The sequence below is a fragment of the Homo sapiens genome, chromosome 5, assembly GCF_000001405.40.
Source record: "Homo sapiens chromosome 5, GRCh38.p14 Primary Assembly".
Taxonomy (NCBI): Eukaryota; Metazoa; Chordata; class Mammalia; order Primates; family Hominidae; genus Homo; species Homo sapiens.
In genome coordinates this window covers 176,231,474-176,514,228 of record NC_000005.10, presented here as the reverse complement: position 1 = coordinate 176,514,228, position 282,755 = coordinate 176,231,474, and the positions used below count along the sequence as shown (strand labels likewise).

Below are 282,755 nucleotides of genomic sequence, written 5' to 3'. Positions count from 1 at the left end.
AGTTTACTTGAGGAATTGTGGCAGTCAGTACTGGCTCATGAGGGAGACGGGAAGGAAGGCAAGGAGTTTCTAGTCGGAAGAACTGAGGCAACTGCAGAGGGACAGAATGGCTGTGCGGACGGAGCAGGGACAGTGGGGGCTGGAGAGAGAAAGAAAGGCTGTGTTCGGAGGGATTGGTGCTGAGGTCTCGAGGGCGAAGCAGTTCCAAGTGAGGCATGGCCCCGCTGGGAGAGGGCTGCGAGGAAAGCAAGCTAACACTGACTAAGCAGCCCAGTGCCCGATGCCAGGCACTCCAGTCATCAGCTCACTTAAACAGCATCCCAACTTTACAAGGATGTGCTACTGTAATATTTATGGGTGAGCAAACAGGTTCCGAGGTCAACAAATATCATTGTCAGCAAGCAGCGGAACAATTTCAAATCTAGATTTGACTCTGAAGTCTGCACCACACTTTAACACAACTTAAATCAGAAACAGTAGAGCCGGAATTTCAGGGAATCCATGTATGCAGATGTGGGAGTCATCTAGGTTGCCAGTGGAGGTAAAAATACCTGTTGTTTTGAGTAAGACTTTCAATAAACATAAAAATAAAAAAGGAAAAAAAATCAGTTGCCAACTTCTAGAGAATGGCTAGTAGCAAGCAGAACAGGACAAAGTAGTCCAAGCAGATGGCATGCTCTTCAGCACCGTCCTTCAAGACCACGCACCAAAGTGGCAGAAAAGAAATACAGATCCTGGCCGGGCATGGTGGCTCACGCCTGTAATCCCAGCACTTTGGGAGGCCGAGGCGGGTGGATCACGAGGTCAAGAGATTGAGACCATCCTGGCCAACATGATGAAACCCCATCTCTGCTAAAAATACAAAAATTAGCTGAGCGTGGTGGTACGCGCCTGTAGTCCCAGCTACTCGGGAGGCTGAGGCAGGAGAATCGCTTGAACCCGGGAGGCGGAGCTTGCAGTGAGGCGAGATCATGCCACTGCCCTCAGGCCTGGGCGACAAAGTGAGACTCCATCTCAAAAAAAAAAAGGAAAGAAATACAGATCCTGCCTCCTGGTGTCAAGATTCATGGGAAAATGAGTGGCCTTTGCTTAAGGGTTTTTTGAAATGGCATCTTCAAGGGAAAACCAGGTTTTAGTTAAAGGGGAAGAAACCTGGGAGTTTTGGGGCATCATTCTGTTAGTGAAGACAGACAGGCAGGGGAGGGCAGAAGGAAGACTGGGAGGGGCTCAGCAGTGCAGTGGCCGAGCTCACAGGCATGAGGGACCCTGGGGGCCCGAGGCTCCCTCAGGATAAAAGTGCACATGGAGCTCTGCCTGCCACGCCAGAGAGACGTGTGAAGAAAAAAATGCCAGGCACTCAGTCACGTCTAGGGTAAATCTTCAGTAGTAAGCTACAACTGTTTTGTAAGCAGCAACAGGAGGTATTCCAAACACCTACTACGTGCCAGGCGTTCTGCAACAGCAATTCATTTCAACTTCACAGCAATGCCACAATCAACCCTATTTTACAGATGAGATGTAGGTCTAGGGAGTTGAAGCCAGTCACTTGGCCACAGTCATGGCCAGAGCCAGGATTTAAACCCAAATGTTGGCCGGGCGCGGTGGCTCACACCTGTAATCCCAGCATTTTGGGAGGCCGAGGCAGGCAGATCACTTGAGGTCAGAGGTTCGAAACCAGCTTAGCCAACATGGTGAAACTCCATCTCTACTAAAAATACAAAAATTGGCTGGGCATGGTGGTACATGCCTGTAATCCCAGCTACTTGGGAGGATAAGGCAGGAGAATTGCTTGAACCCGGGAGGTGAAGGTTGCAGTAAGCCGAGATCGCACCACTGCACTCCAGCCTGGGCAGCAGAGCAAAGACTCCATCTCAAAAAAAAAAAAAAAAAAAAAAAAAAAAAAAAAAAAAAGTGTAATCTGGCCTTGGAGTTTTGAGTCCTCTGATTCTGTTCATTGATAGCAAAACTTTGTGGGTTTTTTTTGAGATAGAGTTTCACTCTTGTTGCTCAGGCTGGAGTGCAATGGCGCAATCTTGGCTCACTGCAACCTCTGCCTCCTGGGTTCAAGCGATTCTCCTGCCTCAGCCTCCCAAGTAGCTAGGATTACAGGCATGCACCACCATGCCTGGCTAAAACTTTTATACTCAAGTTTCTTTTCTTTTTTTGAGACAGAGTCTCACTCTGTCGCCCAGGCTGGAGTGCAGTGCGAGATCTCAGCTCACTGCAACCTCCGTCTCCTGGGTTCAAGCAATTGCCTCCTGAGTAGCTGGGACTACAGGCATGTGCCACCATGCCCGGGTAATTTTTTTATTTTTTAGTAGAGACGGGGTTTCACCATGTTGGCTAGGCTGGTCTCTAACTCCTGACCTCAGGTGATCTGCCCACCTCAGCCTCCCAAAGTGCTAGGATTACAGGCATTAACCACCATGCCCAGCTTATATTTAAGTTTCAAAATCAATTGTGAAATGTTTTTAGTGGCTTCTCAGCTTAAACTCTTGCACACTTTATTAAACTGAGCAATAGAGTTCTAGTTTACACTTAATGCACATTAAAAAAATCAGGGCCCCAAATCTTTGGCTAGTAACACGGGGACAACTCTGAAGGTACCAAGAATCTGTACCCACAAAACTGAGTATCTGCACAGGACAAAGGCAGAAAACTGAGGCTTATATTTCCTCTCAGAAATGAAAACATGAGGCCGGGTGCGGTGGCTCATGCCTGTAATCCCAGCACTTTGGGAGGCTGAGGCGGGCGGATCACGAGGTCAGCCTGGCCAACATGGTGAAACCCCATCTCTACTAAAAATACCAAAATTAGCTAGGCATGGTAGAATCGCTTGAAACTGGGAGGCAGAGGTTGCAGTGAGCTGAGACCACACCACTGCACTCCAGCCTGGGCAACAGAGCAAGACTGTATCAAAAAAAAAAAAAAAAAGGCTGGGCACTGTGGCTTACACCTGTAATCCCAGCACGTTGGGAGGCCGAGGCAGGAGGATCACGAGGTCAGGAGATCGAGACCATCCTGGCTAACACGGTGAAACCCCGTCTCTACTAAAAATACAAAAAATTAGCTGGGCGTGGTGGTGGGCGCCTGTAGTCCCAGCTACTCGGGAGGCTGACGCAGGAGAATGGCCTGAACCTGGGAGGCGGAGCTTGCAGTGAGCAGAGATCACACCACTGCACTCCAGTCTGGGCAACAGAGTGCGACTCTATCTCAAAAAAATTAAAATAAAATAAAAATTAAAATAAAAACATGAGGCCGGACGTGGTGGCTCACACCTGTAATCCCAGCACTTTGGGAGGCCGAGGCAGGCGGATCACGAGGTCAGGAGATCAAGACCATCCTGGCTAACACGGTGAAACCGCGCCTCTACCAAAAATACAAAAAATTAGCCGGGCGCGGTGGCGGTCGCCTGTGGTCCCAGCTATTCAGGAGGCTGAGGCAGGAGAATGGCGTGAACCTGGGAGGCAGAGCTTGCAGTGAGCTGAGATCCCGCCACTGCACTCCAGCCTGGGGCGACAGAGGGAGACTCTGTCTCAAAAAAATAAATAAAAATAAATTTAAAAAAAGAATAAAAACATGAGCAAAAATACCTAGGAGAATGCCAACCATCCAGAATCTGTAAATCAGAAGAGGCTTTTTCTAGACACTCCTTTGCAAGGACACAAGTTGGTTCCAACAAAAGTGACAAATTCCTTAAGAAAATGTTATTCCAAGAAAATATTCTTACAAAATACACTCCCATAGAAGGGGAACAAACACTTAATGACATCTACATATCAGGAGCCTCATATACATTTACTTGATTGAATCTATAAACCTATCCTGAGGTGGACGGCATTATCTTCATTTATAGCTGGGGAAATTCAAGTTCAGGGAAGCTAGAGAATTTGCCCGAGGTTGCAAACCTGACAAACTAGAGAGCCCAAATTTGAACCCAGGCCTGTCTGCTCTCTCTCTCCATCATACTAAGTTGCTATTTTTCCACAGGGATACAACAGAGAAGACCTAACTCCATCCTTCTCTTTGACTCTCCCTTCCTTCTTGGCAATGCCATGCCATGCTGTTCCCTCCCGGTGTTTTTCAACCTCTCCTTCACACATAGAAAATTATCTACCACATCGGTCCCACACAGAAAGATCCACAGCCTGTTATGAAGTTTTTGCTATAAAACATTTAATGTTAACCTACAATACAATGTAAACTTTTATGAAAAAAATTTAAAGTACACTAGATTTCTTCAGTAAATTATCACATGACTATTCAGGCGCAGTACAAGTTGGGGCACTGCATCCTTTGTGGATGGATTTCCGTTGCTGTGTTCCTCACAAGTCCTAAAAAAACCAGTTGTAGAGCGGAGCTCCTTGTTCAAGCACCGGATAATGATGCCCCTGATTTTGCATTCTGGGGGTTATCGCTCCTTCTCAGTCATTTTCTGAAACTCTTTGCTTGGCCTTGGCACCATTAGCAATTTTCACAACTGCTCAATTGAAGGTTCTAGGTTCTTTTTAGCTTAGTTTTTAAGAGACAAGTGTTATCCTCTGGCCATCTCTTATTCAAATATCATGGTGGAGGCAAGCAAGGAGAAAGAAGTATTTGCTAGAGGAAATTCTGCAGAAGTGGAAGAAAAGACCAGAAGGGCTCCACTGAGGGTACAAATATTCAACTGACTCCAATCGAGTGTCTTTGCTTGGTCACTTCCCATGGTTATTCAGCTCAATCTACAACTTCAGTCGTGGGAGTGCAGAACAAAACTTGAAACAAGTGCTTTTAGTTGATGATTTGCCATTTGGAAACAACAGCTGAAATATCCCAGAGGTGATGTGGAAACAAGAGCAAATGCTTGCAGATCACTGGCTTCTCAGTGTCTTCTCCCTCGCAGGTCTCATCAAAATCCCAAAAGTCCTTAGGAGTAACACAGATTGTACTGGCATTAAGTGACAAAATGTGCAGCCTGTATTTGACTGAGGAGGAAAGGAAATGGCACCTAGGCAGCAGCGCTAGGGTCAGCAAGGAGACCGGCCTAGGGTCTCAGTAAAGCAGAACTGTTTCAAATGGGACTAGACCGGGGCATGTGCTTCCGGTGAATCCTCTTGAAACCTAAAGTAAATGGGAAGGCCGCCCTAACAGTTGTACTGACATAAAGGGAGACCCTTCTTAATATTCTGGCAGCTGACTTCCTTCACTGAACAACTATTATCAAAAGGCGAGAGGCATAAAGTGCACACTGTAGAATAAGAAGAGACTGAATTATGATGGAAAAAAAAAATCGTAACTTCCCCAAAGAGGTGTGGACAGTGTACCTAGCCTCACAAAGGTCCTTAATACCCTCCTGTGTGCTGCCAGGGAACAGCTGTGAATTCCAGATGGGGAGGAAGGCTCTGACTTAAGTGGAAAAATTCCTCTGCATGGTTGTCAGCAGGAAGGTTTCACGTAAGGTTATCCTTATGTGGAGAACATGGGTTATCCTGCTGTTCACGCCAGATACATTTTATTGACAGCAGTCAGATGGTGATTCCACTCATCTGGCCTTGGGACAGCAGAAAACGAAGTGGAAGAACAATAGCTGGCCAGGGACAGAATTAAATTTTCCTAGAGATGGTGTTCTAGACAGCTATGCCAAGGCCACTGGGAATTTCTCAGGCTCTCCAAGTTAATTTCTGTGGGGTGCCTTACTCTGCCATGTGGGATTTACCCCAACAACTGAGGACTGCAGTGGATAGTAACCATATAATTGCTACCAAAAACAGTGGTCCTTAGGTTTTAGTTAAGCAAGAGAGAAAGCCTTGAGACTACAACTCCAGCAAGTTAGGCTTTATGTTGATCTGAACCCCCCGCCCTCACAGCATTCTAGGAACTACAGTAACGTCAGTCGGTTGCAGTGGTACAACGAGCCTGCACCAGTCTAGCTACAGAACACTTTGGAATACTTGTCAGAGCGCACTGGCATCTGTTAATACATGGCCTGACCCATGTACCCATTACCATAAACTCAACCACAGACGAGACATCCAGAGGTTAAAAAAAACCCTATTACTTCAACATAGCAATAGAGAGAAAGGATAAAAGCTGCCTCCAGAAGGTGGCTGCATCAGAAATGAAAATGTGCCTTCCAATAGATTACACAGGCTGGGAGTTCTGTCTTGGCTCCCTTCAAGGCCTCTGGTTCTATCCTTAAAACAATAATACACTTCCACTGAGACAGGCAGGGCACTCTCCTGTGGTTCTGCTGGCTCCACCACAGGCCCTGCTAGTCCTTTGGAAAGGCACCAGGCTTGGCAATTCAGGAAAGCCCAGGGCTGGGGGGAGCAGCATGCACATGTCAGAAGAGGAATGAAGAGCTGCTATCCTTTGGTTCAGACCCCATAACCACCACCTGGTACAGACTCCAAGGAAAAGCTGCAGTTGTGTGTAAAGGTGAGTTCCACCACATACATAGGTGTATCTTTACATATACAGCCTTTGTGGGGCCACAAACCCAGATTTCCTCCCACTGCTCCAAGTGGGGTGCACAGGTGGTAAGAAAGGACAGCAAGAGTTGGACCAAAAAGAATGACCTCTCTGGGAACGTGAGAGGGACAATGGCAGAAATAAGCACAAACCAGCCCGGGGCACTTTTATTACACTATTGTGGGCTAAGGAGCCCAGGGCATAAACTCATGGGTTTAAAGAATTGGCTCTTTATCAAATAAAGGAAAAAAATATATATATATACCTATGTCAGCCTCATTCCTTTGGTCATTACAAAACAGAAATAAAAGTTATTGAAAACTTGTGGGCAGTTCAAGGAACATCTCTGCTTCTCTGCTCTGTGCTTTCTCTTCCCTCTCTTCCCCAGAGGCAGGAGAAGCAAGTCCTCAGGAGATGCTGCAAGTAGCTGGTTGATGGAGGTTTTTCACTTTTATTTTTCATAAAAGCAAGAATGAATGAGAACTAGTGGGAATGTCCCCTTCCCAGCTGGGACAATGGATGGGTCGAAGGTGAAGAGTCTCTGTTCACTGGAAGGTGCGTGCACAGAGGCCACAGGAAGGGTGGGCTTGCCAAGCGGGTACGTTTGTTGCTAACCTTGCGCGCACACACAGGTTGTGACTCTTACGGGCAGCATGGTTTCTGATCCTTCCTAAGGATGCAGCAGTCTTTTAAAAAAAATATTGTATTATAATAATAATAATAATATGAATTTCTCTCTCTTGTTTTTTTTTTCTGACTTGCTGTTGTTTTCTTTTTTCCCCATTTCTTTTAGGGACTGGGGTAGGAGGGGACAGGAAGAAAAAAATGTCATTCGTCAGTTAGGTCCTGAACAAAAAGAACTTCTGTGTGGCTGAGTCCGGCCTCCTGTAGCGTAGGGGGATTGGGCCACTCCTCTGAAGGGATGCAGGGCAGCACTCGCCTGGGAAAATTGGCTTCAATCTGAAACTTTTCTGGGCTTTCCTTCAAGGAGAATAAGAAGTCGTGGATTACCTGCAGAGGTCATATAGAAAAAGAAGGGTGGTGAGAAAAACAGAAATACACACACACACACGCACACACGCACACACAACTCTGAAGTCAAATATACCCCAACTCTCCCCAGGATGACTCTATAGGAAAGAATCACATTACACTGGAATTCTAATCTTTTCATTTCCCATGGCATATACATGGGGCAGCCCTTTTAAAAGAAATTACACAAGCCCAACACTAGTCCTACTCTGAATTAATCTGTCTCTTCTTTGAGGTGTCTGATAAAATGCTAACTTAGAAATAATCACAAAGTTACAGAAAAGTTGGAAGTATAGGACACTTAATTTTTTTCTTTAACTCAGTTGAGAGTGAAGTGCTAACTGTAAGACACATGGCCTCAAGTATTCTGAGGTGATCACGGACTAATAGGACAATCTTCTATATAACCACAACTTGGCTCTCAAAATCAGGAAATGTAACTGACACATTATTTCTATAACATATTATTATTCAGGCCCTATTCAAGTTTTGCCAATTATCTTTTATATAATAGCAAAGGGATCCAGTTTTTTTTTTTTGTTTTTTTTTTTTTTGAGAGAGTCTCGCTCTGTTGCCCAGGCTGAATGGAGTGCAATGGCGCCATCTCAGCTCACCACAAGCTCCGCCTCCCAGGTTCACGCTATTCTCCTGCCTCAGCCTCCTGAGTAGCTGGGAGTGCAAGCGCCCGCCACCACGCCTGGCTAATTTTTTCGTATTTTTAGCAGAGATGGGGTTTCACCGTGTTAGCCAGGATGGTCTCGATCTTCTGACCTTGTGATCCTCCCGTCTCGGCCTCCCAAAGTGCTGGGATTACAGGCGTAAAGTGCTGAGATTACAGGCGTGAGCCACCGTGCCCAGCCAAGGATCCAGTTTTAAGCCCATCAATCAACGTGTGGATAAAGAAACTGTGATATATATATATGATGGAATACTTCTCAGCCATAAAAAGGAATGAATTAATGGCATTCACAGCGACCTTGATGAGAGTGGAGACTATTATTCTAAGCGAAGTAAGTAGAAATGGAAAATCAAACATTATATGTCCTCACTGATATGTGGGAGCTAAGCTATGAGGACGCAAAGGCAAAAGAATGATACAATGGACTTTGGGGACTTGTGTGGAAGAGTGGGAAGGGGTGAGGGATAAAAGACTACAAATAGGGTATAGTGTATACTGCTCGGGTGATGGGTGCACCAAAATCTCACAAATCACCACTAAAGAACTGACTCATGTAACCAAACACCACCTGTTCCCCAATAACCTATGGACAAAAAAATACAATACAATAAATGTGTTGCACCTCATATGAATCTCCTGTCTGTGGGAATGCCCTCCTTACCCTGCTCTGGCTCTGACAAGGCACAGTTAAAATCCTTAGTGAGAAGGGAGGCAGTATTAGGAGAGTCCAGGATGCTAAAACTTAAACTGTGTGTGAGATGCCTGTGGAACAGGCCACTGTCATCTCTCCCTGTCCCTGCTCTGTGGCCTCTCCATCTAGCATTCTACTTCTAACAACAATTCTGCCAACCTCATTCAGATCAACCCCAAAGATGACGAACATACCATTCAAGTTATTTTTCCTTTTTGGGAGGAATCTATTCCATTTTCTTTTTGATACATCTCTCAAAATGATGAATTCTCTGGGTTTTATACCCCTCTGTGTAAAGCAGTCCTTCATTTCTTAAACTTACTGCTCTAGGGAACTTTTTTTTTTTTTTTTTTCCCAGACAGGTCTTGCTCTGTCGCCCAGGCTGGAGTGCAGTGGTGCAAACACGACTCACTGCAGCCTCGACCTCCCAGGTTCAAGCAATCCTCCTGCCTCAGCCTCCCAAGTAAGTGGGATAACACATGTCCAACACCATGCCTGGTTAACTTTTAAAATTTTTTGTAGAGACAGAGCCTTGCCATGTTGCCCTCTTCAGGGATTTTTAAAGGGCTATAATCCAGAATTTAAATAGTAAATCCATGTTCCTCTTGTCTAATCCATTCATGATTTTATAAACTTCTCATATTTTAGTCTATCAACCTAACTCGTTTTCAGTTTCCTTCTCTCTTTGCAATTCCCATTAATGTTCACTCTTTCTTAACATGCATCAATTAGACTTACACCAAGTATTCTTGGTATGAAACCAATATGAGTGAAAAAAATACCTTTTTTTTTTGAGATGGAGTCTTGCTCTGTTGCCCAGGTTGGAGTGCAGTGGCAGGATCTCGGCTCACTGCAACTTCTGCCTCCTGGGCTCAAGCGATTTTCCTGCCTCAGCCTCCCAAGCAGCAGTGACTACAGGCGCGCACCACCATGCCCAGCTAATTTTTGTGTTTTTTGTAGAGATGGGGTTTCACCATGTTGGCCAGGCTGGTCTCGAACTCCTGACTTCGTGATCTACCCACCTTGGCCTCCCAAAGTAGGCTGGGACTATGGGCGTGAGCCACCAAGCCCGGCCAGAGACAGGGTTTCATTAGGCTGGTCTCGAACTCCTGACCTCAGGTGACCCACCCGTCTCGGCCTCCCAAAGTCCTGGGATTAGAGGCGTGAACCACCATGCCTGGCCAAAAAAATACTTTCTGATTTCTTTTTAATCTCTGCTTGAGAATACCTAACACTTGTACAAACTTGGCTTTTGTTTTTCTTTTTTTTTGAGATGGAGTCTCACTCTGTCGCCCAGGCTGGAGTACAGTGGCACGATCTCGGCTTACTGTAACCTCCGCCTCCCAGGTTCAAGCCATTCTGTATTTTTGTATTTTCAGTAGAGACTGGATTTCACCATGTTGGCCAGGCTGGTCTCGAACTCCTGGCCTTAAGTGATCCGCCTGCCTTGGCATCCCAAAGTGCTGGTATTACAGGCATGAGCCACCGCACTCGGCCGGCATTTTTTATTACTAATGGCAAAGGGTTGATAACCATCAGGAAACAGATTACATTACTACTAGAGGTCCCTTTTGGTTTGCAATGGACAGAAAAATTAGTTCTGGGCTTTATCTCTTATACATTTGTTTAAAACAAAGTCAGCTGCCTCTTTTATGACCACTCATGGGACCTGGAGATTTTTCTGCAGCGTACCCCTTTTATCTTAGCATTGCACCACTTTCCAGAGCTGAGCATTACCTACAAATCTGTCACTCCTGGAGATTATTTACAAAGGACCAAGTTCACAGGAAGGTGATACAAGGTCTTTTTTTTTTTTTTTTTGAGACAGAATTTTGCTTTTTTCACTCAGGCTGGAGTGCAATAGCACGATCTCCATTCACTGCAACCTCCGCCTCCCAGGTTCAAGCGATTCTGCAGCCTCAGCCTCCTGAGTAGCTGGGATTACAGGCCCACGCCATCATGCCTGGCTAATTTTTGTATTTTTAGTAGAGATGGGGTTTCACCATGTTGGCCAGGCTGCTCTCAAACTCCTGACCCCTGGTGATCCGCCCACCTCAGCCTCCCAAAGTGCTGGGATTACAGGCATGAGCCACTGCACCCGGCCGACACAAGGTCTTTAAGGGTACTAAAAAACACTACAGCATTATTTGGTTTTATGTAATTATCTCTGTGAATGTTAAATTCCAGGCCAGCACCACCAGGGCACTGCTACATTACACACTTCTTTCCATCTCTAAGACCCATTTATGACCAAGCATTTCTCTTAGACTAATCTCATGTGGCCATGATACTCTTTTTTATTTTTATTTATTTTATTCATTTTTTTTTTGAGACACAGCCTCGCTCTGTCGCCCAGGCTGGAGTGCAATGGCGCAGTCTCGGTCCACTGCAACCACTGCCTCCCGGGTTCAAGCAATTCTCCTGCCTCAGCCTCCCGAGTAGCTGGGACTACTGGCACTCGCCACCACACCCAGCTAATTTTTGTACTTTTAGTAAAGACGGCGTTTCACCATATTGGCCAGGCTGGTTTGGAACTCCTGACCTTGTGATCCGCCTGCCTCGGCCCCCCAAAGTGCTGGGATTACAGGCATGAGCCACCACGCCCAGCCGATACTCTTTTTTAAAAAACAGCTTTTAGTGAGGAACCCATTTAAAAGTCTTCAAGGATCAAATAGTTAATGAATGGTTGGTTCCCTTTTGGCCACAAGCCTATTCTGTTCCACAGTTCTAACAGATTTTTCCTCCAAAACTCTCAGGAGAGTAAATTTTTGTTAGGTTTTTCATTCTTTTTTTTTTGAGCCAGAGTTTCACACTTGTTGCCCAGGCTGGAGTGCAATGGCATGATCTCGGCTCACCGCAACCTCTGCCTCCTGGGCTCAAGCGTTTCTCCTGCCTCAGCCTCCCAAGTCGCTGAGATTACAGGCACATGCCACCACACCCAGCTAATTTTGTATTTTTAGTAGAGACAGGGTTTCTCCATTTTGGTCAGGCTGGTCTTGAACTCCCGACCTCAGGTGATCCGCCTGCCTCGGCCTCCCAAAGTGCTGGGATTATAGGCGTGAGCCACAACGCCTGGCCTAGGTTTTTCATATATAGTTTTATCTATCAGAATTTTTAGGGTAGAAATTCCATGTAATTCGTGTGTACAATAGCAAAATTGCTAGTGAACATGAAAGCTAAAATACATACACAAACCCATAGTTAAGAAATGGGACACCAGGGGAAGGAAATTAACGCTAATAACCACCTACTACATGGTGGATACTGTGTGAGGCGCATCCACATTATCTCAATTTAAAAATCCAAAGTTAGAGACATGGGGCCAGGTGCAGTGGCTCACGCCTATAATCCCAACACTTTGGGAGGCCGAGGTGGGTGGATCACTTGAGGTTAGGAGTTCGAGACCGGCCTGACCAACATGGTGAAACCCCATCTCTACTAAAAAAAATACAAAAATTAGCCAGGCATGGTGGCGGCTTCCTGTAATCTCAGCTACTCGGGAGGCTGAGGCAGGAGAATTGCTTGAACCCAGGAGGCAGAGGTTGCAGCGAGCTGCGACAGTGCCACTGCAATCCAGCTAGGGTGACAAGGCGAAACTCTGTCTCAAAACAAACAAAGTTAGAGACATAAGCACTTCCCCCAATATAAATAAATGCATAAATGAGAGAGAAATAAAACAAGGAAGCTATTTGCTTCTCTCTTAACAAAATGTTTCATAACTTTAATTCTGTATTAGTTCTCTGAGTCTTACATTCTGTACTGGCCAATAAGCTCCATGAATTCCAAAACCATGTCTCACTCATCTAAATGATCCCTAGAGTATCTGGCTCACTGCATGACATACCTATGTTCAGTTTAAACTTATCAGAGGGCAGATTACAGTTCTAGTTCACTAATGGGAAATCTGAGGCCCTGTAGAATTTTGCAACTTGCCCAATGTTGTCCAGTTAAACAGGCAGAAGCAATGAATGTACTAACCAGCCTCACCTGACTACAGTGCATCCTCTTTTAATTATGAGGTTTACCCTTGATTATTCTGAGCGATCAGGGAAACTGCAGAATCCACTATAGCTATAAATTTGCAAAGGCAACATACTGACTCTCAGTTTAAATAAATTTTCTTTTGGTTACAAATACCAAAAATAGTAGTTAGTATTTAAGCACTTACTAGGAGCCAGGCACAATGTTAAGAATTTAATTCTAACAACAATCCTACTAGGGAGTGCCTATTATTATTATTATTTATTTTTTTTTTTTACAGGGTCTCTGTTGCCCGGGCTGGAGTGCAGTGCTGCAATCTTGGCTCACTGCTACCTCCGTCTCCCGGGTTCAAGTGATTCTCCTGCCTCAGCCTCCCGAGTAGCTGGGATTACAGGCACGTGCCACCACGCCCAGCTAATTTTTGTATTTTTAGTAGAGACGAGGTTTCACCATGTTGGCCAGGCTGGTCTCAAACTCCTGACCTCAAATGATCCACCTACCTCGGCCTCTCAAAGTGCTGGGATTACAGGCATGAGCACGGGGCCCAGCCGTGCTTATTATTAAACCCATTTTACAGATGAAGAAATTGAGGCTTAGAAATTAAATAAACTGACTAAGGAAACACATCTAGTAACCCTGGAAGAATGAAAATTTGATCCTCATGCTGTGAGGCTCTTGAGTTTCTGCTTTTAATGACTTCCATGTGGAAATGACAAACACTATCACATGGCTATCATATACATAAAGTAGCCTCAGAAAATGGGGCTTCCTTTGGGCTGAGTAGAAAGAGAGAGACAACTGCATCCAAACTGCAAGTGCACTTATATTCAGATATGTCACTTCAGTGCTTTTAGGTCACTGGAGACAGAGCTTTTCCTACAGAGCAGGGGTTCTGGTGGGATTCTGAAGCCAATGCAGGAAGACAGCATGGAAGAGCCTCCCATCTTCAAACACACAAGTCTTTTGAGGGACTTATGTAAGGTACCTTTTTTTCTTAGCAGAGCCGAAACATAATTAAACAAAAACTTAAAAATTGCTTTGAGTTGGAAACTAGAACTGAAGGAGCCTACAGCAGTCCTCGGTACTCTTCCTGGTGTCCACGGATGGCATACCCATCTCTCTCTCTCTCTCTCTGTTCCCTGTTCATCAGAGCAGCAGATACACCAACACCACTCTCAAGAGTCAGTAAAAGCTCCAAATCTATAGCCCAGATGCTACATACACTTCACAGAACTTAGGTGGTCCTTACTGTTAGAGACTGTGAAAAGTGGAATCGTCTCTCTACTCGAGAATCATTAGGTAATTTGAAGATGATCTTGACACTTTCAGGGTCATCAGGGGAAGGTTCAGGGGGCAGGCATTCCAACTTCCTTTCCTTTTCCTCCTGTAAATTCTGCAGAGACACAAAGCAAAGGTGAGGCTACAGCTCAAGAAATAAATACAATGACCATGTAGCTTTATTACGCAGTCGTCAGAAGAAAAATTAATGACTAAGTATTCTAAGAAAAACCTCTCAGGAATAGTCAAAAACAACCTAAATTTAAAGTACAATTGCATCTCATGTATTCTTTATTATGTCTAGGTATTTATTTGAGAAAAAGGAGAAAGGGAGCAGGGTGCCATGGTATGTGCCTGTAGTTCCAGCTACTTCAGAGGCCACAGCAGGACTTCTTAAGCCCAAGAGTTTCAGGGTGTAGTGCTCCATGATTGCACTGGTGAATAGCCACTGCACGCCAGCCTGGGCAACACAGTGAGACCCTGTCTCTTAAAAAAAAAAAAGAAATAAAAGGAAATGACTAAAAGACACTGGTTATAGGTAAGCGGTAATACATAATCAAATAAGATAATGTATATCTCAGTCTGATTGCTAGGGAACAAAAACAACAACAAAACAAAACAAAACAAAAACAAAAAGATAATGAGTAAAATGCCAAATCAGCTAATACTGGTATTAAGAATGAATATTTAGGGCCAGGCATGGTGGCTCACGCCTGTAATCCCAACACTTTGGAAGGCCAAGACAGGCAGATCATGTGAGGTCAGGAGTTCGAGAGCAGCCTGGCCAATATGGCAAAGCCCGTCTCTTTTTTTAAATTTTTATTTAAAAAAGAATGAATATTTAAATGGTATGAAAAATTTAAATCACCCCTAATTCCAACATGTTGTAATTTTTTCTTTCCTTTTTCCTTTTTTTTTTTCCCTCTTAGTCTGTTTAAGGTGGCTATCATTTTTTCCTTTCACACTTAAGACCAAGATGGCAAAGTCTCGGCAGTTTGGGAACCACAGGGAGTAAAGCCACACGTCCATTACCTGCCGCCGTCTCTCCTCTGCCAACTTTTGCTGTTGCACCTCCTCCTCCTTCCGCCGCTTACGCTCCCGCTCCTCCCGTTTCTTTCTTTCTTTCTCCTGGTCAGCTCTGAGAGAGGCCAGGTAGGCCTCATCCTGCTGTTGTCTCAGCACTTGGGTCTGGTTTCTTTCTTCCCTGTGAATAGATCAAAAGCAAGAGAAGAAAAACAGCACTCTCACAAAGTTCTGTGTTTTCTTATATTGAAATCTTCTGTGTGTGTGTGTGTGTAAAAATGTTGATATTCTTAGCAGATGACGATTTCACACTGCCATAAGGGATTCCAAAAGCAGAGCGTGGCAGAATCTGAATAAGCCACCTTTTTTCTCAGTTTAATTTGGCAGAAAAGGAAACAGCAAGCTTTCCTCTCCTCTTTTAAAATAAAACTTTTCCCCTAATTCTAACAAATGTGACACAGTACTGTTATTATGAAGGGATCATCAATATCATATTTTACAAGTAAATACCATTTTGGGTGACTGCATTTTTGTACTGATCTCATAAAACCAAAACACACACATATATATCCATACACACATTGTAGCAGATCTGAAAATGTAGAGTTTTCAGAGTCATTCAGAGAATCACTAATCAAAGATAAAACATTATAACATTTGGCATATCTCCTATTTTCTCTCCAACAAATTTCTGTTTTCTCTTAGCCAAAATATTTAGCCAATCAAAATAGTTGAACAGATTTTATCTTTAAAAATTAAGATAAAATTTACATGCAGTGAAATGCACAGATCTTAAATGTACAATTCAATGAATTTTGATAAATGTAACCATGTAATCACCACTCCAATCAAGACAGAACATTTCAGTTACCTCGGAAAGTTTCCTGTTCTATACATTTTTTTACACAGTTAAAATAACGCTATTATTTACAGGATTTTGATCTTGCATTTTTCTTTTTTTTTGGAGACAGGGCTAGCCTGTCACCCAGGCTAGAGTGCAGTGGTGCGATCATGACTCACTGCAGCCTCAACCTCCTAGGCTAAAGCAATCCTGCCACCTCAGCTTACAGGCGTGTGCCACCACGCCTAGCTAATTTTTGTATTTTTTGTAGAGATGGGGTTTCACCATGTTGCCCGGGCTGACCTCAAACTCCTGAGTTCAAGCAATCTTCTTACCTCAGCCTCCCGAAATGCTCGGATTACAGGTATGAGCCAACATGCTCGGCCTGATTCTGCATTTTTCTAATATGTAACAAGCATGTCCCCATGTTATTAAAAACTTTCCATAAAATTTAAGTTTGTTTAACTTTCTTGAGGGCAAGTTGGCATTACAAATCAAGAGCCTTAAAATATACTTATATTGATTGTCTCACCCAGAAACTGCACTTCCAGGAATTTAAATTTTAATCTAAGGAAACCATCACAAATTGCAAAAAATTATCTCCCTATATGCTAATTATAATAGTAACAAACCGAAAATAATCTAAAAATCCAACGAGAGTGGCCTGGTTAAATTATGATGTATTTAGATAATGGAATGTTATGCAGTAATTTTTAAAATGTGGCAGAATATTTAATGATGAGGGAAAAGGCCGTGATATATTCTTACATAAAGAAGGGTTGTAAAAAAGTATTATCCCAATTTTACAAATAAATGTGTACGTATATAGGGGTGTGTGTTGTGTATAAAATTAAAAAAATTTATAACAATGTTCAAGTGGTGGTAGGTTTATCAGTGATCTTAAATTTCTTCCTTGTGCTTTTTTGTGGTTTTAGGATTTCCTATAATTAATGTACATAACTTATGTAATGGAGAGGAATTATAACCATTCCACTTTTTTTTTTACATCGAAGTTCTTTATATTATATTCAGCTATTCTAAATGCCACAATATACATTCTTGAGCACAGAGGCCTGTCTTTGTTTATTCATTCATTTATTATTTTTTAAAGACAGAGTCCTGCTCTGTCATCCAGGCTGGAGTGCAGAGGCACAATCAGAGCTCACTGCTGCCTCGAACTCCTGGCCTCAAGCAATCCTCCTGCCTCGGGCTCCCAAGGACCTGGGACTACAGGCATGTACCACCATGCCTAGCTAATTTTTTCTTATTTTTTGTAGAGATGGGGTCTCGCTTTGCTGCCCAGTCTGGATTCAAGTAATCCTCCTGCCTCAGCCTCCTAACGTGCTAGGATTTCAGGTGTTAGCCACTGCACCCAGCCCTTGTCTTTATTTTGAACATCTCTAAGAACAGATTACCTGATATAGAGTAATTTAGGTCAAAGTATGTAAATATTTTGACAATAAATGGGCAAAGCTAAAAGCTAATAGCGGCCTGATGCACAGAAGAAGTCAGGATTGGTAGAGCCCCAGAGGTCAGCCCTCCAAATTTACAACTGGTCTCTCTCTGTTCCAGAAGGGAACTCCCTTGTACCTTTCTAGGCGTTCTGACACCAGGTAAGTCTGGTTAGCATCCATGATAAATGTCAGTTGGTTAATGAGGTCATCAGGTTGAATGAGGCCTTCTAGCCGTCCCACCACAGTCATCCTTCGATCCTTCAGCATAATCATGGCCAGGAATGGATAGGTGTTCTCTCGTAAAGCCTGTGAGACTGATAAAAAGACCCAACAGATCAAGGGCAGGACTTGACGGTGAAAAAGATCAACCCTTAGACTTTCCACAATGAGTGAGAGAGAACTGTTTTAATCCTGGTTGGGGAAGACGAGAGGTATCATTTAGTCTCCGCTTTTTCCCCGCCTCCTAGTTTCTTTCTTTTCTTTTTTTGAGCCAGGGTCTCACTATGTTGCTCAGGCTGGTCTCCAGCTCCTGGGCTCAAGTGACCCTCCCACCTCAGCCTCCTGAGAAGCAGGGATTACAGGAGTGTGCCACCATGCCCAGTTCCTCCCAGTTTTGTAATCTTTTGTTTTTGTTATCAATTTGCATGCCTATCCCTAGGTGCTTGACTAGAATAGGACAGGCTTTCCTGGTGGCGGTGTGGTTGTTGTGATGATGCCAGGGAAGGCTGCAGAGTTTAAGGATAATGTCTACTTGATGGTACAAAAAGGATCTATAAAGAATCTGGCACAGTTTTTCCCTGTACAAGGGCTCAAACCTAAAAGGGCACAAGGCTGCAAGTCTCAGCCTGATGATACTGATAATAATCTCCATCATCATTTTTTTTTCTCTTGCCTAATCCTTTCCTTATCCTTTCTCCCCACGTAACTTTTCTCCACCCTTAAAAAGGTTAGTTTTTCTGTTCCAAAGAAGCTTATTAATAGAAAGTTGAGGCTGGGCTGGTAGCTCCACCTTTAATCCTAGCACTTTTGGGAGGCGGAGGTGGTTGGATCACTTGAGGTCAGGGGTTTGAGACCAGCCTGGCCAACATAATGAAACCCCATCTCTACAAAAAATACAAAAATTAGCAGGGTGTGGTGGTACGCGCCTGTAATTCCAGATAGGCGAGAGGCTGAGGCAGGAGAATCGCTTGAACCCGGGAGGTGGAGGCTGCAGTGAACTGAGATCGCACCACTGCACTCCAACCTGGGTGACAGAGTAAAACTTGGTCTCAAAAAAAAAAAAAAAAAAATTGGTGTCCAAATGACCAAGATTTTTACCATAACAGAGTTTTACCTATGTTTTCCTTATGGTGTGAAATAAGAGATTTTATAAACTTCTATTAAAAAAAAATCCTTACCTTCCTTCTATTCACAACCTCCCTTCTGCCCCCTGCAAAGCCATATTAGAATGGCAAAACGCATGCAGGAATTTGGATGTTTAAAAACAATTAGGCTTAAGATTCAGACTCTGGGATGCAGGGACAACATCTGCCACATCTTTGGTTCTCAAGACATGGCACAGTATGTGGCATGCTAATATAAACTCAAAAGTTGCTGGATAGAAGTAGCCACAAAAATGACTACATTTTTCCTCACTGGATGCCTTCGTATCTTTTACTAACCGTCTAAAAATACTTATCTCCAAAGAAGAGTTATTGTCAGCAAAGATCTGAACTTTCCAAATCCATATCAGCACTCAAGGTACTCAAACAACTGACTCACTATGCAAGGGCTCTGTTAAAATCGTTGATGAAAAGAATAAACTCTTCAGTAAAAAGCCCATTAAGATTAAAAGCAAGCTGCTAGCCAAGACTGGGTATTTCTATGAATGTGGCAGGCTTTGGCAATGCTGAATGTGAAGAACGGGCTTTAGAATCTGGCAGACCCGACTGTACGCTACAACTTGCTAATTATGGCGGGGCACAGTGGCTCACACCTGTAATCCCAGCACTTTGGGAGGCTGAGGTGGGCTGCTCACTTGAGTCCAGGAGTTTGAGGCTACATGGTGAAACCCCATCTCTACTAAAAATACAAAAAAATTAGCTGGGCGTGGTGGTGCATGCCTGTAGTTCCAGCTACTCAGGAGGCTGAGGCAGGACAATCGCTTGAACCCAGGAGGTGGAGGTTGCAGTGAGCCAAGATCGCACCACTGCACTCCAGCCTGGGCGACAGAGCAAGACTCCATCTCAAAAAAATTTTTTTAATTAATTAAATAAAAACAAAAAAAATAAAACTTGCTAATTGTGTGATCTTCAGCCAGTGGCTTGAACTCTCTGAGCCTATTTCCTAAACCATAAAGCAAAGGTAATATGACCCCCCATCTCTCAGGACTGCTGAGAGGATTAAATGAGACAATATAAAATAGCAACTAGCGTCGTATCTACCACAGAACAAACACACTTGTAATAAATGGCATGGCATGTCTTTCCAGACTATTCCAAAGATACTCCAACAATCTCAATGAGGCAGAAGAAACATAACTTACCCCTGTATCCCTCAGGTTTGTTTGTAGAGCATGCCCAGAAGAGCATCCTAGTGTTTATTAGTGAAATAACTTCAGGTGCACAGAGTGTGTTGCTGTGGAAAGGTATGAAAAGGATATGAGAACAACTTGCTGACTATAAACTGTCACCAGAAAGAGTCAGAAAAGAGAAGGAAAATAATCAATCCACTTACCGACAAAACTCATCAGAGTCCTGGTGATCATCTCCATGAAGATAAACCAAAAGAAAGCGAAGCTCCCTTTTGGCATCGTTAAGTGCCTGTGAGAAAGAGAAGGTCACTCACTATTAAGAAGACTGTGCCTTGAGCTTATATTTAAGCTAAGGGTCCTAATGGATACAGTTATGTATTTAGGAACAAAAGGAAAAATAAGGAAAAAAGGTGAGCAAGAAATCAGAAAATTCCTGAGCTCCTACCTTCACACCCCTGGCATTGTTCTCCCTATAGAAACTCCACGCTAACAAGCTTTAATGAAAAGGTTTTAGTGTTGTTAGGATTCAAACTTAACAGACACATGAGAGTAGACAGGCTTACAAACACAGGTTCCCAACAAACCACAGAAAAGTCAGCTGCACCCACAGTCTAAGGAAGATAAAAACAGGAGAATCTGACCATATGAAAGGGAGGTGAGAATTTTTCTACTTCACAGCTACAACATCCTTGTAAGTAAAAAATAACTGCGAAGACAACCCTGATCCCAGGCCACATATCGAGTAGGAATGATGGACTGTACGATCCAAAGGCATTCTAAAGAGCATAGGGTGTAAAAGACTTTCAAAGACAAGGCTAGCGCCGAAGACTCCTGTGCGTGCTCCTGCATGTGCGTGCTCCTGAGCACATTACACTGTACGACTGCTGACATGGTCAAGGGTGGTCTACCCTCAGGATCATAGCAGAGAGGGTACACAGGAGGTGCTCATCTCACTCATCTCTGTATCTCTAGCACTGAGGACATTGCCTGGCATACAGTAGGTGCTCAGTTTTTGTTGAGTGTGGTGGGAACAGCCAGCGAGGAGACTGACTATGATAAAAAGCAGATGTGGGAAAATGAAAGCAGGAAGCAAGGGTGAGCATTTTTCTTTCTCCAGATAGATTCAGGAATTCTGGAGGCTGCATAATAGAACCCCCTTTTGCCTATTGCCACAGCATTCCCATAGTTTTCCCTATTCCTGTAGTGTTAATTCTATGTATTTCTCTGGCAAACTAGAGATATACCAAACACCCACAGAACTCTAATTTTTCCTCCCCTGAATGGTGAGGTCTTGAGTCAAAGGTCTACATGGCTGAGGTTGAATGAGATGTGCTACCCTGAGTCTATGGTCTATGTCCTTATTCAATTCTGTGAGAGATCAAAGAAGATGTAGGCTTTGCCTTCAAGGGGCTTTCAGTCTGGTAGCAGAGATTAGACACGAACACAAATGATATAGGAAAGAATATAAAATTGCTATCAATTTTTAAAAGCTATGGAAGAACAAAGGGAAAGATTAGTATTCTAGATGATGAGATAGGGCAGGACAGGGCACAACAATCAGGGATAGCTGTAAGTGGGGCGTGACATAATCTAGTTGAAGGACTGGCAAGATTCCAATTAGCAAAAATGTGAGGAAGGCATTCCACGTGGATGGACCGGCAAAAGCAAAGGCACAGAGGTAGGCAAGTACAGACTATGTTCAGGGAATGAGTCAGCTGGAACTGAGGGTATGGTAAAATAAGTTATGCAGAAAAGACCTCAAAAGAAGGGCAGCATTAGATCAAAGAGGGGCCAGCTAAAAGGTTTGGTCTTTTTTATTACCCACCCCTATAAGCAGTGAAGAGCTAATTAAGGTTTTTGAGTACAAGAAGGACATGATCAGTGCTGGGCTGTGCTCTCCTTTGAGGATAGAATCATTTCGGTAAGTTGGCATCTATATGGTTTATGGCACTGACCTGGCTGTACGTTCCCTGGTAGAAGACAGGGTGTGCCCTCCCATATTTCTCTTCAAAAGAGTGCATAAATGAAACAATGTCCCCAACGGGGTCAGTGACCCGGCTGCGAGGGTCAGGCCGTATAAAACGAAGAGCAAACCTGGGGAGGAAGGAATAAATATCACATGAATCCAGCTTACTACAGTGCATATCGAGTGGGCCAATTTGTACAGATTCCTGTAACAGAGCCAGAGGCACGGCAACAAAGGGAGGTGAACAGTCTGTGAGTGGACCATCAAATCCGAGAGTAGAGTCTGGTTCAAAAGCCATAAAGCAGCAAGTGTTATTCTATTGCCTGTTCAGGAAGAATGCAAACTACTGGGATTATAAATTCCAACACTGGCCTACATAAATCCTGAGTATTTTTTGTAGAACAATTTAGGGCTAGAAGGGTTTGGAAGGGAAGACACAGTATCCAAAAAGATCATGTGTCAGGCTATGCACCCAGACTCTCTAGAATGGCACCGTCTAAGTACTGTAGCCACTAGTCAAATGTGGCTATTCTGAATTTAAATCTATTACATACAATTAAAATTCAGTTCCTTAGTAATGCTAGCCACATTTCAAGTGCTCAACAGCCACGTGTTTAATGGCTTTCATACTGAACAGCGGAGATACAGAACGTTTCTATCATCACAGAGAGTTCTACTGGACAGTGCTCTAGAACAGAGGTCATTTTCTGGTTGTCCTACTTGCCCCTCCTTCTCCTTTCTGTTTTCCTGGGATTTTAAATATTGAGTTCACAACCCCAAACTATTCAACTTACGGATAGGAACTTCAAATCTGAAGTTGCGGTTATGACTTACTTGCTCTTCAAAGGGGCAAGTACCTTTTGCTTGATGATTTATGGTTGATGGCAACCATGGAGGAAGTTATAAAACTGCTCCACAGTACCCTGGCAGATGTGGAGTACTGGCAGCTCTTGTAAAGTGAAGAATACATACCTAATGGTACCACACATCTGTTTCTAAAGGGCCTACCCTATTTGTATAGTACCATTTATTTATCCTTTGGGTTTCCAGAGAAGGCAACAGGACAGAGGATAATGTGTTACCTAACATTAAACAAGCTGGTTGGATGATACAGCTGCATTAAAATTAGTAATACATGCCGTGCATATTTTCCCTAGAAAAGCAAACAATATTCATTTACTTAAAACGTTTTCAGCACAGACAAGGTGATTAAACTGTGATACTTTTCCTTAACAAAAAGTGAGTCAATTCATTATCCCAACAAATTCCCCCTGTGTATACAATTCTACTTGGAATTTCTCCCGAGTAATCAAACCAAATTCATTGACAACAACGTTCCAGAGCGAATTAAAAGCACAAAATGTAGTAAGTTGTATACGTGGGGGAATGGTTAGAAATTCATCAGAAGACTGATGTTTTAACTACTTTCTTTGAAATTAAGCATTTTAGAATTCTCTCTTAAAGCCTTTATTTTTTTTTCCTCATTACACAATATTCCCACGATCTACACAATTTAGGACAATCAGCTTTTTTGATTTTTTAGAAAAAAACAGAGATGTCAACTTAGTTTTCATTATGATTTTAAAGATTTTTACATGTTCATTCTTAAATAAAATGGGGATGGAAAGAGTACTAAGCAATTAGTGATCATGAAGAATGTTGCTAAACCAAGAAAGCCATTAAGTAGACAGCCTCATAAAACACCAAGGGTCCAATATAAAAGGTACTATCTGACCCTTGTACTTATGCAGCTGCTGGACCCACAACTTCAGCCTCTGCTCCCTAGAGGCAGGGTAAAGGCTGTCCCATATTTGAAGGGAAGTACAGGGAACCTGTACTTCCAGGGAAGGCCCAGACTACATATCCCAGCTCCATCTGCTGGCCTGGATGCCCTTGAACATTTAAGTTCCCCATAAAGCCTAGACATGGCTCTGGACCAGATAACCCAAGCCTGACATGCTAAGAAGTTGTGCCCCACTCATTTTCTTTTCTTTTTCTTTTTTTTTTTTTTGAGACGGAGTCCCACTCTCTCACCCAGGCTGGAGTGCAGTGGTGCGATCTAGGCTCACTGCAAGCTCCGCCTCCCGGGTTCACGCCATTCTCCTGCCTCAGCCTCCTGAGTAGTTGGGACTACAGGCACCAGCCACCGCGCCCGGCTAATTTTTTGTATTTTTAGTAGAGACAGGGTTTCACCGTATTAGCCAGGATGGTCTTGATCTCCTGACGTTGTGATCCGCCCACCTCAGCCTCCCAAAGTGCTGGGATTACAGGCGTGAGCCACAGAGCCCGGCCAGTTGAGCCCCACTCATTTTCTGGCCTTGGACCCTCTGTAGCTTCCAATGATGAGCTCTTTTAATGGTACATGAAGGAAGCTAGAAGAAAGGTGAAGGTATGAAGCAAGTGGGTATATACATAAAAGGGTTCCAGTGTTTGCAACCTAGGGGCTGCCAGAGCAAAGTGAAAAGGTACCGAAGCTGCCAGGCATGGTGGCTCATGCCAGCAATCCCAGCACTTCGGGAGGCCAAGGCAGGTGGATCACTTGAGGCCGGGAGCTCAAGATCAGCCTGGCCAACAAAATGAGACTCCATCTCTACTGTCTCTACTAAAAATACAAAAATTAGCCAGGCGTGGTGGCGCATGCTTGTAATCCCAGCTATCTGGGAGGCTGAGGTATGAGAATCGCTTGAACCCAGGAGGTGAAGGTTGCAGTGAGTCGAGATGGTGGCACTGCACTCTAGCCTGGGTGACAGCGACAGAGCAAGACTCTGTTTCAAAAAAAGAAAGAAAAAGAAAGAAAAGGTGTAACAGGAGTGTCTAGGGAGGTCCAACTATTGTGGGAGGAATCAAGGGCAAACTGGGTAATCTCAGAGCAAGAGAATTTGTTGGGATTGTGAGTAGTCAGGTGGAGGAGAAGTAGTTGAGGAAGAAAGTTCTAAGGAGTGTGAAGCTAGGAGATGATAGTGGTTAGAAAGGAAAGGGTGTGGACATCAACTAGGAAGTGTAGAGGTGACAAATATGGTGGGGGGGGGAGGGGGAGACAAATAAATATAGTCAGACTGGTTTTTGCAAACAAAAGGTAAGACTAATTTAAAAACAATTCCATTTCACAATGCCTGCCAATGCTTCAACAATTTAAAATACTTGTATGTTGTATTAAAAGACAGTTCGGGAAGTGTATTCCATCTCATGACAAATTGGTAAGTCAACATTGATAGAGCATAAAGCTTATTTTGGCCTAAATTTCAGCTCCAAAGTCTTACTATTCTACTAATACATAAATCCAAAGGTACATACCTAAATATATCAAGTATCGTGTAATAGGTAAACCGGAATGGAAGCATTATCAAGTAATAACCCCATCCAAGCAGCCCCTGAAAGTCCAAAAACAAAGTTAGAGACAATTCTCTCAATCCCTAATATTTTATCAAATGGCTAGGTCAGATTTTCTCACTCTTTTTGGTCCTTCCATGTGATTTGTTCCTCTAAAGTACAGTTCCTTCTTCCTGGCCACCTCATCCTTCTAAGTGCCACCATCTTTGGTCTTATTTCATCTTACTATCATTTTTTTTTGCAGAATTTTTGTATTAAATCTGCTTTAAGGTCCAGAGCTGTATCTCCTGCCTGTAATCCCAGCACTTTGGGAGGCTGAGTGGGGCAGATCACCTGAGGTCAGGAGTTTGAGACCAGCCTGGCCAACACGGTGAAATCCCATCTCTACTAAAAATACAAAAATTAGCCAGGCATGGTGGCATGCACCTGTAGTCCCAGCTACTCAGGGAGGCTGAGGCAGGAAAATTGCTTAAACCCAGGAGGCGGAGGTTGCAGTGAGCTGAGATCGCGCCACTGAACTCCAGCCTGGGGGCAGAGCAAGATTCTGTCTCAAAAAAACAAACAAACAAATAAAAACCAAAACTGCCTTAATACTTATTTTTGGCAGCTACTTATAGACTTGTCAAATTCAATTGCAAATTAATGTTCCCCAAATGATACACACTCATTCTTTCCTTTTTAGATTTACACATCAAAATATGGTATACAGAAATAAGCCAGGCTTGGTGGCTCACGCCTGTAATCCCAACACTTTGGGAGGCTGAGGCGGATGGATCACCTGGGGTCAGGAGTTCGAGACCAGCCTGGTCAACATGGTAAAACCCTGTCTCTACTAAAAATACAAAAATTAGCTGGGTGTGGTGGCTCACACTTGTACTCCCAGCAATTTGGGAAGCCAAGGCAGGCAGATCACTTGAGGTCAGGAGTTTGAGACCAGCCTGGCCAACATGGTGAAACCCTGTCTCTACTAAAAATACAAAAATTAGCCAGACGCGGTGGTGGGCGCCTGTAATCCCAGCTACTCAGGAGGCTGAGGCAGGAGAATCGCTTGAACCTGGGAAGCTGAGGTTGCAGTGAGCTGAGATCACACCACTGCACTCCAGCCTGGGCAACAGAGGGAGATTCTGTCCCAAAACAAAACAAACAAACATAAAAACCTAAAATAATGTATATAGAAATAGCAAGAAAGATAATCACTATTACTAACCTTGGACATTGGTATATAAACATTAAATAATTATATTAACCACAATGACAAATCCCCATATAGCTGCTTATCTTAGTAATAATGCTAATTATTATTGCTGTTATTAATTATTAAAACTAGCATACATCCAGGGCTCTATAGTTTATAAAGCATTTCATAGTTGTCACATTGTGTTAACCTGAGACACTTTCTGTGTCTGTGGCCAGGAAGCTCTGGAGCCCCATGGCTGACATGGGAATCTGCTACTGTACTTCAGAAAACCACAGAGCACTACTTAGAAACATGTTTTAAAACATCAAGTAGGCCAGGCACAGTGCCTCAAGCCTGTAATTCCAGCACTTTGGGAGGCTGAGGTGGGCAGATAACTTGAGCTCAGGAGTTCAAGACCAGCCTGGGCAACATAGCAAGACCCCATCTCTACAAAAAATACAAAAATTAACCAGGATGGTGGCGCACACCTGTAGTCCCAGCTACTTAGGAGGCTGAGGTGGAGGACTGCTTGAGCCCGGGAGGTCTAGGCTGCAGCGAGCCAAGATCATGCCACTGCACTCCAGGCTGGGCGACAGAGTGAGACCCTGTCTCAAACAGAACAAAACACAACAAAAATCAAGTACTCCACAAAAAGGCTTGATGATGGAGTAAATTCTAACTGCTGCAATGTTAAAGGGAGTGTTTTCTTAGGATTCTAAATGCAAGTATAAAAGTATAAGAGGTGAGTATAACCCCAGGGGTAAGAAAAAGAAAGTCCAAGCAGTTCTTTAGAATTCATTATCAGTGTACACATCTGACTTCCTTCAATAGACTGTGAGAAATTGAATTTGAAATGGGAAGACTGGCTCTTTATTCATGTCTGGATCCCTAGTAGCAAGATACCAGGTTATTGGAGTACTCTTAAATGTCTGTCAAATTTAAGTGAACCACCTCCTTGCTACTAGCCCTTCAAGGCTAATTTCAAAGACGTGGCCAAAGCTCCTACAAAGATTCCATATACTTCCTCAAAACTGGTTTAAGATTAAGTAAACTGAAGCAACAAAGAACTTGAGTAAACAAATTGTAACTTAAGAGGCAGAAAACACTCTCCAAATAACTGGCAAAGAAAAGAAAAAAAAAATGAGTAGTTTCTGTAACAATTCCTTGAGGAATCAAGGCAAAATAATACACCCAACGGGCCAAGTCTAACTAACAGGTTTACATTCTAAATATTTGTTTTGCTCCTGTCACAGGGAGATCAATATAACCAAGTGGATATACTTATAAATAAAAAAGGGGGAAATCCCAGCTATGAAATAACTTGCCCTTGGTTGAGGTCTTGAGACAACATAGCTGTAGATCCTGTGGTCAGCTGTATTAACCTGCAGGGGTCGTGATGGAGGTGGGTTGAAAACACTAGGTACGCCCTCTTGCTCATTCAATCTGTCCTGTACAGCAGCCTGAGAAGGAAAACGGAGTGGCAAGAGTTTCAGCGATGCTCAAATCAACCAACAACAAGAGGTGAGGCAACTATTGCGTGGTATTCCAAAACAGGATGGTCATGAATACACCAAAAGGTCACTGAGGAGTGCACCTTCATGGGCCTGTTAACCGGCTGTACTTGGAGGCAACTGGAGTTGTCACTCCAGAATGCATCCATGGTAGAGGAGACGAGGAAACTTGTCTGGAAGCTACATTTATGCAGCAAGCGTACTGCCTGGATTCAGATGGCATGTATTATTTAGGGTGGCTGGGATATAAAGTGCTTCACTGTACAATCCCAAGAAAAGCCATCCTCAGAGAATACAATGTAGGCAGTACCCCTGGAGTTATGCAGTGAAGCAGTCCTGATGAGTGGCATCTGATGAAGGGGCTTGCAGCAGAGAAACTTCGGTCTGATCCAAGCTCCATCTCTCTGAAAAGTTGCTCAATGTATGAGCCTCAGGTCAGGCGCGGTGGCTCAAACCTGTAATCCTAACACTTTGGGAGGCTGAGGTGAGAGGATTGCTTGAGCCCAGAGACCAGAAATTCGAGACCAGCCAGGGCAATGAAACGAGACCCTGTCTCTAAAAATAAAAAATAAAGAAGAAAAAAACATATGAGCCTCAGTTTCCTCATGTGCAAAATAAAGGAACAATATTTCTGAGTTAATCTGAAAATTTAATGAGTTGGCCACACATAAAGATCCTAATACAACTCCTGTCAGACTACTGATATTCAGTTTAAAAAATTCATTCCCTCCTTAACTCTGTCCTTGAAATAGATATTTGTCTCAATGTAGTAAAAAAAAGTTGACCTTACCCAAAGAGATGTCTGATCTTTCCCTTTTGGGAGGTAATCTATGTCAGACCTGATAAGCATGTCTTTGTTACTAGATTTTAGGTTGCAGCTGCAACACCCAGTAGTCTTAGGGTGAAAGCCGGCCATGCCAGAAAGACCAACCATGTGGTTTAGGGTGGGGAACTTTGGACAACTTGGTATCAGTTGACTTGAAGACTGAGTTCAACCATGTGGGCAGCCAAACAAATCAATCGTGCCTATGTAATGATGCCCTAATAAATTCTCTGGAAGCACTGAAGCTTCCCTGGTTGGCAATACAGTAGTCCCTTCTTATCCACAGGGATATGTTCCAAGACCTCTAGTAGATTCCTGAAACCATGTATAGTACCGAACTTGAATGCTGTCATTGGAAGCTATTTCTCTTCATGTCTTCCACTCAAAAAATGCCTTTTCCATCTTAACTATGCACTTATCATGCACTGTGGCTGCAATTTTTGCAGAAGTGTGACCATAAAACTACTATGAATTTCTTTTTCTTTCTTCACAATTTCACAAACACAAGCTAGATCTTAGCAACTTCAGCATATAATTTTTTTATTTCCTCATTAAGTCAGGAACTTTAACCTTTTTTTTTTTTTTTCTTGAGATGGAGTCTTATTCTGTTGCCCAGGCTGGAGTGCAGTGGCATGATCTCAGCTCACTGCAACCTCCGCGCCCCCAGGTTCAAGCGATTCTCCTGCCTCAGCCTCCCGAGTAGCTGGGATTACAGGCTCCTGCCACTGTGCCCAGCTAATTTTTGTATTTTTAGTAGAGACGGGGTTTCACCATCTTGGCCAGGCTGGTCTTGAACTCCTCACCTCATGATCTACCTGCCTCGGCCTCCCAAAGTGCTGGGATTACAGGCATGAGCCACTGCTGGCCAGGAACTTTAACCTTTTCACTTAAAGGACACATTTCCTGGCTTCTCTCTAGCATAGCTGAGTTGCCAGCATCACTACTCCTGTGCTTTGGGGCCAATATTAAGTAAAATAGGGGAACCTGAACAAAAGTACTGTAATGGCACAACAGTTGATCTGATAACGGCTACTAACTGACTAACAGGTGGGTCTTGTATACAGTATGGAGACGCTGGACAAATGGATAATTCACGTTCCGGGTAAGGTAGAATGGGACAGAGTGAGATTTCATCATGTTTCTCAGAACAGCATGCATTTTAAAACTTATGAATTGTTTATTTCTGGAATCTTCCACTTAATATTTTCAAACCACAGTTGCCTACTAGTAACTGAAACCACAGAATGTGAAACTGTGGGTGGAGGGGGCTACTATACTTCATGCATATTGTTATACATCTATGCCAAGAAGGTAATGTGTCCCGACTCTGCAGGAGCGTAGTATGCAAGCTTCATGTCCAAAATCCTTTTAGACTCTGCCCCCTTTTTTTCTTTTTTTTTCTTTTTTTGAGACGGAGTCTAGCTCTGTCACCAGGCTGGAGTGCAGTGGTACAATCTCGGCTCACTGCAACTTCCCCCTCCCAGGTTCAAGCAATTCTCCCACCTCATCCTCCAAGTAACTGGGATTACAGGCACGCACCGCCACACACAGCTAATTTTTGTATTTTTAGTAGCGATGGGGTTTCACGATGTTGGCCAGAATGGTCTTAAATTCCCGACCTCGTGATCCACCCACCTTGGCCTCCGAAAGGGCTGGGATTACAGGCGTGAGCCACCACACCCGGCCAACTCTGCCCTATTTGTCTCTTCCTTTAGCTGCTTTTAATCTATATGTTCCCTATAATAAACTATAACCATGACTATAACAACTTTCAGTGAGTTCTAGTGAATTAGCAAATCTGAAGACGGTTTTGCGACACTCTGAAACTGCAGGTGGTTTCAGAAGTGAAGGTGGTCTTTAGGAGGGCAGTGTGCCCTCTGAACTCAATTACTAGCTTCAAACTTTGAAATTTGGCTAATATCAGGTAGTCCCCTAGTTTTACAATTCAACGAGGAAAGAATAATCTTTCAACAAATGATGCTGGGATAATTGGATATCCACATGCAAAAGAAAGTGGATTAACCCCTAGATCACACTATACATAAAAATTAACTACAAATACATCAAATACATCAAAAACCTAAATGTAAAAGCTGAAATTATAAAACTCTTAAAACAAGGGTATAAATCTTCCCAACCTCAGATTAAGCAAAAGTATCTTAGATACGACAACAAAAGCACACGCGACAAAAGAAAAAAGTAGATAAATTGGACTTCATCAAAACGAAAAACTTTTCTGCATCAAATTACACTATCATGAATGCGGCAAGATAGCATGTACCTGTAGTCTGAGGTGTCAGGGAGGCTGAGGCAGGAAGGCTTCTTGAGCCCAGGACTTCAAGGTTACAGTGAGCTATGATCAGGCCACTGCACTCCAGCCTGGGCAACAAACCAAGACTCCATCTCTCAAAAAAAATAAAATAAATAAAAATAAATAAAAAAAAGAAAACAGGCCGGGCACAGTGGCTCACACCTGTAATCCCAGCACTTTGGGAGGCCGAGGCGGGCGGATCACAAGGTCAAGAGACCAAGACCATCCTGGCCAACACTACTAAAAATACAAACAACAACAACAACAACAACAAAACCACAAACCACTATCAAGAGAGTAAAAAGATAACTCGCAGAAAGGGAGAAAACATTTGCAAATTAAATATCAGATAAGCACCAGGCATGGTGGCTCACGTCTGGAATCCCAACACTTTGGGAAGACAAGCTGGGAGAATCACTGGAGCCCAGGAGTTTAAGACCAGCCTGGTCAATACAGCGAGACCCCATCTGTACAAAAAATAAAAAAATAAAATATTAGCTGGATGTGGTGGTGTGTGCTTGTAGTCCTAGCTACTCAGGAGGCTGAAGTGAAAGGATCACTTGAGTCTGGGAGGTCAAGGCTGCAGTTAGCCATAATAGTACCACTGTACTCCAGCCTGGGCAACAGAGAGAAATCCTGTCTCAAAAAAACATAAACTGGCCAGACGCAGTGCTTACGCCTGTAATTCCAGGAATTTGGGAGGCCAAGGCGGGTGGATCACTTGAGGCCAGGAGTTCAACACCAGCCTGGCCAACATGGAGAAACCTCGCCTCTACTAAAAATACAAAAATTAGCCGGGCATGGGACACCTGTAGTCCCAGCTACTCAGGAGGCTGAGGCAGGAAAATTATTTGAACCTGGGACGTGGAGGTTGCAGTGAGCCGTGATCACGCCTCTGCACTCTAGCCTGTGCCACAGAGTGAAACTTCATCTCAAAAAAAAAAAAAAACTTTCACAGCTCAACATGAAAAAGATAACCAAATTTAAGAACTGGCAAAGGACTTGAATAGACATTTTTGCAAAGAAGATATGCAAATGTTCAATAAGAATATGAAAAAATATTCAACATCATTTTAGCCACTAGGGAAATGCAAATCAAAACCACCCTAGATCACTAGGGTGAGTATGATCTAGAAGACAAATATTAACAAGTGTTGGTGAGGGTGTGGAGAAATTCAGACCTTCCTACAACGCTGTTGGGAATTTAAAATGGTATAACCACTTTGAAAACAGTCTGGGAGCTCTTCAAAAGGTTAAACATAGTGTCACCATATGACTCAGCAAAGTCCATTCCTAGGTATAGACCCAAAGGAAATGAAAACACATATTCACACAAGAGCTTGAACGCTAGGGCCCGGTGTGGTAGCGTGGGCCTGTAGTCCCATCTACTTGAAGCTGAGGTCAGAGGAATGCTTGAGCCCAGGAGTTCAACTGCAGTGAGCTATGATCAAACCTGCACTCCAGCTTGGGTGACACAGTAAGACCCTGTCTCTCTCTCTCCCTTTTTTTTTTTGAGACAGAGTCTCACTCTGTCCCCCAGGCTGGAGTGCAGTGGCATGTTCTCAGCTCACTGCAAGCTCTGCCTCCCGAGTTCACGTCATTCTCCTGCCTCAGCCTCCCGAGTAGCTGGGACTACAGGCGCCCACCACCACACCTGGCTAATTTTTTATATTTTTAGTAGAGACAGGGTTTCATTGTGTTAGCCAGGATGATCTCGTTCTCCTGACCTCGTGATCTGCCTGCCTTGGCCTCCCAAAGTGCTGGGATTACAGGCGTGAGCCACCGCGCCCGGCCCAACCCTGTCTCTTAGAAAGAAAAAAACAAGGCCAGGTGTGGTGGCTCATGCCTGTAATCCTAGCACCTTGGGAGGCGGAGGTGGGTGGATCACAAGGTCAGGAGATCAAGACCAGCCTGGCCAATATGGTGAAACCTCGTCTCTACTAAAAATACAAAAAATTAGCCGGGCGTGGTGGTGCACACCTATAATCCCAGCTACTCAGGAGACTGAGGCAGGAGAATTGCTTGAACCCGGGAGGCGGAGGTTGCAGTGAGCCAAGATCACACCACTGCACTCCAGCCTGGGCAACAAGAGCAAAACTCCATCTCAAAAAAATAAAAATAAATAAAGATAAAAAAACAAAAAGCAAAACTCTCCAGATCCTCTGTTCCATTTCCTATGCTCATCTCATTTGTCATTTATTTATTTTTTTAAATTATACTTTAAGTTCTGGGATACATGTACGGAATGTGCAGGTTTGTTACATAGGTATACACATGCCATGGTGGTTTGCTGCACCCATCAACCCGTCATCTACATTAGGTATTTCTCCTAATGCTATCCCTCCCCTAGCCCCCCAGCCCCCCACCCCCCGAGAGGCCCCGTGTGTGATGTTCCCCTCCGGTCATTTATTACAAACTGAAATTCTCTAGAATTAAGTTCCATAAGAGTAGGGACTTGGCTGGATGTGGTGGCTCACACATGTAATCCCAGTACTTTGGGAAGCTGAGGCAGGAGGATTGCTTGAGCCCAGGAATTCAAGACCAGCTTGGGCAACACAGCAAGACCTCGTCTCCACAAAAAAATTAAAAATCAGCTGGGCATGGTGTTACATGTTTGTAGTCCCAGCTATTTGGGAGGCTAGGGCAGGAAAATTGCTTGAGCCCAGAAGTCAAAGGCTGTAGTGAGGTATGCTTGTGCCAATGCATTCCAGCCCAGGTGACAGAGCAAGACCCCGTCTTAAAAAAATTAAAAAAGAGTAAGGACTTACTTTTGTTCACTAATATAATGCCAGAGCCTAGAGTTTAATTGCTCAAAAATGTGTTGAATAACGAAATCATATTAGGAATACATTTTATTAAAAAAAAAAACTGGAAAAAAAAAGGGAACACGTTTTTAGGAATCCAGCACCCTTTTAAAATAGCATATAATAATTAAAACAGTAATTTGGGATCAAGAGGGTGTTTTGACAAAATTCAACATCCACTCAGTATAAACTATTAATATACTAAGAATGGAAGGGAAAAACCAACAGATATTTATTTCCATGTTATATGCTGGGAATACAGCAGTTAAAACAAAACAAAAAAATCTCTGCTCTTAGGGAGCTTACATCCTTGGAGATCTATCTCAAAGTAACAACTAACATCACACTTGCTAATAAAAAATCAGAGGCATGGCCGGGCGCGGTGGCTCACGCCTGTAATCCCAGCACTTTGGAAGGCTGAGCGGGGCGGATCATCTGAGGTCAGGAGTTCAAGACCAGCCTAGGCAACATGGTGAAACCCCGTCTCTACTAAAAATACAAATTAGCCGGGTGCAGTGGTGTCTGCCTGTAATCCCAGCTACTCAGGGGGCTGAGGTAGGAGAATCGCTTGAACTTGGGAGGCAGAGGTTGCAGTGAGCTGAGAGCACGCCACTGCACTCTAGCCTGGGAGACGGAGCGAGACTTTGTCTCAAAAAAAAAAAATCAGAGGCATTATAGTGAGGACAAAATGCTATTACCATTATCAACTGACAGTGTTTTAAAGTTCTTGCTAATTCAATGGTCAAGGAGAAGAGTTGCAGAGAACATGACTACCTAGACAACCCCAAAGAATAAACTATAAAATATGTAAGAAGAAGGTTCACATCAAGACATCTGGTTAAAAACTAAATATACAAAAACCAATTGTTTTCCCAACAAGATACTAACAAACAGTAGGGGGTGGGGCACTATATTGAGGGATTTAGTCACAAATTTTTCTATGATTTTATAAACTTTCTCACATTCTTTACCTTCCTGCACTTTTATTTTTAGAGTCATAATTCTGAAAAAAATCTACTGAAAAGATTCCTGCTATGGAAAAACATACGGTTTTGACTCTTAATCAGACCAGAGAAAAAGAAATAAGCTCAGAACACATCCTATTATACCTCTATGTTCCAGTTATGCTGTTCCAAGGTATGGCGACACTGATCCATAGATTCGATGCCAGTGAGATCCTGAAAAGAAGGATGAAAACAAGTTACTTAGAGAAAAACCAACAGTATACGTGTGAGTATTTTTACGCCATATACTGCTAGGAAAATACACTAAAAAATGTTAAAAGTGAGTGTTAAAGTATGGTAAAACTTCACCGATTCAGAATTTATACAGTCAGCTGACTGTTCTAGATGCGTAAAGAACTAAAAAAATGATAATTCCTTTTAAAACTTCAAGGCTTTCAATTAAGAGGAGTACTGACTAAGATCAATATTCTCCTCTCAAATTCAAGTTTAAAAAATTAAAGATTTTTCAACCTGTGGGCTAAGCAAAATATTATTTAATGCTAAACAGCTATTCTGTTGATAGTACAGGTTGAGCATCCCAAATCTGAAACCTAAAATGCTCCAACATTTTTTGAAACATTTTGAGTGCTGACATGTCTCAAAGGAAATGCATAGTGGAACATTTCAGATTTGAGATGCTCATTCAGTAAAACGTAAATATTCCAAATTCTCAAAACAATCCAAATCTGAAACACTTGTGGTTCCAAGCATTTTAGATAAGGAATACTCAACCTCTACATAATGATGTAATGCACCTTTCCTGTAAAACGTCATGCCTTTCATTAACTTATTTCATTTTATATACTGGTATTAACCTAGTTTATAATATGAACTGTGTAAAACCTAACATACCGACCCCCCTACCCCCCGCCACTTTTTTTTCGAGACAGGGTCTTGCTCTGTCATCCAGTTTGGAGTGCAATAGCGCAATGACTGCTCACTGCAGTCTCAACTTCCCAGACTGAAGCGATCCTCCCGCCTCAGCCTCCTGAGTAGCTGGCACTGCAGGTGTGCACCACCACACCCAGCTAAATTTTGGATGTTTTTTGTAAAGACGGGATCTCTCTATATTCCCCAGGCTGGTCTCCAACTCCTGGGCTCAAGCAATCCTCTTGCCTTGGCCTCCCAAAGTGCTGGGATTATAGGTGTGAGCCACTGCAGTTACAGTATTTTCTCACTATTTCCGTTCAGATGTCCAATATTCAGCAAATCTAACAGTTCATGTATACATCTCATGCCCAGAATTTCCACAGAGCTAAACTCTAGCATTCCTTCAAAGTCTAATATAAAAGCCAAAACCATCCATCTAATCCATCCATCCTTTCATTTGACAAATGTGTGCTACATGCCTATTCTGTACAGCACTAACTTACTATGTTGGAGGGACAGAAAATGAATAAGATGTAGTCTCTATCCTCAAGAAACTCCTCTAAACAACCAGTAAGCTTCAGGGCAAAGAGACTGATCTCAACCTGACAAGAATGTAGTAGTATGGACTGATGAGTCTGAAAACTGAAGTTCTTGCCTAATTCTGCACCCCATGGCCACGGACAGGCACATTTTAACTCTGAATTTAGTTTCCTTTATGTGCAATGTGAAGGGTTTAATGTGGAATGCATTTCTTTTCCAGAGCTTAAAAAAATGAAACAAAATTCAAAAACTGAAATTCGGATTTTTAGGTATACAAGTTTTCATTTTTTATAATTACACATGTAGTACAAAAACTTGCAATAAAAAATGTTAATGTTTAAAATGCTGAAATAGAAAAGTTCCTTTAAGAACCACTGGCTTTGACAGTTCTGAGTCTGGATTTTAGGTCCTGACCATTACAGGACTCTTCACATTTGCCTATTCCCTTCTGGCTTCTAATAGGACCCCCTTAACTTTCAGTGTCCTACATTACAACCCACTAAAGGACTGGGATGTCCAGGGTTCCTCCTTCTCGCTGTGGATTCTCTTTAAGAATTGGACTCTAGGCCAGGCATGGTGGCTCACGCCTGTAATCCCAGCACTTTGGGAGGCTGAGGTGGGCGGATCACATGAGGTCAGGAGTTAGAGACCAGCCTGGCCAACATGGTTAAAACCCCACCTCTACTTAAAAAAAAAAAAAAAAAAAAGGCCGGGCACGGTGGCTCATGCCTGTAATCTCAGCACTTTGGGAGGCCGAGGCGGTCAGATCATGAGGTCAGGAGATCCAGACCATCCTGGCTAACACAGTGAAACCCCGCCTCAACTTAAAAAAAAAAAAAAAAAAGGCCGGGCACGGTGGCTCACGCCTGTAATCTCAGCACTTTGGGAGGCCGAGGCGGGCGGATCACGAAGTCAGGAGATCGAGACCATCCTGGCTAACATGGTGAAACCCCGTCTCACTAAAAATACAAAAAATTAGCCGGGCATGGTGGTGGGCGCCTGTAGTCCCAGCTACTCAGGAGGCTGAGGCAGGAGAATGGCGTGAACAAGGGAGGTGGAGCTTGCAGTGAGCTGAGATAGCGCCACTGCACTCCAGCCTGGGTGACAGAGGAAGACTCCATCTCAAAAAAAAAAAAAAAAAAAAAAATTAGTTCAGCATGGTGGTGCTGCGTGCCTGTAGTCCCAGATACTCTCGGGAGGCTGTGGTGGGGGAATCGCTTGAACCCAGGAGGCAGAGGTTGTGGTGAGCCGAGATCATGCCAATGCCCTCCAGCCTAGGTGACAGAGCGAGACTCCATCTCAAAAAAAAAAAAAAAAAAAAAAAGGGACTCTAATCTTACCATCTTCCCCAGTGTGCAAATGACTGCTCCCTCCTCTAAATACCAAAATTGTTTTCTACGTCTCTTATGTGCCTATTGTTTCCTATCTTATGATTATTTACATTCATTCTATTGCCTTCTCAGAGGGTGTAATGTAAGTTCTCTGAGAGCAGGGAACAATTCACTGTAATATTCACTAGTACCAGGCACACACTATGGGCTTAAATCGTAGAAGAATCAGTCCAAGTTAAAAGGACCTTTTTGTATAAGCTTCAGTCATCATAGCTATAAGCTGAAATCCTCTAGATATTATCACAAAATCTCACTTTACATTAATACACTGTTTTTTTTGTTTTGCTTTGTTTTTTTAAGACAGGTTCTGTCTGGCTCTGTTGTCCAGGCTGGAGTGCAGTGGAACGATCTTGGCTCACTTGCAACCTCTGTCTCCCGCTCTCAAATGATCCTCCCATCTCAGCCTCCGAGCAGCTGGAACCACAGGTGTGCGCCACCACACTTGGCTAATTTTTCTATTTTTCTTGGGTAGAGACAGGATTTCACCATGTTGCCCAGGCTGGCCTTGAACTCCTGGGCTCAAGCGATCCTCCCGCCTTGGCCTCCCAATGTGTTGGGATTATACACGTGAGCCACCATACCTGGTTACTGGGGTTTTTTAACTTCAAATGTTCTGACTAGATGCCAAGCTGGTTGTTAAAACATTACAAATTTGTAGAATTTTCCTGAAAATCAGTAAGTCAGGAAAGAGCTCAGGAAGCAGTGTTTGTTCTTAAAGCTCCTCAGCTGATTCTAATGTACAGCCGAGCTGGGAAATCCGTGGTATTGATAGTAATTCTTTTTTTTTTTTTTTAGACGAAGTCTCGCTCTTGTCCCCCAGGCTGGCGTGCAATGGCACGGTCTCGGCTCACTGCAACCTGCGCCTCCTGGGTTCAAGTGATTCTCCTGCCTTGGCTCCCCAAGTAGCTGGGATTACAGGTGGCTGCCACCACGCCTGGCTAGTTTTTGTATTTTTAGTAGGGACGAGGTTTCACCAGGCTGGTCTCGAACTCCTCACCTCAGGTGATCCACCCGCCTCGGCCTCCCAAAGTGTTGGGATTACAGGCGTGAGCCACCGTGCCCGGCTGGTATTGATATGTAATTCTAAGTAGGAATAGAGATTATAAATCCCTCACTAAAGTAACTTTTAGGCTACGCACAGTGGCTCACACCTGCAATCCTAGCACTGTGGGAAGCCAAGGTGGGTGGATCACTTCAGCCCAGGAGTTAAGACCAGCCTGGCCAATATAGAGAAACTCCATCTCTATAAAAAATACAAAAAAAATTAGCCGGGTGTGGTGGTGCGCCTGTAGTCCCAGCTACTCAAGAAGGATCATCTATTCAGGATCACCTGAGCCTGAGGAGGTCAAGACTGCAGTAAACTGCGCCACTGCACTCCAACTTGGGCAACAGAGAGACCTCATCTCAATAATAATAATAATAACCTTAAATAAATGGTTATAAACATTGCAGGAGAGAACAGAGTGACTGCCATCTTTAATATACTGAAACACTTAACCTAATTTATAACCAAAACACTTTTTAAGTAGTGAAGCAGGGTGAGCTGGAAACCCAACTGAACAAGCCTGCTTTCAATTACTACTGATCAGTACTAAAACTATGCCCTAGAAATAAGTGATGCTGGACACACCTGGGACAGGATTATTCATTCATATATCAACATACATTCACTATATATCCAGGATACAGATACAGTCCCTGCCCTGTTTAAATTTTCATCCTAGTAAATGGAGACTGGTCAAAACAAACCACACATACTGAAGAAAATACACTAACAAAATTTTCATTTTGTTCTAGAAGATTCCTTTAGATTGGGTGCTCAAGGAAAGCTTCCTCAAGGAGATAATATTTGAGCAGAGATCTGAATGAAAGATAAGGGGCCAGTCATGGGGAAATATCTGGGAAGAGTATTCCAGGCAGAAGGCCAACATATGCAAAAACTGTGAGACAGATAAAAACCCACAGACCTTTACAGCAGAGTGAACCTTAATGTATGTAAATTTAAAAAATCATTTAAGAGATCAGAGGCTCTCCGGATGGAACACAGACTTTGACAAAAGAATCTAATTGTCTAGAAAATATGTGAAACAACCTCACCAAAGGGGGAAGGGGGGTGCTAAGAAACTTTGGAAATGAAGTCTATAAGACTAAAGGCAACAGGAACTACACTTAAGCACTGTTCTCTACTTGATAAGGTTTTTCTCCATGGGAATACGTATTCTGAAGCCACTATATCTGCATATGTATCCCAGATTTGAACAATTAAGTAAAAAGATGGTGAATGATGAAAGCCAGTTTTCTGTCTGTAGAAGTGAGAGGTGACAGATAACCAAAGGAAGAAGGCTAGAATGGATAGAGTGGTAATGGATAGAATTGGAAACATCAACTCATGTTTAGCTTAATATAGATACAGATGACTGCATACAGAAAAACTTAGTTTAGTATACATACATGTACATCCCTTGCTCAGTCAGCTGAAAGGTCCTACAAGCCACAACATCCCAGTAGCAAGCACACCCAATGCCTAGAACTTGGTTTCTAATACCATTCTCTAATAAAAAGAATCAGGGCTCCTTGGAGAAGTGGCTGATTCTAGGACTGGGGCCGGAAATATATAAGATGTGCCTAGAGAATCTTGTGGTCAAAAGGATAAAGGAGGCTGGGAGTGGTGGCTCATGCCTGTAATCCTAACACTTTGGGAAGCCAAGGTGGGAGGACTGCTTGAGGCCAGGAGTTCAATACTAGCCTGGGCAACACAGCAAGATCTCATCTCTACCAAGAAAAACAAAGGATAGAGGAGTCAACTGAAAAAGATCCCAGTGACTAAAGCTCGAACAATTTTAGCAATAAAATAAATACGCATGATATAAATACATGGCTGAATAAATAAACTGGGGAGAATAGAAAAATATCCTGTGCAGAAGAATTCCAAGTAACTTATATAGATATTTTACCTTTACCTTCAAGGAAGTAGAACATAACTTTTCATTCCTTCCCAGGATGGGCTAGGCATGATGACTTCCTTCCAAAGAGTACAGAACGGAAACAGGGCAGGGGGATTAACAGTGGAGAAACCTGACCAACGCTACTGCAGCTAGGTGATCAAGGCCAAAACATCGACAGTGATAAAGCATGCTGAGAGCACCTTTGATTTGATGTAGTGAAAATCGTGCTTTACCTCTGTAATCTTCCTGCCAAAAACCCATAATCCCAGCCCCAATTATGAGAGAAACATTAGGCAAATATCAATTGAGAAATATTCTACAAAATACCTGACTGGTACTCCTGAAAACTGTCAAGGTCACCAAAAACAATAAAAGCTCAAGAAACTGTCACAGCCCAGAGGAACCTAAGATGTGACTACTAAATGGCATGTAGTACCCTAAATGGGATCCTGGAACACAAAAAGAGTATCAGGTAAAAACTAAGAGAATCAGAATAAAGAAAGGACTTTTGTTAATAATAGTGTATCAATATTGGTTCATCAATTTTGACAAGTGTACCATACTAATAATGCAAGGTGTTAATAAGAAACATTCAGCATGAGATTTTTAGGAATTTTCTATATTATCTTCACAATTTCCTGTTAATCTAAATCTCTCCTAATGACAAGTTTATTTAAAAAGTAAAACAAAACTTGAAGGAGGGAGGAAACAAGAAGGGAGGAAACATTGGAGACAGAACCAGCTTGGCAAGTTGACAGATAAGGTCTGAGAAGTAGGCAGGGGAAAGATCATTCATTTCAGGCAATATTTTTCCATTTTACCTGTATAAGAACCATATGAGCCCTATTTTTCTTTCTTTCTTTTTTCTTTCTTTCTTTTCTTTTTTTTTTTTTTTTGTAGAGATGAAGATTTCACTATGTTGAACAGGCTGGTCTCAAACTCCTGGCCTCAAGCAATCCTCCCACCTCAGCCTCCCAAAGCATGAGCCACCATGGTGGGCCTGTATGAAGGAACTTTTTAAAAAATGCTACAAGCCGGGTGCAGTGGCTCATTACCTGTAATCCCAGCATTCTGGGAGGCCAAGGTAAGAGGATCACTTGGGCCCAGAAGTTCAAGACCATCCTGAACAACATAGCAAGACCCTGTTCTCTGCTTAAAAAAAACAAAAACAAGCTGGGCGTGGTGGATCACGCCTGTAATCCCAGCACTTTGGGAGGCTGAGGTGGGCAGATCATGAGGTCAGGAGTTCGAGACCAGACTGACCAACATGGTGAAACCCCATCTCTACTAAAAATACAAAAATTAGCTGGGCACGGTGGTGTGCGCCTGTGATCCCAGCTACTCAGGAGGCTGAGGCAGGAGAATCGCTTGAACCCGGGAGACGGAGGTTGCAGTGAGCTGAGAAAGCAGTGAGCTGAGATAGCACCACTGTGCTCTAGCCTGGGAGACGGAGTGAGACTCTGTTTCAAAAAAATAAAAAAAAAAACTCAAAACAAATTAAAACCCTACAGATGTCTGGACCCTCCAATCCAAACAATTTAACCAGATTCTCTGAAGGTAGTGCCTAGGAAAAGGTCATGTTTATTTCCTATAGGGAAAGGGAACTTAACACAGGTGATGAGAATGTACAGATAGGGGCTGGGCATGGTGGCTCACACCTGTAATCCCAGCACTTTGGGAGACCGAGGGGGGCGAATCACGAGGTTAGGAATTTGTGACCAGCCTGGTGAAACCCCGTCTCTACTAAAAATACAAAAAATTAGCTGGGCATAGTGGCGGGTGCCTGTAATCCCAGCTACTGGGGAAGCTGAGGCAGGAAAACTGCTTGAACCCGGGGGGCGGAGGTGGTTGCGGTGAGCCAAGATCGCACCACTGCACTCCAGCCCAGGTGACAGACAGAGTGAGACTCCATCTCAAAAAAAAAAAAAAAAGAGGCCGGGCGTGGTGGCTCATGCCTGTAATCCCAGCACTTTGGGAGGCCGAGGTGGGCAGATCACCTGAGGTCAGGAGTTCGAGACCAGCCTGGCCAACATGGTGAAACCCCGTCTCTACTAAAAATACAAAAATTAGCCAGGCATGGTGGTGGGCACCTGTAATCCCAGCTACTCAGGAGGCTGAGGCAGGAGAATCACTTGAACCCGGGAGGCAGAGTTTGCAGTGAGCTGAGATCGTACCACTGCACTCCAGCCTGGGCAACAAGAGCAAAACTCTGTCTCAAAAAAAAAAAAAAAAAAAAAAAAGAATGTACAGAGAGGGATGAGAATCACTAACCCAGACCCTTCATTCTAAATTTAGTGCCAGTGACATGTGACATGATCATATGCACATTTTAAAGTAAGTCATTCCTGTTTGCATATGAAGTAATTGTAGAAGGCATGAAAGACAGCAAGACACCAGCAAGATTATATAGATGAAGTCCAGGGAAAAGAGAATGATGGCATAGAATAGAATGACAGCAGTGAAACAGAAAATGGACATATTTGGGGTTTATTTTAGAGGTAGGGCCAAAAGGATCAGGTGATAGATTAAACATGTGGGGGTGGAAGAGAAATATTAAGGTGTACTCATAGGCTTAAGCAAATGGAATTATGGTGTTATTTACAAAGAACGAGGTAAGCTATTTGCCTTTGTGAGAAATTTTTATGTATGGTAAAGTAAATCTATCTAAAAAGAACAAGAGATATATAATCCCTCATTGCTAAATTTGAGTGGCTTTAAAAAAGTAAAAAGAATGGGAAAAAGTGGAAATAGACTGCCAGATGAAGGTAAAAACACTATTTCATCACATTAAATGCATTGTGTGAGAACTACCTGACCTCACTGCTAGTCAGCAGGATCGTTTTCCAGTGATCTCTTAAAAAAGCCAAAGTAAGCTAGTGTGCTGAACTCATTTGGCATTCACTGTCTGTAAACAGTTGCATTCATAACTCAGACAGGGTTGGTTACCTGGGTTTTCTATCAGTTTTTGTGTGTGTGTGAGTGTGTTTTTAAACCTAGTATAAGTTAGGTAAAGTTTATTTATTCATTTATATGTTTGGAGACAGAGTTTCGCTCTTTGTTGCCCAGGCTGGAGCGCGATGGCGCGATCTTGGCTCACCACAACCTCCACCTCCCGGGTTCAAGTGATTCTCCTGCCTCAGCCTCCCGCGTAGCTGGCATTACAGGCATGCGCCACCACGCCCCGCTAATTTTGCATTTTTAGTGCACACCGGGTTTCTCCATGTTGGTCAGGCTGGTCTCGAACTCCCGACCTCAGGTGATCCGCCCGCCTCGGCCTCCCAAAGTGCTGGGATTATAGGCGTGAGTCACCGCACCCGGCTGGTAAAGTTTAAATATTAGAGAAAGATTAGAAATGGGGTAGCGTGAGAGGCTACCCTGTGGTGGTTCCAACCATTAGTAATACAACTGGTTTACATTTACAAATTTCCTTCTAGTTCCCCACACTCCAAGGAAAGGTTTAGGGCTTGATTCAACCTCTTTTACAATTAAATAAAATTATTATAGGGGAAACTGTCTAATGGTCTTTTCTTCTCCATTCTAGACTGTATGCATGCTGAGGAAAATCCATTCATCTCTGCCTTTGATCTTTACAGGAATCTTCTGGTGTTTTCTCTCCTGGCTGGAAAACCAACTTTTCCACCCCACCCTCTCACATCACTACATACAAGTCAAGGTTTGAGGAGCCTTCTCTATTTTCTCTTACCTGTGTGAGACTCCTCTCTTTCAGATATTTATAATTTTGCACATTATTTTACGAAATACTCCCTTCAAACTCTTCATAAACTTAATACACTCTTCATAACCATGGTTATACAATACTCTAACTGGCTACAACAATTTACATATAGATGTTACGGCTGCTTCCAATTTTCACTATTAAAATAGCACTATGATGAACACTACTATTTATAAAGTTTGCCTCTATTTAGGATTTCTTCTGGATCTAGGTAAAACTTGGAGCCAAAGAATATACATTATTTTTAAAGTTCTTGACCCACAGTGCCAAAATGCATTTCGAAAGGACTATTCCAATTTACACTGGAAGGGCTGGATTCAACATAAGTCAAATGCTAAGTATGTCTCAAGCCAATATTCATTGCCATTTCAGTGCCAACCTAAGTTTTGCAATGCCAGCTTTGTTCAGAGAGAAAGAATATTGCAGTTTTGGCTGGAGACATTCCATTAGCTTTGCTACCAATTCTCTGCTCAGCAATAAAATAATGTTTGGCTATCAGCATTTCTGGAAGAGAGGTAAAACAGAGAAGCAGAGGAATGTTAGACTTAACATCAGTCACAGGCTTCAACTTCCTACTAATTTCTTCAGAACTCCAATTATAATTCTTTTTCTACAATTTTTTATTTTTATTTTTAGAGATGGAGTCTCGCTCTGTCGCCCAGGCTGGAGTACAATGGTGTGATCTCGGCCCACTGCAACCTCTGCCTCCTGGGTTCAAGTGATTCTCCTACCTCAGCCTCCCGAGTAGCTGGGATTACAGGCACATGCTACCACGCCCAGCTAATTTTTGTATTTTTAGTACCGACAGGGTTTCACCATGTTGGCCAGGCTGGTCTCGAACTCCTGACCTCAGGTGATGCATCCACCTTGGCATCCCAAAGTGCTGGGACTATAGGTATGAGGCACCACGCCCAGCCTAAAATTTTTTATATTTTTTACAGACAGGGTCTCTCTGTCACTCACTCTGGAGTACAGTAGCATGATCATAGCTCACTGTAACCATCTGCTCCTGGGCTCAAGTACTCCTTCTGCCTCAGCCTCCCAAGTAGCTAGGACTACAGGCACGTACCACCATACCCACCTTTTTTTTTTTTGTTTTTTTGGGGGCTAGATTGGTGGGGTCCCACTATGTTGCTCAGCCTGGTCTTGAACCTCCTTGCCTCAGGTGATCCTCCCACTTCAGCCTCCCAAAGTGGTGAGATTACAGGTGTGAACCAATGTGCCCAGCTCCATAATTCACTTTTAAAAGGAACTTTCTTTTGAGGAGGGAATCTATTTACTTCTATTTTTCTTTTTGAGACGGAGTCTTGCTCTGTCGCCCAGGTTGGGATGCAGTGGCGTGATCTCGGCTCACTGCAAGCTGCGCCTCCCGGGTTCACACCATTCTCCTGCCTCAGCCTCCCGAGCAGCTGGGACTGCAGGCGCCCACGACCACGCCCGCCTAATTTTTTGTATTTTTAGTAGAGACGGGGTTTCACCGTGTTAGCCAGGATGGTCTTGATCTCCTGGCCTAGTGATCCACCTGCCTCGGCCTCCCAAAGTGCTGGGATTATAGGCATGAGCCACTGCGCCCAGCCTCTATTTACTTCTATACTCCCAAGACCCAGTGCAATGCCTTGGCATAAAATAGGAAATGTCTGAATAAATGAATGAATCCTTCCTCAGTCTAACAATCAACTTTTGTTTATATCTCTCTAGTTTCTTTTCTTTTCTTGAGACAGATTCTCACTCTTGTCGTCCAGGCTGGAGTGTAGTGGCAAGATTTCAGCTCACCACAATCTCCGCTTCCAGGGTTCAAGTGATTCTCCTGCCTCAGCCTCTCAAGTAGCTGGGATTGTAAGTGCCCACCAACACACCCGATTAATTTTTGTATTTTTAATAGAGACAGGGTTTCACCATGTTGGCCAGGCTAGTCTTGAACTCCTGACCTCAGGTGATCTGCCACCCTCAGCCTCCCAAAGTGCTGGGATGACAGGTGTGAGCCACCACACCCAGCCTTCTAGTTTCTTAAACACTGATCTTCTCATTATTACACATTTATTCCTACTCTGTGTCAGGAACTAACATAGCTAATCTTCACATTTTCCTCAACAATCCTGTAAGACAGATATTGCTATCTTGCCCATTATCAATTGAGAATACTGAATCTTTGAAAAGAATTATGTCAAAGTATCCCATACCAATTTGGGTATACAGTAAGTGCTTAATAAAGGTCAGCTAAAACTGGCATGCTCTTTAGAACTCTGGTTTACATTAAGATCTACTGACATCTGGCTGGGCGTGGTGGCTCACGCCCATAATCCCAGAACTTTGGGAGGCCAGGAATTTGAGACCAGCCTGGCCAACATGGCAAAACCCGGTTCTGTATAAATACAAAAAAGTTAGCCAGGTGTGGTTGTGCATGCCTGTAATCTCTAGCTACTCGGGTGGCTGAGGCACAAGAATCGCTTAAACTTGGGAGATGAAGGTTGCAGTGAGCTGAGATGGCACCACTGCACTCTAGGCTGGGCAAAAAGGGCGACACTGACTCAAAAAAAAACCAAAAAAAACCAAAAAAAGTCTACTGACATCTAAGGTGGCTTGAGATAGCATTGTACAAATTAGCTGCAATGGATACAAAGGTTAACTATGGCACCCCCTTCTCTCTCTAATCTTTCAGGGCCGAGTGTCTAATGTCATCAATTGCTACCATAAATCCCCCACTGGTCTGGGACAGACAAGTGACCAAAAAAAAAAAAAAAAAAAAAAAAGGAAAAAAAAAACAGCCATTGGGCAGGCCCATCCCAGTCTGTCTTACTGAGAAAAATCCCTTGCTCCGTGATCCTTTCCCTCCTTCCTCCTCCCTTCAGAGATGACTCCCCTTCCATAAACTGACTTCCCAAGGATTTTGGAGAGCACTGCATTTAATTACAGAAGTTAAAAATGTAATTGCCTGATAGTATCAGTGGGAGAAAGGCATTATTTACTTTTGGGGCATCTTACTAGAGACTGAACCCCAATCAATCTCTAGTAAAATGCACAGGGGAGACTGGGGAAGTGTGTGAACTATTCTATACTACTTTCCTACTTCAGCTTTGGTCAAACATCTTGTAAAATGTATACGGGAGATTGCAGAAGTGTGTGAACTACTTTCCTACTGCAGCTTTGGTCAAACTTCCTCCTCTCCCAAGTCAGAAGACAAGAAGGTGTCAGTCACTTGCAGACTAGCTTTCGAAATACTGTGATCCCGATCTATCTCTTGCTAAAGCATGACTCAAAGAAGGTATCACAAACAATAATAGATGGTGTGTAGTATTTTAACCAGATGGCTCAAACAGCTATTTGGATAGGGATTGGGTAACCAGGGTGTAATCTCCTCATTTTCCTAAGTGGAGTTTATCTTTCCATATCTCATCTGTTTATACTAACAAACGCTGCACGGGGTTGGTGTGAAATCTCAGCTGAGATTTAAGTACTCTCTAAATTCCAATTGGCTTGTTGGTTTTAGCTTGCTAAGAATGCATATTTTAGGTCTTGTTTTCAGTTATTCCCAGAGAGAAACTTGGCAAAAACTAGGAATCTTTGTTCTCTCCTTCCGACCACACAGACAGCTTTGCTTTGCTTTATGTAATAGGCAGTATGCCTTCTCTGATAGTAGCAGGAGAAATGAAATCTGAAATCTGTTCAGGAAATTAAGTGATCATGGCTAGGCTCTGATCTAAAGTAATTTAAACTCTTACACACACTCAGATCTTTATTATTCACATTTAATTACTGATACTCCAAATTAAGTACCAGCAGCTCCCATTTACTAAACATCTATTACCGTGTAATAAAACAGATACTGTAAGTATTGAAACCCTTATTTTCATCACTGAGAAAGCCAAAGATTCAAAAAGTTACACGCCTTGTCTAGGAATATCTAGATAATGGTAAATGGTGGAGTGAAGACTGAAATCTAGATTAATTACTTCCAAAGTCCAGATTCTCTCTCATGCCAAAATGCCTCCCATTATTACTTGAAATCGTTTTCTTTTCTTTTTTGAGATGAAGTCTTGCTCTGTTGCCCAGGCTGGAGTGCAGTGGCACGATCTCGGTTCACTGCAATCCCTGCCTCCTGGGTTCAAGTGATTCTCCTGCCTCAGCCTCCCAGGTACCCATTACAGGCATGAGCCACTGTGCCCAGCTAAAATAGCTTTCAGTAAATCCTTAATTCAGAAAATTTCAATTTCTGGGCTGGGCATGGTGGCTCATAACTGTAACTTCAGCACTTTGGGAGGCCAAGGAGGGCAGATCACCTGAGGTCAGGAGTTTGAGACCAGCCTGGCCAACATGGTGAAACCCTGTCTCTACTAAAATACAAAAATTAGGCAGGCATGGTGGCAGGTGCCTGCAATCTCAGCTACTCAAGAGGTTGAAGCAGGAGAATTGCTTGAATCCAGGAGGTGGAGGCTGCAGTGAGCCAAGATTGTGTCATTGCACTCCAGCCTGGATGACAAGGGCCAAACTCCAACTCAAAAAAAAAAAAAAAAAAGAAAGAAAAAGAAAATTTCAGTTTCTTTATTGTATATACTAGTAGCTGAATATCAGCCCACAGACGTATATAAAACTGTTCTCCTTTAGGCACAAGATCAACAAACATGTTGATACAGTTTTTCTCTATGGACAAAGGGTTTGGGGTCAAATAAGACTAGAAAATGGTACATATCTGGCCAGGCTCTGTGGCTCACGCCTGTAATCCCAGCACTTTGGGAGGCTGAAGCGGCCAGATCACTTGAGGTCTGAAGTTCAAGACCAGCCTGGCCAACATGGTGAAACCCTGTCTCTACTAAAAATACAAAAATTAGCTGGGCGTGGTAGTGGCGCATGCCTATAATCCCAGGTATTCAGGAGGCTGAGGCAAGAGAATCACTTGAGCCTGGAAGGCGGAGGTTGCAGTGAGCTGAGATCATACCACTGCACTCTAGCCGGGGCGATACAGCGAGACTCTGTCTCAAAAAAAAAGAAAGTGCCTATCAAATACCTCTTTTCAAATACCCCTTTTAGAAATCTGCAATATAATCTTGTAAAGGCTTTGAAAGGTTCTGCTTCTAGAAAAAAAGAAAATTTAACCTCACAACTTCACATAAGGGAAGGTCTTTAAAAAAAAAAAAAACTAATATCCCTTGAAGAATTTTCACTTAGAATCAGTTTGGCAGCCTGGCAACACAGTGAGACCCATCTCTACAGAAAATAAAAACATTAGCCGGGCATGGTGGTACATGCATGTAGTCCCAGCCACTTGGGAGGCTGATGTGGGAGGGTCACTTGAGTCCGGGAGGTCGAGGCTACAGTGAGCTATGGTTGTGCCACTGTACTCCAGCCCAGGTGACAGAGCAAGACCCTGTCTCAAAAAAAAAAAAAAAAAAAAAAAGAATCAGCTTGGAAACACCAGAAATGGAACCAAATGGTCTGTGCAAATCAAGATATAACCATATCTTAATCTTAAATAATAGATTCTCAAATATTTGATAACTGATTAGACCCAAATGGCATTACACAAGTGTGGATGTTTACTGTATAAATATTCGAATATACATAAATACCACATGAATAAACATTTCCAAAAAAACCCCCCACAATATTCTTTATCCAAGCAATTAAAATAGGTGGGGGCTGGGTGTGGCAGCTCACACCTGTAATCCCAACACTTTGGGAGGCCAAGGCAGGAGGCCTTAAGGCCTTAAGGACAGCCTGGGAAACACGGTGAGACCCTGTCTCTACAAAAAAAAGAAACAAAAAAAAGAATAAGTGGAAGAAGTGGCTGAGCTTTGTTGGAAAGTTAGAGACACAAGCAATTTTAATTTGTGTAGCAGCAATAGAAAAATTTAAGGCCCGGCACAGTGGCTCACGCCTGTAATCTCAGCACTATGGGAGGCTGAGGCAGGCAGATCACTTGAGGTCAGGAGTTCGAGACCAGCCTGGCCAACATGGTGAAACCCCGTCTCTACTAAAACTACAAAAATTAGCCAGGTGTGGTGGTGAGCACCTGTAATCCTAGCTACACAGGAGGCTGAGGCAGAAGAATCACTCAAACCCGGGAGGCGGAGGTTGCAGTGAGCCAAGATCACGCCACTGCACTCCAGCCTGGGAAACACAGCAAGACTCTGTCTCAAGGAAAAAAAAAAAAAAAAAAACATGCAATAACCCTTTATTCTAATTCTACCACGCACTAGCTTCGTAACCTCAGGCATCTTTCTTAGGTTTAGCTTCCTCACTGGTAAAATGTAAATAAAAATAGTGCTTAGTTCCTTGGGTTGTGCAGATTAAAACAGGTTAGCTAATATTACTATTGAGAAACATGAGGTCTTCCAGAATCTGAGTCAGGAAAAAAAAGAAACATGAAGGACACATTAAGGAGACATTTGTAAAGCACTGTGAGATGAGTCTGAACTAGCTTAAAAGGTTCTGAAGTAATACAATTAGATTTTGGGGGAACCAAATAAATTATCTTTCATTAATTCCTTTTTTTTTTTTGAGATGGAGTCTCACTCTGTTGCCCAGGCTGGAGTGCAGTGATACCTCTTGACTCACTGCAACCTCTGCCTCCCGGGCCAAGCGATTCTCCTGTTTCACCCTCCCGATTACAGGAGTCTGCCACCATGCCTGGCTAATTTTTTTTGTATTCTTAGTAGAGACGGGGTTTTGCTATGTTGGCCAGGCAGGTCTCAAATTCCTGACCTCAGGTGATCCACCCGCCTCAGCCTCCCAAAAGTGCTGGGATTACAGGCATGAGCCACCAGGCCTGGCCCCTATTAATTCCTATTCTAGTATTGATTCTTTCACTTAACAGACTTAATTCCACTAAAACAAACACAAACAATAAGTATGTTGGCTATATTCAACCTTTCCTAAATGTGACTTTACCGCTCAGATTCAAGCAGAAACGTTGTTTCAAGAGAAATGAAGGTATTTCTGTTATCCTCTTTGTGAAAAACACTATAGCGAAGCAAACTTTATTGGTCCTCCAAAAATAATCTAATAATTTGACCTTGTCTGTTCCCTGCCCATCCCTCACCCCTTCTAGGCTGACAAATTCTGCCATTATGTTTCAAAATAGCTTGAAATCACACCCCTAGAATTTCACATGCATAAGATGTGTATATATTAGCAAAATTTAATGTCAAGTCACAAAATGTTAAAAATTTATCACTTTTCAATCTTAAAACTTGACATGAGAGGATGCTCTAGGATTTAGATTCAACTATTTATTAAACATCTATTTTATTTTATTTTTTTGAGACGGAGTCTTGCTCTGTCGTTAGGCTGGAGTGCAGTGGCGCGATCTCGGCTCACTGCAACCTCCGCCTCCCGGGTTCGAGTGATTCTCCTGCCTCAGCCTCCCAAGCAGCTGGGACTACAGACATGCGCCACCACGCCCGGCTAATTTTGGTATTTTTAGTAGAGATGGGGTTTCACCATGTTGGCCAGGATGGTCTCGATCTCTTGACCTCATGATCTGCCTGCCTTGGCCTCCCAAAGTGCTGAGATTACAGGCATGAGCCACTGTGCAGTCTATTAAATATCAATTAACCAAGCACTATAGTATGTGTTTTCTGATCCACTCTTTTTTCTTGTTTTGTTTGGAGACAGAATCTCACTCTGCCACCCAGGCTGGAGTGCAATGTTGCGATCTCGGCTCATTGCAACCTCTGTCTCTTGGGTTCAAGCAATTCTCCCGCCTCAGCCTCTCAAGTAGCTGGGACTACAGGCGCTTGCCACCACGCCTGGCTGATTTTGTATTTTTAGTAGAGATGGGGTTTCACCACATTGGCCAGGCTGGTCTCGAATTCCTGACCTCGGGTGATCCTCCCACCTCAGTCTCATAAAGTGTTGGGACTACAGGTGTGAGACACTGCACCTAGCTTTTCTGATGCTTACTTCTAACACCCCTGTAAAGTTTAAAAATATTAATCATTAAATGTAAGACCTAAAACTATAAAAATCCTACAAGAAAACCTAGTAGTATCATTCTGGACATTGGTCTTGGCAAAGAATTTATGACTAAGTCCCCAAAAACATTTGCAACAAAAACAAAAATTGGAAAGTGGGACCTAATTAAACTGAAGAGCTTCTACACAGTAAAAGAAACTATCAACAGAGTAAACAGACAAAATGGGAGAAAATCTTCGCAAACTATGAATCTGACAAAGGCCTAATATCCAGAATATATGAGAAACAATTCAACAAGCAAATAATAATAATAATAACCCCATTAAAAAAAAACTGGCAAAAGCCAGGCCGAGTGGCTCATACCAGTAACCCCATCACTAGGGGAGGCCAAGGTGGGAGGATGACTTGAAATCAGAAGTTCAAGACCAGGCTGGGCAACACAGCAAGACCCTATCTCTAAAAAAAAAAAATAAAATAAAAAAAATTAGCCCAGTGTGGTGGTGTACACCTGTAGTCCCAGCTCCTCTGGAGGCTGAAGTGGTAGGATCACTTGAGCTGGGACTCTGAGGCCACAGTGAACTATCATCACATTACTATACTTTAGCTTGAGAGATAGAGCAAGAACCTGTCTCAAAAAAAAAAAAAAAAAAAAAAAAGCTGGGCACAGTGGCTCACACCTGTAATCTCAGCACCTTGGGAGGCCGAGGTGGGTGGACTGCTTGAGGTCAGGAGTTCGAGACCAGCCTGGACAACACAGTGAAACCCTGTCTCTACTAAAAATACAAAAATTAGCTGGGCATGTTAGTATGCGCCTGTAATCCCAGCTACTCAGGAAGCTGAGGCAAGAGACATCGCTTGAACCTGGCAGGCAGAGGTTGCAGTGAGCCAAGATGGCACTACTGCACTCCAGCCTAGGCGACAGAGTAAAACATTGTCTGAAAAAAAAAAAAGAGAAGAAAAAAAGGGGAGGTGGGTGCAAAAGTACATGAACAGACACTTCTTTCTTTTTTTGAGTCAAAGGGTCTTACTCTGTCACCCAGGTTGGAGTGCAGTGGCACCATCTTGCTTGGCTCATTGCAACCTCCATCTCCCAGGTTCAAGTGATCCTCCCACCTCAGCCTCCCAAGTAGCTGGGACCACAGGCCTACACCGCCATGCCTGGTGAATCTTTTGGATTTTTGGTACAGTTGGGGTCTTGCAATGTTGCCCAGGCTGGTCTCAAACTCCTAAGCTCAAGTGATCCACTGCCTCAGCCTCCCAAAGTGCTGGGATTACAGGCGTGAGCCATCACACCCGCCTCAGACACTTCTCAAAAGACATTTACAGGGCCAGGAGGCAGAGGCTGCAGTGAGCTGAGATCATGCCACTACACTCTAGCCCAGGCAACAAAGTGAGACCCTCAGGAAAAAAAAAATACACACACACACACACACACACACACACACACACACACACGCGGCCAAAAATAGTCAACATCACTGCTCATTAGAGAAATGCAAATCAAAATCACAATGAGTTACCATTTTGTACCAGTCAGAATGGCTATTACTAAAAAGTCAAAAAATAACTAGATATTGGCAAGGCCACAGAGAAAAACGAATGCTTATATAACACTGGTGGGAATGTAAGTTAGTTTAGCCACTGTGGAAAGCAGTCTGGGGATTTCTCAAAGAACTTAAGAAAAAAACCAGAACTATCAATTGACCCAACAATCCCATTAATGGGTATACACCCAAAGGAAAATAACTCGTTCTACCAAAAAGACACACACTCATATGTTGATCACAGCATTATTCATGATAGCAAAGACATGGAATCAACCTAGATGCCCATCAACAGTGATCTGAATAAAGAAAATGTGGTACATATACACTATAGAATACCACGCACTCATAAAAAAGAACAAAATCACATCCTTTGCAGCAACATGGATGTAGCCGGAGGCCGTCATCCTAAGCAAATTAATGCAGAACCAAAAAACCAAATACCACATTCTTACTTGTAAGTAGGAGCTAAACACTGAGTACACATGGACACAAAGATGAGAACAATAGACACTGAGGACTACTAGATGGGGTAGAGTGGGAGGGGGGCAAGTGTTGAAAAATTAAACTAACTGTTGGATACTATGCTTACAATCTGGGCTATGGGATCATTCATACAACAAATCCCAGCAACAAATAATTTACTCATGTATCAAACCCACACATGTACCCCCTCATCTAAAATGAAAGTTGAAAGAAAAAACAAAACAAAACAACCACACCCACACCCACACAAATATCTATGTCATTTTGCAGATACAGAAACTGAGGCCTGGAAGGATTAAGTAACTGTCAGAGATCTCAAATTGCCAAGTTCCTAATACAGACCTCCTTCCCCTACATTGCTGCAAAGATGAGAATATGGTTAACTTTCAATGCTCAAAAAACAAACAAACAAAAAAGAAGCTGAGGCAGGCAGATCGCTTGAGCCCAGGAGTTTGAGACCAGCCTGGACAACATAATGAGACCATGTCTCTACAAAAAATAAAAATAAAAAAATTAGCTGGGTGTGGTGGCGTGGGCCTGTAGTTCGAGCTACTTGGGAGGCTGAGGTGGGAGGAGTGCCTGAGCCCAGGAGGTTGGAGCTGCAGTGAACCATGAATGAGCCACTGCACTCCAGCCTGGGCAACAGAGTGAGACCCTATCTCAAAAAGAAAAAAAAAAAAAAAAAAAAGGTTAACTGGAATTTTGGCTTTCTTCTTTCTTCTAAAAATAGGATACTTAATGCTGTTGGAATTGCTTTAACAAAGAGAAAGAGAAAAAAAAGAATCCAACAAAAAACTCTTTGGGATTGAGATTTCTGGTGAATTAGTCATTGAGCAAATATTAATTGAGCATCTATCATGCAGCAAGCACAAAGAAATCAGTTTGAACCCCCCAAAACTCTGTGGAGTTAAAAGACATGTAAATTATTTTATTATTATGACAATTACTACACACCAGTAAACAAATCCTTAAGTCCTTCAAGGAACTTATCAAGAAAGAAATCAAGGTTCTGAGCTGAAAACTAGTGGAAGGAGAAATTTCAGGACAAGGGAAGAGCAAGGGAGGCATGAGAAGGAATAACATGTTAGGGAAATTAAAAAGTATCACTGGAATAGAAATAGAAAGGGTAAAAATGTAAGGTTTGACAGTGAAGTCAGACCATGAGGTACAAAGAAAAATTTTATGCTGCTCTAATCAATACCACTCCAATTATTTTTGTTAGAAATACTGTTCTGGGCCAGGCACAGTGGCTCATGCCTGTAATCCCAGCACTTTGGAAGGCTGAGGTGGGCAGATCACGAGGTCAGGAGTTTGACACCAGCCTGGCCAACATGGTGAAACCCCATCTCTACTTAAAAAATACAAAAATTAGCTGGGTGTGGTGGCACGCGCCTGTAATCCCAGCTACTCGGGAAGCTGAGGCAGGACAATCGCTTGAACTTGGGAGGTTGCAGTGAGCCGAGATCGAGCCACCGCACTCCAGCGTGGGTGAGAGAGTGAGACTCCGTCTCAAAAAAAAAAAAAAAAAAAGGAAGAAAAAGAAAAATATTATTCTGAGGCCAGACGTGGTGGCTCATGCCTGTAATCCCAGTACTTTGTAAGGCCAAGGCAGGTGGATCACTTAAGGCCAGGAGTTCAATACCAGCCTGGCCAACATGGCGAAACCCCATCTCTACTAAAAATACAAAAATTAGCTGGGCGTGGTGGCACGTGCCTGTGGTCCCAGCTACGCAAGAAGGGGAGCTGGAAAGATGGCTTGAGTCCAGCAGGCGGAGGCTGCAGTGAGCCAAGACTGTACAATTGCACTCCAGCCTGGGCGACAGATACTCTGTCAAGGAAGAGAAGAGAAGGGAGAAGAGGAGTGAAAAGAGAAGAGAAAGAGAATAGAAATATTATTCTGGAAAAAGTAGGAAGGCTGAATTGAGAAGACTTTAAATGTGGGCTACCAGTTATACAAGTTTAGTCCAGAGGAGAAATGAAGTATAAACTGAGGCAGTGGCAATGCATATGACAAGAGGGTTAACTAAGGACTGTGACTTTTTGTGACTTTAACTCCAATAAGAATTTACAAACACACATTTAAAAATATTCCCCAGTATTTAGTATGAAAAATTGTTCTCTTTCAAATTTATTCCAGGACTGTGAGAAAGTTTTCATAATTTCCTTGGTGGAAAAGTCCAAGGCCCACACACAGGCCCCCCAAGTGTTCACGGTGATTTCTGCTATTCATCACTTCTGGCACTCTCACTAACAGTAGTATTAAACACACACACACACACACACACCCCTGAAAACAGTTCAAATCAAATAATCAGTTTTATGACTATTTCATTTTTGATACTAATTTTAAGCAAAAATACAATGTTGGAGAAACGACAACTAGAATCCTTGAATATGTGAAATAATCCTCAGATGGTCCAAAATAAAAATGACAAAATTAACGTTTATGGCCGGGCACAGTGGCTCACGCCTGTAATCACAGCACTTTGGGAGGCTGTGGCAGGTGGATCACCTGAGGTCAAGAGTTCGAGACCAGCCTGCCCAACATGGTGAAACCTTGTCTCTACTAAAAATACAAAAAAATAAGCCAGAAGTGGTGGTGGGCGCCTATAATCCCAGCAACTCTGGAAGCTGAGGCAGAAGAATCACTTGAACCTGGGAGACAAAGGTTGTAGTGAGCCAAGGTTGAGCCATTGCACTCCAGCCTGGGGACAACAGCGAAACTCCGTCTCAAAAAAACAAAACAAAAAATACTAATCTTTATCAATACCCATCTCAAAGACCTACTTCTAAAAGACTATCTGCTGTAAAGGTAATCTGTTACTCAGAGTAATCAGAATGTATACTACTTTGCAAGGTTCAGAAATATTCCTCTTAAATACTTAGAGGAGTTCATAAATATCGATGCCCAGCCCACTCTGAAAAAATAACGCATTTTGAACCAACTTGATAATAAGTGTCTGTACTTGTCAAATAAAGAAGTACCCCAAAAAAGGGAGGCCAGCAAACACTACTGAGTAAGTATGTCAAAACCTTTCCAAGATATAACTATGTTCTTGAACAGATTCAGCAACATAAAGATGTCAACTACAACCCCTGAAGTTCATTTACAAATTTCATAAAATTTCAACTTTAAAAAGTTGATTTCAAATTTCTTTTAGAGGAGCAAATAAACAGGAAAACTCTGAAAAAGAGCAACAGAGTGGAGGCAGGGGTGTTCCTCCAGATCAAAATATATCATAAGCCTCTATAATTAAGTGTTATATTGGCATATATAGGGGAAGACCAGTGGAACAGAAATTCCAGTTGAGGCTGGGTGCAGTGGCTCACACCCGTAATTCCAGCACTTTGGGAGGCCAAGGGGTGGACTGCTTGAGCTCAGGAGAGTTCCTGTTTCATTGCTGTTTTAATTTGCAATTCCTTAAGGACCTCAAATCCTTAAAGATTTGAGCATCTTTTCATATGCTTACATGCCATCTGTATATCTTTTTTGGTGAGTTGTCTGTTCTGATCTTTTCCCTACCTTTTGATTGAGTTGTTCATTTTAAGTTTTAAAAATATATTTTGGGCCGGGCACGGTGGCTCACGCCTGTAATCCCAGCACTTTGAGAGGCCGAGGTAGGCGGATCACCTCAGGTCAGGAATTCAAGACCAGCCTGGCCAGCATGGCAAAACCCCATCTCTACTAAAAATACAAAAATTAGCCGGGTGTGGTGGCACACACCTGTAATCCCAGCTACTCGGGAGGCTGAGGCAGGAGAATTGCTTGAACCCAGGAGGTGGAGGTTGCAGTGAGCTGAGATCACACCACTGCACTGCAGCCTGGGCAACAAGAGCAAAACTCTGTCTCAATCAAACAAACCCAGTCAGTCTTCATGACTACTTACCTATGCTATGCAGAGTTAAGTATAATATAATCATATCTCTATAAGACAAAGACAGAAGTTCTCTTACCCAATGAGAATGAGACCCATAACTAATCAATTAACTGAAGTCAAAGTAATAAAAATATTCATTTTAACATTTTACATGTTTTCATTTTTACATAAATGAATATTTATGTAAATATTTCATTTTAACATAAAGTACTCACATGAACATAAGTTTCTGATAAAAGCCTATCGTTTTCTTTAGGGAATGAATCCACTAGCACTCCTTGGAACTTCTTTAGTTTTTATTTTTAGTTTTTTGAGAGGGAGTCTCACTCTGTCACCCAGGCTGGAGTGCACTAGTGCGACCTTGGCTCACTGCAACCTCTGCCTCCCAGGTTCAAGCAATTCTCCTGCCTCAGCCTCCTGAGTAGCTAGGATTACAGGCACCCGCCACCAAATCTGGCTAATTTTTGTATTTTAGTAGAGATGGGGTTTCACCATGTTGGCCAGGCTGGTCTCAAACTCCTGGCCTCAGGTGATCTGCCCACCTCAGCCTCCCAAAGTGCTGGGATTACAGGCGTGCACCACTGTGCCTGGCTATTTTTTACTTTTTTTTTTGAGACAGGGTCTCACTCTGTCACCCAGGCTGGAGTGCAGTGGTGCAATCACAGCCCACTGCAGCCTTCACCTCCTAGGCTAAGGTGATGCTCCCACCTCAGTCTCCCAAGTAGCTGGGATCACAGGCCCACAGGCATGCGCCACTACGACCAGCTAATTTTTTTGTTGTAGTTTTAGTAGAGATGAGGTTTCACCATGTTGCCCAGGCTGGGATCTTTTTAGCATAACCCATACTGATTTGATTTCCTTAAGTGTAGTGCAACCTTAAACACTTGCCAAGCAGTAAGTGTACAATGTTGTATCTCAATGATTTCTCCCTAAGTCATTTACAGTTAACTTGCCCACACCTAACTAAACAACAATTTTTTTTTTTAGCAATTTCCCCAGACAGAGCCTGTTTAAAGCTTTTAATTTAGTTTTCGTATCGATGAAAACTCTTTTTGCACTGGTATTTTACAGGTTTATGTAGTGTTTAATTAAACACATGTGACAAACATAACCAGCACACACTAGTTTGGGAGCAAATATAACTGCCTCTTGTCAGGAATACAACTTGACTGGTGAGACACTTGAGTGCATTACAGAGTAGAGTTTGCAGAAATGCTTGAACATATTACAGAATAGAGTTTAGGAAAAGGAGGATATCTGCTCCAATTAATCAGTCAAGTGAAGGTTAAGGTTAAGAGAGCTTCCACATTAAGCTGTGTATGCAGAAGACAAAAATACACAAAGATAAACAACAAACCTGGAATTAGAATGGGGAAATAAAATAAGATTTGATTACTTTTTAAAATACAATTGTATGTTGCTAACTTCCAACAAGCATGTATTATTAGATTTTTTTTTTTTTTTTTTTTTTTTTTTTTTTTTTCAGACAGAATCTGGCTCTGTTGCCCAGGTTAGAGTGCAGTGGCACGATCTTGGCTCACTGGTACCTCCACCTCCTGAGTTCAAGTGATTCCCATGCCTCAGCCTCCTGAGTAGCTGGGATTACAGGCCTGTGCCACCACACTGGGCTAACTTTTTTTGTATTTTTATTTTTATTTATTTATTTTGAGACGGAGTCGCACTCTGTTGCCCAGGCTTGGAGTGCAGTGGCACGATCTCGGCTCACTGCAACCTCCGCCTCCAGAATTCAAGTGATTCTCCTGCCTTACCCTCCCGAGTAGCTGGGATTACAGGTGCATGCCACTATGTCTGGCTAATTTTTATATTTTCAGTAGATACGGGGTTTCACCATGTTTGTCAGGCTGGTCTCGAACTCCTGGCCTCAAGTGATCTGCCTGCCTCGGCCTCCCAAAGTGCTGAGATTATGGCACCCAGCCTACTAGATTTTTTAAAGTAAAAAATAAAAAGAATGTTGTGAACTAGATAATAGTATCTCCAATTTTTTTTTTTTTAGAGTCTCGCTCTTGCCCAGGCTGGAGTGCAGTGGTGCGGTCTCGGATCACTGCAACCTTCGCCTCCTGGGTTCAAGCAATTCTCCTGCCTTAGCCTTCCGAGTAGCTGGGATTATGGGCACCTGACACGACGCCCAGCTAATTTTTTTGTATTTTTAGTAGAGACGGGGTTTCACCATGTTGTCTAGGCTGGTCTTGAACTCCTGACCTCGTGATCTGCCAGCCTCGGCCTCCCAAAGTGCTTGGATTACAGGTGTGAGCCACTGCGCCCGGCCAGTATCTCCATTTTATAGAAAATGAAAGAGGTTCAAAGAAGTGAGAACCTGTTCAAGATCACAGAACTCACCATAAGCTGTTGAAAAGTTAAGTCATGTTTGCCTGGATTTTCAAAGCTCTTGTTTTCTCAACAGTGCCAAATTCTCTGGCAAAAAACCCTCAAATGGACCACTGTATGTTCTGTTTTAAATACATGAACAAAAAGCACCATGTGTTTTTTTTTCCTTTAGGTAATATAGTCAGGTGAAGCCAAAAGAAAGATTTTCAAAATGACTTATAAATTTGATTCTACAGCCCAGCGTTCAGGCTATCATTTAAAAGGATGAGGGTCATAAATTTCTTCCTCCTGTGCAAGCAGAAAAGGGATCATTTCTTCCTCTGCTGGCCTGCATAACTCCTTTAATTCCCCCTTCTCTCTGTCCATGTCATCCTTCTCCAGTTGTTCAAACAGCAACCTAGAGGCAGTAAACCAAGACACTAGGAGAGTCTGCTATATTTGGAAATTTGGGAAAATGAACGCCAATAAAAGTAACCTTCCACATACCTGCATTAGCTCTCCTTAAAACCTATGTCCTTATTCTTTCCCATCTGAAATAGCTGAAAACAATTGTCTGCAATAGTTATTCATATTCAACTGGTTCCAAAATAAACAGAAGTGGAGAACTGTAGAAAAATCCTGGAAGATATCAAATGGGCTGAGAAACATGATATGAAATAAAATGCCTTGGGGAGTTCTAACCAAATAACATCATAAAAAAATTGAAATACAGGAAACCTGAGATTTCCAAAATATTTTACTTTTACTGATTTCAATATACCAAATGAAGAAACATATTGAGAACCAACTCCTAGCAGTGTCATCCTGTTCTGTACTGACCCCTGTGGAGATTCCAAACACATACTCCATACTGCTAATGAAGCAAACCTGAAACCTAGTGTCACTCCCTAGTTGAAAAATCCTTTGATGGCTCCCCTCATCTACAGATTAAAGTTTAAACATTGTGAACAGCTTTGAAAGGCCTCCAAAATCTGGCTTTAATTTACCTTTCTAGTCTTATTGTCCACTTTCAATACTCTTCAGTTCATCACCACAGACACTTCACTTTCCCATCTCCCTACCTTGTGCAAGCTATTTCTTTAGCTTTGAATATTCTGCCCAACACATGTTGAAACTCTATTCCTCTTCCAAAGTAGCAAGGTATATTAGTAAGAACTCAGCCATCAAGTCCAGATCTAGACCCACTAGAATTCCACTACCTAGTAGCTTAATCACCTTGAGTAAATACATCAATAGATCTGCTTCATTATGCATACCACCTATGGTACTTTGTAAACTGCTGTAAGGATTAAACATAATAGTTATACATTAACACCATGCCTAAGGCATAGTAGATACTTAATAAATGTTACCTGCTGGCCAGGTCCGGTGGCTCACGCCTGTAATCCGAGCACTTTGGGAGGCCGAGGCAGGTGGATCACCTGAGGTCAGGAGTTCGAGACCAGCCTGGCCAACACGGGGAAACCTTGTCTGTACTAAAAATACAAAAATTAGCCAGGCATGGTGGCAGGCACTTGTAATCCCAGCTACTCAGGAGGCTGAGGCAAGAGAATAGCTTAAACCTGGGAGGCAGAGGCTGCAGTGAGCCGAGATCGCACCACTGCACCCCAGCCAGGGCAACAGAGCAAGCCTCCGTCTCAAAAACAAACAGACAAAAATTAGCCAGGCACTTCTAGTCCTAGCCACTTAGGAGGCTGAGGTGGGAGGATCACTTGAGCCCAGGAGTTTGAGGTTGCAATGAACTATGATCACGCCACTGCACTTCAGCCTGGGCAACAGAGATATGTTGTCTCAAAAAAAAAAAAAAAAAAAAAAAAAAAAATATATATATATATATATGTGTGTATATATATATGTGTATATATATGTGTGTATATATATATATGTATATATATATATGTGTGTATATATATATGTATATATATATACACACACACACGTATATATATGTATATATACAATATACATATATACACATATATATATATCTATATATATCGCATACCCATTATTCATGTGTGTACTTGACTTCTCCATTAAGTTACACAGAAGATGGTTGTGGATATAAATTTCTAAATCTCTACCACTTACTACTTGTGAAAGCTATTTGACCTCTCAGAACCTGTTTCTTCATTATTAAAATGAACAAGATTAACCCTTTACACTGTTATATTAAAAGGTTTAAAAGAGTTAAGGGGCCAGGTGTGGTGGCTCACATCTGTAATCTCAACACTGAGGCAACTCATCTCAACACTGTAATCTCAACCTCTGAGGCAGCAGTTTGAGAGCAGCCTGGACAACATAGCAAGACTCCCGTCTCTACTTAAAAAAAAATTTTTTTTTTGAGACAGAGTCCCGCTCTGTTGCCCAGGCTGGAGTGCAGTGGCACGATCTTGGCTCACTGCAACCTCCACCTCCCGGGTTCAAGTGAGCCTCCTGCCTCAGCCCCCCTAGTAGCTGGGATTACAGGCACATGCCACCATGCCTGGCTAATTTTTGTATTTTTAGTAGAGACGAGGTTTTGCCATGTTGGCCAGGCTGGTCTCGAACTCCTGATCTCAGGTGATCCACCTGCCTCGGCCTCCCAAAGTGCTGGGATTACAAGCATGAGCCACCACACATGGTCTAAAATATTTTTCTTAAAAAAAGAGTTAATGTACATCAACTGCTGCTTGGTATAATGCTTGGCATCTAATAAGTTTCAACAACTGTTTGTTTAATGGCAGTCTGGATAATGAATCTGATCCAGCGATTGCTTATAGAATAGAAAAATGAAAGATGCATTTCCCTCAATAAATCCAATTTCATAAGGCAATCTTAATACAGCTCGAACCTGCTACCCACCTCTCTTCTAATAAAGATCTCCACAGTTTTGGCCGGGCGCGGCGGCTCACGCCTGTAATCCCAGCCGAGGAGGGCGGATCACGAGGTCAAGAAATCGAGACCATCCTGGCCAACATCGTGAAACCCCGTCTCTACTAAAAATACAAAAAATTCGCTGGATGTGGTGGCGCGTGCCTGTAGTCCCAGCTACTCGAGAGGCTGAGGCAGGAGAATCGCTTGAAACTGGAAGGCGGAGGTTGCAGTGAGCCGAGATCGCGCCACTGCACTCCAGCCTGGGCAACAAGAGCGAAACTCCGTCTCAAAAAAAAAAAAAAGATCTCCACAGAAGATAAAATGGAGGTTCCTATGCACTTTACTTCAGAAATGCTATCATAGATTTATATTCATGCTCTTCCAGTATGAGACTAAATATACCATAATTTATAACTCACATTACTTCATTGCACTTAAACCACATGTTAGCTTACCCCTGAAGAGTTCTAAGGGGTAAAATGGTCTGCCAAAGTTAAACAACACTCTGAAATTGGTGGTCTACCTGGAAGTGTAAGCTGGTTGTCTGTTTAACTCATTCTCTAATAATAATTTGCTGGGTCATCAATTCAATTTCTCTACCAAAAATTCCAATCAAATGTCAATTACATCTATGACAGCATTTTTCCATTTATACACTTCCAACACACTGCTCAATTTAAGAGGGGAAAAAATAACCACTTCAAAATTTATTATAGTGAAGTCTATTCAAGGAAATTGCAAAAAAGTGAGAACTCGCCAAAAAAATATTTATTTTCTCAGCATTTGCATTCCACACTCAACTGTACACTGAAATATAAGTTGCACAAGACAGAAGTCAGAAGCCTGGGAAGGGTTCTGGAAGATGGACATAGCTTTAAATCTGACACCATCATTTTCTAGCTGTGTAACCTAAGCATTTTATTTCTTAGTCCTGATACCCTTCATCTGTAAATCAGGGACTAGAACAGTATGAACCTCATAGGGTTGCTGTATTAAATGAGGTTATGTATGCTAAGTGTTTACAAAGTACTTACATCTGAAATAGTAAGTGGGATTCTACCTAGCAGCGCTGCGCACTAAGGTTCTTCATATAGTTGAATAAATGAATATTTACACATTTTATATAAGGAAATAAGTGTATCAATAACTTTAGGTCTATCCTAAGTCAAATTAATAGCAGAAAATACTATTTGGGGGCATTTTGCAGTCTACAAGGCCCTTCTAACATCCATATGTCCATTTGATCTCCCGAACATCCTCAGGAGGTAGATTTTTTTTTTTTTGAGACGGAGTTTCACTCTTGTTGCCCAGGCTGGAGTGCAGTGGCACGATCTCGGCTCACTGCAACCTCCGCCTCCCGGGTTCAAGCGAGTCTCCTGCCTTAGCCTCCCGAGTAGCTGGGACCACAGGCGTGCACCACCACGCCCGGCTAATATTTGTATTTTTAGTAGAGACGGGGTTTCACCATATTGGCCAGAGTGGTCTCGAACTCCTGACCTCGTGATTCGCTGGCCTTGGCCTCCCAAAGTGCTGGGATTACAGGCGTGAGCCACCGCTCCTGGCCTGGGGGTAGACATTTTTAAGACAGTCCTTTCAGAGATAAGGAAACTGGTAACAAAGTGCCAAGGTTACCCACCCTAGTGGTATCCTCCAACCATTCTCCAGCTCAGGGGTAAGTGATCAGTGGCAAATGTTCTTAATACAACATCTTGTATTAACATAACATTTCTGCAAGTTACCACCCTCCTCAAGCATAGTTAAGCACAGGAATCCAGGAATAAGCCAAAAGTAATAAATCCCGACAGACCACTGATGACACTTATCATCTTGCATTGTTTCCTCACTTGGTGTCCTCCCACACCTCTAGGGCGGGGACCAGATCTGTGTGTAGGTGCCCCCTCCCCGACCGGAACCCCCAACACGAAACCTGGTATCCAAGAGGCCCCAGTTTGTGGGAGTGTATGTGGAAATGGCATGGGATGCTGGCAGGAGGTTTTCCTGTCAGAGACCCGAAATGACGCCAACTCCGCGGTGGGGACTAAGCTTCTCCGGCAGATATAGACTCGTTGGGCGGAGAGGGTCCGACCGATAACCGGGCTGGGAAGGATGGCTGAGGACTGACGCCGCTAAGGCAAACCAGGGAAGCTGACACGCTGAGGGCACAGAGGCACAGACGAGGCGGGTCTGCCCGCAGCGATGGCTGGAAGGCTAGGGTCCAACAGAGGCTTGGGGGCCGGGGGAATCAGGGCAGTTGGAGTCTGGGGGGGAGGGGGCCGGCCTGCTGGTCTGAGAAGGATCTGAACCCAATCTGAGGAGGGTTCTGAACTCCTCTAGGGGCCTACTCCCCATCCCACGGAGGCATCTGCTGCACCGAGTACTCGCTGCTACCTGAAACTGCAGCAGCTTCTCTGTCTGCTCCTGGGTTAGATCCCGCTCCTCAGGCGCCGCCATTTTGCCGCCGCCTCTACGCTCCTGACCCGTCCGCACCGTCACCCGCCGGAACTGACCTCAGCCACAACCACATCCGGTCTGAACGGCCGCCGGCGCGCAACTGCGTCTGCGCGCGCTGGCCCACTAACCTCCCCCCGCCCCCCGCCACCTCTGGCCGCCGCCAGAGGGCGCCACGCTCGGGCCTATCCCGAACACTTCCGGAAATTGCCGAGGGACTGTCGGTACAAGTCGCTCTTACCATTTAGGCGACGAAAGGATCTGCTAAGATTAGGCGACGAAAGGAGACCTAAGATTCCAGTGCAGTCTTGCAGAGCCGAGAGGGCCCGAATGTGCCTCGAGAAGCTCCGGAGCATCCCGAATGGCATTCGGCTGATTTCGGCTGCTCTCTAACCATTTTCCGGCAACCTCAGATACTCTTGGAGGTTTCTCGGGAGACGCAGCCGTTCCGAAATACCAGCCTTTTGGTCGCTGGCCCCTGACCTAAAGTTTCCAAAAGCTCCTGACCATCTCTCGGGAGGTTCCGAAGGGCTCTGGATACTGGCGCGGCATTTCCGACGCCGCCTTCGAAGCGGAAGCTGTGGGCAGACTTCGGCCACCGTTCCATTGCCGCTTCGGGGTCACTTGCAGGAAGATCTGGACTCGGCTCCCCGGATCCTCGACCATTCATGGCGCCCCCAGTCGTCCGCACAGCTTGCCGTCCACCGCCGTGACTGCGGCGCTGGAACCCCGGCCCGGCATCTGCTTTTCCGTGCCTGGAGCCTTGTCTCTCCGCACTAGCGCTGCACTGGCCCCTTGTCTCTGTGACAGGCGAAGAAAGATCCCTGGACCGGGATTAGGAGACGCGGGTTCTAGTTGCCACCTTGCCAACTGCTGGACATCCTTGGGCAAACCACTTGGGCTCCATTTTGCCATTTGTTGAATGAGATTCCCCAAAAGCCCCTGACGTGCTGCCGCCGCCCCTTCTCCTCGAGGCAGTCCCCTGCCCTTCCCTTCTGCTGCTTACACTACCCTATCACCACCCCTCAATCTCTATCTTCCTCTGCACGTCCCTTGCCCCTTCTAGTCCGCCACCTCTCTTTAGATTTCCCGTTTTCATTTCCACCTCTCCCGCCGAACGCCTCCTCTGCCCACCTTCCAGAGAGGCCTGGGTCTGGTACACGCTTTTCCACTGACCACCTGTGTGATTCTCAGCAAGGCTCTCGGCCGCCTGCGCCCCACCCTCGTCCCCTTGCAGGGTTGATCCGGTGAGACAGAAAAGGCTTTGAGAGCTGGTTCTGTGAAGAGTACATGAAATTTTGGCTACTTCTTTCAGGACTTATCAGGTCTTACCAGGTCTGCACAAACCACGACGTCCTGGAAAAACAGCACATGGTACGCCCTAAAACACAACCCCCAAAAAGTGCTAATTGGAAAAACAAAACAAAACAAAACAAAAACCCTGCAAATTTGGATCTGCATATGAAATCTTTCCGTTTAAAAATGGTGTCGGCCGGGCTCTGTGGCTCACGCCTGTAATCCCAGCGCTTTGGGTGGCCGAGGCGGGCGGATCACTTGAGGTCAGGAGTTCGAAACTGGCCTGGCCAACATGGCGAAACCCTGTCTCTACTAAAAATACAAAAATTAGCCAGGGTTGGTGGCGCACGCCTGTAGTCCTAGCTACTCGGGAGGCTGAGGCAGGAGAATCGCTTGAATCTGGGAGGCGGAGGTTGCAGTGAACTGAGATTGCCCCACTGTACTCCAGCCTGGGCGACGGAGTGAGACTCCGTCTCAAAAATAAATAAATAAATAAATAATATGTCAATTAAGTAAAAACCCCCGAAGGTAAAATCGGAAGCAGATAGCTGCTACTCTATAGAGAATTTATTACAGCAGCTCAAAGCTCAAAGGAAACTCAGTGTTGTTCAATCTCACCAATAACGTTGGGTTCAGATAAACTAAATGAGGGTTGGCAAAGTCAGATGTCCTCAGGAATTGTGTAATTCTCACTTAAGATATATACTTGCCAGCAGGCATGGTGGCAAATGCCTGTAGTCCCAGCTACTCGGGAGGCTGAGGTGAGAGGACCACTTGAGGCCATGAGTTCAAGGCTGTTGTATGCTGTGATCACACCACTGCATTCCAGCCTGGGTAACATATTCTTTCAACAGACCTAATTTGTAGTTATATGAAACACCATTGAATATTTCTTCACTTCCTCAAAGAAAGTTACACTTTCTTTTTCTATCTTTCTGTTTTCTTCTTTCTTTCTTTCTTTTCTTTGAGACGGAGTCTTGCTCTATCGCCCAGGCTGTAGTGCAGTGGCCTGATCTTGGCTCACTGCAAGCTCTGCCTCCTGGGTTCATGCCATTCTCCTGCCTCAGCCTCCTGAGTAGCTGAGGCTTACAGGTGCCTGCCACCATGCCCGGCTAATTTTTTTTTTGTATTTTTAGTAGAGATGGGGTATCACCGTCTTAGCCAGGATGGTCTACGATCTCCTGACCTCGGGATCCGCCCGCCTCGGCCTCCCAAAGTGCTGGGATTACAGACGTGAGCCATCGCACCTGGCCCTGTTTTCTTCTTTCAATAAAGATTAGGTTACAAGAAATAATTCATTTGTTTAAAACTCTACTTTAATGTGTCTCCGTGTGGGGACAAAATATGAAAAGCCGGAGTGTCCATTCCCTGTCCAAAGGTGGTTTTTGGCCAGACGCGGTGGTTCATGCCTGTAATCCCAGCATTCTGGGAGGCCAAGGTGGGAGGATTGTTTGAGCCTAGGAGTTGGGGACCAGCCTAGGCAATATAGTGAGACTGCCTCTACCAATTTTTTTTTTTTTTTTTAATTAGCCAAGTGTGGGCCGGGCACGGTGGCTCACACCTGTAATCCTAGCACTTTGGGAGGCTGAGGCGGGCAGATCTTGAGGTCAGGAGATCAAGACCATTCTGGCTAACACAGTGAAACCCTGTCCCTACTAAAAATAAAAAAAAATTAGCCAGGCATGGTGGCAGATGCCTGTAGTCCCAGGCCGAGGCAGGAGAATCGCTTGAACCTGGGAAGCAGAGGTTGCGGTGAGCCGAGATCGTGCCACTGCACTCCAGCCTGGGCAACAGAGCGAGACTCTGTCTCAAAAAAAAAAAAAAAGTTAGCTGAGTGTGTTAGTACGCATCTGCAGTTCTACCTAGTTAGGATGCTGAGGCAGGGATGATCACTTAAACCCGGGAGGCAGAGGTTGCAGTGAGCCATAGTCATGACTGCACTCCAGCCTGGGTAACAGAGCAAGACCCTGTCTCAAAAAAACAAACAAAAACAAAACAAAACAAAAAACAGACGGTTTCTGCCTTTTAGCTGTGGAGGATGGCTTCCATGTATTGCCGGAACTGCCCATTTTTTTTTCAGAGCACAGACATTCTCACCCCCCCAAAAAAATGTGAGGTGATGCATATGTTCATCAGCTTGATTTAGCCATTCCACAAAGTACACATATTTCAAAACATCATGTCCTACATGATACATTTTATTTGAAAAACATCACATTGTACACCTTAAAAAGTAAAATATGCTAATTTGAAAAGAAAAACTCTACACATTTGGATTTCCATGTGAAATCCCCCCATTTAAAAATGGTGTTGGCCAGGCGCGGTGGCTCATGCCTGTCATCTCAGCCCTTTGGAAGGCCGAGGTGGGTGGATCATCTGAGGTCAGGAGTTCAAGACCAGCCTGGACAACATGGTAAAACCCCGTCTCTATGAAAAATAGAAAAATTAGCCAGGGATGGTGGCCCGCACCTGTAATCCCAGCTACTTGGGAGGCTGAGGCAGGAGAATCACTTGAACCTGGGAGGCGGCGGTTGCAGTGAGTCGAGATCACGCCATTGCACTCCAGCTTGGAAGATAAGAGTGAAACTCCGTCACAAAAAGAAAAAAAGAAAAAGGTGTGAACTAATTCAATTCAAAAAAAGGTGTCAATTTCAAGAAAATTACTCTGCAAGTCAACCAGAATTGGAAGAAGCCTCATAGCCTCTGTTTGCCATGGAAGAAGCAGACCTGGGAAGAAACTCAAACTTTTTTTTGATAAGTTCAAGATGAAGAGTGTGAAAAGTGTTACCAGTTATTGGCTTGCCTTTTCTTTTTTTTATTTATATTTATATTTTATTTTATTTTATTTTATTTTTTGAGACGGAGTCTTGCTCTTGTAGCCCAGGCTGGAGTGCTGTGGTGCAATCTTGGCTCACTGCAAGCTCCGCTTCCTGGGTTCACACCATTCTCCTGCCTCAGCCTCCCAAGTAACTGGGACTACAGGCGCCCGCCACCACACCCGGCTAATTTTTTTGTATTTTTAGTAGAGACGGGGTTTCACCATATTAGCCAGGATGGTCTCCATCTCCTGACCTCGTTATCTGCCTGCCTCAGCCTCCCAAAGTGCTTGGGATTACGGGCGTGACCCACCACACCCAGCCTACTTTTTTTTTTTTTTTTTGAGACAGATTCTTGCTCTGTCACCCAGGCTGGAGTGCAGTGGCACTATCTCGGCCCACTGCAACCTCTGCCACCTAGGTTAAAGCGATTCTCCTACCTCAGCCTCCCAAGTAGCTGGGATTAAAGGCACATGCCAACAAGCCCGGCTAATTTTTGTATTTTTAAGTAGAGATGGGCTTCTCCAGGTTGGCCAGGCTGCTCTTAAACTCCTGACCTCAGGTGATCCACCCGCCTTGGCCTCCCAAAGTGCTGGTGTTATAGGCGTGAGCCACTGTGCCTGGCCTTCTTTTCTTTTTTTTTTTTTCCTCTTTTATTTTCTTTTCTCTTTTCTTTTCTTTTTTTTTTTTTGAGACAGGGCCTCCCTCTGTTGCTCAGGCCAGAGTATAGTGGCATGATCATGGCTCACCGCAGCCTCGACCTCCAGGGTGCAAGCGATCCTCTCACCTCAGCCTCCCAAGTAGCTGAGACTACAGGCACACACCACCACACCAGGCTAATTCTTTGATTTTATTATTTTATTTTATTTTACTTTATGTTCCAGGATACATGTGCAGAACGTGCAGGTTTGTTACATAGGTATATATGTGCCATGGTGGTTTGCTGCACCTATCAACCCATCCTCTAGGTTTAAGCCCCGCATGCATTAGGTATTTGTCCTAATGCTGTCCCTCCCCTTTCCCCCTACCTCCAGACAAGCCCCGTGTGTGTTTTTCCCCTCCCTGTGTTTACATGTTCTCATTGTTTAACTCCCACTTACGAGTAAGAACATGTGGTGTTTGGTTTTCTGTTCCTCTGTTAGTTTGCTGAGGATGATGGCTTCCAGCTTCATCCATGTCCCTGCAAAGGACATGATCTCATCCTTTTTTATAGCTGCATAGTATTCCATAGTGTATATGTTCCACATTTTCTTTATTCAATCATTGATGGGCATCCACGTCTTTGCTATTATAAATAGTGCTGCAATGAACATACGTGTGCATATGTCTTTATAGCAGAATGATTTATATTCCTTTGGGTATACACCCAGTAATGGGATTGCTCACAGCAGGCTAATTCTTGTACTTTTTGTAGAGATGGGGTTTCACCATGTTGCCCAGGCTGGTCTCACACTCCAGAACTCAAGCGATCTTTGTGCCTCAGCCTTTGAAGTAGCTTGGTCTAACAGGTCTGCACCACCAAACCCAGTTTATATTTTAATCCAAAGTGGATTTAAAAATTCCACCCAGGGTAAGAGGATTGCTTAAGCCCAGAAGACCAGCCTTGGCAACACAGTGAGACCTCTGTGTCTATAAAAAATAATAAGCAAAGTAAATCAGAGGCTGAGCTTGCAGTGAGCCAAGATCGCGCCACTGCACTCCAGCCTGGGCAACAGAGCGAGACTCTAAAAAAAAAAAAATCTGTTTGTAAAAAATTGCGTGATTTGTGAACTGTGAACAAGTTTAAATAACACCTGAGCTGGCAGAATGGGAAAGGGAGGAAAAGCAACAGACCTACTTACAGATGGTTTAAATAACCCATTTGCATTTAAATTGTCCCTACAATCTTAGCCTCTGCCTGGTTGGGAGGGCATGTTTCCCAGGAGACAGTGTAGTTTCCATTGAACTGCTTGCTGCGATGACCACCTGGACACTTTGGACACCTCATGCCGTAAACCTGCGAGTGGAGGAGTTGTCAGACCAGCAGGGTAATCCCCCTGTTTACAATGAGGGGCCAGGGTTGCTGTTATACACCACAGAGTCAGGAGTGTGTCTGGAGCTCAGGGGACTTACTGGGACATCTTTTGTCACTTCCACACCCAGTGATAACGGAAAACAAGCAATTGCCACAACCACAGCCTGACAAGGGAAGGTAATTAAAGGCTGAGACCCTTCCAAAATAAAAGTCTGGATTGCCCAGGCTGGAAAAGCATCAGGCCAACCAAAGTACTAGCCAAGGGTGAGGGAAATGCCGAATGAGTAATGGAGGAAGGAGATGACGATTATCACTTACAGCCTTGGGACCAGTTGCAGCTGCAGAGAGCTTAGTTTGTTTCACCAGCTAGCTCACCTTAAGTCTTTGTAGATTGTTGCTGGCTACTAAATGAAAAGGGATTTTTATGAATGTTTGGACTCCTACCGTCCCTCTTGGAAGGAATGAGGGCATTTTGTTCCTACAGTCGTGGAGAACTGTAGGACTGGATATAACGGGAGGGAGTGAGCAGTGCAAGGGAGGGACTGCATCCAACATCTCTTACATTTCACCTGAGATCTTTGCAGTCTTACCTATCTCCAAGGCCCTTGGTCACTTGTTGCACCCCCAGCCACTTCTGTGCTGATCAGTTCTACTTGGATGGATTCTGTCTGGCCACCTCCGTGGTGACCAGCTTGCACAGACCCAGTGCAACAGCATGTCACTTGCATGTGCACTACAGGCTTTGACTCCCGCCCTGGAGCTTTTCTATTGCTACTGGAGCAGGAGACACCATGGACCAGCGCAGCGCCTACCCACATGTGACCCAGAAGTGCAGGGGAAGTAATGGCCCGTGGGGCAAATTTTTGGCCATTAAGAGATGGGAGTGTGAACCCTGAAAGAGCCAGTCCTTCAAGATGGATCCTGAGTGGCTAAGTGGGCCTGAATTCAAAATACAGCCAAGCGGCCATTCACTGACTCTAGGTCACCCACGTATCCTGCATTCCCAGGAACCCACATGCTCATGTAATGTTGGGACTTTCATAGCTGTCTGTTCTTGTTCATCCTGCCAGAAATAACGACTGTTGGAAAATCCCATTTCGCCTCCTGAACTACTATTGTTTGAATATGGTTTGTTTGGCTCCGCCAAGTCTCATGTTGAAGTTTGATCCCCTATGTTGGAGGTGGGGCCATGTGGGAGGTGCTTGGGTGATAGGGGTGGATCCCTCATTAATAACTTGATGCTGTTCTTGTGGGAGGGAGGCAGGTCTCACTCTTAGCTCTCAAGATAACTGATTGTTGAAAAGAGCATGGCACCTCCTCCCCTCTCTCTTGCCTCTTCTCTCTCCATGTTATCTGCACAAGCCTGTTCCCCTTCACCTTTTGTCATAAGTGGAAACTTCCTGAGGCCCTCATCAGAGGCAGATGCTGGTGCCATGCTTCTTGTACAGCCTGCAGAACCGTGAGCCTAATAACCCTCTGTTCTTTATAAATTATGCAGTCTTGGGCATTCCTTTAGAGCAACACAAACAGACCAAGACACAGACCTAATCAGTAGACTATGACCTGTATCGACAAATCAGAATACAACAAGCATCAGTCAAAGATTGCATCCCTCGTTTGCATAAGTGGACCATAGTGAGAACATGGGCAGAGCTTTCTTTGTAAAAGACAACCCCTCTCTTTGTTCTCTCAGAAGGCACCTTTGTTTTCACTGAAGGATGCATCTCTCTGGTTTGCAAACTGTTCACTGGAATGAAGTCTCTCTTTTTTAAAAAAGACAATCCTTGGCCGGGCGTGGTGGCTCACGCCTGTAATCCCAGCACTTTGGCAGGCCGAGGCGGGCAGATCACCCGAGGTCAGGAGTTTGAGACCAGTCTGGCCAACATGATGAAACTCCATCTCTAATAAAAACACAAAAATCAGCCGGATGTGGTGGTGGGTGCCTGTAGTCCCAAATACTCGGGAGGCTGAGGCAGGAGAATCGCTTGAACGCAGGAGGTGGAGGTTGCAGTGAGCCAAGATCACGCCACTGCACTCCAGCCTGGGCAACAGAGAGAGATTCCGTTTCAAAAAAAAAAAGACAATCTTTGTCAGTGGAATTTATATATTTATTTATTTATTTTAGATAGTATCTCAGCTGGGCACAGTGGCTCATGCCTATAATCCCAACACTTTGGGAGGCTGAGGAGGGTGGATTCCTTGAGGCTGGGAGTTCAAGACCAGCCTGGGCAACATGGTGAAACCTCCTCTCTACAAAAAATACAAACATTAGCTGGGCACAGTGGCACATGCTGATAGTCCTGGGGCAGGAAAATAGGGTCTGGAGGCAGGGAACATAAGGCCGATTTACACTTCAGCTATAACAGGAAATATCCTCTCCATAGGGCATATGTTGTAAATAACTTTGTAACTTTACTTCATTCTCTCCATTTTCATAGGGTGTACCCGAAGTAACCAATGGAATCCTCTAGGGGATAGTTAAACTCCCAAAAATTCTGTAATGGGGTCCTTGAGCCTCTGTACTTGGGCCTGCTCCCACACTGTGGAGTGTACTTTCATTTTCAGTAAATCCCTTCATTCTTTCCTTGTTTCTTTGTGTATTTTGTCCAATTCTTTGTTCAAGATGCCAAAAACCTGGAACTCCTCCACCATTAACAGTCTCAGCTACTCAGGAGGCCAAGGCAGGAGGATTCGCTTGAGCCCCAGAGGTCAAGGCTGCAGTGAGCCGTGATTGCGCCACTGCACTCCAGCCTGGGTGACAGGAATAAAACTCTGTCTCACAGAAAAAAAAAAAAAAAGAGAGAGAGAGAGGGTCTCATTCTGTCTCTTAGGCTGGAGTGCATGGTGTGATCACGGCTTACTGTAGTCCTGACCTCAGGGACTCAAGCAGTCCTCCCACTTCAGCCTCCCAAATAGTTGGGACCACAGGTGTGTGCCACCATGCCCTCTTAATTTTTTTTATTTGTATTTTGTATACAGGCAGGGTCTCCCTAAGTTGCCGGTGTTGGTCTTAAACTCGTGGGCTCAAGTAATCCTCCGACCTCAGCTTCACAAGTAGCTGAGACCACAGGCAAATACCACCATGCCTGACTCATTTATTTGAGTTGATTTGTTGACAGGAGCCACCGGATAACATCTTGTCATCTCCTGCTGTGTGGTGAGCTGTCTCGTGTTGCAGTCGTTCATGTTGGCTCTCTGGGAATAGACCATGGGATTGACCAACACACTTAGCACCAAGCAGTAGGCAGCCCCTCGAATTAGCCCTCTCGTTTTCCTTGCCTCACTTTCCTGTTCCCTCAGGCCTGATTCCCTGAAATCACTCTCCCCAGTAAAGTATAAGCATGTGAGCTTTCAGTCAGGCTATATTCTCTACGATATTAAATATCAAATTAGTGACCCAACCACAGAGAAAATAAGGAATTTTTTTTTTTTGAATGGAGTCTCACTCATTCTGTCACCCAGGCTAGAGTGCAGTGGCATGATCTCAGCTCACTGAAATCTGCCTCCTGAGTTCAAGAGATTCTCCTGCCTCAGCCTCCCAAGTAGCTGGGATTACAGGTGCGCACCACCACCATGCCTGGCTAATTTTTGTATTTTTAGTAGAGACAGGATTTCACCATGTTGGCCAGGCTGGTTTCGAACTCCTGACCTCAGGTGATCCGCCTGCCTCAGCCTTTCCAAGTGCCAAAGTACTGGGATTACAAGCGTGAGCCACCGAGCCCAGCCAAAAATAACAAATTCAAGTGAACTTAAAACACAGTAATGTGGCCGGGCGCGGTGGCTCACGGCTGTAACCCCAGCACTTTGGGAGGCCAAGGCAGGCAAATCACCTGAGGTCAGGAGTTTGAGACCAGCCTGGCCAACATGGTGACACCCCGTCTCTACTAAAATGAGAAAATTAGCCAGGTGTGGTGGCACATGCCTGTAATCCCAGCTACTCGGGAGGCTGAGGCAAGAGAATTACTTGAACCCGGGAAGCGGAGGTTGCAGTGAGCCAAGATTGCGCCATTGCACTCCAGCCTGCGCAACAGAATGAGACTCCATCTCAAAAAATAAAAAACAAAAACAAAAAGCCATACGGTAATGTCTATGTATTCCTTTTTTTTTTGAGACGGAGTCTCGTGCTGTCACCCAGGCTGGAGTGCAATGGTGTGATCTTGGCTCACTGCAACCTCCGTCTCCCAGGTTCAAGCGATTCTCCCACCTCAGCCTCCCGAGTAGCTGGGATTACAGGCGCCTGTCATCATGCCCAGCTAACTTTAGTATTTTTGTAGGGACAGGGTTTCACCATGTTGGCCAGGCTGGTCTTGAACTCTTGACTTCAGGTGATCTGCCTGCCTCGGCCTCTCAAAGTGCTGGGGTTACAGGCATGAGGCACCACGTCTGACCTATATACTCCTTATAGGTTATATCCTGAGAACAAAAAGAAAAGCAAAGAAATCTGAAATGGTTTTAAATAATCCTAGTGTCAGTAATAATATTGATATTGTGATTTTATTTATTTTTGTTTTGTTTTGTTTTTTGTTTCTTTTTTGAGACAGGGTCTTGCTCTGTTGCCCAGGCTGGAGTGCAATGGTGTGATCTCAGCTTACTGCAACCTCCACCTCCCGGGTTCAAGTGATTCTCCCACCTCAGCCTCCCAGGTAGCTAGGACTACAGGCGCACGCCACCATGCCCGGCTAGTTTTTAGTAGAGACAGCGTTTCACCATGTTGGCCAGGCTGGTCTCGAACTCCTGACCTCAAGTGATCTGCCTGCCTCAGCCTCCCAGAGTGCTGGGATTTACAGGCGTGAGCCACTGCGCCCAGCCTGATATTGCTACACACACACACACACACACACACACACACACACACACACACACACACAGGCATGCACTTAAATATATACTCCCAGTGGGTCCTGAAACCACGAATAGTACCAAATCTGAATGCTGTCACTTGAAGCTTGTTTCTGTTCATCTCTCCCACCCACAAATGTAATGCCTTTTCCATCTGAACTAAGCACTTAACACATACTGCGGTGTAACTTTTGCAGTTTGGGGTGTGACAGCAAAACTGGCACAAATTTCGTTTTCCTTCTTGACAGTTTCATGGATAGATTTGTTTCTATCATAGATCTTAGCAACCTCAGCATACAATTTTTTTCTTTCCTTATTAAATCAAGAACGTTCACCTTTACACTTAAAGAAAGGAATGTATGGCTTCTCTTTGGCGTATCTGAGCTGCCAGCATCACTACTCTAAGCTTTGAGACCAATATTAAGTAAAATAAGGGGAACCTGAACAAAAGCACTGAGAACCGCAACAATTGATCTGTTAACTGCAGAGTTATCAGATCAACTGCAAAGTGACTGATGGGTGGGGAGTGTATACAGCATGGAGACGCTGGACAAAGGGGCGACTCACATCCCATACAGGATGGAACGGGAGGATGCAAGATTTCATCACGCTCCTCAATTCAAAACTTATGAATTGTTTATTTCTGGAATTTTCCATTTAATATTTTCAGACTGTGGTTGACCACAAGTAACTGTAACCATGGAAAGTGAAACCAAGAATTATAAGGGACTACTGTGTATATATGGAGACAGCAAAAAAGAGTAAATATGTTATGCATTGGAACCAAGATTTTTGGTGAAAGAAAAAATACATAGATCTAAAATCAAAGAGATTAAGTAAAAACATTATTTTAAATTTAAATTAGAAATTTCAGTAAGAGGCCAGGCGCCGTGGCTCAAGCCTGTAATCCCAGCACTCTGGGAGGCTGAGGTGGGCAAATCACGAGGTCAGGAGATGGAGACCATCCTGGCTAACACGGTGAAACCCCATCTGTACTAAAAATACAAAAAATTAGCTGGGCGAGGTGGTGGGTGCCTGTAATCCCAGCTACTCGGGAGGCTAAGGCACGAGAATGGCGTGAACCTGGGAGGCGGAGCTTGCAGTGAGCCGAGATCGCGCCACTGCACTCCAGCCTGGGCGACAGAGCAAGACTCTGTCTCAAAAAAAAAAAAAAAAAAAGAAATATCAGTAAGACAGTAAGACTACAGTGCGTTTTCTTTTTCAAACAGAAACTGTATTTCCTAGTTTTCTTGACTAAAGAGGTTTATAAGAAATAATCAGGCTAGGTGCAGTGGCTCACGCCTATAATCCCAGCACTTTGAGAGGACAAGGAGGGTGGATCACCTGAGGTCAGGAGTTCGAGACCAGTCTGGCCAACATGGTGAAACCCCGTCTCTACTCAAAAAAATGCAAAAATTAGCTGGGCATGGTGATGTGTGCCTATAATCCCAGCTACTCAGGAGGCTGAGGTGGGAAAATTACCTGAACCTGGGAGGTGGAGGTTGCAATGGGCCGACATCGCACCACTGTACTCCAGCCTGGGCTACTGAGCAAGACCCCGTCTCAAAAAAAAAAAAAAAAAAATTAATGCCTGAGGTGCCCACCTAGTGTTTTCTAAATACCATTTCCCACTCAAAGGTTACAAAACCCTTTGAAGAAATGATTAATTCCAGTCTGGGGCAGGACATGTAGAGGATGAGCCACAAACACCTTGCTGTACCAGAAAGCAATAAAGTTGTTACCTGAAACATCAAAACATCAGAATGTTAATGACATTGGAACAAGTTTGAAGAGGCTTCCACTGGCCAAAGACTGGGAAATTTAAGCATCAAAAAGTATACTGTTAGCTGGGTGTGGTGGCGTGTGCCAGTAGTCCCAGCTACTCAGGAGGCTGAGGTGAGGGAATCACTTGAGCCCAGGAGGCGGAGGCTGCAGTGAGCTAGGATCGCACCACTGCACTCCAACCTGGGCAACAGAGTGGGACCCTGTCTCTAAAATATTAATAATGATAATGATGATGACTATCCTTCTCCACTGAATTGCCTTTGTAACTTTGTTGCAGTGGTCTGTACATGTGTAAGACTTCTAGACTCTATTCTCGTTATTTATCTGTTTATCTTGATGCCAATACCATTCTGTCTTGATTACCGTAGCTATATAGAACATCTTGACGTTGGGCACAGTGGCTCATGCCTGTAATCCCAACACTTCAGGAGGCTGAGGTGGGTAGATCACGAGGTCAGGAGATCGAGACCGTCCTGGCCAAAATGGTCAAACCCCGTCTCTACTAAAAATACAAAAATTAGCTGGGTGTGGTGGTGCGTGCCTGTAGTCCCAGCTACTCGGGAGGCTGAGGCAGGAGAATGGCTTGAACCAGGGAGTTGGAGGTTGCAGTGAGGTGAGATCGCGCCACTGCACTCCAGCCTGGCGATAGAGTGAAACTCCATCTCAAAAACAAAAAACAAAACACAAAAAAACAAAATCTTGAAATCAGGTTGTTAGTTATCCAGCTTTGCTCTTTTCTAAAATTGTTTTGGCTATTTTAGGTCCTTTACATTTCTGAACAAATTTTAGAATCAGTTTGTCAATTTCTTTCTTTTCTTTTTTTTATTATTATTTTTTAATATATATTTTTTATTGATCATTCTTGGGTGTTTCTCACAGAGGGGGATTTGGCAGGGTCATAGGACAATAGTGGAGGGAAGGTCAGCAGATAAACAAGTGAACAAAGGTCTCTGGTTTTCCTAGGCAGAGGACCCTGTGGCCTTCCGCAGTGTTTGTGTCCCTGGGTCCTTGAGATTAGGGAGTGGTGATGACTCTTAACGAGCATGCTGCCTTCAAGCATCTGTTTAACAAAGCACATCTTGCACCGCCCTTAATCCATTTAACCCTGAGTGGACACAGCACATGTTTCAGAGAGCACAGGGTTGGGGGCAAGGTCACAGATCAACAGGATCCCAAGGCAGAAGAATTCTTAGTACAGAACAAAATGAAAAGTCTCCCATGTCTACTTCTTTCTACACAGACACGGCAACCATCCGATCTCCCAATCTTTTCCCCACCTTTCCCCCCTTTCTATTCCACAAAACTACCATTGTCATCATGGCCCGTTCTCAATGAGCTGCTGGGTACACCTCCCAGACGGGGTGGTGGCCGGGCAGAGGGGCTCCTCACTTCCCAGTAGGGGCGGCCGGGCAGAGGCGCCCCTCACCTCCCAGACGGGGCGGCTGGCCGGGTCGGGGGCTGACCCCCCACCTCCCTCCCGGACGGGGCGGCTGGCCGGGCAGAGGGGCTCCTCACTTCCCAGTAGGGGCGGCCGGGCAGAGGCGCCCCTCACCTCCCGGAAGGGGCGGCTGGCCTGGCGGGGGCTGACCCCCACCTCCCTCCCGGACGGGGTGGCTGCCGGGCGGAGACGCTCCTCACTTTCCAGACGGGGTGGCTGCCAGGCGGAGGGGCTCCTCACTTCTCAGATGGGGTGGCTGCCGGGCGGAGGGGCTCCTCACTTCTCAGACAGGGTGGCTGCCGGGCGGAGGGGCTCCTCACTTCTCAGACGGGGTGGTTGCCAGGTAGAGGGTCTCCTCACTTCTCAGACGGGGCGGCCGGGCAGAGACGCTCCTCACCTCCCAGACGGGGTCGCGGCCGGGCAGAGGCGCTCCTCACATCCCAGACTGGGCAGCGGGGCAGAGGCGCTCCCCACTCAGACGATGGGCAGGTCAGGCAGAGATGCTCCTCACTTCCTAGATGGGATGGCGGCCGGGAAGAGGCACTCCTCACTTCCTAGATGGGATGGCGGCCGGGCAGAGATGCTCCTCACTTTCCAGACTGGGCAGCCAGGCAGAGGGGCTCCTCACGTCCCAGACGATGGGGGGCCAGGCAGAGACGCTCCTCACTTCCCAGACGGGGTGGCGGCCGGGCAGAGGCTGCAATCTCGGCACTTTGGGAGGCCAAGGCAGGCGGCTGGGATGTGGAGGTTGTAGCGAGCCGAGATCACGCCACTGCTCTCCAGCCTGGGCACCATTGAGCACTGAGTGAACGAGACTCCGTCTGCAATCCCGGCACCTCGGGAGGCCGAGGCTGGCGGATCACTTGCGGTCAGGAGCTGGAGACCAGCCCGGCCAACACAGCGAAACCCCGTCTCCACCAAAAAAATACGAAAACCAGTCAGGCGTGGCGGTGCGCGCCTGCAATCGCAGGCACTCGGCAGGCTGAGGCAGGAGAATCAGGCAGGGAGGTTGCAGTGAGCCGAGTTGGCAGCAGTACAGTCCAGCTTCGGCTCGGCATCAGAGGGAGACCGTGGAAAGAGGGAGAGTCCAGCTTCGGCTCGGCATCAGAGGGAGACCGTGGAAAGGGGAGAGGGAGAGGGAGAAGGAGAGGGAGAGGGAGAGGGAGAGGGAGAGGGAGAGGGAGAGGAGGGAGGGGGAGGGGGAGGGGGAGGGGGAGGGGGATGGGGAGAGGGAGAGGTCTTTCTTTTATTTTTTAAAGACTGCTGGGAGTTTTATTGCATCTTTTTTTTCCCCCAGGTTCCTTCCAAGAATTTACATCTTATTATTGACTCTTCTAATCCATAAATAAGGTATATCTTTCTATTTACTTAGACCTTATTTAACTTCTCTCAACAACATTTTGTAGTTCTTTCTTTTTTTGAGACGCAGTCTCACTCTGTCGCCCAGGCTGGAGTGCACTCTTGGCTCACTGCAACCTCCACCTCCCGGGTTCAAGCGATTCTCCAGCTGCACCCCATCCAGCACCAGCTAGGACGTACCAAGGGTCCCAGGAGCCTCAGAACATCTCCATCTTCATAGACGTGTGTTTCATAGTTCAGGGGCTGCGAAAGGAAAATAAATCTTGGGGCCCCCAGATCGCTAAGCTAAAGGGAAAAGGTCAAGCTGGGAATTGCTTGGGAGAAACTTGCTTCCCATTCTATTCAGTCACCCCTCTGCTCACTGACATACACGCATATCCGATTGCCTGCTTTGAAGAGGCTACTCAGAAACTCAAAAGAATGCAACCATTTGTCTCTTATCTACCTATGACCTGGAAGCCCCCTCCCCATGGAGTTGTCCCACCTTTGCTTCAAGTTGTCCCACCTTTCTGGACTGAACCAATGTTCATATGTAAATGTGTTGATTGATGTCTCATGTCTCCCTAAAATGTATAAAACTAAACTCTGCCCTGACCACCTTGGGCGTATGTCGTCAGGACCTCCTGAGGCTGTGTCACAGGCGCGTGTCCTCAACCTTGGCAAAATAAACTTTCTATATTAACTAAGACCTGTCTCAGGTATTCAGGGTTCACGTTTTGGTAACCGTGGAAGGATTCTGAGTGGAGATGCCCCTGACCTTTGGCAAATCTCCTATCAGTGCTTGGGACCAGCATGAGCTACCTTTATGGCTCAAACCAATAGGACAGCTTGCTGAGGCCTGGATGCACCCCCTCCAGAGAATCCCTGATTTCCCAAAATTTGGTGGAGATCTAAAGTTTATTTTGCTGTGCAACTCCCTTGTTTGCAGTTTTGCTTGCTTCCAACAAGAAGGCAAGATTTCCTGCTTCCATGATGATTTAAAGGCAGGTAATTCCTTTATGGAGTTTGAGCTCGCTCCCAGCAGGGAAGATGAGTTTGAGTTTTTTCCTGCTTCTAGCATGGTAGAGAGTAGTCTTCAGCCTGAGACCCATCCCTAGGTAAGTAGCTGAATTGTGGTTTTGTCTTGGCTAAAGTTTAACAACCAGCTGATCTTAATTTCTCTTTACCATTAGCGTGCTCAGTGACCATAGTGTTGGGTTTGTTGTTATTGTTGTATGTTCTAGTCTTTCTCCCATTAGATTTGACCAACTCTATGTGACTTTGTCAAATCCAAGTGCAAATTCCAAATTATGGGTAACAAAGCCTCTTTAATTTGGCTAACATTTCTTGCAGCTGCAAAAGAGGGAAAACAAAAAAACAAAAAACCCCCAAAAATCATGTGCTTGGTTTCTGTGTTTGCTTTCTGTCTTAAAAAAAAAAAACTCTTTTTTTTTTTTTTGGCAGGGGGGACAGGGTCTCTCATTCTGTCACCCAGACTGGAGTGCAGTGGCGTGATCTGGGCTCACTGCCACCTCTGCCTCCCGGGTTCAAGCGATTCTCCTGCCTCAGCCTCCCGAGTAGCTGCGATTACAGGCGCACACCACTAAGGCCCGGCTAATTTTTGTATTTGTATTTTTATTTTTTAGATGGAGTCTCACTCTGTCACCCAGGCTGGAGTGCAGTGGTGCGATCTCGGCTCACTGCAACCTCTGCCTCCCAGATTCAAGCGATTCTTCTGCCTCAACCTCCTAAGTAGCTGGGACTACAGGCGTGTGCCACCACACCCAGTTAATTTTTGTATTTTTAGTAGAGACGGGGTTTTACCACGTTGGCCAGGATGGTCTCAAACTCCTGACCTCAAATGATCCATCTGCCTTGGCCTCCCAAAGTGCTGGGATTACAGGGATGAACCACTGCACCCAACCAAAAATAATTTTTTTATTTACTTTTCTTCCACCCTGTACCTGCTTCCCTCTTTGCCATCCGCACTACCAAAAAATCTAGAAAAGGCTTCCAATGACTTAATCCTCTTTAAATAATTCAAACAAAGGCACCACTCACCCTTTTTGAGGTGTTCTATTTTCTCTGTGGAGTTTTAAGAGTCAAGAGCAGATTTTTCTTAGGTCTAAAGCTCTGTTTTCCTGTATTGTATGCCCTGACCTCTTGGGCTTTGGGGGTACCAGAGATTACCTTATACTGTGAGAGGATTTGACCTTGGTGTGTGTAATGGCGGATGAGAGCTACAAAGTAGGGGTGGCTGAGCACAGTTTACAGGAAGTGGTCTTGGCTGTTGGTTTTTTTTTGCTCTCCTAGGAAATTGTTTAAGGATCCTAATTCTAGTTCAGAGATGCTCTCAAAATTAATCCAAACTTGGCTTCTCTGTGCATATTTGTGTGAGGAACTGAACTGTTGTTTTCATAGGTAAATGAGAGACTAAGTTTTCTCAGCACCTAAGAGAAAGGGCATTTGCTCCCCCCCGCCGAAAGGGACCCTTGGGTGACTGGGGGCCTCGTGGGAGTGTCTGGGGGGATTCAGCCCCTGTGATGTGCAGTGGCCCCACAGGGAAATCCCCAACAAAAATTAATTAAAAAAAAGGCTTGTCTAAGAAACTCATATAAGAGCTGACACTCAGCCTTCTGAGCCCTTTCAGAGGTCATAGACCTCTGGAGAGAGAAACAGAGGGTGGAAACAACTCAGTGGTGACACACTGTGGAGTCCTGCTCACAAGCAGTACGCATCCATCCACCACACAAAAACCCTATGCCACAGCGCAGCGCCTCCTTTTAAGGAAAAAAAAAAAAAGTGGGAAACAAATAATCTAAGAATGAGAAGAAAACGAGGAAAGTGACCCCCTTGAGAGCACTGCATAGGTTTTATGGCACCTCTACTTGCCAGAATTTATGTAAAATGAAAATAATATGGTCTTTATGCACAGTTACATTAAGGAAAAAGAGCCCTAAGGTCGACCTGCAAACTATAGAGTTCCAAGGTCCTCTTTTTCTCTATTTTATTTGCTGCCTGCTTTAAGTCTACTGTTATTTTTCTATTAAAATAAAAACCATTGTTTGGATCCAACAGGTTCTTTTCGCAAGCTGGTGAATTTGTATTTATCTCATGGCTAAAGTTCTGAAGTAAAAGCTGTAGGATCTTTGTGTATGTGTGTGTGTATATATTTAAAAGGCCTTTATAATGTCTATAATTTTATGTTCAATTGGCAATTAAATCTGTTTTAATTTCCCTCTAGCACACTATACTTTTTTCTCCGTACCTTATGATCTAAATTTTGCTATTTGATTTTAACCTGAGTTGTTTCCTTTAATACATAACTTTAAGGCAATTTAGCTGACAATTGCCTAGGGCAGTGAAACAGGTTATCAAGAATTTGAAGGTCTAAGATAGGAAAATAAAAAGATTTTTATGAATCTATAAGATGTACTTCTTTTTTTTGAGACAGCCTTGCTGTGTCACCCAGGCTGGAGTGCAGTGACGTGATCTTGGCTCACTGCAACCTCTGCCTCCTGGGTTCAAGCAATTCTCCTGTCTCAGCCTCCCAAGTAAATGGGATTACAGGCACCAGCCACCATGCCCAGCTAATTTTTGTATTTTTAGTAGAGACCGGGTTTCACCATGTTGCCCAGGCTGTTCTCGAACTCCTGACCTCAAGTGATCTGCCCACCTCGGCCTTTCACAGTGCTGGGATTACAGGTGTGAACCACTGCGTCTGGCCAGAAAACATTGTTTCTAAAAAAAAAAAAAAAAAAAAAAAAGATGTCTTTTTTAAAAAGGAGAACAATTTTTGTCTAATTCAAAGCTTATTTAAAGGTTATATGGCTATATATTAAAAAGGTAAAAGAAACCAGGAAATAAGAGAGATGTAAAGAAAGTTATAAAAATAAAGAGTTTTATTTTGTTTGTTTGGCTGGTTTTTTTTGGTAAGAAGGCTTAAAGATAATTTTTTTTTTTTTTTGAAATGGAGTTTTGCTCTTGTTACCCAGGCTGGAGTGCATTGGTGTGATCTCAGCTCACTGCAATGTCCACCTCCCAGGTTCAAGCGATTCTCCTGTTTCAGCCTCCCAAGTAGCTGGGATTACAGGTGCCTGCTACCACCCCTGGCTAATTTTTGTATTTTTAGTAGAGACAGGGTTTCACCATGTTGGCTAGGCTGGTCTTGAACTCCTGACCTCAGGTGATCCTCCTGCCTTGGCCTCCCAAATACAGACATAAGCCACTGTGCCCAGCCATGAGAAACAATTTTATATGAGCAAGAACCTTGTATTGTAAGTTTAGTCCTAGAATAAAATGACCTGTTGTTTAAGAAAGAGGGGGTGTTTGGCTGGGCGCAGTGGCTCACACCTGTAATCCCAGCACTTTGGGAGGCCGAGGTGGGTGGATCACCTGAGGTCAGGAGTTCAAGACCAGCCTGGCCAATATGGTGAAACTCCGTCTCTACTAAATTTATAAAAAATGAGTTGGGTGTGGTGGCATGTGCCTGAAAGTCTAGCTACTCAGGAGGCTGAGGCACGAGAATCACTTGAACCCGGGAGGTGGAGGTTGTAGTGAGCTGAGATCGTTCCACTGCACTCCAGCCTGAGTGACACAGTGAGACTCTGTCAAGAAAGAAAGAAAAAGAGAGAGAGAGAGGGGGAGGGAGGGAGGGAGGGAGGAAGGAAGGAAGGGAGGGAGGGAGGGAGGGAGGGATGTTCAGGACAAACCAGGAAGTCCAAGCATGGCATGAACAGTTTGTGTGAGTCATAAGAAGAGGATATAATTTAAAAAAATAAACTTTTATATGATCAAGTTGTCTGTTAATTAAAGGGAAATTGTAATGGTCCTTCTAGAGACTGGGATTGATGTAAATGAAAAATGTAGTAAATAATTGGTACGAGCAATGGAACTTTCTTAAGGGATTGATTTATTGTTAATAAACTGTAAGAGATTTAAATATTATAACCCAAAGTTCAACTTCTATTTAAATATTATAACCCAAAGTTCAACTTCTATTATATCTTACCATTTTTGGTTTTCTCTCCTCTTTTAAAGGGCAAGACAGTAATGCTCTCCAACTTATTTTTCAGCTCATATAAGTTTTTTTCCTTGAGTTCTATTTGTTGTGGACTGATGTTAACAATGTTTTCTTAAAGGTGTAAAGGAAATGTTTTCTTCCAACATAATATTCAGTGCAGTGCTGAAGGTCTTTTCTTTTGCCTTTTGGTAACTAGCCTAACAAATTTTATGGTTTGCAGAAACAATTCCTATGCCATTATTATGAAGTTTGAGTTTGCTTAGAAAAAAAGTGAGATTAAAAGAATCTTTTTGCTGGGTGTGGTGGTTCATGCCCGTAATCCCAGCCCTTTCAGAGGCTGAGGCGTGCGGATCACCTGAGGTCAGGAGTTTGAGACCAGCCTGATCAATATGGTACATGCACGTCTCTACTAATATTACAAAAATTAGTCGGCATGGTGACACGTGCCTGTAGTCCCAGCTACTTGAGAGGCTGAGACAGGAGAATCTCTCAAACCTGGAAAGGCGGAGGTTGCAGTGAGCTGAGATCATGCCACTACACTCCAGCCTGGGTGACAGAGCGAGACTCTGTCTAAAAAAAAAAAAAAGAATTTTTTTAACTTTAAGGTTATTACATTCACGTGTCTTTCTGTATGGGCTTTTAAAGTTCTTGTGACACTGAGTTAAAGGGCTTTGACTACTGGATCTAAGAAGGACACCAAGTCTTGCTAAATGTTGAACACTGACATCAATTAAAGCCTCATCTTCAGGCCTGATAGAAGATGCCAGTCAAAATAAACTGCATTCCTGAGACACAGGGCCAGAAATTAAAGCCATTGAACTCCTCAAGGCCCAGGGACTATCATGGAGGAGGTGGGCATGTGAGATTGTAAAGGCCAATTTTGAGAGATAAAATAAGTTCAGCTTCCCTAGAAATTAATCATTAATGTCAAATGCACACTGATGCAAGACCAGCATATGGGTCCCTGTGTCAGATTAACAATGTTTTCTTGAAGCATTAACCAACTAATTAATAAAGGTTATAAAAGGCTTATGGAAGTTATAACTTATGGTCAAGATTAAAATTTTAGAGATAGCTTATAAAATTTTGAAAAACAAATTTAATTGGCTTCATGCTGTTTTCATTAGGGCTTATTGTTTGTAAAATTAAGTCTCCTCTCTCAAAGAATGAAGGTTTTGCCTTTTTTTTTTGAAATCCTTGAGTTAGCACTTTGGTCAAAAGAATGACTTATTTTACAATGACCTGTGGTATCAAGTGTTTTCAACCTTTGATATTTGACAAACTTTCTGAAATCAAATTATAAATTATGTCTTTTTCCGACCTAATTAATGCTTTAGAATATTAGATTCCCTAAAGTCCAAAAATGACATAATTTGGCTTATTTGGTATAAAAATTATACAGAAAACATGGTCGAATATGAAATGGTGTTTGGTTTTCTTTGGGCTGTATTTGTATAAATATGTTATTGGTATGTGTTCTAAAATTATGGGAAACCCCTATAATTATTATATGACTTAGTGTACTTTATCAGTTATAATTATAATTGTTACATTAATGTGCCACAGAGGTAACAAATACCCTTGTCAATTGTGTCTTTGACTATGGCTGCCCTAAAACTTTTCGTCATCCACAGACAATTGTTGTCTTGTTTTGGTCCTCTTTAGAAGGTGGTTTTATAATCAGCTATAAAATCTAACATGTGCTCTTGAATACAAGTTTTTGATACATTTGGAGATTGTGACATCAGAATAGAATAAAACTTTCAGGACTCATGGAGAAGTGAAACGTTCATGAATATCAAGCTGAACAGGAATTAACTGCATAGAAAGAGTTAATAGAAGACTGATGTAATCTTTTTTACTTTTTGTTGAAAACATTGCTAATCCTTTGTTTTGTTTTTTCAGAGTCAAGGGAAGTTTTCTTTTGAGCTATTGACAGCTTTTAATAATTTAGTATACTCCTGTGAACAACATTTAGAACACATTTTTTTCTCTCTACCTGATTTCTCCAGAATTTGGAAACTATTTGTGACTATTCTTAACTTATGGTAATACAGTTATTTGCATCAGTACAATAAGAATCTGTTTCCAGGGGAGCGTGGTGGCTCACAACTATAATCCTAGCACTTTGGGAGGCCGAGGCGGGCAGATCACCAGAGGTTGGAAGTTTGCGACCAGCCTGACCAACATGGAGAAACCCCATCTCTACTAAAAATACAAAATTAGTTGGGCCTGGTGGTGCATACCTGTAATCCCAGCTACTCGGGAGGCTGAGGCAGGAGAATCGCTTGAACCTGGGAGGCGGAGGTTACGGTGAGCCAAGATCATGCCATTGGACTCCAGCCTGGGCCACAGGAGCGAAACTCTGTCTCAAAAAAAAAAAAAAAAGAATCTGTTTTCATTTATTGCAGGACACAATTGGAGAAACTGGTTACTGACTAGAATGGTATGCTTTCCTTCAAGGAAACAAACTTGACTTATGGAGCCAATAAAAGCACCTTGGGAAAACTGGCCTCTTACCTTGTCTACACAGTCCCTGTACAGGGTTCCTGACCTGTGGTAAGTAAGGAATGTTACTTTCTGACAGGCCCAGCAGCCACAAGTTTATCTTGGAACTTCAAGAAGAGAGGAATTCACCCAACTCATAGGTATTTGATAGTATAAATCCATGGCTGGGCTTGGTTTTAAAAAAGTCTTATCTGAGATTCCTTCTATGGAACAAAGTCCCATCACAGCCAATTTAAAAGCCTATGTAAAAAAAATTATTCTTGTTGCACTGTATACAAATAATCAGGCCAAGTATAATAAAGCAAATCAGTCCTACCATGACTTGTCTATAGTAAAAATGGGAAACCGGAGACAGAAAAATTATGTTTCACAAACTATAGTACACCTATTTTTAGATTCTAATCTTGCCTAATGTTTTTCAATTTTTATTATTTTTTACAGTTTGGACCGAATTCTAATTTTTCTTGGCTACAAGTCTTCAAAATAATGTTTTTAATTTTTTTCCTCCTTTTTTTTTGAGACAGAGTCTCACTCTGTCACCCAGACTGGAGTACGGCAGTGCGATCTCGGCTCACTGCAATCTCTGTCTCCCGGGTTCAAGCAATTGTCCTGCCTCAGCCTCCCAAGGAGCTGGGATTACAGGTTCCTGCCACCATGCTCAGCTAATATTTAGTATTTTTATTAGAGACAGGGTTTCACCACGTTGGCCAGGCTGGTCTTGAACTCCTGACCTCAGGTGATCCACCCGCCTCGGCCTCCCAAAGTGCTGGGATTACAGGTGTGAGTCACCGTGCCTGGCCCTGTTTTTAGACATTGGCAATGGGCAGCACAGGGCTGTGATCCCTGAGAGAAGAGAAACAAACAGGGTGAACCCTGTGATTTTCCAGGTGTAGGAAAACAGCCTGTTGCCTGGCAAGAGTAACACTATCTTAAAGGGAAACCACCATAATGACCCATGTTTGACTAGTGCATATACTGAGGCAGTCCTGCAGCAAAGTCAGGAAACAATGCCTGTAATGGAGATAACCCCTTGCAAAGAAACAGTGCCTGTACCAGAGACAACCTCTCATAAGGATGTTTATCTAGGCTGGCTTGCAGTGGCTTAATCCCAGCACTTTGGGAGACTGAGGTGGGAGGATCGCTTGAGCCCAGGAATTTGCGATCAGCCTGGGCAACACAGTGAGACCCTGTCTCTTAAAAAAAAAAAAAAAAAGAGCTTATTTAACTTCCCCAGTGGTCAGGAGTTTCACAAGAGGTCTGAGGCTAAAATCTTGCTATAAAAAGGATAATTTCTGGATGGCAGTTGCAGAGATCCACTGCCGTGTGGCTGTCTAAGACAAGGCTTTTGTTTGTAAGTCTCTATTAAATGTTTCTTTCTGATAAACTGGATTTGTCAACCTCTTTCTTCGGCCTCTCAGCTCCCTTGGCCTTTGGAGGTAGGTTAGCTTAGATCTGCTCACAGCAGAACACCACGCTTTCTGCCTGAAGGAATTTCTTTTTTCTTTTCTTTTTTTTTTTTTTGAGATGGAGTTTCGCTCTTGTTGCCCAGGCTGGAGTGCAATGGTGTGATCTCAGCTCACTACAACCTCTGCCTCCTGGGTTCAAGCGATTCTCCTGCCTCAGCCTCCCGACTAGCTGGGATTACAGGCATGCGCCACCACACCTGGCTAATTTTGTATTTTTAGTAGAGACGGGGTTTCTCCATGTTGGTCAGGCTGGTCTCGAACTCCCGACCTCAAGTGATCCGCCCACCTCGGCCTCCCAAAGTGCTGCGATTACAGGCGTGAGCCACTGTACCCAGCCCGCCTGAAGGAATTTCTAAGCTGCTAGGAAGGTAAGGGGAACCCAAACAGAGTCCAGCAGTCTCACAGAGGCAAGAGACAGAGATAGGAGTTTGGGGAAGTTGAAGTGGCTAGGATTTGCAGGGTAAAGTACTGAGAAGAGGGAGCTAGGCAGGGCAAGAATTCCAGAAATGTGCATAGGAATTAGCTTTAAATCATCAGCCAAATAATAATCTGTGCATCCATAGAATAAAACTCCACTAGTCTGGGCAAAAATAATTTATGAGGATAGAAAGTTGGTTCTTCATCTGGGCATGGTGGCTCACACCTGTAATCCTAGCACTTTGGGAGGCTGAGGTGGGCAGATCACTTGAGGTCAGGAGTTCAAGATTAGCTTGGCCAACATGGTGAAACTCCATCTCTATAAATAAGAATAATAATAAAAAATTAAAAAAAAGAAAGTTGGTTCTTTGAAAAGATCAACAAAATTGACAAACCTTTAGCTAGATGAACTAACTAAGAAAAAAGAAGATTCAAATCACTAAAAGTAGATACAAGAATGGGGACATTGCTACTGATTCCATCGGAATAATAAGGATTATAAAAGACTACTGTGGCCGGGCGCGGTGGCTCACGCCTATAATCCCAACACTTTAGGAGGCTGAGGCAGGAGGATCACCTGAGGTTGGGAGTGTGAGACCAGCCTGACCAACATGGAGCAACCCTGTCCCTACTAAAAATACAAAATTAGCCAGGTGTGGTGGCACACACCTGTAATCCCAGCTACTCAGAAGGCTGAGGCAGGAGGGAGAATCGCTTGAACCTGGGAGGTGGAGGTTGCGGTGAGCCGAGATCACACCATTACAATTGCTAGAAACACAAAAACCTATCAAGACTAAACCATAAAGAAATAGAAAATCTGAGTAAACCTATAACTAGTGAGATTGGATCGGTAATCAAAAATCTCCTGACAAAGAAAAGCCCAGGATCTAATGGCTTCACTGGTGAATTCCATTAAACATTTAAAGAAGAACCAACTCTTCTCAAACTTCTCACAGAAATTGAAGAGAACACTTCCTAACTCTTTCTATGATGCCAGCATTATGCTGATACCAAAGCCAGATAAAGACACTACAAGTCCCAGTAATAGCATGAAAAAAAGAAGACACTAGTAGAAAAGAAAACTATGGATCATTATCTCTTGTGAACATTGATGCAAAAATCCTCAGCAAAATACTCAGTAACCGAATTCAACAGCACAATAAAAGGATTGTGTACCTTGACCAATGGGGTTTACACCCAGAATGCAAGGGTGGTTCACCATACAAGAATCAATCAATGTAATGTACTGCATTAACTGAATTAATTTAAAAAACACGGCTGGGCACGGTGGCTCACGCCTGTAATTCCAGCACTTTTGGAGGCCGAGGTGGGCGGATCACGAGGTCAGGAGATCGAGACCATCCTGGCTAACACAGTGAAACCCCGTCTCTACTAAAAATACAAAAAAATTAGCCAGGCGTGGTGGCGGGCGCCTGTAGTCCCAGCTACTCAGGAGGCTGAGGCAGGAGAATGGCGTGAACCCAGGAGGCGGAGCTTGCAGTGAGCCGAGATCGTGCTACTGCACTCCAGCCTGGGTGACAGAGCGAGACCCCGTCTCAAAAAAAAAAAAAAAACCATGCGATCATCTCAATAGAGCAGAAAAAACATTTGGCAAAATTCAACACCCTTTCATGATAAAAACAGTCAATAAAGTAGGAACAGAAGGTAGTTATATAATGTAACAAAAGCCATATATGAAAAATCTGGCCAGGTATGGTGGCTCACACCTATAATGCCAACACTTTTTGGGAGGCAGAGGCAGGAGGATCACTTAAGCCCAGTAGTTTGAGACCAGCTTGAGCAACATAGTGAGACCCAGCTCTATAAAAAAGAAAAGAAAAGAAATCCACAGCAAACATCATACTCCATGGTGGAAGACTGAAAGCTCATCCACTAGGATCAGGAGCAAGTAGAGAGTCAACCTAAAATAACGACAGGGAGAGTGGCTCTAAGAAAAAGTGAGATTACTTGGGAATGAATGACAAATTGTATATTAGTCCATTTTCATGCTACTGACAAAGACATTCCTGAGACTGGGCAATTTACAAAAGAAAGAGGTTTAATGGACTTACAGTTCCAAGTGGCTGGGGAAGTACACAATCATAGTGGAAGGCAAGGAGGAGCAACTAATGTCTTACATGGATGGCAGCAGGCAAAATGAGAGAAAAGCTTGTGCAGGGGAACTCCTCTTTATAAAACCATCAGATCTTGTAAGACTTATTCACTGTCACAAGAACTGCACAGGAAAGACTTGCCTCCATGATTCATTTACCTCCCACCGGGTCCCTCCTACAACATATGGGAATTCAAGATAAGATTTGGGAGGGGACACAGCCAAACCATATCAGATTGTGTGAAAGGAAAATAAAATCTCAGGACCTCAAACTCACTACTCAAAAGGAAAAGTTAAGCTTGGAAACTAAGCCACACAAAAAAACTGCCTTTCCTTTTGTTCCTAAACAGATAGGTATAAGATAGAAGGCCACATGTCTCCCCAGGTGGCCTCCCTCACCCTGACAATGTAAATTAACAGCTTATCTTCACAGGTGCGGGACAAAAGGAGACTAGAAATCATCCCCCCCACGCCCCTGTCAGACAAATGCATATTTGAACTCTTCCTCTACTCTCTGTTTATCTTATGTACAGATTTACTGAGTGCAAGATGAATATGTAATTGACTATTCCTCTACCCTGTCCTTTTCACATGGAACGTATGGATTCAGTGAGCTCTAATCAAAGCCTCAAAAGAATGCAATGGCTTATCTCACTTGTCTACCTTCCTTTTTTTCCCCTTTCTTCTTTCTCCTCCTGCCCACTTTTTCCCCTTTAAATAATGAAGTCCTCAAAATCTTCTTTGGAAAAAAGTGCATGCCACAGATCATACTGTGTCTTGTGTCTCTTCTTCTTGGGTGTGCCTGCAACCTTGGCAAAATAAACCTCTAAATTGATTGAGACCTGTCTGTGATACTTTCTTGTTTACAGTTGCATCCCAGGGAATACATGTACTATGGTGAACCATGGAGGGGGGCACTCAGAGAGAAAAAGGAAGGAAAGGGGTTTTAAAGGCAAAATGAGGAAGGCTACGTAAGTTGTTTTGAAAAAATTATCCTTGGCTACAAGGATTGATAACAAGGGTAGCATTATTCCAAGATTGAACAGGCAATTGCTGGGCAGGTGTCATTGCAGAAATATTCTTCGTGCATGGGTGTGACGGCCTTTGTGCAAGATTGTGGTTTCAGACAATCCTTGTTTTTTGTTGTTGTTGTTGTTGGGTTTTTTTTTTTTTCTTGAGACGGAGTTTTGCTCTTGTTGCCCAGGCTGGAGTACAATGGGGCAATCTCGGCTCACTGCAACCTCTGCCTCCCAGGTTCAAGCAATTCTTCTGCCTTAGCCTCCTGAGTAGCTGGGATTACAGGTGTGTGCCACCACACCCAGCTAATTTTGTATTTTTAGTAGAGACGGGGTTTCATCATGTTAGGTTGGTCTTGAACTCCAGACCTCAGGTGATCCGCCCATCTCAGCATCCCAAAGTGTTGGGATTACAGGCATGAGCCACCGTGCCCAGCCTCAGACAGTCCTTGTAATATTTTCTATCATAGGCATGTGTGCATGGGAGCCCCTCATTTATGGCCTCCTGAGTCCATTTTGCTAGGGTTTGGCATAAGTGACTCCAGTTTGATTTGGACAACTTGTGCAGAAGGATGCCCACTTTTGGTATTTCTATTCAACATAGTACTGGAAGTCCTAGCCAGAGAAATTAGGCAAGAAAAAGAAATAAAAGCAACCCAGATTGGAAAGTAAGAAGTATCTCTGTTTGCAGATGCTATTTATTTATTTAGAGACAGGGTCTCACTCTCATTGCCCAGGCTGGAGCGCAGTGGTGTGATTGTTATAGGACAGGGGTCCCAATCCAGACCCCAAGAGAGGGTTCTTGGATCTCACGCAAGAAAGAATTCAGGGTGAGTCCTTGGTGCAAAGCGAAAACAAGTTTATTAAGAAAGTAAAGGAGGGGCCGGGCACGGTGGCTCACGCCTGTAATCCCAGCACTTTGGCAGGCCGAGGTGGACAGATCATGAAGTCAAGAGATCGAGACCATCCTGGCTAACAGGGTGAAACCCCGTCTCTACTAAAAATACAAAAAAAAAAAAAATTAGCTGAGCATGGTGGCAGGCTCCTGTAGTCCCAGCTACTTGGGAGGCTGAGGCAGGAGAATGGCGTGAACCCGGGAGGTGGAGCTTGCAGTGAGCCGAGATCGCACCACTGCACTCCAGCCTGGGCAACAGAGCGAGACTCCACCTCAAAAAAAGAAAAAGAAAGTAAAGGAATAGAAGAATGGCTACTCCATAGACAGAGCAGCCCCAAGGACTGCTGGTTGCATATTTTCATGGCCATTTCTTGATGAAATGCTAAACAAGGGGTGGATTATTCGTGCCTTCCCTTTTTAGACCGTATAGGGTAACTTCCTGATGTTGCCATGGCATTTGTAAACTGTCCTGGCACTGGTGGGAGTGAGGATGACCAGAGGTCACTCTTGTCACCATTTTGGTTTTGGTGGGTTTTGGCTGGCTCCTTTACTGCAACCTGGTTTTTGTTGTTGTTGTTTGTTGGTTTGTTTGTTTTTTGAGACTGAGTCTTGCACTGTCACCCAGGCTGGAGTGCAGTGGTGAGATCTCGGCTCACTGTAACCTCCGCCTCCCGGGTTCAAGCAATTCTCCTGCCTCAGCCTCCCAAGTAGCTGGGATTACAGGCACCTGCCACCATGCCCAGCTAATTTTTTGTATTTTTAGTAGAGACGGGGTTTCACTATATTGACCAGGCTGGTCGCAAACTCCTGACCTCACAATCCGCCCACCTTGGCCTCCCAAAGTGCTGGGATTACAGGCGTGGGCCACCTTGCCCAACACTGCAAACTGTGTTATCAGCAAGGTCTTTATGACTTGTATTTTGTGCTGACCTCCTATCTCATCCTGTGATTTAGAATGCCCTAACCGTCTGGGAATGCAGCCCAGTAGGTTTCAGCCTCATTTTACCCAGATCCTGTTTACGACGGACTTGCTCTGATTCACACACCTCTGACACAATCATAGCTCACTGCAACCTTGACTTCCCGGGCTCAGGTGATTCCCTCACCTCGGCCTCCTGAGTAACTGGGACTACGGGCACCATACCACCATGTCTGGCTAATTTTTTGTAGTTTTAGTAGTGATGGGGTTTTGCCACGTTGTCCAGACTGGTCTCAAACTCCTGGGCTCAATCTATCCACCCACTTCCACCTCCCAAAGTGCTGGGATTACAGGTATGAGCCATGGCACCTGGCTAATAAGCTCTTATCTGCAGAAAACCCTAAATATTCCACACACAAAAAATGTTAGAGCTAATAAATGAATTCAGCAAAGCAGCAGGATACAAAGCCAATGCACAAAAATCAGTTAAATTTCTATGCATTAACAATACGCAATCAAAAAAGAAGATAAAACTTCCACTTACAATAACATCAAAAAGGCCAGGTGTGTTGGCTCATGCCTGTAATCCCAGCTCTTTGGAAGTCTGAGGATGAGAGGATCACTTGAGCCCAGGAGTTGAAGCTGTAGTGAACTATAATCGTACCACTACACTCTAGCCTGGGCAAGAGTAAGATCCTGTCTCAAAACAAAAAACAAACAAACAACAACAACAAAACCATGCAAATGGACAGCAATAAATAAATACATTAATTTAATTAAATAAAACAATAAAAACCCCCCCAAAAACAGTAACATCAAAAGGTGCTCAAGTTGTTACCAATTAAACTGAAAGTTCCAGCTGGGCTTGGTAGCTCACACATGTAATCCCAGTGTTTTGGGAGACCAAGGCAGGAGGATCCCCTGAGGCCAGCAGTTCAAGACCAGCCCAGTTAATATAGCGAGGCCCTGTCTCTAAATAAAAAAATTAAAAAGAAAAAAAAAAAAACACCTGGAAGGTCCCTTCACCCCAACTCCACTTCCACCCCCAACTTGGCGGCACATCTTTCCTTTCGCTCTTCCAGTCCATATTTCATAGTTGCCTTTCAAGTCCCACATTAGAAATAGCAGACAGCCCAAATCCCATGGTGTTTCTTTGCATCGTCTCCCTATACCCCGTGTTTAAATGTCACAGCGCCTCACACACAGTGCTTTGACAGGCCATTTGCCATCTGTTGGTCTCACCGGATTGTAATCTCCGCATGGCCATGGCTGGATTTTATAAAACGTTGCTGTCCTGGTGCTTGGCAAAGCGCAGGCAGGGAGGAGGCATTCAGAGCCTGTTCACAGAGGGCAGCGGGCAGCGTGGAGAGTGGTAGGCTGCCTGGGTAAACCAGGTCTGCCTTTCTCAGGCTGGTTCATACCTAAAGGACATTTAAGGGGCCTAGCTGGCCATCCAAACTCTGGTCGTATGAACTGAAGCCTCCTCAAGGGAGATACACAAAAAAATACACAAAACAACACGGCCTAGTGGGAAAGGACCTGGACTTGCATGAAAAGGTGCGGGGCAGCCTTTCCCAGCCTCAATTTTCCTCTTCTTACAGAGGCGGAGGCTCATAGAATGAGGTGCATGACATCCCAACCTAGGAGAAGAAACTTCTGCAGAATGAATCAGGAGCCAGGTCTGCGCTCCCGAGGCCAGAGGTGGCCTCCTGTCGCAGCTCTGTGCACGGTACGGCCACTCTGTGCCCTGCGTTTCGCCTCCAGGCCGGGCGGGAGCAGTGCCTAGCCCAGGTGTCCTCGACGCGAGCAGCTGGGCGCCGCTGCGGAGGGAGGGAAGCGCCGCGCCGGTCCCGGGCCCAGCGCTGCGCCCAGTCCTGAGGCGCCCTCCTGCGGCCGCTGCTCGGCGACCTCCCGGCCCTGCGGCCCCGCCCCCGCGGTGACGTCACCGCATTCCGGCTCCGCTCCTCCCGCCGCGGCGCCCGCACCGCAGTGACAGCCAGCCGGGCCCGGTGGCGGAGAGGAAGTGCGGTCCGCGCCAAGCCCGTCCCCGCCGACGCCGGCTCCCCCGCGGCTCGGGTGACAGCGTCGCGGCCGCCGGACGCAGCGCGGGGCAGGCGCGGGCAGAGCCGAGCGCAGCGGAGGCTCCGGCGGAGGCGCGGGGAAAATGGCTGATGACTTTGGCTTCTTCTCGTCGTCGGAGAGCGGTGCCCCGGAGGCGGCGGAGGAGGACCCGGCGGCCGCCTTCCTGGCCCAGCAGGAGAGCGAGATTGCAGGCATAGAGAACGACGAGGGCTTCGGGGCACCTGCCGGCAGCCATGCGGCCCCCGCGCAGCCGGGCCCCACGAGTGGGGGTGAGTCAGCGCGGGGCCTGGAGAGGGGCTCAGGGCGCGCACCCGGGGGACCCCGGCCGGGGCCCAGGGGCACAGGGAAGAGAGCCTGCTCTAGGCCACCCGGGGCAGGAGCTGGGAGACGTGGGGAAGAATCTTCTTGGAGATCTCCATGTAGGACTTCCGAGCTGGGGATGAGGCCTCGCCTGGGGCTGTGGATCTGGTGACTCCCGGGACAGGAATTCGGTCATGACATTTCATCCCCAGGCCAGCTTCCCCACTGCCCGGCTCTGGAATCCAACCCCACCTCAGTTTTGAGAGTCCCTCCTGAGCCTCCTAATAGCCTGGGTGTCCCAGGCTCCCAGCTAAGTGTGCAGGTGTGGGCAGAACACAGCCCTCCTGGCCCCTCAGGCTTAGCTCTCTCCTGCAGCTGGGAAAAAAGAGGATCCTGGGTGCTCCAGGAACTCACTAACCTTCCCCGGTGACCGCCTGGCATTCGGCAGTCGCTGGGCTAAGCGCCTTGGTTACATTTAATCACTTCATACACGTGATTGAACCCATTTCAGAGATGGTAAAACTGAGGCTCAAGGGAGTATGCTATTGAAATAACTAGTAAGTGGCAGATCAAGAATTTAAACCTGTTTCTTTTTCTTTTACATATATATTTTTTCTTTTCCTTTTTTTGAGATGGGGTCTCGCTATGTTGCCCAGACTGGTCTTGAGCTCCTGGGCTCAAGCAATCCTCCCACCTCTGCCTCCTAAAGTGTTGGGATTACAGGTGTGAGTCACCACACCTGGCCGTGAATTTAAACCTGTTCCTGTCGGACTTGAAGCCCTCTCCACCTGACCACACTGCCTACCAAGTGTCTGGCTCTGAGTTAGACACCGGAGTGTGGGCCACAAAGAGGCATCAGTCAGATGCGGTAGGGCCCTTCAGGGTTTTGTAGTTGTCGACTTAATGGTTTTCCAAAGGTGGTCCGGGGCTATTATGATTTACTGTGATTGGCTTCAGACCTCAGTGTTCAGGGCCTAGTCCCTGTGAAATCATCTTTATCAATGATGTTTCTGCCCTGGTTCTGGCTAGCAAGAATGATTTTGTAAAATATTTAGTAAAAAAGTAGATATCACCTTCATGGGTACATCCAAAACAGGTTTTACTTCCTGTTGATGTCATTTTGGAAAGGTTTATGGGCCTGTTGTAGTAAGTGCTAACATATATACATATAGACATATTTTGGTTAATGATGTTTACAAGGCTCTTCACAGTCATGTTTGTATCCATTCAACGTTTACTGAGCACCTACTGTGTGTCAGGACGCTGGGGATACAGAAATGAATAAGACAGTTCCTGTGGCTGAGGAGTTTGAAGCAACTCTGTATCTCCTTGATATGAGAAATGTAACCAGGCTTTTGTAACATGCAAGAAACCGGTGGCCCAGAGAATCTGAGTATCTTGCCCAGAGTCACACAGCCAGGAATGACCAATCTAGGACTTGATCCCACGCCTCCCAACTCTGGGCTCCATGCTCTTTCAAATGCTGTGGAGCCTGGGCAACATGGTGAAACCCCATCTCTACAAAACATACAAAAATTAGCCAGGCATGGTGGCATGTAGCTGTAGTTGTAGTTCCAGCTGCTCGGGAAGGCTGAGGCAGGAGCATAGCTTGAGCCCGGGAGGTGTAGGTAGGTCGCCGTGTGCTGTGATCACGTCTCTGTACTCCAGCCTGGGCAGCAGAGTGAGACCCTGTCTCAAAAAAAAAAAAAAAAAGATTCTATAGCAGTCACCTCCCTGGCAGGAGATAGGATGTGGGGTGAGAAGCATGGGGTCTTTTGCCACCTATCTGAGACAGCAATGGAGGGCTTCTGAAGTGGAAGCTTCCAGCACCTCAATACAGAATCTGCCGTGTCCCAGGGAATTCCTAAGAAATGCCTGCCCCAGTTAATGCACCAGTATTCACTGGACCACACCTCTGTGAGACCACCCTTTTCCTCAGTCTGGCTCACTGGGGCCTGTTGGGGTCGGGGTGCAGGGAAGAGGAGGGAGGCCTTGTGGGGAGGTCCTGCTGAGGGGAGCCATTGTGAGAACCTCAGGAGAGAAAAGATGGGATTCAGGCTGAGGGCAGCCAGATGCCTGAGGGAGCTGAGCAGGTTGTGGCCTCTCCCAGGATGGTGGGGCTCCAGGGACTTACAGTCTGGATGGCAAGTTCTGTCCTTGGCAGGGGTGGGGCACAAATTGGCCTCAGACCAGAGGTGACAGGGAGAGAAACAATGACACGCTCGCTTCTTCCAGGGAGGTGCCGGGGATACAGCCTTCTGAGGGTCTCCCAGGCGCATACCTGCTGACTCTGCAAAGGCTCAGCTGCCCTCCTTAGTTGGATCGGGGAGCAGGGAGGTGTTGAGGGATGGCGGCTCAGTGGATGGCCAGATGGGCTAGAATTGATCTGACCTTCTCAGCCTATGCAGTGCTGAACAGGTAATCTTCCCCTGACCAGGGATGTGTGCCAGGAGCCTGGATGGGGCAGAGAAAAAGCGCCCTGGCCTGCTGAGAGCTGGGCAAAAGCTGGCTTAGCAGCGGCCGCCAGTCAGTACCTCTGAGGCACCTTCTCTTAGATGTTGGGGTCCTCAGATTAGCAATCTCTGTGCTGACACTGGGCTCAGTTGCCCCTGGGGAAAGAGGTATCTGGTGTAGGCCTGTGCTGGAGCCACAGGGAGCCCCTCCTCTCTGGCTGGATCTGTGGCCCTGGGTGATCTGGATGATGGACACTTTGTTTCCATTCATCAGCCTTGGGTAGGTTTCCATTTTCACACCCAGTTTTCTGAGCACCAGGCCTGGCTCTGACTTGCCTGTCAGTTCTGGGCAAGCCCATTTCCCCCGCTGGGCCTCGTAAGCTCACAGGAATGTTCTGGACCCTCTCTGCCCTTGTTCCAAAATGGGTCAGGCAGCTGAGGGAAGCAAACCCTCAGGGGTTTATCCCTGGGACGTGTCTCTGTCTCAGTCCTGTTCTGCTGGCCTGTGAGTGTGGACTCCCGGTGGTAGATGGGCAGTGGGTGGGTGGAGAGCACTGTGGGAACAGGTACTTGGAATGCTGTGTAGGTGTGTGTGGACTCTTAAGGAGGCCGAAACTGCATGTCCAGAGGAACACTCTCGAGGCTGAGGCAGAGAGACTTTCTGAAGGTCAGGGTAGACCCCAGGCAGCTGTGTGTAGATGTGGGGTCTGAGACTGGGGTTGGTCAGGGCGGAGTAGGGTGGTGCAAATTCTCGAGAAGGCCAAATGTACAGACCGGCATCACAGGGAATAGACCCTGGTAACGTGAGGCCCTGCTAGAGGAGACACCCCAGCAGAAGAAGCCCCTTTGCAGAAGATGCTGCCACTGAAATGCTATTGGTCCCACTGTGATTTAGGGGCCAGGACACCCATGCAGGAGAAGCCTTATCTGAAGGAATGGGAGTGACAGCTGACAGAGTTGGTTGGAATCAATCACTGGTTGACTCTGAAAGCAAAGTCAATTATGATTTATGTCACCCGGGGATTATTTCCATGGGATTAAGTACCCTTCCCTTGAGTCCCCAGGCCAAACACACTGTCGCTGCTCACAGCCCTGTCTGGCTGGTGAAGGGCTATTTGTCCATCTGCCTATTAACCTCATGTGGCCTCCATGGCTTTTTGCTAGGAGGCACAGCAGTTTCTGAGAGCCTTGCAGATAACAGCAGGCCTCAAAACAACAATTCAACTTCCATTTAGCCAATAGTTACTGCTCACCCATTCCGTGCTGGAGCCCTGAGGAGCTGAATAGGACACGGAGCCTGGTAAGGGGGTACACACGGACCCTGGGGGTCATGAGTAATTGCACAAGAGGGTGCAGGATACTGTATGATATCCTGGGATACCCCGGAAGTGAGACCTTCCGTAAGTGCCTAGGGAAGTAAAGGAAGCAGAGGAGGGCTTCCCAGAGGAGGTGACTTATGAGCTGGACCTTGGAGAATAAATGGAGCCAAAAAAGCATTCTTTTTTTTTTTTTTTTTTTGAGATGAGTCTCACTCTGTCGCCCAGGCTGGAGTGCAGTGGCGGGATCTCGGCTCACTGCAAGCTCCGCCTCCCGGGTTCACACCATTCTCCTGCCTCAGCCTCCCGAGTGGCTGGGACTACAGGCGCCTGCCACCACGCCTGGCTAATTTTTTGTATTTTTAGTAGAGACGGGGTTTCACCGTGTTAGCCAGGATGGTCTCGATCTCCTGACTTCGTGATCTGCCCACCTCAGCCTCCCAAAGTGCTGGGATTACAGGCATAAGCCACCACGCCCGGCCCAAAAAAGCATTCTTTAGAGAGGGAAGCAGGAAGAAAGCATGGGGATGAGGGTGGTGTGTTTGGAGAAGGAGGAAACCAGAATTTAGGGTTTGTGGGATGGGCTGGTGGGAAGTGAGTCAGGAATGGGCAGGGCCAGATTGTAGAGATCCTCATGTTCCAGGGTTAGATGTACTTATCTGGCAAATATTTATTGAGTCCTTGTTATGTTCCAGGGACTGTTGTAGGTGGGCCTCATCATGGATGAAACCAAGTCCACACCCTCATGGAGGGTCTGTTTGTTGGGGGAAGACAGATAATAAACACATACACAAATAAACACAGCAGGCTGTAGTAAGTGCGCTTAATACTGCAGGAGGAATAGGAAGGGGTGCCCAAGGGGTGGATGGGGGTGTGGTCAGGGAGGCCTTTAATTAGGCAGCATTTGAGCAGAAGCTGAAGGGAGTGAGGGAGCAGCCTTCCAGGCAGAGGGAACAGCACCTGCAAAGTCCCCAAGGCAGGAGTAGGCGCTATAGGCCACTGTGGTCCATGGGAAGTGGATTTCTTTGGAGTTTGTTTTCATGACATTTTGAGTCAGAGGAGAGGCACAGGTAAGTGCATGTTTTACAGACTGTCAGCCCTGGCAATTGGTTTGAAAGAGGGATGGGAGAGGCTGGAGTCAAGGGGGCCTGTGAATGGGCAAAAGCCATGCAGTCGTTGTCTTTCTTTCATGCATGTATTTACTTGTTTATTCAACAAATAATTATTGAGCACCTGCAAAGTCACAGGTGCATGCAAGTCTCTGGGAAAGACACAGGAGAAGAGAAAGAGACACAGTTATGTCTTCCCAGGTGTTTGCCCCTAGCGGGCAAAGCAGTTGTGCAGGTGCAAGGTGGTGAGGTCCTGGGCTGGGGCTGAGCTGCGGGAGAGAGTGGAGGGCAACTGTGAATGTCAGTGTTGTAGCAGAAGCCCCAGGAATTTGTGACTAATCAAATGTCAAGGAAAGGGACAGGGAGGAGTCACTGCTGAGGGCAAACTTAATTCCTTCTGGGAGGGGCACAAAGAGAAAAAATATGCCAGGTGCTTCTGGTGGGAACTGCAACTCCTGCTCACCCAGGAGGAGCAGTTGCTCAAGGCGCCTCAGGGACAGGCAGAGACGCGTAGGCCCCTCTCTTCCTTATCCAGTGTAGCCCCTGCCCTGAGCTTACAGCAGCTCAGCCTACTCACCAGGCACAGGCTTCACAGGTAATCTGGCCATTCCCAGCCATGGCCAGGGGTCAGTGATTTCAGGTAGGTAAGGAGCTATTACTGGCTGGGTGATTTTGAGCATGGCCTCTCTGAGCCTCAGCTTGAGTATCTGTAAAATGGGTTGACAACAATTTCATTGCAGGGCTGTGGTGAACATAAAATGTACTAATGGCTGTGAGAGGCTTTATAAACAGTCAGGGGTGGGATTGAGCCTAAGTTATATATATATCCATTATGTCTGTTTGCATGTGGGTCGATATATACATGGGTATACACAGAGTTTGGGTTGAGGGGCTAATGTAGGACCATTTCCTGCTTGCTATAAGCTAAACAGTGAGTAATGCTATCTCCTTGTTCTCTTTCCAGCTGGTTCTGAGGACATGGGGACCACAGTCAATGGAGATGTGTTTCAGGTAAGCAAGGCTCTGTCTCAGCAGTGGTAAGGACCAACAGCCCTGGTCTCAGTAACCTAAAGCCTCATTGTTGTAGGCTTACAGCTCCAGGTTCTCCTGTTCATTATGTCTGATGCATTGGGGTGGAAACATAGAGAAAGGTTTTTGGAATTTTTTTTGTCATGTAGAGGGCAGGGAAGAAGAATAAGGACCACTAGAGATCGAGATTGATGGGCAGTAGCCTCAGGTTGCCCATGGTGATGTCTGGTTTTGGGAGGGAGAGGTCAAGTGGCCCACAGCAGCATGAGATGAAGGCAGCGCAAGGCCTTCCCTCACCACTGACGGGAGGCAGAACCCAGGCCATCTCCACACACAGGGCGGGCCCTTTGATCCAGAGATTCCACTTCCAGAATTTTCCCAAAGGAAATAATTGGACAAGGCCACCCAGATTCTTTGCAGGGTTATTTATAATGGCAGACAATTTGGAGACAACCTAAGTGTCCAGCATCAGGGAACTGAATAGATAGATTAGAAAACCAGGCTGTTGTTAAAAAGGGCAATCAGGGCCGGGTGCAGTGGCTGACGCCTGTAATCCCAGCACTTTGGGAGGCTGAGGTGGGTGGATCACGTGAGGTCAGAGTTCAAGACCAGCCTGGCCAACATAGTGAAACCCCGTCTTTACTAAAAATACAGAAAATTAGCCAGTCATTGTGGCAGGTGCCTGTAATTCCAGCTACTCGGGAGGCTAAGGCAGGAGAATCACTTGAACCCAGAAGGTGGAGGTTGCAGTGAGCTGAGATTGTGCCATTGCTCTCCAGCCTGGGAGATGAGAGTGAAACTCTGTCTGAAAAAAAAAAAAAAAAAAAAAAAAGGGCAATCAGATCTTCCTGTATTGACGTGAAAAGATGTCCACAATATATTAAGTGGAAAAAGCAGCTTGCAGAATAATATACACAGTATGGTCCTTTTTTTTTTTTTTTTTTTCAATTTTAAAAATATGTTTGGGCTGGGCGTGGTGGCTCATGCCTGTAACCCTAGCACTTTGGGAGGCCAAGGCAGGTGGATCATGAGGTTGGAAGATTGAGACCATCCTGGCTAACACGGTGAAACCGCACCTCTACTAAAAATACAAAATTAGCTGGGTGTGGTGGCACAAGCCTATAATCCTAACTACTTGGGAGGCTGAGGCAGGAGAATAGCTTGAATCCGGGAGTGGGAGGTTGCGGTGAGCCGAGATCACGCCACTGCACTCCAGCCTGGGCAACAAGAGCAAAACTCTATCTCAAAAAAATAAAACTAAAGGTTTGCACTACATATCTGAAAGGATGTGTACCAGCTGTTAACAATGGTTAGCCCCAAGGGTGGGGTGGGATGGGGATAAGAAAGGGGCATTCACTTTCACTGGGTTGTTTACAAATTCTTTAAGTGTTTTTATCCTGCAAAAAACGAGGAAAACCCAGCCGGGCACGGCGGCTTACGCCTGTAATCCCAGATTTTGGGAGGCCAAAGTGAGAAGATCATGTGAATCCAGGAGTTTGAGACCAAACTGGGCAACATAGTAAGACCCCATTTCTGCAAAAAATGAAAAATTAGCTGGGGCAATAGTGTGTGCCTATAGTCCCAGCTACTCAGTAGTCTTAGGTGGGAGGATTACAGCTTGAGCTGGGGAGGTCCAGGCTGCAGTGACTATGATTACACTACTACACTTAGCCTGGGTGAGTCTTTTTTTTTTTTTTTTCCTGAGATGGAGTTTTGCTCTTATTGCCCAGGCTGGAGTGCAATGGCACGATCTCGGCTCCCTGCAGCCTCCGCCTCCTGAGTTCAAGTGATTCTCCTGCCTCAGCCTCCTGAGTAGCTGGGATTACAGGCACCCGCCACCACGCCTAGCTAATCTTTTGTATTTTTAGTAGAGATGGTGTTTCATCATGTTGGCCAGGCTGGTCTCGAACTCCTGACCTTCAAGTGATCCACCCACCTCGGCCTCCCAAAGTGCTGGGATTACAGGCACGAGCCACCGTGCCCGGCATGACAGTCTTAAAAAAAAAAAAAAGAGGAAAACCCTAGTAAGTGTATTTCTAGTTAAGACTGCTTCTGTCCGCACCCACCTAACTCTCTTCCCCTTGCATACACACAAATCCATTTTAGTACTCTGAGGGAACTCAGACCACAGAGGCATGCAATAGTCCTCACCTCGGCCCCCCAGCCAGATGCCTGGTGGGGCTAAACCTCCCCTCAGAGCCTTCATTCCCACTCAGACTGGGCCAAAGAGCCTTGATCCTGGGGTCTTTGGCTGTGGGATCTTCTGAGCCCCGCCCTGGAGGAGCTGGCTTCTTGAATCCTCTGGGGGAGTAAACAATACTTATTTTCTTATGTAAGAGGGATGGGCTGGTACCTTATGCAGGGAGACTGGCCAAGTCCTGTTTCTGGAAAATTACTCAACTATCAGCAAGCTGGAAAAGTCCATCTCTAGGACTTCAGCAGCTTCATGTCTAGTTGGGCCCGAGGGAGTCAAAGAATGAGGATTTGCTTCTGTGCAGCTTGGTAGATCATTAAGACTTAGGCTGCCCAGGCTCTCTGGCCACATTCAGAAGGACTTTGCTTGACCCCACAGTTCTGTGTCCTAAAGTGCACCTGGAGCTGGAGATATGCTTGGAACCACAGAAGTATGTAGAACATGGCCGGGCACAGTGGCTCACGCCTGTAATCCCAGCAGTGGGAGGCTGAGGTGGGTAGATCATTTGAGGTCAGGAGTTCAAGACCAGCCTGGCCAACATGGAGAAACCCTGTCTCTACTAAAAATACAAAAATTGGCTAGGCAGGGTAGTGGTTGCCTGTAATCCCAGCTACTCAGGAGGCTGAGGCAGGAGAACTGCTTGAACCCAGAGGCAGAGGTTGCAGTGAGCTGAGATCGCACACTGCACTCCAGCCTGGACGACAGAGCGAGACTTTGTCTCAAAAAAGAAAGTACCTAGAACACTCTGAGCTGGATCATTTACCTTTCCTAAAGATTAGCATCACGAAGCTCAGAGAGGTGAAGTGGTGAATGCAAAGTCACCCAGGAAATCAGCCACTTCTGGAGTGCACCCCATTTGACTTGGCCCCCCGCCTTCTCCCTCCCGACCTGTCAGCCGTGGGTGAGCTGTGGGTGAATCTGAGGAGCCCGGGGCCTCCTTTCCAATCTGAGTGAGAACTCTTATTCTCACTGTTACTAAGAATCACAGCAGGTGTGTTTATTTGTAAATCATATCACATCAGTGCCATCCGAGAATCCTTACAGGCAGGGCAGGGTCACAGATGAGCTGAATCACTCAGAAGCTTAGTGGCAAAGCCCCAGCTTGCCTACATCTCCTGGGCTCCGACCCGGTGTGCTTTGCATTACGACTCTGTTGCTGGAACTGGCTGGCCACAGCGCCTGGGTCACAGGTGGAAAGCCCCAGCTCTTTAGGATTGAGCATAGCAGGTCTGGCCTGCACCTGCAGGGGGAGGAGAAACCTTGGCCTGTGCACACCCAACACTTTCAAGGATCCCAGACAGAGCTTTTGTGCTTCCTTTCTTCCTCTTTTCTGCAGCCCGTGCACCACCAGCGGGTCCAGCTACAAACCCAGTTGCCAATACAGCCTAAGGACGAGCCTGCCCACAACTATTCCAGTTCCATTTGGCACAGCCAGGGGCAGGGACAGAAGGGCCCTGCAGGACTCCGCCTCCCCACCTCTGCACAGATCCTCTCTCCTTTCCCCTAATACTCCCATCATCCTCCTTTTAGCTTCTTAGAGGAATCAGCAGCTCAGCTTAGCTTAGATTTAGCTGATCAATCCCAAAGAAGGATGTGGCTCATCCTCTTGGCCATCCCTGGAGTCGCAGCACACGCTTGGCTGGTGTGGGTCCACAGAGGTTCTCATGGGTGGGCCCAGCAGAGGGGCCCCTCAGGAGAGGGATTCTAGGGAGCTAGACTGAGACAAGCCTGGCCCTGACTGTCGCCTCCTGCCTTCTGGTCCTGGCCATTCCTGCCCCTTTCTCTCTCCAGAGCTTGGGAGGAGTCAGAACATTGCTCTAGCCGCTGGTGATCTCTCCTGGTTGCCAACCCTCCTGGCCATGACTGATCTCCCCACTGAGATGCTCAGGTGATTAAACGAGAGCCCAGTTGTGGCCCGTGACACTGTCACTGGCAAGGGTAGGGGTGGGGACAGGGGCAGGAAAATAAGTTCTGAGCAGCCCGGAAATAATGAGTGGTGACTGCTTCTCGGGGCTTTGCCTGCCAGCAGCACCACTGTGCTCTCCTGGTCATGGTGCACGGAGGGCCAGCAGGTGTGGGGCCCTGCCACACCGGAACAGCAGGCCACAGCAGCCATGCTGTCCCTCATACGCACACGCCCTCTATGGGCTGCAGAGTGTTACCATAGCATCTCGTAAGCCTCACTTCCCACCGGTAGTAGGATATTGTCACTCATTTAACAGGTTTGAAAGCCAAGCTGCCCAGGGAAGGGACTTCTCAAAGGTCGCGAGTCCAGTGAGTGGCAGAAGGGGGATGTAAAGCCCAGCCCCTCTGATGGAGTGTCCAGCGCTCGTCCCGTGCCCTCCACGCCCCTGTGTACCCAGCTACTTGTTTATTCATTTGGTTTATACGTTTGGTCGTTCATTCATTTGGTCAGTGCACATTCTTTTATGGCCACACACCTGCTAGGGCAGTGAATAAACGGATATGGAGGCAAATCCACTGGATAGTTTGTCTCCAAAGAGCTCTCTTTTTTTTCTTTTTCTTTTTCTTTTTCTTTTTTTTTTTTTTTTTTTGAGAGACAGGGTCTTGCTCTGTAGTTGAGACTGGAGTGCAGTGGTGTGATCATGGCTCACTGCAGCCTTGAGTCTTGGGCTTAAGTGATCCTCCTGCCTCAGCCTCCTGAATAGCTGGGACTACAGGGAGGGCCACCATGCCTGGCTAATTTTTTAATTTTTTTATGGAGATGTGGTCTCGCTATATTGGCCAGGCTGGTCTCGAGCTCCTGGGCTCAAGCAGTCCTCCTGCTCAGCCTCCCAAAGTGCTGGGATTACAGGTGTGAGCCGCTGCACCTGGTCCCAAACTCGCTTCTAATAGAAGACAGGGAAAGAAGTGAAAGAAGTGAATGGGAGCCCAGGAAGGTGAGGGCTTGGCTTTGGGGAAGCATTAGGAGCTAACAGATTGAGTTCTTCTCTGTGTAGGCACCAGCCAAGGGCTTTACGTGCTTGATCTCCCTGAGTCCTCCCAACTCCCTGTGATGTTGGTTGTCATTATTCCTGTTTTATACAGGAGGTTTAACAGCTCGCTCGAGTTGTGTAGCTAGTAAGAGGTAAAACTTGAATCCAGGATCAGGCGCCAGAGCCTGCACTAAAGTTAGGGAATGCAACTGTGAGGGGACACTGGCAGGGGGTTCTGAGGCTGCCCAGGGGGATGTGGGTGGCCTTGGCCAAGGCCAAGGGAAGAGCATGTGCAAAGCCACAGAGGGTCGGTCACTCATTCCGGGGTTCACCGGAGCCCGGGACCTGCTGCACAAAGGGACGTGCCAGGAGAGGCCAAAGGTTTCGGGTGAGCCCTGCATAGCCCCCACTAGAGTGCATCAGTGGGCCTTGCAGCTGGTGGCAGGTGGCGGAGATGTGGGCCCAGTTTGGCCAGGCTTGGCACCTTGGGACTGGGGCAGGACACCGTGGGGGCTGAGTTTCCTTAAGGCTGTTCCCACACCCAGACTGCAGGCTGCAGCGGAGGTTTAGATGGAGTCAGAAGACCTGGACTTCACTTTCTGCTTTTTCCCAGCTGGCTGGCTGTGGGCTAGTCACTTAACTACTCTGAGCCTGGCTTCTCATTTGTAAAATGCGAATTAGAGGCTCCGCTCCGCTGCCCCAAAGGGCTGTGGAAAAAAGTGCTCTGCAGCCCCGGACGCTTCTCACAAACTCCTGACCCAGCCCCTAGGCGAGCTGAGGGTGGTGTGTGGGGGTGCGTCCCAGAGGAAGGCGGGCCATGAGACCTGGGGGCAACCGGAGCTGGGGACCCAGTCTCTAGTCTTGTCTTGAGAGGAAGACAAGCAGGCACACAAACTATGCGTCACAGAAGTGACTTTGGGCCCTATTAGCTACTATGTGGCGAGTCACACCCAGCAATTCAGTTTGAATCCTGGTTCTGCCACTTCCTGGCTGGGTGACCTTGGCTCTTTGGAGATAGAGTTTACCTACCTGTGAAACAAAAAGAATAAAACTTGGCTGGGTGTGGTGGCTCATGCCTGTAATCCCAGCACTTTGGGAGGCTGAGGCAGGCAGAGGAGGCCAGGAGTTTGAGACCAGCCTGGACAACATGATGAAACCCTGTCTCTACTAAAAATAAAACATTAGTCGGGTGTGGTGGTGCCCACCTGTAATCCCAGCTACCTGTGAGGCTGAGACAGGAGAATCTCTCAAACCCGGAAAGGCGGAGGTTTCAGCGAGCAGAGATCACGCCACTGTACTCCAGCCTGGACAACAGAGCGAGACTCTGTCTCAAAACAAACACACACACACAAAAACAGGCCGGGCACCGTGGCTCACGCCTGTAATCCCAGCACTTTGGGAGGCTGAGGTGGGTGGATCACAAGGTCAGGAGTTCAAGACCAGCCTGGACAAGATGGTGAAGCCCTGTCTCTACTAAAAATACAAAAATTAACCAGGCGTGGTCGTGGGCGCCTGTAATCTCAGCAACTGGGGAGGCTGAGGAGGAGAATTGCTTGAACCCGGGAGGCGGAGGTTGCAGTGGGCCGAGATCACGTCACTGCACTCCAGCCTGGGTGACAGAGCGAGACTCCATCTCAAAAAAGAAAAAAAACAAAACAAAAAAACACCAAAAAACAAAAAACCAACCATGTAGGGTTGCGAAGATTAAAGAAAGCCCTTTAAATGCAAGTTCTCTGGAGTCTTAATTTAGGGCAGGCTTGGCCAGGCGCAGTAGCTCACGCCTGTAATCCCAGCACTTTGGGAGGCCGAGGTGGGTGGATCACCTGAGATCAGGAGTTCGACACAAGTCTGGCCAACATGGCAAAACCCCGTCTCTACTAAAAATAAAAAAAGTAGCCAGGTGTGGTGGCAGATGCCTGTAATCCCACCTACTTGGGAGGCAGAGGCAGGAGAATCGCTTGAACCCAGGAGGCCAAGGTTGCAGTGAGCCGAGATCCTGACACTGCACTCCAGCCTGGGCGACAGAGCGAGACTCCGCCTCAAAAAAAAAAAAAAAAAATTAGGGCAGGCTTTATGGAGATGGCGGGCCCTGAAGGATACAGATGAAAAGAGACTCCTGTTCAGGGCCCCTCACCACTCCTCTCCTCCCACATCTGGCAGCATCTGTGTATCCATTTCCCAAAGGCTCCAGGCCCACGTGATTCTTACACGTGCTGGCTCTTGGCCTGAAATGCCCTTCCCCATCTCTCCTACTGTACTCTGTCCCCAGGCGAGAATGGTGCCCTCCCTTCCCCACTCTCTTTATCTGAACTGTGTTCCAGCAAGGTTCACGTTTCCCCAGCCATGGTTCTCATTTGTGAGGGACTCCCTGTCCCAACTTCCTGGAAGGTGTCTTGCTCGTCCCTGTCCCCAAGCCTGAACATCTATGAATTCATTCAGTATTCTTGAAAGGTTCCTGCAGCCAGGCCCTCCCGGTGCTGGGTGCTGTATGGAAACAGGCAGCCTCTGCCCTCATGGCAGGGAGGGAAGGGGGAGGACACAGAAAATAAACAGGTAAACAAGCCAAGGCCTCAATCAGGAGGCAGGGGAAGCCCTAGGAAGCTGTAGACCCTCGATTCTAGGGGAAGAATGTTCCAGACAGAGTCTCTGAGGGGATACAAGATGAGCTTGCATGAAGGCCAGTGTGGCAAGAGTGCACGAATAGAGGACAGAAATCAGAGGCCCAGGGAGAGACCAGATCACTTGAATTTTGTTCTAGCCATAATAGGGAGCCTTCAGATGTTTTATTTTATTTTTATTTATTTATTTTTTGAGACAGAGTCTCGCTCTGTTACCTAGGCTGGAGTACAGTGGCACGATCTCGGCTCACTGCAACCTCCATCTCCCGGGTTCAATTCTCCTGCCTCAGCCTCCTGAGTAGCTGGGATTACAGGCGTCCGCCACCACACCTGGCTAATTTTTGTATTTTAGTAGAGATGGGGTTTTACCACGTTGCCCAGGGTGGTCTCGAACTCCTGAGCTCAGGCAATCTGCCTGCCTCAGCCTCCCAAAGTGCTAGGATTATAGGCGCGAGCCACCGTGCCCGGCTGCCTTTGGATATTTTAAAGTGTGACATGATAAATCGGATTTAGACTCCGAATAGGTCATTCGGGCATTTTGTGGAGATGGGGCTGCAGGAAGCAGAGACCAGCAGTGGTCCAGGCCAGGGGCGGTGAGGGCAGGAGGGAGAGTTTTAGAGATTGTGATGACAGGCCCTGCTGATGACTTGCACGGGGGATGGGAAGGAAGGAGAAATCAAGGACGAACAGGAGGCTGGGGCCTCAGCACCCTCGGGAAATTGTTCAGTGTCGCTGTTTTCATTTTAACATCTGGAACAAAAATCCAAGAAAGCAAAGGAGGTTTTGTGAAAATGCTGTGCAACACAAGGCGAGCGAGTGAGTGACGATTGCAGGAGGCAGCCCCCACTGCCCTTTCTGATAGACCTAAAGGCTGAGGTCTCGATGCCATGTGGATGTCACCCTAAAGACAGTGCTCAGATATGACCCTCTCTTCCCTTCCTCCTCCCCTACAAGGGCACTGTGGTGCCTTTTTCTCAGACGGAGGGTGGGGCAAGTTTGGGGAATGAAAAGTGAAGTGACGTTCAGGATTCCTGTCAAAACACCCACATGGGCTGGCACAGAGAAAGGGCTCAGTACATGTTTGCTCAAGGAGTGGGGATTGGGTGGTGGTCAGATGGATGCCTTCATTGTATTTTTATTTTTATTTCCAACTTCTCTGACCTCTCAAGTCATTTCAGATAGAGGTAAGTGCTGGGAAGAAAATAAAATAGGGCACCTGGATAAACCCATATACACAAAGTAACAGTGCAGTTGTCTGCAGATGGAAGGCTCGGTAGGTTTGGGCAGCGGTGCTGGGAGGAGTCCCTGGTATCCTGGCCTCAGAGAAGCATTGTTCCCAGAAAGGAGCAGCAGTGAACTTGTGTTCTCCGGAGAAGGGCCCCAGAAGGGCCCACTGGGATGTTGGGAGAGAGTCTCTGAATTGCAATGCAGTGTTGTGCTGGAGAGGAGTAAGGGTGGCGCCCAGCTGCCCCGATGATCCCAGGAGCCAGGCTGCACCCCTGTCCTGGCCTGCCCTGGCCTGCCCTTCCCTCACTCCCCAGGCAGCTGGAGACTGTAGCCCTGATGTTCCATCTATGTGTTCCCTCTCCCAGAGCTCCTCCTTGAACCGGGTGCCTGCTGGCTCCAGGGGTCTTTGCTCATTCAGCCACTGCTTACTGAGCACCTGCCAGGCACTAAGGATAGGTGGGCGCCGTAGGACAGAGAGTGTGCCAGACACTCCTGTGTGGAGAAGATGTCAAACAACGCGGGCAGTCATGGAAGTTTTGATAAGTGCTTGAAGGAGGAGGGAGGGGAGACTATTGCTGGGAGGGGAGACAGAAGCGCCAGGAGACAAAGGCCGGGTAGCTGGAGTGGGATGCCTGCAGACAGGAATGCGGAGGGCGTGGGTGCCAGAGCGGGTGTGGCTGGACCTGGATTGGAAAGGCTTTGCCAGACCAGAGGGTGCCACACCCTTGTGAGCAGAGCTCACGGTGCTCAGCGCTTTGGGTCCCCAGCTCTGGCAAGGGGTGGGGAGACGTGAGCAGAGCCCCTGCCTGGGAGTCAGGGACCTGGACTCTAGTCCTGGCTCTGCCACTACGTTGTGCCATGTCTCTGGGCCTCAGTTTCCTCCCTTGTAAAATGGGAATGAATAATAATAGTAGTAATTCTAGCTACTATTCACTGAGCCATCACTCCACACCAAGCACTCTTCTAAATATCTCACAAATATTATAGTATTAAATCATAACAGCTCTTAGAGGTGTTCTTAATATTATTCCTTTTTTTCTTTCTTTCTTTCTTTCTTTTTTTTTTTGAGATAGAGTCTCACTTTTATTGCCCAGGCTGGAGTGCAATGGTGTGATCTTGGCTCACTGCAGCCTCCCCTGCCCCGCCCCGGATTCAAGTGATTCTTGTGCCTCAGCCTCCCGAGTAGGTGGGATTACAGGTGCGGGCCACCACACCCAGCTAATTTTGTGTTTTTAGTAGAGATGGGGTTTCACCATGTTGGTCAGGCTGGTCTCGAACTCCTGACCTCATGTGATGCACCCACCTTGGCCTCCCAAAGTGCTGGGATTACAGGTGTGAGTCACTGTGCCCGGTCTATTCCCATTTTTCTTTCTTTTTTTTTTTTTTGAGACCAAGTCTCACTCTGTGGCCCAGGCTGGAGTGCAGTGGCACGATCTCTGCTCACTGCAATCTTCGCCTCCCAGGCTCAAGCGATTCTCCCAAGTCCCAGACTCCTAAGCAGCCATTACACCTGGCTAATTTTTTGTATTTTTAGTAGAGACGGGGTTTCGCCATGTTGGCCAGGCTGGTCTCAAACTCCTGGCCTCAAGTGATCTGCCCGCTTCGGCCTCCCAAAGTGCTGGAATTACAGGCGTGAGCCACCGTGCCTGGCCTTTTTTTCCATAATTAAAAAAACTTTTTTGAAAATAGTGACAGACTCTTGCTGTGTTGCCCAGGCTGGTCTTAAACTCCTGGCCTCAAGTGATCCTCCTGCCTTGGCCTCCCGAAGTGCTGGGATTATAGGCATGAGCTACCATGCCCAGCCCCATTTTTCAAATGAGAAAACAAAAGTCAGGCAAGGTTAAGCAATTTCTCCCAGGCCTTACAAACATTTCATAGTATCAGAGGTGGCATCTGAACCGAGACAGCCTGGCTGCAGAGTCCAAGTTCTTTCCCATGGTGTGATCTGAGCTATGATCATGCTGCATATCTCAGGGATGCTTCTCTACTCAACAAACATCTACTGAGCATCTGCTGGGCCAGGCACTGTGCTGGGCTCTGGGGACATAGCAGTGAAAAGGACAGAGATGACATTCTGATGGCAGAGACAGACAAACACATTATAAAGTAAGGTCCTTTTGGGCTGGTCACGGTGGCTCAAGCCTGTAATCCCAGCACTTGGGGAGGCCGAGGCCGGTGGATCACCTGAGGTCGGGAGTTCGAGATCAGCCTGACCAACATGGAGAAACCCCGTCTCTACTAAAACTACAAAAAATTAGCCGGGTGTCGTGACGTGTGCCTGTAATCCCAGCTACTCAGGAGGCTGAGGTAGGAAAATCGCTTGAACCTGGGAGGCAGAGGTTGCAGTGAACCAACATTGCACCATTGCACTCCAGCCTGGGAAACAGAGGGACACTCCATCTCAAAAAAAAAGTGAGGTCTTGAGGTCTTTTTGGACTAAGTGTTAGGAGTTAATACAACCACAATAGAGAGTGATTTTAATGACGGTAACACAAGGGACTCACTGTGCCAAGCAGTATTTTTATTTTTTATTTTTATTTGTTTATTTTTTGAGACGGGGTTTTGCTCTTGTTGCCCAGGCTGGAGTGCAATGGTGTGATCTCGGCTCACTGCAACCTCTGCCTCCCGGGTTCAAGTGATTCTCCTGCCTCAGCCTCCGGAGTAGCTGGGATTACAGGCATGCACCACCACGCCTGGCTAATTTTTTGTATTTTTAGTAGAGTCGGGATTTCTCCATGTTGGTCAGGCTGGTCTTGAACTCCCAACCTCAGGTGATTTGCCGCCTCGGCCTCCCAAAGTGTTGGGATTACAGGTGTGAGCCACTGCGCCCGACATTCTTTATAATTTTTAACTCATTTCATCCTTATGTCCTCCCATCAGAGTGCATACTGTTATTTAGCCCATTTTATGACAAAGAAAGTGGCTGGCACACGCTTTCTTGAGTCTTCTGCTTTGGGGGTATCAAAACCTATAACTGGGCCAGAGGCAATGATCAGGCACAGAGAGGGTGAGTAACTTGCCCGCAGTCACACAGGTGGCGGAGTGTTGCTGGCAGAGGGAACAGCAAGTGCAAAGATAGGTGTAGTCACCAGAGACAGTGGGTATGAGGTTGTTTGAGGCTGAGTTATCCAGACATGAGTGGGTCCCCAGCAGGGGCAGCAGAGACAGCGGGGCAGGTGTGCTGGCTGGATAGACTGCTGCGTGTTTGTGTTCTAGGAGGCCAACGGTCCTGCTGATGGCTACGCAGCCATTGCCCAGGCTGACAGGCTGACCCAGGAGCCTGAGAGCATCCGCAAGTGGCGAGAGGAGCAGAGGAAACGGCTGCAAGAGCTGGGTGAGGGCGGGGCTGAGGCGGGGTTGGCTGGGTGGGCTGTGTGTGGGGTGGAGTGTGGGGAGTCCTCGGAGTGCATGGGATGCTGCATGCCTTAATGTGGGACTGGGCCGGTGCGGCCCTGTGGCTGCCTGGCAGGGGCCAGGGGAGGAGCGCGGCCGGGCCTGTGCATCCCAGCTGGAAAGCAGCCACTCATTCTCTTGTGGGGTCCTAGATGCTGCATCTAAGGTCACGGAACAGGAATGGCGGGAGAAGGCCAAGAAGGACCTGGAGGAGTGGAACCAGCGCCAGAGTGAACAAGTAGAGAAGAACAAGATCAACAACCGGTGAGAGGGCTGTAGGGACATGAGGGGGCCATGGGGACATGAGGGGGGCTGTGGGGACATGAGGGGGCCGTGGGGACATGAGGGGGCCATGGGGACATGAAGGGGTGGGGACATGAGGGAGCTGTGGGGACATGAGGGGGCCGTGGGGACATGAGACGGGCTGTGGGGACATGAGGGAGCTGTGGGGACATGAGAGGGGCTGTGGGGACATGAGAGGGAGCTGTGGGGACATGAGAGGGAGCTGTGGGGACATGAGAGGGGCTGTGGGGACATGAGAGGGGCTATGGGGACATGAGAGGGGCTGTGGGGACATGACTGAACACTGCCCAGTGCTCCCTGCCTTTGAGGCTCTGTCCTTCACGGTACAAGGTCTTCCAGGAAGGGAAAGGCCTGTTCTGGGAAGCTACCCTTCTGTCTAGGGAACTGCTGCATGCCAGGCTCTGGGGTAGGCACGGAGGAGATGGAGATAAGGAGGACCCAGCCTTATGTCCTCAAAGGGCGCAGAGGAGAAAAACACACATGTTCAACTAAGCTCAAATACAGTAGGGCCCTCTGCACGAAGGCCATGGAAGCAAGGAAACAGGTCAGGGAGAGACCTCTGTGTCTTGGGACTTGGGCTTTGGAAGATGACTAGGAGGAAAAAAGGGAAAAAAGGGCAGGAGGTAGGGGGGCATTCTAGACCTGGGTACGAAGAAAAAAATGTGATGTATTAGGCAACAGGGGGCCAGGGAGCGGTGGGAGAGAAGGCAGGAACCTGTGGACTCACACTGTAAGGGCCTTGGCTGATGAGTTGGGCAGTGACATGGGCAGTGGGGAGCCACTGAAGGTGTTTGAACAGGAGTAACATGATCAGGGATGAATTTTAGAGAAGGTGCTGGGGCCAGGGTGAAGGTCCCCATTCTCCTGTTTGGGGCTGTGGGTCGTTGCTGAGCCTTCCAGAACTATGCTTCCTAACATTTCTCCCACTGGAGGTACTAATGCTGTCTCTCTCTCTCTCTCTAACCTTCTGCCTGCCTGTCTGTCTTGCCATCTGCCTTCCCCCACCTAACCCCTTCCCTCAACCTTTCCCTCAAGGATCGCTGACAAAGCATTCTACCAGCAGCCAGATGCTGATATCATCGGCTACGTGTACGTGTCTGTTTTGCTTCTCTGTTGGGGGAGCTAGAGAGGGAATGGCCACCACAGTTTCTTGAGTTTCCTGCTTGTGGGATATAAATGAGTGTGGCTGGGCTCGGAGCAATGGTCAGAACAGGAGGCAAATGCCCTGGTGGGTGCAGGCAGCAACCACCTCCCTCCCTCCAGTGAAGTGGAGGCTGCTTGGCTAAATCAGAGCCTTGCAGGATAAAGGCAGAGAAAGGAATGTGCTTGCCACTTATTCCCATGTGGGAGGGGCAAATGGCAGAGCACCCCAACTCCCTCCCTCTGTGATGTCTCTTGGTGGGTGTGTGGGGTGAAGGGTTTTTTGTTTTTTGAGATGGAGTTTCGCTCTTGCTGCTCAGGATGGAGTGCAGTGCTGCGATCTCGGCTCACTGCGACCTCCACCTCCTGGGTTCAAGCGATTCTCCTGCCTCAGCCTCCCGAGTAGCTGAGATTATAGGCACATGCAACCGTGCCCGGCTAACTTTTGTATTTTTAGTAGAGACGGGGTTTCACCATGTCGGCCAGGCTGGTCTCGAACTCCTGACCTCAGGTGATCCACCCACCTCGGCCTCCCAAAGTGCTGGGATTACAGGCATGAGCCACCACACCCAGCTGAAGGGGTCTTTTATTCAACAAAACAGACACTGAGCATGGGATGCTGGAGGCATGTAAAGGACAAGAGCTGCTCCTTTGTGACATCCATCTCTTCCTCCTGCCCCAGTGCACTGACTTTGGCCATCAGCCCCTGCCCAGACCACCACAGGCCCCCTCACATGTTTCAGGTTTGGGGTCTACTTGGTGTGATGAGTAATCAAGACCAGGGTTGGCAAACAGGTTATATCTCGTGCCGACGTCAGTTAGTTGGTAGAGACATCCTGGAGGGTGGTGGTGGGGATTGTGGAGCTGAAGAGAAGGTACTTGCTGTTCTTCACTCTAGGTGTGCCCTGGCAGCCCGTCATGTGTCGAGGCTAAGCCTCCTCTCACAGGGCACAGAGCACACCAGAGCCTTCGTCTGCTTCCTTCCACTCTCCCTCATTTAGTACTCTTTGGCACTCGCCTTGTGCCAGATTGGTAAGACACCCACAGGCCGCCCCCCTCACCGTGCTCATGGTCTGGAGTGTGTTATGATAAGGGCCTTGTGGAAGGACACAGTGAGCTCTGGAAGCCACTCTCTGCCTGGGGAGCCTGGGCAGGCTTCAGAGATGCAAGACCTTCAGCTGACCTTAAAGTGTGAGAAGGAGTTTGCTGGATAGGGAGGGTGGGAAGAGAAGGTGGGAGGAGCAGCTGGGGCCAAGGCATCCAGAGAGAAAAGGCCCAGCTGGCTGCAGTGGCTGAAGCTCTACAGGCTGGGATGGTGGGGATGGTGGGGATGGTGGGGATGGGTGGGAGCTGAGGCTGGGAGGTGGTTGGCTTGGGGCTGGTTGCAAAGCGCCTGTTGTGCCAAGGCTGAGCTCAGACTTGATCCAGAAGGCAGTGGGGAGCCACAGGAGGCTTCCAGCAAGGGATGGGGATGTCAGATGGGCATGGGTGCTGTGGAATACCACAGGGGGCTCGATGCTTCTGTTGAGCCTGAGGAAATGGCCCAGAGAGCACCCAGGAGAGCCCTGAAGAGAGAGTATAGACCAGGGCTTCTCAAACTTTTTTTTTTTTTTAAGACGGAGTCTTGCTCTGTCACCCAGGCTGGAGTGCAGTGGCATGATCTCAGCTCACTGCAACCTCCGCCTCCTGGGCTCAAGCAATTCTTCTGCCTCGGCCTCCTGAGTAGCTGGGACTACAGGTGCCCGCCACCATGCCCGGCTAATTTTGTGTATTTTTTAGTAGAGACGGGGTTTCACCGTGTTAGCCAGGATGCTCTCCATCTGACCTCGTGATCCGCCCACCTTGGCCTCCCAAAGTGCTGGGATTACAGGCATGAGCCACCGCGCCTGGCCACACCCAGCTAATTTTTTGTATTTTTAGTAGAGATGGGGTTTCACCATGTTGGCCAGGCAGGTCTCGAACTCCTGACCTCAAGTGATCCACCCGCCTCTGCCTCCCAAAGTGCTGGGATTACAGGAGTGAGCCACTGCGCCCAGGCTCAAACTTTCACATGCCTATGAATTACCAGGGGGTCTCGTGAAAACCCTGATTCTGATTCAGCAGGACGGTGGGGAGGCCCAAGGGTCTGCATTTCTGACAGGCTCTGTCGTCATGCTGATGCCATTGGACCATGGACGCTTTGAGCTGCAAGGACAGAGGGGAGCCTCTGGACCCTGAAGGGACAGCTCCGAGGATAGCTCCCCTCATCCCCACTTGCCACCCAGCTCCACGCAGCACTTTCCTTTTTTCCAGACCTGCTTGCTACCTCATTGAATTCTCAGTCCAGTGAAATAGTTGGTAGGGCAGAGCTATGATCCTCATTTTACAGGCTAGGAAATGAGCATACAGCCAGCATCCCTAGAGAGGGGCCAGGTCACCTGATCCGGGGTCAGCTCTTCCATGGAGCGCTCCTGCCATCAGTCATGTCTGGCATCGGCAGAACTGGTCCTGCTTGAGATGGAGAGGGGGCTTCCAGGGACTTGTGAGCGACCCTCGCTGGCCAAACAGGACATAGACCCAGCTCTCCTCACCTAAGAATCCCTTATTGTCTTTCTGTTAGTGAGTCCCACGTGTAGATTTTGTCCACTAGACTGTATTTACTTGTTTCCCCACTGTCCCTTAGTCAGTGGCTTCTGTGACTGTCAACCAGAACTTCTGATGAAGGACCGCCAGTTTTCATCCTAACTTGATTCCAACCAAAAGCAGACTCCAGTGGAGCATTCATGCCCCAGGCTGTGGCTCCTCAGAGACAGTGGTGGTTCTGGGCTACAAAGGGCTCTGTGGTGAAAGACGCTTGGGATGTGGTGGATTCCATCACATACACACCTTGGAGGGTCACGACGCACACAGCACATGAAAGGCTTTGAAAGTCTTGCTGTAAAGATCCTCTTTAGCTGGGTTTTCCATAGGTATTTGACCACAGTCTTTCTGGAGAATCCTCACACAGAACATTCAGGCAATGCTGAACTAGGTGCTTCTGTTAGATGGTTAGTCAGTGTCCTACTTCTGCCAAGTTTTTGGAAATGGTGAAATAGCTAAGGTCCTGCATTAGGTCGTCCTAGGACCTCCAAGGGTCTTTAGGTGTCAGGAACCTCAGGTTGGGAACTCCCGATGGGGAAGTAATGAACAGAGGGTGCCTAGGCTGGGAAGACTTTCTGAGGAGGTGAGGCCCGCACTGAGACCTGAATGACAAGAAGCAGCAAGCCAGGAACAGGTCTGGGAGAAGCGTGTTCCAGGAAGAGGTGATAGCAAGTGCCAAGGTCCTGAGGCAGGACCAAGCTAGGCTTCCTCCTGCGCCAAGGCTGCCCTCCTCTGAAGTCAGGGGGGCACAAGGCTGGGGAGGACACAGTGCCCCAGAGTAGGCTGGGCAAAGCAGCCTTGCTCAAGGGCAAGGCTGGGGGAAAGCAGACTGCTATAAAAGCCCGTCCTATCTCCACCCGCAGGGCATCCGAGGAGGCTTTCGTGAAGGAATCCAAGGAGGAGACCCCAGGCACAGAGTGGGAGAAGGTGGCCCAGCTATGTGACTTCAACCCCAAGAGCAGCAAGCAGTGCAAAGATGTGTCCCGCCTGCGCTCGGTGCTCATGTCCCTGAAGCAGACGCCACTGTCCCGCTAGGTGCCTGCTAGGTGCATGGCCACAGAGCATGGGCTGGGCCTGGGCACAGGAGGAGCAGCTGCTTTGGTCGGGGTGGAGACTCGCAGCAGCTGCTACCCACAGCCTATTCCACTCCTCCCCATCTCCAGGCGCTGGGAGGGGGGCCCTCACCCCATCACGCCTCGCTCCCTCCTGGCCCTCTGGTCCAGCCCCTCACGCCTCCTCTCAGTCTACTCAATTGTGACTGTCCCTCCTGATGTATTTTTTTTCTTGGCTTAAAGGGTGTGTTGTTGACTCTTTTTACACTTATTTATTATCATTCTCACTTCTCTGGAAGCCACAACTGGTGTCAGGGCTCGGTTTGTGCTTAGAACTTTCCCAGCTTCATGACCTTGAGAGAAGGGAGAATGTTCCCCCATTTCCCAGCCAAGTGGGAGCCCCAAGCTCTCCATGTCTGTTGCCTCCACCTCCAGGAGGAAAGACAGCCTCTCGCAGAATGCTTTTGTAACCTCGATCCTTTAACAAGTCTGTGAGGTAAATTCTGTTATTCTCACCATATAACCAAGGACACCAAGGTTCCCAGAGGGGAAGTGGCTTGTAGTGGGAGGGAAAAGCGAGACCAGAGGTTCCTGGTGGTAGCTTCCTCCTAAGCCTGGGTAAGAGCCCTGAAGACCCATGAGACTCCCCTCCTTAGGGTTGGCTGGGACCTTCTGGATGTGGAGGGTCCACTGCCCTGTGTATTTCGCTTCCTCCTTCAACTGGGCTCATCTTGGATTTTGGATAAACAACCAGTGATCACACCTTCTTCCCCTTCAGCAGAGTTTGCAAACAGGACGTTCATGACCTGCATGATGTTTAAAAAGATTTGAGTAATTGCCAGTAAATATTAGCTTCCTAGGGCTTCTGTAAGAAGGTACATGAACTAGCTGGCTTAGAACAGAAATTTATTGTCTCATAGTTCTTGAGGCCAGAAATCTGAAATCAAGCTGTGGCAGAGCCATGCTCCCTCTGAAGGAGCTGGGGAAGGGTCTGTTCCACCTGCTTCTGGCTTCTGGTAGCCTCAGGCATCCCTTAGCTGGCAGACGCATCACCCCAATCCTGCCCCCATCAGGTGGCTGTTTGCACATTGCCTTCTAGGTATGTCTGTCTTTGTGGCCAAATCTTCGTTTTCTGTTTTTTTTCTCAAACAGGGTCTCGCTTTATCACTGAGGCTGGAGTGCAGTGGTGCAATCTCAGCTCACTGCAGCCTCAACTTCCTTGGGTCAGGCAATCCTTCCACCTCAGCCTCTCAGGTAGCTGGGACTACAGGCACGTGCCACCACATTTGGCTAATCTTTGTATTTTTAGTAGAGACGGGGCTTTGCCATGTCACCCAGGCTGGGCAAACTCCTGGGCTCAAGCAATTTATCCACTTTGGCCTCCCAAAGTGCTGGGATTACAGGGATGAACCATAGCACCCAGCCTAAGGTCAAATTCTAAGGCACTAGAAGGACTTCAACATTTTTGGAGGGGGACACCATGACACCAACACTTACAAACAGTGGTCATCACTCCATGTCCTTGTCTTGTATCTGGATGCCAAGGGTCACCACAGTGCACTGCTCTACATCTATCATCTCTGCCTCAAAGCTGAGAGAACATGGTGGAGGCAAGCAACTTAGCTGGCCCTAGTACAGCCCTCCACTGAGATCTAGACTGTTGGGGGGTTCAAGAAGGGGTGTGTCTTCACTCCCTTTTTCCTTCTGCCAGCTTGAAGCTGGTGTTGAAAACAGTACAATCACTCGGGAAGAGCGCAGGTCCTCAAATCCAACATTTGAGGAGCGCTGACCACAGACCAGGAATACTTGTTTGAAACTACATGAAGGAGGAACTAACAGGTCACCTCTCTTCTAGAGTGTGCTCAGGTCCTCAGCCTCCTCTTCCAGAACCCTCAAACACTATGTACACAAATCTCTGGAGAGCTTCGGGACTGTGTTCTTCCCACTGTACCAGACTGCTTCTCTGAGCCTGTTTCCTCTTCTATACTGTGTCAAGAACCAGATGGTCTAGGCTGGGCGTGGTGGCTCACGTCTGTAATCCCAGCACTTTGGGAGGCCGAGGTTGGGGGATTACCTGAGGTCAGGAGTTCAAGACCAGCCTGGCCAACATGGTGAAACCATGTTGTTTTAGTATTCTACTAAAAATACGAAATACAAAAATTAGCCGGGCGTGGTGGCACACACCTGTAATCCCAGCTACTCGGGAGGCTGAGGCAGGAAAATTGCTTGAGCCCGGGAGGCGGAGGTTGCAGTGAGCCGAGATTCTGCCACTGCACTCCAGCCTGGCTGACACAGTGAGACTCGTCTCAAAAAAAGAACTAGATGGTCTAGATCAGTGGAGCCCCATAGACTCTAGGGAGGTGGGAGCAGGGTGAGGAGGTTATGCGGAGTGGAGGGCAGAACCCTCTGCCTCTGACCCGACTATGGGAGGCCTCATCTGAAGGAAGGTTGTCCTACTGAAAGTCTGAAAAACTGCTGGCTAGACCAGTATTTTTCAAATGGCATTACTCTAGGCCCACTGAACTAGAATCTCAAGGAGTGACCTTGAGATTCTTTTTTTTTTTTTTTTTTTTTGAGATGGAGTTTTGCTCTTGTTGCCCAGGCTGAAGTGCAATGGCGCGATCTCAGCTCACCACAACCTCCGCCTCCCGGGTTCAAGTGATTCTCCTGCCTCAGCCTCGCGAGTAGCTGGGATTACAGGCACGCAACACCACGCCCAGCTAATTTTGTATTTTTAGTAGAGATGGGGTTTCTCCATGTTGGTCAGGCTGGTCTTGAACTCTTGACCTCAGGTGATCCGCTCGCTTCGGCCTCCCAGAGTGCTGGGATTACAGGTGTGAGCCACTGCGCCTGGCCAAATCTCTGCTTTCAAAGTGCCCTGGGTGGCTGTTACTAGGAAAGTTCGGGAATCACTAGACTACACGATTTCTAAGCACCACTCCAAAGTCCGTTTCCTCCAAAATCAAAGACCAAAAACCATGGGGATGATACTGAATTAAATACAAGTGGATTTTTAGAGTTTATTAAGCAGGGGAGTGGAGGGGAGATGTGGCACAAATAGAAGTATGTAACATTCAAACAACAGCATCTAGGATTTTTGAAAAAACTTTCGGTTACAGTTACACAAAGGGTCACTTCCTCCCCAGCGACACATGGGCCTCTCAAAGGAGAGGAGGGAGTAAGTCCCACGGTAGGGCCAGTGGTTGCTCCCTGGGTTTTGGAATCATTTCTGCGGAGCTTTCAAGGCCAGACCCTGGGCTTAGGGTCGAGACTTCATAGCAGTGACAGCCAGACCCAGCAAGATGGCTGCGACCGTGAAACCCTGGGCGGCGATCCGGGTGCGCATCATGAGCTGAGAGCGCTGGCTGTTGCCCCGGTGGAAGGAGTAGAGGCCGTAGGTGAGGGCGGCCGCCGTGGCCAGGCAACCTGAGGAGGGGACAAAGCAACTGGGAAACAGCAGGTCGGGCCCCGCAGGTCATTCCCCGCTTTGGGTCTCGCTTCCCCAAAGCCAAGATCTCTGGATCACAGCGGAGGGAGGGCGGCGAGGGTAGGTCGAGTCGAGGTCTTCCTAGTTACAGAGTCCTCCCAATCTTAGGCCCCAAATCCCGCCCCCTAAACCCGCTGCTCCCGCTCCAATCAGTTTCGCCCCTCACCGCCCCGCCCCCTCGTCTCTTCTCTAGTCCGCTCTCCTTCCGCTCCCCGCTAGCGCTCTGGTCCTTCTCTACTTCCTTCCCTCCGACATCACTGTCCTCTCCTTGTGCAGTTCCTACCGCACCCACTTACCTATGGGTACCACCGGGTTCTCGCGGGTCTTGCGAACGAACTTTTCCTTGAAACTCTCTGGATTCCTGTAAACAGTGGGGCTCAGCCCCTCAATGACTGGAGGCTTCGATGGTTCAAAGGGGACCTCCGGAATCACAGGGCCGGGAGTCGCCATGTCCGGGCCACAGCAGCAGGAGAAAATCGGGACTCCGACCTCAGCCTCCCGGTGAAGGTCATGAAAGGGGCGGGGAAACGAATAAATTGAGCCTTGTACGCAGGCGCAAATGCTCGTTGCATCCTGGGAGTCGTAGTGCTCAGCACGGTAGTGCTACAAAAGGACTACATTTCCCCAAATGCCCGCAAAGCCTTGTGCACGCCTTCCGGAAGGAGTTTGTTACACGAGGTCTGAGAGACAGAGGCAGCGTGTTTGAGCTGCTGGTGCGGTGGTCAGCGCGATGCCCAAGGCCAAGGGCAAAACCCGGAGGCAGAAGTTTGGTTACAGTGTCAACCGAAAGCGTCTGAACCGGAATGCTCGACGGAAGGCAGCGCCGCGGATCGAATGGTGAGGGGGCTGGGGTTCCGGGTGGCCGTGGGCCTCGGCCGGGACGGTCCGCGAGATGACGGATCCGCGATGTCTCTCTTTGCCGGTAGCTCCCACATCCGACATGCCTGGGACCACGCTAAATCGGTACGGCAGAACCTGGCCGAGATGGGGTTGGCTGTGGACCCCAACAGGGCGGTGCCCCTCCGTAAGAGAAAGGTACTGACATGGCAGGGTCTCGGTCCTTGTCTTCTTTACTCTTCCCCCGCCATACTGACCTAGGTGTCAGAACGTGGTACTGCCCATTCCTTCCCTCAGGCCCTTCCGAGTTTTCGACCTCCCCACAGTCAGAACGCTCAACTGACGTTGAGCAAGGGTCTCTTTACGACCTTCGTCACACTCCCTCCCCAGCACACATTCCCCATACCCCCTCTACTCAGTCTTTTTTCTCTGAAATTAACCCATTAGCATCTCAACGGTATTTTCCTTAATTTATCTTTTTCTACCCTTAACTTTCCTAATTAGTACTCCCTAAGAGTTGGAGATCTTTACTTACACCTTTTCTTTGTTATTCAATCATCCTTGGTCTGAGGCTTCCCTAGGCTTCCCTGACTGCAGTCTCCTTCCCGGGTTCAAGCTATATCCCACCTCAGCGTCCCAAATAGCTGGGATTATAAGCGTGTGCCACCATACCCGGCTGATTTTTGTGGTTTTAGTAGAGGCAGGGTTTCGCTATGTTGGCCAGGCTGGGCCTCAAGTGATCCGCCTGGCCCCCTGGAGGCTTCAACAACTATTAAAAGAATCCAGGTTCCCAAAAGAAAAGCAAGCAATTCATCTTTCTCTGCCTGCCTATCTATAAAATGGGTATAACACTCCTTGCCTTAGGGACTATCTAACTGTGTGGCTGTAGCCTCACATTTATTCAAGAAATGGTAGTGCCATTTTCCTCTGGCATGAAAGAATAAAAAGAAACTTGCCTAAGGCAATGGAACAAATTCATTCGCGAAGCCCATTCATTAGGTTAACTACTTATTGAGAACATGTCACATCCTAAGCACCCTGGGGATTTAATAGAGAACAAAACACAAAGTCCTTGTCACCAAGATTGTGTTGGGGGTAAAAGGCACAGACGGATTACTTGAGGCCAGGAGTTTGAGACCGGCCTGGCCAACATGGCAAAACCCCATCTCTACTAAAAACACAAAATTTAGCTGGGCATGGTGGCGCATGATTGTAATCCCAGCTACTTGAGAGGCTGAGGCAGGAGATCACTTGAACCCGGGGGGAGGTTGCAGTCAACCAAGATTGTGCCACTGCATTTGAACCTGGGCAACAGAATGAGACTCTGTCTCAAAAAGAAAAAGAAAAAAAAAAAGAGAGAGAGAGAGAAAAAGCCTCCAGGGCATTAGTTCTCATTGTTACCTACTTCTACCTAACCGTGGGCAGGGATTCTTATGGGTTAGTAGTTGTGTTGGGATAAGCAGGAGTCTATAACTTTCCCTCATCAAAGATCCTTCTGGTCTCAAGGGCTCTGTTCTCTGCAGGTGAAGGCCATGGAGGTGGACATAGAGGAGAGGCCTAAAGAGCTTGTACGGAAGCCCTATGTGCTGAATGGTGGGTGTGGTCCATATATTCCTTTAGGTCACTGTCCTGCACTGTGGGAAGCTGGGAAGGGCCCTAAGATGTCCTCATTTTGCAGATGGAGAAACCAAGTTTCAGAGGGGAGAAGTGAGCTGGTTCAAAGTTCACAGAGTTAGGACTGTGTCCTGGCTGGCTCATTTTTCATTGTACTGACTAAACCCTGACCTTACTGTGTGAACTAAGGTCAGAGATGTTTAGGGAGGATGTACCCAGGTGCCTGGGAGAATAGAAGAGAAACCAGTAAATCTCTGGCATGGGTATGGCTTCTCATGAATTTAAGGATGAACTGATTTTTAGGGATTCCACCATCTCAATAAATGTTCCAATGACAAAATCGATTTTATGTATATTAAGGCTATAGAGAGTGAACGCTAAAACGGAGGAGAGTAAACCCTACAGGAAAGTGGGAATACTCTAGAATTCTTCATTCATCCTTCCCCTTACCTGTCAGGGAGTTTAAGCAGCTCCCCTAAAGATAAAGGATTTGAATGGCCAGACATTTGATACAGAATTCCTTGAGTTCCTGTCTTTTATCTCAGTGGTTCTCATAAGAATTACTGCACAGGATTGTATATACCAAGCCATAGGCACTTACTGTAGTCAAAGAGGAACATTTTTAAAAATTTTAAAATGTGGTTAAAAAACACATAAAAGTTACCATCCTAACCATTTTTAAGTGCACTGTTCAGTAAAGGATATTGACTTTGTTGTGCAACAGGTCCCTAAAACCTTTTCATTTTGCAAAACTGAAACTATACCCATTAAACAACTCCCCATCTTCCTCTACCTCCAGCCCCTGGCAACCGTGTCAAAGATAATTTTGACTATATACAATATGAGGACCTAACCTCTGGATATGATTCGACTACTTCATTTCTCTGAGGTAGCTCTTTCTCTCTCTTTCTAGATGAGAAATGGAGTAGGATTTGCCTGTCTATTTTAAAAGTGAAGCCATTAGTTGGCTCCACATCCTGGCTTTTTCTCTCCCATGGAGCACTAGTAAGGTGCTGGGGCCCAGCCTCAGGCCCCAGACCCGGCAGCTCTAGATCTCATGTATTTAGACCGTCCCATTTCATGTGTTGCAATAATACATCAAGAGCTTCTCTGAGAGGCTTATAGCTGGAAGGGAGCCCTGTCCTGTGGGCAGGTATGTGCCTTCATCTCTGTCCTGAGACCTGCCACTAAGTAGAGGTTATTAGTCTGGTACCTTCCTTGTAAATCCACCTGAGGCCCGGAGAGAAGTGACTTCCCTTTCCAAAAGTTGCCATACTGGTAGATGAGTGGGTCATAGGAGACAGAGTCTGGGATCCAAGGGGCTGAAGGAGGTTCCAACAATGGATTTGGGAATGGGGAGGCAAAGACCCCCAGGTGGTTGGTGTGGTGGGTCTTGTGGCTTGGGAGTGGGTGAAGGGGTGATTGGACAGCTCAAAGAGCACAGAAAGCAAAGCCTCATTCCCTGTCTCCCCGCTTCTCTCATCACTCCAGACCTGGAGGCAGAAGCCAGCCTTCCAGAAAAGAAAGGAAATACTCTGTCTCGGGACCTCATTGACTATGTACGCTACATGGTAGAGAACCACGGGGAGGACTATAAGGTGAGCGGCTCAGGCCCCGTGGGCTGGCTGGGAAGGCGCCCTGGACCATTCGCGGCTTGATCTGCTTGCGCAGCACCTGTTTCCTGAAACCGAGTGCAAAGAAAGGGAGGCAAAAGAGACTCTAGGAAATGGATCCCATTGACAGGGATCTAACTTGAATGAATGCTTATGGCAAGGATAGACTGAGTGACCTTGGTTCCAGTCTCACTCACAGATAAATGTTTTGCTCGCATGGTGTTTTTTGGTTTGTTTTTGTTTTCAAGACAGAGTCTTGCTCAGTCACCCAGGATGGAAGTCTATTTTTGGCTTCCTTTAACAGTTGAAAGATCCGGCTACACTGGACCCCTGGGCCCAAGTAGGATTAGCTGGCTATGATGGGTCATGAGCTCCTCAGCTGGCCCCAGCTCCTCCCTGGCCCGCTGGACTCTCAGGCCTTCCTGGTCTTTTTTTTGAGACAGAATCTCGCTCTGTCACCCAGGGTGGAGTTCAGTGGTGTGATCATGGCTCACCGCAGCCTCATCCTCCCGGGCTGAAACAGTCCTCCTGCCTCGGCCTCCCAAGTAGCTGGGACCACAGGATGGTTAATTTATTGTTTTTGGAGAGACAGGGTCTCACTGGGTTGCCCAGGGTGGCCTGGAACTCCTGGGCTCAAGAGATCCTCCCACCTCGGCCTCCCAGAGTGTTGGGATTACAGGCATGAGCCACTGTGCCCGGTGCACCACAGCCTTTGAGGTCAGGATTCTGGACCTCAGGGATAGATAGCAAGTGGCTTGCCTAATTCAGGATGAGTTCAGATTTGAGCCTTTGCCTGTCTAGCCCTCCTTAAAGTAGCCCTTCTCCTCTTAGGCCATGGCCCGTGATGAGAAGAATTACTATCAAGATACCCCAAAACAGATTCGGAGTAAGATCAACGTCTATAAACGCTTTTACCCAGCAGAGTGGCAAGACTTCCTCGATTCTTTGCAGAAGAGGAAGATGGAGGTGGAGTGACTGGTTTACATCACAGCTGCCCCAGGCTGAGGCGTCCCCCGGACCAGTGAAGCTGGAGCCAGGGTGTAAGGCAAGGAGGTGCTGTGTGGCTCCAGAGGAGCTGGCCAGGTCCCATGGAATCAGAAGGTTACACACACACGTGCACACTCCCCGCTCTGGGGAAGGAACTGTTCTCAGAGGCTCCAATTTATATTCATCTGGGGGTTCACGGAAAAGCCAGAACCTGCTGTTTTCAGGGTGGGTGATGTAAATATAGTGTGTACATAATAAAGCAAATATATTTTACTTCTCTGATGATTTTGTATTTTTCTGCTCTCAGCCAAACCCTGGGGCTGCCCCGGTGAAAACCACCTCTACCGGGGCTGAGAGGCCATCCCGCCTGTCAGCAAGTGCTACGTTCACTTGCTCTTCTAGGCACGGCCTCTGGCCTCATCCCGATGGCTCTCTGCCCATTTCCCGCACAGCAGTTCCTCTCAACTCTACAGAAGCTTGCCGGCAACCCTGGGCTGTTTGGAAGGGGCCTGCCTTGCCCACGCTAGTCCCCCCACTAGGCTGGGGGCTGGTGGGGCCCTAGCCTGAGGCCAGCTGTGGCTTGACTGGCAGAGGGTAAGGAGCTCAACTCCTGGCCTGCCCTCTGAGTGACCTGCCTTCTCTGCTTTTCTTTGGATTGCTTATGTTGGCCTCGGTCTGAAGTGAATCCGAGGCCCCCAACCTGGCTTCTGGGACTGGTGGACTGCTGAATCCCACTCTGTTGTGTGCCAAGCAGTGGGCTACACATGGCATGGCCATCCTTTGGGGCCAGGCTTGCCTGATTCGGTGGCATGAGGTGATGTCCACAATGCAGCAGGATCACAAGCAGGGTATGGAGTGGGCCCTGGGCATTTCCTTATGTCCTGATACTTGATCCCCAACTATTAGTCATACAAAAACCTTATTCCCAGGGTTTCTCAGGATCGCCTATCAGCTGTCTCTTGTCGCTCGTTCTCAAAAAGGAGGGCTTGGTTTTTTCCATAGATCATTTCATGTGAAATCTTGTATGGTGCGTGGTTTTATCCTCATCTTACAGGTAGAGAAACAGGCTATAAGGTGTCAAGGTGGGGTTTGAAGTCTGTCCAACAACTAAGCCTAGGCTTTCTGCTTGCTGTCTTCCCCTTTAAGGACCCCTGAAGGCTGCCCATCAGTCCCATACCATCAAGGCAGGCTGGGAGAGTCCCAGAAGCCCCCTTACTGGAGCCAGCCGTAGACTCCAGCAATGACTGGCCCTCGGAAGCACACAGCAGTGCTTAGTCTGCAGTGGAGCTCCTGAGGGCCTATTTGGCCCCATCTTATGTCCTCCACAGGATTCCAAATTCAGGCCTTTGGCTGGGGTGGCCCCTTAGCATGTGTCTTTATGCAGGTGAGGAATGAACTTTAGGAAGCCTTCCCTACCACTAGCCCCACCCCTAGGCCATGTGTGTCTTGTAGGTTTTGTGAGACGGCCTTGCTCTTGTATCCCAGGCTGGAGTGCAGTGACATGATCATGGCCCACTGCAGAAGCAGCCTCAACCTCCCGGCCCAAGTGATCCTCCCTCCTCAGCCCATCCCAGGAAGCTATCTCTGGTGACCTCTCTTCAGAGGGATGGTAATAGGTCAGAGAATGGAAAATCAGAAGCCACTGCTTCATCTGAGTTACTTAAGAACAAAGGCCCCCAGTGCCAGGTGAGTGACCAGACACAGGTTCAACAGGTAAGTGTAGTGAAGACTTCCCTTCTATGTGAGGAGTGGACGCTCTGCATGCTCGCTGCCACCCACTCCCTCAGGTCCACAGCCTCCCCTCCAGCCATCTCTGTTGGAACATGAGAGCTGCCCAAACATTTCACTCTGTTCCCAAGCTCAGCTAGGTTGGCAGCTGTTGGGTTTAGGCAGTGGGGGGAACACAGTATCACCCAGGCTAGATCGTTCTGAGATGAGCAGCTCCAGGTAACTGGACTGGTTCCCAAGAGCAGGTGATTGTGGCTCCTGAATCACAAAGTCATATTCAGGAGCAGCTGGGTAAGGGCACCACAGAGCCAGTTAGGTGAGGTTCTTAAGGCCTGTTCACCCACTTTGCCCAGTCTACGTGTGGTAGAAACCAAAGCAGATGAGCACTGTGGCACTGTGCCTTGAGGACAGGCCAGCAGCCCTGCCAGAGGAGCACAGCTGCTGACCACCAACCCACAGGCTCTAGGACACCTACATTCTGTACCAGTATCAGAGAGCGGTGACACTCTGGATCTTCAGTGCCCTCAGTGTGCTGCTGGGACCTGAGGTTTTGAGAGTGGTCTTGATAAAAGCAGCTCAAGTAAACATAATGAAACTTTATTCTTCAAGTTCACCTCCCACAACTGGGGACTTTAAAAATTGTACAATATATTCATTAGACTCAGACAGATCTTCATTAGGTAAAAAGGGACCCCAGGGACCCCCTCAACAATTAGTGCTGGTTCCAAAGGTGACCTTTGTTAAGTTTGGCCTAAAGCTGCCTCTGTACATAGTGAATTATAACCTAACTTAATGTGTAAACACCCTGCAACCTGATGTAAGAGTCTACTCTTGTAACAAGTAGTCAGATCTCAGCCAACCATAGGCTGAAGGCTGCCAAAACATGTCCAAAGAAGGCAGACGCCAGACTGCAGCCAGTCAGGCTATCTCTGTATGCCAATTCCGTTTCTTTGCTTATAAATATAGCCTGCACACATTCTGAACCATCGCTTTTGGTCCTGAGCACTACCTGGTTCATGAACCCTTTTCTGCTCTGTTAAAGTTAACTTGTCTATAAAATTTTTCTTTTAACAAACTGGTGTCAGAAGTAGGATCCAAAGTATAACTTCAGCAACCTCCAGGAGCACTGAGTGACCATGCAAAAAAGGTATCTGCCAGGGCCCATTGTGCCCACTGACCCCTCACAGCAACTGGAGGTCATAGTGAGTTCTTCCTAGGATTCTGAGCTCCATAAATTTGTGTTTTGAGCTCTCCAAGTTTATCTGAGCAATTTTTACTGGACTGGGTCCTGGATTGGACTGCATCCCATAATAAACTGGATGGATCCAGTTAGAGGCATTGGGTAGGTTATCCTTTTGATAACGGGTTTGTTTCAATCCAAGGAGTCTGGGACTCCATCTAATTTTATATGTAAGAATTATGGGGCTGGGTGTGGTGGCTGATGCCTGTAATCCCAGCACTTTGGGAGGCTGAGGCAGGAAGATCTCTTGAGCTCACAAGTTTGAGACCAGCCTGGGCAACATGGCAAAACCCCATCTCTACAAAAAATACAGAAGTTAGTTGGGCGTGTGGTGGTGTATGCCTGTAGTCCCAGCTACTCAGGAGGCTGAGGTGGCAAAATCTCTTGTGCCCTGGAGGCAGAGGTTGCAGTAAGCCGAGATCACGCCACTGCACTCCAGCCTGGGCGACAAAACAACACTCTATCTCAAAAAACAAAACAAGTCCGGGTGTGATGGCTCACACCTGTAATCCCAACACTTTGGGAGGCCGAGGCGGGCAAATCACCTCACCTGCCTGGCCAATGTGGCGAAACCCCTCCCTACTAAAAATACAAAAATTAGCTGGGCGGTGGTGCACACCTGTGATCGATCGCAGCTACTCGGGAGGCTGAGAGGCTGAGGCAGGAGAATTGCTTGAACCTGGGAGGCGGAGGTTGCAGTGAGCTGAGATCGTGCCATTGCGCTACAGCCTGGGTGGTGACAGAGTAAGACTCTGTCTCAAAAAAAAAAAAAAAAAAAAACCAAAATTATGGACCCAGAACTTGTTTTTAGAAAAACAGGTTAACCTTACTAGGAACAACTTAGAATTAAAATGGCCACGATGAGGAAACTTTAAATAAAACTGTTTATTTATGGGACACATTAGAAAAGAAAGGATCGAAAACGCCACAAAAACAACGGGATGCATTTTAAATCGGTATGCAGAGGCATCTAAAGGATTATACAAATCTAAAATTGCCTAAAAGATTCTTTACAAAACGCAAATGAAAGGCTCATGCAGCACATGAACCTGGATTGCTCCTTCTCTGTCTCTTCTTTGCCTCGATGCTTTGAGTACAGTAACCCTTTTGCTCAGTTACCTTTTCTCCTTGAGGCTAATGAAAAAGGGGAAGTTGGACAAATGCCTTACAAAGTGAGACTCTCTAGTCAACCAGCCTGCCTGCTGTAACCACTTTTACTCCATGGTCTAAAGCTGAGCTTAGAGCCATCATAAAGACTTAACTAATCCAAGAGAAAATACTCAAAAACGTACTGGAAAATTGAGAATCCTCATAAGAGCTTATGATTCAGGACTCTCTAATCTTTACCAATTTATTCACATGATACTGGTGAAGCTTGAAAATTGACAGCAGGAGCAGAATGGCAACAGCCTGAGGATACTAAAGACCACTCCAAAACCCCAAGAGGAGGCAAAAAGGAACTGGAAGAATTGCTGAAGATCTTTTAAATTCAATCCCTAGGGCTTTTCCACAAAAAATTGATTGGTCAATCACATAATCTTGTGGGCAAAAGAAAGATGAACCGGTTTCAGATTATAGAGCTCATTTAGAAACACTACTTGTGAAACCTGCAGAGACAGAAATGGCATTAACTGCTCTATTTAAAAAGGACTTCATTCAGAACTTCGCAGTCTAATTAAGAAATATAACCAGGATGGAAAGTAACAGATATGGTTGCTCTAGGATTTCCAACTTATACTGAACCCTTCACCTTGTTTGTTCATAAACATAACAATCAGGCATCAGGAGTTCTTACTCAAGAACATAGTTGACCCAGCACTTTGGGAGGCCGAGGCGGGTGGATCACCTGAGGTCAGGAGATCGAGACCAGCCCTGACGAACACGGTGAAACCCCATCTCTACTAAATACAAAAAATAAGCTGGGCGTGGTGGCGGGCACCTGTAATCCCAGCTACTCGGGAGGCTTATGCAGGAGAATCACTTGAACCTGGGAGGCGGAGATTGCAGCGAGCTGAGATTACACCACTGCACTCCAGCTTGGGCAAGAAGAGCAAAACTCCATCTCAAAAAATAAATACATACATACATACATAAAAAAGAACATAGTTGGGAAAGCACAGGCCCATCACATATCATGGCCTGCAATTAGACCCCATAGCTAAGGCATATCCCAATTGTTTAAAGGCAGTGGCAGCAACCCCCAGATTGGTAAAGGGTTCATCTGATCTGGTTTTAGGGAGTGAACTTTTTTTTTTGCAAGTTCCACGTGCTGTGGAAAGTCTATTAAATTCCAGTCAAACCCAGCATTTTTCAGCAAGTAGACCAACATCATTTGAAATTTTTTTTTTTTTTTTTTTTGAGACAGAGTCTCGCTCTGTTGCCCAGGCTGGAGTGCAGTGGCGCGATCTCGGCTCACTGCAAGCTCTGCCTCCTGGGTTCACGCCATTCTCCTGCCTCAGCCTCCCAAGTAGCTGGGACTACAGGTGCCTGCCACCACGCCCGGCGTGAGCCACAGCGCCCGGCCCCCATTTGAAATTATTCTTTGGCAAAATATGTCATTAAAACCCAAAATGAGTTAATAAAAAGCGGACTCTTCCCAGTTTCAGTCAGCTCAAACTGCAGAACTTTTGCTCTCACTTGAGCTTATCATATAGCTAAAGGGAAATCAGAAAATGCTATATACATAGCAGACATGCTATGTATATATACATGCCTTTGCAGTCCACAATTTTGGCATGTTATGGAAACAAAGAGGGTTTCTCACTTCTAGTGGAGCCCCTATTAAAAACAGACTCAAGTGGATGAACTTGCTACTATCCTGTTGCCATCACAAATTGGTATAAGTTCCAAGCTATCTTGAGTAAAGGTGAAAAATAAATAACAAATTCTTATAAGATTGAAGCCCATACATGGAAAGCTGAACCTGAATATCAAGGGACTGCCCTGGCAGATTTTCATGCTAAATCAGATAGTGCTGAAACAGTTAGGATGTGCAAATTGAATGAATGCCACTAGATTGATGACCTTTATGATGACCCATCTAACAGTGCAATGCACCTGATGTGGAAAACCAAAATTGTTATCTGACAGACGTAAACATAATGTTAAGCGTGAACTCATGGAGAGCCTAGATGGCCCCCTGGTCCTTCCTGAGCCCTTGAAACTTCTATTGTTAAAAGCTTTGCACTTGGCCAGGCACGGTGGCTCTTCCCTATAACCCCAGCACTTTGGGAAGCTGAGCTGGACTGACAGCTTGAGCCCAGGAGTTCAAGACCAGCCTGGGCAAGAGGATAAAACCCTCTCTATAAAAATTACAAAAAATTAGCTGGGGATGGTGGCGCACACTGGTAGTCCCAGCTACTCAGGAGACTGAGGTGGGAGGACTGCTTGATCTCTGGAGGTGGAGGTTGTAGTGAGCCATGATTGCACCACTGCATTCCAGCCTGGGTGACAGAGTGAGATCCTGTCTCAAAACAAAAAAACAAAAAACAACCTCTGCACCTCACAAATGAGCAAGATGATCCAGATTATAAAAAATACTGATAGTGTGACCACTGTAAAATGCTGAAATGGGTTATAACCAATATCTGGTTTGTCAAACCCATAATCCAGGGAAGATAATAAAAACTCCAAGTGGTGTATTTCCACCAACACCTGATGGACCATTTGAACGCTTACAGATGGACTTCATTCAACTGCCACCCTCAATTAAGTATCAGTATGTTCTTGTAATAGTTGGCATGTTTTCTGGTTGGATAGAAGCTTTCCTGTGTAGGAGAGCTGATGCTATGGCAGTAGCTAAGGAGTTATAAGAACATGTGTTTCCTTTATGGGGCATCTCTGGAAAAATCTCCAGTGACAGAGGAACTCATTTTATTGGACAAACTATGAAGCAGCTAAATAAAGTGTTAGAAACACAGTGGTACTACCATTGTCCCTTTCACCCTCAGTCTTCTGGAAAGGTCAAAAGGACAAATATTTTAAAACTAAAATTGGCAAAATTAACTGAATCGATTGGATTATCTTGGCCAAAGATACCACCATTGGCTTTGAATTTCATTTTTTTCTGATCTCTGAAGAAGAAAGCCAACCATTGCCTTTGGTCAGCAGATCAGATCCATTCCTACGACAGACACAGATTGACCCCTATGAAATAGTTACTAGAAAGCCTGTGCTCCTAACAGAACTTCACGTAGTTCCTACTCTCCTAAATGCTGATGCCACTAAATACTACAAAGCTGTAATGCATTATGTCACACTGTATTTTGACAAAATAAAATAAACTTTCTGTGACCCACAGAGGACCATCAAAGCCTTCACAATCTGTAACCTGAGACTAGGTCTTCTGGAGATGGTATCAGAGAAAAAGTGCCCTTAAACCTCACAGAAAGAGACAATACCAAGTTCTTCTATTACCCACACTGTGGTAAAACTTCAGGGCTTCGAACCTTGGGTCCACATCTCACAACTCAAAAGGACCTCTCCAGACTCCTGGAACTACACACCTGTTGGAGACTTTAAGGTAAAGCTAACCAGGGAAGTTTTTCCCCAGAAGCAGATCACGTCCTAGACATGAACAGCTTTCCCTAGATGTGGATGAAGACTTCACTGCAATCGCAAAAATCTTATCTTTCTCCCTCTCTTTCCTATTTTCTGTCCGCAAATCCTTTCCCTTTCTTTATGGGAAAATCCGTGGGACCATAATCTGGGGCCGGCTTTAGCAAAGGCTAATGCTCTAGCAAGAAACTGGAGTTCCTGTTGGGTTTGTGACTTAACGCTCAAATCAGGAAACGATTCCATTAATGCCAGTATCTCTCCATTTTCCCAATAAGTCACCCTGAAACCCCAAAGGAAGAGTGGAATGCTAACCTTTTTTTTTTTTTTTTTTTGAGACGGAGTCTCGCTCTGTCTCCCAGGCTAGAGTGCAGTGACGTGATCTCAGCTCACTGCAACCTCTGCCTCCCAAGTTTAAGTGATTCTCATGCCTCAGCCTCCCTAGTAGGTGGGACTACAGGCGCATGCCGTCACACCCAGCTGATTTTTTGTATTTTATAGTAGAGACAGGGTTTCACTGTGTTAGCCAGGATTGTCTCGATCTCCTGACCTCGTGATCCGTCCACCTCAGCCTCCCAGAGTGCTGGGATTACAGGCGTGAGCCACCGCATCCAGCAGCTAACCTTGATATTCTAAACACCACTACTGCTTGCTTCCCTACACTCATTGGAAGTGGTACCCTGACCTTTTCAATTAATAAGTGCCAATATGGAAAAAAACCTGTCCAGGTAATGCCTATGCAAGGAACACTGCCTACACCTATGCTTTCAGGCACCACATATTCAGGACCTGGGAACTACCTATGTGGCTCCAAGCGATTGCTTATATAATGTCACTGGGTTAAATCCAGTAGGGTTCCTTCTCACTGGCTGTGGTTATGCACCCTTACAGCATGCTATAAAGGGACCACATAAAAATAAGTTGCCCACTGGACCTTGTTTAGGAGCTGTGCAGACTTATGGGGGAACATAAGTGACCCCTGCTCAAATGCTACCAGGTGGCCCCCACTTTCCAGCTTCAGAGGGTACATATTAGGTCTGTGGATAATTTGCTTACTCTGTCCTGACTTCAGATCTTGCTGTTTCACCTGATTCATGCTCACCTTGCAAACAGCTTTCCCTGAAAGTCCCCATAATCAGAGGTCAAAGACTAAAATGAATACCAACCTTGAAACAGATGATTAGTTAGTTTCCCCTGAGCAAATATTCCAGTGGAGTTCCTGCGGACTCACTTTTGGCGGCAGTGAGGTGCCAACTGTATGGAAATTAAAGTTAATGCTAAATTGAAAAGAATTTTGTAGCACAGAGATTCGCACAGGTAGAAGCCACAGATGGATGGATGGATGGATGGATGGGTGGATGATGGATGGATGGATGGATGGATGGATGGATGGATGGATGGATGGATGGGTGGATGGATGGATGGGTGGATGGGTGGATGGATGGAAGGATGGATGGATGGATGGATGGATGGGTGGATGGGTGGATGAGTGGATGGATGGATGGATGGGTGGATGGGTGGGTGGGTGGGTGGATGGATGGGTGGGTGGGTGGATGGGTGGACGGGTGGACGGGTGGACGGATGGAGGGATGGATGGATGGATGGATGGATGGATGGATGAGGCCACCTGTGTTCAACAAAAACACGTAATGGAACTTCATGCAGCTTTAGATTTCCTTTGCCCAGCTAGGAGCTTGTGTATGGTGCTGAACAAAACTGAACGCTGTGCTTATCTTTCCTGATTCTACTACTATGGAGAGCTTCAAAAGGCGGTGGTGGCTGCCGCTTCTGTAGATACTGCCACCAAACACATCAAGGATATTTCTCAGGGAAAAGGAACACATAATGTGTTTGCAGGAGCAGCTAGTGGTTGGTTTGCAGGCATCCTGAATGGTAGACAGCAAGCTTAGCTGTTCAAGGTTTTCTAATCTTCATGTTTCTTTTAGTGGGTATCCCAATCACCATGACTTGTGTTACCAAAAGCTAACTAAAAAATCAAACACTTTACAATTAAGGTACTTCATAGTGAACTATGTCCTTAATTGCCATTATACCCTGAACAGGCTATGAGCAGCAGAGCTTGCACGCTGTTGAACTATTTTTATCGTCTGAACTTGAGTTGTTTGATTCCAATCAGTTTGGTTTGTGGAGACTCATATTAAGGGATGCATTCCAGTTTCTTGGTATTACACTCCTGATAGCCATCCTAAGGTCCCCACTGATGTGTTGTAGTCTTAAGTACACCAATGCAGTCATCCTTTGTACCTCAAATGGTCTCATTACGGTTAGAGTAACAGAAACATGAAGACATACAGAATCCGCTAACTGATTTAACATTGTAAACTGTGAGTTCCATAATGAGGTCAAATAGTGACAGAAGGTAGTGTCAGTGCGTGGGATTTTGGTCAATCTCTCAAAATTAAGGGGCTGAGCAAAATGAGGGACACTGTGAAGCTGAATTAAGTCTGGCCTAAAGCTGCCTCTGTACACAGTGAATTGTAACTTAACGTGTAAACAACTCGTAACCTAACCTAAAAGTATGTTCTTCTAACAAGTAGCCGAATTTTAGCCAATCACAGCAGCCAAACCTTCAGTCAATCGTCGGCTGAAGGCTGCTAAAACATGTTCAGGTAAGGCAAATGCCAGACTGCAGCCAATCAGGCAACCTAAGTTATTTTCGTTTCTCTGGCTATAAATGTAGCCTACACACATTGTGGGGCTGAGCATTCTGAACTGCTTTTGGTGCTAAGTACTAACCAGTTCACGAATCTTTTTTCTGCTCAAAAACAGAACATACTTTTTAAACTTCGTTAAAGTTGTCTAAGGTTTTTTTGCCTTCAAGCCCTGAAGAACAAGGAGTTCATAGAACAAAGGAGAAAAGTCTCTTAGCCTTCCAATGACAAAATGAAAAGCTGCCAGCAAAGTTTCAAAGGCTACTCTGAAACCCAAGTCATTCTTAAAATTTTACATAAAAGCCCATAAATCACTTCTTACTGCAGAAAGTGAACCAGCACTTTCAAGAACAGTGATTCTTCAAATGGCGCCCAAGGGCACAGCAGCCACTATTCCAAAGATCACACTCGCTTCTGGACTTCAGAATTTCCCACCCTCCTTGCGGCTTGTTGAACTGTTTTTATCATAGTTCCTCTTCTTACACTGGTCACGGTGTGGAACTGAGGCATGCTGGGTAAATGTCAAATGAAATGAAGGCACACAATCTCTATTCTCAACTAGACAGCAAATTGAGGTGCACAGCTCCTCTTAAAAAAAAAATCCATTTGTGGTTGTTGATTTAGTGGTCCCTAACAGACAACAGGCTCCTCTTTGCCTGTACCGATAATAAGTGTCAGTACAGAGCCAGTCCTTCAATTGGGCTGATCGCCAAGCACTGGAGAACTATGGAATGTGCACTGATGAGAACTCCAGAAATTCAGTCCAACTTGGCTTTCACTGGGGAAAAATTGGGTCCAGAAAGGCTGAGTGATGTACCCAAGGCCATCCCGTTGGCTGGTCTGCTATTCCTGTCCTTAGGATCACATAATACAATTTTTTTCCATCTTTTTACCTAGATTCACATAAGGGAAATCCTCTCCCAGAGTCATTTCTTATCTACCCAGAAGGAATTTGCACCCTTTCAACATCCTGGGCCAAGTGGTGGCGTTTCAGTTCATGTGAATCCATGTAAAGTACTATGATATCGACGACAGCCTCAAAGCCAGGTGGGAGGAGGAACCCACAACTTTGTCTCCACTGACATCTGTATGTTATCTCATTGTCATTCATGATTCCAGCTATTTTCCTAAGTTCCAAATTTTCTATGACTGTCATCTGGGGTTTTGAAAACAGCACCTAGAAACAGAGCCTAGAACTCTGGCCTGTTCTGCTTATAAATTAATAAATAAAATGCAGTTCTGAGGTCAACACCTAGCTCCAGTTGACTGTCGTCCCAGGGACACAGGCTCCTTCCTTCCCCTGACTTCTGTAAACATGGGCACTGGCACAGTTAGTACGAGAGCAGCAGCTTGTCTCCAGATTAGAGGGGAAAAACCCAGCCTTCACTTTTTCTGTTTGGTGGGTGAATATCAGTTATTCTGTAGTCAAGAGAGGCTGGCAGGCCAGGCCTGGGCTCAGGGAAAGGCAGGGAGGTCTTCAGAAAGCTCCTTGCTAGGATGGCCAGGTTCATCCTAGCACTTCACACTCCCATGGCTGGGAAAGGCATCTCCGAATTAGGAAACCACCTCCCTTTAAAAATAATGGCCCTGGGGTCAGAGAGGCAGAGATTGCACAAGGCCACAAGTCACTTAGGTGGAGCTGGGGCTGGACAATGCAGGACAGGAACAAAGGCTTGCTGTGTCACCACTCAGAAGCTGCCCACATGAGAAGGGCATGACGTCACCAGACTGTTTCTGGACTGGGAGACCTTGAGGCTCTAGGAGTATTTCTGACACCTACACTGGTTCCTCAGGTACCGGGACCTGTAGTGGAGGATTGAGCCCACTGAGCATCTCACTGTACAGGTAAGAGAAGGGAAAGCTGGATCCACATTCCAGCCTGGAATGAGCCAGACACTATCCTCCCCACCCTCTGTCTCACCCACCTCCCTGCTTCGGCTTCACGGCCACCTCACCAGGAAGGCTTCTGCATGGTTCTTGGCCTTGCCCAGGCCCTGCTCTTGAAAGGCAAAGGAGGGGAAAAGGGAAATGCTGCCATGTGGCTCTTGCCCCAGGCCCAGTCTGGCAATGAAGCAGCAGCAGTACAACTATGGTCTTGACAGGCAGGTGGCAAGCAGGAGAGCTCCAGCCTAGGAGAGGAGCTCCAAGAGCAGTTTCCAGATGTGCACGGTGCCAGGCTCTTCAAAGGTGGGTCCTGCAGGGGCAATGCTGGCTGCCAAGAGGAAAACCTCCCGCTGGTTATCGATAGCCTGTAGACCCAGCTCCCGCTGCAGCTCCCCCATACTCATGGCCTCGCTCAGGTCCTGGGTGAGACACAGAAGTCCGAACACAGCTGGCAGCATTTCCTAACACACTGACACCCTTGTCGTTCATGAAACACACTGTTCTTAGGCTATCCCCGGGAATATCAGGAAACACACTGTTCTTAGGCTATCCCCGGGAATATCAGGAAACACACTGTTCTTAGGCTATCCCCGGGAATATCAGGAAACACACTGTTCTTAGGCTATCCCCGGGAATATCAGGCCCCAAGTTCCCAGAAGTAGCCTCTGGACCCCTTGGCCTAAACTCAATGCTCTCTCCCTCACCCTGGGCTCTCCTTTGTACCAACCTCTTTTCATTGCATCATTAGCCACTGTTTTGAGACGGAGTTTTGCTCTGTCACCCAGGCTGGAGTGCAGTGGCACGATCTTGGCTCACTGCAACCTCCACCTCCTGTGGTGGAATCCTGAAGCGATTCTCCTGCTTCAGCCTCCCTAGTAGCTGGGACTACAGGTGTGAGCCACCACGCCTGGCTAATTTTTGTATTTTTAGTAGAGACGGGGTTTCGCCGTGCTGGCCAGGCTGGTCTCGAACTCCTGACCTCAGGTGATCCACCTGCCTCAGCCTCCCAAAGTGCTGGGATTACAGGCATGAGCCACCACGCCCGGCTAGAAATAGAGCACTTCCTATGTGTCAAGCATTGTAGATAGGCCCGTATATACTTCAGCTTATTTAATGTTCACAGTCCACACTTAATTGATGAGAAAAGTAGCTCAGGGAGGTGACATCATTGAGCTAAGGTAACAGTGATAGGTGGTAGAGCCAGGTGCCAACTCAGGTTGGTTTGATAACCAAGTTTCCTAAACTCAGTCATGGAGAGATGATACAGTAGGATCACTTCCAGACAAGACCTCTAGAAACTAGCTGGAGGAAAACAAGGGACCACTACACAGCATGACTGGTGATGGTATGTTGTAATTTCAACCCTGGCCCAAGATTTAAATGATTCTTCCTGGAGCAATTCAGAGACTGCTGGGACCTTAGATGTTGTCTCCTACAGGTTCAAAACTGCTATAAATTAGTTTATAAATAGGACATGATGTGATTCCTGGTCCAAACTGGGGCAATCTGAGGCTCAGAGCGGGCACTATTAATAGTGCCAGAACAAGAGTCGTAAATGGGGACTGTCTTGGACAGAAAAGGACATACAGTCACCCTATTTATAAATAATTGTCAAATGTTTCCTAATAGGTTGGGGAATCTGAGGTCGAAGACATACAGTCTCTCTCCATGTCAAGTTGGAAACAGGTCCCACAGCTCTCAGAGGCACCTGAGTTTAGGCCACAGGAAATATGATCAGACTCTGTACTCTGGCAGTTTCACCTGATATTGAGAATGGGACCCAAGGTCTGTGATACTGAGGGTTCCTGGGCCCAAGGCGACTCTCTGGCACCCAAGAGAGGTACAGCACACTGGTTAAGAGGAGGAACTTTGAAGAATATCTGAGTTCAAGTTTGGGCTTTGCCACATGCCAGCTGCAACTCCAGGTATTTAGTGTAACAGCAGGGCCTATCACGAGGTATTTAGAGGGAAGTGAGGTCATGATTGTCAGGTGCTTACCACATGTATGGCACACCGTAAGCACACAATAAATGTTAGCTGTTATTTAACCTGTTCTACCTCTCATCAGTTACCAGCTTCAGCTCTCTGATCTAGAGCCAGAATTTGCAAGGGCATAGCAGAGTGGAAAAGGTACAGCTTTAGCATTACACGTCCCAATTCCACTATTTTTTTTTTTTTTTTTGAGATAGGGTCTCGCTGTGTCACCCAGGCTGGAGTGCAGTAGTGTGATCACAGCTCACTGCAGCCTCGACCTCCTGGGTTCAAGTGATCTTTCTGCCTCAGCCTCTAAAGTAGCTGGCACTATAGGCAGGCACCACCACACCCAGTTAATTTTTTGCATTTTTTTTGTAGAGACGGAGTTTCACCATGTTGCCCAGGCTGGTCTCGAACTCCTGGAATCAAATGATCCACCTTCCTTGGCCTCTCAAAGTGTTGGAGGTAGAGGTTTGAGCCACCACGCCTGGACCAATTCTATTACTCTCAAGATGTACAACCTTGGAAAGATTATAAGACTAGCCTGTCCCATCTATAAAATGGGAATAGCATCCCATACTTTATAGGGTCAACAGAAGCATAAGAAGAAATGTTATTCAAAACCACACCTGGGGGCCAGACACAGTGACTCATGCCTATAATTCCAGCACTTTGGGAAGCTGAGGCGGGCGGATCACTTGAGGTCAGGAGTTCAAGACCAGCCTGGCCAACATGGCAAAACTCCACCTCTACTAAAAATACAAAAATTGGCTGGGTGTGGTGGCACATACCTGTAATCCCAGCTACTCGGAAGGCTGAGGCACAAGAATTGCTTGAACCCGGGAGGTGGAGGTTGCAGTGAGCCGAGATCACACCACTGCATTCCAGCCTGGGCGACAGAACAAGACTCTGTCTCAAAAAAAAAACAAAAACAAAACACCATGCCTGGCATATAGGAGGCACTTAATAATTATTTTTCTCATCTCTCCAGAGTACGAGATGATAGGGAGGCAAAGAGGAAGGAAGACAGAGGCAGGGATCAGGACAGGGCATAGGTAGAAGAGGTGGGGGCAGCATCTCAGCCACCCTCTCCAGGCCATGGGCCCAGGCAGCGCTCCTTGCCCCTGCCCAAGCATCTCTGAGTGGATGTCACCTGGACCGAGCTGCCCTCTCACAGCCCTCACCTGCTTGTTGGCCACCACGACGACAGGCAGGTCAGGGTCCTTGTCCAGCAGCTTGTGCAGCTCCTGTCGGGCCCAGGGCAGCCGCAGTCGGTCAGCCGAGTCCACCACAAACACCAGCACATCCACCTCGCTCACAAACTCCTTCCAGTAGAAGCGCAGGTTCTGGCTGCCCCCAACTGAGGAGAGGCCAGGGGCCAGCTCAGAGCCTCCCGGGCCCCCGCTCACTGCCCACAGCCCCCACCCCACCCCGGGCCCCCGCTCACTGCCCACAGCCCCCACCCCACCCCGGGCCCCCGCTCACTGCCCACAGCCCCCACCCCACCCTGCTTCTAGCTTAGTGAGCTTCCACCAGCCGGGGGCAAGGAAAAGACCGCAGTTTCCGCAGCTACTCAGACTGGATTTAGCTCTAGCTCTGATAGGCGGGTCTCTTGGGGCAAGTCCCTAGCTTTAAGCACCAGTCTCCTCACTGAACTTTCCTAACGGGTTGTTGCAGTAAAACCCACAGGTACCACGTGCGATGTACCTTTCACGGGACTGACACACAGGTGCTCAGTAAATGGAAGTCTTCAGTTCTCTCCCCTGGGTTGTCTGGCTTTGCCTCTTGCTAATTCCTAGCTTTCTCCTACAGGTTCAAAACTGTCAGTGATGGCTGTGACAGGAGCCAGGAGTCCTATTGTCTAGAAAACTCAGGACCCCCTGCCCTGCCTATACACAGCCATTCTCCATTCAGTTTCCCCCATCCCCTTCTTTTCCCTTGGAAATGTCATATTTCATCCTATGAACACATGGTTGCCAACACAGTCCCCCAGCCTGGATCACCTTTCTTTTCCTCTCTGCTCCTCTGCACAGTCCCATTGGTCACCCCGCACCCTAGTGTTTCTGGCTATGTTTCTGACACTTGAGGATTCTAAGCTGTGAGAGTCAGAGGCACTTACCTCTGAATCCCCACAAAGCCCTCAGCACAATGCCTGGCACATAGCAGGCACTCAACAAATATTTACTGAGTGCTTGCTAGGTGCCAAGCACTGATCTGGGTGCTGCAGATACAGAGGTGAGCAAGGCAAGCAGGGGCCCTGCACCAAGGAGCTCCCTCCCTAACTGGGAAGGACATGGCAATGACATCAACACATTTCAAAAAGGAAAGAAATAAAACAGAAAAAAGGGAAAGTGGCTGAGGTGGAACAGGGGTTGGCCCTGGATTGGGTGGTCTGGGTAGGTCTCATCAAGGAAGTGGCATGTGAGCTGAGTGGGATGATGAGAAGGAGCCAGCCATGGGAAGAGGCAGAGGAAAGCATTCCAGACAGAGGGGAGAGCATGCTGGAAGTGTCTGGGAAACAGAAAGAAGGCTGGGGTGCTGAGGCACTGCAAGAAGGAGAAAGAGATGGCTGTGAGGCTGGCTGGGGCGGGCCACATGGGGCCAAAGACCACAGTGAGGGGGTGGGGAGCCCCCCAAGGGCTTTAAGCAAGAGTGACATTACCTGACATGGGTTTTCTCTAGCTGACACTAGGGACAGAAGGGGAAGCAGGAAGACCAAAGAGGAGGCTGTGGTGCTGAGAGGAAAGATGACACTAGTTTGGGCCAGACAGGCAATAGTGGAGGAGGGTGTGCCACTGCCCACTGCCATTCCAGCCTGGGCGACAGAGACCCTGTCTCCAAAAAAAAAAAACTAGAATGGTGGGGTGCGATGGCTTACGCCTGTAATCCCAGCACTTTGGGAGGTCGAAGCGGGCAGATCACTTGAGGTCAGGAGTTCAAGACTAGCCTGACCAATGTGGTGAAACCCCCGTCTCTACTAAAAATACAAAAATTAGCCGGGCGTGGTGGCGGGCGCCTGTAATCCCAGCTGCTCAGGAGGCTGAAGCTGGAGAATCGCTTGAACCCGGGAGGAGGAGGTTGCAGTGAGCCGAGACAGCGCCATTGCACTCCAGCCTGGGTGTCACAGTGAGACTCCATCTCAAAAAAAAAAAAAAAAAAAAAAAGACTAGAAAGGTGGGTGACCTTGGATTCATGATACTACTGCTGGAACTCATTTTCCTCTGGAGATAACGAGGGTAGTGACCGATTCTAGTTTTATGTAATTGTTTAGGGGAGTTTTCTTAAGCAATGCCCGTCAAGTGCTTGGCATATGAACCCTTAGCTGTTAGTATCTCTGTGTTAGGCCTATCGACTTTGGTAGGGGTGATGGGGCAGGCGGTGCAGCTGGAGAGGCCCGATCACGAAGGGCCCTAAATGTCAGAGCACAGAGCGTGGGCTGAATCCTGTGCCCCGGAGAGCGGTGGGAAGGATTCGTAGAGGGGAATGTGCTGCTTAGACATGCATTTTGGAAGCCCCCTTCCCTGCAGAGAATCCAGGACTGGTCCAGTAGAGGAGACGGGGAGATGGGGTAGGGTGTCCGCTCACTTTCTAGCAGGTCCACCTCAAAGTCCTTGGTGGGCAGACGCACGGAGTTGAAGCCCCAGGTGGGGATGTGGCCTTCCAGCGGTGGCTTCCCCGACAACACGCGCAGGAACGTGCTCTTGCCTGCGCCATCCAGCCCCAGCACCAGCACCTCGCGCTGTTCCAGCTCCTCCAGCGCCGGCTCCTCGTCCTCCTCGTCCTCGGGCTGCGGGGAAGCGGAGGTAAGGTTGCGGCTGGCGGCCTCCCGAAGGACCTTTCCCGAGGGAAGACCGAAGGCACCAGAGGGCCCAGGCCCGCCTTCCACCCGTCCTGGGACAGGCAGGCATGGTCTGGATGAGTGGGACGAACGCCGCCTTTGCAGTCCTGAATTCCAAACCCTTGGCGAATTCCTTAAACGCTCGCGCGCCCCGCTTCCTCCACCGGTCTCGGAGTCCCGACCGCAGGCGGGAGGGGATGGGGTTTCTCCCGACATCCCCACCCCCGGGCGGGGTGCACTGCGCAGGCGCCGGAGGGGCGCGAGCCGACCCGGCTGGGCCCCGGGATGCTCCCGAGCCGCGCCCTCCAAACTCCGGCCCCCGCTGGAACACCCGAGCCTCATGGCGTGGAGCGACGGCGTGGCGCCAAGGCGCCGCACGCACCCAAGCACACCCACCCGTTCCTCGGTTCCCGGGCTCTGACCGCCCACCCGCGCGGGGCCTGTGCGCTGCGGCTGCCAAGCCCTCGACCCCCCAAGCTCCCGGCACCAGCAGGGCCGTTCCGTGGTCACACCCCTTGGCCACATGCGCGGAGTCGCAGCCCAGCCTGCCCGCCCTTCCGCAGGCCTCGGCCCGGCACTCACGTCCCACTCGTCCCACTCGGGGAGGCGGGCAGCCTCCGCGCCCCACCAGGCCTCTCCCCGGTCCCAGCGCCGCTCTCGGCCGCGGCCGAAGTAGGTCTTCCAGAGGATGAAGAGCACCGAGCCCAGCACCGCCGCGGCGCCGCCCAGCGCCAGCACCAAGGGGCCCAGCGGCCGCGGCGCCATCGGGCCGGGCGAGGGACGCAGGTGCGGGTTGCACAGGCCGAGCCCACTCGCCCGCCGAAGATGGCCCCGCTGCGACTGCTGCGGCCGCGCCCACCCACCCAGACCCAGTCCCGCACTACAAGCCCCACAATGCACTGCCGCTGTCACGGCAGGCCGCCCGGGACCCGGCGGCGTGGGTGGTGGGGCGCTGGCCGGCGCGCGGGGACCTCCGGTCCCCCTGCCAGGTGCAGGGTGGAGGAAGGAGAGGCTGTGCCTGGGGAGGACGGGAGACGGCGGTGCTTGCTAGCATCCACCAGGGGTTAGCTCACGGCTTTTCTCCGTTACCCCTTACAATGATACCACGCAGAAGGGAAAACCGAGGCCCAGGAGTTAAGTAACCCGCCCAACGCCGCATCGTAGTGCTTTGGTGTAGCCTGCGTTCAAACCCAAGCGATCTGTCTCCCGGTCATCCCTCAAGACCTCGGGAGGAAATTGAAGCAAGACGCCCGATATCACACGGCAGTGGGGTGGCAGAGGCAGGAATAGAACCCAGGTCCGTGGCTCCCCGCCACCTCTAGCCTTCTTTCGCTGCCTCCCGGACCACAGGGGTTTTGCTGGGGTCCTGGTCAGGCTGAATTAAGCAGTGTCAGGACTTCAGAATGTTTAGGGCTGACTGCCTTGTCCTAGGTACCCCCAGTGACTGCCAAGGCTTCCACGTGTGTAGCACGAGGAGGAAGAACAGGAGAAACGACCTGAGTACAGCAGTCGGGTTCTTTTGGCTCTCCAGAGGGGTGACGCCATGTACGGCTGGCTGTAGGGTACATGGGTCGAGAGACCGCCTGTGGCTCTCAGGGCCCAGCAGGGCTACCTCTTCCCCTTTATATTGTCTCAACTCTTCACCTCCTTTTAGTTTGCGATTCCTCTGTACCCCTGGCTCTGGGTCCCAGCCCCTATTCCTTCTGATTTGTCCCCCTTTCCCTTTGACTACATATATATGCTCCTCTCCTCCCAGATAGTGATGTTTTAGCTACATCTTATTTCTTCCGGCATTGATTCTTTTGAAAAATTTATTTCTGGCCGGGTGTGGTGGCTCATGCCTGTAATCCCAGCACTTTGGGAGGCCGAGGCAGGCGGATCACCTGAGGTCAGGAGTTCGAGAATAGCCTGCCTAACATGGTGAAACCCCATCTCTACAAAAATTAGCCGGGCGTGGTGGCACGTGCCTGTAATCCCACCTACTCAGGAGGCTAAGGCAGGAGAATCGCTTGAACCCAGGAGGAGGAGGTTGCAGTGTGCTGAGATTGCGCCACTGCCCTCCAGCCTGGGTGACAGAGCAAGAATCCGTCTCAAAAAAAAAAAAAAAGAAAAAAAAATTAGCTCCTCCTCAAAAATACACCCACTTAGAGGGGAAAACCCACAAAATTGCTAAGATTAAAAGTTTGGCTGGTGCGGTGGCTCACGCCTGTGATCCCAGCACTTTGGGAGGCCGAGGCAGCCGGCCGGATCACGAGGTCAGGAGATCGAGACCATCCTGGCTAACACGGTGAAACCCCATCTCTACTGAAAATCCAAAAAATTAGCCGGGCGTGGAGCCGGGCGTGGTGGCAGGCGCCTGTAGTCCCAGCTACTTGGTAGACTGAGGCAGGAGAATCGCTTGAAACTGGGAGGCAGAGGTTACTGTGAGCCGAGATTGCGCCACTGCATTCCAGCCTGGGCAACAGAGCGAGACCTTGTCTCAAAAAAAAAAAAAAAAAAAATGTTTACAGTCTATTATTTGTGGAAAAGAAATAGGTGCTCTCACATAGGTGCTATGCACCAAGACCATGACAGCTTCAGACATTGGTACCACAAATATCAGGGATAAAGTTTTTTTTTTTTTTGAGATGGAGTCTCACTCTGTAGCCCAGGCTGGAGTGCAGTAGTGTGATCTCAGGCCTCCCAAAGTGCTGGGATTACAGGCATGAGCCACCACACCCAGCCAGAAATAAATTTTTCAAAAGAATCAATGCCGGAAGAAATAAGATGTAGCTAAAACATCACTATCTGGGAGGAGAGGAGCATATATATGTAGTCAAAGGGAAAGGGGGACAAATCAGAAGGAATAGGGGCTGGGACCCAGAGCCAGGGGTACAGAGGAATCGCGAACTAAAAGGAGGTGAAGAGTTGAGACAATATAAAGGGAAAGAGGTAGCCCTGCTGGGCCCTGAGAGCCACAGGCGGTCTCTCAACCCATGTACCCTACAGCCAGCCGTACATGGCGTCACCCCTCTGGAGAGCCAAAAGAACCCGACTGCTGTACTCAGGTCGTTTCTCCTGTTCTTCCTCCTCGTGCTACACACGTGGAAGCCTTGGCAGTCACTGGGGGTACCTAGGACAAGGCAGACTGCAGCCTCCGTCTCCCAGGTTCAAGAGATTCTCCTGCCTCAGTCTCCAGAATAGCTGGGATTACAGGCACCTGTCACTACGCCTGGCTGATTTTTGTATTTTAGTAGAGACGGGGTTTCGCCGTGTTGGCCAGGATGGTCTCGAACGCCTCAGCCTCTGAAAGTGTTGGGATTACAGGCCTGAACCACCGTGCCCAGCCAGAAAAAGTTGTTTTAATCAAATAGTAACTTCCAGGAAAGTCTTAAGTTTTCATGTATTTGTGGCTAAGAAATAAATGAGATGATCCCACCTTATGATCTACATAAGGGTGCAAAGTGCTATTTCTTCCTTTTCTGACTGAGAGGTGATATACATCCCTTCCTGTGGTGGATAAAGAGCAAGGTGCCAGCTTTGCTTCCACAGAGGTTAAAAAATATGGCATATTTTAAAAGCTCCAAATTAACAAAGGAACACCTTTAACACACACACGCACGCACACATATACACACAATTATACTGCAATGTAATTGTGCTGTTGATAAGCTAATTATAGAATTCATCAAAGACTTTAATTCTTAGTGCACTCAAGCACCCTGGTCTGGAAACAGCGCTTAAGTTTCAAGTCGCATGAGCAAGGCCTCTCAGTTCTGCCAGTACGGCTGGAAGCCTCAAATGCTGAAATCTAAATGTGACATTCACCCTGCACCACCAATCATAGCTCTCCTGAGATGAGTTTTGATGGCGAGCTTTGGACTGGGGTAGAAACGTGGATAGATTTTTGCAAATTCTGCTGTAACTTCGTTGCTTCGCCTTCTTTGTGAACCCTTCAGGGATAAGAGAAGTCTTCCTTCAGGATGTGACTGACACCTCAGCTGGCGCCTCTAAGCCTCACTCTCCTTTATGTAAAAGAGAAATGATATTAGGATCGCCTTCCCTAGGGGAGGCAGGTGAGGTCGGTTCCCTTTTTTGGTTCAGCTACTAGTACGAACCCTGCCTAACCCCGCTGTTTTGGGAGACAGTCCGTGCTCACTGCACCGCTTGCTAATCGAAGTGACTTCTCATCTCTCCCAGTCTCAGCTTCACCTCCGTGAAGTGGGAAAAACAGGATGACAAGTGCTCGCACTTGGCAGCCCTTTTTGAGCCTTGAGGGCTTGGGTTTGTGGGTGTCATTTTACTATGCTACCTCCGTCTTCCCTTAGCTTGTCACGGACCCAGGCACAGCACACGCGCTGAGGAAGTGGTGGTGAAGTGTGGCGTTTCCTCTCGGGGCTGGCGGATTCCACACTCGGAGCTGCGGCTCCACAACTCGCTGGGCGGCGAAGGGCATGGGGAGGGGGCGGGTCTCGCGATCGTGGACAACAACTCCCAGCATGCCCTGTGCTCCGCTGGGCCAAGTCTCGCGCGAGATCCCGCGGTCTCCGGAGGCTTTATCTGCAGTGCTGCCTGCCCGCTGGGTGGTACTGCTACCTAGTGGGTCTTGGGGACCTTCGAAATCGCCGCCGCTCTCACAATGGCTTGGGTCCAGACTGCGCCACAGCCTCTCGGGAGACGTGGGCCCTCGGAACCTTTTTAGTGCCGGACTCCGGGCCGCAGGCAGTCCCGCGGCAGCAGGATCACAGGTGAACAGATGGCGGGCCTGGGCCCTCCCTTGGGGCTGCGTTCTCTGGCGATCAGGAGGGGCGCTTCCGGCGAGGCCCGATCTCGGGGCCCCTCCAAGCCACTCCCCTCTCCCCGCACCTCTTAACCCTTCATCCCGGCTTCGAGCTCGGCTGGGTCGCCTCTTGCCTCCCTGGCTCCGCTCTCTGGGGTCTCCGTAATGGGGCTTCTCTCCGGGAATGCCCTGCAGCTCCCGTACGGGCTTCCCCTCCGCTTCGTGGGACCAGCCCAGCCCGAGCCCCCGCGGCTTGTCCTCAACCTCATCTCCCCACACCCCGCCTTCGGCTAGGGTCCTGGCCCTAATCTTAGCCTGGAGGGGTGGGTGAAGCAGCCGGCCTTTCGTATCCTGGCGGCACCGTCTTGTATATTGTGAAGGAGAGGCAGAGGGACGGTGAGCTGGGGGGTGGGGGCACAGGGAAAGGGAAAGGGGAAGGGGACGTGTCTGGGGCGGGAATGCTCCCTGGACTGGGAGGATGGCTGAATTCGGCCTTTGCGATGCTCGTTAGTGAAGAACTATCAATAACTTGTTTGCTCTGTCTGAGTCCTATCGGGATAGAGGGACGGTGTAGCAAGCTGAAAAACAAGAGTAACTTTCTCAGGCCCTCGTTTTAACTCCCCTGTAAACTGGGCATGAAACTACCTACCTTGCGCACGGACCACTTATCTGTGACCGTGGACAAATTTACTTAACTCCTCTGATTTTTAGTTTCCTTCTCTTTATTATTATTTTTAACATTTTTTTAATTTTTTTAATTTTTATTTTTGAGACCGAGTCTCACTCCGTCGCCCAGGCTGGAGTACAGTGGCTCGATCTCGGCTCACTGCAACCTCCGCCTCCCGGGTTCAAGCTATTCTCCTGCCTCAGCCTCCCGAGTAGCTGGGATTACAGGCGCCCGCCACCATGCCCGGCTAATTTTTGTATTTTTAGTAGAGATGGGGTTTCACCATGTTGGCCAGGCTAGTCTCGAACTCCTGACCTCAAGTGATCTGCCCGCCTGGGTCTCGCAAAATGCTGGGATTACAGGCGTGAGCCACCGCACCCGGCCAGTTTCCTTCTCTTTAAATTTGGGATAGCCTTTCTGTAAGAGATAGCTTAAAAAAAAAACTGGGGTCGGGCGCGGTGGCTCACGCTTGTAATCCTAGCACTTTGGGAGGCCGAGGTGGGCGGATCGCAAGGTCAGGAGATCAAGACCATCCTGGCTAGTGCGGTGAAACCCCATCTCTACTAAAAATACAAAAAATTAGCCAGGCGTGGTGGCAGACGCCTGTAGTCCCAGCTACTTGGGAGGCTAAGGCAGGAGAATGGCGTGAACCCGGGAGGTGGAGCTTGCAGTGAGCCAAGATCGCGCCACTGCACTCCAGCCTGGGCGACAGAGTGAGACTCCGTCTCAAAAAAAAAAAAAAAAAAAAATTGGGATTGGGATAAATAATATCTGCTTTGCCATCTTGCTGCAAGGATTAAAAGACAAGATAAACGCTGTAAATAGTTTATAGTGTTAGCTATAAAGAACAAATTTCCCTACTGTAGTATCTAGCCGCTTGCTGTGAGTTAAGAAAATGAAATGAGCAAGGTTGTTGTGGGGAATAAACAAGTGTTTGGCAGACTCTGACGGGCTGTTCCAATGCTGGCTGTTTGTTGTTATTAGAACCTCTGGATGGACTCTTCCTGGGAAGCTTTGCTACTTTGCAGCAGCTGGACCATGTTCCTCATTAACATCTGTCTGTCCGCTTAGTCATCACATCATTTCACTGTGGTAAGGTGACTTTTTCACCATGTATGGCATCTTAGCTCTGTCATCTCACAGGTGTTAAGATCAGCCACAGGTGTGGTGAGACGTTTGACTTTATCCTTCTTTTTTCATTGGCATGTTTGTCACCCACTGGCTCTTGCATGTGTGTTTCAACCTTGTAAACAAGCCGTTCAATTCTGTGTGCCTGCCAGAAGAACAGCATTGGTGCTGCTCACCATAAGAAAATGCCCTTTGTTATTTTATTAGGTGGCAGGGACTCAGCTCGGAATTCTGTATAGAAAAAGCACCTGGATCCCAGTCTTTCAATGGCTTCAAGACAACCAGAAGTGCCTGGTAAACTTAATTCTTTTTGGTAAAATCATGTTTTGCCCTTATTAATGTTTTAAGCTAGACAGAAACCATTTTATCGGAACTATATATTAATGGTTAATCTCTGCTACCAAGCGAGTATTTAGATTTACTAGATTGGCTTATTTTATTTTATTTTATTTTTTTGAGATGGAGTCTTGCTCTGTTGCCCAGGCTGGAGTGCAGCGGCACAATCTCGGCTCACTGCTACCTCCGCTTCCTGGGTTCAAGCCATTCTCCTGCCTCAGCCTCCCCAGTAGCTGGGATTACAGGTGCCCGCCACCACACCCAGCTAATTTTTGTATTTTTTGTAGAGACGGGGTTTCACCATATTGGCCAGGCTGGTCTGGAACTCCTGACCTTTTTTTTTTTTTTTTTTTTTGAGACAGAGTCTTGCTCTGTCGCCCAGGCTGGAGTGCAGTGGCGCGATCTCAGCTCACTGCAAGCTCCGCCTCCCGGGTTCACACCATTCTCCTGCCTCAGCCTCCCGAGTAGCTGGGACTACAGGCGCCCACCACCATGCCCAGCTAATTTTTTGTATTTTTAGTAGAGACGAGGTTTCACCGTGTTAGCCAGGATGGTCTCGATTTCTTGACCTTGTGATCCGCCCGCCTCGGCCTCCCAAGGTAATGGGATTACAGGCGTGAGCCACCGTGCCCGGCGGAACTCCTGACCTTGTGATCTGCCTGCCTCGGCCTCCCAAAGTGTTGGGATTACAGGTGTGAGCCACCACGCCCAGCCAGTTTTATTTTATTTTTGAGTCTCACTCTGCTGCCCAGGCTAGAATACAGTGGTGTGATCTCAGCTCACTGCAACCTCCGCCTCCTGGGCTCAAGTGATTCTCCTGCCTCAGCCTCGAGTAGCTGGGATTACAGCTGCCTGCCACCACGCCCGGCTAATTTTTGTATTTTTAATAGAGACAGGGTTTCTCCATGTTGGCCAGGCTGGTCTCAAACTCCTGACCTCAGGTGATCCTTCCACCTTGGCCTCCCAAAGTGCTGGGATTACAGGTGTGAGCCACCACGCCTAGCCTTAGATTGGCATCATTTAAATATTTTATTAGCCGCTCAGCCATAGTATGAAACTTTAACTTAAAGAGAATAGTCACTTCATTTAAGGGTATTATGACAAGTTTGTTACTTTCCTAGTTATCAAATAATAATTCAGAATAAGTTGTGCAGTTCTTGTAGTATGTACCAAAGTGATTAAACTCACCTTTTTGGGGGTGATGGGGAGGTGGGATGGAAGTCTTGGTAAAAAGGCACCAGCCTGCTTAAATGGCAGATTGAACTTAATCATGAAAATGCTCACAGCAACCCTTAATGAGTCAAGTTCTGGGTTATTGACACCATTGATGACTACTTGAATTGTTTTATGAGAAAGGAAAGTGATTTTTAATTACATCTGAATCGCTTAATTTCTGATTCTCGGTAAAGTATGATGATGAAGAAAGATGATGGTTCCTATCTCTCGGGGTTGTGAAGATTAAACAAAATATGTAAAAACAGGAGTTAAAAATCAGTGATAAATATGTATTTACTGCCCAGAATGCATTTGGTCTGTCTTTATATGAACATATTTTCCAGTAAATACTAGCTGACTTTATTTGTTTTAGGATGGCTGTTCAGTGGGAGTCTTTAAGATGTTTTTGAAATTGCTCCCCAAGTCTCCCGTATTCCCCAATATAGATCCATCTCTAGTCTTAACATCATCAGCTCCGTTTTAGTTTGTCTTTCATTGTTGCTGTGATTACCACAAACTCCGTGTAGCCGTCGCGAGCCATAGGATTGTGCCCATTCAGTGAATGCTTTGTAGTGTGTTGCATGCAGAGTGTGTGCACCGGCTCAGGTCTGTGTTCCAGTTCCCAGCACACTCTTTCAAGCTAGGTGATATTGGGCAAGTTGATTGTGAAAATGGAAAATTTGAAAATGGGAAGAATATCTGCTTCATGAGGATTAGATAAGATGAGGGATGTAATTGTCTAGCAAGGAGGAAGACTTAGTAATTATTATTTGCTTGTGTGTGTGTTTGAGATGTAATGCACATATCATAAAATTCACCCACTGAAAGTGAACAATGTCGTGATTTTTAGTATATTCACAGGGTTGTGCAAACAACACTACGATCAATTGCAGCACATTTTCTTTTCTTTTCTTTTTTTTTTTGAGATGGAATCTCGCTCTGTTGCCTAGGTTGGAATGCAGTGGCACGATCTTGGCTCTCTGCAACCTCCGCCTCCTGGGTTCAAGCAATTCTCCTGCCTCAGTCTCCCAAGTAGCTGGGACTACAGGCACGTACCACCACGCCTGGCTAATTTTTGTATTTTGAGTAGAGATGGGATTTCACCATGTTGGCTAGGCCGGAACGCCTGACCTCAGGTGATCCACCCACATCAGCCTCCCAAAGTGCTGGGATTACAGGTGTGAGCCACCACACCCATCCAAACTGCAGTACGTTTTCATAACCTCCAAAGGAAAACCTCGTACCATTAGCAGTCGTATCCTCACTCCCCCCACCCACTCCCTGGCAACCTCTAATCCTCTTTTTATTTCTATGGTTTTGTTAATTATTACTAATAGCAATAGTAATAATAATGATAGCTGCTTGGTCCCCTTGCCGTTTAAATGAAACCTTTTGTGGTTTTGGACTTATTGCCAGGCAGGTTGATGTCTTAGAGAGTGTTATTATATGATTTTAGCCACAGGAAAATGTTACCTTTCAGGTAGGTTCTGGACATTAGTTCTGATATGCAAGGATTAGCAAACGAAACACAATGAACTTGGCTCCCTGGTCTGGCACAGCTGAGAGTGCCCTTGAATGGGGTGGCTGCATCACAACCCGACATGCTGGGCGTCAGTTCCAGTGGACAGGAATGGCAGGATCAGCTGGTGATTTGTGAGAGTGGTTGTCAATAATTTCTGTGATGGAAAGTGACTCTACTGTTTAAATAAATCATACAGAACAGTGATGCCACAAACATTTCTGTTAGTGCTGGTGTTTTCTTTGGTGAGGAAAGGAAGGTAGAGGATTCACAGACCTTGGCTGAGCCCCAGGTAGCCATTTTCTGAATGAACTTGGGAAGGTCACTTTACCCCTAGGCCTTAGTTTCCTCATCTATGAAATGGGAATGAGAACTTCGTATCCTCGGTCATTTCATATCCTCAGTCTTGCACGAACTGAGAGCCTTAGTATTGCAGTAGGGGGTGGCTTCTGTGGGATAAAGGACACAGCTTTGAAATCAGATAGGTTTGGTTGGGATTGGATTCCAAACTGTACTTTGAAGTTGTGGTCAAGTACCTTTAAATGGAACTTCAGGTTTCCTGATCCATGAAAATTAGCTGGACATGGTGGCACATGCCTAGAATCCCAACTACTCGCTAGGCTGAGGCACTTGAGCCCAGGAGGTTGAGCCTGCAGTGAGCCGTGATCGTGCCGCTGCACTCCAGCCTGGGCAACATAGACTGTGTCTCTAAACAAATAATAAAAAAAAAGGATTAGGACGGCTGAGTGGGTTAAGTGGACCACCCAAGGTGTCAGGCATAGAGGAAGGGATTGGTACCACTGCCTTTCCTGGATGGGATTAGCTACTCCAAAACAAGCTATTTTGCTCTGTTCAAGAACAAGAGTATTTCAGAGCTTTCCTTCCTGTAGATTAATTTAAAGCTGCTAGTATGTCCAGTTGCTGAACCTGTCTTGACAGGTGTCTCTGTTCTTAGCTCTTGAGGCTAGTGCGCCTCTAGGCAAGATGTCCCTGCCCATCGGGATATACCGCCGGGCAGTCAGCTATGATGATACCCTCGAGGACCCTGCGCCCATGACTCCTCCTCCATCGGACATGGGCAGCGTCCCTTGGAAGCCAGTGATTCCAGAGCGCAAGTATCAGCACCTCGCCAAGGTATCTGACCCTGCTGGCCATTTCTGGCATACGCAACCCCTTTGTCCTTCCTCTGCTCCAGAAGCCTTCAGTGGCTCCCTGTGCCCATGGGACTGGGCAGCAACCACTCCCTGTATGTGTTTTCTGTGCCTCAGTTATAGCTGTCTTTTTTTTTTTTTTAAGATTTTATTTATTTTGTTAAAAAAAAAATCAGTAGCTTTAGGGTTACCCGAGGTGTTGTTCGCATGGATGAATTGTATAGTGGTGAAGTCTGGGCTTTTAGTGCACCCGTCACCCGAATAGTGTACAGTGTACCCAATAGATGGTTTTTTAAATCTCCCTCCTTTTTTTTTTCTTTTTAATTCAAAACTAGAATGGCCTTGTCTGCTCCTGAGACTCTTCATATTCCCCACAGAGCTAAATCCAAGCTCAGCATGATCCACAGTCCATGTGATCTAAGTCCTGCCTGCATCTCTCCAGCTCCCCTACCCAGTGCTTGAACTGTGCAAGTTACCTAAAATTCTTGCACTTAGCAGCGTATTTTCTGCCTGTCAGTTTTTGGCTCACACTGCCCTGATTGTTTAGGATGTTTGCCATCCACATCCTGTCCTCTCACCTTTTCTCCCACTCCATTTGCCTGAAAACTGGTATCCTTTAAGTCTTAGCTCAAAAGTCTCTTCTGTGACAGTTTTCCTGACATCTCCGTCCTCCTGATAAGGCCATCACCTCTCCCTCTGAGCTCCCCACGGTACCATGGTCCCCGTCGTCATCCCTGCATTGCTTTCTCGCCCTCCATTAGCTTCCTGAGGACAGGGGCCATGTCTAGGTTTGTACTCTTATCTGCAGGATCCAGCCGATGGCCTGGCATAGATTCCCAAAAACTGCTCATTTTGTGATTGGGGAAAAAAATTGGCCCTTTCTTGAACACATGCTGTACCTGTCCTCATGCTGTACCTCCAGCCTCAGCTGCCTTTGCCCATGGCCATCCTCTGTAAGAACTGCCTCCTTCCTAAGGCCCTTCCGAACATACCTCACAGTCCTTCGTGCAGTCTAGTTTCGTAGGTTCGCATTATTGGAGCCTCTGCTTCCCGACCTCAGGGACTCTCTCCCCTCTGACTCTCCAGCCACCAAGAATACAAGAAAGGCTAGACTGTTGCCTGAATAAAGTAGGCCCGCCAAGTTCACGTAAGGCTGTTTAACCTGTAGCTACAGTTTCTCTGAACTTTGAGCCACATGGTAGCTCAGGGCCTGACAGGCAGTACACAGTAAGGGTCCACTGAAATAGGCCTGGGTGTGAGTCCCAGGTGGTCTGCCCTAGCAAGACCTTGGGCACACAACTTTACCCTGAGCCCCAGTGTCTCTCTCTGAGAGTTGGGAATACCTTATGTCATAGAGGTGTTGTGGGGATTCAGTCAGGGGATGTAAAGGGTTGGCACATTGTGTATTAGCTGTGTAGCTGATATTATGACTGCAGGCTCCCTGCTTAACTTTCTCTTAGTAGAGCCATATTTGATAATTTCTAAGGAGTGTTTTTCCCCCCGCCTCCAACAGACTTTCAGGGCAGACAGCTCCTTTCTAAGAAAGTGCCCCTACAGCTCTGGGGGATATTCCCTCTATCAATTATCTACTGAAATATGACCCAGTCAGTTGTTCAGGGAGAGTATTCCATGTAACAAGTAGCAAAAGTGCAGGGAGAAAAGGCCTGCTGCAGCTTGCCTGTGATGTCAGAGCAATGGGCTTTAGGGTCCAGAGCAGGAGGTGAGCAGGGCTTCTGGTGGTGCTTGCCAGGCCACACACCCTGCTGATGGCTCCACAAGGCAAGGGATGAGCGGGCTTCCAGATTTCTTCTGGGCCTCAGCTGGAACAGCTGATGGCTTGGAACAGCTGCTCCAAAGGAGAGCTCCGCTTGACTCATTGCATGCGATCCTATTCATTTGCCCTAACTCTCCCCATGTTAGGAATCAACCGTCTTCCCAGTAAGGAAACAGGCTCAAGTTTTACTCAAGGTCACAGCTTAAAGGTATAAATTCTGTTTTGTAGTAAGGATACAACATTTTTCATTACTTTTTATCTGTCCCCCCTTTTCAACCATCTTACTTTCTTCTCAGTTCTTCCAGACAAGCACAGAATAAAGAATAAGTCTTGTTCTCTCCTCCCTGCTAGGCCTGAGCAAGGTATCAGGTGTTTCGATTGCAGAAGGTGGAGGCTGCCAGCTCTTGCAGGTTGAAAATGAGGAGCTAAGTAGATTTTTTTTGTTTGTTTCAAAAGACCATTACTTGAACCTTGGGAGCAGTGGTCCTCAAGGTGTGGTCTTGGGACCGGCAGCATCAGTAACACCTGGGAATTTATTAGAAAGAAATTCTTGAACTCCACCCCAGACTAACAGGGACCTACTGAATCAAACTCTGAGGTGGAGCCCGGCAGTCTGTTCTAATGGCTGGCACAGGGTCAGAACCACTTAGCCAGTGCTCTCATCAATTAAGATCTAGCATAGTGCCTGGGATGTGGTCAGTGCTTCGTAATAAGCATTTCTTCTGCATTCTTAGGGCATAGTACTATAGTATATCGGAAGATCATAGTCTGGGAAGGTAGTAGACGTCAGAGCTTCAAATTCTGGCTTTCCCACCTTTATAAATGTAAACTATTCACCTAATGTCTTTCTTTGTTGTCTCTATGGATAATACCTATCTAGCTGGGTGGAGATGACCAACTCCTCCCTTCAATGATTTCCTCACTTACCAGATTAATGTTATTTCAGTAACTTCCTCCCCAAAGGAGTAAGTTTAGGTGTGTGACTCCCCTGCCCTGCCTAAGTGCTTCTGTACTGTACCTCTCTTGAACAGGTGGAGGAAGGAGAGGCCAGTCTACCCTCCCCTGCCATGACCCTGTCATCAGCCATTGACAGTGTGGACAAGGTCCCAGTGGTGAAGGCTAAAGCTACCCATGTCATCATGAATTCTCTGATCACAAGTAAGCACTCTTCACCCTCAGAGTAGAGTGCCATAGGGGCAGGGAAGAGTTGAGGCTTCCTACAAGCTGATTGGAGATGATACTGCAACACGCTCGCCTTACCTTATCCTAAAAAATGTCAGTTTGGCTGCTGAATCATGTCAGTATTGAAGCTCCATTTATTAAGTGGAAGATTTGCCAAATGTTAAGCATCTTATCTGATTTAGGTGCATTCCTGCTGCTTTGTTGATATGATCTCATGTTCCCAGCTCTGTCACTGTGGCCTTGGGCAAGCTACTTAACTACAGAGACTGCCCCGCTCTAAAATGGGGAATTTCACTGGCAGGTTGAGGTGAGGATCAGAAGGCCCAGTGCTCAGTGGCGGCAGCTGCTGCTGTTACTGTTTCAAGCTCTGCTGGAGAAGGGGAAACATCCGGGCATTTCCCACTTACCCCAGTTTTTGTTTTTTTTTTTGTTTTTTTTTTTTTAAACAGCTCAAAGTTGGTCTACCAGGAAGAGGACCAGGTCCAAGTGTCTTTAGTCTTAAGAATGTATGATTGGTCATCCTAATGAAACCTGATATGAGAACTTGGATTTTTTTTTAACCTTATAACAAGCTAACTAAACTTCTTCATTCTGGAGGGCTGTACAGGTTGCTGTGGGAAGTTAACAATTAGATACATGGCTCTGTTTGTCAGCAGTTGTGCCCCTACCAGGGTAAGGTACATAGAGGTTCTCCTTGGTTGGCTCATTTTTGAAGTCAGAAGCCCTTGTTTATCTTCTCCAGGAGGGCATCAGTTTGTCCTGGGCAATTCCTAGTGAATTCACCAAGAACCAAAGGTCCAGACTCTTACTTTGGTTTCTCTTCTTTTTTTTTTTTGTTTTGAGACAGAGTCTCACTCTGTCACCCAGGCTGGAGTGCAATGCTGTGGTCTCAGCTCACCACAACCTTCGCCTCCCAGGTTCAAGCAATTCTCCCACCTCAGCCTCTGGAGTAGCTGGGACTACAGGCGCCCACCACCACGCCTGGCTAATTTCTGTATTTTTAGTAGAGATGGGGTTTCACTCTGTTGGGCAGGATGGTCTCAAACTCCTGACCTCGTGATCTGCCCGCCTAGGCCAACCAAAGTGCTGGGATTACAGGTGTGAGCCATCACGCACCACCTATACTTTGATTTTCTTATTCACATCTGTTGAATCAGCAACACTACTTTTATTTTACAAGCTTGAGAATGTGTTCTAGCAGTGTTACAAAACTTATTCATTGTTCTTTTAGCACAATGTAACTTTTTTTTTTTTTTTGAGATGGAGTCTTGCTCTGTCGCCCAGGCTGGAGTGCAGTGGCACGATCTCGACTCACTGCAAGCTCCGCCTCCCGGGTTCACGCCATTCTCCTGCCTCAGACTCCCGAGTAGCTGGGACTACAGGCGCCTGCCACCACACCCAGCTAATTTTTGTATTTTTAGTAGAGATGGGGTTTCACCTTGTTAGCCAGGATGGTCTGGATGTCCTGACCTCTTGATCCGCCCGCCTTGACCTCCCAAAGTGCTGGGATTACAGGTGTGAGCTACTGCATCCAGCCCCATGTTGCATTTCTAAATACAAAGAAAATGTCACCATGTACAACTAAGAGGAGGGTGGGAGTATTGTCCTCAAGGTTCTTCAGCTGTCCCTTTAGGAATAACCTCTTCAGCTTGGTGTGAGGGAAGGCTTCCTTCTGGCTAGAGAGCCTTTGTGTGAGGTTCAGAATTACTGCTGTGGTGCCTCTCTGGGGAAAGTCTCCTCTTCTTTGAATGGTCAGTGTGGTCTCTTGCTTCTGGGGAGAATAGTAGATATCCATGTTGTCCTCCTTATTTTGTGATGGGAGAGGGGAATGGGCATGACTGTCATCTCCTCTGTTCCCAGAACAGACCCAGGAAAGCATTCAGCATTTTGAGCGACAGGCAGGGCTGAGAGATGCTGGCTACACACCCCACAAGGGCCTCACCACCGAGGAGACCAAGTACCTTCGAGTGGCCGAAGCACTCCACGTAAGCTCTTAGGAACTTTGAAAAAACAAAACCTTCAGTGTTCATGGCTTGAAATGTGGCTGTGGTTTTGAAGTTACCAGCTCAGTTAGTTGGGGGCTGTGGAGTTAGTCTCGCTCCCGAGCTCTTAGCCTCGTAGTTTTTGCTTATCCACCTATACAGTGGGGTGTCTGTTTTGCTACTTCTGGTTAGCAGAATCAAGTGAGAGCCTCAGCTTACATATACATAGGAGTACTTTATGAATCATAAAGCAAATGTGGAGTATCTTGGGGAGAACTGGGCAGCCTCAACAGAGGTAACAGCTTAACTGGAAAGGAACAAGTTAAAATCAAATGTGGAATTGGAATGTTTTTGCTATTTCATTTCTATAAGTGAAGAATTTTGGTAAGGGTTAATTTAGTGATAGCCAAGTATTTGAATGAATAGTTTCAAATGACTTTCTTTCAGTGAAGACCGCTTCATACTGGATAGTGTTTTATGATTGTGAAGCACTTGCATTCATTTCATCCTCACAATCACCTTTTGGGACAGATGCTCTTCTCCATATTTTGTAAATGAGGAGATTGAGGTTCGAGGCCATCTATTCAGCCAGTCATAGTACCCGAACCCAAGTCTCCTGATGCCTTACTTCCTGTTGGCTTCTTCCTCCTCATTCCAAAGCAGCCTGGAAATCTGGCTCCTGAAGGGGCTCATATGGAAGTCAGGGGCAGATTGTGAAGAGACACAATTACAGTTAAGAAACTTGGGCTGTCTTCTTTAGGCAAGGGGGGGTCAGAATCCAGGCTTGTTCCAAGCTTTATTTTAAGAGTTCTGAACAGGGTATGATGAGGGCAAGGTGAGGAGAGCACACGACGCAGGAAAGAATCATGGTATACATTATACATAACGAGGAATAACCCGGATCTGGTGGCCTGTGGGTGGGGATATAAAACTGTGGATATAAAACTGTGGCCTGTTTGCAGTCACCCAGGCTGGAGTACAGTGTTGTGATCTCGGCTCACTGCAACCTCTGCCTCCCGGGTTCAAGTGATCCTCCCAACTCAGCCTCCCAAATAGCTAGGATTTACAGGCATGCGCCACCATGCCCAGCTGATTTTTAGTAGAGATGGGATTTCACCATGTTGGCCAGGCTGGTCTTGAACTCCTGACTTCATGTGATCCACCTGCCTTGGCCTCCCAAAGTGCTGGGATTACATGTATGAGCCACCGCACCCGGCCCTGTTTGCATTTTGTAATGAGCATTCCAGATGATTCTTTTGCAGGCTAGGTTTAAAAACTGCTATAGGAAATCAGGTTTGGGCTGGTGGCCAGTTTAAGCTTTCAAACAAGACAGAAGCTTCCAGAGAGGGGCACCGGCAGCCTTTGACCCTTAACTGAGAACTTTCCAGGATAGGTCAGTGAGAATTCTATTTGAGCAATTCACCTTATATAATGGTAGGATTGACTTTGGTTGACCCACTTTCTGTGTCTTGCCCATAGGAGTAGAACATGAGGATGGCTGAAATATTAGCTGTAACTTACATCTTGTAACAGATTGTCAACTTACATGAATGGATCTGTTGAGCGTTTGAGAAAATTCAAACGTGATCATTGTTTGGTGTGCAGCTTGGGTTAAGCAGTGGCGTGGCAGGCCTGGAGGGAGGAAACAGCATGGGAACCTTGCTCTAGAAGAGCTGAGATGTAGACCTGTCTCTCCCCACTAGACTGCGAGTCAGAGGAATGCTCACGGTGCTGAGGGAACCCAGAGTGGCTGACTATGGGAGAGAAGGAGGAGAGAATGGAACAGGCTCCTCAGAGGAAGCATTTAGCTGGAGAGAAGCAGCATGCCTGAGTATTGGCTTGGAGAGACTGAGGATGGGCAGGGCTTTGTACATGGTAGGAGCAGCAGCGAGACAAGAGCTTAAGCCCTGCTTAAAAGGCCAAGAAGGCTGGCAGCTAGCGTTCTGGCTCTTCCATTTTACTGTCTGGGGGAATGTGGGGAAATTACTTCACGTTTCTGAAAGTAAAAGTTGTAGTGTAAAGCTTTAAGTACAGGGATGTTCATGATATAGTGTAGAATGAACACATTTTTTAAGGAGATGGAGTTCCATCTAGTATGGCAAAAACAAAGGACTACCTGTTAGATCATCCGAAATCATTCCACCTGTAGATGTCTTCTGCCTAAAGTTAGAATGCGAACCAAATTTTTTATGCCTAGACTTATCTGTTTGGAATTTGCTTTCATTTTTAAAAAGTCTCTCTTCTTACCCATCTGAGCAGAAACTAAAGTTACAGAGTGGAGAGGTAACAAAAGAAGAGAGGCAGCCTGCATCAGCCCAGTCCACCCCAAGCACCACTCCGCACTCTTCACCTAAGCAGAGGCCCAGGTGAGCCCTTCCTGTGACCCTTCCGAGTTCCTGCGTGCTTCAGGAAAGCTAGTGTGGCAGATGAGGTTGTATTTAAGCCTGTGGTTTCAGAGGGAGAAGGGATAGTTCCCTGTTCTTTTGGTGTGAGACATTTCTAGGGGCGAAGGAAGAGGTATTTTAGGATATGTTTTGTTCTTTCTTTCCCAGGGGCTGGTTCACTTCTGGTTCTTCCACAGCCTTACCTGGCCCAAATCCTAGCACCATGGACTCTGGAAGTGGGGATAAGGACAGAAACTTGTCAGATAAGTGGAGCCTCTTTGGACCGAGATCCCTTCAGAAGTACGATTCTGGTAAGGCAGCACCTTCAAAAAAGAGAGCAGCATGGCAGACATCTTACCATATTGTATACCGGGAGCTGTTTACTGGTTTTGAAATCATTTGCACTCTGGTTCACTTTTGTAGGAAGTTTTGCCACCCAGGCCTACCGAGGAGCCCAGAAGCCCTCTCCATTGGAACTGATACGTGCCCAGGCCAACCGAATGGCTGAAGATCCAGCAGCCTTGAAGCCCCCCAAGATGGACATCCCAGTGATGGAAGGAAAGAAACAGCCACCACGGGCCCATAACCTCAAACCCCGTGACCTGAATGTGCTCACACCCACTGGCTTCTAGAGCCCTCTTTCCAGGGATTCTGGTAAAGGTGGTTTCTTGCATCCCACTCCCCTTTTACCTTGGCTTTGACATAGGAAAGGTATATTTAAAAACTTAATCAGCTGGGCGTGGTGGCTCACGCCTGTAATCCCAGCACTTTGGGAGGCCAAGGTAGGTGGATACCTGAGGTCAGGAGTTCAAGACCAGCCTGGCCAACATGGTGAAACCCCGTCTCTACTAAAAATACAAAAATTAGCTGGGCGTGGTGGTGGGCGCCTGTAGTCCCAGCTACTTGGGAGGCTGAGGCAGGAGAATCGCCTGAACCCAGGAAGCAGATGTTGTACCGAGCTGAGATCATGCCATTACACTCCAGCCTGGGCGACAGAACGAGACGCCATCAATAAATAAATAAATAAAGTAAAGTAAAAAACCTATTAAATTGAGGCTAGAGCTGGAGATGTAATTGGTTTTTGAGAAACATTAGTATAAAGCTTGCCCTTGTTGTGTGGAAGAAGCCATTTTGTACTGCTTTAAAGTTAGACTAATATTCTCAGCACGGGTGTATGGGGACCTCATTACCTATTTTTTTCATCATTTACCCTAGGTAAGAACTTTGATCACTGCTTACTAGGTAAAGAATGTTTGTACTGTTCCAAAACCCAGGCTTCTTTATTCCTTTACCACTATCCATGTGAGCATTGACAAATCATGGCTTAGAGGTGCTCACTGACTCGCTAAGACGACTTTGGCCCTGTTGATGACTGGTGCTGTGCTCCAGCCTTATCAGTTAGGGGACCCAAGGTTTGTTTGGGACCTGGGTACAGGTAAAAGCCAGACTTGGCAGGGACCCCTCTTTCTAGGCTGAACCTTGAGTCCCCCTGCTTTTTGGCAGACCTAATGGATCACTGTCTTGCAGCTAGTTCTTCATGTGGGGCCTCTTAGGCCAGTGCCGGAGGAGGCATGCTCCTCTTTCTATGCCACAGAACAAACACTACTCTAGCAGAGCCTTTCTTGCACTTTAAAGTGAGATTAATTTAGCTGTAATTTGGTTAAAAACTTCCTAAGAGAGAAAATTAAGTCTACTGATTTGGTATAGGTAAATGGACATTAAACTTTTTTAAAGTAAAGGAGATGGTAGATACCGTTAGATTATAGTCTTGAGGTTCATGTGAAGCCAGTGGTGTTAACTTACTTTGATTTCCTTGTTCAGGTCAGGGCCTGGAACGCCTGTGCGGGGAGGTCACTCAATTCAAAATTTTCTGTATGAAAGCATTTTTCACCAAAATGAGCCTCATCCCTTTATGCAACACATAACCTTACTGAGGGAGGGAAATACAGAAGCCACCTTTTTATTTCTCTTCACTGTGTACAAGTTCACTTGTTGTCTTGAACACTGTCTCAAATACCTGCTTTTTGTTTTGGATAGTACCTTGTCTGTATAAGAAGCTGGCCTTTCCATAGAGAGGCCCTGGAGTCTAAAATTATGAGAACAATTAATTTATTTGTGTCTTCTATTATGATCTCGTTTTGACAATAAAAATCCTTACTACTTTCTCAAATGTGGCTATTTTTTTGTCCTTTTAACAATAGTTATTCCACTCTACCCACCCAGAGTCACACTGAACTTGGTATTTTGAAAAACCATTGCCTTTTTATTGTCTCCTTTTAACATCAAATGTTTTATAACACACTTGATCCTTTTGTTTCTACCCCCTATTCATTACAGTCAAATTAACAGGCAATATAATAGGTCTAACAGAATGCTTGCATTTCATTAGGGAAAAATGAACGTCTCTCTCCTGAAACAGGTTGTCGGTACCTTGAATGACATAATATTGGTGTATAGACTAGGTTCAGCAGAGGGATTTTTTCCACATCTTGAATGAAAATGTTAAACATGTGATGCACAGAGTATTAACCTGTTTCAAAAAAGTATAGATAAATAATTTATTAAAAAATATATATACCTTGTATATTTAAGCCATATTTGAGAACAGGCTAGGATAGGATTATTTAAAAAAAGATATTTACTAGAGTTAGAAATTACAACCTACTGATTAAATAATGCAGGTTTGGTCCTGTAAGATTTTAACCACTTTTCATGCTTTTAGAGCTTCTGAGCAGTTGGAGAGAGAGTTCAGGAGGTATTCTTGGCATTCAGTGCTTGGCAGGCCCTCAGGAGCCGCTCCAGCCCTTTTGAAAGGGCTCTGCATCAGGGTTCAAGTCCGCAGCATAGAAGAGCAGGAGCTTCAACAAGTGCACTTTGTCTTGGAGTTGGGGGACAAGAGGCTCCCCCAGCATCTGGATCAGGCGGCTGCGGAAGGCCTCAATCTGCTTCTCTACGTCTACCACTGTGATGTCATCTCCTTGCTGGGGTTTGGGCTTAATCCTTTTGATTATTAAGTCCTTTCGGTCGATCACGGAACTCCTTAAGTGTTCTGCAAGAGGGAAAAAAGTCAGTTGGGTGCTCTGAACTGCTTTTTAATTCTTTTTAAGAAGTCTAATTTTGGTAGGTAGAGTCTTGGCAAAGACTTGCTGACTAGCTACAGGGATACAAGTCGAAGGCTGTGTGAGTGCCTGCAGTAACTCCACTTCCAAAAGGCCCTTTGTTCTCAGTTCTCTCGGGTCCTTAAGAAGTTTTACATTAAAAAAAGTGATATGGTTTGGATCTGTGTCATTTTTTATGATCACATAACATGGTCAAAAAATGAAAATACTGAGGAAACAATTAGACATATTCATCTAGTCCATGTTTTAGCCAATAGTATTTAACATGAGTATGATCATGAATAAACAACTAGACAGTCCCAAATTGTAATCCCTGATGTTGGAGGTGGGGCCTGGTGGGGGTGATTTCTCATGAATGGTTGAGCACCATCCCCTTGGTGCTGTTCTAGTGATGGTGAGTTATCATGAGGTCTGGTGGTTTAAAGTGTTTACGTAGCACCTCCTCACTCTTTATTCTGCTGTGGCCACGTAAAACGTGTCTGCTTCCCCTTGAGCCACGATTGTGTTTCCTGAGGCCTCACTGGAAGCAAAGGCCACTATGCCTCCTGTACAGCCTGTAGAACTGTGAGCCAACTAAACTTTTCTTTATAAATTACCCAGTCTCAGGTGTGTGTGTGTGTGTGTGTGTGTGTGTGTGTGTGTGTATACTCCTGACCTCAAGTGATCCGCAAGCCTCGGCCTCCCAAAGTGCTGGGATTACAGGTGTGAGCCACCGTGCCTGGCCTACTCCATGTTCTTGTCAACAGTATTTAACATGAGTGTGATCACGAGTAAGCAATTAAACATCCCAATCATAGGACATGTACAAAATAACTGGCCTGGACTCTTAAAAAATGTCTATTATGAAAGACAAGTAAAAGCTGGGAACTGTGCTGGACTAAAGGAGACCAAAGAGTATGACTGCCAAGTACAGTGCTTCATATTTGACCGTATCCTGGCTCAATCTAAAATCAACTACCTAAAAAGTATATTACTGGGACACTATTAGATAATATTCTATCAAGAACAAGTTTCATGGCAGGCTGTGGTGGCTCATGCCTGTCATACCAGTGCTTTGGGAGGCGGAGATGGGCAGATCACCTGAGGTCAGGAGTTTGAGACCAGCCTGGCCAACATGGTGAAACCCTGTCTCTACTAAAAATACAAAAAAATTAGCTGGGCATGGTGGTGCATGCCTGTAATCCCAGCTACTCGGAAGCCTGAGGGTGGGAGAATTGCTTGAACCCGGGAGGTGGAGGTTGTAGTGAGCCAAGATCACACCACTGCACTCCAGCCTGGACGACAGAGCTAGACTCCGTCTCAAAAAAAACAAAACAAAACAAAACAAAAAAACAAAAAAAGAAAAGTTTCGTGAGTGTGATAATGCACAGTGGTATGAAGTACAATATCCTTACGCTTAGGAGATACATGCTGAACATGCTGAAGTACTTAAGCAATACAATTATGATGGCGCACTTATCAACTGTTTCAGAAAAAATGGTATATACATGGATCAATAGGTAAACCAAATGTGTCAAAATCTTAGAAGCTAATGAATCAGCGTAAACGGTATATATATGGGCATTCGTTATACTATTCTTTCTACTTTTCCGTAGGTCTAAAAATGAAAATAGGAAAACAAAAAGTTATAAAGGTATCTCATCCCAAATCTACAGGCCAGCCCCAATAGATTCTAGAAGTGTGTGGAATTGAGGCAAATGAGCAGAAGGTCACATTAGGCAAATGTATTGAGAGAGTTCTGGGGACTTGAAGACTTCCAGTTGCACATAAGTACACCATCATTTCTCAGTCTCCTCATTTATCAAACGGGGATGATGGCACTTTCACTAACAGTTATTAAAAGGACTGAGCTACACTGTATCCAGATTTAGGACACAGAACAAATCATTTTAAGTGGTATATCAGGTTACATTTTAAGCGGTTTATCAGGTTACATTTTCAAGTAATACATTCAATATGTTTTTTCTCAACCTTCAGATAAAATGATGGAAAAGCAAAATCTCTCAAAACTAAAGTCTGTAATCTGTGAAGAAGTACAGTAAGTATACAACAGCATGTTCAAAAAGTCTGGAAACACAGGAAACAAAGCTGCCTTGAGATGGAAGTGCAAGGCCCTTTCAACCTTCAAACAGCACACATTTACTGAGCACCTACTGCATATCAGGAACTGGCTAGAGTCTGGGGACACAGTGGAATTTAGAGCCTTGGGCCCAGTCCTTGTGGACTGATATTCTAGTTGCAGGAAGCCTGATGATAAGTTAGTCAACAATATTGATTATAGTTTGTGGCAAATGCAATCAAATAAATAAATCAGATGCTGTGATAAACAGTAACACTGAGGGGAATAAGGGAAGCAGCCCACTCTAGCCACGGAGGGTCTGTGAGCTGAGTATTGACGGATGAGGAGGCAACCATGCAAAGGTCAAAGGGAAAAGCAGTCCATGGAGAACAGCAATAGCAAATGTCCTGAGGAAAAGCATGCTTAGAGAACAAGACAGAAAATCAGGGTAGGAAGCCTTCTGCCGTGGTAAGACGCAGCAAGAAGTCCTTCCCGGGTGCAGCCCCTCGACCTTGGACTTCCCAGCCTCTGGAACTGGGTGGAAGCACTGGGGATGCATATACCACGTTAATGGCATCCATGGAAGGCAATGAAAATTACATTTGATACTTAAAGTGTTTCAGCTAACATAAGGTAATGACTTTATAAATCGAGAAACTTAAAAAAATCAGAGTAATAAAAGGGAGACAAGTACTAGATGAGATTGGAAGGTAGGGTAGGCCACATTATAATGTGGAGTTTGGCCTTTGAGAGCAAACAGGGTATCTATAGACTTAGAGGGTTGTAAATAGGGAAATATGAGCTGTTTTATTTGAGACTAGTTAGGAATTGTCTTAGGAAGAGCCTTTTTGTAGACTTTGATTTTCTTAAGGCATGTGCCACTCTGAAAAATACAAAAATGATTTTGAAAGAAGTGGAAAAAAAGTTGACTGAATAGGGTGGGACAGGGGAAACTTAGAGGGCAAGCAAGAAGAATGTGGAGTTTATTAAATCATGCAGGAAAGTTAAAGAAGCAAATGTTAGCAGTGCCCATCTCAGCACTGTCTATGGGGGAGGAAACCCTGGCCAGTGGACTTCAGCCCTGCTGGTCTAGTCAACAAGGCCTTGGATTTTATGCTTCGGTAGGGATAAGAGTTGTTATGTCAGAGGTTGCTGATTACTGTATGAGGACATTTAGCATTGAAAAGGGTTTGAGCCATAATGCCTGGCTCAAGATATTTCAGCTGATAGTATTGTTAGTAGTTTTGGATCAATACAAGAGTTAATTATTATTTCATCATCATCATCATCATCATCATCATCACTATAGGAATCTCCTACCTAATATGTCAAACCTGAGCTCTTCATCTTCTTTGCAGATCTTTCTCCATATCAGTAATGGCAGAACCCTGGGAGTCACCCTTCAGACTCAGTCACTTAAGAGCCCTGTCAAAGTTATCTTCAAAGTGCTTCTGTCCCATCCACTGCCTTCTCCACTGTCCTTCTGTCCTTGCCACACCCTTGTCACCATTACCCCTCCCCTGGCCCCTCTGGCCCTCTGCCAAATGATTCGCTACACATCAGGTAGAGCAGCCTTTAAATTTGCAGATCTGATCATGACACTCCCTTACTTGGAACCAACCACTTTGATGGCTTCACTCTGTTATTAGAACCAGCTGAATTTCCTTAGCATGGCCAAGATGGCCCTTCACAACCTCCTCCATGGACTATTCTAGTCTCATTTAGTGTTATTCTCCCCTTACTCACTACATCCTTGCCCTGCTAGCTTGTTCTATGTTCCTTGGACTCACTAAGCATCTTTTTGCCTCAAGGCCCTTGGACATTCAGTGCCTTCTTTCTGGAAAACTCTTGTCTCCCCATTTGCCTGGCTAACACCATTACTTCATGTCTTTTATTTATTTCTTTTTGAGATGGAGTCTTGCTCTGCTGCCCAGGCTGGAGTGCAGTGGCACGATCTCAGCTCACTGCAACCTCTGCCTCCCGGGTTCAACCAATTCTCCTGCCTCAGCCTCCCAAGCAGCTGGGATTACAGGCACCCACCACCACGCCTGGCTAATTTTTGTATTTTTAGTAGAGATGGGGATCTGCCATGTTGGCCAGGCTGGTCTTGAACTCCTGACCTCAGGTGATCCATCCACCTCAGCATCCCAAAGTGTTAGGATTACAGGGGTGAGCCCTTGCGCCCCGCCTACTTAATGTCTTAGATGAGGTATCACTTCTTCAGGGAGGCCTTCCTGGATCCCTCCAAAAATAGATTTTGTGCACTTGTACTTCCTTCATAGCATTTACTCTATGTAACTATAGGTTACTTGTATCATTATTCATTTAGGATCAATCTCTCCACTAAACAGTAAGCTCTGTGAGGGCAGATGCCATGCTGGTCTTATTCATTAAGGTTTTCCCAGTGAGCACAGAGGACAGAGAGGACATTCAGTAGATATCTGTTGCCTGGATAAATATATGAATTGAACTGATCCTACCTGCTTCTGCTTTTCCCCGTCCGTGGACAGGGCTCCTTGCAGGGAGACCGTGTGTGTGACTGGCCTCAGAATGACTGTGACTGACTTCTGCAAGCTATGCTGGCCAGATAAGCAGGATTCAGGAAAAGCATGCATTTGTTCATTGAAATATTATATGTTCAAATCCCTAGAATTCATACTCATAAACTCCATGACAGGCAGCACTTTGTAATTTTGCTGAGGCTGAAACTTGAGCCACATGGCTATGCAACTGGGGTGGGGGGGATTGATTCTCTCGGCCAAAGAACAAGAACATGAGCTCAATTGACAGCCCAGAATCCGTGTCTCTGACAGACCTGTTTGAATCCTAGCTCTGCATTTGCTTTTCTCTCAGCCTTTGTTTTCCCATCTATAACAGGGGGTGATACCTTCACAAGGTTTTTGGATTATATAAACCAGTGCAGGTGAATTTACCTAATCTCTTTTCCTTTCTTCCTCCATGCTGAGAGTTCCCCTAAACAAAAGGAAAGCTTGGGCTCTCTAATCCCTTCCCTTCTTCTCCCACTCTTGCAGCTAGACAACTAGTGGAGCTAGACAACTCAGACTGATCTCAAAATGCCCTCAACAACATCCACAGACCACTCGCAGAAGGCAGAGATGAGACGAAGGGCCCTCACAGTAAGATGCTTACTGACTGACAAGGACGCTGACTATTGCTGGGTACCATTCGGCTGTGTTCTTTGCAGGACAATGTTTTCAAACTACTAGTGCTAATTTTCCTCCTTCCTAACTCTTGGACCCCAAAGAAGCTGGAACAAACATTTAAGGATAAAACAGCACTGCAACACACCCCATTTATTCTTGGTCAATATATACTGGTTTGAGGCCTTTCTCTCTCTTATCAAAACATAAAAAATATTCTGTAATAAAAGTAGATTCCGTTTCCACCTTAAGTCATTATTGCCCATGATAGGTGTATTCCCCGGGAATCAAAATAGAAAGGAACAAGAAATGTTAAAGGTGAACTTTAAAACAAGCTGTTAATATTAACCTTTCTGGTAATCTCCAAAACAATTACATAAGCCTCACTGAGGGTAAGAACACATGGAACTTGCCTTCGGGTCTTTGTTTGGAGAAGGACATGCACCTTTCTTTGAGGGTGCTACAAATGCACAAACTGCACAACCACATATCATGCATGGACTGGACAACATACTCTTTTATTTTTTTTGAGACAGAGTCTCACTCTGTCGCCAGGGCTGGAGTGTAGTGGTACGATCTTGGCTCACTGCAACCTCCACCTCCCGGGTTCAAATGATTCTCCTGCCTCAGCCTCCTGAGTAGCTGGGATTACAAGACCCCGCCACTATACCCAGCTAATTTTTTTGTATTTTTAGTAGAGACGGGGTTTCACCATGTTGGTCAGGCTGGCCTCGAACTCCTGACCTTGTGATTCGCCCGCCTCGGCCTCCCAAAGTGCTGGGATTACAGGCGTGAGCCACCATGCCTGGCCGACAATGTACTCTTTTAAGTGTGAGTTACAACAGTCTGAAACACAGAGAAGACCCTTAGCCTACCTCTGCCCAGGGACGCAGGAAGACAGATTCAATGAACATTAAACACATTACTTTTTTCACTCATTAATAATCCTTGCAAGTTACATACTATCATCCCCATTCTATAGAAGGAAGAAACCGAGGCCTAGAGACACAGTTAGCTGCCCAACACTGAGTAAATGGTGAAGTTCGGATTTAAACTCAGACTTTCTGTCTTAAATCCAGTACTTTTTTTTTTTTTTTAAAGTCTCTACAACAGCTTTCTCAATTCCTGGCCTGAGAGGGTCTGAGAGCTATCTTACTTTCCCAAGTGCCATTACTGAGTTAAAATAAACATAAATATGATCATGGGCAGGTGTATTTCACTTGTATACTTTTTTCCCTCACTATTTGGGAATAAGTTGCAGACACTATACCCCTCTACCCCTCAATACTTCAGTATGGATTTCCTAAGGCCAAGGACATTTACTATCATAATCCAGTATGATTATCAAAAATAGGGAATTTAATATGGACACAATAATGTTATCTAATCTACTAAAGTTTTACCAATTGTCCGAACAATGTACTACAGCCTTGCCCTGCTAGTTTGTTCTATGTTCCTTGGACTCACACTAAGCAACTTAGTGTGTCCTAGAGCCTCAAGGCTCTAGGACATGCTGTTCTTTCTTTCTGGAAAACTCTCGTCTCCCCATTTATGACTTCTTTTCTCCTGTTCAGGATCCAGCCTAGGGTCATGCCTTGTATGTAGTATTTATGTGCTTTAGTTTCTTTTAAATGTGGAAGAGTATCTCAGTCTGTCTTTGTTTTTAAAACACTGGCACTTTAAAAAAGTACAGGTCAGTTATTTTATAAAAGGTCACTCAATCTGGTTTTGTCTGAAGTGTCCTGGCCATTGGATCCAGGTCATGAACTTTTGGCAAGAACATTACATACATGATGATGCATCCTTCTCCGTCAATCACATCCAGGAAGAATGCCAGGTTTCTCCCCTAGCAAGTTACTATTTTTCCTCTAGTAATTAATAATTCATCAGTTCTTCAGTTTCCCCACAGGCCTCATTAATCCTTGGCTAATAAAATCATTCTCATTTGAAGCAGCTATTCCATCATTATCCTGGTCAACATTTACCTTCTGAGGGTTACCTGGTCTAACTCTCCTACATCGTCATTGGTCACTGGCTTCACCTGTGACCCAAGCAGCTCTGAAGAGCCACTTTCATAGACTTAGAGTACCTTACATCTTCTGCAAGATGTACATGTTCACCTTGCTCCTGATTTGCTCTGTACTTACATTGTATTGACGGATGTTTACAATGTTTACAATGTCCACAGTCAGTGAGCAAAGATGCTGCAGTGACAGGCCAAGGGAGGATGCCAGGGGTCTTCAGGCATTCCTGAGTCCTTCTCAGGTTCTGATGACTTCTCTTTTTTTCCGCCCCCCTTGAGACAGGGTCTCACTCTGTTGCCCAGGCTGGAATGCAGTGGCATGATCTTGGCTCACTGCAACCTCTGCCTCCTGGGTTCAAATGATTCTCCTGCTTCAACCTCCTGAGTAGCTGGGAGTACAGGCATACACCACCACGCCTGGCTAATTTTTGTATTTTTAGTAGAGACAGGGTTTCACCATGTTGGCCAGGCTGGAGGTTCTGATGACTTCTGCTTACCTACACAATCTTACAACTATGAGGACCATGTATTGTCGGCCATAACAAGAATATGTGAATTCTTTTCACAGTGGTGACTCCGGCTATGTCATTTCTTATCCCTTATAATAAGTTACATACAACCAAGGAACAATGTCAACAAATCAGAATATCCTGTGTAGTTATGACTAATACAAATGTCCATTGAGACCTTCCACTACTCCACTTGTGAACAAATGCTCCTTACCTCTTAAAACATGTTGATAACTGGACAGCAGAAACTGCAGATGCTCAACCAATTCGTCCCAAGTCTGCCACTGGCTTTTATCTGACTGCAGAGATAGTAAAATGGATTGATAATAAATGCCTTCCCCAGTTAAAATTTTTGTACAGTTTTCAATTCACCTTTACAGAATGCTCAAACAGTTGTGTTTTAAGCTAAAATCCTATGGGAAGGGTTCGGGCCTAGAGCAAAGAGAGGTGCTCTAGGCCTGAAATTGGGCAGGAAAAAATGTACCTGACACTTGAGCAGTGACGTAGAATTATTCAGAAAGTAGAGGGCCTGGGCCAGAGACAGAGGCAGGCGGGTGGGTGTCTCACAGCTGTGGAGGAATATGATTTCTAACACTTTGCAGCGCAGAAGGTGGCTTTCCATGGTAGTAAAGAACATTTCTCTGTGTGGAGAAGAGGAAGAGGGAGTTAATCATCACAACTATGCTTCAAAGAACATGAGCCACAATTCACCCTGAATGTACAACATTTGTCCTAAAAAAGACAGTTAAGAAGGAATACCATGGAAGCCCACAGAATCACAAAACCTGTGGACAGGGTAGAAATGGGTTTGTTGGATTAGCAACTGCTAGAATGAGGAAAAAGTCTTTCACATTTGACAAAGACAAGTTTAGGACACATTAAAAATAATTACTACACATTGTCACTATGAAAATTAATCATGAGAATATTTCTGAATGCCAATGATGTGCCAAATACTATTTGGCACAACAAGGAATATTAAGATAAATAAAAGGAACCACTCTCAAAAAGCTGATAGTTGAACAGGGGCAAGGGGTATGCAAAAGGAACTTTAAAAAGTGCAGGGCAAGTGTACTTGTATGCAAAGTGCTAGTGGTGCTCCAGAGATACACAGAAGAGAGCACATTTGGGGACTGGAAGTGGCCTTCCTATGGAGGCAGAAGCACTGGTGAGAGTGGTCTACGAGGGGCAAAAAAGGCTCAACGCAGGAGGTATTTCTCTCTTTCTTTCTCTTGCTTTCTAATCTCTCTCTCTCTCTCTCTCTCCCCCTCCCTGCCTCCCTCCCTCTCCCTTCATCCCTCACCCCACCCCTGCCTTTCTGACAGGTCTCACTCTGTCATCCAGGCTGGAGTGCAGTGGTGTGATCATCACACACTGCAGCTTCAATCTCTTGGGCTCAAAGTGATCCTCTGACCTCAGCCTCCCAAGTAGCTGGAACTACAGGAGTGTGCCACTGTCCCTGGCTAATTATTATTTTTTTTGTAGAGATGCGGTCTCACTATGTTGTCAGGGCTGGCCTCAAACTCCTGGGCTCAAGCAATCTTCCCACCCTGGCCTCCCAAAGTGTTGGGATTACAGGCGTGAGCCACTGTGTCTGGCCATAGTATTTTTTTATTTGAAACTATTTTCTCTTCTAATTTTTGTGCCAGGGCTTGCTTTATAATCTGCAGATGGTAAACTCAGAGATCTACAAAGGACAAGGACATAATTTCAATATATGGAACACAGTAGGAACTGTACGTAGAATTACCTAGAGCAATTCAAATTAAAAATTTAAAAACAAGGCCGGGCGTGGTGGCTCATGCCTGTAATCCTAGCACTTTGGGAGGCCGAGGCGGGTGGACTGCCTGAGCTCAGGAGTTCGAGACCAGTCTGGGCAAAAACGGTGATACCCTGTCTCTACTAAAACACAAAAAATTAGCCAGGCGTGGTGGTGTGCACCTGTAGTCCCAGCTACTTGGGAGGCTGAGGCAGGAGAATCGCTTGAACCTGGGAGGCCGAGGTTGCAGTGAGCCAAGACTGCACCACTGCAATCCAGCCTGGGCAACACAGCGAGACTCAATCTAAAAAAAAAAAAAAAAAAAAAAGATACAAAGAAAGGCCAACATCTAGATCCAGCCTCAACACAGTAACTGATGTTGGACTTTCCTTTCTGTCATAATCAATGATAAAACCAGAGGAAATATAGAAAACAACCATTTTCAGGCATTAGAGAACTTACTACAAAGGACTGTGATGATTATTATTATTATTTTTTTTTTTTTGAGACAGAGTTTCGCTCTTTTGCCCAGGCTGGAGTGAAGTGGCCTGATCTCAGCTCACTGCAACCTCCACCCCCACCCCCCGGGTTCAAGCAATTCTCCTACCTCAGCCTCCTGAGCCGCTGGGATTATAGGCACCCACCACCATGCCCAGCTAATTTTTGTATTTTTAGTAGAGACATGTTTCACCATGTTGGCCAGGCTGGTCTCGAACTCCTGACCTCAGGTGATCCACCCCAACTGCCTCCCAAAATGCTAGGATTATAGGCATGAGCCACTGTGCCCTGCAGGACTGTGATTCTTGAGAGAAGAGAAACAAAGGTGGTAAACTTCATGTACTCCAGATTTCTTGCTGGGGGCACTTTCTAATGAAGGCAGAGGAAGGTGTGGGTCTAAAATAGAAGAGAGGGGGCTTCTTGGGCAGACAAAACAGAGGCTGGAGTTTAGGACAGCTGAGGTGTCTAGAATTTGTGTCAGAGAATAGGGTGCTCAGGAAATGTGTGTAAGGGAACCTGTTGGCACATGTGTAGGGGAAGCCCCAAAAGCCTGGTGGAGAACAGCTACTGGGGGGTTGCAAGCTGGCTGGGAATTCTGGAGATCTCAGAGTGCTGAAAGATACTGGTGTTTCAAGGAGTCAGTGTGGAGAGATCTCACTGAATATCCTGGACATTCAGTTGAGACCCCAGAAAGATTAAGCCTCAAGAATGTAGCTCCTTAATAAGGGCTGCTGTGGAACCAACCTCACAAATCCTAGAAACAAGCCTCAACAGGAAAAAGCTAATCTGCCAGCAAATTAACTGCCTGCCAGAATAAAAGTCAATACTCTTTAAAGAAAGAGAGCAAAATCCAGACTCTCAACAATGTAGTGCCCACAATGTCCAGAACACAATAAAAATTACCAGACAAGTAAAAAAAGCAGGAAGATGTAATTCATAACCAGGAGCAAATGTCCATAGAAACAGACCAAGAGGTGACATACATGTTGGAATTAGTTGTGAGGGGCTTTTAGACAACTATTATAAATATGTTCAAGATTTTCAAAAGCAAGCAAGTAAATTAAGATGTACATAATGAGTGACTAGATGAAGACTTGCAGCAAAAAGAATAAAAAGGAACCAAATGTTAACTCTAGTTCCAAAAAAAAAAAACCAATAATAGACTTAACAGCAGATTGGGCACTGGGGGAATTAAAAAAATGGATTTTAAAGACTATTGAGAGAGAAAGAGAGAAAACAAAATAAATGAAACTAAACAGCAATAGAAAAAAACAGAGCCTCAGTGATCTGTGGAACAGATCTATATGTACACTTAGATTCCCAGAAGATAAGAGAGGTTGGGGCAAAAAAAAAAATATTAAAAATCTGTATTTAGGCCAGGTACAGTGGCTCACACCTGTAATCCCAGCACTCTGGGAGGCCCAGGTGGGGGAATCAACTGAGGTCAGGAGTTCAAGACCAGCCTGGCCAACACGGTGAAACCCCGTCTCTACTAAAAATACAAAAATTAGCTGGGCGTGGTGGTGCGCACCTGTCATCTCAGCTACTTGGGAGGGTGAGACAGGAGAATCACTTGAGCCTTGGGAGGCAGAGGTTGCGGTGAGCTTAGATTGCACCACTGGACTCCAGTCTGGGCGACAGAGTGAGACCCTATCTCAAACAAAACACAACAAAACACCAAAAAAACCCCACAACCTGGATGAATCACCAGGGAATTATGCTGAGTGAAAAAAAGCCAGTCCCAAAAGGTTATATACCAAATGATTCCATTTATATCATTTTCTTTTTCTTTTTATGTTTGAGATGGACTCTTGCTCTGTCGCCCAGGCTGGAGTGCAGTGGTGCAATCTTGGCTCACTGCAACCTCTGCCTCCTGTGTTCAAGTGATTCTCCTGTCTCACCCTCCCAAGTAGCTGAGATGACAGGTGCGCACCACCACGCCCAGCTAATTTTTGTATTTTTAGTAGAGACGGGGTTTCACCGTGTTGGCCAGGCTGGTCTTGAACTCCTGACATCAAGTGATCTGCCCACCTTGGCCTCCCAAAGTGCTGGGATTATAGGCGTGAGCCATTGTGCCTAGGCCATTTATATCACATTCTTGAAATGACACAAATATAAAAAATGGAAAACAGATTAATGGTTGAAAGGGGTTAAGAAAGGGGTTGGGATGGGAGGGAAGTGGGTGTGGCTATAAAAAGGCAAGAAGAGCAATCCTTGAAGTGATGGAAATGTTCTATATCTTGGCTTATGTCAATCACAATATCCTGGTTGTGATACTGTACTATAGTTTTGTAATATATTACCATTGGGGGAAATTGGAAAAAGATTATCTGGGTTGTCTCTGAACTCTTTAATAATTTTAATATTGAATAAAGTTTATATTTATTTTTATCCAATAATATGTAATATTGAATACAATATTTATCTAATACTATTTAATATTTAACATTCCTTAAAATTGCATGTGAATTTACAATTATGTCAAAATAAGATTTTAATCTAAAAATAAACTAAGGCCAGGCACGGTGGCTCATGTCTGTAATCCCAGCACTGTGGGAGGCTGAGGCGGGTGGATAACCTGAGGTCGGGAGTTCGAGACTAGCCTGACCAACACGGAGAAACCCCGTCTCTACTAAAAATGCAAAGTTAGCCGGGTCTGGTGGCGCATGCCTGTAATCCCAGCTACTTGGGAGGCTGAGGCAGGAGAATCTCTTGAACCCGGGAGGCGGAGGTTGTGGTGAGCTGAGATCGTGCCATTGCACTCCAGTCTAGGCAACAAAAGCAAAACTCTGTCTCAAAAAACAAGCAAACAAACAAAAACAAACAAAAAGATTTTAATTTAAAAAAGAGAACTAAAAGCCAACAGGAGAGATAAAATGGAATAATAGAAAATCTTCAATCAATCCAAAAGCCAGAAGAGGAAGAAAGAACAAACAGGAAACAAATAGTCAGATTACAGGTATAAAACCAATACTTATATTAAAGAGCAGGAATTTTCAGCTGGCTAAAACAACAAATGCCAACTATATACTGTTTACAATAAACATAACCTTTTTTCTTATCTTTTTGTATTGACAATTTCAGACATACTGAATTGCAAGAATAATGCAAAGTTTGTGTTTGTTTGTTTTTTTTTTTAGACAGTCTTGCTCTGTTGCCCAGGCTGGAGTGCAGTGGCACAATCTTGGCTCACTGCAGCCTCGGCCTCCTGGGTTCAAGCGATTCTCCTGCCTCAGCCTCCTGAGTAGCTGAGATTACAGGCGCCCGCCACCACACCTGGCTAATTTTTGTATTTTTAGTAGAGATGGAGTTTCACCATGCTGGCCAAGCTGGTCTTGAACTCCTGACCTCAGCTGATTCGCCCACCTTGGCCTCCCAAAGTGCTAGGATCACAGGCATGAGCCAACTGCATCTGGCCTACCACATCTTCTTTATCCATCTGTCTGTCTGTTTTTCTTTGAATTATCTGAGAGTAAGTTGCAGACATAGGGCTGGGTGCAGTGGCTCATGCCTGCAATCCCAGCACTTTGGGAGGCCAAGGTGGGTGGATCACTTGAGGACAGGAGTTCGAGACCAGCCTGGCCAACATGGTGAAACCCTTTCCCTACTAAAAATATAAAAATTAGCAGGGCATGGTGGGGGCACCTGTAATCCCAGCTACTCAGAAGGCTGAGGCAGGAGAATTGCTTTACATTGCTTTGTCTTTCATGATACTGACTTTTTTTTTTTTTTTTTAGACAGAGTCTCGCTCTGTCGCCCAGGCTGGAGTGCAGTGGCGCGATCGCGGCTCACTGCAAGCTCCGCCTCCTGGGTTCACGCCATTCTCCTGCCTCAGCCTCCCGAGTAGCTGGGACTACAGGGGCCTGCCACCATGCCTGGCTAATTTTCTGTATTTTTAGTAGAGACGGGGTTTCACTGTGTTAGCCAGGATGGTATTGATCTCCTGACCTCGTGATCCACCCGCCTTGGCCTCCCAAAGTGGATACTGACATTTTTGAAAAGCACATGCCAGTTTTTTTCAAGGAACATCTCTCATTTGACATTAGGCTGAACTTTTCCCATGAATGGATGAAGGTTATACATTTTTGGCAGTACTGAAAAAATGGTGTTTTGTTGTTCTCAATGCCTTGTATAAAAAGGCACATGACATCAATTTGTCCCATTGTTGGTGTGAACTTTGATCACTTGACTATGGTAGTGTCTCCATTGTAAAGTTGCTATTTTTCCCTTTGTAATAAATAAGTATCTTGTGGGAACATACTTAGAGACCATGCAAATATCTTGTTACTCCACAATCTTTCACCATGTTAGTATCCATTCACGTCTGAATATTATGATGGTTGCCAAACAGTATTTCTGCCTAATTCATCATTTTTTCTAACATTAGTTGGCTTTTTACTGTAAGAAAGGGGGTCCCGTCTCTTTCTTCCTATCAGCACTGGAATCACAGATTCCTATTTTATTCAACAGATAATATTATTTTACTGTCAATATTCATTTTGGAGCTCAAATTATTCCAGATTTGGTCACTGAAAGCCCCTTTAAGCTGACTCCTGTGTCTTTTGACATGTTCTGAATAGTCTTTGAATATTTCCTTACTTTGTGGCACAAGATGTTCCAGGCTCATCTTGTACTTTACCTAACACAGTTCTGGAGTTAGTCATTCCTTCAAGGAATTCTGGTTCCCTTTTTTTTTTTTTTTTGAGATGGAGACTTGCTCTGTTGCCCAGGCTGGAGTGGAGTGGTGCGATCTCAGCTCACTGCAACCTCCACCTCCTGATTTCAAGCGATTCTCCTGCCTCAGGCTTCCAAGTAGCTGAGATAACAGGCGTATGCTACCATGCCCAGCTAATTTTTTTATTTTTAGTAGAGACAGGGTTTCACCATGTTGGCCAGGCTGGTCTCGAACTCCTGACCTCAAGTGACCTGCCCACCTTGGCCTCCCAAAGTGCTGGGATTACAGGCGTGAGCCACCACACCTGGCCCTGGTTCCCTTTCATGTAAACTGGAATTTAAAAACAAAGATCTGGGTATGAGGTGTGCTCCACTGCTACTAAGATATAATTGCTTCCATGCTCTCTCAGTGGGCAGAGGTAGGAAACATATGTATGAATACACACAGACGTATGTGTATATATAATATATGTAAACAAGCCCTCACACATCTACATCTATTCCTATCTCTATATTTATTAGAAACCACAAGTTCATACTGATACCTCCAATTCCAATCCAGTACCACAGGGTTCATTCTATCCTTTCCCCTTTTCATATGTGTAAATCTTTTCTCTGACAGTGAGAAACTTGGCACTCAGTATTCACAATATATTTATTTGTTTAATCCTAGAATACACATAAAATCGTTTTTGAATTGTATATCTATATCTCTGCGAAAAAGAAACCTACTAACTAGAGTTCAGTTCATTTTGTCTTTACCATTATGACATTTAGTCCAAATATTGTGTTTTAAGTTACTTTGACACAGTCAGAGAACAGATTAGCGTTTGCCAGTAGCTGGGAGGATGGATGATTGTAGCTATAAAAGGGTAGCACAAGGAATCCTTGTGATGATGGAATAGCTATACATTTTTTTTTTTTTTTTTTTTTAAAGAGGGAGTCTCGCTCTTTCGCCCAGGCTGGACTCTTTCGCCCAGGCTGGACTGCAGTTGCACTATCTCTATCTCTGCTCACTGCAAGCTCCGCCTCCCGGGTTCACGCCATTCTCCTGCCTCAGCCTCCCGAGTAGCTGGGACTACAGGCGCCCGCCACCGCACCCGGCTAATTTTTTGTATTTTTAGAAGAGACGGGGTTTCACCGTGTTAGCCAGGATGGTCTTGATCTCCTGACCTCGTGATCCGCCAGTCTCGGCCTCCCAAAGTGCTGGGATTACAGGCGTGAGCCCCCGCGCCCGGCCAGAACAGTTATACATCTTGACTGCGGTGACGGTCATAAAAATCTACACAGGTAATAGAACTAAAAAGAGCTTCACACAAATGAGTGCATGAGAATGGGTAGAACTGAATAAAGTCTGGGATTGTACCAATGTAAATTTCCTATTTGTGATATTGTACTATAGTTATAGTTCCCCTTGTATCTAGGGGAAAACAGTGTAAAGGATATACACTACTTCTAATAGGTTTTGCAATTTCCTGTGAATCTACAATTTTTTAAAATAAAATAAAAATAAAAGGTTAAAAAAAAGTTACCTGGGCCTGTCCCTCCACCCCTTCCATTTTTATTGATTAATTACCAACAGGATTTTGCTGTGTTGCCCAGGCCAGCCTCATACGCCTGTGCTCAAGTGATCCTCCTACTGGAGCCTCCTGAGTAGTTGGAACTGTGGGTGCATGCCACCATGCTAGCTCTCCTTTATTTTATTAAAATACAGTTAGGTTAACTTGTTTCTGTTTGTATTCCATTTTTGGCACCCTGTGAACTTGATTTTTTGAGTATGTAAAACATTAAATTTATGCCCAGTGTTCCATTATTGGAACGCTAAACTTGTGAGAGTTATTTGTATCCTACTGCTCAAGGTCATTGCCCAGGTCTGATTTTTCACACAAAAAATGTTGAACCCCAGGCATAAATGGGTTAACATGACTCTAAAAAGTGTTTACAGCCACACAAAAAGGCATACTCAGGGAAGTGTTTACCACCACCACCACCACTGCCACCATTACCACCGAGCCCAGTACCTTTTCTCCTTTTTATCCCATTCCCACCCACTCTCTGTATGTAAGCAATTTTATTAGTCTGTGGCTTACCTTAACTTTGTTTCTTTTTTAAACAAATGATCAGAATCATGTATATTTTTATCATTTTTTTACAAAAAGATATGTATATTTAATATAATATTATTTTGCATTTTGCTTTTTAAACTTATTTTAGAATTCAGTTCATAAGGCTGGGCCTGGTGGCTCACACCTGTAATCCCAGCATCTTGGGAGGCTGAGGTGGGCAGATCATCTGAGGTCAGGAGTTCGAGACCAGCCTGGCCAACTTATCTTTCTTTTAAATATGCATAAGGAAACATGGAAAACATTAAACATTACAGGAAAATAAAACTACAGGTCAATATCCCTTGTAAACATTGATGCAAAAATCCTTAACAAAATATTAGCAACTTGAATCCATCAATATATAAGAAGGATAACATCACAACCAAGTAGGGTTTTTATTCCAGGAATGCAAAGTTGGTTTAACGTGAGTAAATTAATCAGTGTATTACACCACATCAACAGAATAAAGAAGAAAAACTATGATTATCTCAATAGATGGAGACAACATATTTGGCAAATTTCAATACTTATTCTTCGTAAAAATAATACACTAGAAATGGAAGGAAGCTCCCTCAAACTGACAAAGGGCACCTATGAAACATTTATAGCTAACATCACACTTAATAGTCAAAAACTGAATGTTTTCACCCTAAGATCAGGAATGGGGCAATAATGTCTACTCTCACTGCTTCTCCAACATTTTCCTGGAGATTCTAGCCTATGCAGTATGGCAAGAAAAAGCAAGCAAAAGGCATACACAGATTGGGAAGGATACAGTTAAAGTGTATTTTTAGACAACGTGATTGTGTATGTAGAGAATCCTAAGGAAAACAAACAAAAATCCTACTAGAATAAGTTAATTTATTAAGGTTGCAGGGTTTCTATACACTACTAATGAGCAATTGGAAAATGATAGGTCAAGAAGGTATATGCATTTGTCAAGACTCACTGGATGGTATGTATGCAAGCTAGTTTACATAATTTAATTGTATGTAAATTATACTTAATCTTTAGAAAATTAAAATAAATCAAGGTAAAGGCCAAGTAAAGTATCTTTTAGCATAATTTGGGTGAGTGGCCAATTTGCCCCTCTGAGAGAATTTTAAAGTAGGGCCAGGTTTTGTATAAATCATGTTTGTCTGTTTTAATTCCTAATTTTTTTTTGTTACCTATTCCTTAGCTTTCCCATTTCTTACCAGCATCTGGGCTTACATGAATGAATAGTAGAGGAGTTGGACCCAAATGAAATACTCCTGACAAAGTGTTAGAGCAAGCATGGTATTCATGTGCACTTTCTTCTGTCTGACCAGTACAACACACTGCCTCCTTTGAATATTGAATTTGGGATTAAGCAGCCCTGGGTTTAAATTTGGATTCTGAACCTGATTAGCTACATAAACTTAGGCTAGTTAACTCCACCTCTTTGAATGCTTTTCTTATTCATTAAATAGAGATAACATTGCCAGGTGTGGTGGTTTACGCCTGTAATCCCAGCACTTTGGGAGACTGCGGTGGGCAGATCACCTGAGGTCAGGAGTTTGAGACCAGCCTGGCTAACATGGTGAAACCCCATCTCTACTAAAAATACACAAATTAGCTGGGTATAGGGGCATGCACCTGTAATCCCAGCCACTCAGGAGGCTAAGGCAGGAGAATCACTTGAACCCAGGAGGCAAAGATTGCAGTGAGCTGAGATCCCACCACTGTACTCCAGCCTGGGTGACAGAGTGAGACTCTGCCTCAAAACAAATAAATAAATAAATAGGGATAACATTATAAGAAAAATAAATAAGGTTGGGTGCGGTGGCTCATGCCTGTAATCCCAGAACTTCGGGAGGCTGAGGCAGGAGGATTGCTTGAGCCCAGGAGTTCAAAACTAGCCTGGGCAACATAGCAAGACCCTGTTTCTAAATTATAAAGAAAAAGAAAAAGAAAAAAAAAACAGAAAACAAATGAGATAATTAATGTGACAATGGCTGGCACATTGTAGGGACTCAGTAAATGTCTCAATCTTACCAGAGTATTTTAATTAAGTCCTATTCCAGTACTATTTGGCATGACATTTTCTTGTAATAGAAGAAACCAAAGCTGCACAATAGTTGTCTTGGTTGTCAGCTGGGAGTTTAGGGATGGGGATGGGAAGCACGCATGGAGCTGGTGGAGATGCACTGAAGACAAACATATACCATAATTTCCCCAAGGGTCACCACTACGCAATGACTCTCTTATACTTATTTCCTGTACCAGCAATTGTTCATGAATTCATATTCATTCTAGTTTAGTTTTCTTCCTCTGGATTTTAAAATTACTGGGTCAAGGAAGGAATCATTGTTTTTAGCCAAAAACCATTTCTTTATCCCTTCCTAATGAAATACTTCACTAATTCATGTTTAGAGAAACTGAATTCCTAATTCTTACTATCTGGGGTCATTCTATAGGTCCAACTCTTTTCATTCTTGTGTCACCTCTAGTTCCTCTAATATTGGATATATCTATTTCATTCACCCACCAAGCCTTTAGTGAACACTTATGCCAGGCCTATGGATAAAGATAAGAGAAGAAGGCAGGGCTTAACAGTTAAATTTTTATTTTTATTATTTATTTAATTAATTAAGTAATTAATTTATTATTTATTTTTTGAGACGGAGTCTCGCTCTGTCACCCAGGCTAGAGTGCAGTGGCGCCATCTCAGCTCACTGCAAGCTCCGCCTCCAGGGTTCACACCATTCTCCTGCCTCAGCCTCCTGAGTAGCTGGGACTACAGGCGCCTACCACCACACCCGGCTAATTTTTTTGTATTTTTAGTAGAGACGGGGTTTCATCGCATTAGCCAGGATGGTCTCGATCTCCTGACCTCGTGATCCGCCCGCCTTGGTCTCCCAAAGTGCTGGGATTACAGGTGTGAGCCACCACAGCCGGCCTTTATTTTTATTTTTTTTGAGATGGAGTCTCACTCTGTCACCCAGGCTGGAGTGCAGTGGAGCAATCTCAGCTCACTGCAACCTCCACCTCCTGGTTCAAGCGATTTTCGTGTCTCAGCCTCCTGAGTAGCTGAGATTATAGGTGTGCACCACCACGCCCAACTAATTTTTGTATTTTTAGTAGAGACAGGGTTTCACCATGTTGGCCAAGGCTGGTCTTGAACTCCTGACCTCAGGTGATCTGCTCGCCTAGTCCTAGTCCTCCCAAAGTGCTGGGATTACAGGTACGAGTCACTGCACCCACCCTTAACAGTTAAATATTGAAAGAAGAGTAAAATTGTTAGGCAAATTGATAAGGTTAGAAAATTTAGCCTCCATTTAGGGTACTGTGCCTCTTCCCAAGAAATTATATCTCAGTTGTAAATAATAATAATTAGTTGAGAACCTCCTTTCCAAAAGTCAAAGACATAAGAATAATCCTTCTACTATTTTCTTCCTATCTTAATTAGTTTGGAATTTTCTCTTGTAAAATTCTGTTCCTGACAGGTAGCATAGATAGAAAAGTTAATTTAATAAAAATGATTTCCAAGAGTTTTTTTTGTTTTTTTTTTAAATAACTGCTCTCCCCAACAAAATCAAGACTCACCTCTGGCTCCTCTCAGGAATGTCCAGCACAAACCCAAACATCATCTCGGCAATTTTATTGGAGCTGCAGGTGGGGGTCCTGTCCACCTCTACGGCTATGGAGAGCATCCTCTGAAGCTGGCACACAATCCTGAGTCCAGAACATAGGACACAGATGAGTGTGAGGGTCTGGCAAGGAGCCACTCTCTGGCTGGGAGGAGGTCCCCACCAGTGTACATCGAGAGTAGAGACTACTAAAGGATCTTATAAAGCACACACAAGGTCAGGGAGAACTACTCAAACCATCAGCATGCTTTTATTTAGCAATTTCACCTACCTGAATCCCTTTTGCCAGAACATACTATTTGAACCTCTCAGAACCTGGGGTTGAGCTGTAAAAGCAAGCTGCTTTTAAATTCAAAAATAGAACCACACAACCTTAAGGATATAGGGAACTATAAGGATCATCTAATCTATAACTTCCCTGTTTTGCAGATGAAGAAACAGGTCCAGAGTGACTTAAAATGATTTAAATTTCTTTGATACAGGAGAAAATATGTATTTGCCATACAGTTTTCTCCTGTTACTGTTTCCTTTACAATAGCTTCTTACTAAGTTCGGTCTCAGAACCTCCCCTGGTGGAACCTGACCTTCTCTCCCATTAGATCTAACTGTGGGAGAGAGCCAGCCTGATGTGGCATTAGGAGTCGGGGCAACCTCTCAGAAAGGTGAGCCTGGCCTGACATCAGCCTTTTCTAACACGTGTTTTTTTTTTTTTTTTTTTTTTTTTTTGAGATGGAGTCTAGCTCTGTCGCCCAGGCTGGAGTGCTGTGGCGCGATCTTGGCTCACTGCCAGCTCCGCCTCCCAGGTTCACTCCATTCTCCTGCCTCAGTCTCCTGAGTAGCTGGGACTACAGGTGCCCGCCACCATGCCCGGCTATTTTTTTGTATTTTTTTAGTAGAGACGGGGTTTCACCGTGTTAGCCAGGATGGTCTCCATCTCCTGACCTCATGATCCACCCGCCTTGGCCTCCCAAAGTGCTGGGATTACAGGCGTGAGCCACCACGCCCGGCAACACATGTTATCTGTGATGGAAGAAAGGTTTTACTTTAAGAAAATCTGCAGCTAGTAACACAACAGGTGGGCCAGACCAGCAGCTCTGGCCTCAGATTCTGTCTCTACAATGATAAGCTGTTTAACCTTCGACAAGTTACTAAACTGCCCTGAGTCCAAGTGTTCTCATCTATAAAAAGGGTGAGCAATAATATCTATTTTGTAAAGTTGTGAGTGCTATATAAAATATCTCACAGGGACTCTCTAGTGATAAGTGGTAGCAACCTACTATTGTTGTTAAGATCATAACAAAATTGACTTTTAGGGGACCCTATTGTTATTTCTACTAACATGTATTTATAAACATTTATTATGATGATTGTTATATGATACTAGCTTCCATTGAAGGAACAGTGTCCACCTCCCTCTTGGGTCTGTATGTGGCCCGTGTGGGAGAATGCTACTTTAGGGCCTTCCTCAATCTGTCCAAATGCTTCATTGTTCCAAAACATTCCCCTTTAGATATAAAATTGTTTCCTAAATTAGTTATAATTATTTACAATTTAGGAAACAATTTAAACTTGTAGGTCTTCCATAAAAATCAGGTTGGTGCAACCAGATTATAACATTGTGAATTCAGACACAAATGTTACATTTGAAATGCCCAGTGTGACTGGCTTTTCACAATATGATTGACATGGAATACTGGGTTATTTGTGCAAGGGTAGCCCCAGCCCCTAATCTCCCGGCATCTCTCAAAAAACGCCAAGACCACTCTCAACTCCATAAAAGAAATGCCATGAATTTCTTTCCAGTGCAGTCTGCGGTGATGATACCTGCCCTGGTGTGTTGGAACCTGCAGGCTGAATGCTATTTTTCTCCCGGGACCTGAGGAGAGAAACCCAGGTCCTTGAGGACTCGAGGTTAACAAAACTCACACTACACACCACTCCTTCTCTATGGCAACAGATATCTGAAGTGATGAGGAGCTGTAACCCTTTACTGTCTCCTGAAATGCAGGAAGTGAAGGGCAGTGTCCTCTAGCATTTGTTTTGCATCTGCGTTGTGACTTCGTATTCACTTTGTGAAGTCCTATTCATTTTAGGGGTGAAAGCACCTGGTTTTGTTCTGCCTTTGAAATCAGAAATTTAGCCTCTAGTTAAACTAAGTCTTGAATAAGCATCAGCCTATGTTCTAAGATCTTGTTAATTTGGGGGAAGCTGCTCTTAGGGATTGGTGTTGTTCTCTCTAAAACACTAAACCCCAAGAGCCCCAGGAAAGAGAACTGCCTGCCCCTTACAGCTGATTGGTGTTCTTTGTCAGGTTGGGCTGGGAAGAAGGGTGGCTACTGCTGGCTTTCAAGATTCCTGTTCCTGAAGACGTTTGATTTCCATTTGGGGGCTGAGTCAATCCATCTTCAGTTACTGCTTTGACCAGCCACTTGATAACATCCCTGTAATGGAAAAAAGAAAGAAAAGGTTTATTCTTTCTTTTTCTGTGCAGAAAAAAAAAATAAAGAAAGAAAAGGTTTCCATGTCTGTTGTATTTATGGTGCTCAGAACTATAGCCTTAACCTGGGCCCCCAGATCCCTGGATTTCCCTACAGGCAACAAAAGGGCCCTCTGGCTATTTTCAATAATTAAACAAGTCTAATAAAAACATCACATTTAACTGCAGTAAGGCTGTAAAAGTCAACTAAAGGCCAGGTATGGTGGCTGATGCTTGTAATCCCAGCACTTTGGGAGGCTGAGGTGGGAGGATCTTTTGAGACCAGGAGTTTGAGACCAGCCTGAGCAACACAGCAAGAACCCAACTCTACAAAAAAAAAAAAAAAAAAAAAGCTAACTAAAATATCAACATTTTTCTTTGAATTGTAAGTATTCAAAGGTAACTTCAGGGTAAAATAGTACTATCTGTGCCTTCCTGACCAGGAACATTCCTAAACCAAGTGGAAAGTTAGACTGGGTGACCACAGAAGTCCTTGCCAGCTCTATATTATTGTCACCTATTAATGTTAACAACTAAGGTTTAGAGTGTGTGCAGTGGAATCACACTTTATACAGGGCTGAGGCTCTACAAGTTAATAAGGTAAAAACATACAGTCAAAACTACTTTTAATGATCACTTAGGTAACCTAGGTAAAAATAGTAGATTTAATATACACACCGAATTTTGTTTCCTCCTAAAACCCCACTAATATTATAATAAATAACTTTTGAAAAATATCCACAAGGAAGAAGAGAAGAGGAGAGAAGATGAATAGCAGTGAGTTTTTTTTTTTTTTTAGGCAGAGTCTCGCTCTGTCGCCAGGCTGGAGTGCAGTGGTGCGATCTCGGCTCACTGCAAGCTCCGCCTCCCAGGTGATAGCAGTGAAATTTTGAAAGGTGGAAGGCAAATGAAGGATATGAGTATGAATATGACTATCAATATAAATAAACTACAGTGACAGGCAACAATATGGACAAATCTTGGTACTATAAAACAGTAAGTGAAAAATAAAATTCTCAATAGATTACATATAGCATGATACCTTTTAATATAGAGCTAAAGGAACTAAAGTAAAAAAATATATTTTATAGGAATACATGTATATGCAATACAACTACATAGAAAGGAAAGAAATGAAATGATGACCATGCAGAATGATGATCACCTGGGTGCAAGGTGGGTGATGAGGGGTGTAGAGATGGGTTCTGGCTATGTTGCTCAGGCTGATGGATGAGGGGTGAGGTAATTGTCAAGGGCTTAGTCTTTGATTTGGGAGTAGGTTGAGAGATGCTGATTACAAAATTAAAAGCAACCAATTAACTGAGCAAATAAAGCCACTGTGCCATGTTTTAAGATGACGTTTAATCCAAGCCTATGAATTAGGCAAAGGAATACATTTTAATTGACTTAGTGGAATTGAGAAAGCTGAATCCTAAGCCAGCAGCAGAGAAGAGCTATCCTATTTAATCCTATTTACTTAAAAAAAAAAAACTTCAATAGCTCTGCAAGCGGTAGCACCAGGTTTCTCTGAAGTGTTGAAAGAGGGGTAAATTGAAATATGTAGGTGGCGGCCAGGCATGGTGGCTCACTTTGTAATCCCAGCACTTTGGGAAGCTGCAGTGGGCAAATGGCTTGAGTCCAAGAGTTTGAGACCAGCCTGGGCAAAATGGTGAAAACCTGTTTCTACTAAAAATACTAAAAATTAGCAGGGCGTGGTGGCACGTGCCAGTAGTCCCAGCTACCCAAGAGGCTGAGGTGGGAGGATCACCTGACCCCAGGGAGGTCAAAGCTGCAGTGAGCTGTGATCGGGTTGCTGCACTCCAGCCTTGGGCAACCAGAGTGAGACTCCGCCTCAAAATAAATAAATAAATAAATAAATAAATAAATAAATAAATAAATAAATAAAATAGGATGGCTTGAAAGCTGTTTAATAAATTTTTAGACCTCTAGAACTTCCCCAATCCTGCAGACTACAAGTTAACTTTGTGGAGAGGTAAAACAGATGGTCTCTGGACTGGGATACCAGGCACGGCTTAGAAGCAGACACTGAAGCAAATGGGGCACTAAATGAACATAGGCATGCTGAATGCAGAGACCCTTGCTATCTTCTCACACGTGTCTTCCAAAACCTTGGCATCCTGTCTTTATCCTTCATGTAAGAGGTTGGATGTCCTCTCTGTAAAACCGAACCAGCGCAAGAGGAAAGACCTTGACTCAAGAAATTTTCTTAGAAATGAGAAATCAGTTCCACCTAGAGGGAAGTGCAGAAATGACAAGTCCTCTTATTGTCTTCAGAGCTTCCATTATCTTTTGAGTCTCGCACCTTTAAATATGGATAGACTATAAACTACCAAGGTTTACCAGACATCTATGGAAAGCTTTTAACATAAAGAGATAGAGACCAAAATACCCTCTCCTTCCTCCCAAAAAAGCAACTTGGAGAAAACAGACATTATGTAGAAGAGAAACAGAGAATAAACAAAAATGAAAATTCTGATTAGCAAAATCAAAGATACGAGATGACATGGATCCAGGAAAGAAGAAAATAAGAATACAGTTTATATTATTTTCTTTTGCAGAGTCAGGGTCTTGCTATGTTGCCCAGGTTGGTCTTGAACTCCTGGCCTCAAGTCATCTTTCCACTTTGGCCCCTGAAAGTGCTAGGATTACAGGCCTGAGCCACTGTGCCCAGCCTATTATTATTATTTTTTAGAGATGAGGGCTTGCTCCGTTGTCCAGGCTGGAGTGCAGTGGTGCCATCACAGCTCACTGAACTCCTGAGCTCAAGCGATCCTCCTGCCTCAGCCTCTCCAGTAGCTGGGACTACAGGCACATGCCGCCATGCCTGGCTTATTTATTAATTTTAATAAGGAAGACACAGAGAAAAAATAAAAGGGCTCTTGGAAATTAGAAAGATAATTACAAAAGTGAAAAATCCTGTTTATTAGAAATGAAGGACATTTTTCCAGACTGAAATGGCCCACTGAATGCCCAACCCAATGGATGAATATAAACCTAGGATAAGCACATTTGGCAAAAAGAGAACTTTACAAACTTCCACAGGGAAAAACCAGGGCACATACAAAGAATCAGTAATCAAAATAGCTTATGACTTCTTTTTTTCCCCCTGAGACAGGGTCTTGCTCTGACACCCAGGCTGGAGTGCAGTGGCACGATCTCAGCTCAGTGCAACCTCTGCCACCCAGGCTCAAGTGATCCTCCTATCTCAGCCTTCCGAGTAGCTGGGACCACAGGTGTGTGCCACTAAGCCCAGCTAATTTTTTGTGGTTTTGGTAGAGATGGGGTTTTGCCATGTTGCCCAGGCTGGTCTTGAACACCTGAGCTCAAAGTGATCCACCCACCTCGGCCTCCCAAAGTGCTGGGACTACAGGCGTGAGCCACCACGCCCGACTACTTACCATTTCTTAACAGCAATTCTGGAAGCTAGAAGACAATGAAAGATTTCCTCTGATGTTCTGTAGAAAAGTTATTTCTAAGCAAATCATCTATCCTCAGTCTAATTATCAATCAATGTATGAGAAGATAAAGACATTCGCAGACAAACAAGATCTCAAAAACTTTACTTCCTATACACCTTTCTTAGAAAGCTACTAGGAATGGATTCCTTAAATGAAGGTATGAGCCATGAAAGAGAAAAGACAGGACAAACAAACAAGTCATCCAGTCTTGAAAAGCATTAAAGAGGACTCTCAAATTTATGATGAAGACTGGAAAAGAGGACGAGTGATCTAGATTGAAGGAGATCAAAACATTCTACCTCAGATTTTTGAGAAGAAACTAGTAGGACAATCCAGTGTGAATAAATATCTTGAGGGGATATTGAGACCAACTGAGGCAAGAAAATAGGGTCTGGAGGCAGGGAACCTAAGGCCAATTCATGTTGAATTCCTAGAACTAAATCAAAAGGAAAACCCCAATTTTCCATGCCCAAGTAACAAAAGGACCAGAGGCTTCTCCCTTTGCAACCTTGCCCGCCTCCCTGCTTTTTCTGCGTGGCAGATGAAAAATTGAAAGTACCTCTGACTGGTCCCCTCCCACAACCAATCAGGCTGGTCATGGGCCAAGTCTTCATTTGCATAGGAGTATAACTTTGTAACTTCACTTCAGCCTCTGATTTGTCCCCTCCCACAACTAATCGAACTGATGGTGGGCCACTACTTCATTTACATAGGTTGTACATCAAGTACAATGGGAAACCTCTAGAAGGTATTTAAACCCCAGAAAATTCTGTAACCAGGCTCTTGAGTTGCTTGCTCGGGCCTGCTCCTACCCTGTGGAGTGTGCTTTCATTTTCAACAAATCTCTGCTTTTGTTGCTTCATTTTTCCTTGCTTTGTTTGTACATTTTGTCCAGTTCTTTGTTCAAGATGCCAAGAACCTAGACACCCTCCACCGGTAACACAACTAGGAGAGAATTTGGGGTTGAATTCTGATACATACAAGGAAAGCAAGAAACTTAAAAATAGGATAATTATTAACCTTAGGGAAAACAAAAAGATATGAATGAAAGGAAAAGCAATCACGGTTTAGTACTTAGTAAAATTCTGACTAGCACACATAGTCATAGTAATAGAAACACTGAACACTGATATAAAAATTATAATATATTAATGATATAGAGGCTGGCAAATATGTGTGTGATGGGGAATGTGGGGAGGAAAAAGAGCGAACTCCTTATTTTTCATGTGAGAAGTCAACAGATAATGGCTAACAATGAAAAATCAAGAAGCAGCACTGCAAGCATGTTATTTTGCCATATGGGGGTATATTTTGCCATATGGGGGTAAATATTTAAAAAATCAATTAAAGAGAAACAGGAATGCAGGTGAGGGAACCTGGAGACAAGTATATTTCTGAAGTCTTGTAGAAACTAGTCTACTCTTTGTATGCATAGTTCAAAATGAAAGAAAGAAAAGAAAATCCCTTAAGAAGGGTTCATATGGAGAATGATCATGTCTCTCTCTTTTTAAAAATACCTCTTTGAGGTATAATTTACATACAATAAATTGTCAAAGTTTTGTTTGATGAATTTAGATAAATATATGCATACATCCTTGTAATCACCAACTCAGTCTAATATCCATTTCTTAATGAATCAAAGATAGCTCATTTTCCTGCCAACTGAAACAAATGATTTTTTTCATTGAGTAAGCACAAAACAGAGGACCTGGCCTAGATTTAGAGGTCACAAACACCCCTCAAAAATGCCTATCTTTGTTGTTGTTGTTTTTGAGATAGAGTCTTCCTCTGTTGCCCAGGCTGAATTGCAGTGGTGCAATCCTGGCTCACTGCAACCTCTGCCTCCCAGGTTCAAATGATTCTCATGCCTCAGTCTCCCAAGTAGCTGGGATTACAGAAGTGCACCACCATGCCTGGCTGTTTTTGTACTTTTAGTAGAGGTGGGGTTTTGAGGCCAGGCTGGTCTCAAACTCCTGGCCTCATGTGATCCGCCCACCTTGGCCTCCCAAAGTGCTGGGATTACAGGCCTCAGCCACCATGTGCAGCCCAAAATGCCTTTATTTATTTTTGAGACAGAGTTTCCCTCTTGTTGCCCAGGCTGGAGTGCAATGGCGCGATCTCAGCTCACTGCAACCTCTACCTCCTGGGTTCAAGCAATTCTCCTGCCTCAGCCTCTCAAGTAGCTGGGATTACAGGTGCCTGGCACTATGCCTGGCAAATTTTTTGGGTTTTTTTTTTTTTTTTTGTATTTTTTAGTAGAGATGGGGTTTCACCATGTTGGCTAGGCTCATGTCGAACTCCTGACCTCAAGTGATCTGCCCACCTTGGCCTCCCAAAGTGTTAGGATTACAGGTGTGAGCCACCACGCCCAGCCTTAAATGCCTATCTTTAAACCCAAGAGTCATACCCCGTACAGTGAGAGGCTCACACCACAGGAGGTGAAAATGAAAGCAACTGAGAGAACAGTGCCTTGGGTATCCCACTCACTCTTAATGCCTAGGCTCGCAAAGCATAATGGTAGATGGAATTGTTCTCATTATGTAAATTATTTTTCACTTTTTAAAATTTATTTTTATTTGCTTTTGAGACAGAGTCTCGCTCTGTCACCCAGGCTGAAGTGCAGTGGTGTGATCTCGGCTTACTGCAACCTCTGCCACTCAGGTTCAAGCAATTCTCCTGTCTCGGTCTCCCAAGTAGCTGGGATTACAGGCACATGCCACCATGCCTGGCTAATTTTTGTATTTTTAGTAGAGATAGGGTTTCACCGTGTTGGCCAGGCTGGTCTTGAACTCCTGGGCTCAGGTGATCTGCCCGCCTTGGCCTCCCAAAGTACTGGGATTACAGGTGTGAGCCACTGTACCCGGCCAATTTTTTGCTTTAAAATTCAACTATGCTGTCTTGTGCTCTCTGTTGATTCTCTACTTACTGATTTTGTACCCCTAAAATTATTAACATTTAATCTTTAGAAAAAATATCACATATAGGGAAATAAATATGGGCATGTAAACTAAGGGGGTGGGAAAACTGAACAATGCCCAAAACATAACGAAACGTCCTCCTTGTTATTAGAGGATTTATCGTAGTCATTGCCCCATGTTGACCTGTGTATACTACTTTCAACAAATATGTCAGAACATATGAGAGCGTAAATGTGGAAGAGTTTCAATGCTGCTCTGAACAAAGAGACGCTGGTACACCCTTCTAGTAAGAGCCATTTCCAAAAAAGCAAGGGATGTTCGGATGCTCAACCTATGATGGGGTTACATCTGGATAAACCCATCTGATACAGCTTTGATATTTGACCTCTCCAAATCTCCTGTTGGTGTGATCTCCAGTGTTGGAGATGGGCTTAGTGGAAGATGTTTGGGTCATGGAGGCAGATCCTTCATAACTGTCTTGGTGCTGTCCTCATGGTAACGAGTGAGTTCTCACTCTATTAGTTCACTCGAGAGCCGACTGTTTGACAGAGGTTGGCACCATAGCCCCGCCCCCTGTCTTCCTTCCTCCCTTGCCAGGTGATACTCCAGCTCTCCTTCACCTTCTGTCATGAGTAGAAGCTTCCTGATGCCCTCACCAGAAACAGATGCTGGAGCCACGCTTCTTGTACAACTTGTAGAATTGTAAGCCAATAAACCTCTTTTCTTTATAAATTACCCACCCTCAGGCATTCCTTTATGGCAAAACAAAGGGACTAAGACACCACTGTAAGTTGAAAATATTTTAAGTTGAAAACACATTTAATGCACCCAATCTACCGAACATTGTAGCTTAGCCTAGTCTACCTTAAATGTGCTCAGAACACTGACAGCTTACAGTTGGGCAAAATCATGCAACACAAAAGCCTATTTTATAATAAAGTGTTGAACAGTTTATCTAATTTATTGAATACTATACTGAAAATGAAAAACAGAATGTTTGTTGGGTACTTGAGGTATAGTTTCTACTGAATGGTTATCAGTTCTGTACCAATGTAAAGTCAAAAAATCCTAAGCCAAACCATCATGAGTCAGGGCCATCTGTAGTTCCAAAAGGAAAATTCAAGCCCACAATCCCCTACCCTAAAGATCATATTTTCCCCCGCTTGGTATAAGCATATAGTAGTTCCATGCTTCCAGAAACTCTGACTCTGATTCTGCAAAAAAGAACACATGCTTACTATCTAATGTACCTTACTGTCAGCTACATGACCTATTGTTATAGATATTACTTTCCAGAAACTAGTAGTGACAAATGAGATTTATATTGAGGTTCATCGGGGGATAGGAATAAATGTAGGTTAATAAAAACTGAAAAGTTTTATATAAGGCTTTCCCCTAGATTTCACAAGGTTGTTTGGACAATATTGAAATAGACCAAAGGAAGTCTGTTGGTCTTGACAGAAAACTCATTCAAGCTATGTGGTGCCTGCCACATTGTTGGTTTCTTTTATGATTATCAGGAGGGGTTTATGATTAGCTATAGTTTTATTTTTAAAAATTAATTAATTATTTTTGAGATGGAGTCTTGCTCTGTCACCCAGGCTGGAGTACAGTGGCGCAATCTCGGCTCACTGCAACCTCTGCCTCCTGGGTTCAAGTGATTCTCCCACCTCAGCCTCCCAAGTAGCTGGAATTACAGGCATACGCCACCACGCCCTGCTAATTTGTATATTTTTAGTAGAGATGTGGTTTTGCCATGTTGGCCAGGCTGGTTTCGAACTCCTGACCTCAAATGATCCGCCCACCTCGGCCTCCCAAAGTACTGGGATTACAGGTGTGAATCACTGCACCTGGTCTATCTATAGTTTTAAAAATTAGCCCTATTACACTATCTACTGACTAGAAAACCTCACCTGGCTGATATTCTGGCCTTCAGCAGCTGCCCACCTATAATCCCTTACCTCTTCTCATCCGAGGGCTCAGGTGGCTGCTTACCTGACATTGTGGGGCTGCTTGTCACAGGAAAGCACCATGTTTGCAATGGATTGCTGCAGGTGCTGCCGTTGCCTCCTCAGGGTCTGCTGAAAGTCATCTTCTAGGGTCTGAACGACATAACGCAGGAAAAGGACTCGCCCAGGCAGAGTTTGTCCCTGTGGGAAAAAGAATGAGAAGTCAGTCTTTCTTCTCAGTCTCTTGGATGACAGTCAACATTGGGCTCTCATAAATACTAAGCCCAAGAGAAGGCCATGCATCAACAAGTATGCCTGTGCTTAAAAGAGAGGCTCCTAGGAGAGGGCAGGTAGTCTGGGTCATTATGAGAGAGGACAAATAGGGTGACTGCTGAAAAAAATCATACCTTATAAGGTTTCAGAAACCATTTTTTAAGTATTATTACTTGTTCAAAGGATCTAGGCATCTGCAGATAATTATAATTTTCTAACACCTAAGCTGCAATCAGATATCTACTGGAATCTCTAGGATTGTAGATCATTTGATTTAAGAGGCAGCCATGGGAAGTCAATCTCTCCCTCTCACTGAACCTATCAACCTCAGGATATACCCAAAACTACAGATGGCAAAACAGAGAAAGAGAAACTGGTTCTTTAATGACTCCTGTGCTGCTAGATCAAACCGCCATGATGTCCACTCTACTGATGAACTTCCAGTCATGCGAGCTGATTGAGCCAAGTCTGTTGGCTTGGCTCAACTTGACTGTTGGGCCAAGCCTGAGTTGGGTATTCTGTTACAGGTGAAATGATCCTAACTGACAAACAGTTAAAGAGCATGGGCTTTGGAGGCACGCAGCATTCAGTTTTTGTTGCTGTTTGTTTTAGACCTAGCTCTGTCCTTTATTTAAGCCCTCTAGGACTTACTGTCCTTCTAGTTTACACGGGGATAATTCTAACCTTACCAAAGACAGTGTTAAGTACCTGTCACATAGTAGGCAAGCATGCACAATTTGTTGGTTTCCCTTTACTACCAGACAAGTGCTGGGAGCTTAGGCTTCAAACTTTAAAGAACCAGAAGGTACCAAACTATTTCTGGACTATGTGGAAACCTCCGAACTCCAGAGAATAGGTATATTTTCTCAGAACATAAACTAATGGACCAGGATATGATTCAGTCAGTAGGAAACTAAGTGACCATTCTGAATACATATCATTTCTTTCTTTTTTGGGAGGAGGTGACAATATCTTTGTCTTCCAAAGGTGTTTATTTTTCTCTAATCCTTGATAACTGATGCAAATGCTTTTTTAAAAAATCATGTACCTGTGCTAGATTTTTTTTTTTTTTTTTTTTTTTTGAGATGGAGTCTTTGGTCTGTCACCCAGGCTGGAATGCAGTGGCGCGATCTTGGCTCACTGTAACCTCTGCCTCCCAGGCTCAAGCAATTCTCCAGCCTCAGCCTCCCAAGTAGCTGGGATTATAGGTGCCTGCCACCAGGCCTGGCTAATTTTTGTATTTTTAGTAGAGACAGGGTTGCACCATAATGGTGAGGCTGGTCTTGAACACCTGACCTCAGGTGATCCACCTGCATCGGTCTCCCAAAGTGTTGGGATTATAGGCGTGAGCCGCTGCGCCTGGCCTTGTGCTAGATTTTTGATAAAAAGAAAGTCTTCTACTGACTCCACTCTCCACCACTACTTGTGTTCTCCAGTATCCTAGAATAATTTTTAACTCATTCTTCTAGAAGTCACCATAAACATCTCTAAAGAAATAGGCTTTTATTATGATTTCTTGATTTATCAACTGTAGACATTATCTATTGCTTTCTGCTATGCTAGATAAGAATTTACTTAGGCCAATCCCCCACCTCTTCTCTTCCTAAAAGAAGTGTATTTCCATCATCTATAGACAGTATCTCTTGACTCCCCATTTTGGAAGATAAGGATGTTACACCAGCCCTGCTATTTTCAGAGGTCCTGTCCCTTTTCATCTCCCAAACTTTATCTTCTATACTTTCCGTTTTACATCGTCAAGGCTAATAAAATTGTCTCCTATGCTTTGTATATAAATTGATTCTAAATGTTATAACTACATAGTGTTTACAGTGTCAGGATTCTGTTAAAAGTATTTACTAATACGTTTACTAACTACTTTTAGTAAATCCATATAGTATACTAAGAAAATCATTCCTTTCTTGTGAAGTTTTTTTGTTTTTCTAGAGTTTTGTTTTTTTCTCCCCTCCTTTAACTACCTGTAATTATATCTCTTTCAACTCAAGAATAGTGCTGAATCTTGAGAATACCTATTTTCCCCAAATAATTCTTTCTCTCTTTTTTTTTTTAAATAATGTGGGCTGGGCATAGTCATTCATGCCTGTGATCTCAGAACTCTGGGAGGCTGAGGTGGGAGGATCATTTGAGGCCAGGAAACAAGACCAGCCCCGGAAACATAGTGAGACCCCCATCTCTACAAAAATAAAAATAAAAAAATTATCCAGGCGTGATAGCATGTGCCTGTAGTCCTAGCTACTTAGGAGGCTGAGGCAGGAGGATCACTTGAGTTCAAGAGGTCATGGCTGCAATGAGCTATGATCATGCCACTGCACTCCAGCCTGGGTGACAGAGCAAGAGACCCTGTCTCAAAAATAAATAAATAAAACAACTTTATTAGCATACCATAAAATTCAGCCATTTTAAAAGTACAATTCAATGATTTGTAGTAAACCTACTGAGTTGTGCAAACATTACCATAATCTACTTTTTAGAACATTTCCATTACCCCACAAGATCCCTCATGGGCACTTACAGTTCCCTTTCCAATCATTAGGCCAAGGCAACCACTCATCTGCTTTCTGTCTCTCTAGATCTGCCTTTTCTAAACATTTCTTAGAAATAGAATCATATAATATGTAATGTTTTGTGTGTGGTTTCTTTCACTTAGCTTATTTTTTTTAACGTCTGCCCATATTAATGGTATGCATCAATAGCTCATTGCTTTTTTATTTTTTATTTTTATTTTTTGCTATCTAGACTACAGACTTTATTCATTATCACCAGATTTTACATGCATTCATTTGTGTGTATGTAGGTCCATACAACTTCAGCACAGGTAAAGACTCATGTGCTTAACCTCATAATCAAATGTTATAATCAACATCATAATCATCATAATCATATAGAACTGTTCCATCAGCACAAAGGAACTCCTTGCGTCATCCCTTTATAGTCATACATACCCCACACCTCCTCCAGTCCCTATCCCTGGCAACCATTAATCTGTTCTTCATTTCAATAATTTTGTCACCTCAAGAATGTTATATAAATGCAATCATACATTATGTGACCATTTGAGACTGGCTTTTTTTGTTCACCATAATACCCCTGAGGTACAACCAAGTTCTTGTAACCAACAGTTAGTTCCTTTTCATTCCAGAGCAGTATTCCAAGTTATGGATGGTTTGTTTAACCACGTACCTGTTGTAGGACATCTGGGTTGTTTCCAGTTTGGGGCTATTACAAATAAAGCTCCTATGAATATTTGGGTACAAGTACAATATAGGTTTTCATTTCTCTGGAATGAATGTCCAGGAGCACAACTGCTGGGTCTTATGTTTAACTTGATTAAAAAATTATGCTTAACTCGATAAGAAATTTATAAACTCTTTTCCAGAGGGGCTGTACCATTTTACATTCCTGTCAGCAATGTATAAAATATCCAGTTTGTATCCTCATTAGTATTTGGTATTTTTACTATTTTTTCTTTAGCCATTCAGATAAGTAAGTCATAGCCTCACTGTGGTTTCAATTTGCATTCCCTGATGACTTATGGAGTTTAACAGCTTTTCATATGCTTACTTGCCATCTATAGATCCTCTTCAGTGAACCATCTATTCACGTCTTTTGCCCATTTTCTAATTGGACTGTTTGTTTTTATTGTTGAGTTTTTGTGGCCTTTTTTTTGAGACAAGGCCTCACTCTGTTACACAGGTTGGAGTGTGGTGGTGTGATCATAGCTCACCGCAGCCTCAAACTCCTGGGCTCAAGTGATCCTCCTGCCTCCCTAGTAGCTGGGACTACTGGTGTGTGTCATGGTGCCCAGCTAATTTTTTAAAAAAATTTTTTTGTAGAGACAGAGTCTCACTATGTTGCCAGGCTGGTCTGGAACCCCTAACCTCAAGCACTCCTCCCATCTTGGCCTCCCAAAGTGGTGAGATTACAAGCATGAGCTACCATGCCTGACTTCAGTTGAGTTTTTAGCACACTTTAAATATTCCAAATTGATCAGATATATGGTTTGCAAATTCATTTCAATCTGTAGTTTATCTTTTCCTCTTCTTAAATCACAAGTTTTTAAATTTTGAAGAAGTCCAATATACCAGTTTTTATCTTTTACGGATATGCTTTTGGGGCAAAGTCCAAGAACTTGTCACCTAGCCCAAGATCCTGAAGATTTTTCTCCTGTGGCTTTTTTCAAAGTTGTATAGTTTTATGTATTGCATTTAAGTCCATTATACATTTTGAATTAAATTTTATATAAGATGTGAGGTTTAAGTAGAGGTTCTTTTTTCTCCTTGCTATGGGTGTCTAATTGCTCCAGCATAATTTGTCAGAAAGGCTATTCTTCCTCCATTGAATTGCTTTTGCACTTTTTCAAAATCAGTTGAGCATATTTATATGGGTTTATTTCTGGGTTCTCTCATCTGTTCCATTGATCTATGTGTCTGTTCCTCTGCCAATACCATCTATCTTGATTACTACAGCTTTATAGTAAGTCTTGAAGTCAGGTAATGTGAGTCCTCCAAGTTTTTCTTCTTCAAAATTGATTTAGCTTAAGTAACTTTACACTGGATATTTTCATCTTTCTCCATTTTGTCTCCTGCTTTATTCCAGAGAAGAAAGTTCTTGCATAAGCTCTTCCTTTTCTTGTTGCAATTCCTGCAAATGCTATTGGTTTTGCTCCAGTCTGTCCTCCAACCACTGTAGAAGAGGCCCGCTGACTGCTGACATCTGACTGCACAGATTCTTGGTAAACACTGAGCCATTATGGATCTTGGTTATGAGTCCAGATGTGTAAGGCTGTGGATCCTCCAATATGCATCCTGCTCCTCCTGGCACAGGATCTTGGGCAGCTCTACTGCTGATTCAAGGCACGCTTTCCCGATAGTGACATGAGGTACAATATGGATTGGGATTTCGATTCTCTCATACCTTTCCTCTTCCTTCTGGCCCTCAATGGAGATGTGCTGGCTGGAGCTCCAGAAGTCTTGTGGACCATGAAGGGACTCTGAACTCTTTTGGGCCTGTATGGATTGGAAGCAAGTGTAGAGTACCCGGCCAGCCCTTGTGTTCTTATCTTCTATGAAACAGGAAAAAATAAGTCCTACAAAGCCTTGATCCATCATCTGGTACATGGCTTGGGTGCGAACATCAACATGTGAAGGCCAAACAGTTATATGAGGATGGGAATGATACCAGCCCACAACTCTCATGGGGTGGCCTGTCAGTTCAGCCAACTTCTCTGCCTCTGTTGAAGCTGCAGACAGCTGCCCTGGTGAAATTTCTACTTGGTCCTTCCTCTTATCAGAACGTCGTTAAGATGATGACAGAACGAATGTGAACAATTCTGATGGCATCAACCTTTTCAGCAACTGTGCGCATTTCAGTTCCAGTATATGCAAATTTGGAGTCACTCCTTGTATCATTGTTCAACTCCCCTATCCACAGCCCCATCACTTCCTCCTTCTCTGTGCTCAGAGCATGGTTGAGACAAACAAGGAAAGTGTCAGACTCTAGATGAACTGCCTGCACCGCCTGCACCACCTGCACTGCCATCTTGGCCCAGCTCATTGCTTTTAATTACTAAATAGTATTTCATTTTGTTCATCCATTCACCAGCTGATGGACATTTGGGTTATTTCCACATTTTGGCTATTATGTATAACACTGCTTTGAACATTTGAATGTATGTCTTTGGCTGACAGGTTTTCATTTTTGTTGGGTCTATATCTAGAATTGGAATAGATAGGGCAAATAAATTTATGTTCAACTTTTAAAGAAACTGTCAAACCATTTTCCAGAGTGCCTGTACTATTTATATTCTCATCAGCAATTTATGAGACTTATGTTCTCCACATTCTTGGCAATGTTTATTATTGTCTGTTTTCTTTTAACAAAAGTTTAAAAATTGTGATAAAGGCCAGGCGTGGTGGCTTACAACCTGTAATCCCAGCACTTTGGGAGGCCGAGGCAGGTGGATCATGAGGTCAGGAGATCACGACCATCCTGGCTAACACAGTGAAACCCCGTCTCTACTAAAAATACAAAAAATTAGCCGGGCGTGGTGGCGGGCGCCTGTAGTCCCAGCTACTCGGGAGGCTGAGGCAGGAGCATGGTGTGAACCCAGGAGGCAGAGCTTGAAGTGAGCTGAGATCACACCACTGCACTCCAGCCTGGGCAACAGAGCAAGACTCTGTCTCAAAAAAACAATTGTTACAAAAACCACATTATCATTAAATTTACTAAAGTAAACATTTTTAAGTGTACAGTTCAGTAGTGTTAAGTATATTCACAGTCCTGTAAAAGAGCCCCAGAACTTTTAATCTTGCAAAACTGAAACTCTATATCCATTGAACAACTTCCCATTTCACACTCCCTCACTGTTTTCCATAGCAGTTGCACCACTTTACAATCCCAAGAGTGCACAAAGGTTCTAATTTCTCCAAATTCTTGCCCACACTTATTTTTTGTTTTTTTAAAAAATAGTGGCCATTCTAATTGGTATGAGGTGACATTGCATTGTGGTTTTGATTTGCATACCTCTAATAACTAGTTATATTGAGTATCTTTTCAGAAGTTTGTTGGCCATTTCCATATCATCTTTGGAGAAATGTCTATATAAGTCCTCTGCCCATTTTTAAATTGGGTTATTCATTTGTTGTTGAGTTGCTGGAGTTCTTTATTATTTTTTTTTTTTAATTTATTTTTTTATTGATAATTCTTGGGTGTTTCTCACAGAGGGGGATTTGGCAGGGTCATGGGACAACAGTGGAGGGAAGGTCAGCAGATAAACAAGTGAACAAAGGTCTCTGGTTTTCCTAGGCAGAGGACCCTGCGGCCTCCGCAGTGTTTGTGTCCCTGATTACTTGAGATTAGGGATTGGTGATGACTCTTAACGAGCATGCTGCCTTCAAGCATCTGTTTAACAAAGCACATCTTGCACCGCCCTTAATCCTTTTAACCCTGAGTGGACACAGCACATGTTTCAGAGAGCACAGGGTTGGGGGTAAGGTCACAGATCAACAGGATCCCAAGGCAGAGGAATTTTTCTTAGTGCAGAACAAAATGAAAACTCTCCCATGTCTACTTCTTTCTACACAGACACGGCAACCATCCGATTTCTCAATCTTTTCCCCACCTTTCCCGCCTTTCTATTCCACAAAGCCGCCATTGTCATCCTGGCCCGTTCTCAATGAGCTGTTGGGCACACCTCCCAGACGGGGTGGTGGTCGGGCAGAGGGGCTCCTCACTTCCCAGTAGGGGCGGCTGGGCAGAGGTGCCCCTCACCTCCCGGATGGGGCGGCTGGCCGGACGGGGGGCTGACCCCCCCACCTCCCTCCCGGACGGGGCGGCTGGCCGGGCAGAGGGGCTCCTCACTTCCCAGTAGGGGCGGCCGGGCAGAGGCGCCCCTCACCTCCCGGACGGGGCGGCTGGCCGGGCAGGGGGCTGACGCCCCCACCTCCCTCCCGGACGGGGCGGCTGGCCGGGCAGAGGGGCTCCTCACTTCCCAGTAGGGGCGGCCGGGCAGAGGCGCCCCTCACCTCCCGGACGGAGCGGCTGGCCGGGCGGGGGGGCTGACCCCCCCCAACCTCCCTCCCGGACGGGGCGGCTGGCCGGGCGGGGGGCTGACCCCCCCACCTCCCTCCCGGATGGGGCGGCTGGCCGGGCAGAGGGGCTCCTCACTTCCCAGTAGGGGCGGCCGGGCAGAAGCGCCCCTCACCTCCCGGACGGGGCGGCTGGCCGGGCAGGGGGGCTGACCCCCCCCACCTCCCTCCCGGACGGGGCGGCTGGCCGGGCGGGGGGCTGACGCCCCCACCTCCCTCCCGGACGGGGCGGCTGGCCGGGTGGGGGGCTGACCCCCTCACCTCCCTCCCGGACGGGGCGGCTGGCCGGGCGGGGGGCTGACCCCCCCACCTCCCTCCCGGACGGGGCGGCTGGCCGGGCAGAGGGGCTCCTCACTTCCCAGTAGGGGCAGCCGGGCAGAGGCGCCCCTCACCTCCCAGACGGGGGGGTTGGCCGGGCGGAGGGCTGACCCCCCCACCTCCCTCCCGGACGGGGCGGCTGGCCAGGCGGGGGGCTGACCCCCCCACCTCCCTCCCAGACGGGGTGGCTGGCCGGGCTGAGGGGCTCCTCACTTCCCAGTAGGGGCGGCCGGGCAGAGGCGCCCCTCACCTCCCAGACGGGGCGGCTGGCCGGGCGGGGGCTGACCCCCCCACCTCCCTCCCGGACGGCACGGCTGGCCAGGCGGGGGCTGACCCCCCCCCCGGATGGCACGGCTGGCCGGGCGTCGGGGCTGACCCCCCACCTCCCTCCCGGACGGGGTGGCTGGCCGGGCTGAGGGGCTCCTCACTTCCCAGTAGGGGCGGCCGGGCAGAGGCGCCCCTCACCTCCCAGACGGGGCGGCTGGCCGGGCGGGGGGCTGACCCCCCACCTCCCTCCCGGACGGCACGGCTGGCCAGGCGGGGGGCTGACCCCCCCCCCCTCCTGGATGGCACGGCTGGCCGGGCGTCGGGGCTGACCCCCCACCTCCCTCCCGGACGGGGTGGCTGCCGGGCGGAGACGCTCCTCACTTCCCAGATGGGGTGGCTGCCGGGCGGAGAGGCTCCTCACTTCTCAGACGGGGCAGCTGCCGGGCGGAGGGGCTCCTCACTTCTCAGACGGGGTGGTTGCCAGGCAGAGGGTCTCCTCACTTCTCAGACGGGGCGGCCGGGCAGAGACGCTCGTCACCTCCCAGACGGGGTCTCGGCCAGGCAGAGGCGCTCCTCACATCCCAGATGGGGCGGCGGGGCAGAGGCGCTCCCCACATCTCAGACAATGGGCAGCCGGGCAGAGACGCTCCTCACTTCCTAGATGGATGGCGGCTGGGAAGAGGCGCTCCTCACTTCCTAGATGGGATGGCGGCCGGGCGGAGACGCTCCTCACTTTCCAGACTGGGCAGCCAGGCAGAGGGGCTCCTCACATCCCAGACGATGGGCGGCCAGGCAGAGACACTCCTCACTTCCCAGACGGGGTGGCGGCCGGGCAGAGGCTGCAATCTCGGCACTTTGGGAGGCCAAGGCAGGCGGCTGGGAGGTGTAGGTTGTAGTGAGCCGAGATCACGCCACTGCACTCCAGCCTGGGCACCATTGAGCACTGAGTGAACGAGACTCCATCTGCAATCCCGGCACCTCGGGAGGCCGAGGTTGGCAGATCACTCGCGGTTAGGGGCTGGAGACCGGCCCGGCCAACACAGCGAAACCCCGTCTCCACCAAAACCAGTCAGGCGTGGTGGCGCGTGCCTGCAATCGCAGGCACTCGGCAGGCTGAGGCAGGAGAATCAGGCAGGGAGGTTGCAGTGAGCCGAGATGGCAGCAGTACAGTCCAGCTTCGGCTCCGCATGAGAGGGAGAGGGAGAGGGAGAGGGAGCTGGAGTTCTTTATATATTCTGGATATTAACCCTCATCAGATATATGATTTATAACTATTTTCTCCCATCCCATAAGCTGCCTTTTCACTCTATTTGGTATTTTCTATTTTTATTGCTCACTCTGTTGATGCACAGAAGTTCTGAAGTTTGATGCAGTATTATTTGTCTATTTTTGTTTTTGCTGCCTGTGTTTATGGTGTAATATTCAAGAAATCAATTGCCAAATCCAATGTCATGAAGCTTTGCCCCATGCTTTCTTCAATGAATTTTATAGATTTGGGTCTTATATTCAGGTCTTTAATGCATTTTAAGTTAATTTTTATATGTTCAGAGTCCAACTTCATTCTTTTGCAAGTGGATATCCACTTTTTCCTATGACATTCAGAGACTGTCTTTTCACCACTGAGTCGTCTTAGCACCCTTAATGAAGATCACTTGACCATGTACCCAAAGGTTTATTTCTGGGCTCTCTAGTCCATATGTCTATCTTCTTTCTTGTACCACACTGTTTTGAGTACTGTAGCTTTATATTTTACAGTCAAGAAGTGTGAGAACTCCAACTTTGTTCTTTTTATTTCAAGATTGCTTTGACTGGCCGGGCATGGTGGCTCACGCCTGTAATCCCAGCACTTCGGGAGGCCGAGGCGGGCGGATCATCTGAGGTCGGGAGTTCGAGACCAGCCTGATCAACATGGAGAAACCCGTCTCTATTAAAAATACAAAATTAGCCGGGCATGGTGGCGCATGCCTGTAATACCAGCTACTTGGGAAGCTGAGGCATCGCTTAAACCCAGGAGGCGGAGGTTGTAGTGAGCTGAGATTGCGCCATCACACTGTAGCCTGGGCAATAAGAGCTGAACTCTGTCTCAAAAAAAAAAAAAAAAAAATTGCTTTGGCTATTTGGTGTCCTTTGCAAGATACCAACTTTTTTTTTTTTTTTTTTTAAAGACAGAGTCTCACTCTGTCACCCACACTGGAATGCAGTGGCGTGATCTCAGCTCACTGCAACCTCTGCCTCCCGAGTTCAAGCAATTCTCTGGACTCAGCCTCCTGGGTAGCTGAGATTACAGGTGCCCACCATCATGCCCGGCTAAAGACATCAACTTCTGAAAGACTAAAAGTTGGTGTCTCTTGGGATTCAACATGAAATTTAGGATGGAATTTTCTATTTCTACAAAAAAAAAGAAATGCTGTTGGGATTTTGATGGGAATTGTGTTGAACCTGTAGATCACTTTGGGTAGTACTGACATCTTAACCATATTAAGTCTTCCACTCCATGAATATAGGAAGCCTTACCATTTATTGGTGTCTAATTTCTTTCCACAACATTTTGTAGTTTTCAGTATACAAATCTTTCACCTCCTTGGTTAGGTTTATGCCTGAGTATTTTATTCTTTTTGATGATATTGTAAATGAAATTGTGTTATTTCCTTTTCAGATTTTTCATTGTTGGTTTAACAAAAATGCAACTGAGTTTTGTGAGCTGGTTTTATATACTGCTGTTTTGCTGAATTCACTTATTATTTCATTTACTAGTTTTTTTTTTGGTGGAATTTTAGGATTTTCTACATATAAGATCATGTCACCTGTGAACAAAGATATTTTACTTCTCCCTTTCTAATTTGGATGCCCTTTATTTCTTTTTCTTGACTAACTGCTCTGTCTAGGTCTTGAGGTACTATGTTGAATAGAAGTGGCAAGAGCAGGCACATCTGATCTTAGAGGAAAATCTTTCAGTTTTTCACCATTCAGTATGATGCCAACTGTGGGCTTTTCACATATGGCCCTTATTATGTTGAGGTAGTTTTCTTTTATTTCTAGTTTGAGTGTCTTTATCAAGAAAGGGTGTTGAATTTTGTCAAATGTGTTTTCTGCATTAATTGAGGTGATTGTGTGTTTTTTCTCCTTCATTCTGTAATATGGTGTATCACATTTACTTTCATATGTTAAACCATCCAGGAATAAATCCCACATGTTCATGGTTTACAGTTGGCTCTCTGTATCTGTGGGTTCTGCATCCATGGATTCAACCAACTGAGATTTGAAAATAATTGAAAAAAAATTTACATCTACACTGAATATGTACAAATGTTTCTTCTTGTCATCATTCCTTAAACAATGCAGTATAACAACTATTTATATATAATTTACATTGTATTAGGTATCATAAGTAATCTACAGATGATTTGAAGTATATAAGAGGATGTGCATAGGTTATATGGGATTTGAACATCTGCAAATTTTGGTATCCAAGGGAGGTCCTGGAACCAGTCCCCCCATGTAGTCAACCAAGGGATGACTGCATATCCTTTTAATGTGCTGTTGAATTTTAGTTTGTTAGTATTTTGTTGAGGATTTCTTCATCAACATTTATTAGGTATATTGGTTGGCAGTTTTATTGTAGTTTTTTACTTTTCCTTTTTTTTTTTTTTTGAGACAGAGTCTCGCTCTATCGCCCAGGTTGGAGTGCAGTGGCACCATCTTGCCTCACTGCAACCCCTGCCTCCCGGGTTCAGGTGATTCTCCTGCCTCAGCCTCCTCAGTAGTTGAGATTTCAGGTGCATGCCACCATACTCGGTTAATTTTTGTTATCTTTAGCAGAGATGGGGTTTCATCATGTTGGTCATGCTGGTCTTGAACTCCTGGCCTCAAGCAATCCGCCCACCTTGGCCTCCCAAAGTGCTGGGATTGCAGGCATGAGCCACTGCACCCAGCTGCTTGTAGTTTTTTTGATCTGGCTTTGGTATCAGGGTGTATCACGCTACTAATAAAGACATACCCTAGACTGGGTAATTTATAATGGAAAGAGGTTTAGTTGCCTTACAGTTCCACATGGCTGGGGAGGCCTCACAATCATGGCAAAAGGCGAATGAGGAGCAAAGTCACATCTTACATGTCAGTAGGCAAGAGAGCTTGTGTAGGGGAACTCCCCTTTATAAAACCATCAGATCTCATGAGATTTATTCACTATTATGAGAACAGCACAGGAAAACCCGCCCCAATGATTCAATTACCTCCCACCAGGTCCCTCCCATAACACGTGGGAATTATGGGAGCTACAATTCAAGATGAGATTTGGGTGGGGACACGGCCAAACCATATCACAGGGTAATGCTGGCCTCACAGAATAAGCTGAAATAAGTTATCTCTCCGGTTTTTTGCAAAAGTCTGAGGAGGATTGGTGTTAATTTTTATTTAAATGTTTGGCCAAATTTACTAGTGAAGCCACCTTGTTCTAGGCTTTTTTGTTGAAAGGTTTTTGATTACTGATTCTATCTCCTTACTAGTTATTGTTCTGTTCAGATTTTTTATTTCTTCATGAGTCAATCTTGGTAGGTTTCTAGGAATTACTCCATTTATTCTAGGTTATCCAGTTTATTGGGGGTATAATTGTTGGTAGTATTCTCTTATAATCCTTTTTATTTCTGTGGCACTGGTTGTAATGCCCCCTCTTTCATTTCAGATTTTAGTAATTTTTAAAAATTCTATCACTGAGCTATCAATGCTGATTTTAGTAATTTGAATCTTCTCTCTTTTTTAATCTAGTTAAGAGTTTGTCAGTTTTGTTCTTTTCAAAAACCCAACTCTGTGGCTGGGTGCAGTGGCTCATGTCTGTAATCCTAGTACTCTGGGAGGCAAAGGTGGGAGAATCACTTGAGGCCAAGAGTTCAAGACCAGCCTGGGCAACTTAGCTAGATTCCCACCTCGACAAAAAATAATAAAAAATTAGCTGAGTATGGTGACGCATGCTTGTTTTCCCAGCTACTTGAGAGGCTGAGGCTGGAGGACAGCTTGAGCCCAGAAGTTCAAGGTTTCAGTAAGCGATAATTGTGCTACTGAGCTCCAGCCTGGGTGACAGAGTGAGACTCTGCCTCAAAACAAACAAATGAAATGTTTAAAAACCCCATATCTTAGTTTTGTTCATTTTTTCCCTATTCTCCATTTATCTCTGCTCTAATCTTTACTATTACCTTCCTCTGCTAACTTTGGGTTCAGTTTCTTCTTTTCCTACTTTAGATATACTCAGGTTGTTGGTTTGAGATCTTTCTTTTTCAGTGCAAGCATTTATTTACATCTGTACTTCTTAGTGCTGCTTTTGCTGCATCCATAAGTTTTCGTATGTCATATTTCCATTTTAATTTGTCCCGGAGTATTTTAAAATTTCCCATGAGATTTTTTTTCTCTGAACCATTGTTGTGTGTTGTTTAGTTGCCACATATTTGTGGGTTTTCCAGATTTCATTCTGCTATTGATTTCTAGTTTCATCCCATTGTGATTGGAAGATACTTAGTATAATATTGATGTTTTTACATTTTGTTTAAGTCTTGTTTTGTGGCCCAACATGTGGTCTATCTGGAGAAAATTCCACGTACACTTGAGAAGAATGTGTGTTCTGCTGTTGTTGGGTGGAATGTTCTGTGTATGTCTATGGTTAAGTGGCCTATAGTATTGTTCAAGTGCTCTGTTTCCTTATTGATTTTCTGTCTGGTTATTTTCTCCATTATTGAAAGTGGGGTACTGAATCTCCTACTATTATTGTGTTGTCTATTTCTTCTTTCAATTCTGTCAGTGTTTGCTTTATATATTTAGGAAGTCTGATGTTTAGTGCATATATATTTGTAATTGTTATACCTCCTTGGTGAATTGACCCTTTTATTATATAATGTCCTTCTTTGCCACTTGTAACAGTTTTTGACTTAAAGTCTTTTTGTCTTATATTAGTATAGCCACCCTTGCTCTCTTTGGATTACCAGTTGTGAGGAATATCTTTTCTCATCCTTTCACTTTCAGCAAATCTTTATTTCTTTTTTTTTTTTTTAGAGACAGGGTCTTGCTATGTCACCCAACTGGAGTGCAGTGGCACTATGATAGCCTACTGCAGCCTAGAACTCCTGGGCTCACGGGATCCTCCCACCTCAACCTCCACAGTAGCTGGGACAACAGGTGTGTGTTACTATGCCTACTAAGTAAAAAACTTTTTTAGAGACAAGAGTCTTTCTATGTTGTCTAGGCTGGTCCTGAACTCCTGACTTCAAGCAATCCTTCTACATTGGTCTCCCAAAGTGCTGGAATTACAGGCGTGAGCCATTGCACCTGGCCACAAGAGTTTGGTATTTGAAAAGATATAAAGTGGGACTCTTGTAGATGGCATATAGTTGGATCCTGGTTTTTAGTCCATTCAGCTAATCTCTGTCTTTTAATTGGGGACTTTAATCTATTTGCATTTAAAATAATTACTGACAGGGAAGAACTTACTATGGCCATATTAATTATTTCCTATACGTCTTGTAGCCTTTTCAGGCCTCCTTTCCTTTGTTACTGCCTTCCTTCATTTTTCATTGATTTTTTTTGTAGTGACATGCTTTGATTTCTTTCCCATTTCCTTTTGGTTATATTCTATAGATATCTTACTTGAAGTTACCAATGAGATCACATAACATGTCTTAAAGTTATAACAATCTAGTTTAACAACTTCAGTTGCATACAAAAACCTCTACTTCTTTACTACTCCACTGCAATTTATATTATCAATGTCTTAAAAGTTAGATCTTTATATACTGTATACCCATAACTTGTTTTGTTTTTTGAGACAGAGTCTTGCTCTGTTGCCCAAGCTGGAGTGCAGTGGCATGATTTTGGCTCACTGCAACCTCCACCTTCTGGGTTCAAGCAATTCTTGTGCCCAAGTAGCTGAGACTGCAGGCATGCACCACCACACCCAGCTAATGTTTATATTTTTAGTAGAGATGGGGTCTCACCATGTTGGCTGAGCTGGCCTCGAACTCCCGACCTCAGGTGATACTCCCATCTCAGCCTCCCACTCCAGGACAGGTGTGGTGGCTCACGCCTGTAATCCCAGCACCTTGGGAGGTCGAGGTGGGTGGCCAGGCAGCCCCCAGACAAGTCAGTACATTGCATGCATGGTCCACTCTTTTGTTTCTGGCCCAAGGGAAGAGCCAAGGTATGGGAGGTTTTTTCCTGGTTGAACCATGCTTTGCTGGGGAGGGAGAGGGACATGGGCATGCAAAATGCCACAAACTTTCCTAGCACTTTTGATAGACTATGTTCTTGGTTAGGCATTGGCCTGGGCACTGAAGCTTCTTAATTCGGCTCTAGAGTTCTCACAGTGATATTCTGGTCTGTATATGGTTGTTAATTCAGTGTCTCCATGGGGTAACAAGGGCCTGGAGCTTCCTAGTCTACCATCTTGCAGATGTCTCCCAGATTGTTCCTATTTAAAGCCCTCTGTTATTTCACTCCTATCTGGACTAACTGCTTCCTAGGTGTGCTATTCATTGTAATCTTGGGACTTCAATACTCTCCTGGATTAAATCTGATGTTGCCTGAATCCCATGCCTCCCCCCTTTTTTTGATTACTTCCTCATTCCTTTGATATACTACCTCAGGTAACCTCCTAAGAAACAGGGTATGAGGATATATTTTCAAATTCCTGCATAGCTGGAAATGTCTTAATTGTATCCTCACACTTAACTGATAGTTTGGCTAAGTACAGAATTCTAAGTAATTTGTTTTAGCCAATTGCTTTAGGTGAGCAGACAAAAAGTTGGGGATCCATTAAATTAAACTTGGGGATCCTTAAAGGTCAGAATGTGGAAGACCTTCTTCCTGTAGCACCAACTCTGCACTAGCTGTCTTTGTTTATTACAGAGAGTTCATTCAACGTTTTTTTTTTTTTTTTTTTTTTTTTGAGACAGAGTTTCGCTCTTGCTGCCCAGACTAGAGTGCAATGGCATGATCTGGGCTCACTGCAACCTCCATCTGCTGGGTTCAAGCAATTCTCCTACCTCAGCCTTCCGAGTAGCTGGGATTACAGGCATGTGCCACCACACCCAGCTAAATTTTCTATTTTTTAGTAGAGACAGGGTTTCTCCATGTTGGGCAGGCTGGTCTCAAACTCCCGACCTCAGGTGATTTGCCCGCCTTGGCCTCCCAAAGTGCTGGGATTACAGGCATGAGCCACCACGCCTGGCCTCATTCAACTTTTTTAGACAATACATTCTGTGACTTTTTGCCTGAAGGTAGGTAACCTGGCTACTGATCCTTCTGCCCTCAGCAATGAAGAGGTTGGCTGTTCCATCCACAAACTTTCAATAAATATCCAATAGCCCACATCTGACTCCTGCCCTCTATTAGATATTGTGTTTCTAAATCCAAGACCTCTCTGGTGCTCTAAAGTGAAGATTCATCCTTCCTTGGCTGTAGCCTCTTTACATATATGTGGCTTTCTCTGCCCGGCTCATCAGTCATCACTCTTACATTCTCTGTAGGTCTCCCTAATCTTCATTCAAATCTGCTATCCTTCCCCTTTTTTCATAGCCATGAATTTATAACTTTCTCTATTCATTTACTATTATTTTTAATGGGATCTCAAGGAGAGGGATAAGTAAATATACTAAATCTTGAATTGGAAGATAGCACATACCATTTCAATAGGAATTTTTTGGCAGGGGTGGGAGAATCAGGAGGGAATAATGGTGTAGACTTTATTACCAGATTTACTGTCACTTTTCTTTTTTCTTTTAAGACAGGGTCTTGCTCTGTCACCCAGGCTGGAGTACAATGTTGTGATCATGGATCACTATAGCCTTGACCTCCTAGGCTCAAGCAATCCTCCTGCCTCAGCCTTCTGTGTAGCTGGGACCACAGGCATGCATCACTATGCCTGGCTAAATATTTTATTTTTATTTTTGTAGAGACAGGGTCTCATTTTGTTGCCCAGGCTGGCCTTGAACTCCTGGGCTCAAACTGTCCTCCTGCCTCGGCCTCCCAAAATGCTGGGATTACAGGTGTGAGCCATGGCACCTGATATCACTTTTCTTTATAGTTAAAACTTCCCCTACAGAAGATATAATCTTATAATTGTTGTTACCTCTTCCTCCATGACATAGGTGAGCAGTTTCCAGTCCCACTCCACTGTCTTGGCATTGGCTGGATGTAGCCTGAAAGTCAAGTGAAATCAATTAGAATTATGGAGAATTTAGCGGAAGAAGGGATAGGATCTGAAGGTGATAGAAGGAAGAAGCCTCTTCCTATCCTCCATTATCCTCCATGCTCTTGCTCACTTTCTGGTATCATACCATGTCAATCTGAGAGTAGTGGAACTTCATTGTTTTTTGCTACCCAGTATCCAGTCCCCTTTTGGAAAGCTTTAGTACTATAATTTTGTCTTAAGAAACCAACTCTTCACTACTCTTAACCAACTAGTTTTACCTACCAGAACCCCAAAATGAAGTATGTGGCTTTTTTAGCCAATCGTGCTGTTCTACCCCTCAGTTCACGGTGATTGGCTCAAAGATATGGTCATGTCTCTCATTAGGCCAATTAAATCCTGCAAGACTCAATTTCAGAACTCTTGGGTGACTATAAAGGAAGCAGACACTCTTTCCCACTGGAAGTGTCATAAAAGCCTGAGGCTGAGAGGCTACCACATGCAGCCCCAAAACAGAACTGAGGCTGAGAGGCTACCACATGCAGCCCCAAAACAGAACTGAGGCTGAGAGGCTACCACATGCGGCCCCAAACAGAACTGAGGCTGAGAGGCTACCACATGCGGCCCCAAAACAGAACTGAGGCTGAGAGGCTACCACATGCGGCCCCAAAACAGAACTGAGGCTGAGAGGCTACCACATGCAGCCCCAAACAGAACCGAAGTAGAGCTGCAGAATGAACCCTGGTAACCATTTTTGTATACTGAATCAAGTCACATCTCACTCCTCGGTTTCTAGTAACACGAGCCATTAAATTCTCTTTTAGCAGTAGTTAAGGTCTGTTTGGACTGGGTTTCCTATCATTTGCAATTCAAATAACACTAATATGCTAAGTCACCCACTGTAACGGTTAGGTTAAAAAAGCCTGTCAAGAGAAAGCTATGCCCTGAGTCCAAGATCCCTAGAAGATTCGCCAACAGCCAGAGGTTACGGTTCATACTGTTGAATTTTCATGAGAAGCATGTAGGCCTCCTTTAGGACATCCACAGTCTCAGAGCCACTGAGCAAGATTTTCTGGATGATGTGAGCCACGATTTCTCTTGGTGGGTAATGCTGGGGTGACACAAAGTCCATCAAAAACTGCACAGTCCCCAGAGGAAAATTCTCTTCAATGGTATTTGTTACCATTCTTAGTCTTCGATGAGGGATGGGTTCTAATTTTTGACCCTTGTTCTGTAGAGATTAAAAAGAAGGAAATTAGGAGGGATTTCTTTTCTTTTTTTTTTTTTTTTTTTTTTGAGACGGAGTCTTGCTCTGTTCCCCAGGCTGGAGTGCAGTGGCGTGATCTCAGCTCACTGCAAGCTCTGCCTCCCGAGTTCATGCCATTCTCCTGCCTCAGCCTCCAGAGTAGCTGGGACTACAGGCGCCCACCACCACGCCCGGCTAATTTTCTTTTGTATTTTTAGTAAAGACAGGGTTTCACGGTGTTAGCCAGGATGGTCTCAATCTCCTGACCTCGTGATTTGCCTGTCTCAGCCTCCCAAAGTGCTGGGATTACAGGTGTGAGCCACGGCGCCGAGCCGGGATTTCTATAGTATACAAAAATAAGAGGTTCTAGAATACGTTGAAGATAGCAAAGTTTTCCAGGCATTTGAAATATTTCATGATTAAAAAAAAAAAAAGAGGACGGGTGCAGTGGCTCATGCCTGTAATCCCAGCACTTTGGGAGGCCAAGGCAGGAGAACTGCTTGAGGTCAGGAGTTCGAGAGCAGTCTGGCCAACATGGTGAAACCCCGTCTCTACTAAAAATATAAAAATTAGCCAGACGTGGTGGCACGCAACTGTAGTCCCAGCTACTTGAAGGCTGAGACATGAGAATTGCTTAAACCCGGAAGGTGGAGGCTGCAGTGAACCAAGATGGCGCCACTGCACTCCAGCCTAGGTGACAGAGCGAGACTCCAAATCAAAACAGACAAAAAAGAGCTTTATCTAAAAAACTTTTAATGACATGGGAAAAAGCTCATATAAAGTTAAAAAATCAGAATTCAAAATTGTACATATAACATGATTTCATCTATGTTAAAATATAGCATAGACAGAAAAATACAAAAGGGTCAACAGGTAGCCTAGGTTGATTTTGGGGTGAGGGTAACTAGAGACTTAGGGATAGCTGTGATACTATATCAGATACCGAAATAGATAAGAAAGAAGTTTTAAATTCATTTTGTTGTTAGGAGAAGAATTCCATTTTTTTTTTGTGCGAACAGTAAATATTAAGTTGCTTCTTCCCCCAAAAAATATGTATATAAAGACTGCGAGAGAATATGTGAAAAGTGATTTTCTATTATGTGGGTGGTAGAATTAGTGGTGATTTTTTCTCTATGTGCTCTTCTATATTTTTCAATTTTTCCATAACACACTTATTACTTTTATAATTAGAATTAAACAATTTTAAAGTTTGATATGAGGGTTTAATAACAATAAATTTGGAGCTCTTAATTTTTTTTTTTTTTTTGAGATGAAGTCTGGCTCTGTCACCCAGGCTGGAACACAGTGGCATGATCATGGCTCACTGCAACCTCTGCCTCCCAGGCTCAAGCCATCCTCCCACCTCAGCCTCCCAAGTAGCTGGGACTACAGGTGTGTGCCACCATGCCTGGCTAATTTTTTTTAGTATTTTTAGTAGAGATGGGGTTTCACCATGTTGCCCAGGCTGGTCTCGAACTTGTGAACTCAAGTGATCAAGACTGTCTTGGCTTCCCAAAGTGCTGGGATTATAGGTGTGAGCCATCATGTCTGGCCTTAAACAATTAATTTTTTTTTTTTTTGAGATGGGGTCTCGCTGTGTCGCCCACGCTGGAGCACTGTGGCGTGATCCTGGCACACTGCAAGTTCCGCCTCCCGGGTTCATGCCATTCTCCTGCCTCAGCCTCCAGAGTAGCTAGGATATAGGTGTGTGCCACCATATTCAGCTAATTTTTGAATTTTTTATAGAGGGGGTTTCACTATGTTGCCCAGGCTGGTCTCAAACTCCTGGGCTCAAGCAATCCACCGACCACGGCCTCCCAAAATGCTGGGGTTACAGGCGTGAGCCACTGCGCCCAGCACTGAACACTTAATTGATCCTCAACTAGTTCTTACAATAATCTTAGGAAATACATACTATTATTATTCCTATCTCATAAATAAAGAAACAGATTTGGAGGGTAAGCATTTGTCATACAACAAATGGCAGAAGCTGGTTTCAAACACACGTGGCGTAAACTTCAGAGCCATTCTCTCAACCCCTACTCCCCATAAACAACAAAAATAATGTGTATATGTTAAAAATCCCAATTATTAAAATATGTAAAATGCCTATGTATAAAAAGGCAACTGGGAAGGAAAGACATCAAATTATTCACAATAATAAATGCTGTCTGGGCCGGGCGCGGTGGCTCACGCCTGTAATCCCAGAACTTTGGGAGGCCGAGGTGGGCGGATCACTTGAGGTCAGGAGTTCAAGACAAGCCTGGACAACATGGTGAAACCCTGTCTCTACTAAAAGTACAAAAAGCCGGAAGTGGTAGCGGGCACCTGTAACCCAGCTACGCGGGAGGCTGTGGCAGGAGAATCGCTTGAACCTGGGAGGCGGAGGTTGCAGTGAGTGAGCTGAGATCGTACCACTGTACTCCAGCCTGGGTGACAGGGTGAGACTCTGTCCCAAAAAAAAAAGAATGAGCTAGTGGTCAGGCAGAGGCATAAAGAAGGAGAAGACCTACAACATATTAGAAGATGTAATAATTTTAAAAAAGAGAAAAAAAATCATTCTCCAAGGTCAAATCAGTGTGAATCCTTGGCTCCTGCCTACCTGGATCACTGCTTGAATGAGGAGAGCATACCTTTTGACACTGAACTGTTTCAAGCTGGTTTTCTTAATATGGGGGATGGGATGTACATAACTAAAAAACACTTCATACGGTGGAACTTAGCCAGTTATTTTCCCTAACACATCTAGTTTACTTCTCATAAATCAATGATGACCAATGGAAAGGAGCATTCCCACTCATGTCTTAATATTGAATTTCCTCCCCCAAAGTCAGCAAGTAATAATTTTGGAGGCCCATAAGTGATAGAGTATTATTATCTCTGTGATATAGAAGCTGTAATAAGGGCACCAGGAAGGGAAAAGCATAGGAGTTGAAGATAAACATTTATTTATTTTTTTGAGACAGAGTCTTGCTCTGTGGCCAAGGCTGGAGTGCAGTGGTGCAGTCTCAGCTCACTGCAACCTCCGCCTCCCAGATTCAGGTGATTCTCCTGCCTCAGCCTCCTGAGTAGCTGGGATTACAGGTGCATGCCACCACATCCAGCTAGAAGATAAGAATTTACATAAGGCCTACGATGAGCCTGACACCCTGACACTTTCACGTATGACCCTGTGAGGTATGTTATTACTTCCATTTTACAGATAGGAAAGCTAAGGCTTAAAAAGGTAAAGTGCCCTGCTGGGCGCGGTGGCTCATGCCTGTAATCCCAGCACTTTGGGAGGCTGAGGCGGGTGGATTACAAGATCAGGAGATCAAGACCATCCTGGCTAACACAATGAAACCCTGTCTCTACTAAAATACAAAAAATTAGCCGGGCGTGCCAGGCGCGGTGGCTCACGCCTGTAATCCTAGCACTTTGGGAGGCCGAGGCGGGTGGATCACGAGGTCAGGAGATCGAGGCCATTCTGGCTAACACTGTGAAACCCCGTCTCTACTAAAAATACAAAAAATCAGCTGGGCGTGGTAGCGGGCGCCTATAGTCCCAGCTACTCGGGAGGCTGAGGCAAGCGAATGACGTGAACCCGGGAGGCGGAGCTTGCAGTGAGCGGAGATCGTGCCACTGCACTCCAGCCTGGGCGACAGAGCGAGACTCCATCTCAAAAAAAAAAAAAAAAAAAAAAAATTAGCCGGGCATGGCGGCATGCGCCTGTAGTCCCAGCTGCTAGGGAGGCTGAGGTAGAAGAAACTCTTGAACCTGGGAGGCGGAGGTTGCAGTGAGCCAAGATTGTGCCACTGCACTCTAGCCTGGGAGACAGAGCAAGACTCGGTCTCAAAAAAAAAAAAAAAAAAAAAAGTAAAGTGACAGTTTTTAAGCGTGGGGCTAAAATTTGAACCCAGATCTGGGCCTCTACACTGAATGGGTCTTCACAAGTGGAGGAAAGATAAGAAATTTCATTTATGCTTGACCTGTCCTCTCACGCATGGACTCCAGTCACACTGACCTTCTCCTAGGCCTAGGGAAAGGACACCTAATCCCTGAGGGAAGATGTTAGCTCACCTCTCTTGTGTCTTTATCCGGTATTAGCGTCTGAAAGAAGAGGTGATGAACCGGAGGACGTAAGAAGTACTTCAGTCTATGCAGGCATGGTCTGTTGTACAACCCACCTTGTGGTGTTCGTGATTGTACGTGGGCAGACCCAGGTTTGGCAGGCTCTGACAGTGATATTTCTTTTCTGGCTGGGGTTTCCATGACAGAGAGCCAAGGAACTTTCTCTAAGGGAGTTTCAGACTGTGGGCTGGGAGAGCAGCTTGGAGAGGACAGAGCTGAGATATCCATAGGCATGTCACGGTTCTGTACATCATTCTGGGTAAAGTCAGGCCTGTCTCCTGGTAAGTGAGGGATGTCTCTAGGTGAGTGTGTCACGTCCCCTGATGAGTGTGGCATGTCTCCAGGTGAATGTAACACATCTCCCGGTAAGTGTGGCATGCCCCCTGGTGACTGTGGTGCATCTGGTGACGGTGAAACATCACTTGGTGACTGTGGCACATCTCCTGGTGACCGTGGCATGTCTTGCAGGTATGCCACATCTTGTGGATGTAATATGCTTTGAGGCAGCCCTGGCACATCTTGAGGTAGGCCCAGAGAGTCTTGAGGTGGGCCTGGGATATTCTGCCGAGGGCATGGCACTTCTTGAGGTGGGTGAGTTAGAGCTGGTAGTTGGCACTGCATGGTTTGTGATGGGCATGACAAGGCTCGTGGTGGGCATGAGGAGGCTCGTGGTGGACATGGTGAGGCTCTCGGTGGGCATGGCAAAGGTCGCAGGGGGCACGGCAAGGCCTGTGGTGGGCGAGATACATCTTGCTGTGGGCATGGCAAGGGTGCTTTTTGATTGCTGCTGCTGCTGCTGCTCCTACTATTATTGCTTGTTGGGGAGAGGGAGCTAACATCTGAAGACAGCTGTAGACTTGCCAAGAAGCTGAGGTTACCTGTGAATGTGGCTGAGCTACAATTAGGCTCTGTTGGATAAACAGAGCCTCCACTGATGGATGTAGCGGGTGGGGGACCTACAAAGGTGTTTTCTTCCACTAGGTCCAAATCTACAGGATCACTGTTAATGATTCTCCGTGCTGTAGGCTGAGAGCTTCTGTCCACGTGCCCTTCCATCACCGCTTTGCCAGAGAGGCTGGCACATGTCTGAAGACTGGTTGGCTCCTTCTGGGAAGGAGTGACAGGTTCTAAAGTTAAGTCAAGAGTGGCAATAGGTCTATTTTCTCCCTCAGCTCTTGTCAGGTCAATCACATACAGTCCACTGCGATCTTTTGTCCTTGGTCTGGTCTCTCTAGTTAAGTCAATGAAGTCCTGTTGAAGGATTGTGTGAAGAAAAGAGGTCAAGATGGGAGTATTAGCTTTATCTGAGATGACTTAAGTCTTAGCTTTTAAGGATAAGCATTACTTTACCATTTCACCTCACTGATAAGTTACACATCTTGTGTAACATAAGCAATAGTATTGCCAAAGCTGTCAATTTCTATACCTTCTTAAATTCTCCAAATGCCACATACGCATGACTAGGATCACAGTGGGATTTTTTTTTTTTCTGGTCCAAGGAGGACAGGGGAGTAGTAGGAGATATTCCAACCTTAAGTCATAAAGTCAAAAGCAACCTTTGTTTGGAAGGTCAAATACACAGGATAACCTACAACAAAAACTAAATAAGAAGTGAAGCAAATGTGAAAGAATCTATGTGCTAAGAACATGTTGAGTATTTTCACATATCTTTAATTTTCACAATGACCTGATAAGGTAGGCATTATCAATCCATCATACAGATGGGGAAACTAGAGTTCAGAGGGGTTAGGTTATCTACCTTAAGATTATACAGCTAAGTAGCAGAGACAGACATTCAAACACAGATCTGTCTCCTTCTTTCCCTGTGAGGGCCTAGGAATGTACAACTTGATTCAATGTGTAATCAACCTAGAAACAGATATGAAAGATAATATAACAAGGGTAATAAAACCAATAGTGTAAGTCTGAGCCCTAAGTAAGTAAATTAATGAAAACTTCCGATCTCCACTTCCATTCCTTGGCAAACTGATCAGGCTATTCACAAAGCCTAATGATACAGTACAGAGGTATTGTAATCAACCTCTGTACCATGAGCCTGGAAAAATATTGCTCTACCTTCTGTCTTCTCACTTACTTGGATACTACTGCCACTGGTACTTTAGGGCCCTGAGGCTAGCAATACTATTGCTGCTATCACAGCTACCATGCTATTTCTCTTAATAGATGGTCACCATTGTTAACAGCACCAAAGCAGAATACAGAATTCTGAGTGGGTCAAGTGAGAAGTTGGCATCCTGGAATAGGGATTGCTTGGTGAAATCTAATGCCTCATTCTTAGGAAGCAGCCATATAGTATCACCACCTTTGGTGGCTTGGCTCTCAATGGCAAGAACTGAACATAAATAGCTGAAAGGCCATCAAAGGTCTGAACTCAACTCCTCTCCCATAGCCAACTGCTAAAATGCAACATCACCAGGTCTCTCCCATTTATTTATTTATTTATTTATTTATTTATTTATTCATTCATTCATTCTTGAGATGGAGTCTCGCTCTGTTAGCCTAGGCTGGAGTGCAGTGGTACAATCTTGGCTCACTGCAAACTCTGCCTCCTGGGTTCACGTGATTCTCCTGCCTCAGCCTCCCAAGTAGCTGGGATTACAGATGTACACCACCACACCAGACTAATTTCTGTATTTTTAGTAGAGATGAGGTTTCACCATGTTGGCCAGGCTGGTCTCGAACTCCTGACCTCAGGTGATTCCCCGGCTTTGGCCTCCCAAAGTGCTGGGATTACAGGCACGAGCCACTGTGCCTGGACTATTTAAAACCCATCACCGGCTAGGCGCGGTGGATCACCTAGGGCCTAGGAATGTTTGCTTTTTTCATTTTACCTGGAATGACTATCATCCCTTTGATTGTTTGGAGTTTCTTGTCTTTCAAGACACAGCACAGACACCACAGAAGTGATCCTTCCAGATCACTTCTCCCCGCTGGTTAAACTAACCCCTTCCTCTATCATGTCTCCACTGAACCTATGCAAACCTCTCTCTCTATCCTCAAGAATTTAATGATATTGAAAATAGAAATGTATTTTTATTTCATTTTCCAATTGTCCATTGCTAATATAAATATACTTGATTTATGTATATTGATACTGTATCCTGCAACCTTGCTAAGTTCACTAGTTTGAGTAAACTTTTTTTTGTCGATTCCTTAGGATTTTTTTTTTCTTTTTTTATTCTTTCAATTTATTTTATTTTTTTAAGTGTTTGCTTACATTTTATTTTTATTTATTTTTAACTTTTTAAAAAATTATTATATTTTAAGTTCTAGGGTACATGTGCACAACATGCAGGTTTGTTACATATGTGTACATGTGCGATGTTGGTGTGCTGCAACCATTAAGTCGTCATTTACATTAGATATATCTCCTAATGCTATCCCTCCCGTAGCCACCCACCCCACTACAGGCCCCGGTGTGTTGATGTTGCCCTTCCTGTGTCCAAGTGTTCTCATTGTTCAATTCCCACCTATGAGTGAGAACATGCAGTGTTTGGTTTTCTGTCCTTGCGATAGTTTACTGAGAATGATGATTTCCAGCTTCATCCATGTCCCTACAAAGGACATGAACTCATCATTTTTTATGGCTGCATAGTATTCCATGGTGTATATGTGCCACATTTTCTTAATCCAGTGTATCATTGATGGATATTTGGGTTGGTTCCAAGTCTTTGCTATTGTGAATAGTACCACAATAAACATACGTGTGCATGTGTCTTTACAGCAGCATGATTTATAATCCTTTGGGTATATACCCAGTAATGGGATGGCTGGGTCAAATGGTATTTCTAGTTCTAGATCCTTGAGGAATCGCCACACTGTCTTCCACAATGGTTGAACTAGTTTACAGTCCCACCAACAGTGTAAAAGTGTTCCTATTTCTTCACATCCTCTCAAGCACCTGTCGTTTCCTGACTTTTTAATGATTGCCATTCTAACTGGTGTGATATGGTATCTCATTGTGGTTTTGATATGCATTTCTCCGATAGCCAGTGATGATGAGCATTTTTTCATGTGTCTGTTGGCTGCATAAATGTCTTCTTTTGAGAAGTATCTGTTCATATATTTCGCCCACTTTTTGATAGGGTTGATTTTTTCTTGTAAATTTGTTTAAGTTCTTTGTAGATTCTGGATATTAGCCCTTTGTCAGATGGGCAGATTGCAAAAATTTTCTCCCATTCTGTAGGTTGCCTGTTCACTCTGATGGTAGTTTCTTTTGCTGTGCAGAAGCTCTTTAATTAGATCCCGTTTGTCAATTTTGGCTTTTGCTGCCATTGCTTTTGGTGTTTTAGACATGAAGTCTTTGCCTATGCCTATGTCCTGTATGGTATTGCCTAGGTTTTCTTCTAGGGTTTTTATGCTTTTAGATCTAACATTTAAGTCTTTAATCCATCTTGAATTAATTTTTGTATAAGGTATAAGGAAGGGATCCAGTTTCAGCTTTCTACATTTGGCTGGTCAGTTTTCCCAGCACCATTTATTAAATAGGGAATCCTTTCCCCATTGCTTGTTTTTGTCAGGTTTGTCAAAGATCAGATGGTTGTAGATGTGTGGTATTATTTCTGAGGGCTCTGTTCTGTTCCATTGCTCTATATCTCTGTTTTGGTACCAGTACCATCCTGTTTTGTTTACTGTAGCCTTGTAGTATAGCTTGAAGTCAGGTAGCATGATGCCTCCAGCTTTGTTCTTTTTGCTTAGGACTGTCTTGGCAATGCAGGCTCTTTTCTGCTTCCATATGAACTTTAAAGTAGTTTTTTTCCAATTCTGAGAAGAAAGTCATTGGTAGCTTCATGGAGATGGCATTGAATCTATAAATTACCTTGGGCAGTATGGCCATTTTCACGATATTGATTCCTCCTATCCATGAGCATGGAATGTTCTTCCATTTGTTTGTGTCCTCTTTTATTTCGTTGAGCAGTGGTTTGTAGTTCTCCTTGAAGAGGTCCTTCACATCCCTTGTAAGTTGGATTCCTAGGTATTTTATTCTCTTTGAAGCAATTGTGAATGGGAGTTCACTCATGATTTGGCTCTCTGTCTGTTATTGGTGCATAAGAATGCTTGTGATTTTTTGCACATTGATTTTGTATCCTGAGACTTTGCTGAAGTTGCTTATCAGCTTAAGGAGATTTTGGGCTGAGACGATGGGGTTTTCTAAATATACAATCATGTCATCTGCAAACAGGGACAATTTGACTTCCTCTTTTCCTAATTGAATACCCTTTATTTCCTTCTCCTGCCTAATTGCCCTGGCCAGAACTTCCAACACTATGTTGAATAGGAGTGGTGAGAGAGGGCATCCCTGTCTTGTGCCAGTTTTCAAAGGGAATGCTTCCAGTTTTTGCCCATTCAGTATGATATTGGCTGTGGGTTTGTCATAAACAGCTCTTATTATTTTGAGATACGTCCCATCAATAACTAATTTATTGAGAGTTTTTAGCATGAAGTGCTGTTGAATTTTGTCAAAGGCCTTTTCTGCATCTATTGAGATAATCATGTGGTTTTTGTCTTTGGTTCTGTTTATATGCTGGATTACATTTATTGATTTCTGTATATTGAACCAGCCTTGCATCCCAGGGATGAAGCCCACTTGATCATGGTGGATAAGCTTTTTGATGTGCTGCTGGATTCGGTTTGCCAGTATTTTATTGAGGATTTTTGCATCAATGTTCATCAGGGATATTGGTCTAAAATTCTCTTTTTTGGTTGTGTCTCTGCCCGGCTTTGGTATCAGGATGATGCTGGCCTCATAAAATGAGTTAGGGAGGATTCCCTCTTTTTCTATCAATTGGAATAGTTTCAGAAGGAATGGTACCAGCTCCCCCTTGTACCTCTGGTAGAATTTGGCTGTGAATCCATCTGGTCCTGGACTTTAGAATTTGGCTGTGAATCCGTCTGGTCCTGGACTTTTTTTGGTTGGTAGGCTATTAATTATTGCCTCAATTTCAGAGCCTGTTATTGGTCTATTCAGGGATTCAACTTCTTCCTGTTTTAGTCTTGGGAGGGTGTATGTGTCCAGGAATTTATCCATTTCTTCTAGATTTTCTAGTTTATTTGCATAGAGGTGTTTATAGTATTTTCTGAGGTTAGTTTGTATTTCTGTGGGATCGGTGGTGATAACCCCTTTATCATTTTTTATTGCCCAGCTCCTAGATTCATTGATTTTTTGAAGGGCTTTTTGTGTCTCTATCTCCTTCAGTTCTGCTCTGATCTTAGTTATTTCTTGCCTTCCGCTGGCTAGCTTTTGAATGTGGTTGCTCTTGCTTCTGTAGTTCTTTTAATTGTGATGTTAGGGTGTCAATTTTAGATCTTTCCTGCTTTCTCTTGCGGGCATTTAGTGCTATAAATTTCCCTCTACACACTGCTTTAAATGTATCCCAGAGATTCTGGTATGTTGTGTCTTTGTTCTCATTGGTTTCAAAGAGCACCTTTATTTCTGCCTTCATTTCATTATGTACCCCAGTAGTCATTCAATAGCAGGTTGTTCAGTTTCCATGTAGTTGAGCGGTTTTGAGTGAGTTTCTTAATCCTGAGTTCTAGTTTGATTGCACTGTGGTCTGAGAAACAGTTTGTTATAATTTCTGTTTTTACATTTGCTGAGGAGTGCTTTACTTCCAACTATGTGGTCAGTTTTGGAATAAGTATGGTGTGGTGCTGAGAAGAATGTATATTCTGTTCATTTGGGGTGGAGAGTTCTGTAGATGTCTAGTAGGTCCGCTTGGTACAGAGCTGAGTTCAATTCCTGGATATCTTTGTTGACTTTCTATCTCATTGATCTGTCTAATGGTGACAGTGGGGTGTTAAAGTCTCCCATTATTATTGTGTGGGAGTCTAAGTCTCTTTGCAGGTCTCTAAGGACTTGCTTTATGAATCTGGGGGCTCCTGTATTGGGTGCATATATATTTAGGATAGTTAGGTCTTCTTGTTGAATTAATCCCTTTACCATTATGTAATGGCCTTCTTTGTCTATTTTTATCTTTGTTGCTTTAAAGTCTGTTTTATCAGAGACTAGGATTGCAACCCCTGCCTTTTTTTGTTTTCCATTTGCTTGGTAGATCTTCCTCCATCCCTTTATTTTGAGCCTATGTGTGCCTCTGCATGTGAGATGGGTCTCCTGAATACAGCACACTGATGGGTCTTGACTCTTTATTCAATTTGCCAGTCTGTGTCTTTTAATTGGAGCATTGGGCACATCTACATTTAAGGTTAATATTGTTATGTGTGAATTTGATCCTGTCATTATGATGTTAGCTGGTTAGTTTGCTCATTAGTTGATGCAGTTTCTTCCTAGTCTCAATGGTCTTTACAATTTGGCATGGTTTTGCAGTGGCTGCTAACGGTTCTTCCTTTCCATGTTTAGTGCTTCCTTCAGGAGCTCTTGTAGGGCAGGCCTGGTGGTGACAAAATCTCTCAGCATTTGCTTCTCTGTAAAGGATTTTATTTCTCCTTCGCTTATGAAGCTTCGTTTGGCTGGATATGAAATTCTGTGTTGAAAATTCTTTTCTTTAAGAATGTTGAATACTGGCCCCCACTCTCTTCTGGCTTATAGAGTTTCTGCCAAGAGATTAGCTGTTAGTCTGATGGGCTTCCCTTTGTGGGTAACCCAACCTTTCTCTCTGGCTGCCCTTAACATTTTTTCCTTCATTTCAACTTTGTTGAATCTGACAATTATGTGTCTCAGAGTTGCTCTTCTCAAGGAGTATCTTTGTGGCATTCTCTATACTTCCCGAATTTGAATGTTGGCCTTCCTTGCTAGGTTGGGAAAGTTCTACTGGATGATATCCTGAAGAGTGTTTTCCAACTTGGTTCCATTCTCCCCATCACTTTCAGGTACACCAATGAGACGCAGATTTGGTCTTTTCACATAGTCCCATATTTCTTGGAGGCTTTGTTCGTTTCTTTTTACTCTTTTTTCTCCAAACTTCTCTTCTTGCTTCATTTCATTCATTTGATCTTCAATCACTGATACCCTTTCTTCCAGTTGATCGAATCGGCTACTGAAGCTTGTGCATGCATCACGTAGTTCTCGTGTCATGGTTTTCAGCTCCATCAGGTCATTTAAGGACTTCTCTTCATTGGTTATTGTAGTTAGCCATTCGTCTAATCTTTTCTCAAGGTTTTTAGCTTCTTTGCGATGGGTTCAAACATGCTCCTTTAGCTAGAAGAAGTTTGATTGTCTGAAGTCTTGTTCTCTCAACTCGTCAAAGTCATTCTCTGTCCAGCTTTGCTCTGTTGCTGGCGAGGAGCTGCATTCCTTTGGAGGAGAAGAGGCACTCTGACTTTTAGAATTTTCAGCTTTTCGGGGGGAGGAGCCAAGATGGCCGAATAGGAACAGCTCCGGTCTACAGCTCCCAGCGTGAGCGACGCAGAAGACGGGTGATTTCTGCATTTCCATCTGAGGTACCGGGTTCATCTCACTGGGGAGTGCCAGACAGTGGGCGCAGGTCAGTGGGTGCAGCGCACCATGCGCGAGCCGAAGCAGGGCGAGGCATTGCCTCACTCCGGAAGCGCAAGGGGTCAGGGAGTTCCCTTTCCTAGTCAAAGAAAGGGGTGACAGACGGCACCTGGAAAATCGGATCACTCCCACCCTAATACTGCGCTTTTCCGACGGGCTTAAAAAAGGGCGCACCAGGAGATTATATCCTGCACCTGGCTTGGAGGGTCCTACGCCCATGGAGTCTTGCTGATTGCTAGCACAGCAGTCTGAGATCAAACTGCAAGGCGGCAGCGAGGCTGCAGGAGGGGCGCCCGCCATTGCCCAGGCTTGCTTAGGTAAACAAAGCAGCCGGGAAGCTCCAACTGGGTGAAGCCCACCACAGCTCAAGGAGGCCTGCCTGCCTCTGTAGGCTCCACCTCTGGGGGCAGGGCACAGACAAACAAAAAGACAGCAGTAACCTCTGCAGACTTAAATGTCCCTGTCTGACAGCTTTGAAGAGAGCAGTGGTTCTCCCAGCACGCAGCTGGAGATCTGAGAACGGGCAGACTGCCTCCTCAAGTTGGTCCCTGACCCCTGACCCCTGAGCAGCCTAACTGGGAGGCACCCCCAAGTAGGGGGAGACTGACACCTCACACGGCCGGGTACTCCTCTGAGACAAAACTTCCAGAGGAACGATCAGACGGCAGCATTCGCGGTTCACGAAAAACCACTGTTCTGGAGACAACGCTGCTGATACCCAGGCAAACAGGGTCTGGAGTGGACCTCTAGCAAACTCCAACAGACCTGCAGCTGAGGGTCCTGTCTGTTAGAAGGAAAACTAACAAACAGAAAGGACATCCACACCAAAAACCCATCCGTACATCACCATCATCAAAGACCAAAAGGAGATAAAATCACAAAGATGGGGAAAAAGCAGAGCAGAAAAACTGGAAACTCTAAAAAGCAGAGCACCTCTCCTCCTCCAAAGGATCGCAGTTCCTCACCAGCAATGGAACAAAGCTGGACGGAGAATGACTTTGACGAGTTGAGAGAAGAAGGTTTCAGACGATCAAACTACAAGCTACAGGAGGATATTCAAACCAAAGGCAAAGAAGTTAAAAACTTTGAAAAAAATTTAGACGAATGTATAACTAGAATAACCAATACAGAGAAGTGCTTAAAGGAGCTGATGGAGCTGAAAGCCAAGGCTCGAGAACTACGTGAAGCATGCAGAAGCCTCAGGAGCTGATGTGATCAACTGGAAGAAAGGGTATCAGCGATGGAAGATGAAATGAATGAAATGAAGCAAGAAGGGAAGTTTAGAGAAAAAAGAATAAAAAGAAATGAACAAAGCTTCCAAGAAATATGGGACTATGTGAAAAGAACAAATCTACGTCTGATTGGTGTACCTGAAAGTGATGGGGAGAATGGAACCAAGTTGGAAAACACTCTGCAGGATATCATCCAGGAGAACTTCCCCAATCTAGCAAGGCAGGCCAACATTCAGATTCAGGAAATACAGAGAACGCCACAAAGATACTCCTTGAGAAGAGCAATTCCAAGACACATAATTGTCAGATTCACCAAAGTTGAAATGAAGGAAAAAATGTTAAGGGCAGCCAGAGAGAAAGGTCGGGTTACCCACAAAGGGAAGCCCACCAGACTAACAGCGGATCTCTTGGGAGAAACTCTACAAGCCGGAAGAGACTGGGGGCCAGTATTCAACATTCTTAAAGAATTTTCAACCCAGAATTTCATATCCAGCCAAACGAAGCTTCATAAGTGAAAGAGAAATAAAATCCTTTACAGAGAAGCAAATGCTGAGAGATTTTGTCACCACCAGGCCTGCCGTACAAGAGCTCCTGAAGGAAGCACTAAACATGGAAAGGAACAACCGGTACCAGCCGCTCCAAAATCATGCCAAAATGTAAAGACCATCGAGACTAGGAAGAAACTGCATCAACTAACGAGCAAAATAACCAGCTAACATCATAATGACAGGTTCAAATTCACACATAACAATATTAACTTTAAATGTAAATGGACTAAATGCTCCAATTAAAAGACACAGACTGGCAAATTGGATAAAGACACATGCAGAGACACACATAGGCTCAAAATAAAAGGATGGAGGAAGACCTACCAAGCAAATGGAAAACAAAAAAAAGGCAGGGGTTGCAATCCTAGTCTCTGATAAAACAGACTTTAAACCAACAAAGATCAAAAGAGACAAAGAAGGCCATTAGATAATGGTAAAGGGATCAATTCAACAAGAAGACCTAACTATCCTAAATATATATACACCCAATACAGGAGCACCCAGATTCATAAAGCAAGTCCTGAGTGACCTACAAAGAGACTTAGACTCCCACACATTAATAATGGGAGACTTTAACACCCCACTGTCAACATTAGACAGATCAACAAGACAGAAAGTCAACAAAGATACCCAGGAATTGAACTCAGCTCTGCACCAAGCGGACCTAATAGACATCTACAGAACTCTCCACCCCAAATCAACAGAATATACATTTTTTTCAGCACCGCACCACACCTATTCCAAAATTGACCACATACTTGGAAGTAAAGCTCTCCTCAGAAAATGTAAAAGAACAGAGATTACAACAAACTATCTCTCAGACCACAGTGCAATCAAACTAGAACTCAGGATTAAGAATCTCACTCAAAACTCCTCAACTACATGGAAACTGAACAACCTGCTCCTGAATGACTACTGGGTACATAACGAAATGAAGGCAGAAATAAAGATGTTCTTTGAAACCAACGAGAACAAAGACACAACATACCAGAATCTCTGGGACGCATTCAAAGCAGTGTGTAGAGGGAAATTTATAGCACTAAATGCCCACAAGAGAAAGCAGGAAAGATCCAAAATTGACACCCTAACATCACAATTAAAAGAACTAGAAAAGCAAGAGCAAACACATTCAAAAGCTAGCAGAAGGCAAGAAATAACTAAAATCAGAGCAGAACTGAAGGAAATAGAGACACAAAAAACCCTTCAAGAAATTAATGAATCCAGAAGCTGGTTTTTTGAAACGATCAACAAAATTGATAGACCGCTAGCAAGACTAATAAAGAAAAAAAGAGAGAAGAATCAAATAGACGCAATAAAAAATGATAAAGGGGATATCACCACCAATCCCACAGAAACACAAAGAATACTACAGAGAATACACAAAGAACCATCAGAGAATACTACAAACACCTCTACGCAAATAAACTAGAAAATCTAGAAGAAATGGATAAATTCCTCGACACATACACTCTCCCAACACTAAACCAGGAAGAAGTTGAATCTCTGAATAGACCAATAACAGGATCTGAAATTGTGGCAACAATCAATAGCTTACTAACCAAAAAGAGTCCAGGACCAGATGGATTCACAGCCGAATTCTACCAGAGGTATAAGGAGGAGCTGGTACCACTCCTTCTGAAACTATTCCAATCAATAGAAAAAGAGAGAATCCTTCCTAACTCATTTTATGGGGCCAGCATCATTCTGATAACAAAGCCGGGCAGAGACACAACCAAAAAAGAGACTTTTAGACCAATATCCTTGATGAACATTGATGCAAAAATCCTCAATAAAATACTGGCAAACCGAATCCAGCAGCACATCAAAAAGCTTATCCACCATGATCAAGTGGGCTTCATCCCTGGGATGCAAGACTGGTTCAATATATGCAAAACAATAAATGTAATCCAGCATATAAACAGAGCCAAAGACAAAAACCACATGATTATCTCAATAGATGCAGAAAAAGCCTTTGACAAAATTCAACAACCCTTCATGCTAAAAACTCTCAATAAATTAGGTATTGATGGGACGTATTTCAAAATAATAAGAGCTATCTATGACAAACCCACAGCCAATATCATACTGAATGGGCAAAAACTGGAAGCATTCCCTTTGAAAACTGGCACAAGACAGGGATGTCCTCTCTCACCACTCCTATTCAACATAGTGTTGGAAGTTCTGGCCAGGGCAATTAGGCAGGAGAAGGAAATAAAGGGTATTCAATTAGGAAAAGAGGAAGTCAAATTGTCCCTGTTTGCAGACGACATGATTGTATATCTAGAAAACCCCATTGTCTCAGCCCAAAATCTCCTTAAGCTGATAAGCAACTTCAGCAAAGTCTCAGGATACAAAATCAATGTACAAAAATCACAAGCATTCTTATACACCAACGACAGACAAACAGAGAGCCAAATCATGAGTGAACTCCCATTCACAATTGCTTCAAAGAGAATAAAATACCTAGGAATCCAACTTACAAGGGACGTGAAGGACCTCTTCAAGGAGAACTACAAACCACTGCTCAAGGAAATAAAAGAGGATACAAACAAATGGAAGAACATTCCATGCTCATGGGTAGGAAGAATCAATATCATGAAAATGGCCATACTGCCCAAGGTAATTTATAGATTCAATGCCATCCCCATCAAGCTACCAATGACTTTCTTCACAGAATTGGAAAAAACTACTTTAAAGTTCATATGGAACCAAAAAAGAGCCCACATCGCCAAGTCAATCCTAAGCCAAAAGAACAAAGCTGGAGGCATCACGCTACCTGACTTCAAACTATACTACAAGGCTACAGTCACCAAAACAGCATGGTACTGGTACCAAAACAGAGATATAGATCAATGGAACAGAACAGAGCCCTCAGAAATAACACCGCATATCTACAACCATCTGATCTTTGACAAACCTGAGAAAAACAAGCAATGGGGAAAGGATTCCCTAGTTAATAAATGGTGCTGGGAAAACCGGCTAGCCATATGTAGAAAGCTGAAACTGAATCCCTTCCTTACACCTTATACAAAAATCAATTCAAGATAGATTAAAGACTTAAACGTTAGACCTAAAACTATAAAAACCCTAGAAGAAAACCTAGGCATTACCATTCAGGACATAGGCATGGGCAAGGACTTCACGTCTAAAACACCAAAAGCAATGGCAACAAAAGCCAAAATTGACAAATGGGATCTAATTAAACTAAAGAGCTTCTGCACAGCAAAAGAAACTACCATCAGAGTGAACAGGCAACCTACAAAATGGGAGAAAATTTTTGCAACCCACTCATCAGACAAAGGGCTAATATCCAGAATCTACAATGAACTCAAACAAATTTACAAGAAAAAAACAAAGAACCCCATCAAAAAGTGGGCGAAGGACATGAACAGACACTTCTCAAAAGAAGACATTTATGCAGCCAAAAAACACATGAAAAAATGCTCATCATCACTGGCCATCAGAGAAATGCAAATCAAAACCACAATGAGATACCATCTAACACCAGTTAGAATGGCAATCATTAAAAAGTCAGGAAACGACAGGTGCTGGAGAGGATGTGGAGAAACAGGAACACTTTTACACTGTTGGTGGGACTGTAAACTAGTTCAACCATTGTGGAAGTCAGTGTGGCGATTCCTCAGGGATCTGGAACTGGAAATACCATTTGACCCAGCCATCCCATTACTGGGTATATACCCAAAGGACTATAAATCATGCTGCTATAAAGACACATGTACACGTATGTTTACTGCGGCATTATTCACAATAGCAAAGACTTGGAACCAACCCAAATGTCCAACAATGATAGACTGGATTAAGAAAATGTGGCACATATACACCATGGAATACTATGCAGCCATAAAAAATGATGAGTTCATGTCCTTTGTAGGGACATGGATGAAATTGGAAATCATCATTCTCAGTAAACTATCGCAAGAACAAAAAACCAAACACCGCATATTCTCACTCATAGGTGGGAATTGAACAATGAGATCACATGGACACAGAAAGGGGAATATCACGCTCTGGGGACTGTTGTGGGGTGGGGGGAGGGGGGAGGGATAGCATTGGGAGATATACCTAATGCTAGATGATGAGTTAGTGGGTGCAGCGCACCAGCACAGCACATGTATACATATGTAACTAACCTGCACAATGTGCACATGTACCCTAAAACTTAAAGTATAATAAAAAAAAAAGAAAAAAAAATTAATGAATCCAGGATCTGGTTTTTTGAAAGGACCAACAAAATTGATAGACCGCTAGCAAGACTAATAAAGAAAAAAAGAGAGAAGAATCAAACAGTCGCAATAAAAAATGATAAAGGGGAGATCACCACCGATCCCAAAGAAATACAAACTACCATCAGAGAATACTACAAACACCTCTATGCAAATAAACTAGAAAATCTAGAAGAAATGGATAAATTCCTTGAAAAATACACCCTCCTAAGACTAAACCAGGAAGAAGTTGAATCTCTGAACAGACCAATAGCAGGAGCTGAAATTGTGGCAATAATCAATAGCTTACTAACCAAAAAGAGTTCAGGATCAGATGGATTCACAGCCGAATTCTACCAGAGGTACAAGGAGGAACTGGTACCATTCCTTCTGAAACTATTCCAATCAATAGAAAATGAGGGAATCCTCCCTAACTCATTTTATGAGGCCAGCATCATCCTGATACCAAAGCCGGGCAGAGACACAACCAAAAAAGAGAATTTTAGACCAATATCCTTGATGAACATTGATGCAAAAATCCTCAATAAAATACTAGCAAACCGAATCCAGCAGCACATCAAAAAGCTTATCCACCATGATCAAGTGGGCTTCATCCCTGGGATGCAAGGCTGGTTCAATATACGGAAATCAATAAATGTAATCCAGCATATAAACAGAACCAAAGACAAAAACCACATGATTATCTCAATAGATGCAGAAAAGGTTGTTGACAAAATTCAACAACCTTCATGCTAAAAACTCTCAATAAATTAGGTGTTGATGGGACGTATCTCAAAATAATAAGAGCTATCTATGACAAACCCACAGCCAATATCATACTGAATGGGCAAAAACTGGAAGCATTCCCTTTGAAAACTGGCACAAGACAGGGATGCCCTCTCTCACCACTCCTCTTCAACACAGTGTTGGAAGTTCTGGCCAGGGCAATCAGGCAGGAGAAGGAAATAAAGGGTATTCAATTAGGAAAAGAGGAAGTCAAATTGTCCTTGTTTGCAGATGACATGATTGTATATTTAGAAAAGCCCATTGTCTCAGACCAAAATCTCCTTAAGCTGATAAGCAACTTCAGCAAAGTCTCAGGATACAAAATCAATGTACAAAAATTACAAGCATTCTTATACACCAATAACAGACAGAGAGCCAAATCATGAGTGAACTCCCATTCACAATTGCTTCAAAGAGAATAAAATACCTAGGAATCCAACTTACAAGGGACGTGAAGGACCTCTTCAAGGAGAACTACAAACCACTGCTCAAGGAAATAAAAGAGGATACAAACAAATGGAAGAACATTCCATGCTCATGGGTAGGAAGAATCAATATCATGAAAATGGCCATACTGCCCAAGGTAATTTATAGATTCAATGCCATCCCCATCAAGCTACCAATGACTTTCTTCACAGAATTGGAAAAACTACTTTAAAGTTCATACGGAACCAAAAAAGAGCCCACATCGCCAAGTCAATCCTAAGCCAAAAGAACACTGCTGGAGGCATCACGCTACCTGACTTCAAACTATACTACAAGGCTACAGTAACCAAAAGAGCATGGTACTGGTACCAAAACAGAGAGAGAAATAATGCCGCCTATCTACAACCATCTGATCTTTGACAAACCTGAGAAAAAAAAGCAATGGGGAAAGGATTCCCTAGTTAATAAATGGTGCTGGGAAAACTGGCTAGCCATATGTAGAAAGCTGAAACTGGATCCCTTCCTTACACCTTATACGAAAATCAATTCAAGATGGATTAAAGACTTAAATGTTAGACCTAAAACCATAAAAACCCTAGAAGAAAACCTAGGCATTACCATTCAGGACATAGGCAAGGGCAAGGACGTCATATCTAAAACACCAAAAGCAATGGCAACAAAAGCCAAAATTGACAAATGGGATCTAATTAAACTAAAGAGCTTCTGCACAGCAAAAGAAACTACCATCAGAGTGAACAGGCAACCCACAAAATTGGAGAAAATTTTTGCAACCTACTCATCTGACAAAGGGCTAATATCCAGAATCTACAATGAACTCAAGCAAATTTACAAGAAAAAAACAAACAACCCCATCAAAAAGTGGGCGAAGGACATGAACAGACACTTCTCAAAAGAAGACATTTATGCAGCCAAAAAACACATGAAAAAATGCTCATCATCACTGGCCATCAGAGAAATGCAAATCAAAACCACAATGAGATATCATCTCACACCAGTTAGAATGGCAATCATTAAAAAGTCAGGAAACAACAGGTGCTGGAGAGGATGTGGAGAAATAGGAACACTTTTATACTGTTGGTGGGACTGTAAACTAGTTCAACCATTGTGGAAGTCAGTGTGGCGATTCCTCAGGGATCTAGAACTAGAAATACCATTTGACCCAGCCATCCCATTACTGGGTATATACCCAAAGGACTATAAATCATGCTGCTGTAAAGACACATGCACACGTATGTTTATTGTGGCACTATTCACAATAGCAAAGACTTGGAACCAACCCAAATGTCCAACAATGATAGACTGGATTAAGAAAATGTGGCACATATACACCATGGAATACTATGCAGCCATAAAAAATGAGGAGTTCATGTCCTTTGTAGGGACATGGATGAAACTGGAAATCATCATTCTCAGTAAACTATCGCAAGAACAAAAAACCAAACACCGCATATTCTCACTCATAGGTGGGAATTGAACAATGAGAACACATGGACACAGGAAGGGAAACATCACACTCTGGGGACTGTTGTGGGGTGAGGTGAGGGGGGAGGGATAGCATTGGGAGATATACCTAATGCTAGATGACGAGTTACTGGGTGCAGTGCACCAGCATGTCACATGTATACATATGTAACTAACCTGCACATTGTGCACATGTACCCTAAAACTTAAAGTATAAAAAAAAATTTTTTTTTCAGCTTTTCTGCTCTGGTTTCTCCCCATCTTTGTGGTTTTATCTACCTTTGGTCTTTGATGATGGTGACATACAGATGGGGTTTTGGTGTGAATGTCCTTTCTGTTTGTTAGTTTTCCTTCTAACAGTCAGGACCCTTAGCTGTAGGTTTGTTGGAGTTTGCTGGAGGTCCATTCCAGACCCTGTTTGCCTGAGTATCACCAGTAGAGGCTGCAGAACAGTGAATATTGCGGAACAGCAAATGCTGCTGCCTGATCGTTCCTCTGGAAGCTTCATCTCAGAGGGGCACCCGGCTGTATGAGGTGTCAGTCAGCCTCTACTGGGAGGTGCCTCCCAGTTAGGCTACTCAGGGGTCAGGGACCCACTTGAGGAGGCAGTCTGTCCGTTCTCAGATCTCAAACTCCAAGCTGGGAGAACCACTACTCTCTTCAAAGCTGTCAGATAGGGACATTTAAGTCTGCAGAAGTTTCTGCTGCCTTTTGTTCGGCTATGCCCTGCCCCTAGAAGTGGAGTCTACAGAGGCAGGCAGGCCTTGAGCTGCGGTGGGCTCCACCCAGTTTGAGCTTCCTGGCTGCTTTGTTTACCTACTCAAGCCTCAGCAATGGCAGGCACCCTTCCCCAAGCCTCGCTGGCACCTTGCAGTTCAATCTCAGACTGCTGTGCTAGCAATGAACGAGGCTCCATGGGTGTGGGACCCTCCAAGCTAGGCGCAGGATATAATCTGCTGGTGTGCCGTTTGCTAAGACCATTGGAAAAGCACAGTATTAGGGTGGAGTGACCCCATTTTCCAGGTGCCATCTGTCACAGATTCCCTTGGCTAGGAAAGGGAATTCCCTGACCCTTTGCGCTTCTCAGGCGAGGCAAAGCCTCACCCTGCTTCAGCTCTTGCTCGGTGGGCTGCACCCACTGTCGTGCACCCACTGACAAGCCCCAGTGAGATGAACCTCAGTTGGAAATGCAGACATCACCCGTCTTCTGCGTCACTCACCCTGGGAGCTGTAGACTGGAGCTGTTCCTATATGGCCACTGCGGAACCTAGGATTTCGATATACATTTCTATATATGTGTTGTCTGCAAATAAGTCTTACTTCCTTTCCAATCTGTATGTTTTTTTTTTTGCCTTATTGCAATTGCTAAGGCATTCAGTATAATTCTGAATAGAAGTGCCAAAAACAGACATTCTTGCTTTTTGTTTTTTGAGATGGGGTCTCGCTATGTCACACAGGCTGGAGTGCAGTGGAGTGATCCTATGACCTCAGCCTCCTATGTAGCAGGGACTGCAGGTGCGTTCCACCATGCCCACCTTTTTTTTTTTTTTTTTTTTTTTTTTGTAGAGATGGGATGTCACTACAGACTGGTCTTGAACTCCTGGGCTCAAGGAATCCTCTTGCCTTGGTCTCCCAAAGTGGTGGGATGACCAGCGTGAGCCACTGTGCCTGGCCCTTGTTTTTTTTCTAATTTTTATAACTGCATAGTAGATATATTATATATTATATTACATATGTTATATATATTATGTTATATATAATATATACATTATATACATAATATATAATATATAATAGTATATATTATAATATAATATACAATTATATACTAATGTATAATAATTATATATATAATAATTATATATTATATATAATATATATCTATGGGGTACATGAGATATTTTGAGACAGGAATATTTTGAGACATTGTATAATGTGTAATAATCACATCAGGGTAAATGGGTATCCGTCACCTCAAGAATTCATTTCTTTGTTAAGAACATTCCAATTGTACTCCCTCAGTCATTTTGAAATGTATAATAAAATATTGCTTACTGTAGTCACCTTGTTGTGCTATCAAATACTAGATCTTATTCATTGTATCTAAAAATATTTTTGTACCCATTAACCATCCATTCTCTCCCAACCCCCTACTCCCCTTCCTAGCCTCTGGTAACCATCATTCTACTCACTATCACCATGAGTCTAATTTTTAGCTCTCACAATGAGGACATGCAAAGTTTGTCTTTGTGTGCCTAACTTATTTCACTTAACAGAATGTCGTCCAGTTCTGGAAGGTTATTAATAATTATTGATTCTATTTCTTTACTGGATATAGGTCTACTTAAATTATCTACTCATACACTTTTTTTTTTGAGACAGAGCCTTGCTCTGTCACCCAGGCTGGAGCGCAGTGGCGAGATCTTGGCTCACTGCAACTTCCGCCTCCAGGGTTCAAATGATTCTCAGGCCTCAGCCTCCTGAGTAGCTGGGATTACAGGTGCCTGCCACCATGCCTGGCTAATTTTTGTATTTTTAGTAGAGATGGGGTTTCGCCATGTTGGCCAGGCTGGTCTCGAACTCCTGACCTCAGGTGATCCGCCCACCTTGGCCTCCCAAAGTGCTGGGATTACAGGCCACCATGCCTGGCCCCTCTTTACTCTTCCCTCTCCTCCCGGTGCTGTGAGTTGTGCTGCCTGAAGTTGGGGAAGGGGTGACATAAGCTTTCCCTTGGCTGCCCCAGCTGGTGTCTCACTAGATCGTGTGGACCCCAAATCCACTGGCTCTGAGCCCAACACAGCACCAGGACTTGTGCAGGAATTGCAGTCCTTGTGGCCTAGACTGCCTTTCAAATTTATTTAGCACCCCAGAGCACCTTAGCCCATGGTGGTGGGGCTAGCTGGAACTCAAGTTCCGACTGCTAGGATGGACGATTTGCCTCTGGCTATGTCTGTTCTAAATGCTTCTGCTGTGGGCACTGGCCAAATTCTGCCATGTGTTGTTTTCTGCTGTGACAGGGCTGCAGTGAGTTCCAATGCAAAGTCTCACAATCACTTCGCTTTCCCTTCCCCAAGCACACAGATTCTCTCTCCACATCATACTGCACTGCTGGATGACGGAGGAGGTGTGGTATAGGCAATTCAAGACTATCTTTCCTAACCTCTTCAGTGCCTCTTTCCTTAATATGTTAAAACCAGGTACTGTGATTGCTCACCTGAGTTTTAGTTCTTCTGAAAGTGCTTTCTTGTGTGGATAGTTGTTCAAGTTGGTGTTCTTGCTTGGGGGACAAATGCTGGAGGGTTCTATTCAGCCATCTTGCTCTGCCTTCCCTGCTTGTTCTTGAACTTAAAAGAAAGAATTTCAGATTTCCATCATTAAGTATAATTCTAGCTGTGGGGTTTTCACAGATGCCTTTAAGGAAGTTCTCTTCTTTTCCTAGTTTACTCAGAGTTTAAATTGGGAAGAGCTATTACATTTTGTCAAATGCTTCTTCAGCATCTGTTAAGATGATGATGATTTTTTGTTCTACTAATATCAGAATTTATATTGATGGATTTTCTAGTGTTAAATTAACCTTGCAATCCTGGGAAAGCTTCTCTTGGTTATGATGTATTGTTCTTTTCCTATATTGATGGGCTTCAGTGAATCGATATTTTGTTAAGAATTTTTGCATATTTATCCTGGGCACAGTGGTGCATGCCTGTAATCCCAGCACTTTGGGAGGCCTAGGCGGGAGGATCTCTTGAGCTCAGGAGTTCAAGACCAGCCTGGGCAACAAAGCAAGACCTTGTCTCTACAAAAAAAAAAATAAAATAAAATAAACTTGCTGGGCGTGGTGGTGTATGCCAGTGGTCCCAGCTACCTGGGAGGCTCAGAAGGGAGGACGGCTTAAACCTGGGAGGTCAAGGCTGCAGTCAGCTGTGGGGTCACCACTGCACTCCAGCCTGGGCAATAGAGTGAGGCGTCATCTCTCAGAAAAAAAAAATTTGCATGTTTATGTGGGATTTTTATTTGTAATTTTCTATTTTTGTAATTTTTCTGTTTTTGTTATCGGAGTAAAACTGATTTAATAAAATAACTTGAGAAACAGTCCTACCCCTTCTATTTAAGTTGTGTTTGAATGGTACTATGTCTTTCTTAAATGTTTGGTGAAATTCACCAGTGAACCTCTTTGCACCTGAAATTTGCTTTGCAGGAAAGGTACAAATTAAAATTACAAATTCAATTTCTTTAGTAGACATAGGGCTATTAATATTTTATCTGCCTTCTTGTGTTAGTTTTATGACTTGTGTTTTTCCAGAAATTTGTCCATTTCATTTATCAAATTTATTGGCATAAAATTGTTCATAATATTTCCTATCAACTTTATAATTCTATACTCTGTATAGATTTATTCCCAATTCCTATTTTTATCCCCAATATTGGTAACATTTTTTAAATCCCTGATCAATCTAGCTAGATATTTATCAACTTTATTGATTTTTTAATCTGTTTCCTATTTCATCTATTTCTGTTATCTTTATTATTTCCTTCTTTCTACTTTGTATTTAATTTGTTCTTTCTCTAGCTTCTTAAATGGAAGCTTAGGTTTAGACTTTTTTCTTTTCTAACATTAACATTTAAAACTAAAAATTTCACTGTAATGACTACTTTGGCTTCATCCCACAATTTTTAAAAGTATGTGAATTTTTCTGAAGGACACAATTTTTAATATGTAGTCATTTTATTATCATGTGGTTCAAATTTACTTTCATTATGGTCAGAAAACATACTCTGTAAGATTTTAATCTTTTGAAATACACTGAGACTCATGTCCTAACACACAGCCTACCCTGGTGAATCTTCCTTGTGTACTTAGGGAGAAAAAGTGTATTCTGTATTTGTTAGTTACAGTTCTATAAATATCAATCAGGTCATGGTAGTTAATAGTGTTTTTCAGATCTTTGATTTCTTTACTTTGGTGGGGGCGATCCAGTTTTATTATCAACTACAGAGCGAAAAGTGTCCAACTACGGTTGTAGTTTGACTGTTTTCCCTTAGTTCAGTTGTTTGCTTCATGTATTTTGAAACTGTATTTATTAGGTGCATATACACATGTAATTCTTATAACTTCCCAATGTATTAACTCTTTTATCATTATGAAAGATTCCTCTTAGTCTCCAGAAATCTTCCTTGTATTGATGTCTTGTTTTTCTGGTAAGAATAGAGTTACTACAAATTTCTTGTGCATACTATTTGCATGGTATATTTCTTTCTATCCTTTTACTCTCAGTGTATTTGCATCTTTATATGTAGAATGTCTCTCATATAGACAGTACATCTCATATAGATAGCACATACTTGGTTCTTGCTTTTTTTTTTGGTCCAGTCTGACAATCTCTGCCTTTTGTTTAGAATTTTGGTCTATTTACACTTAATTATTTACATGTTCACTTTTAAACCTACAATCATACCATCTCTTTCCTATTTCTTCTATCCATTATTTGTTTCATTGTCCCTCTTTTCCTACCTCCCTTTATGCTAGTGACATATTTTTTGGCATTCCATTTTAACTCCTCTATTGGTTTTCTATCTATATGTCTTTTCATTATATTTTTAGTGGTTGCTCTTGGGACTACAGTGTATAAATTCAATTTATTCCAGTGTACTTTAGAAAATTTTAGAAAATGTATTGAATTACTTCTTGGCACAGCATGGTGGCTCAGGCTTGTAGTCCTAGCACTTTGGGAGGCCAAGGCGGGCAGATTGCTTGCGCTCAGGAGCTGGAGACCAGCCTTGGCAACATGGTGAAACTCCATCCCTACAAAAAAATCTGGCTGGCGTGATGGTGCGCACCTGTAGTCCCAGCTACTTGGCGGGGCTGAGTCAAGAGGATTGCTTGAACCTGGGAGGTTGAGGCTGCAGCGAGCTGAGATTGCATCACTGCACTCAAGCCTGGGGGACAAAGCCAGACAAAGACAAGCCTGGGGGACAAAAAAAAAAAAAAAAAAAAAAAAAAAAACAGAAAGAAAAGAAAATTTATCGAATTACTTAAGGTAAAACTATAGAAACCTTACAAAATATTCCACTCACCTGTGCCTCATCCTGTATTTTTGTTGTCCTGTGTATTATCTGTATACATTGTAAACACATCAGCACAGTAGTACTATACTTTTTCAGTCACTTGTCTTTTAAAGATATTAAGACATAACAAAAAATCATTATTTTTGTTTTACACACATTTACAATTTCATGTGCTCTTCACTCCTTTGTGTAGATCCAAATATCCATTTAGGTGTCATTTCCCTTCAGCCAAAATGTCTTATAGTGCAGGTCTGCTAGTGAAAAATTCTCTCATCTCTGTTTATCCAAAAATGTCTTTATTTTCCCCTTATTTTTGAAGGATAATTTTTCCAGATGCAGAATTCTTGGCTGAAAGCTTTCTTTTTTCCATCATTTGAATATGTTGGTCCAATGTCTTTTGACCTCCACGGTTTCTGATAAGAAGTGAGGTGTTAACTGCACTGTTGTTCCCTATGTACAATATACCATTTTTCTCTGGACAGTCAATAAGTGGTTTTCTTTGTAATTATCTTGCTTTCAGTCTGCTGTACTACTTGGGTAAGTTAATTTTTTCCCACAAAATGTGAGAAAATTCCAGTCATTATTTCTTCAAAAAATTTTCTATAATTTACTGCTGCCCCTCCTTCTAAGACTCTAATTATACCTATTATGGATTGTTTGATATTGCCCTACATATCTCTTTTCAACTTTATTCCATCTTTTTCTCCCCTGTTTCTCGAAACTGGGTGATTTCTATTGATCTAGCTTGAACTTCATGGCTTCTTTTGCCAATCTGCTTTGTTTTCTAATCTACTGTTGAAGCTATTTAGATTTTTAAAAAATTTCAGTTACTGTATTTTTCAACTCTCAAATTTCCATTTTTATAGTTTCCATTTCTTGGTTGAGATTTTCCACCCCACTCATTGATGTCATAGTTTAACTCATTGAACACATTTACAATAATTGCTTTGAAGTTTCTGTTAAATCCAACAACTAGGCTCACTCAGAGTCAGTTTCTATTGACTGCCCTTTCCCCCTCCTTGAGTATGAGTCACACTTCTGTTTCTTTGCATGCCTAGACACTGGGTTTAACTGTGTTCTTCTAAGAATTGTTGTGGGGTTTTTGTTGTTCTAGTAGATATTAATACTTAACCTGCCTAGATTCGAACTGCAAACTTTGTCTCCCTTGCACAATATAGGTACTGATATCTTTGTTCTTATGGTTTCCAGCTGCTGTTGTTTTAACCTGGCCTCTTGAGGCAGGGGCGGGGGTCCTCTGTTGTGCCTACATAATTTGGCTGTCAGCCAACCACCTGAGCAGTCATTATACTAAAATTTTGCAGTTCACCCTTCGTATGATTTTTCTTGTTTGCAGGGATTCCTCTGTAATTTCTTGCTCCGCCAGCCTTGACCTCTGTCCCCTGACATTTCAAGTTCATAAAATCTCAGCTTTCTGCCACCCAAGTTGCAAATGACTGGGGAATGCAATCAGTTAAAAAAGCCGCAAAGTCACAGATATCACCCTATGCAGCTATCTTGTAAGAATAGATTCCTCTCTGGTATCTGCCTGATTTCTCACCGGGCCCTCAGAGAGTACTTTAACTGTGAGGCAGTTTCACAGATTGGAAGTAGAATCCAACTGCATTGCTCTTCAAATTTTGGAGAGAGTCAGTTGCTCCCCTCTTTGATGGTTCCATAGCACACTGTACATACTAATATTACTATAGCACATATCATGAGGCATTTTGCAGGATACTTAATTATCTTCTCCCCCATTTGAGAATAACCTCTTTTTGTATCCTGTATCCTTGGTAGCTATAAGGTACTTGGATCCAACACGATTAATAAATAAATTTAATCTAATAATATTTGTTAATTTATTCTCATTTCATTGTTCTCTCATACTCTCCCTAACTCCTAATTAAGTAATTTGCATTTCCATCACATATTGCTCCAATTAAACTTTCACAGATAACAAATTATCTAATTTTAACAGTTGTATTGCCAGAGGGAGGAGAAACACAGATTACTAAGGCATCCCGATATTTGGCATCTGCAGAGTGAAACTAGGAAATAACTCCAACAGGCCTCCTAATTAACCCTATTTTCAGACATTGTGAGGTGAATGTTATTCACATTTTAGAGCAAAACAAAGAAAGCTCAGAAACCAGAACACTTTTCTTTTGGGGCTTTGGATTTAAGAAATTGGAAGTGTCAGATTCACCTATACCAGCAAACTGCTGACCCGAGGCTTATCACCCACTTATGGTGTTGATAATGGGATATGCTGCCTGCCACTCTAGTTTCTGTTCACAGTTTTTGGTTAATTTTACTCTTTGGAGACTTCTGTTAATTCTTGCCAGCCTGACTAGCAGGGCAAATTAGTTTCGGTCAGAATCCTGTTTGTTTGTTTGTTTGTTTGTTTGAAGTGGAGAGTCCTTCTAAGTTGGCTATACTCCTGAAGGAAAAAATTCCTGGTCAAGGCTTGTGTTGAATTTCTATCCAGTGACCTTGTTAAACTCCCTCAATTAGGTCCTAGGAGGGTTTTGTTGTTGTTGTTGTTGGGGGTGGGTATATTCCTTGAGATCTTCTGCATAGACAATCATGTCATCTGGAAATAGGGACAGTTTCATTTCTTTTTTCCAATCTGTAAGCCTTTTATTCCCCTTTCCTATTTTGCTTTTTTTGTAGAAATGGTATCTCCCTATCTTGCTCAGGCTGGTCTTGAACTCCTGGGCCCAAGCAATCTTCCCTCCTTGGCCTCCCAAAGTGCTGGGATTATAGGTATGAGCCACCATGCCTGGCCTATTTCCTTTTCTTAACTAATTGCACCAGCTGAGGCTTCCAGCAACATCTGAATAGGAGCAGTAAAAGCAAATATCATTGCTTTGTTCTAAATCTCACAGTCCACAATCAAATGTGGGAGCAATGGGCTGATCTAAGGTTTGAACTTAAAATTAAAAGGAAAGCAGACTGTAAAAGTCTGAAAAATTTGCAACCCAGTCCTGTGGTAGGGAAGGAACAAGCATTTTTAGGAGAGAAATTTAAAGGGGCTGAAGAGCAACCACTTGCAGAAGAAATTAGCAAGACAATGGGAAAAAGGCCTAGAGGCCTAGAAGGACAGAATGGTTTCAGGAGCCCAATCCAAATTCAGGCTGTTCAGGCCCCAGTCAGGGCTCAAAAGGCCCCAGGCATGGCTCAGGCTGCCAATCAGAGGCCCTGGCAGCTTCCATGTGGTGTTAAGTCTGTAGACACACAGAATGCAAGAGCACATTCTGGCAGTTTCCACCTAGATTTCGGAAGATGTATCAGAAAGTCTGCATGCCCAGGCAGAAGCCTGCCACAGGGGCAGAGCCCCCACAGAGAGACTCTACTAGGGCAGTGCCAAGGGGAAATGTGGGGTTGGAGCCCCCATAGAGTCCCTACTGGGCTACTCCTTAGTAGAACAAGGCTGCTGCCCTCCAGAGCTGAGGGTGGTAGAGCCACCAGCAGGTTGTATTTTCAGCCTGGAAAGGCCAAAGGCCCAACTCCCACCTGTGGGAGTAGCCATATGGGCTGTGCCCCAGTAAAGCCAAGGGGTGGGGCTGCCCAAGGCCTTAGGAGCCCACCCCTTGCACCAGTATGCCCAGGATGCAGGACATGGAGTTAAGGGAGATTATTTTGGAGCTTTAAGATTTAATGTCTGCCCTGCTGAGTTCTGGACTTGCATGAGGCCTATTACCGCTTTCTTTTGGCCATTTTTTTCCTTCTGGAATGGGAATGTTTACCCTATGCCTGCACAATCATTGTATCTTAGAATTCAATAACTTGCTTTTCATCTTACAGGCTCACAGCTGGAAGAAATTAGCCTTCAGTCTCAGATGAGATTTTGCATTTTTTAAATTGATAGTGGAATGAGTTAAGACTTTTGGAAATTATTGGGAAGGGATGATTATATTTTGCAATGTGAGAAGGATATGACATTTGGGGGGCCAGGGAAAGAATAATAGTTTGGATATTTGGCCCCTCCAAGTGTCAGGTTAAAATTTGATCCCCAATGTTGGAGGTAGGACCTGGTGGAATCATGGGGACAGATCCCTCATAAATGTCATGGTGCCATTCTCAAGGGATTGAGCCAGTTCTCACTCATAGTTCCTGCAAAATATGAATGTTCTTTTTTCTCTTCCTCCTTCTCTCACCATGAGACATACCTGCTCCCCATTCACCTCTGCCATGGTTGGAAGCTTCCTGAGGTCCTCACCAGAAGCAGATGCTGGTGCCATGCTTCTTGTTCAGCCTGCAGAATTATGAGCCAAATAAACCTCTTTTCTTTATAAATGACTCAGCCTCAGGTATTCCCTTACAGCAATGCAAAATGAACTAAGACAGCTATTCTGAATCTTTTGTCCCTCCATATAAACTTTACAATCAGTTTGTTGATGTTCATAGAACAAATTGCTGGGATTTCGATTGGGATTGCATTGAATCTACCAATTAAGTCAGGAAGAATTGACATCTTGATGACATTGAGTTTTCCTATTCACAAACATGAAATGTTTCTCCATTTATGTAGTTCTTTGACACCTGTCATCACAGTTTTCTATATAAAGATTTTGTAGATATTTTGTTATATTTACGCCTATTTGTTCAATTTCTGGGAGTGCTAATGTAAATGTAAATGGTAATGTATGTTTCATTTCAAATTCCACTTTTTCATTGTTAGTATATAGGAAAGCAACTGAGTTTTGTATGTTAACCTTGTGTTCTGCAAACTCACTATAATTGCTTGTTAGTTCCAAGAGGTTTTTTTCTAGATTCTTTGAGATTTTCTACATAGACAAATCATGTCTTCAGTGAACAAAGACAATTTTATTTCTTCCTTCCCAATCCACATACTTTTTCTTTTTTTGAGACAGAGTCTCACTCTGTCACCCAGGCTGGGGCGCAGTGGTGCAATCTCGGCTCATTGCAACCTCTGCTTCCTGGGTTCAAGTGATTCTTCTGCCTCAGCCTCCCAAGTAGCTAGGACTACAGGTGCTCACCACCATGCCTGGCTGATTTGTATATTTTTAGTAGCGACGAGATTTCACCACACTGGCCAGGCTGGTCTCGAACTCCTGGCCACAAGTACTCCACCTGCCTTGGCCTCCCAAAGTGCTCAGATTACAGGCGTGATCTACCATGCCCGGCCCTGTATCTTTCTTTTCTTCTGTTTTCTTTTTTTGTCACATTAGCTAGGACTTCCAGTACAATGCTGAAAAGGAGTAGTGAGGAGACATCCTTGCCTTATCCCTGATCTTAGTAGGAATGCTTCAAGTTTTTCACCATTAGGTATGATATTAGTGGCAGGTTTTTTGTAGATGTTCTTTCTGAAGTTGAGGAAGTTCCCCTCTATTCCTAGTTTGCTGGAAGGCTTTTTTTTTTTTTTTTTTTTAAATCATGAATGGGTATTAAATGCTTTTTTGGCCTCTATTGAAGGGATCATGTGATTTCTCTTCTTTAGCCTACTGATGTGGTGAATTGCATTAATGGATTTAATTGATTTTCAAATGTAGAATTGACCTTGCATACCTGGGAGAAATCCTACTTGGTCACGATGTGTAATTCTTTTTGAACATTGTTGGATTTGATTTGCTAATATTTTGTTGAGGATTTTTGCATCTGTGTTCATAAAAGATATTGGTCTGTAGTTTTCTCTTATAATTTGTCTTGCTTTGGTATTAGTGTAATGTTGGTCTCATAGAGCTAGTTAGCAAGTAGTCCCTCTGCTTCTATTCTCTGAAAGATTGTTGAGAATTTTTATCATTTCTTCCTTAAATATTTGTTGGAATTCACTCGCCAACCCATCTGGGCCTGGGGCTTTCTGTTTTGGAAGGTTACTAATAATTATTGATTCTATTTCTTTATTGAATATAGGTCTACTTAAATTACTTATTCATAAAACTTTTTTTTTTCCTTTTTTTTTTGAGACAGAGTCTTGCTCTGTCACCCAGCCTGGAGTGCAGTGGCATGATCTCAGCCCAATGCAACTTCCACCTCCTGGGTTCAAGTGATTCTCCTGCCTCAGCCTCCAGAGTAGCTGGGATTACAGGTGCATGCCACCACACCTGGCTAATTTTTTGTATTTTTAGTAGAGATGGGGTTTCGCCATGTTGGCCAGGCTGGTCTCAAACTCCCAGCCTCAAGTGATCCACCTGCCTCGGCCTTCCAAAGAGCTGGCTGGGAATACAGGTGTGAGCCACCGTGCCCAGCCATCATACACCTTTTATAACAAAAATTTAAATTTTAAAAAGCATTTGTTCTACCCAAATTGATCTATAAGCTTAATAATTACAAACAAAATTCCAATGGGATTTTAAAAAGTAACAGATAAGATGATTCATAACTTCATTTGAAATAGGAAAAGCAGCCGGGCGCGGTGGCTTGTGCCTGTAATCCCAGCACTTTAGGAGGCTGAGGTGGGCGGATCACTTAAGGTCAGCAGTTTGAGACCAGCCTGGCCAATATGACGAAACCCCATCTCTACTAAAAATACAAAAATTAGCTGGGCATGGTGGCGTATACCTGTAATCCCAGCTACTCAGGAAGCTGAGGCAGGAGAATCACTTGAACCCGGGAGGCAGAGGTTGCAGTGAGCTGAGGTTGTGCGACTGCACTCCAGCCTGAGTGACACAGCAAGACACCGTCTGAAAAAAAAAAGAAAAGAAAAAAACAAAGAACGTTACTACTGCTGTATGTAGTTGCCACTGCTGCTGCCATCTTCACTAAATTTGAGTTCACCTGGGCCCTGCTTCTTCCTGTCACCAGCTTCTGGTAGAACCTAGGTCCCACGTCTGAGCACTAGGTGTACCAGAGCCTGGGAAAGTGAGCATCTGCCATTTCTGCGCATCTGCCATTTCTGCTTCTTTACACAGAAGTAGATTGTATCTCTGAAGGTGGGAGTTCTGTACACTCCTAGTGTTCTGAGATTCAGACACTAGGATGTCACAAGGAATGACATAATGTCCACAATAGTGGTATATATTAAAATAAAAAAAGACATATTACTCTTTATCCTCAAAATTCCACTGCAAGGAACTTGTCCTACAAACATTTTTTTTCCTTTTTTAACCATAAAATGCAGAGAAAAAAAACCGTATTTTAATGACCATGCAAGAGGATTCATCATATCATAGTCTAACATCAAAAAAATTAAAATCAATAAGAGACTGGCTAAATTTGGTTTTTAAAAATTTTTATTAAAATTTCTTTTTAGTTTCATAGGTTTTTGGGTAACAGGTGGTATTTGGTCACACAAGTAAGTTCTTTAGTGGTGATTTGTGAGGTTTTGGTGTACCTACCACCCAAGCAGTATACACTGAACCTAATTTGTAGTCTTTCATCCCTCGCCCCCTTCTCACCCCTTCCCCGAGTCGCCAAAGTCATTCTTATGCCTTTGCATCCTCATAGTTTAGCTCCCACTTATGAGGGAGAACATACGATGTTTGGTTTTCCATTCCTGAGTAATTATGGTTTTCTAACATTAGAATAACATGCAGCTGATAAAATGATTATTGAATGAATACTTACAATGTACCAGGCACCATGTTGTGCACTGGGAATACCATTGCAAGCAAAATGAATAATGGTCTGAATGAGGTATGAATTTTTTAAATGTCTATTACGTATTTTTTAATTTTAAAATATATATACTAATTATATATAAATATATATAAATTTTAGTTTTTATTTTAATGCCTATAATATATTAAGTAATTTTAAAAAGCTAGCATGATCCCATTGGGAAAGAATTATACATTTAAATATGTTTGTGCACACACAAGGAAAATTTCTGGAGCAATACACAAAAACTGTAGTTATCTAGAGTAGAAATAGATAGGGGCAGGTTCTTACATAAGAATTTCTTACCTGTATTTACAGTTTATGATTATTATTATTTTTGAGATAGAGTCTTGCTCTGTTGCCCAGGCTGGAGTGCAGTGGCACGATTTCGGCTCACTGCAACCTCCACCTCCCAGATTCAAGTAATTGTCATGCCTCAGCCTCCAGAGTAGGTGGGACTACAGGCGCGTGCCACCACTCCCAGCTAACTTTTGTATTTTTAGTAGGGACAGGGTTTCGCCATGTTGGCCAGGCTGGTCTCGAACTCCTGACCTCAAGTGATCCACCTGCCTCAGCCTCCCAAAGTGTTGGGATTATAGGCGTGAGCCACCACACCCGGCCTACTTACAATTTAAAAATAATGTTTATAATTTTTTTTTTTCCAGATGGAGTCTCGCTCTGTCACCCAGGCTGGAGTGCAGTGGAGCCATCTTGGCTCACTGCAACCTCTGCCTCCCAGGTTCAAGTGATTCTCAGTCCTCAGCCTCCCAAGTAGCTGGACTACCATGCCTGGCTGATTTTTTGTATTAGTGGAGATGGGGCTTTACCATATTGTCGAGGCTGGTCTCAAACTCCCAACTCAAGTGATCTGTCCACCTCAGCCTCCCAAAGTGCTGGGATTACTGGCGTGAGCCACCATGCCCAGCCTAATGTTTATAATTTAAAATGGGAAAAATTTATTTTTCAAATGATATGATTATGTACCTTTAAAACATAAGCAAATCAGAGAACCCACTGGAGGGTACAGGGTTTCCTTCTGGAGTGAAGTAAATGTTCTAAAATTAGATAGTGGTGATGGCTGCACAACTCAGAGAATTTTATGGTATGGTATGGAATTATACTTTAATAAAGCTGTTATTAAAAGACCCACTGGAATAAGGTAACACTTTACAAATTAGCTAATACAAAAATACAAAACTAAATCCCTACCAGACAGGAAGGAACACTTTGTCTTCATGGGTAGCCAGACCCACCAACCTCCCAAAGACAGTTCAGGATAAATGAGGGATGTTGGAAGTGATCTGCAGGCTTTCAAGGAAGCTGAACTTGATTTAAGACCCAAGTTAATTTCACATCTGATGTATTAAATTCAAAATGTAGATGAATTTTCCTTTCTATTCTATGGCAGCTCCATACAGCTGTAGTGAATATTATATTAATAAGTTCACTAACTTATGCGATTGTGCCACTGCACTCCAGCCTGGGTGAGAGAGCAAGACTCTATCTCAAAAAAAAAAAGGAGTTTTAAAAAACAATTTTTGTATTAAAAAACTCTCGTGAGTCTATTTTTCCAAAACCATCCGTTTAAAAAATAGAATTATATTTTGTGACTTGCTTTTTTCCACTTAACTGTTTACTACTACCATCCCCACCTGATGTTCCCTTGGAAACCTGGTATGAGGTTTGAAAAAGTTTGCCCCAGGATCTTAAAGATGGAGACAAGCGGTGGTAAACCTGCTCTACTAGTTAGCATCTGGTTGAAGCTACCTTAGTTTCCTCATTTACCAAACAGGGATAATAATACTACCTACCTCATGGGGTTGCAGTGAAGATTATGAGTTAATCCAAGTAAAGCACTTGACATGGTACCTGGCATAAATGCCAGCTATTCTTATTATGTGATGCTTACCATGATTGATATGTTTAACCCTACATAACACATAGTCATTCAAAATCGAAACACTAGCTCCATAAAAAGGCACCAAACCCAAGGAAGTCTTATAGTTTTACTGATCACCAAGAAGCAAATCTCATAAAATGAAAGTTATACTGTACTTCCGCTTAGAAAGACAATATTGTAAAGACATTAACTCTCCTTTAATTAACTTATAAAACTAACGTAGTGGTTCTGAACTGGTGCAATTTTACCTCCCATACAGGGGCTATTTGGCAATGTCTGGAGACATTTTTTATTGTCACAAGTTGAGGGGTTACTACTGGCAGGCATCTAGCGGGTAGAGGTCAGAGATGCTATTAAATATCCTACAGTGCATAGGACAACCCCATGCAACAAATAATTATACGGCCCAAAGAAACAATCTAATGCAGTCTTCGACAAAATTATTCTAAAATTCATTTGGGGGAACAAATGGGTACAAATAGCCAGGACATTTTTTTGGGGGGAAAAATAGTAAGGAGACACATACGTACATATGTATGTATTCCCCATATGTTGAATTGTAATCCCCAAGGTTGGAGGTGGGGCCTGGTGGGAGGTATTTGGGTCATGGGGGCATATCCCTCATGGCTTGGTGCTGTCTTCACAATAATGAGCTATTGAGAGATCTGGTTGTTTGAGTCTGTGGCACCTTTGCACCCCCACTCTCACTCTCTTGCTCTCTCCATGTGATGTGCCAGCTCCCACTGTGCCTTCCACCATGATTGTAAGCTTCCTGAAGTCTCATCAGAAGGTGAACAGATGCTGGCACCATGCTTCCTGTACAGTCTTTGGAACTGTGAGCTCTTTTCTTGATCAATTACCCAGTCTCAGGCATTTCTTTTGTTTTTTAATTAAAAAAAATTTTTATATAAAAGTCTTTGATCCATTTTGAATTGATTTTTTGCATAAGGTGAGAGATGAGTATTCTCAGGGATTTCTTTACAGTAATGCAAGAACAGCCTAACACATATACTGCTTTATGAAATCCCGAAAGATATATCAAACTATAAAAATAAAACAGGAAAGTTATGCTATTGAATAAAGAAATCAATGAAACATAATGGAAAACCCAGAAACACAAGTAAATAAAATAATTTGGTATAAAAATATGTTACGGGCCAGGTGTGGTGGCTCACACATGTAATCCCAGTGCTTTGGGAGGCCAATGTGGTAGGACCACTTGAGGCAAGGAGTTCAAGACCAGTGTGGGCAACATAGTGAGACCCTGTCTCTACCAAAAAATAAATAAATTAATTTAAAAAATTAGCCAGGCATGGTGGTGTTTGCCTATAGTCCTGCCTACTCAGGAGACTTGAGGCAGGAGATTACTTGAGCCCAGGAGTTCAAGGCTACAATGAGCTATGATTCTGCCACTGCACTCCAGGTTGGGTAACAGTGAGATTCTAAAAAAAAAAATGTTACAAATAATTGGAGAAAAGATAATTGTTTTAAAATGACTGACACAATTGGTAACACCATATTTTATAATCTAATATGTGGAATGTTTCCATAATACATATATAACCAGGATGTATCCTATAATTAATGTGTGCATTTCATGTGGTAGTGTTTCTTTTTAGAAAAGGTGTTTTTAAAATGACAGCAAGTCTTAGATTTGTTGTTATCTTAGAAATAAGGCAAGAAATTAAATTTTATCCTTAAGTAAAATGACTAACTATTTAAGAAAGAAGGACAAAACTAAAGGTCTAAACATGCCATAGAAGGTCTGAGTATATCATGGAAAGTTTGCGAAGGATGAATTTACAAAAGAAATTTGTGGTGACCAAGTTGGCTATAATTAGAAGAAACTTACTTATAAGTATGTCTAAAGACTGCTTCAATTAAAAAATACGTGTATATATATTTATATACACATTGATATGAAAACTAAAATTCTGGTCTCCTATATTAGAACAATGTTTTCTTGAAGTATTGATCTGCTTTTAATAACATTTGCAAGAGATTTTGACCTAATTCTGAAATTTGTTTCTTAAATTTTCAACTATCTTCTGAAGTGCAGCTTTTTTGTTTGTTTTTTAGTCTTCCTTTCTCTAATATCAGTTTTAAAATGAATCTTCTTCATTTAGAATGGTAATTTCATATTTTGAGGTAGAGTTTTCCTGTGGAAGCTTCTCAGATTCATATCTCAGTAGTTAAACTTTTGCTGTATCTTGTTTCATGTGATTTGCAGGTCAGACATTTCTGCCTTTTGGTCTTCCACTTTCTCTCCTTGAGACGGTATATCTTTTTGTTTGGTGAGGTGATAATTCTCTTTTAACTTTTTCATCTTCTGTAACTTTTTTTCTCCAGCTCTAACTCTGCTTTAACGGCCTGACACTGAAATGTTCTATCTTGAAGGCCTAGAAAAGTTGTTTTCCTCCAGTATATCCTGATTCTGTGCTCTTGGCTTTCTTACTTTCTTTCTTTCTTTTCTTTTCTTTTTTTTTTTTTAGGAGTACTCATTTTTTAATTTATTTTAGTCAGGATATTTTCTGAAGTAAAATTTCACAGAAAACAAAATTTTATTTTACATGTACATTTCATCTCTTTAAAGTCAAGTTAGCTCTTTTTCTTTAAAAAAAAAAAAAAAAAAAAGACAGTCTCACTCTGTCACCCAGGCTGGAGTGCAGTGGCACGATCTTGGCTCACTACAACTTCTGCCTCCGGGTTCAAGCGATTCTCCTTTCTCAGCCTCCATAGTAGCTGGGGTTACGAATGTGCGCCACTACACCCAGCTCATTTTTTGTATTTTTAGTAGAGACAGGGTTTCACCATGTTGGCCAGGCTGGTCTCAAATTCCTGTCCTCAAGTGATCAGCTCGCCTCAGCCTCCCAAAGTGCTGGGATTACAGGCATGAGCCACAGCACCTGGTCTTGAAGATAACGTTTTTATGACTTTTATTTGAAACATTATTGGTTCTTTTTTTTTTGAGGTGGAGTCTTGCTCTGTTGCTCAGGCTGGAGTGCAGTGGCACAATCTCAGCTCACTGCAACCTCAGCCTCTGGAGTAGCAGGGATTACAGGTGCCCACCACCATGCTGGCTAATTTTTGTATTTTTAGTAAAGACAGTGTTTCACCATGTTGGCCAGGCTGGTCTCGAACCCCTGACCTCAGGTGATCTGCTCACCTCGGCCTCCCAAAGTGCTGGGATTACAGGCATGAGCCACCATGCCTAGCCAGGTTCTTTATTTAAATATTTTGTTTTCTAGCTTTAAGGAAACCTTTTCTTTCTCTTAAGCTACTTATTAGTTTACAGTAATTTGGTATACTTTGTGAACAAAGGTGGAAACATTTTTTTGTCCCTATTTGATTCCTCTAAAATTCAGAAACTATCCATGAGTATTCTTATTTTTTATGGCAAGAATTATTTACCTAAGTTTAATAAAATTTGCTCTCTCTTTATAACAGGATGCAGTTGGAAACATTGGTTATATATATTACCAAGGCTTTAACTAGAGCATCATATTTGAGAATGTGCATATAATGCCTGGCTTCAAGGGTTCCCAGCCTTACAGTGAGTAAGGCTGTTAATACATCTGTTCTTAGATTATAGCCCTGTGCATTGTCTTTGAGTTCCTGTTATACACTGGTAGACTGAACTAAATCTTAAATTCTTCTAGATTCCTCCCATCTTTTCTTCCATGAAATTAGTAAAAACAGGAACTGCTCTGTTCCTGAAATCCTAAAAGCTAAAACTAGATAAATTTTAAGGGGCAAGTCTCATGGCTGATGATGAGTCACACAGAAAGTTCACCAAACCATCCAGTGCCATAACCAGACATTCAAAACTGAAAACCAGGACAATAAGTTGACATTTTCATGCTGCAGACAGCTTTTCCCTAGACGTTAGAACAAGACTACATAATCAGACTCCTACTCCTCTTAATCCTACCTTTTTCACTTGGCAGGATAACGGTGTAATTGAAATTTCACAATCAGCAGCTTCTGTTGGTAACTTGACAGAAACTGGTTTAAGGGATCCTTTAGTCCATCTAGTGGGTGACCTTGGCAACATCCCTAATACAACTGTTGCTCTCTCTCTGCTTTAATTCCACCCAGTCATGGGATCCTAGATGACAAAATTGGTCTATATTATCTATTAGTTAGATAAGGAAATTTCTGTGCTGTTGCTAATACTTTATGCTGTAACTAGATAATGGCCTTTGGGAAAGTTGAGACCCATATATGCAAAATAAGAAAACAGGCCACACAGTTACAAAAGGTGTCACCTAGTTCTCCGTGGTCATTTGATTTATTCAATTGATTCAAAGGTTTAATTGAACCTTGAATCCTAGGTTCATGGCTGAAAACTATTACACAAACCGAGATTATCATTTTACTTTCTATTTTTCTTTTTAAACTTTGTAGCTATTACTTGTTAAAATTCTGCCAAACTACAATGCCTAACAGAATAATGCTGGCCCAGCACTTTGAGGTGATAGGAAACACCTATGGAACTGATAAAATTAAACTTAATAATGAACTCCAGGTAAACTTAGCTTGAGAGCTACTCCCTCCAAACCTCCCTTGTTGCTCAAACGTGGCTAAAAGAGTTTTGACGCTGACTCCTAGTTGTCAATGACTCCCTACAACATGGAATGAGACCAACAATCCAGGATAGGTCCATCCTGGCACTGAGGGATATCAAAACTGAGCTATTTCCAGGCACAGTGGCTCATGCCTGTAATCCCAGAACTTTGGGAGGCTGAGGCGGGTGGATCACTGGAGGTCAGGAGTTCGAGACTAGGCTGGCCAACATTGCAAAACTCCGTCTCTACTAAAAATACAAAAAAATTCTCGAGGAGTATCTTTAGAAGAGCAACCCCAAGACGCATAATCGTCATATTCACCAAGTTGAAATGAAGGAAAAAATATTAAGGGCAGCCAGAGGGAAAGGTCGGGTTACCCACAAAGGGAAGCCCATCAGACTAACAGTGGATCTCTCTGAAGAAACCCTACAAACCAGAAGAGAGTGGGGGCCAATATTCAACATTCTTAAGAAAATAATTTTCACCTCTCCCTCTCCCTCTCTGTCTCCCCTTTCCACAGTCTCCCTCTGATGCCGAGCCGAAGCTGGACTGTACTGCTGCCATCTCGGCTCACTGCAACCTCCCTGCCTGATTCTCCTGCCTCAGCCTGCTGAGTGCCTGCGATTGCAGGCGCGCGCGCCACGCCTGACTGGTTTTCGTATTTTTTTGGTGGAGACAGGGTTTCGCAGCGTGGGCCAGGCTGGTCTCCAGCTCCTAACCGCGAGTGATCTGCCAGCCTCAGCCTCCCGAGGTGCTGGGATTGCAGACGGAGTCTCGTTCACTCAGTGCTCAATGGTGCCCAGGCTGGAGTGCAGTGGCATGATCTCAGCTCGCTACAACCTACACCTCCCAGCCGCCTGCCTTGGCCCCCCAAAGTGCCGAGATTGCAGCCTCTGCCCGGCCGCCACCCCATCTGGGAAGTGAGGAGCGTCTCTGCCTGGCCGCCCATCGTCTGGGAGGTGAGGAGCCCCTCTGCCTGGCTGCCCAGTCTGGAAAGTGAGGAGCGTCTCTGCCCGGCCGCCATCCCATCTAGGAAGTGAGGAGCGCCTCTTCCCGGCTGCCATCCCATCTAGGAAGTGAGGAGCGTCTCTGCCCGGCCGCCCATCGTCTGAGATGTGGGAAGCGCCTCTGCCCCGCCACCCCGTCTGGGATGTGAGGAGCGCCTCTGCCCAGCCGCGACCCCATCTGGGAGGTGAGGAGCGTCTCTGCCCGGCCGCCCTGTCTGAGAAGTGAGGAGACCCTCTGCCTGGCAACCGCCCCGTCTGAGAAGTGAGGAGCCCCTCCGCCCGGCAGCCACCCCGTCTGGGAAGTGAGGAGCGTCTCTGCCCGGAGCGTCTCCGCCCGGCAGCCACCACGTCCGGGACGGAGGTGAGGGGGTCAGCCCCCGCCTAGCCAGCCGCCCCGTCCGGGAGGGAGGTGGGGGGGGCGGTCAGCCCCCCGCCCGGCCAGCCGCCCCGTCCGGGAGGTGAGGGGCGCCTCTGCCCGGCCGTCCCTACTGGGAAGTGAGGAGCCCCTCTGCCCGGCCACCACCCCATCTGGGAGGTGTACCCAACAGCTCATTGAGAACGGGCCATGATGACAATGGTGGTTTTGTGGAATAGAAAGCGGGGAAAGGTGGGGAAAAGATTGAGAAATCGGATGGTTGCCGTGTCTGTGTAGAAAGAAGTAGACATGGGAAACTTTTCATTTTGTTCTGTACTAAGAAAAATTCTTCTGCCTTGGGATCCTGTTGATCTGTGACCTTACCCCCAACCCTGTGCTCTCTGAAACATGTGCTGTGTCCACTCAGGGTTAAATGGATTAAGGGCGGTGCAAGATGTGCTTTGTTAAACAGATGCTTGAAGGCAGCATGCTCGTTAAGAGTCATCACCACTCCCTAATCTCAAGTACCCAGGGACACAAACACTGCGGAAGGCCACAGGGTCCTCTGCCTAGGAGAACCAGAGACCTTTGTTCACTTGTTTATCTGCTGACCTTCCCTCCACTATTGTCCTATGACCCTGCCAAATCCCCCTCTGCGAGAAACACCCCAGAATGATCAATAAAAAAAAAAAAAAGAAAAGAAAATAATTTTCAACCCAGAATTTCATATCCAGCCAGACTATGCTTCATAAGTGAAGGAGAAATAAAATCCTTTACAGACAGGCAAATGCTGAGAGATTTTGTCATCACCAGGCCTGCCTTACAAGAGCTCCTGAAGGAAGCACTAAATATGGAAAGGAAAAACCGGTACCAGCCACTGCAAAAACATACCAAATTGTTTTTGTTTTGTTTTGTTTTTGAGGTGGAGTCTCGCTTGCTCTGTCGCCAGGCTGGAGTGCAGTGGCACGACCTTGGCTTGCTGTAATCTCTGCCTCCCACGTTCAAGCCATTCTCCTGCCTCAGCCTCCCGAGTAGCTGGGACTACAGGAGTGTGCCATCACACCTAGCTAATTTGTGTATTTTTAGTAGAGACAGGGTTTCACCATGTTGCCCAGGATGGTCTCGATCTCCTGACCTTGTGATCTGCCCACCTCGGCCTCCCAAAGTGCTGAGATTGTAGGGGTGAGCCACCGTGCCTGGCCAAACATACCAAATTGTAAAAACCATCAACACTATGAAGAAACTGCATCAACTAATGGGCAAAACAACCAGCTAGCATCATAATGACAAGATCAAATTCACACATAATATTAATCTTAAATGTAAACGGGCTAAATGCCCCAATTAAAAGACTCAGACTGGCAAATTGGATAAAGAGTCAAGACCCATTGGTGTGCTGTATTCAGGAGACCCATCTAATGCAAAGACACACATAGGCTCAAAATAAAGGGATGGAGGAATAAATTACCAAGCAAATGGAAAGCAAAAAACAAAAAGGGTTGCAATGCTAGTCTCTGATAAAACAGACTTTAAACCAACAAAGATCAAAATAGACAAAGAAGGCCATTACATAATGGTAAAGGGATTAATGCAACAAGAAGCGCTAACTATCCTAAATATATATGCACCCAATACAGGAGCATCCCGATTCATAAAGCAAGTTCTTACAGACCTACAAAGAGACTTAGACTCCCACACAATAATAGTGGGAGATTTTAACACCCCACTGTCAATATTAGACAGATCAACAAGACAGAAAATTAACAAGGATATTCAGGACTTGAACTCAGGTCTGGAACAAGTGGACCTAATAGACATCTACAGAGCTCTCCACCCCAAATCAACAGAATATACATTCTTCTCAGCACCACATCTCACTTATTCTAAAATTGGCCACATAATTGGAAGTAAAACACTCCTCAGTAAATGCAAGAGAACGGAAATCATAACAGTCTCTCAGACCACAGTGCAATCAAATTAGAACTCAGGATTAAGAAACTCACTCAGAATTGCACAACTACATGGAAACTGAACAACCTGCTCCTGAATAACTACTGGGTAAATAACGACATTAAGGCAGAAATAAATAATTCTTTGAAACCTGGGTAAATAACGACATTAAGGCAGAAATAAATAATTCTTTGAAACCAAGGAGAACAAAGACACAATGTACCAGAATCTCTGGGACACAGCTAAAGCAGTGTTTAGAGGGAAATTTCTAGCACTAAATGCCCACAGGAAAAAGCCGGAAAGATCTAAAATTGATACCCTAACATCACAATTAAAAGAACTAGAGAAGCAAGAGCTAACAAATTCAAAAGCTAGCAGAAGGCAAGAAATAACTAAGATCAGGGTAGAACTGAAGGAGATAAGAGACATGAAAAACCCTTCAAAAAATCAATGAATTCAGGAGCTGGTTTTTTTTTTTTTTTTTTTTTGAGACGGAATCTCGCTCTGTTGCTCAGGCTGGAGTGCAGTGGCATGATCTCGGCTCACTGCAAGCTCCACCTCCCGGGTTCACACCATTCTCCCGCCTCAGCCTCCTGAGTAGCTGGGACTACAGATGCCTGCCACCATGCCCAGCTAATTTTGTTTTTGTATTTTTAGTAGAGACGGGGTTTCACCATGTTAGCCAGGATGGTCTCGATCTCCTGACCTTGTGATATGCCCACCTCAGCCTTCCAAAGTACTGGGATTACAGGCGTGAGCCACCATGTCTGGCCAGGAGCTGTTTTTTTGAAAAGATTAACAACATAGATAGACCACTAGCCAGACTAATAAAGAAGAAAAGAGAGAAGAATCAAATAGATACAATAAAAAATAATAAAGGGGATATCGCCACTGATCCCACAGAAATACAAAGTACCATCAGAGAAGACTATACACACCTCTATGCAAATAAACTAGAAAATCTAGAAGAAATGGACAATGTCCTGGACACATACACCCTCCCAAGACTAAACCAGGAAGAAGTTGAATCTCTGAATAGACCAATAACAAGTTCTGAAATTGAGGCAGTAATTAATAGCCTACCAACCAAAAAAAGCCCAGGACCAGACGGATTCACAGCCAAATTCTACTAGAGGCACAAAGAGGAGCTGGTACCATTCCTTCTGAAATGATTCCAAACAATAGAAAATGAGGGACTCCTCCCTAACTCGTTTTATGAGGCCAGCATCATCCTGATACCAAAACCTGGCAAAGACACAACAACAACAAAAAAATTTCAGGCCATTATCTCTGATGAACATCGATGCAAAAATCCTCAATAAAATACTGGCACACCAAATCCAGCAGCACATCAAAAAGCTTATCCACCACGATCAAATTGGCTTCATCCCTGGGATGCAAGGCTGGATCAACATATGCAAATCAATAAACGTAATCCATCGACAGAACCAATGACAGAAACCACATGATTATCTCAATAGATGCAGAAAAGGCCTTTGATAGAATTCAACACCACTTCATGCTAAAAACTCTCCATAAACTAGGTGTTGATGAAACGTATCTCAAAATAATAAGAGCTATTTATGACAAACCCACAGCCAATATCATACTGAATGGGTAAAAGCTGGAAGCATTCCCTTTGAAAACCAGCACAAGACAAGGATGCCCTCTCTCACCACTCCATTCAACATAGTATTGGAAGTTCTGGCCAGGGAAATCAGGCAAGAGAAAGAAATAAAGGGTATTCAAATAGGAAGAGAGGAAGTCAAACTATCTCTGTTTGCAGATGACATGATTGTATATTTAGAAACACTATCGTCTCAGCCTAAAATCTCCTTAAGCTGATAAGCAACTTCAGCAAAGTCTCAGGATACAAAATCAATGTGCAAAAGTCACAAGCATTCCTATACACCAATAATAGACAAACAGAAAGCCAAATCATGAGCAAGCTCCCATTCATAATTGCTACAAAGAGAATAGAATACCTAGGAATACAACTTACAAGGGATGTGAAGGACCTCTTCAAGGAGAACTACAAACCACTGCTCAACGAAATAAAAGAGGACACAAACAAATGGAAAAACATTCCATGCTCATGGATAGGAAGAATCAATATCATGAAAATGGCCATACTGCCCAAAGAAATTTATAGATTCAATGCTATCCCCATCAAGCTGCCACTGACTTTCTTCACAGAATTAGAAAAAACTACTTTAAAGTTCATAAGGAACCAAAAAAGAGCCCATATAGCCAAGACAATCCTAAGCAAAAAGAACAAAGCTGGAGGCATCACACTACCTGAGTTCAAACTATACTACAAGGCTACAGTAACCAAAACAGGATGGTACTGGTACCAAAACAGATATATAGACCAACGGAACAGAACAAAGGCCTCAGAAATAATGCCACACATCTACAACCATCTGATCTTTGACAAACCTGACAAAAACAAGCAATGGGGAAAGAATTCCCTACTTAATAAATGGTGTTGGGAAAACTGGCTAGCCATATGCAGAAAACTGAAACCGGGCCCCTTCCTTACACCTTATACAAAAATTAACTGAAGATGGATTAAAGACTTAAATGTAAACCTAAAACCATAAAAACCCTAGAAGAAAACCTAGGCAATACCATTCAGGACATAGGCATGGGCAAAGACTTCATGACTAAAACACCAAAAGCAATGGCAACAAAAGCCAAAATTGACAAATGGATCTGATTAAACCAAAGAGCTTCTGCACAGCAAAAGAAACTATCATCAGAGTGAACAGGTAACCTACAGAATGGGAGAAAATCTTTGTAATCTATCCATCTGACAAAGGGCTAATATCCAGAATCTACAAGGAACTTACACAAATTTACAAGAAAAAAACAAACAACCCCATCAAAAAGTGGGCGAAGGATATAAACAGACACTTCTTAAAAGAAGACATTTACGCGGCCCACAAACATATGAAAAAAAGCTCATCATCACTGGTCATTAGAGAAATGCAAATCAAAAGCACAATGATACACTATCTCACACCAGTTAGAATGGCAATCATTAAAAAGTCAGGAACCAACAGATGCTGGAGAGGATGTGGAGAAATAGGAACACTTTAATCTGTTGGAGGGAGTGTAAATTAGTTCAACCATTGTGGAAGACAGTGTGGTGATTCCTCAAGGATCTAGAACCAGAAATACCATTTGACCCAGCAATCCCATTACTGGGTATATACCCAAAGGATTATAAATCATTCTACTATAAAGACACATGCACATGTATGTTTATTGCAGCACTATTCACAATAGCAAAGACTTGGAACCAACCCAAATGCCCATCAATGATAGACGCATAAAGAAAATGTGGCACATATACACCATGGAATACTATGCAGCCATAAAAAAGGATAAGTTCATGTCCTTTGGAGGGACATGGATGAAGCTGGAAACCATCATTCTCAGCAAACTAACACAGGAACAGAAAACCAAACACTGCATGTTCTCACTTATAAGTGGAAGTTGAACAATGAGAACACATGGACACAGGGATGGGAACATCACACACCCGGGCCTGTTGGGGGGTGGGGGGCTAGGGGAGGGATTGCATTAGGAGAAATACCTAAGGTAGATGATGGGTTGATAAGTGCAGCAGCCACCATGGCATGTGTATACCTATGTAACAAACCTGCACGTTCTGCACATGTATCCCAGAACTTAAAGAATAATAATAATAATAAATAAAAAATTAGCTAGGCATGGTGGCGCTTGCCTGTAATCCCAGCTACTCGGGAGGCTGAGTGGGAGAATCACTTGAACCCGGGAAGTGGAGGTTGCAGTGAGCCAAGATCACTTTGCCTGGGTGGCAGAGTGAGACTCCATCTCAAGACAAACAAACAAACAACACACACACACACACACACACACACACACACACACACACACCCCTGAACTATTATACAAGCTGATTGGCAATGTTTTTGGGAAAACATCTTGATCAAATGAGGGAAATGTGAGTTGTCAGTATCAAAATGGAGTCACTTGGCCAGGCGTGGTGGCTCATGCCTGTAATCCCAACACTTTGGGAGGTCGAGGTGGGTGGATCACAAGGTCAGCAGTTTGAGACCAGCCTGGCCAATATGGTGAAACCCCGTCTCTACGAAAAATACAAAAAAATTAGCCAGGTGTAGTGGCACATGCCTGTAATCCCAGCTACTCAGGAGGCTGAGGCAGGAGAATTGCTTGAATCCGGGAGGTGGAGGTTGCAGTGACCCGAGATCGTGCCACTGCACTCCAGCCTGGGTGACAGAGCGAGACTCGTCTCAAAAAAAAAAAAAAAACCTTGACAAATAGAGCTAGGGAAGGCCATGAAGGGAGGATTATTATGCACAAATGCCTGATAAGTACCACAAAAGGCTCTGCAAAAACCACAACCTTACAGAAAAAAATACTTCCATGAGGACATCTGCCCAGCAACTGCCTGCTCGACCTTGGACTGGAGCCACCCTTGTTATTAATCCTTGCAGATAACGATAATTATCTCAAAACAATTATGTAATCCTCCTCATTTTTCCTTTAAAAGCTTTTGCCTTCCTTTACCTCCCTGAATACACACATAGTTTATTATGGCTCACACACTCCGGTTGCAATGCCATTCCTGAATAAATATCACTTTCTTTTTAGAGAGTCGCTGTCTGTTATTTAGGTTGACATAAGCATGACAACTAAGAAATCATAAAGAAAAGGAGTGGTAGAATTGACTATATAAAAATGTAAAACTTCTGTAATTAAAAAAACAAAATCGAAAGTTGAAAGAAAATTGTAACATGTATGACAAGAGGCTATATTAGTTTCCTAGTAAAAATTACCAGAAACTAGGTGGATTTAAACAACAGAAATTTATCCCCTCACAGTCCTGGAGGCTAAAGGTTTGAAATCAAGGTGTCTACAGAGCCACGTTCTCTTGAAGGCTCCAGGGAAGAATCTGTTTCATGCCTTTTTCTTAGCTCCTGATGTCGCCAGCAGTCCTCGGTGTTCCTTGGCTTGCAGCTGCATAACTTCGGTTTCTGCTTCCACTGTCACATGGCGTTCTTCCCCTGTGTCTTCACATGTTCTTCTCATAAGGACAGTAGTCATGTTGGATTAAGGGTTCACTCTACTCGGCACAACCTCATCTTCACTGATTATATCTGCCAATGACCCTATTTCTAAATAAGGTCACAATCTGAGGTAGTGGGGGGTTAGAACTTCAGCACATCTTTTTAGGAGATACAGTTCCACCTATAACAATCTTTAATATATAAGTAGATTTAACAAATGAGTAAGAAATGTTGGCCGGGTGCGGTGGCTCATGCCTGTAATCCTAGCACTTTGGGAGGCCGAGGTGGGTGGATCACTTGAGGTCAGGAGTTTGAGACCAGCCTGACCAACATGGTAAAACCCTGTCTCTACTAAAAATATAAAATTAGCTGGGCATGGTGGCACATGCCTGTAATCCCAGCTGCTTGGGAGTCTGAGGCAGGAGAATCACTTGAGCCAGGTAGGTGGAGGTTGCAGTGAGCTGAGATTGCGCCATTGCACTCCAGCCTGGGCAACAAGAGTGAAACTCCCTCTCAAAAAAAAAAAAAAAAAAAGGAAAAAAAAAAAGAAACATTATAACACTGCAACAGAAAAATGGGCAAAGGACAAGCATAGGGAATTTGCACACATACCCTATGTGTTTCCAATAAACATAAGCAAGATGTCTGGCTGTACTGCATGTGAGCACACTCCTTTATCTCCAACCTCACTAGCTGCTCTTCCTCCCTTGGGACACTATGGTGTTCCCTTGGGCTAGGTTCTGGATGTTCTTCCTCTTGTCACCTCAACCTAGATGATTTTATCCAGGTCAATGACTTCACTATAACCTATGCGCTAACAAGACTAAATTTGTATCTCTAGTCAGGACTTTTCTTCAGAGCTCTAAACTCAGTACAAATGTTATACTTGGCATCTCCAGTTGGCTATTCCACAGGCATCGTTAAGTTTTATACCTTCAAAACAGAACTCTTGAATCTTTCCTCTAACCCTGTTCCTCCCAAGTCTGCTTCATTTCAATGCATGACACCAACATGCATTCAGTTGCTCAAGCCAGAACTCAGGGCATCCTTCTTCATTCCTTCCTTTCCCTTGTTATCCACATCCAAGTTATCAGGACCTGTTGATTTTATTTACTAAATATCTACATCCCTCCACTCTCCCAGTCTGTACCACCACTCCAGTCCAAGCTACAGTTATTTCTGACCTGGACTACTACAGCCAACCTTCTAACTGATCTCCCTAATTTCACTCTTCCCCTCTTACAGTAGGGTGACTACACTTCTGCTTTGTTTGGGACAGTTCCAGTTTTCACCTGTTGCTTGACATCCTGGTCCAGTTAGCATCCCTTTTCATTTGCAAAAGTTTCCCAATTGGATGATAAATTATATGGTCTCCCTACCTTACCATCTTTTCTTTTCACAGTAGCTAAAGTCATCTCTAAAAAATGTAAATCAAGGCTAGGTGCAGTGGCTCACGCCTGTAATCCCAGCACTTTGGGAGGCCGAGGCGGGTGGATCATGAGGTCAGGAGATCTAGACCATCCTGGCCAACATGGTGAAACCCCGTCTCTACTAAAATACAAAAAATTAGTCAAGCGTGGTGGTGTGCTTGTAGTCCCGGCTACTCGGGAGGCTGAGGTGGGGGAAATTGCTTGAACCTGGGAAGTGGGGGTTGCAGTGAGCCGAGATCGCACCACTGCACTACAGCCTGGGCAACGCAACAGAGCAAGACTCCATCTCCAAAAAAAAAAAAAGTAAATCAAATCATGTCACTGTCCTGCTTAAACCTTCAAAGATTTCTTACTGTATTACAATAAAATCCAAATCCCTTATTGTGGTCTCCAAAGCCCTATAACCTAACCTACCTACTTCTCATCTCTTCTGACTCTGTCCATCAGTCGTTACATTGCAGCCTCACTGGCTTTCCATTCTTCCAGTAAGTCATGCTCATTCCCGCCTCCAAACTTTTGGTTTTGTTGTTCCCTTTGACAATGCCTTATTCATCTAGATCTTATAACTAATTTGTTGTCATTTTAGTCTCAGGTCAAATATTAACTCTTCAGAGAGGCCTTCTCTGAAAACACAATCAAATGTTCCCAATCCCACCAAAGTTACTATTATACTGTTCTCTTATTTGTTAGTTTGTTTACTGCCTATCTTTCCACAGTAGAATGTAGTTCCATTATCATCTTGTTCACCTCTGGTCCCCAGGGTTACAGCATATGCTCAATAAATATTTATTGAATAAATGAATCATAATAAAAAAATAAAAAATAATGACATCTTATGGAATCTGGCTATCAAACAGCAAAGATTAAAAGAACAAAAATACCGTATTTTTTCCCCTAACACTCTGTATTATCACCTGACATTACATTTATAGTGTTGTTTACTATCTGTGTCCCCTCAGTAAAATGAAATCTCCATGACGGCAGGGACTTGGTTTTCATAGATGTATTCCCAGCACCTCTAAGAGTGCCTGGTATATAATAAGTGTTCAATAAATATTTATGGAATAATGTAACAATACCTAGGGGTGACTAGGCAGCAGAGAAAGAGATATGATTGGCCATATACCACTGGTAAGAATATTAATGCACAATTTCTGTAGGAAATTTGGCAATACAGTTGATTCATGAACAACACAGGTTTGAACTGCATGGGTCCACTTACAAGAGAGTTTTTTTCAATAAATATATTGGAAAATTTTTTGGCGATTTATAACAATTTGGAAAACTCACAGATGAACTCCACAGCCTATAAAAATTGAAAAAAACTAAGAAAAAGATATGTCCTGAATGCATAAAATATATGTAGATACTAGCCTATTTTATCCATTTACTACCATAAAATCAACACAAATCTATTATACAAAGTTAAACTTTATCAAAATTTATGCACACAATCACTTACTGACCATAGATGGTGACATCTGCAGTTGACAGAAATGTAAAGATGCAATATTAACTCACAACTGCATATTTTTAAATTCATTATTTTTTTCTTTTTAATTTGTATCACAACTGCATAAAATTTACCATAGACTACACTGTACTACCGTGATAATAATGTCCTACTACCACAGACATCTGCTGCTGCTGTGGTGGGCTCAAGTGTTGTGAGGATCCACTTAAAACGCCACGTGACACTAATCAATTTCTGCACTACTTCCCAGTAAACTGTGTATCACGGTAACAAGTGTTCTCTCCTGGGTTTTTTTCCACATATACTTGTTTAATCATGTGTAGGGTAATATCGTAAACCTTGAATAACACCATGAAACCCATACAAAGTGCTTAGTGATGCTGGATGTGCTCTCAAGAAACAGAGAAAAGTCATGACATAAGAAAAGCTGAATCGCTTGAGATGTACCGTAGATAGAGGTCTGCAGCTGTGGTTGTCCCCTATTTCAGACAGATGATTTATCTTGTAAACAGACGATGTAAACCTATGGTATTGACAAATGCAGTATAGTACTGTAAATGTATTTTATCTTCCTTATGATCTTAACATTTTTCTCTTGCTTACTTTATCGTAAGAGTCCATATAACATACAAAACATGAGTTAACTGCTTATGTTACTGGTAAGGCTTCCAGTCAACAGTAGGCCACTGGTAGTTAAGTTTTCGAGGAGTCAAATGTTACATGTAAATTTTCAACTGCACGGGGGGGTTAGCAACCCTAATCCCCGTGTTCTTCAAGGGTTAGCTACATATAAAGTAGGGCACACCTTTTGACTCAGCAATCTAACTTCTAAGAGGAACTTAATAAACAAATGAACAAGAGTACAAAGATTATGAGGGAATTTTTCACTGGGTTCTTAGAGAAAATTTAGAAACGAAGGCATAATATCCATTAAGAGGAGGTCATAAAAACATGTATGGGGAGGACACATAGGTATGTATGTATGCACATGTGTGTATGCAAGTAAACATTTACATAGACATACATCAAAATGTTAACATTGGTTATCTTTGGATAGTGAGATTACGGGCAATTTTAATTTTCTTCTTTATACATTTATAAAAATTGTATAATTAGATCAACAAAATTAACCATCTGAAAATGTTCTGTTTTTATAAGTAAAAAAACGAAAAACAAAAAATCCCAAACGAAAAAGCCATGATAAACACAGAAACACACCTCATCGACTCAGTGAAGACTAAAGCCCAGGTTAAGAATCAAGAGTTCAGAAATGTCAACTTCAGCATTAGACATGGCTTTCTCAAGTTCAAGCAAGTTACTTCCCCTTAGTCAATATCTATTAAAAAAAAAAAAAAAAGATGTAAAAGTTGCTTCTTTTATTTCATTGCCTGTGAAGCTCAAGAGGGACAGGCCTGGGCTTAGAAACAACACAAAAAGTGGCAAAAGCTATCATTTATATGAGATCCTTTCCTTGCATTTGTCTCATTAAAAATTTAAAACCATCCTGCTAGGTAGGCATTAATGTTCTCAGGCTCAAAAGCTGAGAGTTGACAGAACTTTCCAAAACTCAAATAGTTGCTATGCTGGAGATATTGATTCAGAAGTCTCTCTGACCTCAGAGCCTTCAGGAAAAGCTACAAAGAAAAGGGCACTTTTAGACTTTATAACCTTGCAAGTCTCTCAATGCCTCTGATCTTTTACATGGTTATCATACCACTCTTATCTAATTTGCAAAAAAGATAAAACGAGAATAAGCTTGGAGCTTTTAGAGAGCTGGAATAAATATCTGGAGAAGCACGATTTAAATTGGGTACTGCTCTCTGGAACTTGCCCCTCATTTCGATTCAACTCAAAGGCTCAAGATCAAAATGCTTGCTTGAGTGGTCACAAGTGAGGGAAACAGTGAGAGACTACGCCCATGTACGTATGTGAAAGACCACAAAAGACTGAGATAAGCATGGCATCTGACCACTGAAGAAGGAAGCTGGACCAGAATGAGGGAAAATGGACAACACTTGGGAGGAAAGGAAGCAAGTGGGAAGGACAAAGTTAAACAGGTAGTGAGAGAAGAGGCTATAGGAATGAGGAGGAACTAGGAGGAAAGAAGTATTTTTTCCCTTCCACCTTTTTTCTCTCTCTACTCTTTTCCTTGATGATCTCAGTCACTATTAGGCCTTCAATACTCCTTTCTGTTTGCATGATTGCCAAATATCTCCATTCTTGCCTTTTCTCCAACTACTGAGCTGGCCACATCCATCTACATTTCCTATTAACACTGTAAATCCAACAGGTCCAACCTGAATTCAGCATCTCCTTCATCTCAAGCCTGCTGCTACTTTTATATGCACTTCTCTTATACTTATCAAACATCCATCTAAACCATTCTCTCTCCCCATATTCTTTCAATCGTTCCTTCATCCAACAAATACTTATTGTGCATCTATTATGTCCGATACATTCAGCCACAGCCCTAGATATATCCATTCACTCATGAAGTCGGGTCATTTCTATCTTGGAAATCTCTTCTCTCACTACCTCATGAGCTGCCTAACTCAACTAAATTTGTCTCTAAGACGTCCTGAGAAACCCTCTTGCTTGAAAAATAATATATATTAACTAGTTTTGCATGCTATTCATTCTATAGTGATCATCTAGCACTTGGCACTGTACCTCGGGCACAGAAGGGGTTCCCAATGGAGGTTTAGGGACTGTAAACCAGCTAGAAAGGGAACAGGGGCAGCAGAAGCTAGGAAACGTCTTGAACGAGTATTTGCATAGGAAGCATGGTAAACTGTATGATCTATACACATAACATCAGCTTGATAATCCTTGTGTTTCCGGGGGATGGCTCTGGGAGGCTGGGGAGATCGTTGGAAGCCTTCTGAGAGAAAGCTCCACCTCCCACCGCTTGAGTAGGTCCTCAACAACCACCTGATGATGTATCACCTTCTGAGGGGACCATGGATATTGTGTTCGCCGTTGTATCCCCGGCCCCTACAACATCTGGCTCATAGTAGGGATTCAATAAACATCGATGCAGGATTCTCGAAAGGCAGATAATTCACCACCTCATGAACGACAAAGACGAAGGGGTTCTGAGGGAAACAGAAATAGCGCGCGAGGTTTCCTTCCCTATTCCTTCAGGGCTTGGTACAGGGTAAGTGCTGAGGAAATAAATCGCCCTCCTGTACAACTCCAAAATCGGGCCCCTCGCTCTGCAGTCAGGCCCTGGAGCGCGGCCACCATCTGGCCCAGGCCCGCGCTTCCCTCCCTCCCAGCCTGGGCTCCTGTTACCTCCCTGCACACATCTGTGTCCACCACAGGCCGAAGAATTACGCGCTCCCGCTTTCCTGCATCGGCCCGGCCAGTACACCCGAGCCCCCACGTCCCGCCGAGGCTCCGAGGACGCCCGCGGCCCCGGCCTGAGACCCCAGCCCCTGCAGCAGGCGCGCCAGGAGCTCGTCCATGTGCTCGGCCGCTTTCCAGCCGCAGTCCTCTCGGGCTTCAGCGCTGAGCCTGGGAGGCCCGGCCTCCCCGGTCCCTGCCCTGGCCCCTGCCCCGGCCCGCCGCGCTCCCCGGGGCCCGAGAGGCCCGGAAGGAGGCAAGGCGGGAAGTGGCTGCAGCTGTGAGGCGCCAGGGGCGGGAAGCGGGCGGCGGGCCCAGCCGAGGGTCGCGAAGACGCGCGCCCCCAAACGAGGCGACGCTCACTCACCACGGTCCGGCGGGGCAGCGCGCCGGAGGTTCGCGACAGGGCCCGGCGCGGCCTCCGCGACCGGCCCGGGCGGGCGCCCCCGGAGCTCTCAGAGCCGCTGTCGTCCGAGATCACGATGAAATCCTCCATGGCTGCGGGCCCCGACCGAAGACCCAGGCAGTGGCGGCGGCGGCGACGACTTCGGTTCCTGCTTCTGAGGTGGCGGCGGCGGGGCGGCGGCAGCGGCGGCGGCTACAACCCGGGCCACCGCCACGCCGGCCCCGCCCCGAGCCCCGCCCCGCCGGGCCGCCAAGCCCCGCCCACCGGCGGCGGGCGGCTGGGGTCAGGGCCGGGGTCGCTGTGCTTCGTGGCGGCGCGGGTCCTCCGTTTCCCAGGAGGAAAAAAAAAAAGAAAAATGGAGTCGCAGCCGGCTTCGGCAGGTGTTGGGGCCAGGCGTGCGAGACGCCGAGGCCGCGGGGACTTCCCCACCTGCTTCCAACCGACGAAAGCGTGAAGTGAGGCGCGCCCAGTCCCACCCTGCCCAGGTGTGAAGCGCCTCCCGGACTGAGAGGGCCTTGACTGAGGGGCAGGGAGAGAGGTCCTGGCCCCCGAGTGACCGAGGGTAGGTGACCTGGCTTCTGGCCGAGCTAAGGGAGAGAGAGAGACCCCACTTTTTGGTGCACACGCCCATGTGTATCTGTAGGATAAATGCCTAAAAGCGGACTTATTGGGGCAAAGGCCATGTTTTTGTAGTTTTGATAAATGATGCCAAATTACCCTCCTAAATTGTACCAGTTTGCGATTTCACCAACAATATGTGTCTCTCAGGAGTTTAAACTGAGATTTAGAGCAGGGGTGTCCAATCTTTTGGCTTCCCCAGGAAGAAGAATTGTGTTGGGCCATACATAAAATACACTAATGATAGCTGATGACCTAAAGGAAAAGAGTTGCGAAAAAAAAAATCTCTTAATGTTAAACAGGGAGTTAAACAAGTTTGACGTAGACAGTTGTTCAGTTGGTATCAGGATCAGAAGCTGAAAAGGTGCACAAAAGAAGCCATGAAGTAGCAGAGGCCATGAATAATTAGATGTTGTGAATAAGCAGAAGTTATAAAGGTGAAAAAGGTTGTCCCCAGTAGAGGAATCGGTGGGTAGTTGGCTGGTTGGTTGGTTTTAGGGCAGGACCATTAAAATCAAGATAGGACCTATTGGTACACTAAATGTGGGGTATTGACAAAATCCTGCTGCTCAGGCTCCAGAAGTTTTGCAAAATATGTTAACAGATCCAAAGAATAATGTGTTTAATAGGAGGGGAATTTGTTCCTAAAGGAATGGTTATCAGGTGCTCTCCAAGCACTGTCTAATGCAGTGTTTTTCACACTTTGGTGAGCATCAGAATCCCCTAGAGTGTTTGTTAAGACAGATTGCGGCCGGGTGCGGCGGCTCACGCCTGTAATCTCAGCACTCTGGGAGGCCGAGGCGGGTGGATCACTTGAGGTCAGGAGTTCGAGACCAGCCTGGCCCACCTCGTCTCTACTAAAAATACAAAAATTAGCTGGGCATGGTGGCAGGCGCCTGTAATCCCAGCTACTTGGGAAGCTGAGGCAGGAGAATTGCTTGAATCTGGGAGGCGGAGGTTGCAGTGAGCCGAGATCGTGCCATTGCACTCCAGCCTGGGGGACAGAGCAAGGCTCCATCTCAAAAAAACAAAAACAAAAAACTCAACAAAATACAGATTGCTGGGTTGCTGGTATGGTTTGGATCTGCGTCCCCACCCAAGTCTCATGTTGAATTGTAATCCCCGATATTAGAGGTGGGGACTGGTGGGAGGTGATTGGATCATGGGGGTGGTTTCTTATGAATGGTTTAGTACCATCCCTTTGGTACGGTCCTTGTGATAACGAGTTCTCTTGAGATCTGGTTGTTTAAAAGTGTGTGGCACCTCCCACCTCGCCCCTTTCCCCATGTGATGTCCACTCCCCCTTCGCCTTCCGTCTTGATAGTAAGGTTCCTGAGACCTCCCCAGAAGCAGATGCTACTATGCTTCCTGTACTGCTTGCACAACCGTGAGCCAATTAAACCCCTTTTCTTTATAAATTACTCAGTCTCAGGTATTTCTTTATAGCAATTCGAGAATGAACTAACAATCACACATCAGATTTTCTGATTGAGAAAAAGAATTTTGGGGGTGGGGCCCTGAAATTTGCATTTCTAACAAGTGCCCAGGTGATGTGGATGCTGCTAGTCTGGGGACCACACTGTGAGAACCACTGGTCTGGTGGACGGGGAGTTTATGCCCAGCAGATTTCAGACATTCTGGTCCAATGGGTGAAGTCACCCTTGTGAAAGGATTCATTAAGTTGTCTTCATCTAAAGCTATTAAACATTTAGGGTTGTGATCTCTCACACCTGTAATCCCAGCACTTTGGGAGGCCGAGTTGGGAGAATAGCTTGAGGCCAGGAGTTTGAGACTAGCCTGGGCAATATAGCAAGACCCTGTCTCTACAAAAATAAAAACAAATTAGCCAGGTGTGGTAGCGCATGCCTGTGGTCCTAGCTACTCAGGCAGCTGAGGCAGGAGGATCCCTTGAGCCCAGGAATTGGAGGCTGCAGTGAGCTATGATACTGCCCCTACACTCCAGTCGGGGCAATAGGGTGAGACCCTGTCTCAATAAAACAAAACGAAACAAAATACACAACCATTTGGTGTGTCTGACTACCTGCTTGCTGAAACACTGTCTTCTGTAGGTTTCTGTGATGCTGTACTTCTCTCACCACTTTTTTTTAGTCTCCTTAGCTGACGCCTACTCCTCTACTCACTCCTTAAACTCTTGATGTCCCTTAGAGTCCTGACATTGGCCACCTTTTCACACGGGACCTCTTCCCTCTACAATCTCAACTATTCCCTGGCTTCAGTGATTGGTTTTATGCCAATGGCTGCCACGAGTTTATCTCAGCCCAGTCCTGTCCTTAAAACTCCAGTTGTATACATCCAAACATCTGCTGAAGCTCGTAGGCCTCTCAGGTTGAATATGTCTAAAGCCAAACTCACCTTTATGCTCCCCACACCCACAAAAAAGCCTGCTCTCTTTGTGTGTCTTATGGTGATGGCTCCACCAGCCAGCAATTGCTGAAGTGAAAAACCTGAGCATTGCACTTGATCTCTCCCCTTTCCTCAACAAGTCCTGTCTGTTTTACCTCCTAAACATCTCCTGCATCCCTCTACTTCTTTTGGCCTCTGCTGCTGATTCTAGCCAAGCTCTGGCCTACTCTACTGTGGCAAGACACAAGAGTGTTCAGATTGTATCTTTCTCATCAGCCATCCTGCCTGAAATACAGGAAACTCAGGACCCCTGGTGGTATAATACGAGAACAGCTTAAAAGTACCCTGCCCTTACTTGGCAACCCAGGTGGGATGAATACTGGCTGTGAAGTTGCCCTCCTTAAAACTATAAGTAATGTCACTTATGTTTCCTTGGCCATCCTGGATTTGTCTTGAAGTGTGCCGTTTACCCAAGACTTCCAAAGTGATTGTATGTTTTTCAGAAATTGGTGTATTTTTTTTAAGGTGACACTTTTTCATAGACTCACTCCCCCCAAACCATACATTAGTCTCATGTAAATTGAGAGGCTAATGTAGTATTTTATGCATCCAGTGAATACTGTATTTGGTGAGTACCTGCTAGATGCTAGGCTTATGTTAGGGGTCGGGGATAAAGCAGTGAGCAGGACAGCTATTACCTCTGTTCTCAAAGAGCTTAGCAGTTAAGGAGGTATCACTAGTTGGTTAATGAAGAAAAAATTGTTTCTTTTCTTTTAAAATAATTTTTAATGAAAAATTCATACATGAAAAAATGTGTGAAGATGCAAATCAAAACCACATTGAGATCCTACTTTATACCCATTTAGGATGGCTATTTTTTTAAAAAACAGAAAACAAATTTGGGAAGGGTATGGAGAAACTGGAACCACTGTGCGTTGCTGGTAGGGATGTAAAATGGAGAAGCAGCTGTGAAAAATAGTTTGGCAGTTTCTCAAAAAGTTAGATGTAGAATTACCGTATGATTCAACAATTCTACTCCTAGATATTTGCCCAGAAAAACTGAAAACGGGACTCAAACAGGTACTCGTCTGCAAATCTTCACAGCAGCATTATTTGTAATAGCCAAAAGGTAGAAACAGGTCTTCCTCAGCAGATGAATGGATTAAAAAAAGTGGTATATACATATAATAGAATAATATATTCAGCCATGGAAAGGAATTAAATTCTGATAACATGTCACATGGATGAACCTTGAGAATATTATGCTAAGTGAAATAAGCCAGATACAAAAGGACAAATATCATACAATTCCATGTTTATGAAGTACCTAGAATAGGCAAATTCACAGAGACAGATAATGGAATAATGGTTTTCAGGGGTTGGGGAAGGGGAGAATGGGGAGTTATTGTTTAATGGGTATTGAGTTTCAGCTTGGGATGACAAAGAGTTCTGGAAATGGATGGTGGTGATGGTTGCACAACTTTGTGAATGAACTAATGCCGCCGAATTGTATATTTAAAATGGTTATAATGGTAAATTTTGTGTTACGTCTATTTTACCAAAATAGAACACACTATGTGCATGGTTTTCTTTTATAAAATTTAAAAGCATTACAGACAAGGCTAAAGGCCCCTTTTGCCACTTCCCCCATCCAGATTCGCAATTCCCCCTTTTCAGTGCTGTTATGTTTATTCCTCTAGAGCTGCTTCTGTGTATTTACCTGAATTCATGTGTACTTACTAAAATTAAATACATTTTTAGCTTTATCGAATAACATATCTGCTCTGGTATAGAGTTGTTTATTTTTGAGACGAAGTCTCACTCTATCGCCCAGGCTGCAGTGCAGTGGCACGATCTTGGCTCACCACAACCTCCGCCTCCTGGGTTCAAGCGATTCTCATGCCTCAGCCTCCCGAGTAGCTGGGAGTAGCTGGGCATGCACGCCACCATGCCCGGCTAATTTTTGTATTTTTTTTTTTTTTTCAGTAGAGACGGGGTTTCACTGTGTTGACCAGTCTGGTCTTGAACTCCTGACCTTGTGATCCGCCTGCCTTGGCCTCCCAAAGTGCTGGGATTACAGGAGTGAGCCACCGCACGCAGCCTGCTATTGAGATTTGAAACCATCATTTGTGGTAAAAACATTCTAAATACAAAGCTTCCTGCCTTATTAATGGGGATTTTTTTTTTTGGTGGTTATTCATCTTTAAAATAGTTTTTCTTTTTTCTATTTTTCATTACATGGCAGGGTCAGTGCCTGCAGACCCGCTTTTGTTTATGCTAAAGCCAGCTAGCTCAAGTTTCTCCCTGCTCTAGGGAACATTCTGTCCCTTCTGTGGGATTCCAGGTCTAATCTTCCAGTTTCAGGGCACTCTTAGCTTTTCCACTGGATTGCTTCAGCAGGCGGCCTCTCAGTTTACATAACTTTATTTAAATCATTTTCTTATACTTTCTCCCTGCTTCCTTCGCATCTTCAAATTTGCTGTGATATCAAGGCCTTTGTAAAAATTTTGTTTCATTCCCTATGTTTGAAGAATCCTCATTTGAGAAAGTTAAAGCAATTGAGAATGGTTACGAAGCAGAATGTGTAACTCCATCATATTTTGATAACATCTTTCTAGATATCTCTAAATGGCCGATACTCACATGTGCAAAATTTTTACATAAATGGGATCAGACTATGCATATTGCATCACAGTTGGTTTTCTTAAATTAATATGTCCTTATGGTTTTCTGTGTCAGTGAACATGGATCTATAGTATCCATATTGTCTATTGGCTCATATTTTAAAATAGCGTATTTGCTTTATATAGAAAACCACAAAGAAGCAAGCAAAAAAAATATACCACGTTCTCCCATTCTTGGTATCCCTCATTGAACAGTTTGTAAAACTAAAAGAAACATCTTGTGAGTTCAGTAAATTCTTGCTACCAAAACTTACAAAATGAAAAGTGAAAGTTGAAAGCCACCCTCTCTTTCCTAGTTCTTCTTCCTAACACTAAATACCTTTATTAGTTTCTTGTAAATCCTTCAAAACATACTTACTTACTACACATACTTATCTGTTCTGACACACCCTAAAAATCACACTGTACAGTTATTTACTTTGCTTTTTGTAATTTATCATGGGCATTATTTCCTAACTGCAGGGTAAACATATCTGTCACTTTTTAACAGCTTACATTAAAAAGTCATTTGTTAGGCTGTGCCATAATTTATTTAATTGGTTTTCTATCATGGATATTTTGGTTGTTTCTAGGGTTTTTGTGTATTTTTGTTATTACTATTACCAATTATGTTACAACAACATCTTTGAGCTTCTAAGAAGTCTTGCCACCATATCTGCAGGGAAATTCTTTTTTTTTTTTTTTTTGAGACGGAGTCTCATTCTGTCACCCAGGCTGGAGTGCAGTGGCACCATCTTGGCTCACTGCAAGCTCTGCCTCCCGAGCTCACACCATTCTCCTGCCTCAGCCTCCCGAGTAGCTGGGATTACAGGCGCCTGCCACCACGCCTGGCTAATTTTTTTTGGTATTTTTAGTAGAGACGGGCTTTCATCCTGTTAGCCAGGATGGTCTCGATCTCCTGACCTCGTGATCTGCCTGCCTTGGCCTCCCGAAGTGCTGGGATTACAGGCGTAAGCCACTGCACCTGACCCGGGAAATTCTTAAGCATGGGGGACTGGGTTAGAAGATGTGTGTTTTACATATTGATAGAAATTCCCAAATTGTCATCCAGAAAGGTTGCACCAAATAACGTATCAACAAAAGCACTTGGGAGTGCTTATTTCCCCAAATTCTTCAAGCACTGGTTATCAGACTTTTTAGTTGTTGCCAATCCAATAATTTAAGGTTGGTATCTTGTCCTGATTGCCTTTACTTCATTATGAGTGAAGTTATGACACTTTTAAAGTGCTCATTGGCTATTTGTAGCTTTTTCTTTAAACTGTGTTCATATACGTTGACTTTTTTCTCCTATGCTGTTCATCTTTTTCAGTAACAGTGAAATCTATATGAATAGCTAACATTTACAAAGTATTACATTGCTTGCATATTCAACAAGACACCAAATAATGAACATTTAGGATGTTTACAGTATTATCTTGCTGCTTTAAACATTCTTGCACATACATCTTTGTACTTTGGA

At 44.9% G+C, this 282,755-nt stretch overlaps 7 protein-coding genes, 1 long non-coding RNA gene, 1 other non-coding gene and 1 pseudogene across 50 annotated transcripts, besides 22 other annotated features; 3 read left to right on the top strand and 7 right to left on the bottom strand.

Annotated features, from left to right (window-relative positions):
* Positions 1-4,154: 4,154 nt before the first annotated feature.
* FAF2 (Fas associated factor family member 2) lies at positions 4,155-65,844 on the bottom strand. 2 transcript variants are annotated; one of them, NM_014613.3, is made up of 11 exons: positions 65,759-65,844; positions 34,973-35,041; positions 27,740-27,874; positions 25,202-25,278; positions 21,897-22,035; positions 20,145-20,230; positions 19,954-20,045; positions 17,566-17,743; positions 15,144-15,315; positions 14,083-14,226; positions 4,155-7,461 (listed from the first exon to the last, which is right to left on the bottom strand). In NM_014613.3, exons 1-11 carry the CDS (start codon positions 65,819-65,821, stop codon positions 7,279-7,281), a joined length of 1,338 nt encoding a protein of 445 aa, NP_055428.1. In that variant the 5' UTR covers positions 65,822-65,844; the 3' UTR covers positions 4,155-7,278. The 2 variants fall into 2 exon arrangements, with proteins under 2 accessions (NP_055428.1, XP_011532777.1); XM_011534475.4 differs by lacking the exon at positions 27,740-27,874.
* Positions 5,954-6,154: a silencer, noted in NCBI's record as "peak5588 fragment used in MPRA reporter construct". NCBI's record gives its function as "represses an SCP1 promoter by STARR-seq MPRAs in K562 erythroleukemia cells {active_cell/tissue: K562}" and the evidence as "EXISTENCE:reporter gene assay evidence [ECO:0000049][PMID:32103011]".
* Positions 21,063-22,262: an enhancer, noted in NCBI's record as "CDK7 strongly-dependent group 2 enhancer chr5:175918968-175920167 (GRCh37/hg19 assembly coordinates)". NCBI's record gives its function as "activates an origin of replication core promoter dependent on BRD2, BRD4, P300/CBP, MED14 and CDK7 cofactors, with strong dependence on CDK7, by STARR-seq in HCT116 cells {active_cell/tissue: HCT116}" and the evidence as "EXISTENCE:reporter gene assay evidence [ECO:0000049][PMID:35650434]".
* On the bottom strand, positions 59,232-61,914 carry LOC124901142 (uncharacterized). Its single transcript, XR_007059070.1, has 2 exons — positions 61,001-61,914; positions 59,232-60,911 (listed from the first exon to the last, which is right to left on the bottom strand). It is a non-coding gene; the product is annotated as an uncharacterized LOC124901142 (long non-coding RNA).
* Positions 65,764-65,823: an enhancer, noted in NCBI's record as "active region_23686". NCBI's record gives its function as "activates an Ori minimal core promoter by ATAC-STARR-seq in GM12878 lymphoblastoid cells {active_cell/tissue: GM12878}" and the evidence as "EXISTENCE:reporter gene assay evidence [ECO:0000049][PMID:35858748]".
* Positions 65,904-65,953: a silencer, noted in NCBI's record as "silent region_16653". NCBI's record gives its function as "represses an Ori minimal core promoter by ATAC-STARR-seq in GM12878 lymphoblastoid cells {active_cell/tissue: GM12878}" and the evidence as "EXISTENCE:reporter gene assay evidence [ECO:0000049][PMID:35858748]".
* Positions 66,134-66,193: an enhancer, noted in NCBI's record as "active region_23685". NCBI's record gives its function as "activates an Ori minimal core promoter by ATAC-STARR-seq in GM12878 lymphoblastoid cells {active_cell/tissue: GM12878}" and the evidence as "EXISTENCE:reporter gene assay evidence [ECO:0000049][PMID:35858748]".
* Positions 66,274-66,463: an enhancer, noted in NCBI's record as "active region_23684". NCBI's record gives its function as "activates an Ori minimal core promoter by ATAC-STARR-seq in GM12878 lymphoblastoid cells {active_cell/tissue: GM12878}" and the evidence as "EXISTENCE:reporter gene assay evidence [ECO:0000049][PMID:35858748]".
* Positions 79,321-80,067: an enhancer, noted in NCBI's record as "NANOG-H3K27ac hESC enhancer chr5:175861163-175861909 (GRCh37/hg19 assembly coordinates)". NCBI's record gives its function as "activates a minimal SCP1, AML or CMV promoter by ChIP-STARR-seq in primed H9 embryonic stem cells {active_cell/tissue: H9 hESC(primed)}" and the evidence as "EXISTENCE:reporter gene assay evidence [ECO:0000049][PMID:30033119]".
* Positions 97,398-97,857: a silencer, noted in NCBI's record as "silent region_16652". NCBI's record gives its function as "represses an Ori minimal core promoter by ATAC-STARR-seq in GM12878 lymphoblastoid cells {active_cell/tissue: GM12878}" and the evidence as "EXISTENCE:reporter gene assay evidence [ECO:0000049][PMID:35858748]".
* CLTB (clathrin light chain B) lies at positions 97,660-121,774 on the top strand. Of its 8 annotated transcripts, NR_157088.2 has the most exons (7): positions 97,690-98,052; positions 103,926-103,972; positions 107,521-108,072; positions 116,182-116,299; positions 116,511-116,622; positions 117,697-117,750; positions 121,284-121,774. NR_157088.2 is itself a non-coding variant. In NM_007097.5 (6 exons), the coding sequence occupies exons 1-6, from the start codon at positions 97,866-97,868 to the stop codon at positions 121,453-121,455; spliced, it is 690 nt and encodes a 229-aa protein (NP_009028.1). In that variant the 5' UTR covers positions 97,690-97,865; the 3' UTR covers positions 121,456-121,728. The 8 variants fall into 8 exon arrangements, 6 of the variants coding, with proteins under 6 accessions (NP_009028.1, NP_001825.1, NP_001351056.1 ...); NR_045724.2 differs by lacking the exon at positions 117,697-117,750 and having other exon boundaries at positions 97,660-98,052; NM_007097.5 differs by lacking the exon at positions 107,521-108,072 and having other exon boundaries at positions 121,284-121,728.
* Positions 97,898-97,997: a silencer, noted in NCBI's record as "silent region_16651". NCBI's record gives its function as "represses an Ori minimal core promoter by ATAC-STARR-seq in GM12878 lymphoblastoid cells {active_cell/tissue: GM12878}" and the evidence as "EXISTENCE:reporter gene assay evidence [ECO:0000049][PMID:35858748]".
* Positions 98,108-98,187: a silencer, noted in NCBI's record as "silent region_16650". NCBI's record gives its function as "represses an Ori minimal core promoter by ATAC-STARR-seq in GM12878 lymphoblastoid cells {active_cell/tissue: GM12878}" and the evidence as "EXISTENCE:reporter gene assay evidence [ECO:0000049][PMID:35858748]".
* Positions 99,166-148,742, bottom strand: ARL10 (ARF like GTPase 10). Of its 5 annotated transcripts, none has more exons than XM_011534529.4 (4): positions 148,483-148,742; positions 147,648-147,849; positions 145,247-145,422; positions 99,166-99,776 (listed from the first exon to the last, which is right to left on the bottom strand). In XM_011534529.4, exons 1-4 carry the CDS (start codon positions 148,663-148,665, stop codon positions 99,492-99,494), a joined length of 846 nt encoding a protein of 281 aa, XP_011532831.1. In that variant the 5' UTR covers positions 148,666-148,742; the 3' UTR covers positions 99,166-99,491. The 5 variants fall into 5 exon arrangements, with proteins under 5 accessions (XP_011532831.1, XP_011532832.1, NP_775935.1 ...); XM_011534530.4 differs by having other exon boundaries at positions 99,525-99,772; NM_173664.6 differs by lacking the exon at positions 99,166-99,776 and adding an exon at positions 132,320-142,507.
* Positions 124,276-124,959: an enhancer, noted in NCBI's record as "NANOG-H3K27ac-H3K4me1 hESC enhancer chr5:175816271-175816954 (GRCh37/hg19 assembly coordinates)". NCBI's record gives its function as "activates a minimal SCP1, AML or CMV promoter by ChIP-STARR-seq in primed H9 embryonic stem cells {active_cell/tissue: H9 hESC(primed)}" and the evidence as "EXISTENCE:reporter gene assay evidence [ECO:0000049][PMID:30033119]".
* Positions 124,276-126,327: a biological region, named in NCBI's record as "MED14-independent group 3 enhancer GRCh37_chr5:175815238-175816437".
* Positions 124,468-125,478, bottom strand: HIGD2A (HIG1 hypoxia inducible domain family member 2A). The gene is made up of 2 exons (NM_138820.4): positions 125,256-125,478; positions 124,468-124,898 (listed from the first exon to the last, which is right to left on the bottom strand). Exons 1-2 carry the CDS (start codon positions 125,407-125,409, stop codon positions 124,732-124,734), a joined length of 321 nt encoding a protein of 106 aa, NP_620175.1. The 5' UTR covers positions 125,410-125,478; the 3' UTR covers positions 124,468-124,731.
* Positions 124,781-125,000: an enhancer, noted in NCBI's record as "active region_23683". NCBI's record gives its function as "activates an Ori minimal core promoter by ATAC-STARR-seq in GM12878 lymphoblastoid cells {active_cell/tissue: GM12878}" and the evidence as "EXISTENCE:reporter gene assay evidence [ECO:0000049][PMID:35858748]".
* Positions 124,793-125,992: an enhancer, noted in NCBI's record as "MED14-independent group 3 enhancer chr5:175815238-175816437 (GRCh37/hg19 assembly coordinates)". NCBI's record gives its function as "activates an origin of replication core promoter dependent on BRD2, BRD4, P300/CBP and CDK7 cofactors, and independent of MED14, by STARR-seq in HCT116 cells {active_cell/tissue: HCT116}" and the evidence as "EXISTENCE:reporter gene assay evidence [ECO:0000049][PMID:35650434]".
* Positions 125,201-125,520: an enhancer, noted in NCBI's record as "active region_23682". NCBI's record gives its function as "activates an Ori minimal core promoter by ATAC-STARR-seq in GM12878 lymphoblastoid cells {active_cell/tissue: GM12878}" and the evidence as "EXISTENCE:reporter gene assay evidence [ECO:0000049][PMID:35858748]".
* On the top strand, positions 125,631-130,283 carry NOP16 (NOP16 nucleolar protein). 9 transcript variants are annotated; one of them, NR_134318.2, is made up of 6 exons: positions 125,631-125,796; positions 125,886-125,994; positions 127,320-127,389; positions 128,210-128,299; positions 128,902-129,008; positions 129,946-130,283. NR_134318.2 is itself a non-coding variant. In NM_001291307.3 (5 exons), the coding sequence occupies exons 1-5, from the start codon at positions 125,690-125,692 to the stop codon at positions 129,996-129,998; spliced, it is 417 nt and encodes a 138-aa protein (NP_001278236.1). In that variant the 5' UTR covers positions 125,631-125,689; the 3' UTR covers positions 129,999-130,283. The 9 variants fall into 9 exon arrangements, 7 of the variants coding, with proteins under 7 accessions (NP_001278236.1, NP_001243469.2, NP_001243468.2 ...); NM_001291307.3 differs by lacking the exon at positions 128,210-128,299 and having other exon boundaries at positions 129,975-130,283; NM_001256540.4 differs by lacking the exon at positions 128,210-128,299.
* Positions 125,644-126,327: an enhancer, noted in NCBI's record as "H3K27ac hESC enhancer chr5:175814903-175815586 (GRCh37/hg19 assembly coordinates)". NCBI's record gives its function as "activates a minimal SCP1, AML or CMV promoter by ChIP-STARR-seq in naive and primed H9 embryonic stem cells {active_cell/tissue: H9 hESC(naive and primed)}" and the evidence as "EXISTENCE:reporter gene assay evidence [ECO:0000049][PMID:30033119]".
* Positions 135,407-135,571: a silencer, noted in NCBI's record as "fragment chr5:175805661-175805825 (GRCh37/hg19 assembly coordinates)". NCBI's record gives its function as "represses an EF-1alpha promoter that drives an FKBP-Casp9 reporter gene in an ReSE screen in HepG2 liver carcinoma cells {active_cell/tissue: HepG2}" and the evidence as "EXISTENCE:reporter gene assay evidence [ECO:0000049][PMID:32094911]".
* MIR1271 (microRNA 1271) lies at positions 146,198-146,283 on the bottom strand. Its single transcript, NR_031569.1, has one exon. It is a non-coding gene; the product is annotated as a microRNA 1271 (primary transcript).
* Positions 148,488-148,877: a silencer, noted in NCBI's record as "silent region_16649". NCBI's record gives its function as "represses an Ori minimal core promoter by ATAC-STARR-seq in GM12878 lymphoblastoid cells {active_cell/tissue: GM12878}" and the evidence as "EXISTENCE:reporter gene assay evidence [ECO:0000049][PMID:35858748]".
* Positions 149,028-149,277: an enhancer, noted in NCBI's record as "active region_23681". NCBI's record gives its function as "activates an Ori minimal core promoter by ATAC-STARR-seq in GM12878 lymphoblastoid cells {active_cell/tissue: GM12878}" and the evidence as "EXISTENCE:reporter gene assay evidence [ECO:0000049][PMID:35858748]".
* Positions 152,390-152,709: an enhancer, noted in NCBI's record as "active region_23680". NCBI's record gives its function as "activates an Ori minimal core promoter by ATAC-STARR-seq in GM12878 lymphoblastoid cells {active_cell/tissue: GM12878}" and the evidence as "EXISTENCE:reporter gene assay evidence [ECO:0000049][PMID:35858748]".
* Positions 152,422-168,168, top strand: KIAA1191. 15 transcript variants are annotated; one of them, NM_020444.5, is made up of 9 exons: positions 152,465-152,627; positions 154,311-154,418; positions 154,662-154,748; positions 158,480-158,658; positions 161,481-161,607; positions 163,492-163,616; positions 165,873-165,979; positions 166,166-166,308; positions 166,421-168,167. In NM_020444.5, the coding sequence occupies exons 3-9, from the start codon at positions 154,721-154,723 to the stop codon at positions 166,627-166,629; spliced, it is 918 nt and encodes a 305-aa protein (NP_065177.2). In that variant the 5' UTR covers positions 152,465-152,627; positions 154,311-154,418; positions 154,662-154,720; the 3' UTR covers positions 166,630-168,167. The 15 variants fall into 15 exon arrangements, 10 of the variants coding, with proteins under 10 accessions (XP_005266003.1, XP_016865140.1, NP_065177.2 ...); XM_005265946.5 differs by lacking the exon at positions 154,311-154,418 and having other exon boundaries at positions 152,422-152,627; positions 154,662-154,767; positions 166,421-168,168; NM_001079685.3 differs by lacking the exon at positions 154,311-154,418.
* Positions 168,169-168,239: 71 nt separating this feature from the next.
* Positions 168,240-275,805, bottom strand: SIMC1 (SUMO interacting motifs containing 1). 8 transcript variants are annotated; one of them, NM_001308196.2, is made up of 12 exons: positions 275,592-275,805; positions 253,080-253,201; positions 250,727-250,812; positions 223,274-224,575; positions 218,967-219,199; positions 217,909-217,978; positions 200,384-200,538; positions 191,804-191,956; positions 189,472-189,600; positions 177,353-177,509; positions 177,083-177,167; positions 168,240-169,046 (listed from the first exon to the last, which is right to left on the bottom strand). In NM_001308196.2, the coding sequence occupies exons 3-12, from the start codon at positions 250,796-250,798 to the stop codon at positions 168,784-168,786; spliced, it is 2,619 nt and encodes an 872-aa protein (NP_001295125.1). In that variant the 5' UTR covers positions 250,799-250,812; positions 253,080-253,201; positions 275,592-275,805; the 3' UTR covers positions 168,240-168,783. The 8 variants fall into 8 exon arrangements, 7 of the variants coding, with proteins under 7 accessions (NP_001295125.1, XP_011532856.1, XP_011532855.1 ...); XM_011534554.3 differs by lacking the exons at positions 253,080-253,201; positions 275,592-275,805 and adding an exon at positions 243,709-243,838; XM_011534553.3 differs by lacking the exons at positions 250,727-250,812; positions 253,080-253,201; positions 275,592-275,805 and adding exons at positions 243,709-243,838; positions 246,567-246,823.
* On the bottom strand, positions 205,019-206,174 carry BRCC3P1 (BRCA1/BRCA2-containing complex subunit 3 pseudogene 1; annotated as a pseudogene).
* Positions 275,844-275,963: a silencer, noted in NCBI's record as "silent region_16648". NCBI's record gives its function as "represses an Ori minimal core promoter by ATAC-STARR-seq in GM12878 lymphoblastoid cells {active_cell/tissue: GM12878}" and the evidence as "EXISTENCE:reporter gene assay evidence [ECO:0000049][PMID:35858748]".
* Positions 276,014-276,133: a silencer, noted in NCBI's record as "silent region_16647". NCBI's record gives its function as "represses an Ori minimal core promoter by ATAC-STARR-seq in GM12878 lymphoblastoid cells {active_cell/tissue: GM12878}" and the evidence as "EXISTENCE:reporter gene assay evidence [ECO:0000049][PMID:35858748]".

Bases quoted from the DNA above. Each gene is read 5' to 3' on its own strand.
- FAF2 (NM_014613.3), bottom strand. From the start codon at position 65,821: ATGGCGGCGCCTGAGGAGCGGGATCTAACCCAGGAGCAGACAGAGAAG. The intron at 22,036-25,201 runs GTATGTACCTTT...CTTCCTCCCCAG, and splicing joins ACGATACTTGATATATTTAG to GTTTGCTCTTCGTTTTATAC. The intron at 7,462-14,082 runs GTAAGGACCACC...TGACCTCTGCAG, and splicing joins ACTTTTCACAGTCTCTAACA to GTAATCCACGACTTCTTATT.
- CLTB (NM_007097.5), top strand. From the start codon at position 97,866: ATGGCTGATGACTTTGGCTTCTTCTCGTCGTCGGAGAGCGGTGCCCCG. The intron at 103,973-116,181 runs GTAAGCAAGGCT...TTTGTGTTCTAG, and splicing joins TCAATGGAGATGTGTTTCAG to GAGGCCAACGGTCCTGCTGA. The intron at 116,623-117,696 runs GTGAGAGGGCTG...CTTTCCCTCAAG, and splicing joins AAGAACAAGATCAACAACCG to GATCGCTGACAAAGCATTCT.
- HIGD2A (NM_138820.4), bottom strand. From the start codon at position 125,409: ATGGCGACTCCCGGCCCTGTGATTCCGGAGGTCCCCTTTGAACCATCG. The intron at 124,899-125,255 runs GTAAGTGGGTGC...TCCCCTCCTCAG, and splicing joins GAACCCGGTGGTACCCATAG to GTTGCCTGGCCACGGCGGCC.
- NOP16 (NM_001256539.4), top strand. From the start codon at position 125,690: ATGCCCAAGGCCAAGGGCAAAACCCGGAGGCAGAAGTTTGGTTACAGT. The intron at 125,797-125,885 runs GTGAGGGGGCTG...CTTTGCCGGTAG, and splicing joins GCAGCGCCGCGGATCGAATG to CTCCCACATCCGACATGCCT. The intron at 125,995-127,319 runs GTACTGACATGG...TGTTCTCTGCAG, and splicing joins TGCCCCTCCGTAAGAGAAAG to GTGAAGGCCATGGAGGTGGA.
- ARL10 (XM_011534529.4), bottom strand. From the start codon at position 148,665: ATGGCGCCGCGGCCGCTGGGCCCCTTGGTGCTGGCGCTGGGCGGCGCC. The intron at 145,423-147,647 runs GTGAGCGGACAC...GCCTCTCCTCAG, and splicing joins TGAGGTGGACCTGCTAGAAA to TTGGGGGCAGCCAGAACCTG. The intron at 99,777-145,246 runs GTGAGGGCTGTG...TTTTTTTTTGAG, and splicing joins TCGTGGTGGCCAACAAGCAG to ACAGGGTCTCACTCTGCTGC.
- KIAA1191 (NM_001079685.3), top strand. From the start codon at position 154,721: ATGGCTTCAAGACAACCAGAAGTGCCTG. The intron at 161,608-163,491 runs GTAAGCACTCTT...CTCTGTTCCCAG, and splicing joins CATGAATTCTCTGATCACAA to AACAGACCCAGGAAAGCATT. The intron at 166,309-166,420 runs GTAAGGCAGCAC...TCACTTTTGTAG, and splicing joins CCTTCAGAAGTACGATTCTG to GAAGTTTTGCCACCCAGGCC.
- SIMC1 (XM_011534554.3), bottom strand. The intron at 224,576-243,708 runs GTGAGCAATCAC...ATCCTTCAACAG, and splicing joins TCAGAAGAACTAAAACTCAG to GACTTCATTGACTTAACTAG. The intron at 177,168-177,352 runs GTACATTTTTTC...CTATCTCTGCAG, and splicing joins CGTCACTGCTCAAGTGTCAG to TCAGATAAAAGCCAGTGGCA.